Source organism: Phodopus roborovskii, unplaced genomic scaffold, assembly GCF_943737965.1.
Source record: "Phodopus roborovskii unplaced genomic scaffold, PHOROB, whole genome shotgun sequence".
In the NCBI taxonomy this organism is placed as follows: domain Eukaryota; kingdom Metazoa; phylum Chordata; class Mammalia; order Rodentia; family Cricetidae; genus Phodopus; species Phodopus roborovskii.
The window spans coordinates 3,067,969-3,342,500 of NW_026126558.1; the positions used below are offsets into that span (position 1 = coordinate 3,067,969).

General features: G+C 46.0%; 3 protein-coding genes across 4 annotated transcripts; 1 reads left to right on the top strand and 2 right to left on the bottom strand.

The window, feature by feature from the left end:
* Positions 1–37,405: 37,405 nt before the first annotated feature.
* Map3k21 (mitogen-activated protein kinase kinase kinase 21) lies at positions 37,406–71,986 on the bottom strand. Its single transcript, XM_051201606.1, has 10 exons — positions 71,127–71,986; positions 59,000–59,180; positions 53,579–53,727; positions 52,094–52,269; positions 46,613–46,853; positions 44,116–44,238; positions 42,769–42,919; positions 41,644–41,741; positions 39,450–40,208; positions 37,406–37,800 (listed from the first exon to the last, which is right to left on the bottom strand). The coding sequence occupies exons 1-10, from the start codon at positions 71,881–71,883 to the stop codon at positions 37,427–37,429; spliced, it is 3,009 nt and encodes a 1,002-aa protein (XP_051057563.1). The 5' UTR covers positions 71,884–71,986; the 3' UTR covers positions 37,406–37,426.
* Positions 71,987–84,100: 12,114 nt separating this feature from the next.
* On the top strand, positions 84,101–242,432 carry Pcnx2 (pecanex 2). Its single transcript, XM_051201422.1, has 34 exons — positions 84,101–84,266; positions 90,505–90,710; positions 91,867–91,984; positions 92,604–92,640; positions 94,077–95,381; positions 107,501–107,648; positions 108,505–108,650; positions 111,116–111,203; positions 121,551–121,686; positions 128,792–128,937; positions 132,448–132,601; positions 132,738–132,770; positions 139,931–140,102; positions 147,959–148,069; positions 148,661–148,752; positions 161,616–161,725; positions 163,259–163,355; positions 170,867–170,959; positions 171,998–172,148; positions 183,050–183,191; positions 185,237–185,414; positions 193,948–194,056; positions 198,403–198,532; positions 209,103–209,161; positions 212,087–212,302; positions 221,143–221,396; positions 222,879–223,112; positions 226,048–226,169; positions 232,639–232,783; positions 234,087–234,317; positions 234,842–235,116; positions 236,211–236,398; positions 240,039–240,487; positions 241,621–242,432. The coding sequence occupies exons 1-34, from the start codon at positions 84,114–84,116 to the stop codon at positions 241,792–241,794; spliced, it is 6,402 nt and encodes a 2,133-aa protein (XP_051057379.1). The 5' UTR covers positions 84,101–84,113; the 3' UTR covers positions 241,795–242,432.
* Positions 242,433–246,508: 4,076 nt separating this feature from the next.
* Positions 246,509–265,536, bottom strand: Ntpcr (nucleoside-triphosphatase, cancer-related). Of its 2 annotated transcripts, XR_007835586.1 has the most exons (6): positions 265,477–265,536; positions 261,919–262,081; positions 260,573–260,669; positions 249,372–249,581; positions 246,969–247,087; positions 246,509–246,645 (listed from the first exon to the last, which is right to left on the bottom strand). XR_007835586.1 is itself a non-coding variant. In XM_051201544.1 (5 exons), the coding sequence occupies exons 1-5, from the start codon at positions 265,508–265,510 to the stop codon at positions 247,019–247,021; spliced, it is 573 nt and encodes a 190-aa protein (XP_051057501.1). In that variant the 5' UTR covers positions 265,511–265,536; the 3' UTR covers positions 246,509–247,018. The 2 variants fall into 2 exon arrangements, 1 of the variants encoding a protein (XP_051057501.1); XM_051201544.1 differs by having other exon boundaries at positions 246,509–247,087.
* Positions 265,537–274,532: the final 8,996 nt, after the last annotated feature.

The window sequence follows — 274,532 nt, forward strand, 5'->3', positions numbered from 1 at the left end:
CCACAGATGCATAACCCAAAAAACTGAAAGCAGGATTTGAAAGATGTAATCACATATTCAATCACATTTATACCATTACAAAACAGAAGTGGACAGGATGGTAAATTGTGTATCCTGTGGTTGGATTTCCTAACCATAATTAATAATAATTTTAAGTAGCCCTAATTAAAAATAAAAATGAATATCTTTAGTCATGTTTTTTCATGACAGAAGACCACTTGAAGACCGCTTGAATTTAGTTCACCTTTAACAAGTTGACAGGTAAAGCCATTGGCCTTGTATGGTGAGGGTTATATCAACTTTCTGTGTGGAAGTGTGTTTGAGTGCACAGTTCTGTCCCCACCGTCTTATTACCCCGCTTTCAGTGTCACACTTAGTTCAGAAAAAGTTACTGACTACATCCTCAGCAATGCTGTGTTCAAAGTCTCAAGCCTGGTGATGGGACTTATTTACAAACCCCTCCCTCAGGAAGGCAGGATCCAAAGGGAGTTTGGGTTCTTTGATCTTTGTCTTCCTGCATTACATGGAATACAGCCTGCACAAACACCCTCAAGTGTCACTCAAGGATGCTGACTCCTTAGATCAAATTAATAGAAATCATTGTTCAGAAGGGGGAGCTCATGGACCCCAGCCTGATAGCTGGGAAACCAGCATAAGACCCACCCAGACCCCTGAAAGTGAGTGTTAGGAGGACTGGGCAGTCTATGGGGCCTCTGGTAGTGGATCAGTATTTATCTCTAGTATACAAATGGACTTTGGGAGCCCATTCCACACAAAGGGATACTCTCTCAGCCTAGACACATGGGGAGGGCCTGGGCCCTGCTTCAAATAATGTGATAGACTTTGAAGACTCCCCATGGAAGGCTTCACCCTCCCTGAGGAGCAGAAGGGATAGAGGTCGGGAGGGGAACAGGGGGAGTGGGGAGGGGGAGGAAACTGGGATTGACAGGTAAAACAAGCTTGTTTCAAATTTAAATAAAAAATTATTATAAAAACAAGAAGTTATTGTTCAGTCCTTTCCTAGAAATCAAGCCACCCCTTGTCCCTGGCCTTTCCCCAGGACCCTCCTTTATGTTTTGCTTCCAAATTCACAGGGCATAGATAACACTCTCCCTGGCAGAGTCTATCAACAAATGGCCTGACCAGTTGAATATTGTTCCTTTACCTAAAACTAATCTTAATTCAAGATCTCCAAGAACAGGGCTAGTAGGTTACATGTCATGGCCAGACTGTACATTTCCAGTACAGCTGAACAGAAAAGGGAAAACTACAATGGCCTGGGATGCAATGTGATAGTCATAACCCCTTCTGCTAGATGTAATATTAGGAAAGGAGAGCAAGGAAAAGTAGAAAGTAGAACTGCCCACTTTTCAAGTCTTACTACCTACTGTGCATCAGCACCATCCAAGGGGTTCCTTTTTTCATTTACTTACCTTTATTAATTAGAAACAATCTTATTTTATATCTCAATCCCAGTTCCCTCTCCCTTTCATTCTCCCATTCCCCCACCGACCCCCATCCCATCCCTCTTCTGCTCCATAGAAAGGGTGAGGCCCTCTATGGGGGATTATCAAAGGCTGTCACATCATTTGGGGCAGGGTCTAGCATGAGAGAGTGTCCATTTGTACACTAGATATTAATGCCGTTCCATTATCAGGGGCCCCATAGACTGCCCAGGCCTCCTAACTGCCACTCATGTGCAGGGAGCCTGGTTCTGTCCTATGCTGGTTTCCAAGCTGCCAGTTCCCCTCGTTTAGGCCAACTGTTTCTGTGGGTTTCCTCAGCATGGCCTTAACCCCTTTGCTCATCATGCCTCCCTTTCTACAACTGGATTCCAGGAATTTGGTTCAATGTTTAGCTGTGGGTGTCTGCTTCTGCTTCCATCAGCAGGTAGTAATCAATCTCATTATCGGGGAAGGGCATTTAAGGTAGCCTCTCTTCTATTCTTAGATTCTTAGTTGGGATCATCCTAGTATATCTCTGGACATTTCCCTAGTGCCAGGTTTCTCCCTAAACCTATAATGGCTCCCTCTATTAAGGTATCTCTTTTCTTGCTCTCCTCTATTCCTCCCCCAACTCAATCTTTCTGCTCCTTCATATCCTCCTCCCCACTCCTGTTCTCTCCTTCTCTTTCTCCCAACTCCCTTTCCCCTGTCCTCATGCTCCCAATTTGCTCAGGAGAGCTTGTCCCTTCCCCTTCTTAAGCATTGTCAGGTTTCTTGGCAAACAGTCACACTGTTCCGAGAAGGTGACCCATCCCCTGCAGACTGGCATGCTTCCAGCCCAGAACATGGGGGTAACATGTGGCATGTTCGTTCCCGAACCAACCAGATATTTGCACGGTTTGAACTCGATTTATAGAAAGTATGACTGTTCTTGTATAGAAGGATGCTAAAGGACACATAAAAACATAGTGGCAGCCAAGAAGTCATGGAAACCAGACTAGAAAGCAGTGGGAAAAGAGGCTTGAGAGTGCAGGGTATCATTAGAATGAGTACAGTGGTGGTGATGGTGATGATAGAACATGAAGAGGAGCTGGGAGATGGCTCAGTGACTAGGGCATCAACAGCTCTTGCAGAGAACACAGGTTCAGTTCCCAGCACCTACATGGTGTCTCACAGCTTTAACTCCAGTTCCTAGAGACTTGGTTCGAGAGTGCACACACACACACACACACACACAGAGAGAGAGAGAGAGAGAGAGAGAGAGAGAGAAGAGAGAAGAGACAATAGAGAGAGTAGAGAGGACATATTCTATGACTGAAGAGACTTCAAGATAGCCAGTCACTAAAATATTTCCTAAAATACCAAGTGTATCTGCTGTGCCTGAAACCCAGTAATGCCCTTACTTTCTCACTCTTCAGCCACCTCATGTGAGATGACCCATGGCCTCCCACCTAAGGACTCTTATCTGAGGTTGTTTATGGACCCTTACTTGGGGCAATCCAAAGGCTTCCATCAAAAGCAACACATGGACTCCTACCTGAGGTGATCAATAGATCCACCTGAGGTGATTTGGGAACTGCTACTTGAGGTGACCCATGGACTCTATGATCCAAAGACTTCTCAGGTGACCCATAGACTTTTATTTGAGTGAACATCACGCCTCTCATGAGATGACATTTGGATACCTATCTCAGGTGAGTTAGGGACTCCTATGTGAGGTTAACTATAGGTTTCCCCCTGAGATGACACAAAGACCTGAGGTGACCTGGGGCTGTCTTCCTGAAATGACCTTAAACTCCTACCTAAAACTCCCACCTGAGGTGACCTACGGATTATCTCTCAGGGTTTCTAGTGCTGTGATATAGACCATGACCAAAAGCAACTTGGGTAGGAAAGGATTTACCTGGCTTACATATCCTGGGTCCTTGGAAGAAAACCAAAGCAGGTACTTAATTGCTGTTAGGAATTAAGGCAGAAGCCATGGAGAAATGGTACTTACTGATTTACTCTTTTTGACTCACTCTGTTTTGTTTGTTTTTATACACTCTAGGACTGCTGGTCCAATGGTAGCACCTCCTACAATGACTGGACCCTCTCACATTAATCACTAACCAGGAAAATGCCCGGCCACACCATCTTATGGAGACATTTTTGCGGTTGAGCTCTCCTCCTCTCAGAAGACTCTAGCCTGTGTCAAATTGACAAAAATGAGCTAGTATAGACTGTCCCATCTGAGCTGACCTATGAACTTCTATCTGAGGTGACCTATGGAAAGTTCTCACCTTAGATGACCTATGAATTCCATTTGAGGTGATCTATGGACTCCCAGCTGGGGTGACCTAAGTACCTCGTTGCTCCTTTGCCTGCTAAAAAAAGCCACTCACAGGAACAAATGCTGACTTAATGGCTCTCTCTGGGCTCACTGGGCTCAGCAGCAGCACTGTGGGGCTGAGCCAGGTGACCTTCAAAGCTCTTCTCAGCTATAATATTTATATTGACACCGGATCATTCAGGGGAAAGTGAATAGCACCACACAGCAGTATTCTGTATGAAAGAGAAAGAGGTCAGTTCAGTCTAGGGAGGTCAGGGAAGCACTGTGGAGGGGTCACCACTGTAACAAAACCACCAAAACCTTCCTGTACCAAATTTGGCAGGGACACAGCTGGACTTGACCGTAGGTGTTGGTTTGATTGATCTGTTTGTGTGCCGGCCCCTGCCTACATAAACAGCTCTTTCTGAAAATGTAGATTCTGCTACCCAATGGTAAAAATACACTTATTAAAGAGAAGAATAAGAAAGAAAAGCAAAGCCAAAATTACTTCCACTATCTAACCATGATGATGGTTAATAACTGCAACTGCTTCTTTTCTCCTCATACTCTCCTCATCTCAAGTTGCATTATGAATTTCCTGTCATTTAATATTTTATGAAAATTACATTTTAATAGCTACACAGTTTTGTGTAATATTAAAAAAAAAACCCATAAACTGCATCCCCTAGGTTTTTTTCCAATACTTTAAGCAACATCTTAACAGTATACAAATCTTTCTGTGCATTTCTGGTATGTTTTGAATGTACCGCTGAAAACATTGTCTAGGTTTATTTGGAAGGCTGTAGCAAGCAGAATGCCATGGGCCAGATGCTTTATCAAGAATAAATGTTTATTTCTCTCAATTCCAGAGACTGGAATTCCTTAACTTTGTGGTCAAGATATGGGGGACTTAGTGTCAAGCAAGAGCCCACTTCCTCTTCCCAGACAGCAAGCACCTTCTCAATGTGTGCTTGAAGAGGCAGACAGAGCTCTCTGGCCACTAACCCAGGTGACTATGGCTTCACTCTCATTTTTGGTTTTTTGAGAGAGTTTCTTTGTGTACTTTTGGAGCCTCTCCTAGGACTATCTCTGTAAACCAGGATAGCCTCAAACTCATAGATATCCTCCTGCCTCTGCCTCCTAAATGCTGGGATTAAAGGTGGTGTGTGCCACCAACGCCCGGCCACCCAATCACTTTCCAATGATGCCACTTGCTAATGCCATCAACAATGATTAAGTCACTGCATCTGACAATGGGAGGTGACCTCATAGGACCATTTCACAGCATCCTGATGCCTAAGAAGGTTTAACAGATAGAGAATATTCCCAATTCAATTGTGTGCATGCATGCATGCATGCGTGAGCAAGTGAGTGTGTTCCTGCGTGCAAGTGTATGTGTCTGTGTTGGGGACAGAGGTATGTGTGTATGTGTACCAGAAGTCAACCACAGGTACTTTTCTTTAAGAGGCAGCCACTTAATACTTTTGAATAGGGACTCTCAACCGGGTCTGGAACTCAGCCATTCAGCTAGGCTAGCTGCCATGGAGCCCCAAGGATCTTCCCATCTCTGCCATCTCAGTTTTGACATAACAGTGTATGCCACTGTACCCAGATTCTTTAGGTGTTGGGGACCATCACCATCCTCACTACCTCAGGCCTCTGAGATAGAAAATTACTGCCTCTTAAGAAGTAAGCAGAATGTTCAGCAGAGCATTCCTAGATACAGACTTGCAGCTTTACAGCCAGTTAAAGAATAGCTCAGGATATCCCTCCAGCTACAGTTTTACAGCCAGTTAAAGATTAGTTCAGGGCATTCCTTCTACTGGCCCTTTCATCCTGCCCACTTGCAAACCCTTTTCACATCCTGCCCATGGTCCTATATAAGCCTCCCCTGAGAAAATAAAGTTTGACAGCTTGATCAGAATATGGACTTGCTGTTGTTCTTCTTGTCCCTTACCCTTCGATTCCCTAGGTGTATGTCTCCCAGTTCATTGTTGACTGCCCCTCGGGTTGGGGCAGAATTGGCGCCCAACGTCCAATGGCAGAGAACATCTAGAAGAATACACCCGCTCACAGAAAAGAGAAGGATCCTTCCAGAGTGTCCCGCAGGGGGACGGCCTCTGCAGGGAAAGAGGCTGACCCTGAGGAGAAGGCAGCCAAATATGAGTGGGACCATTATCATGACTCCTCTAACATTGCTCCTGCCTCTGCTCTCATGACGCTGACTATCTTGCCTAGAAAGGTGTCAGTGAAAATGCAAATGAGACCATGTCAGCTAAGGAAAGCTTTACAGGTCAGATTAGAAAAAGAATTTTCAGATATCACTTAATCATATTTTGAGTTTTCTGTGGATTACATTTTATAAGCTATTTACATTGATGGTATAAATTGTAATTTAGGGGGTATTTTGTCTTTCTAGGTTTTTATGAAAATGCATTGACATCCTAAAGAAATTAGGCCCCAAATTAAAAAGATAGCTTGTGATCATTAAATAATTCTCAGAAATTATTGGGAAATATTCAATGGTTACATCCTTTTTAAAAAACATTTACTGGCAATTTCAGACCTTTAAGCGATATCGTTAAAGGAGATAGTGATTCCAATTCACCCAGACAGCTAACTAAAGAGGGTAGACAAGTTCTTCTACAATTGGAAAATACAATCCAACATCAACAGATATGCTATATTGAGTATGCAAAACCATGGGAGGCTTATGTGTTTTCCACACAATATAGTCTGACTTCTTTCTTATGGCAAAGGGGACTATTGTTGTGGTTGCATTCACCTATTTCCTCAGCCAAAGTGTTAAGTCCTTATTTTAAAGCAGTAGCTTGTATGGTACAAAACCTACATGGTGGCTGTTTGGCGGGCTCCATCTGACTACCTCTCCTCATCTCATAGTCCCACCTATCTTCCTGCTTATTGGCCAACATTGTTTTATTCATCAACTAATAAGAGAAACATAGATACAGAAGGACTTCATCCATCACGCTTCTATGCCCAGAGACTGCATAGGGTCTAAGAAATATTTTGCCAGAGAACTAAGCATAATGCATGTTCCCCATACCAAACAGCGAGTTAATTGATTATTTCAAAACCTTTACAACCAACAATTAGCAGGCAAAGGAATGTTTACTTAGATGGTGGTGGGTTACCTCCCCTTATCTGAGAGTAGGCTCAGGCACCAGCCATGGCAGTCCTGACTTAAGGAGTTAATTTTCTTTTATCATTAGAAGTTCCCTTTCTCTGTATAGATTTAGGGCTCAAGTTTTTAAGCTTTTATTAATTATATTTTTTTTGGTCCATCAACTTTTGCTCAGTTTTTGGGAAAATTTGATAATCAGTTTCCAGCTCATAGACTGTTACAATTTGCATTAATACATCCTTTTGTATTCCCTAAAATTATAAAGAGTAATTTTGTAAAAAATGCTATGTTAGTTTTTACTGATGGTTCTTCTAATGGAAAAGCAGCTTATGTTATTGATGGAAAAGAATATGTAATACAAATAGATCCAGCTTCAGTTCAGATAGTTGAGTTACACGCTGTTAAAATAGTTTTTCAGCTTCTAATAAATGATTCATTTAACTTATATACTGATAGTCATTATGTTTTCAGAGCTCTTCAAGTTTTAGAGACAGTTCTGTACATTGGAACTAGTAATAATCAGGTTAAAATACTGTTTAAACAAAAGTGCCATTCATTTGTGGGTCATGTAAGAGCTCATTCAAACTTTACCGACCCACTGGCTAAAGATAATGAGTCCGCTGATAGACTGACAAAAAATGGTCACTTTATCTCAGGTAAAATTAGCTCAGCAGTCAAAGCTTTCATCATCAAAATAATAATAGTCAAACAAACAAACAAACAAACAAAAACAGTTTGGTTTACTACGGAGACTGCTCAGCAAATTGTCAAACAATGTGATGCGTGCCCACAATATTTACCTGTAATTAATATAGGAGTGAATCCTCAGGCCTGCTTCCTAATCATTTATGGCAAATGGATGTTACTCATATTGCAAAATTTGGCAGATTAAAGTATGTGCATGTGACAGTCGATATGTATTCAGGCTTCTTAATGGCCACTGCACAAACTAGAGAAGCCACTAAGCACTAAGTCGCTGTTTAAAATGTTTTGCTTACATGGGAGTTCCAAATAATTATAAAGACAGACAATGGGTCTGGATACACTAGTAAAGCATTTCAACATTTTGTGCCCAATAAAAAAATTAAACACATAACAGGCATTCCTTATAATCTTCAAGAGCAAAGAATTGTGGAGCATGTTCACAGTTCCTTAAAAATGCAACTTATAAGGAGAAGGGAGTCATGCCCCCAGTCTCCACATGATACATTAAATCATGCACTCTTCATTTTAAATTTTTTGAATGTGGATACCCATGAGGATGGAACTCAAGAGACTTTTACTCAAGTCAAATGGAAAGATCCATGCAGGAGACTATGCAAAGGGCCCAACCCTGTCCTAATATGGGGTTGAGGGGGGTCGAGGACATGTTTGTGTTTTCTTTCAGGAAGAAAATGAGGCCTGGTGGCTGCCAGACCATTTAGTGAGATTTGTGGAACAGAGGAAAATCGGACCTGAGACCTTGGGAGCATAATTACCTCTTTGCCCTCCCTTCCGCCCCCCCTTCCCTCTCAAGGAGGAATGTTGTTTCTATACAGATCACAAAGGAGTAACAAGAGACAGTATGGCCTAGGTCAGAGAAGGGCTAGAAAAAAAGAAGGAAGCAGCAAGAATAGGAAACAGGCTGGTTAGCACCCTACTCCCTTATCCCTTGCTGGCTTCTTCATTCTGCTTGCCTTAGGCCCTTAGACCATTAAGAGATTAACTGGCTTTATTTGCCAACAGATGGACTCCCTGATGGCAAAGCCTATCCAAGTACACTATCACAGGCTTGACTTCAAGGTATGTGGTTATGGTGAGCCTTTAGAAGGTGGCAACCCATGACCAAGGGGGCCATTTCCCAGGGAAGCCTCCTTCTGCTATTGACAAAACTAAAACAACTCCCACTGAGGTGCACCATGTGTGAGTGCAATGAAGAGGCCACCAAAGGTGTCAACAGCCCACCTTCTTATTTGAAAAGAATTGGAGGAATTGCCAGGAGCAACCAAGGCATAAGACAGAGACTGCCAGCCCATAGAGTTAAAAGATAGCTACATTCAGTCCCAATCTACCTTCTCCCCCTCCCCAACTTCCTAAGAAGTAGTAGAATTTAGGGCTTACAAGATTGCAGTCAGGTTACTTAGCAATCCCTCCTTATACAGTTATTTAGCAACTCCTAAGACCTCTTCCCCTGCTAACAACCTGCTTATCTCTACCTGCATTTCCCCTTAGCAGATATCCTGCTCACTTTCACTGACCTATAATGAAGAACACCAGGAGGTGCACTTACCAGACAATGACCAGAACTTGTGGAGGATTGTTGGCTATGCTATCATTCTCAGCCTCCCTTCTATGAAGGGGTAGCCATTTTGGGAGATTCAGCTTATTCCAACAATTCCCGTCATTGCAGATAGCATACAGATTCCACTCATGGAATCTCTGTTACTCAGGTGTCTGGCCTCGGGCTATGCATCTCTACTTCTGAACCCTCTCCTCAATATAGCCATCTTTGTAACACAACCGTTTCTCCCGACTTAACTCACACTTACATTGTCCCTCCAACGATGCTTGATGGGCAGGTACCCATGGCCTCCTCCCCTGCCTGGCCATGGCTGCCTTTGATAGCAATGGTAAAAACAATAATGAATTTTGCATTATAATCAAGCTTTTGCCTCACCTGTTTTACTATCACCCCCAATGACTTCCCTCCCTTATGGGAGGAAAGGGAGGCTCTCCCCTCCCTAGGCAGCGCAGAGAGCCTATTTCTGCCCTCACCATCTCTCTCCTCCTCGGCCTTGGTACCACTGGAACCAGGACAGGCATTTCCTCCCTTGTTCTATCCAGCAACAGGTATTCTGAACTATGCTCAACTATCGACGAAGATGTCCAGCAACTTCAGAAAGGGGATAGATGACCTCACAGACTCCCTTGATTTCCTGGCTGAAGTCATCCTCCAAAATAGGAGGGGACTCAATTTCCTGATCTTGCAGCAGGGAGTTCTCTGTGCTGCCCTTAAGGATGAATGCTGCTTTTATACTAGCAAGACAGGAGTAGTAAAGGACAGTATGAGAAAGGTTAGAGAAGGCTTAAAAAAGACAGACAGAGAGAGAGAGAGAGAGAGAGAGAGAGAGAGAGAGAGAGAGAGAAACAAGAAAACTGGTACAAGAACTGGTTCTCTACCTCCCCTTGGTTATCCACTTTATTGCCTATTCTTCTGGACCCCCTTGTGGGTCTTACATTGCTTTTTTCTTTTGGCCCATGGGCCTTTAGGCATTTGACAGATCTTATCAAGCAACAGGTGGATAGCCTTGCCCAAAGCCAATTCAAATCCACTCTCATAGGTTGGCCATGAGTGAAGGGGACAATGGGGAAGGCGACTTTTGCCTAACACTCCCAGTTCCCACTTAGCTTAAACAAGCACTATTCCTCCCCTGGGTCAAAACAGCCTTTGGACCAAGACCCTTGAGCAGCCCCAGCCGGGGACCTAGATAGGCCCCCTCTCCCATAGAAATGAGGATCTCTCTCCCAGCGGTGGCTCACCAAAGACAGACACCTTTCTGATGCTCCACCCCCCTAAGACAGGAACTTGGATGGCTGGCAAAGATATCCAAAGATGGGGTACAGGTGAGAGCCCCTCAGAATGATCCTAAGACAGGCAGCCATCAGCCCTAAGGTCCTCTTGGAGAAACATTTCGGCTGCTCCTTTCTATTATTTTACCAGAGAGGGGGTGATATTGGGGGCTGTCACCATCCTCACTACCTCAGATCTGAGATAGAAAATTACTGCCTCTTAAGAAGTAAGCAGAATGTTCAGCAGAGCATTCCTAGATACAGACTTGCGGTTTTACAACCAGTTAAAGAATAGCCCAGGATGTTCTTCTTGTTGCAGCTTTGCAGCCAGCTAAAGAATAGCTCAGGATACCCCTCCAGCTACAGTTTTACAGCCAGTTAAAGATTAGTTCAGGGCATTCCTCCTACTGACCCTTTCATCCTGCCCACTTGCAAACCCCTGCTCACATCCTGCCCATGGTCCTATATAAGCCTCCCCTGAGAAAATAAAGTTTGACAGCTTGATCAGAATATGGACTTGCTGTCGTTCTTCTTGTCCCTTACCCTTCGATTCCCTAGGTGTGTGTCTCCCAGTTCATTGTTGACTGCCCTGCTAGTCAGGTCAGGGCATTTAGGGATCCAGGGATTTAACTCAGGTCCTCAAGCTTGTGTGACAACTTACTGTCACCTCTCCATTCTGCCCCACACTGGTATGTTAAGGAGGATTCATTTTGATCTAAGAGAAAAACCTTTGCTAGAGAAATGATTATCTCCACCATGTCTTCTTGTATACTTCCAAACTATGGGCTCCACAAAACATTTGTAAGGGAACTGGAATTAAAGACAATTTACAGTAAACCCTGAGTCAGCCTCCACATGATGTTCAGCAACACTGTCAGTACTCACCATCGTTGGTATGAAACCTGCCTTTCTGGGAGGATTTTCCTCATTTTGATCTCAGGCTGTGCATGAACTTGACTTACCTGAGTCAGGGTTGAGCAAAGGAACAAGGCTCTGTGACCATCATGGCAGGAGTGACGATTTTATAGACACCAGTGCCCCTCCCTCTGGCTATCAGTCTATTTAAACACTGGCCCCCAGGAAGTTAGAACTTCCCCAGGAATCTAAAGCTAGGAGAAGAAAAAGACTGACTGCTGGTACCAGCCAGGACTTGTCAGATCAGCTTCCAGGAGAAACTGGACCTGAGACAATGGTGGCTCACGATGGGCGGGACCACACTTTGACCAGCACTGCTTTGCTACACATCCTGTTGCCCTCTATAACCTAAACCCCCTGTTAAGATCCTGATGATGGACTTGGGGATCACGGCATCTGTCTTTTTTTTTTCTGTTGTGGCCACATCCACATCCATAAATCCCCTTTCTCTGTTTTCATTATTACATTTTGTTAGATCACTGAACCACCGCCACAGTCACGCGGGCCATGCCCACGCCAGTCTCTCTCCCTGGATGGAGTTGATAAAGCAGGCTGTCCTTGCAGTCTCCCACCTCTTCATAGCTCCCTGCAGGCCTGTTTCAATACCTTGGATCACAGCTACTCTTTACAGTGTCTCATGTCACGGGGAACCTCTTACCACACCCACTCTGGAAACCTGTAAGCACCAGAAACTCCCTCTGTGCTATAGGATTGAAGTCGCCCCCACCCCCGGCCCCAAGACTCCCTCTGCCAGGTTACCTATGGTATGATGCACTAACTCTCTTACTTCTGGAACTGTAGAATCTGTCCGTATCCCTTCAGGACACTCATCATGCCGTGCATGGCAGCTCCTACACTTTCTCACTTCAGGGTCTCATCATGACTGCCTATGATCTCATACCTCCCCATCTGCTTCTTATATGGGAAGTCCAAACATCTGTCTCTTTGGTTGGCCTCTGAAGTTAGGTAGTCAAGCCTCGGTGGTAGGATTGCCAGGGCCCAGGCTCTGACCCTAGAAACTCCAGTGACACTATTGACAGACTTTTTCCCCTCTAAAAATAGCTGTTGATCTCACAGGTCTTCAGAGTAATCAGAGCCCATGGTGGACATGCCTGCCTTGTTAAGTCCATCCATTCTGAACACATTAGCATCCCTTTGTTCCAATGCAGGGATTATTCACCAGCTCTTTTGCAGAATTAGTCACCAGTCAGGACAGAAGAAGAGAAGGGACAGGAAGGCAGAAGCATGCTGCAGGGCACTGGATTCACTTTCTAGCAGGCAGGGGACTCAGCATTCCTCCCAGCAGAAGCACAATCACCAGAAGAGACCAGAAGAGAAGCATGGGGTCAGGCAGTGGGGAAACCCAGTCAAGGTCTGGGTAACAGGGACACATGGACTTGTCTTCCTCCTCCCAGAAGTACCTTCGCTAGGCCTAGATAACAGTTATCCAGACACACCTGGATTAGAATTCTGCTCCTCCCCTCACTTACAAGCCTTGAATAGTCACTTTATGTCCTTACCCCAAATGGGGAATAGTGTCCACTTAAAGAATTATTGTGATGACTGACATGTCCCCAGATAGGCTCATTATCAGGTACGCCTAAGGGACACTGTTAACAAAGGCAACACAATGGTGATAACAGGCCAGGAGTTCCAAGTGAGGCCTGCCTCGTGGTCCTCATTCTATCTTCTGTACGCACCAGAGTCTTAGCCAGGCCCCAGCAGGCTGAATTCTCCCTCATTTCCACATCCCTAGTTGCCCAGTGCTTGGCAGGCAACAGGTGAAATTACTCCCTGAGGGCTGGTAAGGTGTGGTAGCCTGCTCTTTTTGGTTGGGTAGACAAAGGGTTTGGTTATTTCATGGAGGATACAACAGGAGTAGCCTCATGCCTCAGCAGGGTGCAGACATGGTTAATAGATCATCTACCACTCAGTCTGAAACAGGGTCTTGTGGGCTCTGCAAACAGGCTTCTCTCATTTAGAATTGCCAGAAAGTGGAGCGTGGGAAACATTCAGAGGTCATGCTCTACAGCCAATTAGCTAGCTGAGCATCGGTGACAGAAGACAGAGGTCTGAATGTAACTTCAATCACCATCCACATTCTTTGTGTGTGTGTGTGTGTGTGTGTGTGTGTGTGTGTGTGTGTGTGTGTGTGCACGCATGCGTTTTAAAGGGTTTTTGTTTTGCTGGCTCTCGAGTTGCTAGGCAAGAGGAATGCAAGTGTGGGAGGTGACATTCCACACTGTGTATATTTCTGTATGGATGTGTAAAGTGGGTAGCTGGAATTGAATAAAACCATCATTGCCTTCCCCCTAGGTGGGAGTCGTTTGGGTGGCTGCCGTGTAGAAGCAGATCTTCTGAAGTAACCTAATATTAAGCACTTTGAACAGGACGCAATGTCCTTTCTCCAGCATGTTCTATTTTTTCAACTAGACCTGGGGATCAGAAAGTGCATTGTATTTCATCTTTTGTTTGTTTGTTTTGTTTGCTTCTTGCTTTATTCTGTATAGTAGAACCTTTGTTTCCCAAGTTTTCCCTTGTAGGCAATTAATAGTTATCTTTGCTAACCACTGCTTTGATGAAGGATATTTTAATCTCAAAAGGGTGCCACACTCTAGAGGGGCTGTTGAGCTTCCTGTCTTTAATATACTCCACTCCAAAATGTGTAGAACTGGTCCATGTTCTCCTGGAGGCTGTAAGAAGGGCCAAGGTGCAACTCATGTCTTCCAGGATAATGGGAAAGACAGAATGTATAATGGTGGTTTGGAAGGGGTAATCAGAAATGTCCTTGAGGACTATGGTAGTTTTTATTTCTGAGTAAAATTTGGATGATGGGTACTATACTTTGAATGGGAAGCACCCCCTAGATGTCTTCTATTAATGTGTTGTCAATAGCTGGCGGCATTGCTTGGGAAGGCTGTGGGACCTTCACGGGGAGGGGATGGGGTCTTGCTGGAGGAAGCCCAGCCCCAATTCCTGTTGATGTTCTGCTTCAGATTGTGTTATTTATAAATCTAGCTATGTGAAGAAAGTAGCTGGGAGTGTTATTCAATGAAAAATTATTAATTATTACTGTGTGTGTGTGTGTGTGTGTGTGTGTGTGTGTGTGTGTGTGTATGTGTAAGTCATAGGACAACTTTGGGGAGTCAATTTTCTCTTTCTCCCACGGCTTCTGGAGATGAACCACTGACCACTGCTTGAGTGTAAAGGGCTTTTACCCATTGAGCCATCCCCCTAGACTAGAACTGCTTCCCTCAGGACTGACTTTTAACTGTCCTTTTCTCTCAGCTGGCCAGAAATTATCACTCAAGAACTTTCCCTTTCTAAAAGCTGCCAGGACTGTGGATATAGACATCAACAAAGCTCTAGCCTTGTAAGTGTGTGGTCCTGAACTTGACTTATCCATGTGTAAGGCCAGATATGGGGGCACATGCTTGTAATCCCCATGCTAGGGAAGTGGAGCAAAGGGGACCTGGGCTCCCTGGCCAGCAAGTCCAGTCTAATTAGTGAGCACTAGGTCAGTGACAGTGTCTCAAAGGAGGTGGACAGTGTTCATGAGGATGACATCTGAGGGTAAGGATGTCCTCTGGTCTCTACATGCATGCAAACACACACATGTATACATCCACATGCAAAAATACGTACAAACATGAATGATTTTTTATTAAAATGCAAACAGAAGGACTGCAAACTCAAACTACTTATGTGTGAAAATTAAGCAGGATGGTTTCAGTCTCTGCTAAGATTTCCACACACAGGTTATCACAGTGCTTGCTGGGGTAAATTCCATTGTACAGGCATTCATATAGAACCAAGGACTCCTTACAATTACCTTCAGTTAGGTCTCCCTCTGATCCTGCATTGGCATAGAGCTCAACTAGACAAGACAGCCAATGGGGCTCAAATAAAAAACATTGCTGTTTCTGCTCAGCCTGCAGTGAAAGAGGTTTGACAGGCTTATTTTTTAAATTATCCCTTTATCTTGAAATAGTAGGGGTCCCCACACAGTTGTAAGGACTAATACAGAAGGATCTCGTAGACCCATTAACATGTTCTCCCAAATACAAAATCTATGTAGACTGACATCAGAGCCCAGAAGTTACCATGAAGACAAATCTGAAAATATTTCCATGACTCAGAATCCTTCAAATGGTCTGTTTGCAGCCACGCCTAACTCTTCCACTAAAACCCCTCACCTCTTGAAACCACTCTGATTCATAATTCTCTAACTTTATAATTTTTAAAATACAACAAGATATCAACTATGAAGTATATAACTTCCAAGAGTCCTTTCCACCAGTATAATTCTCCTGAGACCCATCCAGGTGGTTTCCTGTATAAATAGTTTGCCTTTTTATTACTGAATAGTACTCTGTGATATGGATGTGCCATGTTCTGTTTATACACCCATGCACCGAAGACCTGCGCCTTAAGTTTTAAGCTCTTGAAAATGAAAATAAGATAGACATTTTCTCATAAGAACATGATTTAAGTTATCTGGAATGAGAATGTAGGAGTTCAATTGCTAGAACATATGGCAGCTATAGGCTTGCAATTAGAAACTGAAATCGCTTGCCAGAGAGGCTGTACATTGGGAAGACATGAGCCATCTAGCTTCTTCCCATCTCTGCCTGCAGGTTGCACCATTGCTGTTTTGTTTTTCAGGCTTTCAGAAGCCAATGCACCCTTTCTGATGGCTGTTCGGTGACATCACTGCCCAACATCCACTCTGATGGCACGCAGTGATGTCCCCACCAATGCATCCATTGTGATGGCTGTGTGGTGACATCAGCACTGGGCTTTAACAGCTAGGGAAGTGGAATTATCATCACTAGCATAGCATTTTCTGTGTATTCTGTCTGCTGAAATATTTGGTCACATCTTGGGCAGGATTTGACTTATTTTTCAAAATATGATATGGTTTTGCACTTTACATCCACAAATCAAAGTCATGATAAATTTTGAGTCAGTTACTGCAGAAGGTAGATTTAAATCAGGGATTTTTGTTGTTGTTGTTGTTGTTGTTGCCTGCTCATGTTCATGAAATCCATAGCTATTTCTAGACAATTCTGTTGAGCTGTTCTGAGTGGAGTCCTTCCACTAAGCTTTTTTCCTAGTTACTGTGTTTGTCAGTTCTCAGCTATCCACTCAGTCCTTCTTGCCTTCTGTTTCTTTGGAGAGACCATCCAGGGGATTCTATCTGACATGGCAGAGCTATGGTGGCTGGTGCATCTTGTCTGGTGGCAGTGGGAGCTCCAGGTTGCTGCTCCACAGCCAACAAAACAGCTGGGGACTAAGCTCTCAAACCACAAGCCAGAGGGGACATTTCAGATTCAAACCAAAACAAGCATGATAAGAGCCATGAACTTGTCTCTTTGGGGGGATTGGGGAGAGATTTGAAGGCAGCTGTCAATCATCCTGAATTAGATATTGTTATGTATATGGTTTCTCCTATCTGTAAGGTAGGGGGATAGGGCTCACACTGTAACTGATACAGAGGTGACAGCTGTTCTTGTTGGGGGAGGGGCAAGGTGACACAGAAACTTTATGTTGCGAGGACCAGGTTCATGACTGTGAATGAATCTCTTTGTGTCACTGGTTTCATGATCACAGAGTAACCTCACTTCATGGTGGCAACTTGTGAAATCACTCAAAACCAGCAGGACACTGTGATCTGGGGGTGAGTACCATGTCAACTGTGAGTACCAGCTAATTGCTGTCATAGCTGCTTCTTTTAATTCTTCTCCTTTTTTTTTAATGTATACTTTTAGTACAAAGGATGGCACAAAACAGCCAATGTTCCATTTTTTCTAAGTAGAGAACATGTCTGTCTGACTCTGATAAAGGCCTAGGAGATAAAGGCATACCATGTCCACTTATGTTCTTTGCCACCATGCAGCTCAGCACAGGGGCTCCTGTTTCTCCCCTAAGAGACAGCATGGTCTCTTTGTTGTGGTCAAGCCTCCCTTCTGCATGCTCATCTTCATGATGACCTGTTATTATCTATGAAGCCTTTAACTGTCAAGGTAGGTGCTGTCTGAAGGCTCTCAGGCAGACCTCATCTTTGCAGAGCCTGCTGAAACCCAAGCCAGATCTCCTCTGCTGGGTGGAACTTCACCCTTCTCTGCACTGCTCATGTGACGGGCAGAGATCAGAGTCCAGAGGGCACCTGCTGAGATTCCCAGGTTCTTGTGTTCTGGAACAAAGAGTTAGGCCAGGGGCACATGAGTAGCGGTAGAAATAGAGTTTGTTAATAAAAAAATAGGGCGGCTCTCCCTGGAAGAAGGCAACGTTAGCATTCAGAGCAGACTGCGACTTGGGCCCCAGTATCTGCAGAGGCCTTTACCTCTCATAGACACTGATCTGCTGGGACACGGTCTATGAATTTGGAATGGACATCGGGTTTCCAGGTCTCAAACCTGAGGAAGTGAATTTATATCAAAGGGAATATTGGCAGCTCTCCACCCCTCCTCTGCTTCCTGTCTGGGAATCAGACAGACTGTCTGCAGGCTTGTGCCCTGAAGCCTCCTTCCCACAGAAAACTGTAAGAAGAAGAAACCCCCACTTCTGCTGTCTGGGTCCTGAGTCCTTTCCTCAGAGTCCCCATCTGTTTGTCTGCCCATGGCATTAATAACACTTCTAATAAACTCCATGCCCATAACAATCCACCTCAGTGTCCCCCTAGAGCCTCACTCTGAAACCTTTTGGAAGAACAGCAAGCACTGTAATCACTGAGCCCTCTCTGCAGATCCCACACAGCTTTTCTATCCCCTTGAATCTGCTGCATTGAAGTCGGTCATGCACGCATGGGATTCTTCTGCCAACTGAAGACAGTGAGTCATTTGGAAAGTAGGTACGGCGGAGGAAGCTGGTAACTGTCTTCATGCTAGGGGCTTCTAGACAGGAGCTTTCGTGACAGACAATTAAGGGAAGTCGAAAAGCTGAGACATAGTTTCTAGACTTCTGGGTTGTCTTCCTTTGTCCTTCCAATTACCCCTGCCCCTGGTGGAAAGCTCTCAACACCCAGAGAATCCTTCCTTCTCTTTACTGTTCCCCCCCCCCCCAAAATATCCCCACTCGCCCTTGGTGTGACAGCTTCTTGCACAGCAGGGACCGCCATTCATAATGATCCAATTATGGCCGATGAAATGTAAACTGGTCCCTATGGAGAGGATTTATCTTTCACAGCAATTATTTTCTGATAAAATGGAACAATGGCATCAGTCAGCACACCCCTTAGTCTTTTCTTATTTTCCTCCCCTGCTTTCTCTTACTGAATACAAACCAAACCCCTGGAAGTGTCACAGCCTTTCAATAAACAGAATCAGAAGCCAAAGTTTAGTAACAGAGGAGCAGGTTGACCCTGGGAACTTAGGTCTCTGCTGATCACCCCAGAGGTTGCACTAGTCCTAGGCTGCAACATCTAGATTGGCACTACTGAAGAAAAATAAGCCCACCCCTGCAGGACCTCATTGTCAGGTTTCCTCTCGTTGGATGACTTAGCTCTGAATTCTGGCGGAAACAAACCCCCCTCTCTTATCTATGCCTCCGGAATTGCATGATTTATTTTTCTGGCCTCAGAGCTTCTGCTCAATGCTGTGGGGACAGCTGAGAAACCACAACACCATCACATTTACAAATTGTTTTCAGCATTTGTTTTGCTGATATAAATAGGACTAATTTAGAGAATAAATGGATTGAACGCCAGCCGAAATTTTAACAGGTCTTTAAGGCATCTTGCCTTTGTGATTTCCACTCAGGGACAGCAGAGACATTCGCTAAACATTCCCCCAGCAACTGACTCGAGAAGCTCGATGCTAACGGTATAATTTTTTGCTATAATAAAAACGGTATAATTTTTTGCAATAAGCGCTTGAAAGTGACTTGGAGAAAATTGTAAATTCAATTTTGTGTTGATGAACCAGTTGTAAGTTATGATATCGGAGGCATTGAATATAAAGTACAATGTGATCTGTCATTTGGGTAATCAGGGAAATGTCATCTGAAATGAGAAAGATGCTTTGTGACCCAGGACTTAATACGTTCATGAAAATTTATTTATGAAGTTCATCAAGTGCAATAGATTGCCTGAGAATTTGAAGTGAATCTTAACAGTTATTTACTGAGGAAATGACCCAAAGTATCAGGGGAACTGGTACAACAGAAACACCTCTAGCTGCTCAATGTAATCCCCTTTGAGATGTATTATGCCTTGTTATCCTCACCACAATTGTAACCTGGATCATATTGTCTCTGCATTTTATAGACCAAGTTTCCTGGCTTGATGAGATATGAGTAAGCCACACACAGGAGCTGACACCAATGCCATCCCCTGGCCACCATGATAGATTATGGCCTTAGAGCTAAAATAAATCATTATCCACAAAATTGCCTGGAAACCTGAGTTTAATTCCCCATAGCCTGTAAGACGGAAGGAGAGAACCAACTCCACCAACTTGCCCTCTGACCTCCACATGTGGTAATCCATGACATATGACTGTCTGTCTCACCACACATCACTTACTGTTGATAATAATAATAAAGGAAAAGAGAAATTGACTCACACAACCATACACATTTAATTGAATGTCACTTTTAATTGAGAAAGATACACACTACCAGTATGCACCCAGTTCTCACCTGTACCCTTTTTTACGATAAGGGACATTTTTTTTTGCTCACTTTATACCAACACAGCCTAAAGAAAGTGAATATTTAAATAAAGGGGGCACAGATAGAAATTAGAGCATCCGGTTTGCTAGGTGGTGACAGGCATTTAGGCAGGTGGCAGGAAGCACCAAGGAGCACCTAGTGATGGTGGGCAGCCTCCTTCCTCAGCACTCATGTGGAAACCCAGCCTTCATCATGCATAGGCCATCAGTTTCCCCATGCTGCACAATGAACTTTTGCACAATGTAGGGATGATAATTTTGGACCTCTGCCAACCTTGCAATGCTGATAAAGGATTTAATTTAAAGAGCTTAGCTAATTGCATCGTTAGCCACTGTGAGAAAACTCTTAATGAGACAAATATTTTGGATCAGGGAATTCAAGAGCATTTTATGATGCTTTAATTAGAACAGAACTGGGGGACATGTCTTCGTTTACAGCTTCCTCCATGTTCAACACAGTAGAACATGCTGATGGTGACAGCATGTCCTTCTGTGCCATTGGGAACGTTTGGGAGCCAAGTGGACAATTGATTGTGGCATTTGCTCTTTAACTAACCAGAAGGTGCTGTGGCCCTTTGGAAACTTCATTATTCTGTGATGTGAAAAGCTGTCCGTGGTCCGATAAAGGGGAGAGATGTTCACTACTGCAGAAAGTCCAGCAAATGAGCCTCTCCAGTAAACCCTAGCACTAGTAAAATATCAGCACTGTGTGTGTGTGTGTGTGTGTGTGTGTGTGTGTGTGTGTGTGTGTGTGTAGGCCATAAGTTAGTATTTGTGATGCTTAGTTTTATGCTAACTTCCCACAACCTAGAATCACCTGGGAAGAAAGTCTCAAGTGGAGAATCACCTAGATGAGTTTGGTCTGTGGGCATGTGTTGGGGCAATTGTCTCGGTGGTTATGAAGGCACCATTCCCTAGGCTAGTCTCTGAACTGCATAAGAGTGAAGAAAGCTGAGTGACTAATCAGGCAGCATGCGTGCATCTGTTTCTCTCTGCTCTTGACTGAGGATGTGATGTGAGTAGCTACCTGAGTTCCTGCCTTAACTTCTCTGAAATACTGGACAATAACTGGGAATTGTAACTGAAACAGGCCCCTTTCTCCCCTAGCTTATTTTACACAGGATATTTTACACAAAACAGGAATGGAACCAGAGGAACATCAAACATCTTTCTCTGTTACCCTCCTTATTTTTATTAGCATCTCTCACTGAACGTGGAGCTCACTGACTCAGATAAAGTTAGCGTTTGCAGACAAAGTAGTGTTTTGAGGGAAATTTATAGCTCAAAATACCTGTAGTAAAAACTGGGATGGAAGATATGACTCAGAAGGTAAAGTGTATATGCCTTGCAAGCATAAGACCTGAGGTCAAACCCCAGAATCTTTATTTAAATAGAAAAGAGTTGGGGCTGAAGAGATGGCTCAGTGGTAAGAGTGATTTTCAAGGACTGGATTTAATTCCCATCACTCACATGGTTACTCACAGTCATGTATAACTCCAGTGAACTTTCTGGCCTCCACAGCCATCAGACATGCATGTGCTCCACATGTATACCGATAGACAAACATTCATACACATAAAATAAATACGAAAATAATTGTTTTAAAGAAAAAAATCCAACTGTGGCAATGCACGTGATTCCAGCACCTGGAGGAAGATTCAGGTGGATCCTGGGTTTGCTCAGCAGCCTTGCTCACTCACTGGAAGAGCACAGAAGGCACATCCTACATTCAGCAGCCACTACATGTGGCCTCACACCCTTCCCCAGCACACCCCACTTACCATTCTGTATTAGCTACTTTCCTTGTTGCTATCACCAAACACATAGCAAGAAATAATTTAAGGGAGAGAGCATTTATCTTGGTGTACAGTTTAAGGGGGATGCAGTCCATCGGAGAGAAGTCACAGTGGACAGAGCCTGAAGCAGGTGGTCACGTGGTCTTAGCATTCAGGAATCAGAAAAATGAGCATGAAGCAGAATCGAACTCAAAGCCTGCCTCCAGTGATCCACTTCCTCCAGCAAGCCCCACATCCTAACCATTCCACAGTCTGTCACAGCAATGCAATGCCATCAGAAGGGCGTTTCCCATCCAATCCACAGCACATTTTCTTCCCAAAGATGGCTTGCTTATCCCCTCTGCCAAGATTTTTATTCTCCCCAGCCCATCTTCATGATTGTATTTTCTTGTATTTTACTATACTGAAGAGCTGTTCCATTTTAAGCTCTCTCAGTCTGTTTTCTAAAGAGCCAGAAACTTCCAACTGGGTAAATGAGCCTCATCCGGTTCCCCCTCCCCAGCTTACTAGCACTCCAGCCTTGCAGATGTGCTACAGAAGGCTGCTGTGTTCTTCCCGGGAGCCCCATTGTGCCAAGGTAAGCTGAGGGTCTCTGTCAGGAAGGCTTGGTGCCTGGGCAGGGAGAGCTGCATCTCTGCCAAGCTATCTGAAACACTTTTTCCATCCAGATTCATGCTGGGAACTGGCTGGGGGAAAGCTGTAGGGAATCTGTCCTTGGGAACTGTATGGCCATCTGCTGCTCATGTGTTCCAGGGAAGAGAGTGAGCTGCCCACCACAGGTGTAAGAACCTGGCACCACATGGTTATCTAGAGACGGCCACCTGGTCCTCACAGGAAAAGCCCTTGCTTGCTGGGAGTGGATCCAATGGCTTGTCCTTGTCCCTCCTCACTTGCCACCTTGCCAGGCACACTGCAAAGGATGCACAGGGGACAGAAGAGCAGAAAGAAACATCCCACATCTACAGATGCTCATGACTCACTGGAAAGCCCCGTGGGAGAACCAGCTGGTTCTGTCATGGCAGCTCATGCTAGGAGTAAACGCTGTATCCTCTAGTTGACAGCTCTTGCCCAGAATTGCCAAACCAGATGGTTACTGCTACTGAAAAAAAAAAAAAAAAAAAACCTAATACAAGCATGGTGACACATGCCTGTAATCCCAGCACTGGGGAGGAACAGGCAAAAGGGTCTTGAAGTTGAGATCACGCATTGTCTAAAAATAAATAAATGAATAAAGGTGTTTCTCTCACCACAGGCCTTAGATACCACAGATTCATAAAATCTTATATGTGCCATGACATGACAGCAATGTAAGCTGAGGGGCAAGAGAAGAAATGATGGACAGAAATGATGGAGGAAAGGTAGTGGGTCATGGGGATTATGCTCAAAGTATACTACACATTCCTGAAAATGACCTACGTAATACTGCGTAATGAAAAATAAGATGGAAATTTTTAAAGAAATATATGGCACTAAGAAATGGGAAAACCATTGAGTTCTAAAGTCAAGCAAGCCAACCATGCAAGGCAGCCCTTCTGAGACAGCTGAGTGCTGTCCCTGTCCTTGACACTAAAGGATTGTGTTTATGTGTGTCATTAAGAGCACTTCCCAGCCTTCCATTCTAAGCACCCACATTGGTGGCTCACAACCCCCCATAACTCCAGCTCTAAGGGATCTGTTGCCCTCTCCTGGCCTACACAAATGTGTGTGTCCTTTCGAGTGTGTGTGTGTGTGTGTGTGTGTGTGTGTGTTCATACACTATTACATTTATACAATGAAAATAAAAATAAATCTAAAAAATTAAAAGATATTTTGTTAGCAAAGGAATGGAAGGAGTGGTCCCTCCTCTAAAGCAGCCCACACCGTGCTTGCACAGAGAATTCAGGAGCTCTCTGGCCAGTTCCATGCAGTTTCAGAAGGGATCTATCCCGAGGGGAAGGGAGCATTCTCGGAACTGCGGTTTCGAAGCTTTCCCCCCTCACTCAAGCCTGGTTTCTCTGAGCCTCTACAAAGGCCAGTCTGGTGTCAGTCACACTTGAAACACAACACTAATTTCCAAAATGAGCTTTCCAATAGCCCAGAAGGGATGTTTTTGTACCCTCAAAAATCAAAATTTAAAAAGAGGAATGAGGCACCAACCATTGCTTTTCATTTTACACTCTCCTGTCACTCTGCATGACAAAGTTGCGTTTCTTGCTCACCCAGCATAGATTGCTGCTGTGGCCCCCACAGTCGACTGTGAGTCTTCACAGGTCAACCAGAGGTGACTGAAATAAATTCTTCCTTTGGTGTGTGGACCCTCTGTGTGTGGCTCTGGGGAGGCACAGAAGGGCGCTAAGCAATCTTGAGTAGAAAATGCCTCTTAGAGCAGTCACCACCATTCACATATTTCCCTAATGAAGTCGGCGGCGGCTGTAAGGAAAATTGTATTAGACACTCATTAAAGAGCCAGTGCAGCTGGACTTCTCCTCCTGAGCCTAACAAATAATGGGATTTTTTTTTTTTTTTTTTTTTTTTTTTTTTTTTTGGTAAGTCAGACCACAGAGTGAGAGATTAACAGTGAATCATTAGAGTTGCATTGGCCGCTCAGTTAATCTGCCTACCCTGTGGACTTCAGCAGGATACAAAATAGACTTTGGCACCTTTGACAACAAGGACAGGATCGATCCTCTCCTTTTGAGTCCCAGGCAGTGAATCAATAAAGTTTCAGAAGCTCTGCCTCTGACCCTGGAAATTATGTCCATTTTCTTATTTCTCCTTCCACTTAATCTAAGCTTCAGTAAGAATTAGAAAACTAGCCTTTATTTGAGTTCTTACTATGACATTATTAAAGACAACCTGGACCAGATGTCCAGAGTCCAACCATGATGTCCTAGGACACTCCAGGGGATCAGTCCTGAATCTCTGATAACAAAATACACATTGTACATTAGTCGGGGGTCTCCAGTAAAACAAAAACAATTGACTGGATATCTGCTAAATTTCTTAGGTTGGCTAAGAAATAGAATACAGGATGGACAATCTAGCCATGTCTGAGAATGGGGAGGCTAGCTGGCTCCCCAATCTGTACGAAGACCTGGGGATTCCTAAAGAGCTACTGGCCTGCAGTCCACATTGGAAAGCTGAAGAAGCTGGACGCCCGTGTCAGTAGAAGAAGACAACAGTGCTCACAAGCAAGAGGCAAAGGCAAGCAGAAGTAAAAGAGGGCCTTTCTCCTCAGCCATGCCAAGAACCATGTGTCTAGACGCTGAAAGCATCCTAAGGTCATTTTCTGGGGGCAGTGGCAAAGAGTTTTGCAATGTATTCAAAGACACCAGGTAGGGCAAGAGAATGCCTTGCTTGCCTCACAGAAACTGTAGATTTCCCAACATGTCACCCTGAATTCTAAAATCTGGGACTAGTTACGCAGAAGTCACAGGGCAGGTGAAAAATTGAGATGCTTTAGCTTTCCCATAAGCACGTGTGGCCTAGTGAGGACAGGTGACAAAGGGGCTCTTATACCTGGGGGTGCACACACCTTGGGCAGGGGATATGCACTTTTCAACCATCACTCACTCACAAATTCCATCACGGTACTTATGCATGTGATTGCAGAAGAATTTTGGAGAATACACATAGAGAGACAGAAATTGGCCATTGATTCATTATGGCAACCAATCCAAGAGGGAGTTGTATTGTGTCTTCGTTGACCCCCCAAAAAAATGGCACGAATACAAAGCAACCTCAGTGCTGGGGAGATGGTTCGACTGGTAAAGCGCTTACCCAGAAAGCATAACAACCTGAAGATGATCCCCCAAAACCCTGGGGGTCGGGAAATATGTGAACAATACTTGGTGGAAAGAAAGAAATGACCTTCTGACACCACAAAACTCCCAAAGCAAAGCTCAGCTCATACCCTGTCATCCCAGTTGAAGCTACAAAAGCAAGCCCACTGGTGAGATGCCCCCTGGTGAGATGCCCCCTGGTGAGATGCCCCACGGGGACCAGCCCAGGATATTTTCTGCTCAATTCAGATAGAAACCACGATCCACCTGTGCCAGCTAATCCCCCACAGATCCACAAAAACACCCCAAATCAGGTCTCCAGACAGAGATGAGCCTCAACCAATTATCGTGTGGGAGTCATTTCATATTCAAACCTTCTGAGTCCTCCATAACCGGCTCTCAAATCAAGCATTTTTGTTGTTGTTGTTGTTCAGCTTTTTCATGTCACTATCTTGAACTTGATTATTAGAACCCTACCTCTAAGAGACACATGGCAAACCAAATCCCTAAGCCTGAGGCTGAAGGCTGGCTGGGGCTGGCAGAGTCACCCAGGTTTGGAGAGCCACCGTGTGGTGCCTCTGGAGAAGGACCAAGCTCCCCCTCTCTGCTGACAACCAAAGTTGTTTCTGTCCATCTCCATGCTTCATTTCCACAGCTTTTCCATTCACAGTGCCCATTCCCAGTGGGTAACGGTCATCCCAAGGATCCTGGTGAAATTCTTACAGCGCTGGCTGCAAAAAATGTGGCCTACCTCTTGCATTGACAGGCAGCCCATTTTCACTAGAGACTGTATTTGATCTTTCTAGTTGTTCTTGCCCAAGAAATGAAATGCCAGTGTGGCCCAGCACAGAGGCAACCACAAGGGGCTGTGGACTTCCACACCACCAGCACTGGGGGAGCTTTGCTGGTGTGTGGAATCCACTGGGTTTTGCTAAAGTAGCGGGATGAGGTAGCAACATCAAGCTAATGTACAGGATTTGAACTTATGCAAGGCAGTCCCTGATGCTGGTTCTGTCAAATTCACATAGGAGTGGATGGAGAAATGCCTCAGTGGACAAGGTGTCTGCTACATGGGCATGAGGACTGGTGTTTGGGCACATGGAGAAAGCTGGGTGTGTTGGTGTGCATTTATAATCCTGATCCTGGGATGAGAGGGAGCAGAAACAGGAGGCCCTTGGGGCTCATTGGCCAACCAATCTAGATGAATCAGTAAGCATTGGGTTCAGTGGGAAACTTCAATTGAAGAAGCCAGCAATTGAGTGGATGGCACCTGAGGAAATGACACCCAATATCTGACCTCCACAGAGATTCATCCATATGTATGCATGCACATGGACATGTATGTATGCTCATACACACACTCACAAAGTTCACACAGAAGCACCACATACTCAAGGGCAATACTTGAAGACAGATCCATAGATTTAATATATTTGTTTGTTTGCTTATTGCAGTCTAATGTTTCATTGTTTTTTTTTATTTTGACATTTTTTAAAAATCTCTTTTAAAAAATATTGCATGAGAATTTCATGCATGTATATAATGTGCTTTGACAAGCACATCCATACTCCCTCCCCAACGCTTTTCATATCCCCAGCAACACTTGTCCCTCTCAGCTTCACTATACTCTGCAAACGACCAACCACCGAGTCCACTGTGCACTGTTAATGTGGGCACAACGGAGAGTCATTCACTGGGGTGTGGATGACCTGTGAGAGGCAGAATCTCCAAAGAAAACTGACCCCCTCCCGGCCAGGAGCCATCAGTTGCCAGCAGCTCCTCTCTAGGGGTAGGATTCTGTGAGCTCCTCCCCACTCCATGCTGGGATTTTGACTGGCTTGATGTTGTGTAAGTCTTGTGCATGCAGTCCTAGCTGTGAGCTCAGGTGTACAGCTGTCCCGTCAGGTCCAGAAGATCCCCCCTCTCCCCCAACTCTCACAGTCTCCCCATTCCCTCTTCCGCAATCATCCTAGAGCATCTGGTAGTAGGAATGTGACACAGACATCCTCAGTCAGGGCCGAACACTCTTATTTTCCACACCTTGACCAGTGTGACTCTCTAAATTAATTACCATCTTGGTTGAGTGGGTTTGTTTTGTTTTGTTTTAAATCTGCTTGGGGGAATTCTAAACTATGTGAATATTCCAGTTGAAAGGGTTAAACAAGAGCTGATTATTGTGAGCCCTTCAAACAACAGGGGATGTTCTGCACATGGTGACATCAGCCGTCTTAAGGACAACCTTCAAAGTCGGATGTGGATAGCCTCTGGCCTTTTTCTTTTACTTTCTTTCTCTTTTGTTTATTTTTTGTTTGTTTGTACAAAGTGTCTGGTATCCCACAGGGATAAGTTTCTTGATTAAAAAGCATAGGTCTGACCCCCTTTCCTTCTTCCTTTATCTTGGGGATCCATGGAGGGATACAACAGAATCAGGGCCCATGGGGACCTGCAAGTCTATGCATCATTGGCCTTGGGTGATGCGGTAAGTGTGGGTGTGGGCTGTTCATCAGTCTCACCTTCCCAGGAGCCTGTGGTGATGTGAGGACTAACCTTGGGTGGAGCCTAACTTGATGGTATTTAGAATAAACTATGAGATGAGCCTCTGGGTATGTCTGTGAGGGTATTTCCAGGAAGAATTGACTGAGGAGAGAAGACCCAGAGTGGGCAGCACCTTCCAGTGGTAGCCTAGATACAAAGAAGTCTGAGGGAAATCAGTGCTGCCTGCTGTCTTTATATCTTGTTACCAAGTGCATCCACCCTGTTGCTGTTGCTGCCACTCTTTCCTGCCAGCAGAACCCAATGTGGTCTTCCAACATGGACTAAAGACAGTTCTCCATTATCCTCTAAGCTTCCAGGACAGATTGGGACTACTGAAGTGAGGCACCCAGGCTTCTGGTCTGAGCGGCTAGCTACTGGGTTCACAACTTCTCCAGTGTGTCGACTACCCAGCCCATATCATGTAAGCCACTCGAATAAATCTCCTTTGTAATATACATTCTTCTCTCAGTTATGTTTCTCCAGAGAACTCCAATTAATACAAGTGGGTTACAATACCCTGCACTTCCTATAGGGAGACTACAATTGTCTATGAGATGAATACAGTAGGTATACATATAGATGCCCCTTGTCAAGCCAATGTCCCCAACTCCTTCGTTCAATGGCTGAGGAGTTGACAGACTGAAGGCTTGGTTCTCCCTCTGACCTCTTCCCCTTTCTTCCATTCAATGTGTTGTTTTTGTCTCTACACAATGCGCCTTGCTTCTCTGGAACTCTGGGAACACCTTCTTCTTGGATGAAGATCCACTCTTCAGCCCTTTGGGTTTCAGGAGCCATTGTGGCCTCTATGTAGCATGACTGTTGAAATCTGCCTACAGTTGCATCTGAGCACAAAGAGAGAGAAGGGTTTTTACTGAATCTATTTTTCATAAGCCTGCTATTAAATACTCAGCTTCCAGACCCCTGCACAAATCAGCCGCCAGGGCAAACCCATGCAAAGCAGCTTTGGGGTGTTAATTGTAACATCACTCTCTTCCACTGGAACCATTCCCAGTAAATTGTGCGATTAGATGAAATGGTCAGAATGGGCTTTGTTGTTGTTGTTGTTGTTGAAAAATGGATCAAGCTTCAGCTAGGTATCACCATGGAGAAATGGTGGCCTCTGAGTGGCAAGGGGAAAGGTTACTTAAGAATCTAAGATGACCTTTGCTTCTAAAGTCAGAAATCACAACAAAGTGAAGCAGTCTATAAATGAAAGTGAAGACATGGGTGGCATGCTAGCGGGTATCAGCTGCAAATAGAATCTTACCTGGGGTAGGACCCTCTTGACCAACGACTCCTCAAGATGTAACCAGTTGCTGGCACTGGAGGTTTTGTTGGTGGCACTACAATGAACAATAGAACCAGTTGGATCAGCTCCTGATAGTGTGGCCCTGACTGCCAGGCACTGAGTGGCATGAGGTCTGCATTCAGTGAAACACCCCCATTTAAATGCGAAGCCTCATGGATTTGTGCACATAGATACATCCATGCAAACACGGTTGAAATAAATACACATAACACGGCTGCCACTTTGTGCTTCTCCTAGTCAAACCCTAGACCACATCCAGCCACAGGTGACTCAGATGACCTGTAACTCCCTTCCTGAAGCCCAGGGAGTGCTTTTCTCTGAATGTACTCTGTCCCCACTGTTGTTGCTTAAAAGGGCAGTTGGTGTCTTCCAAGTGGGAATGTGGTTCATTTATTTGTCATCTTACAGCAGCTGGCTCCGCTACACTTGAGCAGAAGTGAGGGTGCACAGTCTTCTCTCTCATTAGTGACACGGGGCTCCCAGATCCAATCTCTGATGCTAACTGACCTGACACCAGCTGCAGGGTTTGTAATTATTTATCTGTGGGTAGAGACCGTTCTCTTCTTTTCCTAATTTGTCCCAATTTTTATACTATATACATAAATTGTCAAAACCGAAGAGAAACAAGAGAGAGGAAAATACATCTTCAAAGATAAGAAGGGATTTGGGGATAAAAGGATAAAAACTGGGTTGCAGACCCATGGGTGCTCCTGAGAGGGAAGGGAACAGAAAGTTCTAGGCCTAGGGGGGGGGGTCCTTATTGACCAGGTGCTTGGGACATGTCCAATAAGCCTCTAGTCCTGACTATATTTAAGTCATGCAACAAAGGGGTTTAAGTGTAACTTTAAAAGATGTGTATCTCAGGGTGAGGGCATAGCTCAGTTGGTAAATTGCTTGCCTTGGACACACAAGGACCTGAGTTCATTCTCCAGAATCTACACTTTAGAAAGCCAGGCCTGGTGAAGCATGCTTGTCACCCCAGACAGGTGGAGACAAGTGTAGCTCTTGAGTTTGCTGGCCAGCCAGGCTAGCCCTGCTTGGTGTGTTCCAGGCCAATGAGAGCCCTGTTTCAAACAACTAAGGTGGATGTCTCCAGAAGAACAAATCATAAGGTTGTCCTTGGACCTCCACACATATGTACATACCACCCACATGTAAACTCTCTTTCTCTCACCCCCTTTCCCTCTATGCATCCCCCACTCATCCCATTGTTTCTGTTCCTCTGGAGAACCCTGATGTGGAGGGGAACATTTTGAGCTAGTGTCTGAGGAGGGGCTACCTGAGACACTATGGGTCCCGTCTTCCTAAACTGAACACAAACGCTGGAGACCTGACCTCACCAGCAGTTGCAAGCCTTTGCTTGTATCTGTTTGCTGCAGATGGGATGCACAGCTGAGCCCTGCACGTGAGATCTGAACTCCCTGCACACATGCTATTGAGGACTCATCCATCCCCTATGTCCCCTGCTCCTTCCCAAATCCTGTAGTCCTTCAGCCTTTTGCTTCTAAGGGTGACTGTGGCTTGTTCTCCATACAAGCCCCTTTGCTCCTTTGTCATGTGTATATAGTGCCACCTTGTGGAAGGGATGCATAAAGCCCAACACAAAAATGGCTTCCACATTCTCTATGTTGAGTCTGGGTGAGGAGAAAACAACATGACCGTGTCTCTGGGCTCCAATCACCCTTGCATCCTACGCAGAGCTGCTAATTCCAGAGGGAGACCGGGATGCTGAGCTCGGTGTGGATGAAGCACACTCAGGTGCTTCCCAACAGCGCGAGTCTCTGTCATCTCTGCACACTATCTCCTGCTACTGGGAAATTGTGCTGAGTGGGACCAACGTGGTTATCAGAAGCCTCGGATCATCAGGAGCCCAGATGGTATGGAGACCAGCACCAGTTCCTTTCTGTTCACCCACAGGCTCATGTGTTTGAACACATGGGTCCCAACTACTGAGGCTGTTTTGGGAGATTGTGGAGCCATCCAGTCATGGGCACAGCCAGCAGATGTAGAGGGGGTGGGTTTCGAGGCTTTTTATCTTGACTCTGCTTCCTTCTACTACCCTAATGCCCAGCGTCTCCAAGTTCACTCTGTCACAAGTTGAGCCACAGTGAGTGGGACACATGAAGGACAAACGGGACAAACCTCTCCCTTGGGATGCTTCAGTTGTTCACAGTGACAAAGCATTGAATAGCCACACCCTCTGGTTTTAGGGTCAAGAAAATCTAGACAGGGTGCCATGTATAGTGTCTACACTTAGGACGAGGAGGAGGAAGGGCACCCGGGTCACAGTTCCATGTTCTGGGGTTGGCATCAGTCTTTGGCATTTGGGGGTCAGGTGAAACTCAATGGGGCTGCTTTAAAGGAAACAGGGGCAGCTGCTTCTCTTCCCACTTCAGGTTTGGGTTGGAAGGACGTGTGTGTGTGTGTGTGTGTGTGTGTGTGTGTGTGTGTGTGTGCGTGTGCGCGTGCGTGGACAGATACCTCCAGGGATTGATGGGATTCTCAGATCGTGGCTTTTCATGTTGGCCCAGGTGAAGTATCTAAGAAGCTGAATGTGACCCTTTCTTGCTGTCTGGGTCTTTTGTGCCTTCCTTCTGGAACTTCCCTGGGGGGAAGAGGACATACTCTGAAGTGATACACTGTCTCCCCTTAGCTGTCTGACTATTGAAATTATAGACCCCTAGAAACTTAAGTTTTCACCCAGGAGTCTCAAGTCAGGGAGGCACCAGCCAGGGTGGGGAAGCTCGTCACCCTAAAGAGCTTTCACACAGTTCTAGTAACTTGTCAGACTGCCATGTAGGAGATCCGGGAGCCCAGACACTGGTGGGCCAATAATAAGACAACATATTGACCAGGACTCCTTAGCTATGCACATCTCTTGACTTTGAAACCCTGAACCTCTTGTCAGTGCCCTGAAGATGGGCTTGAGGGTCATTTCACCTCTTCTTTACTACTCCTCTTCTCAATGTGGCCGCAGTGACTAAGTCCCCTTCCCTGCTTTCCATTAATTGTCTCTATGATAGTTGTATTGAGGAAGGGTGGCAAAGTGTGGCCCAGGCAGCCAGGGCCATCCTTCCCCTTGAACCACCTGCAGGGATCCGTTCCCATCCTGTCCCATTCCCTCTCCTTGCTGTAAGAACTGGTGACATTGTCTCAGCTTTCCTCGCATGTTGCCATCAGGACACTGACATGGGCTGGGTTGTGGCCTCACTCATGTGCTGAGCTTAGCCCCCAGCACCTCAGCAAGTGTCCACTGCTGGATGTGTGTGTTCACAGAGGCAAATGGAGACCTCTGAGGTGGGTCTAACTCAGTTTTAGTGGAGTTTTTGTAAGATGTGATTAGACAACACAGAAAAACAATCATGTTAGGACACAGAATGAAGAAAACACATCTAGGGAGACGGCTCAGTCAACAAGTGTTTGCTCTGTAGGCACAGGGGCCTCAGTTCAATCCTCAGACCCCACATCACAAAAAGATGGGCACAGCAGTGCTTGCCTGGTCAGTGCTGGAGAAGTAGAGAGAGAGGATCTCTGGGGCTTGCTGGCCAGCCAAGTTAGCTGAATCAGAGAGTCCCAGGTTCAGTGATAGAGACTCTGGCTCAAAAATAAATAAATAAATAAATAACAACAAAAAACAACCAAACCAAAAAAAAAAAAAAAAAAAAAAAAAGAAAAACAGAAAGTAGAGAGAGACTAGAAAGAGTTAACATTGAGCTCTGGCCTCCACATATGTGTCCATGTGCATGTGAACCTACACACACACACACACACACACACACACACAGGGGTAAAGGGAAGAGAACTATCTGCAAGCCAATAAGAGAAGCCTCTAATGATGTAAACTACCCCTGCCTTGACCTTGGACCTCAAATGGTCTTCCAACATGAGCTGTAACCTCTATTCTTCCCTGGGTCTGCAGCCTGCCCTGCAGAACTCAGACTTGGCAGCCTCAGCTATATCATAAGCCAACTTCCTAGAAATGTCTCAATTTAGATATCTATCCTATTGGCCTCCTCTCTATGCACGATCCTCTCTAAAAATGCATACTCCAAATTAAAGCCAAACCCACTGCCAGGTTCTCAGGGCGGCATTCAGAGGCTTTCTTTGATCTGTCCTTCAATGAGCTTATTAACAGTAACATTTACTGAAAACCAACTAATAATCAGAAGGCTACCCCTCCCCTGTGGTTTGGAAGTACCTGCTGTAGGTTGAGAATACAGCTGGATTGAAGTGCCACAATTACCTGCTCTCCCTCAGGCTGGGCTGGCTTCTTTATCAGTAAGGTGGAAAGTGTCCACTCACTGACCCTAGAGGTAGTTCTGGAGCAATGATGCCTCTATGAGGCTCTCACTCCAGGTGGTCTTTAACTGAGAAGATGGGTGGAGGGCTTTAGGGAAGGGTCTAAAACTGGCGTTTTATCTAAGCAATTTGGGAGTGGGTGAAAATAAAAGTGAGTGTGTCCCGCTCAGAAGTGGATTAGTTACTGTGTTACTGTGATAAAACACCATGACCAAAAGCAACTCAGGAGAGGGAAGGGTTTGTTTGAATCATATCCCAGTCACAGTCTGTCACAGAGGGGAGTCGAGGCAGGGACTCAAGCAGGAACCTGGAGGCAGGAACTGAAGCTGAGGCCAGAGAGGAGTGATGCCTATTGGGTCTCTGGGGCTTGCTCAGCCTGCTCTCTTATAACACCCAGGACGACCTGACCACAGTGGGCTGGGTCCTCCAACATCAATTGTTAATGAAGAAAATGCCCCACAGCTTGTCTACAGCAAATACGATGGAGGCCTCGTCTCCTTCCTCTGAACTGAGGTTCCTCCTCCCAGATGACTCCAGTTTGTGTCATGTTAACAAAAATACTAACCAGCCAAGAGTGATTACAAGTTCAAGTTGTTGGCTATGCAGTATTAGAATCAAAATGGCCATGCATGAGGGGGCACCCCATGTGTAGCTGTTACTTTTTAAATTTGAGAGTGTGTGTATCAGGTGTGTGTGTGTGTGTGTGTGTGTGTGTGTGTGTGTGTGTGTAAACCAGAGGTGAACCTTGAGTGTTAATCCTCAGGAGACCCCCCCTTTATGACACAGGGACTCTCATTGGCCTGGAACTTGCTAGGCTAGCTGGCCAGCTAGCCTCCGGAATTGGCCTCTCTCCACCTCCTAGTGGGACCACATGTGCACACCTCCTGACTTGCTATTTTGCAAGGGTGCTGGGTGTGGAACTCAAGTCTCCACATTTACACAGTAAGCGCTCATCTCCTTCATGTTTTCTTCACGGAATACAAAGCAAACCACTGCAGCCACTTAGGAGTAGATCAAAGTCATGAAGCAAACAGACAAGCTATAAAAGGTTTATTAAAAAATAGACAACATATGTAAACATTTTTGTCAGCCAGTCTTCTGAATACAGTGTATCAGGCCCTGGCTGTTAGTCTCTGCAGTGGTAGGGTAAAGTTCAATATGGATCAACAGGAACCAAATCAAATGATCTTTCAGTGCACTGAGGTCTATAGAAAATGAACAGCCAGGTTCTGCCAGGTGCAAAGTAAGCACAGAAAATCACAGGTATGCCGGGATCTCAGTGAAGTCAGCCCTCAGCAAGAGCGAGTCAGACTGACTCCTTATATTGAAATTATCGTTTTAACACAGCTTCATTTCTAAATTCATCAGGGTTGAGCAAAATGAAGAGAAAGGAGGCTGGGACACAGAGTGAGAGCGGACATAGTGGATAGACAGTCACATCTAGCATGCCCAGTTCTGCCAACTCCATCACATACACACACTCCATGGGCTGCTGTGACAGGAGCAAAGGTAAACACACTATTTCTATATTTTCCCTCCACACACTGGGTATGGGGCATTTCTTTTACTCTTAGCTTCCCTTCAAATGATTGGTTGAAAGGAAGCAGCCAACTGGCCTGTCCAATGTGACAAATGATAAGCAAATCACATACTTGTTACAGCATTTAATAACAACAGAAGAGAAGCAAAATTGGGCAGCAGAAAGCACCACAGTGGGTCTTGTGAAAGCCTTAGATTTTGCTCCATGCTACCAAAACCTGCCCAGAGCTGGCAATGAGATCCTCCCTGCAGGTCACCTGCTGACAACCCTGTATGTGTCTCAGATGCCACACACCTGATTTAACCCCTTTTACACTTCTGCCATTATTTTGATAAGCCAATATACAACTTTAAATAAAACACCAAAGGTTGTTGATAATTTAGTTTCCTACTGGGTGTCACACTTTAAATATATCTACTGCCTGTCTCACAAATAAGTAGGTTCTGGTGACAGAAGGGGATCACAGCAGTCACAAGACCCAGGTGAATTCACCAAGCTCCTGAAGACCCACCCCATCTCAACAATGCAGCACTCTATTTGTGAAATTATGAAAGTGATCCACAGTTATTCCAACCCCACCTGCTATCCAGAGACACATTGTATAAGTGCTTCCAGAAGTTGTCTGTGTCTTCCTGCCATGCCTGCTCACCTCCATAGAGGCCCTAGTTTATTCAGGGTTAAATGAATTATGAAATGGCTCACCACGGCTCACCACCACCCCCCCAGTCTTGCCATCTCCTGTGCTGGCAGTGTCATTAGTGTTGGGGAAACTGTAGGCTCAGAAAAAAATGAAATCACACGTGTATGTCCACAGCACACAGGCTCTTCAAACACAGCTAGTCATGGGTAATACAATTTTTAAAGACTCTACTATAGCATGAAGAAATTTCCCACCTCTACTAATGAAGGAAGAGGCAGGTGTTTCTGCAGGGAAACCTACAGAGCAACCTTGTGGAGGGCACAAAATGTGATGATGGCCTGATATTAGTGCCTGATCCCAAATGACACTTGACGATTACTGCTAAGGTCTGACTCTGAAACATCCTCCTTGGGCTCACATTTGTTCCCCAGGTAGTGGTGCTATTTTGGGAGGTTATAGAAACAAGAGAATGGAATTCAATGAGAGTGTGTCCTTGGCTGTATCTTTCCCTGGTCTCTTCCTATAGCTCCCTTACTCTGCTTCCTGTCCACCATGATGTGAGCCATCTGACCAGGTCCTCCTCAAGGTTGGATGAAACCCTCCATGAGCAAAACAAATGGTTCCTCCCTTTCAGTCATTCTTGGGTATTTTGGTCTCACGATACAAAAATAGCAATGTAGTCATATTCAATAAAACTTTAAAAATATTATGACTTTTAATTATGTGTATGAGTGTATCTTGTCTGTGTGGTGGCTTGTGCATGTGAGTGCAGGTGTCTGTGGAAGTCAGGAGCGGGCATTGGATGGTCAGGGCACTGGAAGTCACAGGCATTTATGAGCCATCTGGCATGGATGCTGGGGACTGAGCTTGTGTCCTCCAAAAGGGCTGTATGCATGCTTAACTGCTGAGCCATCTCTCCAGGCCTCAATAAAACTTTCATAAGTTACATTCAGTAAAAGCTCCTGGCAGAAGATATCCTGTGTGATTCAGGAGTCAACTGGATATATTCCCACATTATAAGCATACTGCCTTCTCTTGGTATTTTAAACAGGACTCTGAATGAACTCCAATCAATACAACCTTCCCCTCCCCCTCTATAAATAAATATCTTTACTTTCTAACATCACATTATTATCGCCAAAACATGAATAGCTACTTCTTGGCTTTTGTTGTTGTTGTTATACAAAAAACAAACAAACAAACAAAAAGCCAAAAGGGCACAAAAAAGGATGAAGGAAGGGAGCAAAGAGAGTTGGCCGTTGCAGTTTTGCCAAGTGTTCATGGGCAGGACATACATGAGAATTGACCCTGCCTCAGCTGGCTGCACTTGTGTGTATTTTGAGTCATTGGGTAACTAGCATCCAGTGGACATGATATGGACAACAAGCAGCAGTCACTGGTACACCTCAGAGTCAGCATCAAGCACTGACACCATGGGCCACGGTCTGAAACACAGCACTGAGCCTCCCTGTGTCCACCTGGATGTTAATGCTGGGACAGCAAAGGCACTCAGGTCAGAAAGTCTTTCCCCAGGGCGTAGATGGACGGCTGGCACGCCACGCTCTTCACTCTACACAAGGGCATGGCACAGTCCTTGCTCTGACCTTCCCCATTGGCATCCAACAAAGAAGGTGCCCAGAACCTGCTTCTGTCCTGGGCACCAAGGAGACCGGCAAGAGCTGGTACTGCATGTCCCACGTCACAGGCCCAGGCAGCTGGGGATGTTGTCCTCGGTGAAGCAGTGTGTGGGCTTTGTGGTGGGTCAGGAAATGCCTGATGCTTGGCAAGAACACTTTGAGATTGCACAGGAGTGTCCTGGCTTGCCAGCCCATTGCGAGGACCAGGTGAGGCAGAGTGTGGTAGCCCAGAGCCTCTGGGGGCACCTGTTGGTGAAGACAGACAGACAGACAAACAGACATACAGACAGTGTGCAATGAGAAGATAGACTCTGAAGTGATGAGTGAAGAGAAAGATGGTGAATATTCAACTAGATGATGGGGTTGCCTAGAGTTCCAACACTATAATTACACAAACTTTTCACAGCTACTGGGGCATGTTTTCCTTAGTGAAAATACATCATTAGAACAGCAAGAGTATTTCACCCTATGAAATTCTTCCAGCCATTTCACCCAGCCTCCCCTGTAGCTATGATGTCAGACATGAGCCACCATGCCTGGCTCAAATAGCTTTCCATAGCCATAGCTTCAGCGCATACTTGTATGACATTAATGTACCTAATCGCAGAAGTGCCTGTGCACTTCATTTCTGCCACACTCCTAACCACAGGAGAGGTGATATAAAGTTACTAGTGGACAAACATGTTATAGTAATATGCCCAAGGCCACAGACAGCAAACCTGAGCACAAACCTCTACACAGTTACTGAGACATGGTCTCTCACTGACCTGGAATTCACTAACTTGGCTAGACTGGTTGGCCAGCAATCTCCAGGCATCTGCCTGCCTGCCTCTCCCATCAATGCTGGGATTACAGGTCTGTACCACCACACCTAGCCTTTTAATGTGGGCTTGGGGGATTGAATTCAGGGCCTGTTATGTGTACAGCAAGCATTTCACTCACTGAACCATCTCCCCAGCCCTAGAGATGGGGGTCCTCACAGGTGGTTAAGTTAAATTCAATTGGGCAGGCCCCAGTGTAGTCTGACTGTGGGCCTTAGAAGATCCGGACAAACACACCACATCAGGACACTGGGAAAGGGTGTGAGCAAGCCCAGGTGAAAGGCCTAAGGAAGACCCAGTCCCGCCCATGCCTTTGCCTTGAACTTCCACCTTCAGCACGGTGGGGAAATAGAGTCTAGTGGTTAAGCCACACGGGCTGCAGCTTTGCTACATACCAACTACCAATCACACAGAGGTGACAAGAACCTCAGTCCCAACACAACCACAGCATATGTCCAAGGAGTGTCTCAGGGAGGACTGCAGAATAGCTTTTGGTTAGCACTAGGATTAGAAGGTTAGGATCAGATTTTGGAGTTCAGGTTTAGTGGCTGGGATTAGAATTAGGATTAGTGTTTAAAGTTAGAGGTTGGTGTTTAGGATGAGTGTTGAAGGTTACGCTCAAGTGTTTGGGGTTAGGGTTAAATGTTTAAAGTTTATGGTCAAGTGTTTAAGGTTAGGGTTAAATATTTAGGGTTAGAGTTAAGTGTTTAGTACTAAGGTGACTGGTTTAGTACTAGGGTTAGGTGGCTGTGGCTCAGCACTCTTCTACTGTCTACTTCCTGGGATTTGGATTTATGACCCATCTCTGTCCCCAGAGTTTGATGTGTCATTCATCACATGATTTGTACTTACATGCTCTTATAATCTGAAGTTGCTAGATCCCAATCAAGTCTCTTCTCAGAATCTAAATCCTAGTGATATCAAAATTATAACAATGAAGGATAACACTCAAGATCCATTTTAACAATATTAAGTTATTAATTGAAATCATTAGAAAAAGGAAACCCTGTCCAATCTATACCCCTTTACTCCCAGTAATGCCATCTGAACTGTCACCCGAATGCTACCACCTACTTTGAGGCTGGAAAGGAGTTTCTTTGGATCCCATCCATGCATGATGGCATTCTTTGCCTCCTATAGGGGCACCGGCTGACAGGTTTTCCCCTGTCTGCTCCAAGAGGGCAGGCGACATGCTTCTCAACACATCATAGTCATTTTTAAGTATTGGTCCAGGGATGAGTTCACAGCTACTTTCTGGGGTGGCAGAAGAGGGGTCTGGAGTGAGCATCATGGGACCACAAGAGTTCTGTGTCCTCCCCAAAGATGGCTCCTTCTCATTAGCAGGCAGCAAACATGTCATGGAGAGAGAAGACTTCGAGAAAATGCTCGTGGCACTTGGCGGCAGGGGAGAGGGGTCATCACTAGGTGCCCTGACTGCAGGTGGCTGTCTCAGAAGTGGACTGGTACTTGCTTGGCACCTGGAGACCCAATGAAGAGTGTCCTCTCGCTTCTTTTCCTCTTTGGGTGATGGTTTTTTGGGGGCCTGGGCTCCATGTAGTTTCTTGACATCCAGTCCCAAAGCCAGCGATGCCAGCAGCACCCCACACTCACACAGCGCAGACTCTGTTTTCTTCCTCAGCATGGGTGCACCCACATTGTTCACTGGGGAGCCTTTAGAGGGTCCCTCCTCATGGCTCTCAGCTTCTCCTGGGTGCTCTCTCTGGCTGTCTTTGCAAAGAGGTAGACCAACATAGGCCTGGCCAGGGAACTTCATTTGCTTTGATTTTCTATGATCTAATACGTCAGGGACAAGTTTCAGCTCTTCACAAGGTCCTAAAACAAAGGTACAAATGTCAACATTGCAGAACTATTACATAGCAAACGCTGCCATTTAAACTGTATACAAACATTCTAAAATCCATGAAACCTCAAAATATAAACAGAAGCATCAAGACATAAATGCATACCACCACCACCACCATCTAAACCAAAGCATGCAGAGGTCTTTCAGTGGGAGAAACTCTAGTGAGAAGAATCCAGAGCCCTGGGATGCAGGCACCCACAGGCTGTATGGAAATCACTGATGCTTTCTGTCCTCCAGGAAAGTGTTTCTCAACAGTATTGATAACAGAAATTAGTGAGGAGACAGAAGCATCAAGATACGCACACACACACTCATTCACACACACACACACACACACACACACACACGCGCGCGCACACACACCACAGCTGCACAAAATGTGCACATTTCATTGTTTCACCAAAGTGCACAGCCCTTGTCCACTGCTCACTTTGCACATCAGACTGCTACACAGCACTTGAAGGGTTCCCAAGCATAGCACTCAAACCAGTGGCAACTAGCGGACAGTAGATACCCGAGTTCTTTCTCAACATGGCACAAGATTGAAAGCCAGAAGGCTGGATTGTGACAGACCTTTCCAAAGCTGGGGCTAGTGTAGTGGAGGTTCGAGGGAGTGAAACTCCAAAGAGGTTGAAGCGCCACAGAGGTCACCAAGAGCACTGGCTAAGGAGAAGGGTGATGTGCTCACGTATGCAGGAGGCAACATGTGATGATGGGCTCCAAGGTAAGACACAACAGAGCTGCCTTGTTTCCAGGTGTTTCCCGACACCTAAGCCCACCCTCATCAAGACATTCTCTTCAAGACAGCCAGCGGGACACTGGCTTCTCTCTGCACAAGCCCGCATTTCCCACGAGCACCTCTACTCACGCAACCCCTCTTCCTCTGCTGACTTCTCCTTCTAGCGCTGTTCACCAAACCCCTTGCTTATTAACAGGGCCCTTCAAGAGGAGGTGAGCACAGCACTCAGCATACACTCAAGGCACACACCTCTAGTTTTGCTGAAGCAGTTTGATTTTCTCACAATATGAAAATGTTGTCATAAATAAGTGGGTATAAAAGACCAGCTCTCTTTACTACCATCCTTGAATGTTTTCAATGGTTTTACCTCTTGAACTCAATCTACAGTGAATATAGCCCCAGCTCATCCTTAATCAAGCCAACTCCCATGCTGAACTCACCTGGTCTATATGGTTAAGTGGGATATTGGTTTTCCTGATAAGATACAGAGCTAGGAGCTCCACCTCCCCAAACATGTGGAGCCCATTTCCTTAGTGCCATGAAGTCTAGATGCAAAATAACCTCTGGACCTAAGTAAAGCTCTAAAGGACCTGCTGCCACCCCTTCAATGACCTTAAGGGTCACCCAGAGATAAGAACACTCCCAGCTTCCTGAGACATGATTACCTGGTTGGTCCACAAACAATGAAGTCAAAGGCATGGTTTTCTGACTTCTTATTAAAAGAGATGACCAAGGGCTGTTGCCATCCGAGAGAGGCCTGACCCTATGAGAGAAAGACATTTGTGTTCACATAATGGAACTGCAGAACACTCAAATACAATATCGTTTAGTAATACCTTTTTGGTGTGTGTGCGTGTGTGTGTGTGTGTGTGTGTGTGTGTGTGTGTGTGTGTGTGTGTGTATTTGCGTCTTTATGGTTGCTTGTGTGTGGTACATGTATGGGTGTTTATGTGTATACTGCTGCACCTGTGTGCACATGCATATGAAGGGCAGAAATTGATATATGTCTTCCTCAATTGCTCTGCATTTTATTATTTTGAGGCAGGATCTCTCACCCATTCTGGCTAGCATAGCAAGCTGGTTTGCCCTAGGATCTGTAGTCTCTTCTTCTTGTGGGTCTAAGATTACAGGCAGCTGCCTTGCCTGCCAGCTTTTTCATGAGTGCCGGAGATGAACTCGGGTCCTTCAGCTTGCCAGATAACACCTTGCCCACAGAGCATCTCAGCCCAGTAGAAATATTTTTAGAGATGCAAAAAGAGTACCTTTGTGCTTTTGAATTTTGAAGGCCTAACAAAGTACAAATATAATCTTCAAAATATATTTTAGATTCATTCATTTCCTTATATGTCTGCATATTTTGTCCAAACATATGCAGGCAAACCACATGTATCTCTTATTTTCATAGCAACCAGAAGAGGGTGATGGATCCCCCGGAACTAGAGTTAGGGGTGGTTGTGAGCCATCAAGTTGTTGCTGGGAATCAGACTCAGGTCTTCTTTGATCAATCTCCCTAGCCCTGCCCCTGCCAACCCCCACATACAAATCAGAAAATGATGCATAAAATGTGAGATTATTTACTGAACTAATAATCGTTGCATAAGTCAGTTCATTACACCGCAGAGCACTAAGTTATCCAGATGTCTCTGCATCAATCTAATGGCTTCTCAAGAAGCGGGTATAGTAGCATTGCCAGCACAACAGTGCTACAACCCCAGTGCGAGCCATGCACCCCCTCCACACACACACACACACACACACACACACACACACACACACACACACACACGTACCGCTCTCGGCCCTCTGGTCTTTCTTTCACTTGAATGGAGCTTGGTCCCCACGTACAACCTTTTTTCTTGAAATTCCTTTTCACATCTTCGAAGTCTTCTTGCCGGAAGACCACATTCCGTCCCCAGGTTTTATTGCTGTCCTCTGAAGTCACTAATGGAGAACCACTGTTACATATTGATTTTACTAAAAAGTCCAAGAATCTAGCCAGGTGCCTGGCAGAACAGTGAGAACAACTCATTCACCCACCTTGGAAAACTGCTTTTTCTATTCATATTTCTTTTTTAAGTTGCAAGAAGACTAGAAAAGGAAATGACCTGAAAATTTAGAGATGGGGGAATCCCCAGAAGGTCACCAGCCATCTAGTTTAGGAGCCTGTCTCAAAGGTGGCAACAGGTATGCACCCACATCCACGGCTGACCTCCAGCCTCCACACACTTTCCATGGCACATGCGTGCAGGCCCTAGAATACACGTGTGGACACATATTGTATACATACACAGAGGGTTTTTTTTTTTTTTTTTTTGCATTACAAATCATACGTTCCTATTTAAAACTATGTGACTAGCATTGGGCATGGTGGTGCATGCCTCTAATTCCAGCACACAGGAGGCAGAGGCAGAGGCAGATGGATCCCTGAGAGTTGAAGGCCAGCTTGGTCTACAATAAATGTAAAATAAAAGTTTTTAGCCACGTGTGTACATGGAGGGAAAGTCCATGGAGACAGACATTTGCTTTCTAGAAACAGGACTTTTATAAACAGGAAAATGGTCTTCTTTACATTGTCTGAAGTGCTTGAGGCATGCTCAAGTTCCTTAATCTGTTGCTTTTCTGAGTCCCCACATCTCTAAGCAAGTGTTCGATCACTGAGCAACATCCCCAGCCCTTCAGCAGAGGACAAGGATGCTATCTGATGTGACACTGTTTGAGATGGCCTGGACTCCTGGCTCTAGGTCTCCACTGCATTGACACACTGTTACATTTATAGTCAAAGAGCATGAAAAAGTGGCCTAATAGTTAAGACCAACTCCTTTATGACTTTTACTTTGTTTCATTTCTCCTTTCCTCCAGACAGGGGCTCCTTAGATCAGGCTGGCCTTGAACTCATTAGATACCTGAGGCTTCCTTGATTTTCCTCCTTCCACATCTCTCCCCGCCAAGTGCTGGGATTATAGGAATGCACACCCACACTAGGAGTGCACCCCTACACTAGGCCCCAAGGTCAACATTTATTTCCAAATCTCCACTCCACTCACGCCCACTGTAAGAGCGTGCCCACTCAGTGTGACCACATGGCAGGGATAACACTAAAGAAGAGAGAGGCCACTGCTCTGCTGGCAAACACTCACACTGAATAGCTCGCAGGCGGGGGAGCATCAAGGGGCTGCTGGGAGGGCTGCAGAGCCTGCTGTCCGAGCTCCGGCGCTTGTCCAGGGTTGGGGAGGCCTGCACTGTGATCTTGTGCTGGAAATCTGGGAAAGAAAGAACCGACTTTTCAGAGATCTGCACCGTTTTCCTGTCTTCTGCACAATCATTAACAACAATGTCATCAGATACCGACTTTTTCAGGCACATTGAAACTTCTGAGCCCGTTTCTCAGTGTCTCAGTGTGGCCCTGTGTCACTTCTCAAAGATTCAAGTCAACGCTTTATTCTGCTAGGCACAAGGAGGCATGTGTTCATTTTTCTCTGTTCTTGACTATGGGTATGGCTGGCTGGTTCCAGTTCTGGCCTTGAGTTCCCTGCAATGACGGATAGCCAACAGCTAATGTGAGTCTCAATGGTACCTCTGTCAGGACATCTTACTACAGAAACTTCATGTGCTGTGGATTTGTTTCTGTTGATGCTGCAGGCCCAAAGAACAGGGCTAGAAAATTGTAGAATAAGTATCTAAGTCAAATTGGCCTAATCTAGAACCCAGGGTGTGAGTGTCTCTTCCACAAGACACACGATTATACCATGACAGGGTAGGTTCTTTGTAGTGGTTTGAATGACAAATGTCCACAAAGCCCTAGGCATTTGAATACCTGGCTCTCAGTTGGTAGGGCTATTCAGTAGGTTTGGGGAGCATGGCCTTGCCAGAGGAAGTATGTCACTGGCGGTGGGCTTTGAAAGTAAAAACTCACATCTGCCCTCCTGTGTGTCCACTCTGTCACTCTTACACACACACAAACAGCTGCCTTCATGTGTGCCCACTCTCCTACTCTTACATACATACATACATACACACACAGAGAGAGACTGCTGCCCTCCTGTGTGCCCACTCTCCTACTCTCTCTCTCTCTCTCACACACACACACACACACACACACACAGAGCTGCCCCCCCATGCATCTATTCTCTCACATACACAAATAGCTGGTACCTCTGGTTCCCTCTGGCTTAGGTGCAATTTAAAATTCCCTGCTTCAAAGATGTACCAATCCCTGAAGCCTGCAACCTCTTTGACTTTATATATGTTCAAAATAAAACTTAAAAGGAACACAAGACAGAGGGGTTTCAACCCATCACAGAGTCAAAGCCTGCCTCTGCTCCTACCAAGCTTTCTCCCACAAACCCTGAAGAAAATACTAACAGTACTAAGTATTTTCATCAAGTACAGTGTGGGAATTGACAGATAGTGCAAACATGGAAGAAATTTGGTATGTTAACCCACAGAAGAACGAGATACATCCCTCAGTGAGTCTTTCTAAATCTCAGGCCATTTCAACAGCACTAGATTCAATAATTCAAAGAACTTTCTGCCAGTTGAGAACGCCAGGAGCAAAAACCTCTCTTGGGGAAACAGGACAGAAGTTATTGTTATTGCTTCATCACTATAGATGTCCTGTTCTGGGTATTGCACAAGTGAGAATGTGTATATGCATGGGGTTCTGTGCATACACACACAAACACTCAGTAAGAACAAAGCCATCAAATGCCAGTCCATGCCAGTCCTGTGCCAGAATTACAACATTTGGCGCCATCTTATGGTCAGAAGGAGCTGTGCATGCTAAATCCTTCCTCTGTGATTTGAAGTCTTTACAGCCATAGATGCTTAGATTTTTGAAGGAACTCTTATGTCAGATGCCAGAAAACAAATAAATATGTAGCTAAAATGTCCTCTTTATTTTCAGAAAGGAAATTCCAAATACTACAATCCAGGAATTTCTGAGAATCTGGTAAAAAAAAAAAGTCACATATTAATTCTGCCTTTTAAGTTAACACAGCTGAACAATGACTACCCATAGGAATGAGGAGTGTTGTTCGATCTCTCTGTCATTGAAAAGTGGGGGTCATCTGGGAAGGGAAGACTTCATACTTTCTCCTAACGTTAGACCATTGCCACCCTAGTGCTGTTAGCCATTTCCCTGGCCCCAGATTTAGGAAATCATGAGTATTGACTACAACAGTATACCCAGGACACAGCATTTGTGACAAAAGACAAATTGACAAAAAAAAGGACCTATGAATTCTGATTTCCAGTTTCCTTCTCTTTATTCAGTCTAGATCCCCAGCAACATGAGAGTCATTCATAATTAGGGCATGTCTTCCCAGTTAATATAAAAATTTTCTTTGCAGACTTGCCCAGCGGTTTGTCTCTTGGATGAGTGTAGATGCTGTCACATTGACAGTTGCTACTAGCCACCACCCTGTCTGCCCATCGCTAGCACTCTATGATGACAGCCAAAAATTCAGGTGCAATGATAGCATCCAACTTCTATTTCAGATGTCAGCTGGACCTCCATCCATGTGTCAGGACCATGGTTGTCAAGCATCCGCACATTCACTCATTGATTAATAAAATAATTCATTCGCATTTTCAAATTTTAACTTCCTAAAGCTTCCCAGATCTGGCAGCACAAACCTGAAGGCAGGCTGATGCGGTGGCCATCTTTGACCCTCAGCCGGCCTCTCCTGAACCTTCCCTTTCTCCTCTTCACATGTGGCGCCTCTTGGCTCAGCTGGAAGATGAGGACATTCAGTTCCCGCTCCAGCACGTCAATCTCGCGCTCTGCCAGCTGCTGCTCCCGGCGTCTGAGCAGCAGTTCCTGAGATTTCTGTTGCAGGGCAGCTCGACTCAGCTCCTCCTCCCGGGACCGCAGCTCCTGCAAAGTCAGGTCCCAAAGGAGATGAACATGGGCTTCCTGTCGTGCTCCCAAGGCCCTTCATGGCAAGCTCACTGCACTCAAGATGACCTGAGCTGCTGGTTACCTAGGCTATTAGTAACCTAGGGGAAACCAATCCCCAAAGCTGGTTAGTTCCTGATAGAGAAAGGCATTGCTCACTTTCACACCTGAGGCTGTCCTCACTGTATCTTCACCTCTAGCCTTTATGAGCGCCTAACAGCTTTTCTCAACCTATGGATCGCAACCCCCACAGGGTTTGTACATCAGCTATCCTGTATATGTGACATTTACATTATGATTCATAACAAAATTACAGCTATGAAGTAACAAGAAGATAATTTTATGGTTAGGGGTCATCACAACATGAGGAACCGTATTAAAGGGTAGCAGTGTTAAGGATGTTGAGAACCACTGATCTAACAAATAAATCATACATCAACACCCATCAGCAAAGAACAGCTAGGAATGACATTATTTATTTATTTATTTATTTATCTATTTGACAGTATCTATCTATCTATCTATCTATTTATTTGAGACCCAGTCTATGTAGTGCAGGCTGGCCTCAAGCTCACCAAGTTGCCACAGCTGACCTGGAACTTCTAATCCTGAGTGCTGTGAATACAAGCACATACTACCAGGCTACCCCAGGCTTCATGAATGTCAGGGAAGCCTTCTACCAACTAAGCTACATCCCTGGGCCCATGAATGACCCCTTTCAAAATACAACCTACAGTAACAACTCAACAACTTAAAGCAGTGGATCTCAGCCTTCCTAATGCTGCCACCCTTTAATACATACCCTCATGGTATAGTGACCCCAGCCACAAAACTAATTCATTGATACTTCATAACTATAATTTTACTACTGTTATGAATTGTAACATAAATATCTGTTTCCTGATGACCTTAGTAGACCCCTATGGAAGGGCTTTCAACCCCCAAGGGGTCGTGACCCACAGACTGAGAACCCCTGAGTTAAAGGCTAATCCTCATAGTTACATGCTATATATGACTATAACTCATAACCCGCTATGGGAAAACTGAGACTCCTGCAAAGTTTCAAACCCTCTCCCTATTTCTCTAACGTGTTCTCTTCTCTATGGAGAGAAACATCTTGGGTAGCTGTGTCTAGCAGCTCTTGTTGTTACAACATCCAGCAGATATCAGCACATGTCAGATATCAGCAGATCCTTGCACCAAGCTCCAGTAGGAACTACAGAGGGTGCTTGGGTAGGGCTGTGACATTCTAGAGCCTTGAGATAGGGGTAGACACTCCTCCTGGCTTTATGTGACAGACAAGAGTTTAAACAGCCAACTCCTCAAAAGGGCTCATTCAACCAAGACATACTGTGAGGAGCCACAGACAGCCAGAGACGGCACAGTTCACATCTATAAGCTTTGAACTTTTTCAAGATGGACCCTGGAGTCATCTACAGACATCGGAAAGAAAAGAGGAACACAGTAAACCACTGTCCTGCCAACAGGGCAAAATGAAGGTGAGACCGAGACTGAGAATCCCCATGACAGAGAAACGTATCCTTCTAAGCAAGAGTCCTCAGGCTGTGGCATCTCCTCCAATGGGACTGGAACTCAGTTCTGAGTACTCTGATCTTGGTTTGCTTATCTAAATAATTCACAGGTACTCAGCTACAGAGGAGACTCGCCCGGACTCACAGGCCTCTCAGCTGCTCTCCCTACCATGTGCTGCTGGCTCTGATGTACTGACGGGTCAATATCTCCTCACTGGCATGTGCCAGGTATAGACTGCTGTTTATCACTGAAGAAGAAAAAGAATTGCAGTGGAATTTTGAAAAAATCTGTGATTTTTTTTTTTAAAGGTAGGGTCTTATGTAACCCTGTCTGGTCTCAAACTTCTGATTCTTCTGCCTCTGCTTCCTGAGTGCAGGGGTCACAGATGAGGGTGACCCACCCAGCTGTGAAAGAGTTCTGAGGTGAACCCACACTGGAGATTGACGGCAGAGTACCTGAGGAGAGAGGGTGGTTTTGAACTCATGACAAGCATCCGCCCTTCTCCGGGAGTTCCTGGTTTTCAATGGCACTGGGGTTGGCCTCACTGGCTACTGTTGACTGGAGTCACAATCCCTCATGCATCTTTGCATTACAAACTGAGTAAGTGAACACTTTCATTTTTAATTCCCTATCCAAAGTGTTCAGCCCCTACAACAACAACTTGAACAACAAAAAGACTTTGTAAGGGGTTAGGGGAGATGGGGGACATAATTGGTAGGAAAGTAGTCAAACTAGAAAGGCTGAGCTGGGGTCATGGCTCAGCTGGTAAAATGCTTGCCACGCAAGCACGAGGACCCGTGTTCAATCCCGAGAACCCACATACAGAAGCCAGGCCTGGGAGCACACACTTAATTACAAACAGGAAGGTCCTGGTGCTTCTAGCGGGTCAATCTGGCTGAATTGAGGAGTTCCAGGTTCCAGAGAGAGACCTTGCCACAGGAAAGCAAGGTAGAAAAGGACTGAGGAAGTAACTGAGGTTGATCTCTGACCTACACACACACACACACACACACACACACACACACGTACGCACGCACGCACGTGCGCACACACACACGCACAACAATAATAATAAAGCAGGAGGAAGACCTCTGGAGTATTGGAGCACATGTGAACACCCTGAAATCACAAGGTACAAATGCCTTTCTTTTGTCTGTGTGGCTACTAGCAGGAGCCTTTGCCTGAAGGCTCAGCAGGGACTTTCTGGTAATGGCAAAACCATTTCCCTGCAAGAAAGGTTAATGGTTAATGAACAGGCTCTCTGAGGGCCTGTTGTGCCAGGTGCACACAGGAGACCCACAGGCAGACGGCGATAAGAAGCCTGAGCATGAGGAGGATTCACCATCTACAGAGAACTGTGGATGAGAGCCAAGGGCTGAGCGTGAGGCCTCCTCCCTCAGTCAGTGAGCGGGAAAGGGAGATAGGGCACGTACGCAGGCTTTCCACCCCTCAGAGCACAAAGAGACACACTATCGCATATTCTCTAATCACAGATCACAAGGCCATAGGGGCTGCTTGGAGGAGCAATGAGTAATACTCAAATAAAAAGACAAACCAGACATCAATGGAAAAAATCCAAAAGAATAATAAGAAAATGGCTGCCAGTGGGTGGCATGCCTGTAATCCCAGCACTTGGGAAGCTTAGCAGGAGGATTGCAGTGTGTTCACAACCAGTCTAACTACCCAGTGAGTGTGAGTTCACAACCAGCCTAAATTACACAGTGAGTGTGAGTTCATGATCAGCCTAACTACCCAGTGAGTGTGAGTTCACGACCAGCCTAAGCTACACAGTGAGTATCAGAGTAGCCTAGGATACTAAGCAAGACACTGCCACAAAGACAGAGAGACGAAAACTCTAAGTGATAGTGTCAGCCTGAAGACAGAGAAGGCTGTATCTGTTCTGGAAGCATTGTTTTATTATTTTCCTCTATACCATGAGAATTACTCAGTTCCTGTGCTCACATCCTGCAGGTTTATTAATTAGACAAAAGGGCTGTAAGAACTGTTATGCTGAATAATGTCACTTTCAAACATTAATTGTGTGATTTGAGGCTGTTTTCCCTCAAAAGCACCTGTTATTCCTTCAAATAAAGTTTAGTTGTGGGTTTAAATACCCCATTTCAGAATTCTTGAAAATGAATTGGACAACTGTACCAAAAAAAAATCAAAATTTTCCAACCATTTTAAGTCAACCAAATGTGTAAATGTTTGCAAATTCTACAGAAGACCTTGCTAAAAGGCACCTTAGGGAAGCAGCCTTCATGTCTTCCTCCTCTGGCTGGTTCCCCTAGGCCTGGTCAGGCACAGTGGGAGGCTACAGGGCCCTAGGTCACAAAGCCCCAGTGTCTTGATCCTGTTATTTACATGGTACTTGCTAAGCAGGAGGCAGGAGCTGGGCACCATCCTCACAGTTCACACTCCCTGTTCTGTCTCTCCATGGGGAGTGATGCAAGGACCAAGGTCATGTGGCAGCACCCAGCTGAGCACAGAGGCAGCCAGCCTGTCTGACCCAGTGCTCCAAGCACTCAGCTTAGTACAGACAGGCAATCCTGGTCATTCTGCTCAAGTTCCAGAGAGGAAGGCTGAAGGTCAACCACCAAAGCCCTCTGAGAAGCAAAATGTCCCTGAACTCAGTCTGGGGACCAGTCCTCGGGATGCTCCATGAATCCTACTTAGGAACCCTTCAGACAGTAGGCAGGGTGCTTACTTCTCATCTGTCCCAGAGGCCTATGGGCGGGGGGAGTTCCTCCCTGCTTATAACTTCAAGGTGACAAATAACTTGAAATGCCATGCTTGCTGTGTTATAGATGCACACACTCAAATGTGTATCCTGCATGTATAATGGAAGGATTTAAACTATTAAACGCTTGCATTCATCAAACAACAACAAACCTGGAGTCATGAAAATGTTCATATACCACAAAGATGCTTCTAAAAGACTAAGTACCATCACCATGTCTCAGAGCCATGCCTGAAATCTGCCTTCTGTAGTGACATTTGACACTTTCTGCCACCACCCCCAATCTTCACCAGTTAAAGAAACATGGAGGTCTGGGGAAATAGCTTTGTGTGTAAACTACTTACTGGGCATGACCTGAGTTCAGTCCTCAGATCCAGACACATGGGCTCCTAATTCTAGTCCAAACAGTCCTCCAGCAAGATGGGAAGTGGAGAACAGAGAATCACGCAGAAGCTCAAAGGCCAGCCTGGGGTACCCTGCCTCAACAAGGTGGAAGGAGAGGAGGGTTTTCCAAAAGTAATTTTCTAACCTTTGCATCTGTGCCATGAACCATGAAAGCATACACACACACACACACACACACACACACACACACACACACACACACACACAAGCGCTCGCGCGCCAAAATCTTCAAGCAAGAGTACGAGGTCAGGGTTTGATTTACTCTAGTTTCAGGGAAAAAGATGGGGATAAGGGTGTAAGACGATCAAACTGGGCATTTGGCATGGCTCATTCATGTACAGGTTTATTGTGCTAATTTTTAAAATCTCTTTTCCATTTGGAAATTCCCTAATAAGAGTTTTCAGTACCCTTTACTTTAACCTGGCGAACAGCAAGCATCAATACACACTGACATCTGGAAACTGGCAGAAGGGTAACAGTGGTCCCCGGCTGGCATCCCCATGGCTTATAGGTGTATTGTGCAGTGAGTCGGCGCTCTCACCTTCTCCTTGGTTCGAAGCTCATTGAACATTTGCTGAATCTCCAGTTTCCAGTCTTCCTGCATAGAATGGAAGGATTCCTGGGGCATCTCAGTGGCCACCACCCCTTCAATCGCAGTCAGCTGTTGAAGAATTAAGGCAAACGAAGGGCGGATGTGAGGGTCTTGTTCCCAGCATTCTGCGACAAATGAGAATCACATTACTTTTCCCTCTTAGTACAACTAGGATGATCTCCAAGACGGGCAGGGTTCTCAGTCTGACACTTGTCACTCTAAACCAGAAGTCCCTGTCTGCAGTGTTGACTCCTGGAATTCTTAAGGGCATATCAGTGAGTGCCTGAGAGCTCTGTGTCCCCAGTATCCAGCACAGTGTCAGAGGTGAGCAGAGACACAATGAAATGAGCATGCTCCTGTTTTCATGCTGAGGCCTGGCTGCTGCAGCAAAATCGCCTAGCTATAAAACACAAGCCCCCAAGCCAACGTGTGGAATTTGATATAATTACAACAGAAGGACTAAGGAATAACATAATACTGGACACTGTGCCACATGCCATCAATTTAAGGCAGGATCTGGATTACATGGTGAATTTGCAGCCAGCCTAGGCTGCCCAGTGAGTTTGAGGACATCCTGAAATATGTCACAAATTTTCATCCAGCATGGAATACAGAGTGAGTTCAAATTTGTTCACATAGCAAAACTCTATCAAAACAAAAATCAAAATCCACAGCTCACAGGGAAAGGCAGCAGCTTAAGGACAAGAGAGGAATCGGAAGGACCAAGCACAACCACGCTGCTGAGACCTGGGAGGTGCTCACTATCTGGGACTTCAGATGGAGGCTTGGAACCAGCTCAGAGCTGTGCTGTCTGCTGGCGGATGGTGGCCCGGAAGATGAGGCATCGCTGGTAAAACTGGGTGGCCTTAAGCTGCACAACTGAAAATGGAAAATGCACCTCTCTAGCATAGTTGAAGTTTCTTAGAATAGCACACTTAAAATTGGCTCTTTTTTGTTTTTTGGTTTTTGGTTTTTTTGTTTTTGTTTTTGTTTTTGTTTTTGTTTTTTGTTTTTTGTTTTTTTTTTTTTGTTTTGTTTTGTTTTTTGTTTTTTTGAGACAGGGACTCATATTAGCCCAGGCTGGCCTGGAAACTCAAAGCAATTCTCCTGCCTCAGATTCTTGAATACTGGCATCAATGACATGAGCTACTGCATCCAGATTAATAATATCCTTTGCTTTTAAAACCTTATATATTTATCTATTTATTTACATGTGTGGGCTCAGGTGTGCCACTGTATATAGTTAGAAACAGAGGACCACCAATAGGAATCCGATCTCTTCTATTGTGTAGAAATTGAACTCAGACTGTCAGCCTTGGTGGTGAACATCTTTATGTGCTGAGTCATCTCACTAGCACATACATAGAAAACGTTACTATTCCTATACACAACTTTCCTTGGCCCTAGACCCTTGAGAGCGGGGCTGAACAATACCTTTCATGAGCTTTGCAAATGGCTCAGGGCAGGTGGACGGAATGGGCAGTGTGAGCTTGTTGACGGCCACCCCATATGCCACAGCCAGTCCATCGATGCCACGGTAAGGGACCTCGCCCGTGAGCAGCTCCCACAGCAGCACCCCATAGCTGGAAAGCAAAGTTCCCATTAGTGACTTGGGCTCCAGAGTCTGCCTCACCCCCAGCTCAACTCCCACTAAGATCAGCATCCCCTGCTGACCAAGGCCACTGTTCTCCCAGGGTGGGAGGTGACTCTGCCCCAGAACAGCTGGAGCATAATACACAATCCCAGCACTCAGGGGACCGAGGCTGGAGGATTATGAGGTCCAAGCCTCAAAATACTCCTTAGAAGAGGTCTGGAGAGATGGCTCAGCAGTTAAAAGAGTATTGGCTGCTCTTCCAGAGGTCCTGAGTTCAGTTTCCATCCCCCACACAATAGCTCACAGCTGTCTCAAATTCTGGTCTTAGGGGTCTGATGCCCCTTTCTGGCCTCCACAGGCACTGTATGCATGTGATGCCCAGATAAACCCTCAGGTAAAAGACCCACACACATAATTTTTTTTTCCCGAAGTTCTATCACTCTAAATCAGTGGTTCTCAACCTTCCCAATGCTATGACCCTTTAATAAAGTTCCTCACATTGTGGTGACCCCCAACCATGGAATTATTTCATTGGTACTTCATAACTGTAATTTTGCTACTATTATGAATCATATATAAGCACCTTGTATTCAGGGTGTCTGATATGCGGTGGCAAAGGGGTTGGGGACCCATTAGGCTTTACACTGAACAGACAGAGGTGTAAAAGAAATACATTGTGGGGTGAGTTTTTGTGTTGCCCAGGGTATCCTCAAACCCTGGGCCAAAGGGATCTCCCCTGATGAGTGGCTGGCTATGGGTACACAGCATTGTGCCTGCACAGCTGGCATTCTTGCTGGTTTTCATTTCATTTTTTCATTTATTTGTAATTTAGCATGTGTCCATGTGAGCACCGCAGCTTGCGGTGAAGTCAGAGGACAACTCTCAGGAGTCAGTTCTCATCTTCTGAGTCTCAGAGATTGAAGTCAGACTTGGCAGCAAGGACCTTGACCCACTGAGCCATCACACTGGTCCCAGGCATCTGATACTATCACTGTCCAGCCTCTCTCCTTCTCTCCTAATTGGAAACTTTTAATGACAACTTGGATCACTTGTGCATTAAGTGAAACCAAAGTACAGGTGGATTTCAGAGGCGTATCTGCTCTGGCTGCGTCTGAGGCTCTGCAGCTTGTACTCTCGCCACTTCTGGAATCTCATGTCAGACCACATGAGCACTGGCGGTTCTAGCTTGTAACTACAGGACTTGCAATAGAGGGCAGACACATAGAAAGGGGTGTAGTCTTAAGACATCATTTTGAATGCAAAACTGATTTATGGGGGAGTTAGTAGTTTCTAGAACCCTGACAGTTAATCTCTTAAAAGACAGCTGAGTTCAGTTTCACAACTTGTTTTCATGTAGGCAGAAAGTGACTGTAATTAACTCCATGACAAGATCCTCATTGCTTTATAGAATACACATGCTCAGCTCTGTCCTCAGAGGGCCTGACTAAGTCACGACAGGGAAGCTCTTAAGATGTGTCCCCAGGACACAAAAGAATCTTCGCTTCAACTCATAGCAGTTACTAGTAGAGTATCTCCTTCCAAAGTCTTTCTTTTTTTTTCATACATTATATATTACTTTGATTATAGGAGAGTAGGTTTCTATGTGGCTTTTTCATGTCCTTCACTTTTGGGTAATCCTTTCCCCAACCCCCTTGTGTCTTCGCTTCCCCTACCTGCTTTAAACATCCCCACCCCCAGTCCCACCTCTACTCAAATACTACCTAAGTTCTGCTATCCCCCTCTGTGAAGTCATCCTCTCCCACCTCTCCCAACAGCTCCCTTCTAATGTCCTGACTTCCACACTACTACAATTAGATTAGAAGCTACATTCAACTAGCAGGGAGAACGTACAGCATTCCTTTTTCTTGCCTGGGTCATCTCACTCAATATAATTTTGTTCAAGTCCATCAATTTACCTGCCAAGACAAACCTGCCAAGCAAATGTGCCTACTCATACAACAGAGTATGACTGCTTTGGGGGTAAATGACCGCTCTCTGGCTGATTTGGCAAATATCTTCCCCAAGGACTTCATGTGTGGAAGCGAGGAGTGTGACTTCTAGTGTACACAAAGATTAAAGTGTTGATTGCGACTTTGTGAGTTTGACACAACCTGGTTCAAAAAAAGATTCTCTTACCTATCCTGCACATTAGCTTCCTTGTCACTATGACAAAAACTGAAAGAAACCCCCTACCGGACAGAGCAAGGATTTCCCTTCACTCACAGTTTCAGAGTGTCCTGTCTACCATGGTGGGGAGACATGAGGATGCAACCTCTATTCACACCATGGTGTGCACCACTGAGCCCAGCATGATACATGGAAGTGTCATCCACCCCCTCCTTGTTGCCAGAGCGTGAGCAGCTTTGTTACCCATGATGCTCTGCTTCACCACAGGCCCAAGAGACAACAGAGCCAAAGGCTCATGGGAAGAAAACTCTCAAACTGTGAGCTTTCTGAAATTAAAAAGACAAAAAAAAAAAAAAAAATCCCTTCTTAAGAGTTGGTTATCTTAGGAATTTTGTCACAGCCACAGAAAACTGACTAATACAGAAAACACGAGTCACTGCTATGAGGAACCTAACAGTGTGGTTCAAATGCCTTTGATAAAGTCTGTAAAAGGGCATAGAGAAAGCTGGAGTTCTGAGAGTCACTTCTTCTATTGGGACTCAAGATGAAGATGCTGAAGGAAATGTGCCAGTAACGGCTGTGCTCATGAGGACTCCGGCAGAAATCACCCTACAAACCACTTGAGTTACATTCTAGCAATGTCTACATTTTGCCCCCATCCTGAGACCTTGAATGAGGCTGAAATTTGAAGGCAGGAGACTCAATAATCTGACAGAGAAAATTGCAACACAGCCTAACACTGGGGTTGTGGCATGGTTATCACCAACTGCTTTTAGCAATTTGGACCAGGAGTCAAAGGCAGCGGAAATATTGTAAACACTTGCAGTTTAGCCAAAAAGGTCACATATCCACATGGCAGGCAGACCTAATTGTTAAAGAGATTATGGACATTAAGAAAACAAGGATTCACACTGGAACAACTGGAAGTCTTGCCGTCCCTGAGAGGGCAAAGTGTGGAGCTAGAAAATGAAGAACATGTAATGGAGACCTTCTGGAGTTAAGAGACACCAAGGGAAGCTACAGGCAGCAAGCAGAGCCAGCTCAGGAGATAAACCACAAGAGCAGCAGTTCACAGAACCTAACAATCAGGGCTGCCCAAGCCACATTCTGCTGACATGTGCTCCAGACTTCAGACACGGACATCTGTGGGTGGCCGCTGGCTGGGCTCACTTTTACTTTGGTCTGTCCCTCCCTGCTATTTTCTTCTCCTTTCTTCCCAGAGGAGAATGCTTGGTGTGTCATTTTGTCTCAGAAGTGTATAACTTTCTTTTTCTCAAGGAGATCACAGCTAAGAGTTTTGCTGTTGTTGTTGTTGTTGTTTTGTTTGAGGGCTGGATTAGTGTGGGTTTCTCAAGCATGAGGACCTGTGTTCAGATCTCCAGCACCCAGATAGAAGAGTCAGGTGTGGTCTCACATATCTGTAATTCCAGCAGAAGGTGGATTCCAGAGACCTGCTCACGAGCCAGTCAAACCAATCAGTGAGCTCCAGGCTCGAGTCTTATCTCAAAAGATAAGATAAAGATAGTGGAAGACACTCAGTACCAACCTCTCACCTCCACACTTACCAATACATACACACATGCATGCACATACTTAATAGCACACACATGTGCATACACTTAACACACACATGAACACACAGTAACACAAATTTAGTAACACATGTATACACAATCATACACATATACACACATACACACATACTTAATGTGGTGGTTTGAAAGAAAATGCCCCCCCAAAGGGAGTGGCACTATTAGGTGTGGCCCTGTTGGAGTAAGTGTGTCACTGTAGGGGTGGGCTTTTTTGCTCAGGCTTCCCTCAGTGTGACTGTCAATGTCCTGCTGCCTTCTGGTCAAGATGTAGCCAGCACCACATCTGCCTGCATGCTGCCAAGCCCCCCATCATGATGATAATGGACTGAACCTCTGAACTGTAAGCCACCACCTTAATTAAATGTTTTCTTTGTAAGAGTTGCCATGGTCATGGTGTCTCTCATAGCAACAGTTACTTTCACTAAGACACTTAATTACACACACTTACCACACATGCACACATTTAATAATAGATATACACACTTAATAACACATATGCACATACACTAAAACACATGCAAACACAACAACACTCAGAGGCCTTTGCCTTGAGTCTCAGAAAAGACTTTGAACATAGAACTATACAGTCCTTGAGATTGGATAAACCCATTTGCATCATGAGATGAGACCAGGTGGAGGCTAGAGGATGGTTCATAAATGTCCCTCTAAAGCTAATGTGTTGGAGCTTTGGCCCCAGATGAGGTAGCAGAACCTTTTGAAAGTGGGACCTCATCAAGGGAGGTGCATCAGCCTCTTCTCCTCTTTCTGATTCCTGGGAGGCATGAAGGAAGCACCTTAAGTCTACCACAAGCTTCCAGCCATGATGTTGTACCTCTTCACAGACTAAAATGATGAGTTCAAGTATCCATGAACAGAGACCTCCGAAACCCTGAACCAAAACAAGCTTTTCTCATTTACCCTAATTACCCCAGAGATCATATCACACAACAGAAAGCCAAATAACAGTCTCTTGTCATCATATTTGTAGTTGGGATTTTCTTTGGGCCTCCAACCAGCTCCCAATTAAAGACATAGAGATTTATGAATGCTCGACTTTAGCATAGGCTATTAATCTTTTTATTTTTCTTGCATTCTGCATGTCTTACTTTCCTGCTTCCTCCATGTCTGGCTGGCTGCTCCCTGGCATCTCTTTTTCTTTCTTTTCTGAGCCTAAATTCCTCCTCCTCATTACTCTCCCTGACTGAAACTCCCACCTATACCTCCTCCCTCACTATCTGCTCTTTAGCTGTTTATTAGACCAATTAGTTACCTTAGGCAAGCAAGGTAAAACAGTAACACATCTTTACACAACTAAACAAATGCAATACATCTTTTTATAGTTAAACAAATATTCCACAGCATAAGCAAATGCAATACATCTTTACATAGTTAAACAAATATTCTGCAACACACATCTGGATCAACACACTCACAAAGCACTTTGCTATTCACGGCAGAATCACGAAGGCTTGCAGCTTCCATGATCAAATACAACAACAACCAACAATTGCAGATAGACAAAGCAAAGGTGTGTATGCTCACCTCCAGATGTCGCTGCCCTTGGAGAACAGGGAGGACCTGATGACCTCAGGAGCCATCCAGGCATAGGTCCCTGCTGCACTCATCCTGGTAGTTCTGTGCCACTCCCTTGCCAGCCCAAAGTCCGTGATCTTCAGTGTCTTGTTGCAAATGTCATCATGTTCTATCTTCTCCAGCAGCAAAACTGCAGAGATAAGGGTGGAAAGGACCTCAGCACATGGTTCCACTCCATCCCAATTCTTCTAAGTCATCTGTTCTGTTTTGTTTTATATTTTTAATAGCAAAACTCTTTCCATTTAAAATTTATATTTAACCATATATACTTGTATACAACACACCACGATTGTATTCACACCTGCCTTCCACTACCCTCTATCTTTGGTTCACTATACCAGGAACCTAGAGTTTTATGCACACAAGGAAGTACTCTACCACTAAGCTACAGCCCCAGCCCTTTCCAATAGCATCTAAAACACAATCTTGGATTAGATAGCCCAGGCATACATTGTGACTACAGTACATGTTCTACCCATGGCTCTCAGATGCATGTCAACAAAGAAAGCTATTTCCAGTTCCATTCTCTGCTCCTCTGCCTGTACATCAATGCCTCCCCCCATCAATCTCCTGAACATTGCACACCCAGTATGATCCAGCACACCATGGGAATGGCCCTCCTCCTCCTGGAATGATATCCATGGGATCTGCTTCTGAAATGAGGCCACTCATGGGGAGAAGTCACATGTCCATGATACCTGGAAGCCAATGTTGAGAACTCCCACTCACTCTGTAATGGTGCCCACTTGGCCTGGCGTGACTCAGCCAGACAGGTGAAAGCAGAAGGGGGTCCTTGTCAGTTCTGTGTTTTTTGTTCTATTTCACCAGGAAGTCACAGTGCTGAGCCTAACAAGGAAACCCTGCCCCAACTTCCTAGCAAAAAGAATGATTTTGGAGGGGAAAAGTAAAATTTTAAAATGTAGTTTTCATTGTAGTGTGAACATAATATTACCAAATCTTTTAGGTTTAAAAAAAAAAAAGCAAAATACAATCTCATGGTAGCTGCTTGAGTCAGGGAAAATGAATTTGCTTTCTGCCACTTTGTTTAACTTACAGCAATTACTAGGTAAAGTTTTAAGAAAATCTTCCAGCACGATGCAGCTTCGGAAGAAAGTAAATGATTCTTAGGGGCAAGAGTCTTTTACCAAGATATCTCAGCTAGGATCAGTTATCAAAGAAAACATGACAGAAAAATAAATAAATGTTTCACTCCAAGAAATTCCGTCCTAACCAAAGCAGAGTATCTTTCCTGCTGGATGCACGAGAGATTGCCACCAATAGATTACCCATTAACATAGCTCATTATCAAAAACCTTCTGCAAAACTCTCACAGACATCTGAACCCATGAAGATAATTTGTGAGATACCATGACTTCATGAAATTGGAAATTCAGAAGGCAAACCCATCAGAGGCAAAGGGCCGAGTTCAGCCCAAGCTTGCTGATACCTGTCCATCTTTTGTGCAACTACATATAAATCTTAACTCCAGAAACTGTTTTAGCACTCCCCCCAAGTCCCCACAGCAACACTGAACTCCATGCCCCCACAATGTATCACCCATTCTAAGAGTAAAACTACAGTCAGCCATCTCCTGCTGAGCAGAGCCATTTCCACACATTTCAACTCTTAAGATGCCAGTCAGTCAGGGAAGAATTAAAACTTCCAGTTTATAGCCTAAAAATGCCACCCAAGATCCCAGGGCCATGCACAGAGTGTCTGTATGGAGGATCTCTGAATTCCTCCAGCCATACCATGTTGTCCCAAGCAGGCAAGACAACCAAAGATGCCTGCTGACTGGAAGGGTGCTTGAACAGTACCTCCCTATAAGCTAAAAGCCTATTTTGTCCTTGTGAATTTTAAGAAAAATAAATCCTATTTTAAAAGAAGAAGAAGAGGAGGAGGAGGAAGAGGTGTCACTGGGCGTTGGTGGCTCACGCCTCTAATCCCAGAACTTGGGAGGGAGAGGCAGGTGGATCTTTGTGAGTTCGAGGCCAGCCTGGGCTACAAAGTGCCAGGATAGCTTCCAAAGCTACACAGAAAAACCCTGTCTCAAAAAAACAAACAAATAAACAAACAGAAAAGGAGGTGTAGCCCCTAAATCTTTCAGTGGGCACTCTTAACCACAGAAGCCAACACCAATTACTACCAATTTGCCAGCTTCCATTTTCCCCTACACTATCACTAGCTTCATTTGCAAGGAATAATGATCTTTCTTCTATAAAGGCCCAGGGATGGGAACTGCTTGCCGTCATGTAAACCGATTTCACAACTGTACTCTTTTCTGTTCATTATCTGTCTCATTCCTGTAACAAGTGGACAGGAAGGTGTGGTCTGAATGAGAAATGACCCCAAACCATATGCTTCAACACTTGGTCCTGAGCTGGCAGCACTGTTTTGGAAGGTTGTAGAACTTGCAGGAGGTGGAGCCTAGATGGAGGAAAGAAAGGAAATTATGGGGGGTGGGGGGCAGGGTGTCAGGCCTTGAGGCTTTAGAGTTTGGCCACACTTCAGTCACACTGCTTTCTGTCCATGGACAGAAAGAGGCCAGCTGCCTCACACTCCTGCTGCTGCGCCTTCTCCATCATGGCAGAATTCAACTGTCTCCTGGACTATGAGAAAATAAACCCTTCTTCCCTTAAAGGTGTCATCTGGAATTGGATCACAACCATGAGTGGTCACTAATGCTGAAGACACAGCAGCAATGAAAAGGGACCTCAGAATAGTCCTTGCCCTCAGATCCACAGCACATGTGAAGGGCAGAGTGTGAACTCCACAACACAGGAGAGCAGCTAGGAGGAAAACTAGGCTCTGGCCAGCAATAAGCCAGCTTCCTTCCCGGTGGGAGGGTGGCCTATGCTAGCAGTTGTCCTGCCACAGTTTAGAAGCCAGCCTCTCTTTTTCCCCAGTCCAAAGTTCCCCTAGCAACTGGCACTGCACACTCCAGCTCAACACAAAACAAGTTAAAATAACACCACAGTACCAACTGTAGGCCAGGGCTCCATAAAAGGCCCATTGTGTGGGACTCTGCTTCCAACTGGCATGGCAGAATTCCTGAAATTCCTTATCTTTTGGGCAATGTGACCGAAACCACAACTTGCCACCTCAACAGGTAAATTAGACCTGGGCATCCCTCCAGGTCTCGCCAGGTTTCAGGTGCACACAGGTTGTGCCTACTTCCATTTCCGGTCCCTCAATGTAGAGACAGCCATAGGCAGGGGTGGGTGTCTGGCCACGACTGATAGAGTCGTATCAAGCAGGTGGGCTTCCTGGCCTCAGAAGTGTTCATTCTCCTTAGCAGCTGAGTTGGGGGCCTTTGAGAGCCTCATCTGAGACTGCAGCAAGAGCTCATTTTCCTGTCTGTGGGCTTCAATTCTTCAGCGCCCAGCCTTGCCCTGGGCTACCCACCCAGTCATGCGGCGGAGAGTCCTCCAGCCTCTCTGAAGTCTTCTCTTGGCCTTTGTGAATTTGTTGGCATGAAGCATGTTTTTAAAGCAATTACAGCTTACCCATTCTGTTTCTCCAACATTTATGGGATCACTGAATCCAGACTCTATTCTGAGACAGATGGGCCTCAATTAATCTTTAACTAGGAACGTATTATTTAAAAAAAAAAATTAGCAAGTGCAGAAAAGGAACAAAGTAGAACACATTTACAAGCACCATTGATCTCGGTCCAGGGTCACAAGGTCAGCTGATGGATGTCCGTTTTGCACACAGTAGGGAGCACTGGGTATGGAATGGAAGGAAGCTGTCTGCATTTACTATACCAATTTCTTCTGATCTCAATCTACTTCCCTCCTCACACCTTGTCCCCTGAGCCATGGAGGAAGGACCTGACTCTGGCTTGGCTTTCATTTGCCATACTTTGACAAGATCTTTCCAGCTCTTTCTTGTATTCCCCACATGAACCCCATGTTCTAACAATTCTGGTATCCAGGGTCATTGCAAATTTTAAAACAAAATGAAAACCAGAGCATCGTCTCGGTGTCCCCACCTCCCAGCACCTGCTCACTGTGTGAAAACCTTACAATAAGCCAGGCTCTCTGAACTCCTCCATGCATTTTTCACTCCAACTGGATCTGATTAGGTATTGAAGAATATATAAAGAACCCCCTAACTTGACTGGAAGGTTCGCTCTTTTCTTCTAAAGATTTATTTCCACTGTATGTGCAAGTGTTTTTGTCTACACGTACATATGTACACCATGTACCTCTCCAGTGCCTTCAGAGGCCCAAACAGGAACTCAGATCCCCTAGAACTGGAGCCACCTTGTGGATGCTGGGAGCGTTGCAACTTGACCTGGCATTTTCATGTGTTTTGTTGTATCTTTGTTGGCTAAATGGGTAACCAAATAACCAAGACTGTACAGCAGGTCTGGTTGGGAGGAGGAGAAATTACCTTAAGTTCCCACCTTATATCACCTGCCAAGTGTAAAACCACTCACCTCTGCCCTCACAAAGGAAGAGGCTGTAAAAGTATTTACAGCCAAGCAGGTGTCCTCAGAGCACACTGCTCCCCGAAGCCTAGCCCTAGCCCACCTCTGCTGGCCTTAGAGAACCCCTTCTCTGCCTTGATTCACCTCCAAGCTATTCCTGCTTGCATCCCCTCTTCCCAAAAGATCTCCAGACCCCTGGCTTTTCTGACTCCACTCCTGCCCTCCCTCATTCTGATTCAGGGACTTTTCACTCCACCGGGGCTCTCTGCATCTGATCTCAAACCGTTCGATGCCTGTGACACTCAAATAAATAAAAGCATACACAAGACAACATGAGACCGCACACAGCTTTGTTCAAACCCTCCCGTGACACGTCAGTAGAACCCAGGGTTTTGACAGGTGTTCTCTTCTTCTTTTCACCACCAGCCCCCATGCCAACTCCCTGCTAAGAACCTAGACACAGCTTCCTCCACCTTCCACAAGAACGTGATTCTTCCTAGACACTTCCTCCTCAAGACTCAGGACTTTCCTAAAAGCCCACTGATGAGGAGGACAATCTAGAACATTGCTGCTTGCCCTAAAATAATGTGCAATCTCTTTGCTTTCCTTGAGACGGGGTCTCATTTTGTAGCCCAGGCTGGCTATCCTGCCTGGGCTAGCATGCACAGCTTTCTTGCTGTTGTTTATTTTTGTTTTGAGAGAAGGTCTTACACTATATGCCCAGGCTGACATGAAATTCACCATGTAGCTTCCAGCAATCCTCCTGCCTCATACTCCCAAATCCTACTATTCCAAGTATGAGCTCACCATACCTGACTATCATCTCCCTTCCAGCCTAAGCACTTAGGCTAAGCATTATTCACCAGCCAACTGATTTAATGTCTGTCTCATGCACTAGGGCAAGGAACTTGTTTAGACTTTGTCCACTACAGAGAGCCAAGAGCCTGGAAGGAATTCTGACACCTAATATACAGCCAATAAATAGCCCTGTGTATGTATGTATGAATGAATGAATGAATGTGTTTACTAGGTACAAGAAGACAAACTTATTTAAAGAAAACCCAGATACAGTTAACTAAAAATAGATTCTCCCCACTCCCAACATCACTTACAAACCAAATGCATGAGGTAAGCCTTTGCAACAGTATTCCACTGTCATGGAAAACTGTTCACAGCTTATGGCATAAGAACTCTATATGGGCATTTCTATCAGCTCAGTAAGTTAACAGTGGAGACATCTATTATAGAGAGCAGGCTGTGGGCTGGGGAGACAGCTTCATCAGTAAAGTACCTGTGGATGAGAGATCCTCAAGAAACTGAAACCAAGCAGGGTGGTGGCAGCACATACCTTTAATCCCAGCACTGGGGATGCAGAAGCAGACAGATCTCTGTGAGTTAGAGGCCAGCCTGGTCTACAGAGCGAGTTCCAGGCAAGCTCCAAAGAGAAACCCTCTCTCAAGAAAAAAAAAAAAAAAAACCCTAAAGTGGACAGATGCTCTGACCACAAACACACACACACACACACACACACAAAGTTGGGACTGGAGAGATGGCTCAGCAGTTAGGAATACTGGCTGCTCTTCCAAAGGACTCAGGTTTGATTCTAGCATCTACAGGTGACTCAAGCCCAGCTGCAACTCCCATTTCATAGGTCTGACAACCTCTCAAGACTTAATGGGCACCAGGCATGCAGCTGATATACATGCAGGCAAAATACCCATACATACAAAATCAAAAAGAAATAAAGGAGATTTTTTAAAAAGAAAAGAAAAACTTCAGCTAGTCAGTGAACCAAATGAATATATATGTATATATACATATATATGTACATATATATATATACACATACACAGTGGTGTGTTTATAAATTACGCAAATGAGTGTGAGGTTGATGTCTGAGGGTCACTTAATTTTTGCTGCTGCTATCCTGGCAATCTCTGACTGTACCATCAAAGCGCGGACAATGGCATCTTGTTCCACAGCTTTCTATGGACACACACCCTTGCGTGACACTGAAGTTCAGTGCATGGCCACACTGGACTCATTTCCTCCCACCAACTCCACCGTGGCCTTTCCATCCAGCCACACCTGTAACTGTTACTGTTCCTTACAATGCTATTTGCCTCCATGGTAATGTTTACCCAACTGCCTTTGAAGTGTTAAGAACCAGGGAACAGATTTTCCCCACAGGACTAGAGTCGGTCTCCAAGAAAAAGATTTCTGGACACAGCATCACAAATCAGGTGTTCTGTAACTTGACCCTGGTCACACAGCCACCAGGAGATGACAATGATGTATTCAAATCCAGGATTGGAAATGTGGCTCAGTTAGTGGAGTGCTTGGCTCGGCTAGCATGCAGGAAGGCTCAGATTCCACCCCACGCCTGCACTGCCTAAAGGGGTGTGGTGGCGGGCACATGCTTATTATCCCAGCACTCAGGAAGTAAGGGCAGAAGGATAGAAGTCCATGGTCATCCTGTCTACCTACAGAGGTGAGGCCATCATGTTACACATCAGACTCTGTCTCAACAAACAAATAAATCAAAACAAAACAAAACAAAAAAAAACCGAATTCAGATCTAAGTGGTATTAAGTTAATGGCCTGATCCTTGACGATTCTGGTAATGTTTAACATTCACAAGCTAATGTGAGCAAGCAAGGACTACACTGTGTGTCTCACCCCTAGATTCCTGGAAGCCCTTTTCATGGGACAGCAATGACTGCCTTCACTCACTTCACACCTACCTTGATCCCTTCTGCTCATTAGCTAGTCAATAAAAACATGAGTCAGGGCTGGGGATGTAGCCTAGTGGTAGAGCACTTGCATAGCACACACTTGCCTAGCCCTGTGTTCCATCCAGCAATGACAATACATATATACAATAAATAAACAAATAAACACACAAGTCGGATCACACCAGTTCTGGCCACAAAATGCTCCCAGGCTCCCAGGCAGAGACATCAGAGTTCCATGAGCCCACAGGTCTGAGCAAGTGCCTCTGGCCCCAAGCTCTCATCCCAGGATACTTCACAGTTCCCTGTGGTCCCTGCTCTGAGATGGTTCCCTCTCCACCACCACCACCCTCTCTCTCACCAGTTTGATTACCTGGCAGATTATCCTGCATGACTGCCAGACTCTGATGGCAGAGACACTGTCACTGCCCCTTACCTTGCCACAGTGTTCCTATGACCCAGAAAGGGCCACGGAGGTTTAGATGTGTCCTGGAACACAAGGCGTTTTGTTTGATCTTTTTATCCTCTAAGAATGCATACATAAAACCTGCTGGGTCTGCTGGCTCAGACCTATGATTCCAGCTGCTAGGGAGGTTGGGATTAGAAAGTTCAAGGTTTGCCTGGGTTACAGAATTCTTTCAAGGTCAGCCATCATTATAAGGCCAGACCATGTCTCAGAATAAAAACAGGAGGAGGTCTGAGGAAGCAGCTCAGGGAGTGACTGAGGAATTTCTGGGAAGACCATGGGCTCCATCCCTATGGGGCAAGGGGCAGTTTCCACGGATCCTTAAAACTGTTTTGCTTCATTCTCCAGCAAGGCACAAGGACAAACAGACAGCTGAGCCAGCAATGCTTGCTCTGTGCTGTGCTGTGTTGTGCTGTGCTGTGCTCTGTAGGAGTCTCGGGATCCAGCATTTCTTTACCACCATGAAACTCAAAACCTGCAACTTGGGTTTTGCTGGGGTCATGGTTCATTGGGGGATGTACTTGTTGTGCAAACATAAGGACCAGAGTTTGATATCCTAGAACCCAAATGAAAAAGCCAGGCATGGGTGGCACTTGCTTATAATCCAGTGCTGGAGAAGTGAACACAGCCAAACCCCTGGGACCAGAAGGTCAAGTCCGCAAGCCTGGCCAAACTGGCAAGACCTTGTCTCAAAAAACAAGGCAGCAGCATCCTAAAGAATGGCACCTAAGTCTGACCTCTGGCCTACACACAAACATACACACACACACACACACACACACACCTGCAACCTGGCTCAGCTTTCAGTCTGTAGTCATCAATCAGAAATGGCTTCATCACAGACAAGTCCCCAAGAAGCAGTAAGACTTAAAATACACTAGAAAAGAACATCTGTCTAAAGGTACATAATCACCTGGCATGGTGGCCCATGCCTTTAATCCCAGCACTCAGGAGGCAGAGGCAGGGGTATCTCTGTGAGTTTGAGATCAGCCTGGTCTACAGAGTGAGTTCCAAGACTGCCAATTCCACAGAGGAAACGCTGCCAATAAATAAATAAATAAATAAATAAATAAATAAATAAATAACAGAAAGAAAGAAGGAAGGAAAGAAAGAGAAAGAGAAATAAGTATAAGCCGTTTAAGAAACTCAAGCATTTGTTTAAGCAGCAATCCCCCCGCCCCCACCCCCGCCAGGCTGGGGTGCAAGCCCTCCCCTACCATTCAGTCATGTGGGTTGACTGTAGAGTGAAATAAAAGCCCAATATTGACTCAAAGCACTGCTGACAAGAACACACTGCCACAATCAGCAAATAGTGCACTCAAACACAACCTGCTAAAGCCATGCTGCTACACTCCACAGTGAGAGTGAGAAGGTAAAGCCTCCCACACAGCAGGGAACTCCAAAATGCTTCATTTGTTCACCAAACAGATAAAGCAGACATCAAGGACAGAACCCTGTGGGCCTCACTGTAATTTAAACACTGTAGGCCACATCCAAATATCTCTTTTCATTATAATTAAGTAATTATAATTATGGCGATATCACAATAAATCCTTGGCCAAGTTAGTGTCTAGCCAACTAATCCATTTAGACTGCATTTTTTTGTATTAAGTTTTTTAGTGTTTTGAGACAAGTTCTCAAATGGCCCAAGCTGGCTTCAAACTCAGTATGATATCTTAGGATGACCTTGAACCTCTGATCCTCCAGCCTCTACCTTCAGAGTTCAGGGACTACAAGGATTTGCCACCATGACCAGTTTCTGGGGTGCTGGAGATGGAGCCCCATGTTAAGAAAGCACTCTAGGAACTAAGATAAATCCACTGCTTACAATTGTGACATTTTAAAATAAAGGAAGTCTTGTCTGCCTTTAAAGGAATTAAAAATACCCTAGGATGCTTGGGTATTTGTTCTGAATACAAAAGATTTTCCAAAGCTAAGTTAGGATGGAATTGCCTCCAAAGTACAAAGTGTCTCCCGACATGCAGCAGTCTAATGTTGACTGGTGTGAACAGAAACCACGTAACTTCCTATTTTAAAAATGATTTCCAAGTGTTAGGAGTTCTTTACAAGTTTCCTTTTTATATGAAAGTGTGTAAGCAAGGGTTCCCATGTCCTCCTGTCCTTTACACAACCTACCAAACATGCACTGCTGGTGAACATGTGATGTGGCCCTCAAGATGCACTGAACCAGTACTAGTGAGATGTCTCAGACAGTAAAGCACTTGCTTGCAATCATGTGTGCCTGAGAGTCCTAGAACCCATAGGTAAAAGCCGGGAATGCTGGTGCCTACTTGTAATCCCAGCACAGGAAAAGAAACAGGTGGAATTTCAAGGCTTACAAGCCAGTCAGCCTAGCCTAATATAAGCAAGTTTCTAGATCAGAGATCTCGTCTCAGTCAAAAGGTAAAAGGTACTGGAGGAATGAAAAAGTCCTGAGGTTTTTCTCTGGTCTCCACATGTATGTGCTTGCAACTACACACACATACAAAGTAAAGAGTGGCATCCACCAAACCAGACTGGGTACAGTGCAAAATGCAGTAGCTACAGCCTCAAACCTTCGGTGTAAGGATTAATGCATCTTGAGCATTAACTTGGGCAGAATTAACTTGCAGAATGTTCTGTGTTATCATGAAGCTCCTGCAGAGAAGGGGATGGTATGATGTACTGTCATTGATCTGCAGAGGCACTCCCGGGTCAGGCTTTTGGACAGGTGGAGTCTGACCTTGTTCTGTGGCAGCAGGCTACATAATACACTGTTCTCAGAGCGGGTTAATAGTAGAAACTACCAAGCATGAAGTACACACATAAATAAGCTCCTAAAGATGGTGCTGTGGTACAGGGGAAGGAAGGGCTTAATCAGTGAAGTGCTTGCTGTGTAGTGGTGAGGACAGGCCCTGATTTCCATCTTCAGAACACACAGAAAAAGCCCAGCCTGGCAGTGGACTCTTATGATCTCAGCAGTGGGGAGGCCCAGACAGAAGAACCCATGGGGCTCCATGGCTCAACCAGCTTAGCCAAATATGGTGAATTCCAGAGATGTGTGGGACTCTATTTCAATAAAAAGGTGCAAGGCACCTAAGGAAGGACACATGAGGTTTACTTCAGGCCTTCACATGCAGGAACACACACATGCACCACCTCACGAATGTGCATCTGGACATACATAAATACATCACACAACAGAAAAACATATTACATGTTAGTAACACAGTTCTTAAAGCGAACCACCCAGGGACCTTCACGCAGTCAGCTGAGACATGCAGGGACCACCACTGCTTCTTCCCGACCTGCTTCCTTACACTGGTCCCTCATCCCTGGGGCAGCCGAGACCTAAATTAGATAGGCTGGGGGGAGGGGGGAACGGCCATCCAGTGCTCATGCATATCTACAACATTTAATTTATTCATAATTTACATAACGGAGAGAATATGTTTTGTAACTTTCAAGTATGTTTCCCTACTGACAGATTCATAGCGAAAGGAAATCCATGCTAGTGTATAGGAAAAGCACCGTCCATTCCCCTGGCTACTGTCTCTCTGCAGAAGACACTGTGTCCTTTCAGCTAGCTCCTGTCCTAGCAGGTTTCATGATGGGCATGCTACACTGACTGGTCAGCACAAGCTCTGGCTGAACCCTTTAGTATTTCATTTCATTGGGGGTGGGGGGTGGCTCTTCCTTAGGAAAAGGCAACTTCAACCAACAACCCTTTCTAGCTCGCTTACACAGCAGATCTTAATAGGATTTGTATTTAGATCACATGTCAGCTCTCTGCTAACATCTGGAAAATCTGACTTATAGATGAGGTAACTGACACCAACCAGACATTTCAGGTTTCCAGTACCGTACGAGATCCGTGCACTTGTTCTCAACCAAATGGGCACAAAAAAAAGATTTCTCCAAAGGACAATAAGGTCATGTTTCATATACAAAGGCATCTAAATGTTATGCTTTTGGGAAAGCCCAATGACAAGAAGCCTTGTTCACAGCGAGATGAGGGGGCACAGCACCCCGGCAGAGTGCTTGCTTGAAATGCATGAAATCTTGTGTTTGCAGCATGTACCAGGAAAAGGGAATTGGAAACTTGTAAAGTGGAAGGAAATGAGGATGAGGGTTGATGATAGCCAGGAGGCTTAAGGTCAGGGCTAGCAGAGTTCTGTACAAACGGGTTGGGAGACCTACACAGACATATAAACATTCCCTGGGGTTTCCTACAGGTCCAGAGCTTAGCAAGAATTTATCTACAAGCAAGCCTGTCCCTGTCTTAAAAAAAAAAAAAAAAAAAAAAAAAAAAAAAAAAAAACAAAGGTAACAACACCAGGATGAGCATGAACAGACCTAAAGCAAGGTAATCAGTGTCTGTCTTCCTGCTCTCTGAGTCCTGGGCAGACCTCCCCCACCACCTTTGCTCCTGGCACCCCCCTTTCCTTGGGTTGCTTCACTTACTGTTGCTGGACTTGAGGTCGCGGTGCAGAATAGGCACCACAGCCTCTTCGTGCAGGTAGAGCATGCCACGGGCGATCTGCACCGCCCAATTGACGAGCACGTGCGGGGGTATACGGCGTGCGCGGCGCGGGCCTGGCGCTCGGGGATCGGGTGCGGAGGCTGCCAGCGCGCGGTTGAGTGCCCCGCCGCGCGCGAACTCCAGCACCAGGCAGAGGTGCGGCTGCCGTAGGCATACGCCCCGCAGCTGGATGATGTTGGGGTGCTGCAGCATGGCGAAGAGCCGCGCCTCTCGCCGTACACTCTCTGCCGCTGCCGCCGCGTCCTGCTCAGAGTCCCGACGTGCCTCTTTCACCGCCACCTCCTGGCCCTGCCAAGTGGCGCGGTACACCTGGCCGAAGCCTCCAGCACCGATCAGCTCCTTGAGCTCCAGGCGCTCGAAGTCCACGTGCAATGGTGAGCAGGGACGCGGCTTGGGCGGCGCAGACGGCGGCACCTGGCCACAAGGCGCCACGTAGCTGGCGGGAAAGATGCCCAGGCGCCTCTGCACTTGGCCGGCCCACCAGCCCTCGTCGCCTGACACCGCGGCGTCCTGGGACAGCACCTCCACCAGCTGGCCGCGTCTCAGGCTCAGCTCGTCCTCGCCGCGCGCATCGTAGTCATAAAGCGCGGTCCACATCCCGGCTGAGGAGCACCCCGAGTCTCCACGGGTTGGGGACAGTGGAACGTCTGCCGTGCCCTCGGCTCCAGGCAGCGCCATAGGGGCGATTGAGAGGTCTCTGGTGGACCAAGTGCCAGCCACCACCTCAGTTTCCCCGGTCTCCAACGATGCACTTCATCGGTCCAAGCCAACAGGAAAGGGGTGCAGGGACTGAACGGGACAACAGAGGTCACGCCCACTGCCCGAGGGCTCTGGCCTAGGCTCTGGCTCTTGTTTAGCTAGTTCTTTTCTTCAGCCACTGGCGCAGAGGGCAGGTGCTGAGCCTGCCTTGGACTCCCGCGCATTCCCTGTAACCCCCCCTCCAGCCCCGCCTCCTTTTCACTCGGTCCTCCAGGTTCCCTCTGGCACCAGCCCTATCTCCGCTGAGTTTCTCTACCCCTGAATCCACCCTCTAGGTCCATTAGTCCCGCCCTAGCGCCCGTCCCGCCCTCCGGGTTCATTAGCCCCTGAAACTAGCCCAGGAGCCTAACGTGAACCCGCCTCCTGGACCTGATACACCCCTTGTATTTCCATTCCACCAAGTGGACACTTCTTTCCCTCCAATTCTGCTCTCCGGGACCGGACTGGGTGGGTCCTCTCTCCCTGGTTCCACCTCTGGTGCCTGCCCTTCCTTTCTAATTTCATTCTCCAAGTTCATTGGCGCCCCTGGATCCACCCCTCCAGGTTATTAGCCCCTCCCTAGTGCTCACCCTACCCAAGTTCATTCTCCAAGTTCATTGGTGCTCCTGGAGCCACACCTCAAGGTCCATTTACCGAGCCCTGGTGCCAGCCTTCTTGGCCCTTCCCTCCACTCTGAGTTCATTAGTAACCCTGAATCTTCACCCCGAGGTCACCCTCAACAGGTCCTTTAGGAGTGTGAATACGGCCGGCGAGCGCCTGTCTCCAGAATCTTCCCATCCTGCTCCAAGTCCATTATTTATAGTGGGCCCTCCGGTCTTCTAAGTCACTCGGTCTCCTCAACCGCCCTGAAGGGCCAGCACCTGCTTTCTAGGTCCATTCTGACCCCGCCCCCAGTCTGTCATCCTTTTCCCCTCCATTTGTGTCCTATTCTGAGCCCGCCCTCCAGGCCTAGGAATGCCGCGTTCACGTGTCCGGAGGGCGGAGCAAGCCTGGGACTTCTTAGATTTCCGGAAAGTTAGAGACCTTGGTACATGAGGATGGTTGGACTCGGTTGTGAAAAGAGGGAGACGAAGAGATGAGGACACTAGCGCTCCAGATATGAAGTGAAAATCATCCCAGGAACAAAAGCTCGTCTCTGGGCCGGGAGTGCTTGGTCTTACCAGGCTACAGGCATGGAAAGTCTCCAGAAGCGCGAGTGCAGCGAGCCACAGTTGCATAATTCAGAAAGCTGATGCATCCCTGTGCCTTCAGCTCTGCCATGTCAGGCATCCATGTCACGCGTACCCCGCTGCACCTACTGGCTCTGATGTAGGCTACAGTTAAATTTCAAAACCGCGACTAGCGATTAGCGGCTGAGATGCCTTTAACAAGTCAAAGGGGACGCTGGCCGCCAGGTTCTTCGGTTGCCCTCACTCCTTACCTGTTACAGCATCCTCCTGGCTTGCCTGCCCCACCTCCTACCCTGAACTCTCCAACACTGCAGGCCATGTGCATTTGGACTCTCCCACAGGTCTCTGCCTCTGGCTCTGCTCTCCCTCATATCTGTAACAAGCTTTCTCCTCCACCATAGCTAGTCACGTCCTTTCCTTTCTATCTCTTTTTTCATTCAGCTCCCTTGGTGGCCCCTGAGAGTTCCAGGATACCAGGGTGCTGCATGCAACCAATGGAGCTTAAAACAAATAGAGAATACAATCACAAAATCATGTACTAAGCCTGGGTGTCCTGACCAGTGACAAGGAAGGATGGGCCTTAACACTAAATGTCTCGATAGTTTGCTTTGTTTCTGCTGCCTGTTCAGTGTCTGAATTTGCTCATCTGTAAATTGTTAACAGCAGTAGCTGGTGCTTTCCTCGCAGGGTGTCTGTGAAGAGCCTGGAGAGTACTTAAGCGCAGCAATTCTGAAACAGTAGTTGGCACCAATATTAATACTCCTTTTTGGAGGCAGGGTTTTGTCACGTAGCCCCCTGCTGTCCTTGTACACACTTAAGAACACAGGGTTGGCCTGGGTCTCACAGCAATGCTCCAGCCTCAGCCTTCTGAACTCTGGGGTTAGGGGTGTGTGTACCCCAAGCTCAGCATTTCTTATAGAGCAAGGAGATATCTGCCAGCACCCCCTTCACAAACATGCTTTTTATTATTTTTATGTATATAGTTTTTAGTGGTGTGTGTGTGTGCGCGCGCGCGTGCGCGCATGGGCACGCATCTGGAAGGAAGCATCTGTTATCACCTTTCTCTGCCCTATGCTTGGGAGATAAAAATCTCTTCCTGAACCTGGAGCTAGGTCAGCAGTCAGCAAGCCCCAGGGATGCTCTCATCTCCCTGTGATACACCCGTGTCACAGAGATGGCTACACCAGGCTTTTTGTCTTGGTCCTGGGAATCCAAACTCAAGTCTTCATGCTTTTGCAGTGGTGCTCTTACCCACAGAGCCATCTCTTCAGCCCTAAACCTCTGGGCTTCTAATATTTACACTGCAGTTGCCTTCTACCTCCAACAAGGAATGTGGATTTTCACCTACGAGCAAGACTCAGGTGCTTACTTAAGTTGAGCGTGAATCACCCTAAGAGGAAAGGGTTGTGGAAACTGTACTGACACAAGGATAAAACCACATCACCAGGATAGGATGGCAAAGGCTTCCATGAAAAGGCTTGTGAGAAGTGACTTCTCCTCCAAAGCCTGCTTCCCCAGCAGTTTCTTGTCTGATAGGAATTCCATGGGTTATGACAGCGTAGAACTTCTCTGTCATGGACTGTCACTCAACTCAGAGAGGAGCCAGGGTCCCACTGAGGAAGAGGGGGGACTGTTGCCAATGAAGGGAGGGCTTAACTTCTAAACACAAAACTTATGTGGGGTTGGGAGGATGGTCCAGCTGTTAAGAGCACTGGCTGCTCTTCCAGAGAATGTGAGTTGGTTTCCCAACACTCGCATGGTGGCTGACAACTGCCTCTTAATTCCAGCTCTAAGGGTCTGGCGTCCTCTTATGGCCTCTGTAGGTACTGCATGCACATGATGCACATACACTTAGGCACACAGGCCCGAACATAAAATAACACACACACACACACAATACAAACTGATAACAGAAGGGGTAAGGAAATAGAGACAGTGAAAATTAATTGTCCTTGACTTTGGGATCTGAGAGGGTCAACACTTACAGGCATGAGGAAATAACTCTAAAGATAAACACAGGGCTTGAGGGTCATAGGAGGTTATAACGCAGTGCAAGACTGAGTGTTGGTGACATGGGGTGTCAGTGGCATGTGGTGTCACGTATCTGTTGGCCTGACCTGGGCTCCTAGTCACAGGACAGCCAGCACTGACATTCCAAGAAAGCTGACCACCCTCAAAACAAGAATTTCTAATGGGAGAGAGGGAACGTGAGTGAGACCTTGCCAGGGATGGAAAGAGAACATGGACAGGGGCAACCTGGAAACATGCTGTTTCCAGCCTTGATGCCACTCAGGGACAGGGACATATACTTACCTGGGAAGAGCTGAGGAAGAACACCAGAGCAGAGATGACCTTACCACGGAGTCTGCACTGAATCCCAAGAGAGACTAGAAGCCAGAGAGGACCAAGGAATAAGAAAAGTATTTCCTCAGGACCTAGGGGCAGGAAGGAGTGTTTTAAAATCTGGAAAAATGGACCAGTAAGATGGCTTAACATAATGGCCCATGTTTAATCCATGGGATCCAAATGGTGGCAGAGAAAACTGACCGCTCACATTGTCCTCGGACCTCCACATGTGTGCATGGTGCACGGGCATATTTACATGTGTACACATGCATTCCCCAAGTGTAATTTAAAATTTTACTCTGAAAAAAAATTACTGGGGATATAAAAATGTTTACTTATATATAACACCCATTTTCCCTTTTATTTTTCTGTTCAGAAAATAGAATTGCAAGAAGGTGAGCAGAGTAAAGAAACTGTTGGCATGACCCCTCCATTATTATGGGGAAGTTGGGTTTTGTTTTTGTTTTGCTTTTGTTTATTTGTTTTATTGTGAACAAGAGAAAGGAAATGTCCAGAGGTGCTTTTGTTTGTTTTATTGTGAACAAGAGAAAGGAAATGTCCAGAGGCATCTGGAAGAGTCCAGAAAGAGAGAGAGAGAGAAAGAGAGAGAGAGAGAGAGAGAGAGAGAGAGAGAGAGAGAGAGAGAGAATAAAGCAGACTGGACTCAGCCAGGGCTAAGGAAGTGAGAAGGTGGGAGAGAATAATGAAGATATCAAGGTAGCAAGAGACAGACACTAGAGCATAGTGAGAGAGAGGGGTCAGAAAGAAAGCACAAGAGGAGGAGGACATCAAGAGAGGGAGGGGCCGAAGGGAGAAAAAGAGAAAGAGAGCCCATCCCATGAACAAATTATGTGGATTATTCAGTGGGCTAGTAGCTGGGGGAGGAGTGTAGACAAGAAGGACTAGGATGCTAGTATAGACACTGAAGTGTGGAACAGGTGCTTGTGATACTGAGGGAGCCTGGAGACCAGCATGGGTTTTGGTACACTGATGAATGCCACAGGTATATGCCATATGTCCCTTTTGCCAGAGGTCAGGGAAATGACTCCTTCTCGGGGACCGAAAACTTGTTTCACAGGTTCCTGAGGAATGCTGGCTTCTATGTAACTGCCAGAAGTAGTCCATCTTGAGCTTATTTCTGGATATATGGACAGCCCAAGACTCTCTCTCTCTCTCTCTCTCTCTCTCTCTCTCTCTCTCTCTCTCTCTCTCTCTGTGTGTGTGTGTGTGTGTGTGTGTGTGTGTGTGGTTTCACCTGTGTGCTATAATTTAGTATGACTCATCATGAGCAGGGACACAGCCCTGTGGTGAACAGTGGAGTCTGATAACAGACCAGCGTCCAGTCCTGGCATTGACAGTGAGAGCTATATAAAACCTGATCTTTGTTCCTCAATCACTTCTTCTCTAACATGGAGGAGCAGCAGTGTTTTTCCCATGTGGTTGTTTCAAGCATTCACTGAACTTCCCAAACCTCAGCCCATGATCTGTGCTAAGAAATGGTGGCATTATTTTCCTGTTAGTCTTATTTATGGTGGACCCTATTATTTATTAGAACAAGAAATCCACAGCATAATTCTTTCTGTGTGTGGTTTTGCTTATACTTTGTATATATTCCTGAATCAAAGATTATTTTTATTCTTCTGACTAAATTAAAACTATCCCCAAGATGATTAAAATGAAAAGTTGGAGTTGGGACTTCCAAAGGCCCTAGGGTACATTATATCTAAAACCATGATGCTAAGAGCTGGAGATGTCCCTCAGTGATACAGTGCTTCCCTGGCATGAACAGGGCCCTACATCCAATGCCTAGCACTGAAAAAAAATAAGATAAGTCATGGTGCTTTAATCTTATGTATATGAATATTTTATGTGTATGAATATTTTAAATTTTATGTGGATGAACATTTTGCCTGCATGTATCTGCACACTACTTGTGTGCCTGCTGCCCTCAGAGGCCAAGAGTGTTAAATCCCCTGGTACTGGGGTTCTAGATGACTGTGAGGGGATCTAACCCTCCTGTGCAGGAGCTGCTACTCTCTTTATCACTGATGCATCTCTCCTGCCCCTTGAGACACTTTTGTTTGGGAAATAAATTGTGTATCTAGAGACTAATTGGAACTTACACCCTTTTGTCATCAGTATTCTTATTTACTGTAAACAATGCTACAATTAAAACCAAGTAAATACACTCACTAACCCTGTTTGTAACACAAGAGGACAGACAGAGAGGAAGACATGGCTGATTACTCAACACACAGGACAACAGGCGCTCTCTAGGTGCTTGAGATAGAACAAGTGATGAGGCAAAGTGCCAGCCACTGCAGAACTTGTATTTTACCAGGGTTAGATGAAAAGCAAACAGGACAAATGAATACATCATGGATTAAAACGTACTTATGTATGCACAGGAATGTAATATTTACTGATGTATTTGTGCACTGGGAACTGAACATAGGGCTTTGTTCACTCTGGGCTAGCTCTTCACTGCTGAACTATATTCCCAGCCCCAAATTAAACCTAATCCCTTCCCCTGCCCTGCTCTGCCTTGCCCTCCCCTCCCCTCCCCTCTTCTCCTCTCCTCTCTTCTGCATTTCTATTGCATCTCAGGCTAGCCACAAACTTACTATGTAGCCACAGGCCTTGAACTCCTGATCTTCCTGCCTCCACTCTCCCAAGTGCTGGGATTCTAGACATGGGCCACCATGCCCGGATTAACTATAGGAAAGACATCAGGGAATGATGGGTCAACAATAGTTAGCAGAGGTAAAGAGGAGCCAGTGGGGATCTTCAAACGTGTGGACAGAGTCAGAGTGGCCTCCTGCAGAAGGCAAGGCTTGAGCAAGCACCCAGTGAAAGAAATAAGCATCATGAAGTGGTGTTTGATGCTACCGTTTTTCTGGAGGTCTCAGTCTCTCAGAAGCTATTAGTGAAGCAGCAGGGTGCTTTTCTAATGCCTTGAGAGACTGTGATTTGGCAGTGCTCTTGCTACCACCCCCTTCTCACATATTTAAAGATGTGGAGTTAAATGAATAAAAATAACAATAACAGCAGCTAGTTACTGGCATCTATTGCTGAGCACAGACTGTGGATCAGATTACTGTTTATTCTCGGTTTCAGCTGGCACTCTGCCTGAGACATAGTCATCCTGAATTGTAAGATTTCTGTTACTTTAATCCCTGGGGCCAAGCTACAGCCCTGCAGACAGAAAGCCTTGTAGTTACAGATTACTACAGGGCTGGGGAAAGGAACAATGGACCATTTCATTAAACTGCTACAGTGTGAAAGGCTGAAGGCACCCAGAAAGCCAAGGCCACCCTTCCACCCTTGCTGATATCCCTTCGGGTGCAGTGCTTATGACCTTGGGCTCTACTCTGGCACCAGGCTGTCCACCTGCCAGCTGCTCCTTTAATTTTTTGTTGAATTTTATTTATAATGTCCTTGACTGTTTTCAAGCATATAATGACTGATTCTTTACAAGGTCCTGAAGGTACTAACCTGAAATCACAAAAGTGGGGGGAGAGGTGTGTGTGTGTGTGTGTGTGTGTGTGTGAGAGAGAGAGAGAGAGAGAGAGAGAGAGAGAGAGAGATGGATGGGCTCTGTTTGGTTTGCCTTGTTTATTTTTTATTGAGTTCCAAAAACTGGATGATCTTTCTATTTTGCCTGCTAATACTTCTGCTTTGCATAGATTTACTGTCTGATCTGTTTATATCACTAACTTGGTAAAAATGACCGTTTTCCCCGAATATCAGATCTTTGAGATAAGAGTGAATTCCTTCGACTAGACGATATGGAGCAAGAAACACTCTACATCATAGATCCGTTTAGAGAACTTTGGCTTTTGGTCTAAATCTATTTGTAGACACAGGAGGAAGAGCTGGGCATGTGGCTCAGTTGATGAAACACTTACTTTCCTAGCTTTGGGAAGCCCTGGTTTGATCCCCAGGACTGCATAAGCCAGGCATAGCAGCTCACACGTGTAATCCTAGGACTCAAAAGGTAGAAGACAGAAGATCAGTGGCTCAGGGGCATCCTTGGCTATACAGATAATTTGAGGCCAGCCTGGGCTACACAAGAATCTGTTTCAACAAACAAGAGGAGGTTATCAATAGGCCCTCCCCGAAGCACAGGTTGACTGTGGGGATTAATGAGAACAAATAAACAACCCTTTTTAGAGGCTCTCAGAAAAACACTCATAATCCAAGCACTGTTTTCTACATTCAGCACTTGCTAATAATGATGCAATGCTTAGCCATGAAGCCATCATTTTCTCTGTCTTTCAAACTAATATCTAGCATTTCTTCAGAACTCTCCAGTGAGCTCAGTTGACCTTTCCATCCCTTGTAATATCTGGGAGCACACTTGGTGTAACCCAGTGTGAATCTTTCCCCATAGCTGCTTGCATCTGGCCTCAGCATTCACTGCTTTCCTTGTAAGAACACATAGGCCCAAAGCCATGGTGGTTTTGTCAATCAACTTCGTGGTGGTCAGTTTGGTGGTGGTCATATTTGTGGTGATTGATTAGCTTTATGATATTGCCTTCTTGATTTTTTTTCCTGGATGTTATTGCTACTTTATGGTTGTTTTATCATCCTGAAGGCATCAGGAGTATGAAACACTGGAGAAATAGTGACACAGTCCAGACATGTAACCACCACTTATAATTGTTTGCTGCATGCATGGAGAGATGACTTAGTAGTTACGAGCAAGGAGTACTCTTGCAGAGGACCCAAGTACAGTTCATGTGGTGGCTCGATACTGCCTGTAACTGCATCTCCAGGACACCAGATGCCACCTCTGACCTCCACGGGCTCCTGCATGCAAATGGTGCACTTACATACATACACACACATAGGCAATGGTCTTCCAGTCTCTGTAACCCCTTATTCAAGAAGCCGAGTAAAGTGAGCACAGTTTCAACTAATGTTGCTTGAAGGGTGCTTTCTTAGCTGTCAATTATTTTTTTTTAATTTTATGGAATCAGTAAAGCTATCTTTCAAAACTTGCAGCCTTACTACCCAGGATTTAAAATTAAATATATTGAAGGAATAATAGAACATGTCGTTGGTGTCATTAACAGGTGAAGTTTGAGGCCAGCTCTGACTTATCCAGCACATAAATTCTCCTTAATATTAACTTGGGGGCTGGAAACCTGCTTTTCCACTGGGGTTGATTCTAAGTTGGTCACTGAAAAAGTTGGTTGATTCCTATTTGTTTATTATTCTCTTAACCACCTTTCTTCATCTTTTAACTTTAGAATTAAAAGATGTGTTTACAATCTACCTCAAAGGAGCCAAGGACATCTAAGTGTAAATACTACTTCATTATTTCATACATATTTTAAGTATGAAAAATATGTAAAAAAAACATGTTTATAAGAGTCTATCCATATAAAAGTTATTTTTCTCTCCACATTCCTTTCATCCTCTGGCCATGTTTTTTCTTATTTCAGAGTTTAATTGTGTCTCTCCAAGAACATATATAACTATACATGAGACAAATTTGTACAAATATATATCAGTTGTAGAATACTTTACATATATACATCCATACATTAATTTTTGAAACAGGGTCTCTCTATATTATTCTGACCGTTCTGGAGCTCACTATGTAGACCAGGCTAGCCTTGAATTCATAGAGACCCACCTGCCTCTGCCTTCTTGCTGTTGTAACTAAACATGCACCACCACACCAGCATATACTTTTAACATATATATGTGTGTGTGTGTGTGTGTGTGTGTGTGTGTGTGTGTGTGTATGCATATGTATATATATTTGCCTTAGCATTTTTCTTCTAAAAATATTTACTTTTTGTATTCATGTATGTGCAAGTGTGTACAGTGCCCTCAGAGCCAGAAGAATACACCAGACCCCCTGGAGTTGAAGTTACAGATTGTTGTGAGCCACCATGTGGGTGGGAAACTGAACTCAGATCCTCTGAAAGAACAGGAAGTGTGTTCAGCCACTGAGCCATCTCTCCAGTCCCACACTCCCCCTCCAGCATTTTCAGCTAAAGTGTCTTCAAGGTACTTCTGAAGAATAATGTTGTCCTTGCATTTAATTACATACTTCTAATCTTTTTTTCCATTCTTTTTATCTTGTGTCTTCTTACTATTTCCTATTTGTGTTCCCCAAAGCCCATCCTAGTGTATTGAAGGAGTACCCTATCTCTGCAGAGGTTAGCTATTGATTTACTTATTTTATGGCCCCAACACCTCTTAGAGCACACTTGGCCTGTGTGTTTACTTTTTATTTCTGAAGGGCTTCCTCTTTTCTGGTTTGTTAATTCACATGCATTAAAAACCTCCCAACTGCTTTCCTTAGGCTTGTTGTCTTTTTTTACTTCTTGGTTTCAAAGTCTGCTTTATTCCCACTGCTTCAGGTACTCATTGTCATTACAAAGGGATCCCATACACTCTGGTAGCCCTACACAATAGACATGAGTTCATTTACATTGTAGTCACTTCCTGTGTGAGAGGGGGTGCTCAAACTGCAGAATCCACTCATGCACTCTGAGGTCATTCAAGGGTCTGGTATTTCACTTTGAAATTAATTCTTTCTACTCTGTATAATTTGTTAAAAAGGAACAACTAACTGGCACAGACATTCACACACACACACACACACACACACACACACCATTTCCTCTCTCACAGCACAGATTCAGTGGCTGTGGATAAGTACATAGTAACTGAAGATGAGAACTTAAAAAAAAAGGACTTATTTATTTTTACCTTATGTGTATAGGTGTCCTGACTGCAATTACGTGTCCACACCCAGTGCCCTTGTGGGTCAGGAGAGGGTGGGTGTCAGATCCCCTGGAGCAGAACCTAGGGAGTCTGAACTCCAGTGCTCTGCAGGAGTTGAAAGCACTTTAAGCCACTAAGCCATTTCACTGGCCACAGTTTTAGGATTTTTACATTACATGGCTGTCCTTTTACACAGCTGTCAGGACAAAGGAAGCAACATACACAAGATGTTTATGCTTGTTTTTGCATTCACCTATTTAGCAGGCTCCCTTACAGAGCCTTGTAAGAGTCTGTGTGGGTCAAGGTGTTGCTGATGGTCCTCTTCATTCTTTCATATGACACTGGTCCTGGGATGGAGAAGACAGCTGCTGGGAATGCAGAACAGACAACCACTGTTGATGCTTTGATTAATTATTTTGTAATAGATAATTTTCCATTTGGTCTGTGGCTTTATTGCATTTCAGGAGTCTGGAACAGCTGGTTTTAGATGCTTTGCCTGTATTTTCCTTGTTTTGGAGGACAATGAGTCCATCAGCTATTTATCCTATAACTGAAGACACCAGTTTCCTAAGATTTATTTGAAGGCTAATTTTTGTTTGGTTTTTAATCTCATTTGGGATTGTAGATCATTGCACATTATTTTAATATTTAAAGTCTTTTTCTTATTTCTTTAAAACTTATTCAATTGAAACTCAGGATCTTTCTTTTGTTGTTTCTCTCCTGAGTTTCAGGGACCCTCATTGTATAGAAAATTAAGAAAGAAAATACAAGACCTAAAATAAACAATAATATCCCCCACAAGTCACGCTGACCTATGTGAGACGTGAAAAAAATTTAAGTGAAAATCAGAAATGTCATTTTGGGGACAGGCTGTCTGCTATGTCAAATTCGCTATTTATTAATCCTTGCCTGTTTGGCTGTACCTCAATGGGCTTTACTCTATTATAGCCGCGATCTAGCGCCACCTAGCGCCACACATAAAAACCTGCTTTCCTCCTTTTCTTCCCTCTCCACACTTCTTTTCTCCTTAGTCTTTCCAGCCGGTAGATTGCTATCCCGGAATATATAAAAAGACCTAGATGCAGTTGCTCAAGCCTGTAGTCTCAGTTCTCTGGAGGATTGTCATGAATTTTCAGGACAGCCTGAGCCACATAATCCCTTACAAACAATTCAGTCTACAGAGTGAGACCAGGCCTCACGAATAAAATAAAACAATGCAAAATAAAAACACCAGTGACTAATTGATGCTCTAAAGATTATTTAGATTACCAACTGGGTAACTTGGGGTGAAGAGTGAAAGCATGGAAATGCAGTCAGTGGGAGCAGATCAGGTTGAGCGTAAAACTTCAGAGCCTCCACCCTGTAGTCAGCCAAGGTCACAGGGACCAAAGACCCACGGGTGGAGCTCAAAGAAAATTGCTTTGAGTGCTGCAAGCCTGGGCCTTGAGGTTACTGAAACCTTTCGGTGCAGGTGACAAAACAAAATCAAAAGTCAAGGAGTTTCCCGTCTGTGACTCTTCGCACGGGAACATTCTTAGTTCTCACACCTTGCAAACTCACTCCTGAGAGATTCAGAGAGAAAGGCAGTCACCAAGAAGGGAGAGGGAGGGATCGAGCTCCTTCTGGGGTGGGCACAGGGCGGAGCTGCGGGAGCATCCTTGAGCAGCCGTCGCAGAGCATGATGGGAAAGTCCTCCTTCCCTTGGACATGGCGCGCACCTGCCCGGCACCACCAGCGGGCTCTGGCACCGCGCTGTACGGGTCTGAGCTGTCCAGAGTCTGCCGCGGGTTGGGCGGCGGCGGGGGCGGGGACACAATTGGAGCACACCTGTACACATCAGTGTACTGAGCCCCAGGGCACACACGGCTCCTGCCCGACTCTGCTGGCATGGCGTCCCAGGTGTTGCAGCTGCTCAGGCAGGGCGTGTGGGCCGCGCTCACGGGGGGTTGGTACCACGACCCCGAGCATAGCAAATTCACCAACAGCTGCCACCTCTACCTGTGGCTGTTCCTGCTGCTGCTGCCACTAGCCCTGCACCTGGTGAGTCCCCAGCTTAGGGCGGATGGGGGCGGGAGGAGGGGAGGAGAAGAAACAGGAAGGGAATAGGGAGGAGGACGAAAAGGAGGGAAGGAAAATTAACAAGAGGAAAAGAGGAGGAAGGGGAAGAGAAGGAATGGAATGAGTTAGAAAGAACAAAAAGGAGGGAGAGAGGTTATGGGAAGAAAGAGAAGGAAGGGGATGGGGAGCCACAGTCTAGACCTACGATGGGAAGGAGACAGTGACTTTTGAGAAGTAGGGACCAAAGAATGTGGGGGAATTGGGACAGCAAATCTGCAAGACACCATCGAGTTACAGGGAAGAAATACCTAGGACTTCAGAGACTGTGGGCTCATTAAGAATTGATGAAGTCTGCCTGGATGAGTCAGGCCCTGCTAGTGGGAACTGTTGAGACTGGCTTGTGGGTACCCAACCCTAGGCCTCACATTTCAGGATGGTATCTACTATAACACAACATGCACAGAAACAATGAAAAGGCAATATGAGTTTTCCCAGGTGACCTGATTTCGGTTGTTTGTTTGTTTGTTTGTTTTCCTCTCCTCTCTCCTCTTCCTGTTTTGCTTTAGGAAGGCAGATTCTACCATCAGTTACTTTGCAATTTCCACCCCATGGTGTAGTATAGAAGTCTGGAGGGGGGCATTAGTTCATAAATGTCATATACTGTGTGTCACACCAGTGTGACATCTCTGGGATGGACACCAATAGGGTGCTAGCGTATGCTCGCTGAGAGATTACATAGATGACCTTCGTAGGTCAGTTAACCACATAGGTGGTTGAAGCCATGATGAATCCTTCTTTAAAAGCTGCCTGCCATTAACTTCAGCTAGGAGTCAGTTCTGATGTGTCTACCAAGGACTTACCCCTAAAACAGCAAGCATGTAATCATGTTCTCCTTTGCAAAATCTTCAATGAGTCTGCATGGCTGACAGGTCCCAAGTCTGACATTTGAGATGCCTGGTGGCTTGGCATCCCTAAGCTCTGGCTCTTTTTCTGGCAGTTTGTCCATAGCTTTGGTTCTGAAAGTAGACTGCCTCAGTTGAATTCTTCTCCCTCCCAGTTCCAGCTTCTCCCAGTTCTGGGACCTTGGAAGAAGTCAACTTACTCTGACTTTTCATTTTCACAGCTGCAAACAAGAGGACGAATCCAACCAGACTTTTATCTTTGAATTTATTTATTTGTGTGTGTGTTGTGTGATGTGTGTATGCGTGGTATGTGTATATGTGGTTTGGTGTGGTGTGTGTGTGTGATGTGTGTGTATGGTGTGTGTAGAGTGTATGTAGTGTACTGTATGTATGGCATGTGTGTGTTACGGTGTGTGTGTGATGTCTGTGGTGTGTATATGTGTGGGGAGGTTGTGGTGTGTGGTGTGTATGTGTGTAGTGTGCTGTGTTTGTAATATGTGTGGTGTATATGTGTGTGGGGAGGTTGTGTGTGATGTGTGTGTGGTGGGTGGTTGAGGTGCATGTATGTTGTGTGTGTGGTGTTTATGGTGTGTATGTGTGTGGGGAGATTGTAGTGTATGTGGTGGGGGGTTGAGGTAAGTGGTGTGTGTGTGCATGTGCCTGTGTATGTGTGCATGCTTGCAGGCATGAAGAAAGGTCAGAGGACAACTTGCAGGGATACCACAATGTGGGCTCAGTGGATCAAAATGAAGTCATCAGCCTTGGTGTCAGGTGCCTTTAACCACTGAGCATTCTTGCAGGCCACTAGAACCAGTTTGTGGATACAATGGAGTTCAGTGAGACAGTACATCTGAAATCTTGTCTTGATCAGTCTGGCTTGGACCTGGGCTTACCAGCTTATTAGACTGATGTTGGACCTACCTGGACCTTAGTTTTTTTGTTTTGTTTGTTTGGTTGGTTTGGTTTTTTGAGACAGGGTTTCTCTGTAGCTTTGGAGAGCCTGTCCTGGAACTAGCTCTGTAGTCCAGGCTGGCTTCAAACTTACAGAGATCTGCCCACTTCTGCCTCCTGAGCCCTCGGATTAAATAGACCATAGTTTTTAAGGTGGGGACCCTTTCAGAGAGTGGCAGTGGCAAGATGTGTCTGGAAAGCTGGTCTTTTGGATGTAATCTCAAAGCAGAGAAGGGCACAGATGAGCCATGAGATGAGGGGGCCTCCCAGCCCAAGGAAGGACTCCACAGTGAGTAGGTCAGGTATCTGCCCACTGCTGGAAGAGGTAGGATAGCATGTCACAGGGAGGGCGATGGGACATGTTGGGAGACATTCACTGGGTTAGACCTTACACAACTTATTAGCCACCAAGAGTTTGAATTCAACTCTCAGTGCAAAAGCTTGAGGTAGGATATTAATTAGTTTCTAACTCCAAGGTTTTTGTTGTTGCTACTGTTTTTGTTTTTGTTTTTTGACACAATCTCATGTAGCCCAGGCTGGCCTTGAGCTTCTGAATCTCCAGTCTCTACCTCCTGAGGATTGAGAAGACAGGTGTGCACCAACATCCCTGCTTTCTGGCTGTTAGTTTGAAAAAAAAAACCAAAAAAAAAAAAAAAAAAAAAACAAAACAAAAAAGCCTAACCTTTAGAAAAGTTACAAGACCCGAGCAAAGGGTGTTATGCCATCTTCACTGGATGATCAAGTTCTATCATTTTACCATATGTAGTGATCACCATCCTTGTTGCTGTGGCAACATGCCTGAGAAAAGCAACTTTAAAGAGGATTGGTCGCTTAGGCTCACAGTTCAAGAGTGCATTTCATCAGGTCCAGTAGGGCTTGGTGGCAGGAAGGTGAGGCGGTTGGTCACATTATGTGTTCAGTCTGCAAGAGAGAGATGAATGCTGGAGCTCACGTACTTCTTTTTACTTAGTTTGGGACGCTGACCCATGGGGTGGTCCCATCCACATTCAGTGAATTCTCCAACCTCAGTTAACCCAAGCTAGAAAGCCCCTCCCAGACACACCCAGAGGCTTGCCTTTTGTGCGATTCTAGATCCCATGATGTTGACAGTCAAGACCCACCATCACAAGTTTCACATACCTACTCCACTGCTTACTTTTGTATTTACACATCTTAAAAAAAGTGTTATACTGTTTCACAATAAGTGGTGGGCCACAAGACTCTGCCTGCATAGCAGTAGCACCATGTATCCTAAGAGCAGTGACTGTCACCCAAGCATCCTCGCATATGAAGAGAGTGATTGAAACAATGCTATTGGCAGTGTAGTCGGGTGTTGCTTCTTCTGGGTCTAAGATTCAGTCAAGTATCTTGCAAGGCTTCTAGGTCCTTGATTAACATTTACTCTAGAGGGCCCTCAACCCCTTTTGCTTTTTGTAGTATTTAAAGTATATCGTAGAATGTCTTTTAATTTGTGTTTCTCCATTTTCTGGGGGTTACATGTGTGACTGGGAGTTCTGGGAAGGAGATAGGAGAATATAAGTGAAAAGCTTAAGCTGCTATCCTTCTTTTGTCATAAGGTTGTCAGAGCAACTGTATCCTTATGCAGCATATCGGGGGCCATGACATAGTCTCCCACCCCCACTACCGTTAATGCTGCTGTTGAGTGTGGTCAGTGAGGAGTCCGATAGGTTTCTGCATTGTGAAGTATGTATTTCCTTTCTGCATTTGGTTATAAGTGAATTGAAAACTATACAGATTTCACTGCCGTCAGTTTTGAACTCTGAGGCTATCGTACCCTGGCTAATAATACTTATCACAATGGTAGTTACAAAATGCTGACTTTGCACCTCCATCCCTCTTCCAGCCTTTCTTCTGCTGCAGAGAGAGTTCTCTTCCGTTTGCTTCCTAAAGCTGTGTGCTGTTTGTTACCATTGACTTCATAGAAACATTTGTGTGTCTGTGTGATATGTACACCTGCCCATAAATGTGTAGAGGCCAGCTTTTACCATAGGAAAGAAGTCTTTGACTGCTCCCCACCTTAGTTTTTGAGACAAGGTCTTTCTCTCTGAACCTGGAGTTCCTCAATTCAACTAGGCTGGCTGGCTAGTGAGTTCCAGGAATCATTCTCTCTCCACCTCTCCAGGGAGTGCAAGCATACTCTGCCATACATGCTTCTTTGGGCACTAGGGCCTACACTCAGGTCCTCGTTCTTAGATGGCAGGCACCTTCATCCATCCCCAATGACATTCCTTTTGATGTTCAGTTGTAATCAGTTATCTTCCCACGGCTCTTCTACTCTGGATGGGGACTAAGTACACAAGGAGATAGAATTTGGTCACTGGAAATCCTGGGTCCCCAAGGGCTGGGCTAGAAGACCCAAAAGCTCACAGCTCAAGCCGCGAGATTAGAAGCCTATTACTCTGAGCTTTAGCAGCCAGACACTTGCTCTGGGCTTTCACCACCTATGGTCCCAGTATCCCAGTGGCTCAGGTCATCTTCAGCTTCTTGAAGCTGTGAGCACCTGCTAGTACAGCAGCTCCCGAATGCACCTCCAGCACTGGGATGCTCAGCTAATACAAGACAAGTGCTGGAGCTCTTGGCTTCTCTGCTCTTGGCCAGAAGCCATCATTAAAGTTCTCAGGCCTATGGTGTCTGAGATGCTCAGCCTTTCAGGCATTCAGTTTCTCATCTCAGCCCTTCACAGTCTCTTTCTCCAGACCCAGCTCTCTTCCTTCTCTCACCTTCTTCTACTTCCACCACCCAGCATTATACTCACCTCCAGTTTCCCCTCATCCCTCCCTGTGTGGGGGGGAAACAAATTATAAACCATTAGATCAAACAACATTGGCTTTATAATATTTATGGCTATTGATTTGTCTTAAATATAGAAAAGAAATGTAGACATTTTGGTCTTTGAAGACTATTAAGAATCTTCTGGCCCTTTTATTCTCTAACGTAAAGATTTATCTTGCATGATGTGTCTATGTCAGTTTTCCTCCCAAGTCTCTACCATCTCAAAAGAAAGGGCAAATGGAATACAAGGAGATGGCTCTGCAGCTAAGGTACCTAAAGAGCAAATGTGATGATCAGAATACACACAGAATGTTGGGTCGGTGTGTCAGCTCACCTATAATTCCAGGCTCAGAAAGCAGACAGGGAATCCCCAGAGCAAGCTGGCTAAGTGAGACTAGCCATGACGGTGAGCTCTGGGTTTGAATGAGAGACCCTGCCTGGGTGAATATGGTGGAGGAGTGATGGAGGATGATTCCCAATCTCCACCTCAGGTCACCATGTGCACGTTCACCCATGTTCATAAGTTCCCACACACATGCCAACATGCATGTATTCACACACACACACACACACACACACACACACACACACACATGCACACGCACACACCATAAGCACATATGAAAAATTGGGGGAAGAAAGAAAAATAGAAAGCTGAAACACACTCCGTTGCTTTTCTTTGTCTTGCTGGTGTTTCTGGATGAAGACTACACCTCAGTACTTAGTAACCAGGAAAGAAGGAAAATGTCTGAGCAGAGGAATCCTTGAAAAGACCTTTCACTAGAAAATGTTTGCTGTGATTTGCACATGAAACGTCACCTGTGGGAGCATGTGCTTCCCAGCTGTGACACTGTTTGGGAAGGTTCTGGAGTCATTGGGAGATAAAGCCTCACTGGAGGAAGTGGTTCCCTGGGGGCGGGCCTTGGAGTTACACAGCCCATTTTCACTTCCTGTTTCATCAAGATTTGAAGAGGTCTGGAGTTCCACCTGCAGGTCTGTCAGCACAGGAGCTGCCTGCTGCCATGCTCTCCCCCTCCAGCCTGGCCCTATCCCTTTAAAGCTGTGGTCCTCAACCTTCCTGATGCTGCAACCCCTTCATACAGTTCCTCATATTGTGATGACCCCCCCCAACCACAAAATTATTTTTGGTGCTACTTCAGAAATGTAATTTAGCTACTGTTATGAATCATAATGTAAATATGTGATATGCAGATAGCCTTAGGCTCAGTGATTCGTGAATTGGTGCCATACATTATTATGTAAAGGTTGAATCCTAATTCTTACAGTATCATACTTAGTAATCCAAATTTCAGTGATAAAACATAACATATATAGAGTTTAGTGGAAACACTGGCCATCAAAGTCACTGATCAGAACCTAGGAAGCAAAAAAAGACCAATGGTAAATAGCTAGATAATGCAGCTCATTTCCCTTGGAAATTCTAATTAGGAAAGGACCCCAAGCACTTGAAATCTTGCCTGACTTTTGTTCAGTAAATAGTGGATGTGCATTGAGTTTTAACACAAGACAGAAGCCTGCAGGCATGAGAGTCCTCTCCCTCCTCTCTCCCGCAGGCTTTTCCTCCAAATGTCCTCACTGCGCTTTTCTACTGCGGCTCGGTGACCATCTTCTTTGCAGCCATCAAGCTCATCAGCTATCGCCTGCATCTCATGTTCGACAAGGGAGAAGTGGTCCAGCACCGATCGCCCCGAAAGAGAAGCAAGCGAAGGCCAGAGGCAGAGGCTAGCAGCCAGCAAACCGCCAGCCACAAAAACCCAAGGTAACCTTGTCCAGAAGAGCACCTGCTCCCACAGGGAAGGATTTGGTTTTGCTTAAAACATTGCTGTGTGGGATGGGGCTGCGTCTAAGTCTGTAGGGTACTTGCCTAGCAAGTGCAACGACCTGGGTTCAATTCTCAGCACCACAGAAACCTTGTATAGTAATATGTGTACTCTACAGTGTTGGCAGGAGGATTGGGAGTTCAGTGTCACCTACAGGTGCATAGTGAGTTCCAGACCAACCCGTGCTGCATGAAATTTGGGCTCAAAGATAGATAGATACAGATAGATAGATAGATAGATAGATAGATAGATAGGTAAAAGCTGCTTTCTACTCCTTCTACTTATGAGTTACTTATAAGGGTAAACATTCCAGGCACACATGGGTCTGGTACTTTGCTTATATTTAAAGCTGAACTTAATAAAATTAGTTATTATAATCCAGATATTTTCTGGCCACCAATATAGCTTTTACATTATGATCTAAAATTCATTTGACTTAGGCTTAACAATAAAAAATATTCCACTTAAGTATTTTATTGTTATTTAAATTTACAGAGTATGCCAAAGAATCATAAAGAGTAGTGTACATTGGTATGAAGGTCACGTGTTGCAGAGCCAGGTTCTGAGACCAATGCTTCAAGGACACTTAAGGACACCACGCTTGTGTCATTTCTTTATAGTTTGTTTCTGAAGGTGTGTCTCCCAGGCTGGGGAGGATGCATGAGGACCTGGCCTTCATCCCCAGAATTTGTGTAAAAAGCTAGGCATGGTGATGTAGCTTATAATCCCTTTGTTGGAGGAGCTGGAGGCAGACAGATGCCTACAGCTTACTGGCCGCAGACCTAGCCAAACCAGCAGGTTCTGGACCAATGAGAGACATTGTTTCAACAAACAGGTAGATGGCAGCTGAGCTGTACCTGGGGTTGAGCTCTCTCTGGCTTCCACAAGTACCCATGTGCACAAACACACACATAAACACTCAGAGAAAGGGTAGAGAGAAGGGGGGAGGGAGATTCTTACACTATTAGGGTGAAGTTTATGTGCTATTAAAAATAGGATTCCTGTATAAGAAGTAAACCTGAGGGGAACAGTTTGGGAGGCAAATGGAAGAAACTGGCTCTCTGGTAACATCTACTCTTTCTCACCCTGGGTCAGCAATAACAGGCAGATTCACAGCACAAAGAAGGAAGAGCCCCGAGGGAGCCTGTCCACACCACCCCTCCGCTGCAGCTCCCGAGGGCAGAGCGTCCACTCCCAGCATTCCTCGCCATTGGTTGGTGACCTCTTCCTGTTGTTTTGGTGCTCACCTCCCAGCACCGAGCATCCAGTGGGGCTGGTTGCCATGGTCCCTTTGTAGTCACTGCTTTCTTGTGCTTCTCACGCTGCTGGCTCTGAAAATGGCCCATGGATGCACTTGGGACCATCAGACTTCACCTGCTGTGTGTTCCCAGAACACTAGTTTCCTGCTCTCTTCCCTGTTAGAGAACCATGGTGCAAAACTCCTCCTTCCTTTTATCTTCTCCAGTCAGCCATGCAGTCATCAGATTGTTAGCACCTCCCACTTGTAACAAACTCCATCTCCTTCCTCACCGCTTTCCGCATTACATCTTGCTTCTTGGAATACGTCACTCTACGTCACTCTTCCTTCAGGGTAGCTTCGCACTTTTCCATTCATGGTAGCTATGCCTTATCCCTTGCCGTGCTGGCTTCTTCATTAGCATCAGCCCCCTTTCTGTCACAGTGCAGTCTTCTTGGGGGGATGTCTGCACAGACGCTGAGTTGTCCCTTCCCTATGTGCCTCTTAGACAGACTGAATGGTGGCCGAAGGGAGAAGGGTGTGGGATGTGAAGTGAGCTGACTCCTCTGTTGATGTTTCTTTTCTGTCTCTGCAGGAGTTGCCAGCACAGGAAACAGTAGAAGACCTCAAAGGTAGAGTGATGTCACTGTTTGACATTTAATCACAGTTACATCCTTGGGGAAATGATTGTTTTTAGAAAAGATTTATTTTTAATCATGTGTATATGTGTGTATTTCTATGTGTGCACACAAGCTCGCACAGATGAGTGCAGGTGTCCACAGAGGCGAGGAGAGTGTTTCTGACCCCCTGGAGCTGGGGTCACAGGCAGTTGTGAACTTCCTGATATGGGTGCTGGGAACTGAACTGGGACCCTCCGCAGGAGTTTTAAACACTCTTAACTGTGAGCTGCCTCTCCAGCTCTAAGGTGAAGGTGTTAAGGGTCAGAGCTGGGAGTCTTTCTTGGAGGGGCCTGCTCCCAGGGGACATGTGACCACACTGAAGGCTTTTTGATTGTCATAATGAGGAGAGTGTGCTGCTGAGTTGTGCAGGTGGAGGTCAGGATAGTGCTCCTAGTGTTATGGGGTGCACACGGCGATCCCCACAGAGCAAAGAAAGCGCTTGGTTGACCTGTTGACTGGACCGCTGTTGTTTCCCTTGGTTTTGCAGTGTATCTCAGGGGGTCACATTATCAGATATCCTGCATGTCAGGCGTTTATATTATGATTCATAGTGGATGCAAAATGACAGTTATGAAGAAATAAAGAAATAATGGTATGGTTGGGGGTCACCACAACATGAGGAAATGTGTTAAAGGGACCCAGCATTAGGAAGGTGGAGGGCCACTGGTCTAGAGGGATCGTGTAACTTGCTCAAGATGAGAAGGTGATGGGAGACAGAGTCAAGCAAGCAAGCCCTTTCCAACCACAGGGCCTGAGCATGTGATTTAGACCACGCTGCTCTGCTTCTTGAGGTCCCAGCACAGTGAAAATGAAAGTGTGAGTCCCTGTGGTAGTGCAGACCATGCAGGAGCCACAGTAGAAAGGGCATTCTAGAAGGGCCTAGGATGGCTCATAGGTAAAGTACTTGCCTTGTAAACATGAAGACCCAAGTCAGATCCCTAGAACTCACCCACATAAAAAAAAGTTGGGTGTGGTACATACTTGCAATCCCAGGACTTAGGAGGCAGAGACAGGGGAATCCCTGAGGCTTGCTAGCCAGCCAGCCTAGCCCAGTGGGTAAGTTTCAGACCAGTGAGAGACCTGGACTCAAAGAACAAGGTGAATGGTGTCTGAAAGAATGGCAGCTGAGGTAGATCTTGGCCCTCCACATACAAACTCATGTGCACACACCAGTTTGTACATACACACATGCACAATACACACATACACACACACACACACACACACACACAGAGAGAGAGAGAGAGAGAGAGAGAGAGAGAGAGAGAGAGAGAGAGAGACCTCTGAGTGTTTGCTGCTGGGTTTGGTTTTGGTTTTAAATGTCTCACTTGGAGGCATTAAACATCATTGCAGATGTGTCTCATGTCACCCCTGGTCATTCATTTCAGGTGTCGTTCTGTCAGAGGATCAGCAGGAGGCAGTGGTGTCATCTACCTCGCCTGGCATCAAGTCAGAAAGCCTACCTGCTTCTCAGGGACATACACTGGAACCCACTCCCAGACCGGCAGGACCAGTGAAGCCAGTAACCACAGAGATCCTCACAGGAAGAAAAGGGAAAGAACCAGGGGCCACTGGCCTGCGCCCAGCCCGCCACAGGTCTGAGAGTGGCTTGGTGAACACTGGGGCCTTGAAGAAGTTGCCACCCCTGTCGTTGTCCCAGTATGACCTCCTAGAAACTGACGTCTCCTTCCAGCCATGGGGCAGTGAGCACTCCGCTCTGATTCCACAGACCACCAATTGTCTCCAGAATCCCACCAGGGCACAGTCACAGAGCAGATCACCCCAAGACAGCTTGAGCAGCAGCTGCTGTCAGTGCAACACAGTCTTGGCCAAACCCATGAAAGAGGAGGAGCTGACCCAGACATGTGGTCAGGTGGAACTGCCCTTGAATCAGGAGGTAATTGACTCCGACGGTGAAGTTGCAGTGACCCTCATTGATACCTCCCAGCCTGGAGAACCACTGAGTCTGCATGAACCCATTAAGATAGTTATCACAATGAGCAGCACCCCAAACTCCATGAGTGACCTAGAGAGTTCCCTGCAGCTAAAGGTAACCAGCTCCGCCGAAACCAGGGTCAGGCCTGATGCAGAGTCTTCTGGTCCAGGAGTGGCGGGTCCTGAAGACCCTGAGCAGGTCAGAGTTCCTTTGATCACCCTCGAGCTAACTGAGAACGGAGGAAGAAGAGGCGTCTCTTGTCCTGCAAGAAACGGAGGAGAAAGGACCCCAGAGAGAATGGAGAGGATGTCATCTGATCTAGGTTCTGCCTGTGGATCTGGGGACCAGGAGTGTAGTACCAAGGATGGCAGTCACACCCCAAGGTTTGCCTGTGAACCAAGCTCCTCACCTGCACCACTCTCACCCAGGGTGGACCCTGAGTCTGAGGGAAGCAGGGAAGGACAGGCTAACCTTGACCCAGCCTCTTGCAAGAGCAGCCATGAGAAAAGGCACGCCCGTGTGCTCAGTGTGGACAGTGGGACTGATGTCTTCTTGAGCCGGAGTGCCAAGGAGGTGGTCAGTGACAGCGAGAAACCCATCCCAACATCCAAATCAGACCTGGAAGCCAAGGAAGGACAGATTCCGAATGAGTCCAACTTCCTAGAGTTTGTGTCCCTATTGGAATCCATTAATACATCCAAAGTGGTAGGCCCGGACTCGGCAGCAGAGCAGAAAGGAGCAAATCAGGGTCCTGAAGGTAAGACTCCACCCACGTCTCCTTGATGACATCACAGCAGGGATGTCAATCTGTCCTTTGACTGTGTTATACAATCTAGGGCATCAGCTCTCAGGGAATGCTTTGTTGCTTGGGGTGTGTGTGTGTGTGTGTGTGTGTGTGTGTGTGCACGTGTGTGCGCGTGCGCGCGCGCAAGTGTGTGTGTGCACATTCACCTATGTGCATTTGTGCACTCACACATTCATGTGTGGTTGCACATGTCAGTGAATCTGTGTATAGCACATGTACAGAGGTCAGAGGGCAGCCCTCAGATGCCTTCCATCTTTTCTTTCAGATGGGTCACATTGTCCTGGTCTTCACTATGTAGGCCAGGCTAGCTATCCTATGATTTTCCAGGGATCTACCTGTCTCCACCTCCCATCTTGCAACATTGGGATTATATGCCACCACACCCAGCTTTTTTTTTTTTTTTTTTTTTTTTTTTGTAGGTTCTGGAAATCTGAACTCAGCTCCTTGTGCTTGTGGGGCAACTATTGATTGCTGTCTCTGCAACCATGTTGCTTATTTCTGCTGCCCAAACTTATTACATGTGCTGATCCTGAGCTGTGATGAGCACCCCTTATCCAAAATGCTTGGAAACTGGCATGGTTCAGATTTGGGGTATCTTCAGGTTTTAGAATATTCACCTGCACACAATGAGGTATTTTTTGGGTAATTCCTACAGTACTCATGTGTATGTTCACACTCATTTCTGTCCTGGCTCTACCCCATACACAGCCATGTATGGCTATATGCTGCTGTGTTCCGACTGTGCCTTGTCACATGAGGTCAGGTCTAAGTTTCCTCTTGCAATGTCATGTTGCTGCTCAGAAAGTTATGGATCTTGGAGAATTTCCAGATTCTGGTTTTTGGGGGTGGGGAAGCCCCACCTGCATCCACTCACTCCATAGGAATCTTAAGGCTTTACAAGGAGTTTCCAGCTTCTCTAGAATCCAAGGATGTTTACTTCCAGGGAAAGAAGCAATTGTTTCCTACAGTGCCAACAAGTGGAGAACAGATGTCTCTTCCCGTATAGGCCACATGCCTTCTTTAAAAGTTCAGCACAAAGCACATTTCTGTTGAGGACCCTACATTGGGCACTGAGGAGAACTCATTTGGTTAAATGTTTGCATGTGAGCATGAGGACCTGAGTTTGATCCCCTAGTACCCTTGGAGAAAATAAACTTAGGCATGGCAGTAAGTATCTGTAATCCCAGCGCTGGGGAGATGGAGGTAGGAGAATCCCTGGGAACCAACCAGCTAACCAGTCTAACCTAACTGGCAAGTTCTAGATTCAGTGAAAGACTCTGCCTCAAAAAACAATGATAAGAACAGTCCAGGAAGACACGTGCTATTTCCCTTTGGCTCTGTGTGCAACTGCATATACTAGTGTGCAGGTGTACACACAAGTGCACACACACACACACACACACACACACACACACCCTTACTTTTCCTATAAAATTATGTTTCAGAATGTGGAACCTCCAAGTTGCACACATCATAACAAATCCTTCTGTAGTTCTTGATTCATGCCAAGTGTGGTCCTAAGCCCTTTATTTACATTGTCTAGAGTGGCTACATCCTGCCTTAGCTGCTCCCAGCTAAGTGAGTCCGTACTCACTCTTCTTTTGCCTAATACTGTCATCAGTTATTGGTACCAGGACCTCTCTCGAGTATCCAGAATTAGAGTGTGAATTAATCTCACAGCGTATTCCCCATACGACATGGTGTTTTGCCAGTGTGATGCAAACAATCCCTCATTATGGCTCTCTTTGTGAGTGATTCTAGGCTGTAGCAAGTTGATATTTTAAACTAAGCATCTGTTTCGAGTAGTTTTCTGTCAGCCTGGTCCCATAACCAAGTCAGCCCCAAATAACACAGAGATTCTGTATTAGATATAAAGCTGTTGGCCTGTTACTAGCATTTCTTATTGTCTAGCTCTGTCTTAAATATTAACCCATTTCAATCAATCTAAGTCTTTCCATGTGGTCTTATCTTACCGGAGAGAGGGTCGGAAGTTCTGCTTTCTCGGTCCTACATGGTGAATTCCCTCCTATCTCTCCCTGAAACCTCCTTGTCTCCTCATCCCGCCTGTCTTGCTTTCCTATTGCCCAACAGGGCTTTATTCATTAACCAAAGTGAAATATATTTTCAGAATGACATCTTCCATCCTCTCCTCTTTTCTGTCTAAAACAAAAAAGAACTTTAACTTTAATGTAGTAAAATATATAACAAAACAGTTATCAAATAAGAACCACAGTTAACAATATTTAGTCCATTAAAATTTGGCAAGATTTAAAGAAAATATTTTATCATCTATCGTATCTTTGTGAGTCTGAAGTCTTATATGTAAATTATCTTTAATCCTAACTAAGGAAAACTATAACCATAGCTATCTGTTTTCAACTCCATCAAAGACCACAGAAGGTTAAAATATAAACTCTAGAAATGACAGAGACATTTTGCTACCTAATCAGTCACCTGAAGTTCTTCTGTAATGTTCCATCTTCAGCCTATAGGCCATAGTGTGTCTGGCAGACTCTTCAGCAGAGTAAGAAATTTCAAAATGTCCCACCTGTATTGGCAGTTTGTCAGTCACTTTTCTCTGTGTCCTGCAGAATGTCTGGCAGACTCTTTCATGAAGCAGGAAACCTGTAGCAATGTCCATCTTCTATCAGCAGTCACTTTCCTGTGGGTCCTGCATGTGCAGTTTATACATCATAAAGTCAAACAGTCCAGACAAGAGCAGTTTCTTGCCCAGATGGCTAGTCTTGCCATATTGAAAGTAAACACACAATGAGTTTCTTCGATGTTCATCATCCTTTCTGATGATGTTGCCAGGAGAAGTTATGCCTCACTGTTAAGAAAAACCTTAAACCATTTAAAATGCTATATTCTATAAGTCTTTGAAAGGTTTGAAGAATATTTATCCATCTCAAATATGTCTCTGTATATCTAGAAAACCTAACAAACCTAACTCTAAGTTTTGACTATCATAGTTAACTATACATTACATTTCTAATTGAGCTATATAAATATAATACCTAAACAAGAAAAGAAATATACATACCACAAAATTGACCTTAAATTTGTATCAATAAATGAATATCCATTCCAAAACAAAGTATACATTTCTATACCATAATCCCTTTTTTACCTTTAAAAGAGATTGGTTGTGATCATTAACCATTTATAAACAAGCCAATTTAAATGAAAACAAACAAACAATATTTGGGAATTTGGGTGTCGTTCTTTCCAAACTGCTTCCTGCTGGTAGGGGGCGCTGTCATGGGCATCCTAAGAAGACAAAGAAATCCTGGATGTAGTGGTCTGCAGGGCTGCCTTGTCACAGTTGTTCTGAATGTTGGATCACCTGGGACACTGCTTCAGAGGGTCTTGTTTGAGCAAACCATGTTAGTCTGAAAGGAATCCACGGCTTTTTATTTTCTGTGGAAACAAAAATAGAAATTATTTTCCTCAGTAACCTGTCCTTAGACTTAAATTTGGAAGTCAAAACATTTTTAAAATATGTAAATTGGATTAATTTAGCAGCATTAATAATCAAGTGTATTGTAGCAATTATTGGTTTCTTAGCAATTGAGCAATTGAAAGACAATATCATAGCATATAGTGTGCAGACTCTTTGTGTGCTTTTTATCTTTACGTGGATTTTTTATTATTCTATTTCTTTTATTTTTTGAGACAGGGTTTCTCTGTGTAACTTTGGCTGCCCTGGAATTTAGTCCATACACCAGGTTTACTTTGAAATCACAGAGATCCGCTTGCCTCTGCCTCTCGAATGCTGGAATTAAAGGCATGTACCACCATACCTAGCTACTCTCTCCAGCTGCTCATACACACCATTAAATTGTTAGCAACGCTTCTTAAAAGCCATGCAGGTGTTTTGTTTTTTTTTTTTTTTTTTTTTTTTTTTTTTTTTTGCCACCTATGCTGAGTCAGGAAACCTCCCTTAAAGGAGCCGTGCACATTTTTGCTTGTCTCTAGCAAAACAGGGCCCAAATGAGAAAAATATTGCTACCAAGAAGCCTTGCTTGTCATTGTTCTTTTATTTTTAAAACCCCTTTTAAGCTTTTGTCAAGTTTTAGGTGAAAGTTCTTGGGTCCACGTTGTTAGTGCCATTTTGTTATGCGCATGTTACTAGTATTTCTTATTGGCAAGCTCTGTCTTAAATATTAACCCACTTCTATCAGTCTAAGTATGTCCATGTGGTCTTATCTTATTGGAGAGAGGGTCTGGAGTTCTGCTCTCTCGGTCCCACATGTTGAATCTCCTCTTATCTCCCCCTCGAATCCTCCTTGTCTCCTTGTCCCATCTGTCTTGCTTTCCTATTGTCCAACAGGGCTTCATTCATTAACCAATAAGAGAAACCATATTTACAAAATGACATCTCCCATCAAAGCATCATAGAAAAACAGCCAGTGTGCAATGGGGGTGGGGCCCCAGCAGGCTGAGTTAGTTATTTTTTGTTGCTGTGACAAGATAACGGATGGTTAGCAACTTAATGAAGGAAGGGTTTATTTATGTTGGCTCAGTTTAATGGAGTGCAGTTGGCCATAGAGGGAAACATCATGGTGGCAGGTGACTCCATGGTGGCAAGAGTGTGCAGCCAGAGAACTGGGGGACAGGGATGGGGACAGGAACAGAGAGTGGGGAGTAGCTATAAACCCTTAAGGTCCTCCACCACTAACCCATTTCCTCTAGTGACACCCCATCTCCCAGTGGTTCCTTCCTGTATTAGTCACTTTTTCCTGTTGCCATGAAGAGAAGCCATGACCAAGACAGCTTCAGAAGAATGAGTTGGCAATTTCAGAGGGATAAGTGCATGACCGTCATGGTAGGGAGCTTGATAGCAGCCAGGTAGGCATGGCATTGGAGTGGTGGCTGAGAGTTCTCATCTCCATCCATGAGCATGAGGCAGGGAGAGAAGGGGGGAGGGAAGGAGGAAAGAGGGAGAGAGAGAGAGAGAGAGAGAGAGAGAGAGAGAGAGAGAGAGAGAGAGAGAGAGAGAGCGCTAAGAGTGATGTGGGCTTTTGAAACCTCAAAGTCCAAGTGACATCCCCCTACAAAGCCACACCTTCTAATCCTTCCCAAATAGTCCTGCTAACTGGAGACCAAGTATTTAAATATATGAGCCCATGGAGAGTAGTCTCATTCAAACAACACTTCCCAAGCAGAACCACTAACTGGAGACCAGATGTTCAAACATATGAGCTTGCAAGGGGCTTTTCAGATTCAGATAACAGCATGAGGGTTCTGTGGGAGGACCAGGGCTGGCTGCTGAGATTGTGATTGTCCCAAAGGAGGAAGTGTCAGTGGCCGAAGGGCATGGGCCAGAGACTCAACTCCATGCTGACACCTACAGAGACCATTACTTAGGTGAAGTTGGGATTCTGGACTGCACCATAATTTCAGGATGAGCCAGCATGTGCCAGAGTTGAAATTTGTTGAGAGAAAAATTTAAAATAGATACAAATGTGGTGGTTAATAGAGAGGTATTTAGGAACCACACAATCGAGAGAGTGGGGGACTTTTCAAGAGAGTCACACTCAAGTGCCTTTGCAGTAGTTGTAGATAAAGAGTTTGGTGGCTTCTAAGGCCACATCACTGGTCCCTGGTGTTTACTACATGGAACCACAGCTGATACGCAAACCCTGTTTAAGATCCATGAGGACCAATCTTGTCAACTTGAAGTGAATCTTGTTGACAGTTTCATCAAGAAGAGGCAGCCTCATTTGGAGAACTGCTTCCATTGGATAAGCCTAAGGACTTGTCTTTGGGGCCTTTGCTTGATTGCTAATTGATGGAGGAGGGCCCAGCCCATTGTGGGTATGCTATCCCCAGGCAGGTAGTCTGGAGTATATAAGAAAGGTAGCTCAGCACAAGAGGGAAGCAAGCCAGTAAGCAGTGTTCCTCTGTGGCCCTTGCCTTGGCTTCCCTGAATGATGAGCTGTATGTACCTTGTTCACTAAAAATAAACCCTTTCCTCCCCAAGTTGCTTTTTTGGTCAGAGTGTTTTATGACATCAGTGGAGAAGCAAACTACAACAGATGTCTTCATTGTAAACAAAAGTTTGTACTCTAGAAATCTCAGGGTCACATCTGGAGAGCACTTAAGACTATATATAAACCTTAAGCAAGGAGCCCTTGCTTTTTTAACATTCTTATTCAAAATATCTCCATAAGAAATATGAAACACTTTTGCTATTATTTTTTATTTCGTTTTGCATTCCAACCACAGATATCACACACACACACACACACACATGCATGCCCGCACACACACACATGCATGCCCGCACACACACACACACACACACACACACATATACACACACACACATGCATGCCGGCACGCGCGCGCGCGCACACACACACACACACACACACACACACATCCTTCTACCCCCTCATGCCCCCCTCCCCCAGCCTACCCCCAGTCCACTCTGTCTCACCAGTAAGGGCTCCCATGAGGAATCAACATAGTCTGACACAATAGGTTGGGGCAGGGCCAGGCCCCTCTCCCATGCATTAAGGCTGAGCATGGCATCCCACCATAGGGAGTGGCCTCCAACAAGTTAGCTCATGTACCAGGTTTGTATTGTGGTCCTGCTGCCAGGGGACCCTCAGCTAGTTCAAGTTTCACAACTGTCTTCCACATATGGTGGGCCTAGTTCGGTCCCCTGGAGTCTCCCCAATTTTAGGTCTAGAGTTAATGAGTTTCGACAAGTTTGGTTTAGCTGTCTGTGTAGATTTCTCCATCGTGATTTTGACCTCCCATTCTTATATATTCCCTCCTCCTCTTTGACTGAATTCCCAGAGCTTGGTCTCGTTTTGGTTGCGGATCTCTGCATCTGGTTCCATCAATTACTGGATGAAGGCTCTATATGATTGTTGGGGTGTTCACCAATTTGGTTACAGGGGTAGGCCAGTTCGGGCATCCTTTCACTATTGCTAGGAGTCATAGCTGGGGTCCTCTTTGTGGATTCTTGAGAGTTACCCTAGCACAAGATTTCTCCCTAAGTCCATAGTGGCTCTCTCTATTAAGATATCTCTTTCATTGCTCTTCCACTGCATCCCCCCCCACACACACACCTGGGCCATCTCATTCCCTCCTGTTATTATCCCCCTCCCCTCCTTACCTCCCTCACACAGTTGCCCCTGTATATCTCATCTAATTTCCCTTCTCAGGGTGATCCATGTGTCCCTCTTAGGGTTATCCTTGTTACCTAGCTTCTCTGGAGCTGTAGATTATCATCTGGCTATCCGTTGCTTTACATTTAATATCTACTTATGAGTGATTACATACCATGTTTGTCTTTCTGAGTCTGGTTACCTCACTCAGGATGTTTTTTTTCTAGTCCCATCCATTTGCCGGGAAATTTCATGAGGTCATTTTTACAGCTGAGTAGTACTCCATTGTGTAAATGTACCACATTTTCCCTATTCACTCTCTGGTTGAGGGGCATCTAGGTTGTTTCCAGGTCTTTGTTATTACAAATAATGTTGCTATGAACATTGTTGAGCAAGTGTCTTCATGGTATGATTGAGTGTCCTTTGGGTATATGCCCAAGAGTGGTATCCCTAGGTCTTGAGGTAGGTTGTTTCCCAATTTTCTTAGAAAACACCATACTAATTTTCAAAATGGCTGTACAAGTTTGCATTCCCACCAGCAGTAGAGGAGTGGTCCCTTTTGGCTCTCCATCCTTTCCAACAAAAGCTGTCTTCAGTATTTTTGATTTTACATTCTGGCAGGTGTGAGATGGTATCTCAGAGTCATTTTGCTTTTCCCTGATGATTAAGGATGTTAAGCACTTCCTTAAATGTCTTTAGACAATTTGAGATTCTTCTGTTGAGAATTCTCTGTTTATATCTGTACCCCATTTTTCAGTTTGATTATTTTGTATTTTGATATCTAATTCTTGAGTTCTTTATATATTTTGGAGATCAGCCCTCTGTCAGATATGGGGTTGGTGGAGATCTTTTCCCATTCTCTAGGCTGTAGTTTTGTCTTATGTCTATCAGCAACTTTGACAGCAACTGTTAACAAAGCTGGCATCCTGTCAGATGGAATGAGGCTTCAGCCAGACTCCAGACTGTCTTTTCTTCCTATATCCCTATGATTCCTCTGTCTTCCTGCCTCAAGAGTGGGACTAGACTGTGTGTCTTCTTCAGAAAAGAAGAGAAAGGCCCAACAAGCCTTGTGCCTGGAGGTTGTTGGCACCAGTATTCAGTATTCAGACCTCTTGAGTTTTGCCTTGGCTAAGTACTATTCTCTCTCTCTCTGAAGAATAATTGGTTACTGTAATCTGAATGTCCAGTTCTGGGATTTGCCTATATGGCAAGATAGCTGTGTGAGGAGACATTGGAGGTCTGTGGCATCTCTTTTAGTCATAGTTCTTATTAACAGGAGGACGCAGCTGGACCTTGGATCTGACTGGAGTGGAGCTCCTAGTTCTCCTTAGGATGCTATCCATCAGCTGAGCTATTCGAGGAAAGGCAGTGAATGGTCCTTAGCCCTCACATCATCCTTCAACTAAAGGCTCATCCTCCTGGTTCTGCAGAGGCTGGGGCAGGAGGATTGAGGTCAATGGGGAGAGCCTGTCTAAAAACCCAAACCAAAGCAACAACTAATAACAACATCAAGTTTGTTTGATTTCATTTTTTGTCGTGTGTGTGTGTGTGTGTGTGTGTGTGTGTGTGTGTGTGTGTCTAAATACAGATACCCACAGCCACCAGCTCAGAACAGAACAAGCAAAAGTTTTCTCAGAACAGGATCAGCTGATTTGTACAGCAGTTTAAAGCCAGGAAGGTTGTACACAGCTTCTAGGTGAGGGTGAGGATTGGGGTTTCTTTTTTGACTTGGATGGAAGCTGTTGAATGGAGAAGCTGGACATGGACTGTCTTGTGCAGTTGGTTAGGGCTGAGAGTTCAGCTTTGTTTACCTGGAAATACTGAAAATGGGGACAGACACAGATGTCACAGAGCATGGATGGCTTCCTGGACTGTTTGCTAGTGGTAACCTGATGTCTACCAGGCTTGACTCTCCCATGGCCCTGGTCCTGGACTGGGTCTGAAGGGAATGTGTGGGTTTCTGGCTTCTTCAGCTATGGATTGGAGATCTCTGTGTATATTAACTGGTCATCATTCTTTTGTTTGTGCAGTCTCTGAACTTCTAGAAATTTCTACAAAACTGTAACCTAAATGTGCTATGTACACAAAGATTTTTATCTATGGAAGAATTGTCTATGACATAGGTGTGTGATTTTCCTCAGGGAGGCATAAACCAGTACTCCAGATAGGGCATCAAGACAGACTAAAGAAACCTTTCATCCAGCCGAGCTTAGTGACTCAGTGAGTTTATTGCTATTCAAAGGCAGCTGCATCACCACACAACCCTTCCACCATCAGTGATGCCTCACTAAACTGTCATCTCTGGGTGTCCTACACAACTTTCTGGCCAAACGACAAGTCAGAGTCTCCTCCAGGAGACTGCCAATTAAAAAATGCTACCCAAACCCCAATTTTTGCTTGTGATCTCAGGAAGGAGCTGTGGGAAGCTTGTACATGTCCTCCTGCTGTGAGCTTCCCTCCTGGAGAAAGTGTTTCCATTCTGAAGAAGTATCTACACCTCAGAAAAGGGAAACAGTTGAAGTTTGCAAGGATCTTGTTAACATGCCACACTGTATCTGCAGAGGTAACTATTTTAGGATGACTTGGAAGATTATCTAGAAACATTTGAGAACATTAATCTTTAAAGTAAATATGATAGTTAAAAGGGGGTGTGTGGTGGTTTGAATGAAAATAGCCCCCCGGGCTCATAAGGAGTGGCACCATTAGGAGGTGTGGCCTTGTTGGAGTAGGTGTGGTCTTGTTGCAGGAAGTGTGTTACTGGGGGTAGACTTTGAAGTTTCAGAAGTCAAGCCAGGCCCAAAGTCACTTTCCCTCCTGCCTGCTAATCTGGATATAGAACTCACAGCTATTTCTCCAGCACCATGTCTGCCTGCAAGCTGCCATGTTTCCTGCCATGACGTTAATGAACTAAACCTCTGAACCGTAAGCCACCCCAATTAAATGCTTTCCTTTATAAAAAGTTGCTGTGGTCATGGTGTCTCTTCATAGCAATAGAAACCCTAACTAAGGCAGGGTATCTTTAGTACTGCTTCATTTTATGAAAAATGTTTCATATCTAAGAAAATAAAAATTCCAGTGAGCTCTGGTGAAAGAGAAAACACCTGGATTAGGGGGCCTGGAGAGATGGCCCATATACTGACCTGAGGAATGTCCACATTAAGGGAGATGACCGAAGATGCTGGAGATGAGCAGATGCACCTGGCAGTGTGGTGCGGGGCTTCCTTACATGGCCCTCTTCTGAGATGGGGCCTGGCATGGCTATTTGTTCTGGTTTCATGCTTTTCTGGACAGCTGTGAGTACTGCCTGCCTGACAGACTGTCAAATGAAATCCAAACATTTTTTGTTAATTCCAGAGACACTTGCCACTGATGTGCTGGGAATGCTTAGTGTCAGGACCACTCAGAAGCCAGCAATTTCCTCCAGTGACTGGAAAGAAGTCCAGGGATGAACTGCTGTGGTCATGTGGTTGACATCCTTAGACACATCACTCCAGTTTCAGTCCTATGGTGTGTCTTTTCTCCGTATGTGGTGTGTGTGTGTGTGTGTGTGTGTGTGTGTGTGTGTGTGTACATGTGTGCATGCATATAGAGGTAAGGAGTCTTTCTCTATTTCTTCCCACCTTGTCTTATGAGGTAGGATCACTCCTTGAACCTGGAGCACAGTGGTCCAGCTAGGCCAGCAATTTTCAGGGACCTGCCTGTCTCCATCTCCCAGCACTGATGCTGTAGATATGCACCACAGTGCTTGTCTAGTTTGGTGGGTCCCAGGGTCAAACTGAGGTCCTCACACTGGCACAGCGAGCACCTTATCCACTGGGCCATTTTCCCTGCCCCTCAATAGTGTGTCTTGAAAGGGCCTGTAGGTTCAGACCTTTTGTCCCTGTTTTCAGGTCCAGGCTGAGACCCTTCAGAGTTGACCATTTACACAGAAGACGGTGACACTGTCTTCTGTGTAACTTTCTCTGTGTGTCCATACATAATCCAGGTGCATTCTTCACTTCTCATAGTAGCATAAGCCAAGACCCTTAGTCTAGACCACTGTCTAGAGATGATTTAAAACAACCCCTCCCCTCTCATCTGTATCTGCTGATTTCTGAGCAGTTTTGCACCTTCAGGTAGTATCAGCAAACCGTGAGTGTGGGTCATGCTGTGCCTTCTTCCATGGCCCTGAGCTGGTAGTTCCAAGTCAGTAGCAATCAACAGATGTCTGCCTTCCCAAGGGGCCATTCTGCCTTTAGCTAGAAGATTGGCTTGTAGAGAACAAGTGGCTAGAAAGATGGTGAGGTTTTAAAATGGTCAGTAGGATCAGAAGCAGATTGTCTACTGTAGTCTTCTGTTTTTAAATCTGAGGCTGAGCATTTGTGTGTTAGGGCCCTTTCATGTATGTGTATGGGGATTCCAATAGGATAGTGGATGTCACTGAGTCCCTGAGTCCCTTGGCAGAGCAGATAATGACTGTGGATGTCTGAACAACTTGTCTCAAATGTATGTACATGTCTGTGTTTCAAATATATTTGTAGGCATTCATACTTAGTGAAAGGACCATCTATCTAGGAACCCTTCTTTCCTCCCTTCTTCTCTTCCTCCCCTCTCTCTTTTCTCTCTCTGTCATTTATGCAGAATCTCAGTGTATGCTAACCTCAAACTCCTGGGGATCCTCCTGCTTCAGCCTCCTGAGTACTAAGATTATAGGTATACACAGTCATACCCAGATTGTTTGAAGTTTTGTTGTTTGCTTGATTTTGAGTCCAGATCTCACTCTGTAGCCCAAGCTGGGGTAGAACTCACAGCTATCCTCCTGCCTCAATTTCCTAAATGCTGATATTATTGGCCTAACTACCAGGTCAGAGTCTTCATCCTTTTCATACTTCAGGACTGTTATTTTATTCCCTGAACACTGAGCTAGTTTTCCTATTTCCTGTTAACATGGAAAACTGTATCTTCCAGATCATGCCTCCCCAGAGACCAAGGAGGAAGCTATGGAGAGTGAAAAACTCAGTGGGCAGGATCCGAAGCCAGGAAAACCAGACTTGCCAAGCCAAGACCATGCAATTGCCAGTCCCGTGTTCACACAGCCTGCCAAGACCACAGCACTGTAAGGAAGACTTGGTCACTTGATGATGCTTGGAATGTGAAGTGGCCTCTGCGATCAGAGGCTCTTTGTCATACTTTGGGGAGGGTAAAGAATTCCGTGTGTGTGTGTGTGTGTGTGTGTGTGTGTGTGTGTGTGTGTGTGTGTGTGTGGTGCACATGCTAGATGTTGAACATCTCAGTAGCTCACCACTCTCACTGAACCTGGAGCTTACCAGTTTAGCTACACTGGTTGACCAGGGAGCCTGGGGAATCCTGCTGTCTCCTCCCTAGCCTAGGGATTATCGGGAAGTGCCTTAATGCTTGGCTTTTGTTCACATGGGTCCTAGGCATCAGAACTCAGGTTCTCACACCTGCATGGTGAGCACTTTACCACTGAGTCATCTCCCCAGCCCCTTGCAATCTGTCTTAGTTAGAGTTACTATTGCTGTGATAAAACACCATGTCCAAAAGCCACTTGAGCTAGAAATGGTTTGTTTCACTCAAAGCTCTATGTAACAGTTCACCATCAAAAGCAGTGAGGGCAGGAACTCAAGAAGGGCAGGAACCTGGAAGCAGGAGTTGATGCAAAACTCACAGAGGTGTGCTGCTTACTGGCTTGCTCCCCATGGCTTGATAAATTATAGAGCTTTCTTACAGCACTCATGACTACTGGCCCAAGGGTGGCCCAGCTCATAATGGGCTGGGTCCTCCCCCATCAATCACTAATTAAGAAATTGCCCAACAAGTTTGTTGATAGCCATTATCTTATGGAGGCATTTTCTCAATTGAGGCTCCCTCCTCTCTGCTGACTCTAGCTTGTGTCAAGTTGACATAAAACTAGCCAGCATAACATCCTTAAAGCTTTTGTATGTATTAAGTTTCCAGGGAAGTCGGCAAAGGCAGATCATCTACAGAGTGACTTCCCAACAAGACAGCTCAGTGTTGCAGGTCATCAGTGGGCCGGAGACATCTGTGCAAGAGGAAATGTCCCTGGGTGCCATGCACGTCTTCATCGATGAGCACGGTGAGTCTTAAAGAACTCCTGGGGAGCAAGAAGCAGGACAGCCATGGCTTTCTTGGGAGCTCTGCTTGATCTATACTCTAAGTGTTAGTTAAATATTACAGCAGTAAGACAGTCCTGGGACTGCCTTGGAGTATTCTGGGAGGTTCTCCGCCCTTTCTGCCTTGCCAGGTGCTATGCTTATTATACCTGCAGTGTGCTACTCACCCTTGATGCCTCATTTCCAAGAAGTTTTCAGGCAAACCTCAGAGTTAGCCAGGTACATCTGATTTTTGCTCTTTTAAAACTTTTTTTTTTTTTTTTTCCTGACACAAGGCTTTATATAGCTTGGGCTAGCCTCCAAATAACTATATAGCTCAGACTGACCTTGAACTTTCAGACTGACCTTGAACTTTCAGACTGACCTTGAACTTTCAAACTGACCTTGAATTTGTGACGCTCCAGCCCTTACCTTCTGAGTGCTGGGATGCCAGGTGTATGCGAACATGCTCAGCTTATGTGGTCCTAGGGTGGAAACCAGAGTTCTGTACATGCCAGACATGCAGTCTACCCACTGAGCACATCCCTGGGCCCTGCATTTTGCTCTCTAAACACCCAATTCTTTACCTTTATCTGCACTGTTACAATAGTCATTTCTTGTCTTATAATAATGTGCTAATGATATTTCCTTCCCCAAGTGGAGACTACATCAGGGCACATGCACAGTGCCTGGTAAATATTTATTAGATATTGTTAAATATATGATCCTCATAGCTTTTCTTGGTGGCTTCATATAAAAATAAAATAGTTCTACGAGGACTCATCATCGATTTGGTTGACTCTGAGACCAAAGACATGGGACATGGGCTCTGGTTGTTCTGGGCTAGGTCTTGGCTGGCATCCTTTTTAATTTTTAAAGTTATTTTTAAATCGCTATACCAAGTAACAGGTTTCTTTATAGGGTTTCCACACTGGTTTAGTTTTAGTCTGCTCTCCCCTATCTCCCAGCCCCCGTCCTTGCCTGAACCCTCCCATCCCATATTGGCCTTCCACTTTTGAAATCACATGTGTTCTAGTTCCACTCACTCCTTCCATGGATGCCTCTTTTTATTCCTCCTGGTCCCTTTCTAGTTTCTCAGTCTCTATACACACCCACTCCAATATAAACACAAATATATACAAACTGGAAACGAGAAGCTAGGGCCCGCCTGTGAGAAAGCATGTGCTGTTTGTCTGTCTGCATGGCTCCAGTCCACTGTCAGTTACTGAGTACTCAGGATGCTGACTTCTGTGGCCTTATCTAGCTCATTATCCTCTCTCTCTCTCTCTCTCTCTCTCTCTCTCTCTCTCTCTCTCTCTCTCTCTCACACACACACACACACACACACACACATTATACTCAAGCACTCACATGTACATACATACACACATACACTTTTATCTAAGCGTCCAGAAGACGGAGGCCAGGCTTTGGCTTTGTTTGGCACTTTGGAGCTGAGCCCCACTTGGCAGTTGTCTCCAACAGGGAGTTGACTGCATTTCCTGGGGCCCCAGAGGAAGGTGCTCCTTGGGACCAGGAGATTTCATTAGGGCAGAAGCTGAGCTCCATACCTCAATACCCAGGACATGCCAGCCAAACTAACTTAGCTCTGCAAATGAGTTGCACCTTTCCTTCTCTTGACCAGGCTGACACAAAGTCAGCAGCCACACTTGCTCACCTTCCCTGAGGCAGCCTGGACTCTTGGCCTCCATTTAAGTTGCAAGTTTAATGAGCCCCTTTTCATATGCAATACCTGTGTGCATGCACACAGAAACTACCTGCTCCAGCTTTCCTCCAGCCCAGCTGGTACATGAATGGAATTTAGAATAATAAACGAAGTAAAGGACTGGGGATGTATCTGCCTGTGGGGTATGATAAACCCTGAGGTAGATTCCCAGCACCACTTAATAACAATCCCACCTATAATTCCAGCACTCAAGAACAAAGCAGGAGGATCAGGAGTTCAGGGGTCTCATGACTACATAGTAAGTTCAAGGCCAGCTTGGGCTACCTGGGAAAGAATACTAAGTATTTCCCATGCCTATAATCCCAGCATAAGGTTGAGGCAGGAAGACTGATAGTTGGAGGCCAGCCCTGACACCATAGGGAGAGAAAAAGAAATTGAAAGAAAAAACTAAAGAAAAGAAGGAAACAGAAGTAAATTGACTAATAGAAAGATGCTGATAATCAGATAGATAAAAGGCAGAGATGCAATGAGTACTATGGGTGTACCAGGTAGACACACAGAACCTTTTTCTTGGTGACTTTCTTTAAAGGCCATTCTCTTTGTAAATAAACTTCTGCTTCAAATGTCTAACAGAACAAAACAAACCCAGTCATTCCACAGATAGTCTGGCAGGGCTGCCTTGAGCTTGAAGTTGATAGAAGTGAGCTTGCACTTGATAGACAATGGGACGGTACTCTTGGCTCAAATCTCATGATTTTTCAGGGGAAATCAAGTCGTGCTATTTAAAATCTGGAAATCAGAAAGAAGGCTCCTCCCAGCATCCGCCCTCTGACTGTGTCTCTCGTGCCAGGTGAGTGGGCTTTGCCTCCAGGTCTGGTAGCCTGGACAGTGCTGGGGTCCACAGGCTCCTCTGTAAATGTCAAGGCAGAGTTTTGTGTGAAATAAAAACAGGACATTATAGAAAACTCAGCAGAACCATTTTTGGGGCCATGACCCTAGTGGAAGGTGAATAGGACATGTAGGCGGAGACAGGGCAGGTGCCTGTGGGAAGGAATCTGAGCTCAGCTCTCTAGAGGCCAGGGCAACGTCTGCCCAAGGACACACTGGAAATGGGGTTGCTTCTCTCTCCCAGGCTTCTCTGCAGTAGAGGGTCTACAGGTCTTTTCTGCTTTGTTGAAAACGGGTTGAGCTGCTCATAGTTCTTAGTAGTGGGAGTTCCCTTGGTACCAAAGCAGCTTGCACAGCTAGACAGCGGCATGCCAGCTCACAATGCACAGAGCCAGCTGTTCAGCTCAACAGCTGTGGAGTATGTCTGAGGTTCCCCAGGCTTAGAGATTCTTTATGGCAATCCAAATGGTTAGGTCTCATATGGAGGTAAATCTGTTACATGTGGTAGATTAGAACTGCATGTGTGTTTGACTATGATGGTATAATTGGCATGTGGTGAGCTTCCCACATGCAGCCTTTAAGTGGTGTTTTAAGAACCTGGGGTTGTGGCTCCATTTGTAGGACCGAGTTGAAGTCTCCCATTTCAACTCCAGCTCCGCATAAACAAAGCATGGTGGCATGGGACTGTGATCCTGGCTCTTGGGAGGTGGTGGAAGCAAGAGGATACTAAATTGAAGGTCATCGTCAGCTGGAGAGCATTGTCGAGGTCATGAGACCTGGCCTCAAACAAAAGGAACAGAATCTAACTCCACTGGCCTCGTGTTTTTTTCAGGGGTGTGATGGGAATTTTCAGGGAGCCTAAAACAAAGAAAATCTTTTTCTTTGTTATCATGCACTAGCCTCTGGAATGTTCTTCATCGATAATATGATCCCATCATCAATTCTCACCTCATCAAAAATGCCAGTGCCCAATGTTTGTGCCTGGAGGTATTCCCTTCCTGCTACCCCATCCTTCCTGCCCTGCTCTGATGTGCTACACTCCTCCTGCAGGGACAGGGCCTATATTTCACCTCCTCCCTGCAACTTCCTCCAGCCTTAGGTACCATTGTGTGCACCAATCAGAGCTGGCTTTTCCAGCCAGAGACAAGCAGAATCCCTGAGCAAACAGGCACTTGAAAGGAAAGGTGTGCACCCTCCCCTCAGCTCTAGTTTTAGCACATGCAATGATTGCAGTTTGGGAGTCTCATCATCTAGCATCTAGCAGCTTTCTCAGATGACATCCCCTATTGCAGGGAAACACAGGGCTGGGAACTGTCACATCTTCTCTCCAGGGGCAGGTTGACATGTTCTTATGCTAAATTCAAAGCAAACAGAAGCCTTCTATATCATCCCCAGAGGAAAGATAGGAGCTTTGCTTTTGCTGGGTTTTTGTTTATTTCTTCTGAATAAATACATACTACTTTCTTCTCAGGTAAGTACTGATCTGAATTTACCAGTAATGCCAGTGTTCTGGGTCAAGAGAATAATATATGATAGCTGTATTTTCCATTTTTAGTAAGTGTTTATTTTCATTGTTTTTTAAATTCTTTTTTTTTTAAAATTTTGTAGGTATAGGAGTTTTGCCTGCATGTGTGTATATTATATGTGTGTAGTGCCCTTGAAGACGGAAGTGAGCCCCAGATCTCCCAGGACTGGAGTTACAGAAGGTTGTAAGCCACCCATTGGGTGCTAGGAATTAAGTGCCAGTCTTCTGAAAGAGCAGCCAGTGCTCTTAACTTCTGAGCCATTGTTCAAAATGCTAATTGACTTTATTACATATACAGGAAGCCAAAGTAAAAGAAAAATAGCAAGTGATGGACAGATGGACAGATAGGAACCTCTGCTACAGATAATTTGCCTTCTGGCTGTCCTCGAGGGCACCTCTTGGGCTGCTTTGCTGATCTTCTCATTCTTGTCACAGAGTTAGGGAAGCAGCCCCGTCCAGACAAAGGACACTTTGAGACAAACATACACTTGGGTCTGAACCGGTGTGCATGCCCAGGCTTGGGGGTGGGAGTGCAATTGTGTTTTCAGAGCCAGCTCCTCAGTGAGCTCAAACAGCATGTGGCAATCTTCCACTATAACATGCATTGCAGTGACATAGTGTGAGCTTTGAAAAACTGAAACCAGGGACCAGAGAGATGGCCCAACTTGTTGCTCTTGCAAGGGACATGAGTTCAGTTCTCTGTAGTCACATTGGATGGCTCAGACATCTGTAACTTCAGCTCCAGGGGACTCTGTGGGCACCTGTACATGCATGGTACACATGCAAACAAGTAATCACACTCACATGTACATAAATGAAAATAAAATTTGAATCACATGTGGGTGAGAAGGGCTGTGGAGTTTCCACACCACCTTAGAGAGTGGCCCCCATGCACTTGAGTTCTCTCTTTAATTTCTCCTTATTAATCCCCCCATTCTTGCTTTCTTTCACTTTCTCTGCACTGTCTTTCCAGACTAGAGTTCTTTTGCATATGTGCACTTTGGGAGTTGAATCTCCGGACCTCATGCATGCTAGGCAAGTACAGTACAGATGAACCCCATCCCCAGTGCCTCATGGGAAGATTCTAGGCAGGTGTTGCATCACTAAGCAGCACCCCATCACCTCTCTGTAGATGCCAGGCAGCACTCTACCACTGAGCTGCTCTTCCAGCCCCTCACTAGAGGATTATACCAAGCCCCTTCTGGGTAAAAAGGATGGCAGAGTTCAGTGTGAACTTGTCACAGCAGCCAGCAAACCCCTGGTGTCTGCCAGGAGAAGTGTGGTCTCAGCAGGGGCCACTTCACCCATTTGTGGAGTGGGCAGGAAAGGACATGGTATTTCCCTAGAAGCCTGTGGTCCAGCACCTTGGCATCTAGGGCAGCTTTAATATGCTGTCTCTAGCACTTAAAGTTCTGGATCCTCAACTGAAGCAAATACAAGTGTTGACTTTCAGACTGGAAGCAGCCTGGTTAGGGCTCCACAAGCTATTTACCATAGAAGGTACTGGGGGAAAAAAAAAAAAAAAGCTCTTCTCTTCTATGGTGACCTCAGTGGCTGGGAACATCTCCAACTAAATTGTTAAACTGCTGGATCCCATTACTGGCAGGAAGGCGACTCTCTTAGCCATTGTGAGGCCTAGTTGTCACATGCCAGTTTTATGTTCCAGATGCTCTGCTCTGAGTGGGGACTTGTGGGCCATGTAACTGCCATGTCTCTTTAGGAATTCCTGAAGGAAGCTGAGAAAGGAAGTTCATTTCCCCTCCTGACCCCCCCCAAAGAAAAACCACTGAAAAACAGCACACTTCCCCCCCCCACTGCCAGAGACTCCCTGAGCACCTTGAGTCACACACACATACACACACATACACACACACACACACACACACACACACACACACACACACACACACACACACGAAGCAGGTGCCTTGGGGAAGGTTATCTGATTGTGCTCTGCTTTCCCCAGAAACCTGAACTGCAGCCTTTCCAGGGGCTGCTGGGAAATACTGCCTCATGATAAACTCCCTCCATGTTTAACTGACTGGAACACAGGACTGATTTACTAGTTTAGAGCCCAGAGTGAGCTGAAAACTGATCTGGAAGTAGGTCATTAGCCCAGGAAATGGAAGAAGTTGCCTGGAAAGTTAACGAATGTTCAGAGTTGAAATGGTTCACTTCACATTGGACTTCCAATTTCAGGTTTTGTAATGAAAACACCAACCCCCCCTTGTGTATCTGTGTGTGTGTGTGTGTGTGTGTGTGTGTGTGTGTGTGTGTGTGTGCACATGTGTGTAGGTCAGAAGAGACCTCAGATATCATTTGAGACAGTCCCTCATTGGCCTAGAGCTCCCCAAACAGGCTGGGCTGGCTGCCCAGTGAGCCCCCCAGGAACTGTCTCTCCTCCTCAGTGCAGGGATTACAAACCCACATTGCCATGTTTCACATTGTGTGGGTTCTTACACTCACATCCTTACACTTGTAAGGCAAACATGTCATTGCCTGAGCTATCTCTCCAGCCCTTGTCTGATTTTTTGAGACATGCAGCCCAGGCTAGCCTTGAACTTTGGGTTCTCCTGCCTCTGTCTCCAGGTGCTGGGCTAACAGTCATGAATAAGAACTTTTATTCTTTGTTCAGCAAAGATTTCTATTTAGTTTTATCTATAAATTTCCCAAGTATTGTCTTTCCTTTGAAAGTCCCAACCTTGATGTTAGTACAGTTCTCAGCAGGGGTCGTCCACGTTGTATTTCTTTTTTTGGAGGGGAGGGAGGGCGCTCATTGGGACCTGGGCCTCACCAAGGGGCTTGCAGGCCAGTGCGCACCAAGGATCCACCATTCTCAGCCTCCCCAGTGCTGAGGTTATGAGAGCGCAACAGTACACCCAACTTTTGTGTCAGTCCTGGGGCTCAAACTTGGTCCTCATGCGTGTGTGACAGGCAAATGCTTTATCACCATCTCCTCAGCCGACAGCTGTGATGTCTCAAAGCACCTGGGTCTCAAAGGAGGGAAGCGGGCAGAGGTGTGCCAGGGATAATCACCTGACTTTTGCTTTATTCTAAAGAAGTGGAGGCCTTGAGCTTGGAAGAGCAGGAGTGAGGGACACTGCAGCAAGACTTTGAGGTGCTCACACCAGTGAGAGGTGGGAGCTCCCCAGTAAGCCTGGTCAAGTGCACTTGGCACAGCACATTTCAGCTCTGCTTGGGGATGCTTAACCTCAGGCACGAAGCTGTGTCACTGTTAATTTGAATGAGAGATGTGTGTCTTTGCTCTGTCAGCGTTGAAAAAAGACCTGGAAATTCTTGCTGCCTCTGATCACATGGAGGCCCAGGTGATGGGCCTGGAGAGGGCCTTCCTGCCGTTTCTTCCCCACACTCACTGATTCCGCAGTCTTTTTTTTTGATCACTGTTCGTCTGGCAATGGTCCTCATTCTGGGGACTCAGACACAAAGGTTAAGAGGCAGTGTTTATCCCCAGCCTAGAGTCCCAGGAACAGAAATCCAAGCCAGAAGCTGAGGCCTCACACCTGCACACACCCCAGCTGCCACACGGGGGCACACTCCATCCACTTGCTCTCCCTTTGCTGCCTCTCAGAGAGACTTCCTCTCATTCGTGTGGTCTAAAGAAAGGAGAGTTGGTCCCTGCCTTAAAGCCAGCTCCCTGTTAGAAACACGCGCGTGTGCACACACACACACACACACATACGCACGCGCGCACACACACACACACGCACACACACACCGTCTGCTGTCCTTTAGTGTCCTCAGCTGGTGAGCATGTTGCACTAACTTCTTTTCTATGGCACCCCTCTTATATCCCACCATCCGTCCATCCCACAGTGGAACCCAGGGAAGGGCAGGCAGAAGAGGTGCGCTCTCCAGGGCACAGTAAACTGCTGGTTTAAAATCTGGCGAGGATGAAGAATTTCAGCCTATGTTTTCTCTGTCACTGGGAAGCAGCATTACCCTGGGATTGTTTGGGGACCTTTCAGAGCTTTCATTAGGAAGGGGGAGCTAGGGCCAGCAAGTGCAGGGACTCCAACAACCAGCACCAAACACTGTTCACCCCAGACACACCCTGTCCCAGCCAGCCCACACAGATTCTAGATGTACCTGTTTCTTTTTGTTTGTTTGTAACAGGGTCTAACCCTGAGACTGGCCTCAGACTCCCAGCTATCCTCCTGCCTCAGCCGCTCAAGTGCTGGAATTCCATGTTGGAGCCACTGAGGGCCAGCTTAGCCTCCATCTTCTTGATTCCCTTCCAGGGCTGGCTCTTCTTGCCACCCCCACCCCCACATCCTTTCCTGATGCAATCTCCTCTGCTTTCACCCTGAATGGAACTAGTTAGCCAGGGACCAACCTAGGCTCAGGCTGCTGGAGGCCTGGTGGTGTCATCAAGACAGCCATTCCACAGAGTGGGCTGTCCACCCTCACGTGTTTCAGGAAGTGGGACTGTCTCTCGCCATCCCCTAATGAACCGTCCTGCAGTATAATGCTCATTAACACAGCAGAGAGCTTTGGCCTCAGGACCCTTTAATGCTGCAGCTGCCACAGCCCTACGGGAGGAGAAGAGGCCTGGAAAGCAGCTTTGCTTGAGGTGTGCTTTGCTAATCACAGACTTCCCTCCAGGCTGTGTGAGAGGCAGCACAGGTGACAATATATGCTTGAGATAAGGGCCCAGCCAAAGCCAGTGAAAGAGGTCCCTTGAGAGGAAGGCTGACCTACTGTTGGAGTCTGTGTTAGATGTGATGCGCGTAGTCTTGACCCTCCTCCCCACTGCTCCTGTAGCCAAAATGTCATCTATGGGAAGGCTGGCAGCCACCTTGTTATCTGTCGGCTTCCCCATCAATGGAGGCAACAGGGACCAGAAGGTCTCACAAAGTGCATGGCGTAGAGGCTTCATCCGGACATTCTGTCTAGTCTATGTAGCTCTCACACTCTCCAGGAGGGAAAAACTTCTCTCTTACAGGTGCTACTCAAAGTTCCTCCAGGTAGTCAGTAGAAAAGCGGTGGCTTAGACCCACTTTTGTTTATTCTAGAACTCACCCAAAGGTTTTGAAAAAAAAAAATACAATGTCAGCGTGGCATGGTGGCATGCCACTTTAATCTCTGTACTCAGAAGGCAGAGGCAGGGGAGTCTCTGTGAGGTTGAGGCCAGGCTGATCTACATAGTTGAGTTCCAGGCCGGCCAGGGTTACACAGTGATATCCTGTGTCAGTAAACAAAGAAAAAAATGATGAATACATAAAACCAACCCTTAGATTATAAAATAAGATATTCAAACTATTCACCCACAAAAGCTACTTATTTATTTTAAGTTTACAAGACATTTTGGTTAGTTTGTTTTGGGGGAGTGTTTAGAGATCAGAGGACAATTTGGAGGGGGATGGTAGTTTTTCTCCTGGGGTTCAAAACAAGCATCTCTACTCACTGAGCCATTTCTCTGGCTAATATTTATTTTGGAGACAGGCTCTCACATATCACAGGCCAGCCTTGAACACACTATGTAGTCTAGGATAATTCGGAACTGTGGAACCTCCTGAGTGCCAGCTTGGTCCACTTGTGAAATAATGACAACTGAACCCAGGTCTTTGTGCATGCCAGGCAAGTATTCTACTAACTGAGACCCAGCCCCAACCCAGTGTTATGGCGTATTATTTTGCAATTAAAACATGTTTAATAATATGGGGGAACAAGCCCATGAGTGGCCCCTCATTAGAGCCCTGCTTCTTGGCAGGAAGCATTGGGAGTCATTCTCTAGCAGAGCTGTTTCTGGCACGTCACGTAATAGTCAGCAGGAGAGGGTCCCTATGTCTCTAGCTCCCCACACGGGGGTGTGGTTCTCTCCCATCTCCTGCCCCTGTGTCAGCATGACCTCCCTCGCCGCCTGCATTGTAGTCTAGTTGGTTTCTTAGCTCCAGTGTAGCTCTCACACAGCAAATTTCTGAGTCTCTAACCCTATCCTATCAAGGAACCTCCATTTCTATTTTACCTCACTACAGAGCTCCAGACCTTGTCAACGACTCAGCAGTGTGCGTGCAAACAGGCAAAGTCCTGGTGTAAAGCTGTCTTGATCACTCTAATGAAGTCAGTCTATTAGTGGCAGGTGTGATGAGCTGACCAGCAAGAAGGAAAGTGCACACAGGGGACCAGTCATTCCAGATAATATAGGGACAGTGTGTCACTGAGCAGGTCTCACTGTTGTGACCAAGTACCTGACAGCCATGAGTGGCCAGAGGAAGGACCAATTCCAGCCCATGGAATCAGGGGGAACTGCCATGCTAGGGATGACAACGCAGAAGTTCTCACACTCCTGTGGGTCAGGAAACAGACTGGACTGGGAGCAGGACTGGGCTATAACCTTCAAATTTCACCCTCAGTGACCTACTTCCTTCCGCAAGGCCCCGCCTCCCAGAGGTTTCACAACCTCCTAAAACAGCTCCACCAGCTGGAGACTGAGCATTCAAACACAGGTGTCTTTAAGAGATCATTTTCTATTCAGACCAGCAAACGGATCAGCTGTTCAGAGCACATACTACTCTTGCAGAAGACTTGAGTTTCCTTTCCAGACTAATATGCTGGGGTTTAGAGTTTCAGGTTCTGCAATTTTGACTTGCCTGGTGTGCACTTGACATGGTTCTTAGGAAGGGTTCATTGAATCACCTTTGCAATCAGAAATTGCATCAAACAAGTATAGAGAATGCGTGTGTCTGTGTATATACACAAGCAAGTGTGTTTGCAAACACACAGAAGTCAAGAGAGAAGTAGAGAAAGGCCATGGAGTGTGGTGAATAGTAGAGGTTAGAGGTCAGATCACACCACCGACACACTGGCATCCCTCTATTAGCACAGTTCTGGCTGCAGGCTGCTGAAGACTTCACTCAAAATGGACTAAACAGAATGAAACACGTCTTGGAATGTCAGATGTTTTGTCTGGGGAGGTGGTTTGTCTATAAGGTTCTAGTCGCACAGTCTGAATCTCCCCTCCTCCATGTGGGAAAGCTGGGCATGGTGACAGTGCTGGGGGAGTGGAGACAGGTAGATCAGGGCTTGCTGGCCAGCTAACCTAGATGGATTGACAAGTCTCAAGTCAGAAGTAAGGTACCTTGCCTCAAAAAACAAGATGGGAAGGGGGCCAGCAACATGGCTTAAGGTGCTTGTCATGCAACTGGTGACCTGAGTTTACTTCCTGAAACTCTCAAAAATATACAAGGCAAATGTGCAATTCCTCCACTAATAAAATAATTAAAGGGGAAGTCACCCAAGGAATAACACCCAAGACTGACCTCTGCTTCCCCATTGAATGCACAGGCACATAAAAAAAGTGTGAGAGCAAACACATGTCCACAAACTTCCCTGTCTCTAGGCGACTCTTTAGAACTGTGGTATTTCCCCAACCAAGACAAGAACTAGATAAATGAATGGATGATGAGACCAGTTTTATCACTGGGGCCAGGGAAGAATGGAGTCTTACCTCACTGCCATACCTGAATCTTCCTATTAGCATGCAATCTCAGCTATTTGGATAAAATGGAGCCACCTTGGTAGGAATTCCCTTAGAAACAATCATGGGGTAAGCAGACCAATATTGTCTCCTAAAATGTAGGTCCCTGGCTGGGAAGCCACACAGAGTATGTCTTAGTTTCTGCCTTCGGAGCTAAGCAAGGGCCGAGGCCTGAAGAGATGGCTCAGCTGCTGAGAACACTTGCTGTTCTTACTAAGTATCTGAGTATACTGGCACCCACATCAGGCAGTCTTGTAGCTCCAAGAGATCTGGCACCCTCTTCCGGCCTCAGTGGACACTGCACACACACATAGTGCATGTACATATAAGGAACACACACACACCAAAAAAAATTTTTTTTAAAGTTAAGAGGGCCAGAACTATAATTCAAAGAGCAGAATTAAGTCTCATCAACCCACATATGATTTAAGATACCAAAAATATTCAGATGGAGATTTAAAGCCATTTAACAAAGGTCACTTTCCCAAAGACCTTCCAGCCACTACAAAAGCATTTCTCTTGTGTAAATGGACGTTCTTGCTTTGGGGTGTCTATAGGAGTGGACAGAGTGCTGGGGTGGGACAGTTCCTTTTTTTTTTTTTTTTTTTTTTTTATTACTGTGATCAAATATCCTGAAGAAGCAACTCAAGAAAAGAAGGGTTGCCTTGGCCCAGTCTGAGGGTACAGTCCATCATGGTCAGGGGAAGTGGTTGCTGGAGTCTCATGACATTTACAGTCACGAAGCAGAGAGAGGTGAATGCTGGTGTTCACCTTAACTTTTTTTTATTCAGTCCAAAATGTTAAGACATCACATATATACTCAGGGTGGGTCTTCCCACCTCAGTATACCAGTGTAGACACTCCCTCACAGACGTGTCCAGTGGTGTGTCTCTTAGGTGAGTCTAATCCCTGACAAGTTCCCAGTCAATGTGACATCATTCAAAGGTTCTCATTATTGATTCTTCCCACCTGGGGTCTGGGAATTCCCAGGTCTACCTGTAGTGGTCACCTCTGCCCCATAAATATACAGAAAATCAGAACTTTAGCCTCTGACCACCACGTATCCAATCATCCATGCAACTGTGTCCGGACCTAGGGCTAGAGGCTTTGTTTTCAGTCAGCCTCACATGCAGGAATTTTAGCTCTTTATAGAGAATATGAGGATCAAGACCCAGACAGTCCCTTCTTGTGCTGAACACTTCCAGCCTCCTTGGGTTGCTGGGTAATAAATAAATGTATTCTAATACAAGATGGTCACCAAAGGAATGCTTTTCTTCCATTCTCAGAGAGATTCTCCTCAGCTCCTCCAGTACCACGACTTCAGAAAGTCCAGATCCATCGTCTGGGGACCCTGCAGTCAGTGCCCTTCAGCAGCAGCTGTTACTCATGGTGGCTCGAAGGACACAGTCTGAAACACCACGGGTATGTGTGTGCCAGTGTTGCTGCTAGTGGCTGATGTAGAAGCCTTGGGTCTTAGAGACAGATACAGAGGCAGAGAGACAGAGAGCATGTGACATGCATGCACACATATGTGTTCATGTGGGGGCATGTATGATGTATGGATGCAGTTATACCAGTGAACATGTGTGTTTGGAGTCTGGAGGACAGTCTCAGTTGTCAAACTTGGAGTAATCCTCAGGAACACTGTCTAGGTCTCTTATTAGCTTAAAATGCTCCAAGTAAGCTAGACTGGCTGGCCAGCAAGCCCCAGGGATTCATCCACCTCTGCCTCCCCAGTGCTGGGGTTACAAATGTGCGCCACTCATGCCTGGTTTTTTTCACATGAGTTCCAGGAGTCAAACTCAAGCCTCCTGCTTGTGCGATGAACATTTCAAAAATCGAGTCACCTCCCCAGCCAGCAGCAGGTCATAAGGTCTGTCTCCTACTGATAAGTCAGCTGTCACTCTGAGTTTCCCACAAAACATCACTACAGGGCTGTCTACTGAATAATGGGGGAAAAAAGACCAAAGATCACGCAAATAGCAGGCAACACTCTGTTAACATTACTATGTTCTGCTATCTCAATTACTTTTCCAGTTGCAATAGAAATCCATCCATGTTGTCATATAGATCTTTGCTTGTTTGGATGCCTGAACCCCTCAAGAGCATAGTTGGCTCTTCTACTTTACCCCACATGGTTTTTAAAATATCTGTTTCTTTTTTAATTATGATAACCTTGAATTTATTGACTAAGCCTGCAAAGATTCTTAAATATTTGATTCCGAAGAGGTTTTTGTTGTTGTTGGTTTGGGTGATGACAGGGGTGTAAAACATGAAGCCTTCTATTATTTTACTAGAAATTCTTAGTTAATGTTCATCCAGTCACCCAGGCAAGCTTTAATGAGGCTTAGGGGAGCCAGAACAAGGATTCCCAGGCAGCAGCATCAGGGAAGACTGGACATAGACACAGGCCTGCCTGAAAGCTGCAACTGCAGCCTGTGCCAAAGGGAGTAGGGGGCACAGCAGGCTTCTTAGGGGAAGGGTTTCTTGGGGTTGACTTCCAAGAAGGCTGGGCTTCCCCTGGCTCAGCCTGAACAGAGAGGATTACAGATGGGGTTAGCTCGAGCTCATGTGAAGTTTCTTAGTCTCCATGTTTGCCTTCCTCCTAGCGAAGTTCCCGTTCCTTCTAAAGTGCCTCACCTTTGCAAAATTAATATGGTTTTATATTTGGTTTTAAGATGGCTCTGCAAAAATTTCTCAAAGAAGTCTTATAATACCATGTGTTGAAATTCATACCCTATTGGTTAATGGGAAGGACAGACAATTCTCAAAAGAAGAAACACAAATGACCGATAAGTATTTTGACATGTATTCAACATCCCTAGTCCTTAGGGAAGTGCGAATTAAAACTACTCTGAGATACCACCTCACCCCAGTGGGGATGGCTGTCATGAAACTTGACAATGGTTCACTGCTGGTGGGAGTGAAAACTAGTCCACTCATATGGAACTCACTGTGGACCTTTCTTTAAAAGTTAAAAGTAGAGATGTCTCAGCAGTTAAGAACACATAGGGCTCTTGCATAGGACCCACGTTTGCATCCATGTTGTGTGGCGGATAACCTCCTATAACTCCAGCTGCAGGGCATTGATGTTCCCACCTGCACTAACATTTGCACACCCACCGCACTCCACCCCTGCCACACACTCACATATACATATAATTAAAAATAAAGCTTTTAAAAAGAGCATCTCTGTCGGTTTTGGGTATCCCATACCCCACCACAGAGACACTTCCTCATCCCTGTTTATTGTTGCTCTGTTTACAATGGCCAGAAAACAATATGAGCTGAGGTGTCCATCAACAGATAATAAAAAATGTGGTATATATACACAATAGGAAATTTATTTATTTATAAAGAAAAATGAAAATTTCAAGAAAATGGATAGTTGTAGAAATTATTGAGTGAAATAACCTAGACTCAGAAAAAAAATGAATACCACATTTTCTTTCATATGTGAATTCCAGTATTTAATATTCAGATGGGGGCAGCATGACAGGGGGAGAATGGGTGACGAGGAAGGGTGGGGGGTCAGCAAAAGGACCCATGGGACACAAAAAGGAAAAGAGGGTAGAGGAGGGAGGAGGAGATAAGGCGGGAGGAGAACACATTGCTGGATATGCCAGAAGGGTACGCAATACCTTGTTAGCTAGCTACTTAAAAAATAGATTAATGATGGATGGAAAGATGGCTCAGTGGTTGGGAGCACTGGCTACTCTCACAGATGACCTGGGTTTGATTCCCCACACCCACATGGTAGCTCACAACTGTCTATCTCCAGTTCCACAGGTACAAGGCACACACAGGGTGTACAGATACATATGCAGCAAAATACCCATACACATACAATAAAAATAAATAAATTCAATATGGTGGCTGTGGGTGTAGCTCCTGCCTGGCTCTGGGTGTGGTTAGCTCTGCCCCACTTCACCACTGGAGACTGCACCATTTGCCCCTTTCTCTGAGGACCTTGCATCACACAGCTTCTCCCCTTCAACTTGCATCTTTGAGGTCACCCATCTTTCCTGGACCTCTGAGGCCCTCAGACCTTGGCTGTGGGACTTTTGTCACACAGAGGTCCTTGGTAGGCCTGTGAGCCCTTTCAGCTACATCTCAGGCCAGTGCTAAGTTCTCACCCCAGCTGTGGTGCAGACAGCCCCGGAAGAATGTGTACTCTGAGAGACTTGGTCCCCTCCCAACCCAGGCCTGGATAGGGCCACCTTCTTTTCACACTCCCATGTCTAGCAGATTAGTGTTGATCTACTCGGAAGGTTCCCCAAAGATACTGAAACAGCCTGGGAGGGTGTGACTGTTCCCGGTGCCCTGGGTGGAAAAGCTGGAGGTGAAGGGACATCAGAGGCACCAACAAGTCTCGGAAGCACACTGGCTCTAGCAGAAACTCAAGGCTGAATAGAGATTGCAACAATTGATCAGGCACAGCTACAGTGCCCTTCATTTCACTCTTAAAAAGCTGTAAGTTGGGCCTGCAAGATGACTCACACAGCAAAGCCTGAGGACCTGAGTTCAATTCCTGGGACCAACATAGTAGAAGGAGAGAACTAATTTTCACAAGTTGTCCTCTGACCTCTGCGCGCGCGCACACACACACACACACACACACACACACACACACACACTGTAGTGCACATATATAAATAAATATAATTAAAAACAAAAACTGTGAGTATAAAAATGCTAATTTACCATAGTTTTATTGTTGCTCAACCAAATCTGTTGAGGGGTTTCTGTCTGTCTTAGTTAGGGTTTTAATGCTATAAAGGGATACCATGACCATGGCAACTCTTATAAAGGAAAACATTTAATTGCGGCTGGCTTACAGTTTCAAAGATTTAGTCCATTATCATCATGGCTAGAAGCATGGCAGCTTGCAGGCAGACCATGGTGCCGGAGAAGGAGCTGGGAATTCTACATGCTGATCTTCAGGCAGTAGGAAGAGAGAGTGACACAGCATAGCTTGAGCTTCTGAAACCTCAAAGCCCACCTCCTTCCCCAGTGACAAACTTCCTCCAACAAGGCCACACCTCCTGATAGTGCCAATCCCTATGGGCCTTTGGGGGGTATTTTTATTCAGACCACCACAGTGTCTTTTGTCAGTTTTAAGTAAATATAAAATGCTTGCCGTTTGGGGTTTTATTCTGCACACACAGAGGTAGAGGAATAAAAGGTGCTATTCTGCCTTCTTTGGGATAAGTATCCTGGATATGTACATTTGTGAAAGGATCACAAGAAGGGGGAGGTAAGTTTGCAAAGTTCTTTTTGTTTGTTTGGTTGGTTGGTTTTGGTTTTTGAAGACAGGGTTTCACTTTGTAACCCTGGTTGTCCTGGAACTTTCTCTGTAGACCAGTCTGACCTTGAACTCACAGAGATCTGCCTGTCTCTGCCTCCCAAGTGCTGGGATTAAAGGCATATACCACCATTGCCCTGTTAAAAGTTCTTATAGTTCTATAAATTGACTGGATATCACCAGAAGTTAAATGAGATTTTGTTTACAAAATAAAACTGAGATGGTCTCTTGCTTGTGACCCAACAAACACTTGCTGGAGGCCGGAGGCCTTCGCTGATTCTAGGAGCCACACATGCACTGGGGAAGACTGTTTCCCAACTTTTTAGCCAGTTCATCTGTGTCTGACTGAGATGGCCACTGCAGTGGGATCAGGTGCTCAGGAGACAGATGCTGCAGTCCCCAGACAGAACTGGGTTGGGATGGGAGACTGACCTAAGGAGGGCACAATGAGAGGTTGGGTGAGACCTGCAGGGGCGAGACCTGCAGGGGAGGCAGCCACAGGCATACTTCCTGCAGCAACCAGGATTTGCAGGACTAACAGCATGTGTGCTGTTCTTAGCAAGGACTGGAAACAGGCTGTGTACCTCTTTTTCTCTCCATTGCCATTTTGCTCCCTTTGGCTACATGTGTGTGGAGTTCTAGGCTCAGTCCGTTTCCTTTGGGGACTTTTAGTTCCTGCTGGCCTTGGCTGATGCATACGCCACACCTGGACCCCACATCACCAGAACAATAAGCTGACTCTCTAGTGCATGCATTTCTTGCCCATGCTGTATCAGTGGACACTGAGGCAAAACCCTTGAGTGTAAGGTTTACTGCAATGTCAAGTCCACGACCGTTTGCACAAGTTTCTGCTGATGCAGCACCAGGTGATTTCCAAGACGGTACCTTGTCTTGAAATAGAATTATTTTATGTCAACTTGACACAAGCTAGAATCATCAGAGAGGAGGGATCCTCAATTGAGAAAATGCCTCCTTAAGATTGGGCTATAGGCAAGCCTGCAGGACATTTTCTTAATTAGTAATCAATGGGGGAGGGCCCAGCCCATTGTGGGTGGTGCCATCTCGGGGCTGGTGGTCCTTGGGACAGGGTGGCTTTCCTTTCCCATGCCTTATTTATGCATCAGTACTTTATGTTCAGGATAACATCCTGGTCCTTAAGCTGAGATACCAAGTCCATGTTGTTGTTGCCGCGAAGGCAGAGCCGGTTCTTACCCAGGGCTCTGCAGGGGTCTGTGAAGGAGCATCTGGGTCACTCTGAACACATATTAGGTTCTTGGATATCAGCAACTGTCCTTGAAGTTGATGATTACAGTTCCCAAACTCACTGTGTGTGTGTGTGTGTGTGTGTGTGTGTGGTATGTATGTGTGGTGTGTATGTGGTGTGTGTATGTGTGTGTGTGTGTATGCTTGTGTGTGTGGAGTGTGTGTGTGTGCTTGTGTGTGTGGTGTAGTATGCATGTGTGTATGCTTGTGTGTGTGGGGGGGGTATGTGGTGTGTATGTGGTTGTGTGTGTGTGGGTGTGGTGTGTGTGTGGTGTGTCTGTGTATGCTTGTGTGTGTATGTGTGTGTTGTGTGTGATGTGTATGTGTGTGGGGAGGGTGTGTGTGTGGTGTGTGTGTGAGAGGTATATGTGGTGTGGGGGGGTATGTATGTGATGTGTGTATGTGTGGTGTGTGTGTGTGTGTGTGTGTGATCTGTCAGCCTGTGGACTCTAGCACAGGCTGGCATGTTTGTTTGTTTGTTTGCTTATGTGTCTCTTCTGCCTTGTATTTTGATCTGTGTGATTCTTTGATACACACATCAAAGCTCCACTCTTTCAGATTAAAGTGTACTTTTGTTTCTGCTAGGTGTGAAGAGATGCTTTAAGGTAAATCCTCTGAGGGATTTGGAGCATCCATATAGTGTGAATAAGGGCTGCAAACCTGCCCATGTGGGAGGAGGAGACCTAGTGGTCCTGAAACCTCAGGAGAGCTGTGGGTGCCCATCATCCCACACTCAGCCTGAGGCAGGCACTCTTCCATGCAGCCTCCTGGGTGGGGAGCTGGCCACAAAGTAGATTAAGTTCATCTGAATGCTGGGGTCCCAGACTGCAGAGATGGATGCTGGTGGACACCCCACCTTCTACTTGGTTTCCTATTCCAAACTCCAGTTCCTCACAAGGTCACTATTTGGTCACCCCCTCCACTTCCTGCTTCATCTTTAAGTCATCTCTAGATGCACGAGACTCTGAATAACTAGCATACATATTCTCTCTCTCTCTCTCTCTCTCTCTCTCTCTCTCTCACACACACACACACACACACACACAAAGACTCATGTACATGAATGCTCACATGTGCAGATGCCAGAGGTCAACCTCAGCTGTGGTTAATCACTTATTGTCTCTTTTGAAACAGGGCCTCTCCATGGCTGGCACTCACCAAGTAACCTAAACTGGCCTATCGGGGATCCTCAGCCATCCATTAGCATTTCCCTCCCCAGTACAGGCACACTCCATCATGGAGAGCAAACTGGGGTCTTCATGCTTCTGTAGCAAGCCCTTTGCTGGCTGAGCCCCTTCTCATTCTCTTCTTAGGGCAGACTTTGTCAGTGACCTAGTTACCTTCAATGAAAGCCTCTGCATTTGGAGTAAAATTACTTCAGTGTTATATTTAATAACAATTTAAAAATTAAACCACTTAAAATATTTTCCTTGAACTCTTGTCTTGCATAATAATTACTTCCCAGGTGTACCTTGACTTAGTGAGCAGAAGTGTTTTAAATGGTGAGAGCCAGAATTTCAATGGTAGCATCTTCATGGAACTGGTGTAATTTTAATCATTATTCTTTTCTTGGGCTGGCCCTTTTGAACCAAATATGTTGGCTTCAGAATTTGATCTTTTTTTGTTGTTGTTGTTTTGTTTTGTTTTGGTTTGGTTTTAGATGTTGTTTCAGTACTAGAGTTGAACTCCAAGTGTGCTCCAAGTGTGCTAGGCAGTCTCTCCACCATTGAGCTCAATCTCCAGGCTTTGTATTTTGAAAGTTCCTAGCACGTGGGTACTAGGAACTGAACCCCAATCCTCTGTAAGAACAGACAGCATTTTTAACCGCTGCACCATTTCTCCAGCCCTCCTCCCCCACCCTTGTGGTTTTTAAGCTATGGGATGCGCTTGTGACAAGGACATACCACAGTAACACTCTTTTCTGCTGTTGGTCTCTGTTTTTGTTTCCGGTGTGAAAAGCACATGAGCCAGGATCTGGAAGATTCATCACGTTCTTCAGCACAAGGAAAGTTTAACCGAGAGCAGTTTTACAAATTCATCATTTTCCCTGGGAAGTGGATTAAAGTCTGGTATGATCGACTCACCTTGTTGGCGCTGTTGGATCGGTAAGCTGTCAAGCTCTTGTGGGTGTGGCTGGAATATAAGGGAGGACACCAATGAGCATACTTAAACACTCCTAAAATGCAAATTGCAGCTTGCTAAGGTTACCTGAATTATTCCCAGCCCACACTCCACTTTCCTGTGAACTCCAGTGACTTAGATGTTGAATTTCACAGTTGCCATGGGAATTGATGATTGAACAGTGTGGACTAGATAGCAGATTTGCTTGGACTGCTTTGGTCTATTCATACCCTGTCCTGTTTTGGTAGGAGGGCTTTCAGTTTCAGCAGTGGGAGGCAAGCCTTGCCTGAGCAACCGTGGCCCTGGAATGCAAGGGAGGTTAAAGGGAGTGATGCTTACCTGTCCCCTGCACAGCTTGGATTTCAGCTTCTCTCTCCCCTCTGCTGTACACTAACTTAGTGCTGCTCCCCGATTAAGCCTCTCCCTCCTTTTTGCCCCCTCTTACCATTGTTTCCTAAAATAAAACACTCTGTGAATGGAGACACAGAGCCTGGGAGGGCAAAGCAGGGAGGTTCCAGTTTGCTATGGTGATGAAGATGGGCTTAGAGTGGGACATCCTGTTTGTGGGCTTCCTGTCAGGATGTCTGGGGGACAATATTAGGGTTTTCAGAGGCTGTGGCTCCGGTAGGAATTGGTTTAAAAATTGATGGTATGATCACTAATGCTCGCACAGCAGGGTCTGTTCAGAGCCCATTGCCAGCCTCTGGGGCAGGGCTATCTAGCTGCCATCTGTCCCCCAGTGACTACTTGTTACAGTAATGGTACAGTCATGTCTTAAATGGTGTGATCACATGTGGAAAAAAACGATAGTCTTGCAAAATTACAGCAGTAAATTTCAGGACCCACAAGTCAGGGAATAGCGTTGTAATCACTTTGCTAACAATACTGAGTTATCCTAAGGCATGCACATGAGCGGAACATCCAATACGTGACTAGTAATCCAAGATAATGCATCCTGCTAGATGAGGTTTCTTATTTTTATTTATTTATTTATTTATTTATTTATTTATTTATTTATTTTAAATAGTACTTTATTTTTCTGTATAAAGGAATAGGTTGTGTTAACCCCTCACATGAAAACCGAATCTCTTTATAGGTGTGTGTATGTGTGTGTGTGTTGCACACACCCATGCCTGCCCACCACAGTGCACATTTGGAGTCATCTCTCTCCTTGCACCACGTGGGTCTGAGGGATTGAACTTGATGGCAGGTGCTTTCCTTGCTGATCCATCTCGCTACCCTCCCTACATGTTTCTATATCATGGCATCTGAGCTTTTATTTCAAAAGACATCCATAGATTACTCCTGATGCTTAGTGGGAAGTGTCAGTAAACCTCACATTGTATGGGAAAACTTGAACTGCCAGCAAATACAGCTGAGAATGTGTGACAGGCAAACTGTCAGGCTATAGGGGAAGTAGATGAGATGCGCTTGTGCACTGGGACAGAGGTAGCCACGCTGTGCACCCCTAAACTGCGGCCCTCATCTTGTGTTGTTTAACCCCATTCTTAATCCTTTAGCTCTAAATGGCAGCTTCCTGGCGCCCATAGTTGCAGCCTCCCCTTTGCCTTTGGTCCTCCATCCATCCTTCTCAGACATTTCCAGGCATGTCCATGCTCCTGACTCTCTCTAGTCTCCGACCCCACCCTCAGCCTTTTGGAAAACACTCAAGCCCCACCTTCATCTGTCTTGTTTGTCAGGTCAGCATCTAAACTAAGGTGATGGGAGATGTCATTCTGTATATGTTTCTCATACTAGTTAATAATAAAGTACTGTTGGCCAATAGGAAAGGAAGATAGGAGGGACTAGGAGACAAGGAGGAAATAGGAAGTAGAAAGGAGGAGTCAAGATGGAGAGCCCGGAGAGAGCAATATGCAGCAGCCGGCTCCGGGTAAGACCACGTGGAAATACATAGATTAACACAAATGGGTTAATACTTAAGACAGAACTAGCCGATAAGAAAGTAGTAACTGGCCAACAGTATAATATCAAATACAGAGTCTCAGTGTGTTATTTAGGGCTGGTGTGGCAGCAGGCGGAAAAACCTGTACTCGTTACACTAAGGAGCTGCCCATCTGTGCCTTTTTTCACCATCTCATTCATTCATTCATTCATTCATTCATTCAGTATCAGTCATTTACTGGTTACCCACCCCAGCTAGGCTTGAGCTGTGCACTGGTGTCTGCTTTCACGGGGCTTGTGAAGAGACAACAGCAAACTCATAAGGAACATAGCAGGTCCCAAGGCAGGGGAAGCTGACACGAGGGACACCATTAGTGTCAGAAGTTGTGTTCACAGGGCTAGGGATAGCTCAGTGGACAGAGCATTAGGACCTGAGTTCAGATCTGACATCCTCCTCTGGCCTCTTTAGGCACCTGCAGACACTAGTACACATACCCATATACAGGCACACATGTATACACACAATGAAAAAATAAATTAAAAGCTTCATGACTGTCTTGAGGGACACAGCAGCCAACTATTCCTGCTTGGAAGGATTTCTGTTAAGGGGGCGATGACATTGTACATGAGTAAATGTTGCTCAGTTACAAAATGTGCTCAGAATTCTCCTGAAGGACCCAATAATTCACAATCCCTGTTCCTCCTGATCTTGTGGCCCTCAGAGCCCCCCCCCTCTCCATTTTGACCTCTCCATGTCCTACTGTGCATCTGGTCTCCTGTCAAGGTCACATATTTCTGAAGTCATGGTCCCATTCCTGCTCATCTTTCATATGTAGCCTGTCCCCCTCCCACCAGCAGGTCAACTGGACTCCCTCCGCCATGCCCTGCCCTATCTAGTACTTTGGCTCGTTATCTTTCTTCGCCTTTCATCCCTTCCTGTTGTAGACACCCCCCCACCACCACACTCCCGCACTGCCCTACCTTGGTTGGTTGACTCATCTCTTCAGCCCCCCCTTTTAGCAATGCTCTCAATACCCCTTCACATTTTCCCACACTCTTCTAATAAGACCTCAGTCTGGATCTTCTATCTTATATGGAGGACTCCACAAACAAAATCACCCACAAGACTATATAGCCCCCAGCTCACCCAGCGAGGCTCCTGGACTGTCTGGGGTTCACATCTCCCTCTGAAGCTTCCTGCTCCTGGAACAGGGAAGCAAACTCTGACTCCAGAGAAGATCAATCCAGAACAGTTACCCCTGTGTCAGTGCAATCTTCCAAACCCTCACTGAGAGGAGCCTGTGAAGTTCTGAAACATTCCAGGCTGTGGTTGAAATCTTCCTCCTAGGCAGCCCAATGCAGTGGCCAAAGAAGTCAGTGCGATCCCATTCCATTTATTCCAAGAACAAACACCTAGGGTCAAAACAAGGACTTTATTTGGACAGCACAAGAATAAACGGAAGCAGGGGCCGGCACAACGCAGTCACTCTGAGCGCAGTGTCAGTCAGTCTATGGATGAGTACAGGGACGCTTGCTTTAATAATGACATGGGTGGTGGTCTTACTCCATGCTTGTTGCTGTGTTTTGCACAGAACTGAAGATGTGAAGGAGAATGTGGTGGCGATTCTGCTGAGCGTTCTGGTTTCCCTCCTGGGCTTTCTGACCCTGAATCGTGGCTTCTGTAGAGACTTGTGGGTACTGCTCTTCTGCCTGGTCATGGCCAGCTGCCAGTACTCCCTGCTCAAGGCAAGAACCCATCCTCTGTGTGTGTGTGGGGGGGGGGGTGGAGGGTGGGGGAGGGGGAAATACATAGGTGTGTTTACTATCACTAGTATAGCCGTGCCATCATGAGTTGACCCAGGCCCTCTGGTTTGTGTTTTAGAGTGTCCAGCCTGACCCTGCATCACCAATACACGTAAGTACAGGCCTATAGCTTGGCTTATCTGCTTGCATTAAAAACAGGGTGACAGTAACATCTATTCAAAGGGTCAAATTTGCATCTGTGTCTGTATCTTGAATACAGGAATAGAAGCAGTGGATGGATACCCAAGTGCATGGCGCAAAGCTCTGGCTGGACCTAAGCGCATGGTGCGTTGGCATTGGTGGAGGGGAGGCTCAGGCATGGGGTGGACCCTGTGTGACAGGTCATTTTTATTCCCTGGGCTCTTGTGGGGAAAGACACAGCCTGATTGGATGGTCCACAGACTCTGCCATCTGCCTGCCTGCCTTTGTTTCCCACTTATCCACTTGACTATCTGGTGCTGAGCATGATGGCGGTCCTCCATGTGCCTCAGTTTCCCTATGTGTAAATAAAGCTGATGAACGTCGGGGGGAATTGGATGAATAGTGCATGTAATTGCTTCAAATACTGGCTGGCACCTAGCAATTGCTCCTTGTGTGTTCTTAGTATGTAGTCATAAACTGTGTGTGTTTAAAAATACTCTTACATATATATCTTTGGGGTAAGTTATAATTTGGTCACATATACATGGTAGCTTGAATAAGCCAAATTAATTTGTTTATCTTATCACATACTTTCTTCTGGTTAGAAGAGTATTTACAGTGTATTCTCAGCCATTTTCAAGAACACCCTATATCCTATATCCTTGATAGCCACCATCACTGTACTATGTAACAGATCTACAAAGCTCACTGATCCCATGTGCTTGACTGTGTTCCCTTCTACCAGTTCTCCCTAAACCACTGCCTGCTCCCAAGCACCCCACACTTGGCTCATTTTGTCTGTGAGTCAGACTTTGTTATATACCATACAAGGTGAAGTCATTCAGTATTCCTCCTTCCATGCCTGGCATATTTCTCTTCGCACAATGTTCTCCAAAATCACTCATGTTTACACATGAAAGGATTGACATGTTTTGCAAGGCTGAAAAGTACTTCATGTGTGCATGTATGTGCATACCATATTAAAAGACATTTACAGCCAGGTGTTGGTGGCACATGCCTTTAATCCCAGCACTAGGGAGCAAAGGCAGGCAGATCTTTGTGAGTTTGAGGCCACCCTGGTCTACAGAGCTATTTCCAGGACAGGCTCCAAAGCAATACATGAAACCTTGTCTGGGGAAAAAAAAAAAAACAAAACACATTCACCTATGAATAAATACTTAGGTGGGAACCTGCATTTGTTGCTTTTTATGTTGTTGTTGCTATGACAAACTGACATAACTAAAAGCAATTTAAGGGAGAAAGAGTTTATGTTGGTTTATGGTTCCAGAGGGAGAGAGTCCTTTATAGGAAGGCGTGGCATGGTGGCAGGAGCTGGAAGCTAGCCGATCCCATTTCATCAGCACACAGGAAGCAGAGAGAGACAACAGGAGGTGGAATGAGGCAATAAACCCTCAAAGCCCACCCCCAGTGATGTACTTCCTTCAGTAAGGGTCCACCTCTCAAAGGTTCCATAACTTCCCAAAATAGTGCCACCAGCTGAGGGCCAAGTATCCAACACCTCACCCTACTGGGGGCATTTCTCATTCAGTCCACCTCAGTGCCTTATGTATTTTGGCCATTGCAGGTAATGCCTTAATAAACACAGGCACCCAGGCAATTTCACATCCTGTTTTTCCACCCTTTGGTTATAGATCCAGAAGTGAGATTGATGGGTGCTATAGTAATTCTATTTGGGTTTTTGTTGTTGTTTACTTTTTTGTTTGTTTGGGGTTTGTTGTTGTTATTGTTGTTGTTTTGAGACAGGATTTGTCTGTGTGCCCTGGCTGCCCTGGAACTCACTCTGTAGAGCAGACCTCAAACTCAGAGCCTCTTCTGCCTCTGCCCTCTGAGGGCTGGGATTCAAAGTGTGAACCACCACCACCCAGATTGTATTTTTAAAAATACTTATTTATATGTACGTGTGTATCTATGTGAGTATGTGCAACATATGTGCACATGCCTGTGGAGGCCAGAAGAGGGCACCAAATCCTCTAGATCTGAAGTTTCAAGTAGTTGAGCGGCCTGATGTGGGTACTGAAATCGGGTCCTCTAGGAGAGTAGCAAAAGCTCTTAACAGCTGGACCATCTTTCCAGCTCCCTTCTCCGTGTGTGTGTGTGTGTGTGTGTGTGTGTGTGTGTGTGTGTTTGTGTGTGCGCGTGTGTGTACGTGTGTGTGTGTGTGTACACATATGCATGACCCACATGCACACATGTGCTTGTGCCAGCACACATGCCACAACTTGTATGTAGATGTCAGGATGTCAGAGGACAATCTAGGTGCTAGCCCTTGCCTTCTTTGTTTGAGGCAGGATCTCTCTGTAGCGTTTTCACTGTTCTACCTGCCAGGGTAGCTGGAGGCTCTTCTGTCTGCTGCTTATCTCCCTCTAAGAACACTTGGCTTACAAACACACCCGGTAACTCAGGCTCTCTACTTGTAAGGCAGGTGTTTTCTTCCACTGTTTGTGCTTTTCTGAGAACTTCCCACCTTCTTTAATGGCAGTATCATCCACAGTATACCAGAAGGGGTCTCCTTTCTCTATGTGCTCAGCAAAACCTGTCTTTCCCTTTTGTGATAGGTGCTGCTCTAACAGGTGTGAGTTCATTTCCTGCTGTGGCTTTCATTTTCATGTCTCCATATGGAAACTCTGTGTATGAAGCCAGTCTCCCCTTATTCCTCCACTTCAGGTGCCCTTTATCCTTTATCCCAATTACCTGAAGTCTGATTTGTAGGAAAGGGTCTGGGTTCACCAAGACCAGCCTACTGGTGGCCCAGCATCTTCTATCTCCTAGTTACATATAGTTTCTTCTGGCCCTGGTACCCTAGTGGACTTGGATGCTTTCAGGATCCACTGTTCAGTTCCTGGCCATAACCATGTGCTTTTACCCTCCTGTGTTCTGTGTGTTCTTTCTGCCTCTGTCACAGCAACCCCTAACATGCACATGTCACACACTTGAACACACACACACACACACACACACACACACACACACACACAGGAGACTCTGAAAAAAATCTCTCCAACGAGGGAAAACTATCCTCCCACCATTGTGCATTAAAAAAAAATCATATCCAGGGTTTAAGACTGATTTTTAACCTGCATTAGCTCATCATAATTAAGAAAGGCTTGGAACTTGTGGTCGTTGTGGCAGCAGATGCTGTCCTGTTAAATTCCTCTGTTCCCTATAATTGATTTGCATATGATACATCTTTTACCTGTGAGTCTCAGTATCAGGATCATTAGCAGCAGCATAATTAGGGTATTAAGATGTAAAGTTGGGATTGCCCTCAGAAACCTGAGGCAGGTGTGTGGCTCGGAAAGGTTGCTGCCACCCATCCCAGGTATCCCATCACCTTCTCCCTTCCGGTACCTTTCCCTCGCTGTTGCTGTTTTACTGGTGTTGTTATATGGCATCAAACTTCCTTATCTGGGACTGGGGAGACAGCTCAGTCAGTCAAGTGACTGACGTATAAATAGGAGGACTAGAGTTGGATTCCCAGAACCTATGTAAAAGCCAGGAAGAGCCACACAAATCTGTAATTCAAGTGCTGTGGGTGCAGAGACAGGAGGATCACTGCCACTGACTGGCCAACCAGTGTGGACAAAGAACTCCACTCTCCACGAGTCTCTTTATCAAATAAAATAAGGTAGAGATGTACCTGAGGAAAACACAGTGCTTTGTTCCTACACATGTTTATACACCCATACAAACTTGTATACATACACATGCCTGTGCACACACGTGCACGCACGCACACACGTGCGCGCACGCGCTCACACATATACAATTCCTTCCCCACATGGACTTTGGGATGTGATATATGCATGTATGCTAAGATAAACAGGCAACAGGCAAACCTCATACTTAAGGTAGATTTGAGGTATCATTACTGTGACCCCTATGTTGCTGTGCTAAGTAAGCTGAGTCATACTGTCTGATTTTTATAATAGACTAAGCTACCATCCCAGGATCTGAGCAGGCATGACACAGGGAGACAGGGAGCAGTGGTTTTTCTTGCTGTCATAGTGAACTATAGTCAGACATCTTCCACCCGTGTTCACTGCAGTCATCAATTTGCTTACAGGGATTTCTAAATAGACATAGCCCTCATTTGGGTGGAGGCATTTTCTCATGCAATCCAACTTTCCCAAATGAGAGCCAGGCAAGAATTCACTCATCTTATTAATCCATGTGCAATTAATCAGGTCCAAAAAAAAAAAAAAAACCCAACAAAAAATAAATTAGGAGAGGAGTCTGCTTTGCAATTCATGAGCTACCTACCTTGTATGTAAAAAGTGAGCAGGTTTCTGGTCACTTAGCCCCTGGTGGCAGGCTTCCACACAGGACTGTCATTTCTCTCTCTAGATCTTCCAAATTGCTTTGTGAACAGTCTGCTGCAGTGTTGATGGTGGGTGGAGCTAAGGGGAAACTCATATATACACAAGGTCAGCATTCAGACAGCTGCCTCAAGGATGCTCCCAGCAAGATGACCCCTGTGAAAGTGAAGGTTATAAACAGACAGGACAGGAGGATTAGATTTCATCTGGTGGAGTGGGTGAAATTTTTCTATTGAGGACTCGGCAATGGGGGAACATGGAATTTCATTAGCGAGCATTCTGGGGACTCTGGAAGATTAGAGTGGCTAGTGTGCTGGGTGTGTAGTGTGCTAAGGATGGCTCTGGTACCCCAAACAAGGGATGCATGTTCACAGTAGCAAAGGCAAGTCTTTTGTAGGGGCTCTGTGTTTGGTTTTGTAAATTAACAATGTGGAGGACATGTTCACATCTCTGTTAAAGCTACTGAAATGTGCCCGAGGGCATTTCATATTGTGCAAGGTCAGAGAAGGCCTGTTCCTTGATAATGTATTTTAATGCACGTATCTGTGTGCATCTGTGTGTGTGTGTGTGTGTGTGTGTGTGTGTGTGTGTGTGTGTGTGCGCGCGCGCGCGCTTGGACATAGGTATGTGCAGGTGTACATGTGTGTATATAGGCCAGAGTGCTGGGCCACCTTGATTTTGAGAGATACCATGGGAGAGTTGAAGTAGTTTGTCACTCACCTGGAGCTCGTTAAGCTGGCCAGCAAGTCCTGGGGACCTTCCTGTCTTCACCTCCACAGCACTTGGATTGTAGGCATGCTCCAACATCAGGTTCTGGGGCTTGAACTGAGGGTTCTCAGTCTTGTAAGGCAAACATTTTACTGATTGAGCCATCCCTCCAGCCCATTAACCTTTTGATAAGAGAAGGAACCAGAACAAATGATAGCTGCTTAATTATGTTTCTTAAACTATGTCAGTTTGAGGAAATGTCTCCCATGTGTGTGTTTTAATGCACCACACAGCTATTTATACCAGCTAATTTATTTTGCCGTTTACTTAGTAAGGACATTTAGATTTCATTTGGCTTTGGTCTTATTATTTTTTAATGCAAAGAAAGCATTCTCTTGTATTTATTAATCCATGACCTACTTGGATTGTTAAGAAATACCAGTGCAACCATTATTTAAAAAAAAAAAAAAAACAACAACAACAACAACAAAACTGAGCCTGGCCTCAGGACCAAAGGCAACCAGTCTCCGTGATAGACACTGGTATTGTCTTGTTGAAAGATGGTCTCAAAATAGGACCATTTCTATTTTGGAAGCAGTGGCAATTTAAATTCCCTTTCTAACTATAGCACATTCAAGGCAGTGACTAAAAACACCAGTCTGAGATCACGCTGATCTCTCTCTGCTTGTTGCATGCAAGGTGCCTCATGACTTGCAAAGCACACTCTCCACCTGGTTCATTGTGATTGGTTTCTCAAATCTTATGAATTGTGTGTGCATTTATTTCAGCCATGCGGGAGCGTGTAGGGTTTTTGCCCTGGAAAACCTATGGCCCAATATCCCATTCCTTATTTAAAAGTATTTGAAGTTTTATTATTATTATTGAGCATGTAACCATGGTGTGTGTGTGTGTGCGCGCACGTGTGTGTGTGTGTGTGTGTGTGTGTGTGTGTGTGTGTGTGAGATCACACCAAGGTGCATGTGTGGAGGTCAGAGGACAAGTTTGTGCAGTTGGCTCTCTCCTTTCACCTTGATGTGAGTGTCTGGGATGGAACACTGGTCACCAGACTTCTAAAGCTAGTGCTTTTACCCACTGTGCCATTTTGCCATCTTTTTCCTCTTACCCTTTTAAACAATATTTTGAGGACTAAGACAAGGTTTGCAAAGGCTTTGGTTCTCCTTGGATGAAAAGTGCTGCCAACAAATAGTCAAAATAGCATGTTTTTGTTTTGTTTTGTTTTGTCAAGGTAGTCTTCAACTGTTCTGCCACATTGAGGCACGCACACCTGACCTGCCCGTGTGACCATCACAGTTTCTCCTCCATGGCCTGCTTCCTGTCTTGAGACAATTAAAGCTGCATACATACATACATACATACATACATAATGCTATTTCTTGTTGATAGGGAACCCAGGTTAAATGTGTATAGTTATCAAAGGTTTCAAGAAATCTTGCACCTGAAAGGAGCAAGGAGAATGGAAGTCTGACCCCTGAAGAAAGCATTGAGTCGGACAGATTTTTCTCTGGGGATGGTAAAATTAAATTTTTAAGTAAATCTCATTGGACTTAAACAGCAACATTCTCTTTGATATTCTCATTCTGGTTTGGCAAAATAAACATCAAGCATTTGTGCATCTGCCCCCTCCCTTTTTCTTCCTGGTATTTTGAGCTTATAAATTACAACAGGGTGGGGATGGATGTTATGGGGTAGGAATGGGTGTTATGGGGTAGGAATGGGTGTTATGGAGTAGGAATGGGTGTTATGGGGTAGGAATGGGTTTTATGGGGTAGGAATGGGTGTTATGGGGTAGGAATGGGTGTTATGGGGTAGAAATGGGTGTTATGGGGTAGGAATGGGGTTGAGGTAGGATGGATATTGGGTTGGGGATGGGTGTATGGGTTGGGATGGATGTTGGGGTAAGGTTAGATGTTAGGGTAGGGATGGGTGTTGGGTGGGAGTGGATACTGGGGTAGGATGGATGTTGGGTAGTGTCAGTTGTATCATGTAGTATAAGTTCTTGACTGTGTAATACTTCTCAATGAGTCAAAATAAAAGGTACAACTTGGAAATTGTATTTGTTTTCTAGGGACACAACCAAATCATAGCCTATAGCAGACCAATCTATTTCTGTATGCTGTGTGGCCTTATTTTGCTTCTTGATGCAGGGGCCAAAGCCAGGCACCCTCCCAGCTATGTGGTATATGGCCTGAAGCTCTTCACACCAGAGACCCTGCAATCAATCAGGGACCACTTAATAGGTGAGTTTTGGGATTATGGGGAAGAGTCTTGGGAAAGGAAGGTGTGTCTCCCCTTTATCTTTTGCACCCCTACTGGAAAAAACCCTACACACTTGATTACTGCTGTGAAGAGCTACGTATTTTCCTCTTGGCTTGTGTCTATAGAAGGCTAAGAGCCCAAGATAAATGTAATGGGGGTAGGAGGGTGACTACTCAGCTGCCATTCTTCAGGCATTCTCCACCTTGGTTTTTGTTTGTTTGTTTTTGAGTCAGAGTCTCTTACTACTTTAGGATAAGTAAGATAGGGCTATCTCTACCTCCCAGGACCTGGAATTATAAGCACTTACTACCTATGTCTCATTTTTATGTGGTTCTGGTGATTGACTTCACACCCCCACACTCACAAGGCAAGCACTTCACCTACTGAGCCATCCATCACCCTAGACCTTAACAATGGGATTCTTTGAAATGATTTTGATATCTATGACCAAGAAGTTGCACTCCTGTGACATCTGAAGCATGCTGGAAGTGATGCCTGGTGGGGCGAGCTGGCCGTTCATTGGGCAACAGCTTCAGGCCTCTCCACATAGCCCAGGTACTATGGTCATTCATGAAGGAGTACCAGCATCAGGTCTGGTCACTCTAGCTTTTGCTATACTTGGCTTAGCTTCAAATCCAGGCAGCATCTGCTATTCAGTGCTTCACTCAGATGAGTCACCCACTAATGGTATAGGTAAGGTCTTTAACACTATAGCCAGCCTGCCAGAGGCTTAGGTCCTGGTTCTCTGTTGCTTCTCTTCCTTCCTTCCTTCCTTCCTTCCTTCCTTCCTTCCTTCCTTCCTTCCTTCCTTCCTTTCTTCCTTCCTTCCTGTCTTTTGTTGTTGTTGTCATTGTTGTGATAAAATACCCTGACAAAAATCAGCTTCAGGGAGAAAGGATCTAGTTTGGCTCATATCCAAAGCATCATGGTGAGAAGTCAAGGCTGCAGGCACGAAGCACCTGGACACATCACAGCCACAGTCAAGAAGAGCAATGAATGCTAGTGATCATATCACTTTCCTCATCTTATGCATCCCAGGATTGTAACGAGATTCTTTGTCCCACCACCCTTGAACCCCAAGTAAACATACAGATGCTATATTAACTATAAAACTGTTGTAAGGTGGCTTGGGCTTCTTATTGGCTAGCTCGTCTTAATTATTAACCCATTTCTATTAATCTGTGTGTTTCCACATGGTCTTGGTTTACCAGAGAAAGCCTTGCACTTCCTCTTTCCCTGGGCTCTACATGACGACACTTCCCAGAATTCTTCTTGTCTCCTAGCCCTGCCTATACTTCCTGCCTCATTGACCACAGTGTCTTATCTATCAACCAATAAAAGAAGACATCCCTATCACCCCACCCCATGGCCTGGACCCTCCTGCCTTTGGAATGGTTCTTCCTGCCTCAATTAACCTAGTCAACATAATCCATCACAGACATGCCCAGAGGCTAAGTAATCTCCCTGGTGATTTCAGATCTGTCAAATTGACCACAGTAACCATCACACCTTACTAAGTGAGCAACACTCTGCTAAAGTGAGTGGAGGGACAAAAAAGAGACCTACTTTATAACTCATGTAATTTTAAGTGAATTCATTTGTGAACACAGAAAAGGTCCCCAAACCAACAGTGATTTACTGTTATTAATTTCCAAAAAGTCTGTGCAGTGTTGATCCATGACTCCAAAGACTCTGGCACACACTCTGGGGATTGTTGGGATGGCATTGAACATGTGATGACTGTGACAGCCAAAACTTGTAAAGACAGCGGCAAAGGCACTGCCCTGAGACTCTCATTGCCATCAAGATGTTCATTTCCTGATGAGCTCTCCTAGTCTTGAATTAGTGTCACCCTTACCCTGGCCTCCCTGGCGGGTCCCTGAATCTCTGTAGTGGTCCTGGGGTAGGTGCCCAGGTGTGTGAGGAACTTTCTCTGTGTCCTGTGTAGTTGAAAACCTGGGTAGGGATGTGGCTTTCAAACCTCCTTCCTCACTTTTCTCTTCCTGCTGAATCTGTAGCCAACTTTACACAGATGCATGCCACACATACACACATAGACACATAGATATGCACACATATGCACACATACATACATACACAGACAAATATATGCAGACCACCACAAGCACACTCACATACATATACAGACCTACATACAAACGTAATCATACCCCCCCACACACACACGAGCTCTCACTTATACATACGTGTATACACCATATGCACACATACATACAGTTTCTCCTGAAAGCTCACCTTGTGTACAGACCCAGAATTTTACTTCCTATTACTTCCATGGAAGAACCAAGCTGCCTAAAGTCAAGGGCCTGCCTGGAGATCATGTTTTAGAACACCTTTAAGTTCAAGTAAGAAATAGAAGCATAGAAGAATAAAAGGAAAAGACCCCTGATTAGATTGGTCCATGCCTTCCTGTGACAGGTTCCCAGCCCTGTCGATTTTCTCTCTACCATTGTTTGAAGTTCATCACAGGCCACGGGAAAGCCATCAGGCCTTTTCTCCTTCTCTTACCATGCTCTCCCAAGGTCCTGTCAGTTTCAGGGGAAGCTGGAATTCAAATAGAGCTGTCTCGTCAGGACGGGGCACATGGACACACGTTAAAATACTCTTTGGCATTTTAATTTAATTCAGTAGGTTAGTCGAGTTTTGTTTTTTTTTTTTTTTTCAAGTAGCAGTGTTAGAGAGCCGTGTAGCTCAAGGTCACACGAGGAGCTGGGTATGAGAGGCAGAAAGTGTAAAAGAGTGTGAGAAGATATCTGTGCCTAAATGCTACCTCTCCCTTTCTGTGCCTCCACATTCCCCTTGTGTGCCTCTTGGATACCTTGCCCCAGATTACCAGGGTGGACCAGTGATTTTAGTTGCACCTCTTACAGGGACAAGGATGACTAACAGGAGCTCCCATTGGCTTGGCTTCTGCTCCTCTCCTCCTTCTAGGCCCTGAGATGTCCTGCTGTTACCAGAGCCCTCTAGCAGTGTTCTGGTCTGTGGTTCATTTCCCTAAGAAGTTTTGTCTTCCATCCTCTGGTCATTTTACAGCACCTGACCCATGTGATAGTAATCTGCTTCCACTTGTCATATTTGATTCATGTCTCCCTGGTCAGCTTGTCTCCTCAGTGTGGATGAAGCAGAGACCCCACTTGGCCTCTGACCACTGAGCTCCTGCACACTGCTCAGTGCCTGGAAACCACAGGCACCAGATAAGCCTTGGTGAAGTGCACCAACTAAGGAATACAAAGGTGATCACAGAGAGCTTCAGAAGTCAATGAGCACACGAGGTTTTGAAGTGCTTCCCACTTTAAATCACAGACAGCTCCCTGGACCCTCGGAGCTGGCTTCTTAAGAAGAATAGTTTACAGATAATTGTAGAATGCGACTTGAGGGTGCTGGTCATGATAAGACAGACCTGTGGCCCCAATACTTGGCAGGTAGAGGCAGGAGGATCAGGAGTTCACAGTTGCTGTTAGATAAATAACAAGTTGGAAGCCAAGTCTGAGTTACATGAGATCCTAGATTTAAAAGACAGTAAAGATAAAAAAAAAAAAGTCCCCCAAAATAGATTAAAAGGAGAGAGGCGGGAGGGGAAGAGAAGGAAGAGGGGAAAGAGGAGAGAAGGGGGAGGAGAAAGAAGAGAGACTAAGGGAAGTAAAGGCTGATACATTTCATTTTCCAGTTGCTTTTCATGTCTGGGTTCTGCTCACATTCACTATTTATTTTTCTTTACTTTGCTACTCCTAGGAAACTAGCACCCTGAGTTCCTGGTGTACCCCACTTTCCATGGCAGGAGAGCCAAAGAATTTATTAGGGGTCAAAGGGGAAGAGGGCTGTGCCTGGTTGAAGCCTGAGGTATTTGTTTAGCAATAGCCCGCGCCTCCAAATAGGCTGCTGGACATTACCCTTTGTTTCCCTTCAAGTCCATTCCTCCAGGGTGTGGAAGAGGCAGGGAATGCGGCTTTCTTACCTCCCCCTGAAATGCATTCCTCTCCTTAAAACTCCCTAATACATATTGTCTGCTCCTCAACGGTGACAGGTAAAAACGGTGATAAATAACCCAGAGAGCTGACTAGATGATATCTGTGGCTCAGATAAAAGGAAAACTATGAATAGCAATCCTCGAGTAAAATGGGAGGGGGTTAAATGCACTGATTTGCACAGAGCATGAAACAACCGGAAAATATGTAAGAACAAAGCAGAAGAGGCGGGTGCTGAGAGGGTTTTTCTGACTTTGTAGGAGACGTCAAGGGCAATCCAAGGTCACTGTGCTTCCAGCAGCCCCTTCACCAGGAGACTTAGTGATGTAACTGCTGCCTGCCACTGTCATATCCAGGGGTTAGCTGGGAGAGGAGAAACAAGGACTGTAAGATGAGCAGGAGAGAAAATGTGTGCTCTGGTTTTGGGGCTAGTTTCCTGTCAGAAACCTTCCTGAGCTGTGGTGACATCCTGTCAGAACCCAGGTGTAAAGGAAAACAGAAGCTCACAGCCCAGGGACTGGAGTCCAGGAGCAAGGAGCCAGCTGGGCATCTGCCCTCCGGACAGCACAGCATCCTTCCCTCTGCTTGTCTGTCTCTGGGACCACACTTTGCCTTTTCATTGTTACTGTTTGATTTTCTAAATTTTAATTTGTGTGTGTGTATGTGTATGTATGTGTGTGTACCTGCATATGTATGTGTGTGTATATATGGTGTGTGTATACAGTGTGTATTGTGTGTGTGTGTGTGTGTGTATGTATGTATTATGTGATTTGTGTGGTACATATGTGGTGTTTGTGTGTGTGTGCATGTGTGTGTATATATATATAATGTGTGTGAATCTGTGTGTGTGTATGTGTAAGTGTGTATTTGTGTGTGTGTATGTGTGTGTGTATGTGTGTGTGTACTGGCCCATGCCACAGTAGAGTACATGTGTGGAACTCAGAGAACTACTTCTGGGAGTTGGTTTTCTTCTAACATGAATTCTAGGGGTCGAACTCAGGTCATCAGGTTTATGCAACAACGGCTTTTACCTACAATGCCCTTACTGTATTTCTTAAAATTATAATTATCCCATGCCCCCATGGTTTTCCTCTCTCCCCTCATTGTGATTTGTTTATTTATAGGCACGGTTCTTCCTAGGTAAACCAGGTTGGCTTTAACTTGTAGCCATGATCTTGTCTCAGCCTTCTGAGTGCTAAGATTATATGCATGTACCAACCATGTTTAATTTCGTGCATGGTAGGCAAGAACTCTACTGGTTGAGCCACATCACCTACCCCTTTCAAAAGAGACCCTTCATGTTGGTTTAGGGCCACAAGAGACTCACAAGGGTCTTGACTTCATCACCTGCAACTAAGACACAGTGATAAGAGACAAGTTTAGGACTTCAGCATCTTTTGGAGGTGATAAAAGAAAACCCAGAGTGAGGAACACACAGTAAAAGGACAAAAAAGCAAAAGCTAAATACATATGACATACAGTGATACCTCCACCAGAGCCACATGGAGCTGACTCTCCCTGGGCTACAGCCAGAGTATAGGTAATGGTCCCATAGGACTTCCTCTTGGGGTAGTACCTGCCTCACTACACCTTCAGGCTCTGCTTGCCATTCCCATCCTTGGACGGGGACAGGAGGAGAGGCCAGCTTCAGGAGATCAGATCTACTGCTCAAAGAGAGCCCAGCCTGGGCTGACTCCTGGGTAAGAAGTGCCAATTGTCCACCCATTGGTAGGGTCAAAGCAGCAGGAAAGATTGTGGTGCTATTTGTCATTGGGAGTGTGAAGGAGGCAGCTCAAAGGCAAGAAGAGATGGACAGATGATAAATGATGTGAGGAGAGCCTGAGGTGGAAAAAGGAGCAGCAAGTTAATAGATGGATGATAAATGGAAGGATGGATGGATAGATAGATAGGTGGGTAGATAGATGATGGATGAATAGCTAGCTAGATGATAGATGGATATTTGATAGATGATAGGTGGATGGACAGATGGATGGAGGAATTGATAGATAATGGATGGATGAATAGATAGTTGGTAGATAGATAGATGATGGATGGATGATGAATAGATAGATGATGAATAGATAATAGATAGATAGATAGATAGATAGATAGATAGATAGATAGATATGATATACAGCTAGAATGAGTGAGTTTGTGATACTGAGGATTGAACTCAGGGCCTCAAATATCCAGTCAAGTGCTCCACAACTGACTCAAATGCCCAGCCATCTGTTAACTTTTTATTTTGAGATAGGCTCTCATTAACTTCCATAGGCTAGCCTCAAATTCATTCCATATTCTACATTGCCTTGGAACTTGTAATCCTCGGCATGCTGAATAGCTGTGATTGTAGCCCTGGCCTCCATGCCCCACAGGGATAACAATCTTCTGTGAGTTCTTTCACATGTGCTGCACTGTGTGTATTCAGTGTATCACTTTGTTTTCCCTCCTTGGCAAGAATCTCCTTTGCTTGTGTTTGTCAGTGACAGGACTCTACAGTGGGCATGCCCAGTTCCTGGACTCAGGAAGGTTGCTGGCCTTGGGGTGGAGTTTCTATTACTGCCTGTCTGGGTAACCTCAGCAAGAGCCTTTGAGTAAGACTGGCTTTGTGATTCCCCTGTGGATGGGGAGGCCATAGGTCTCAGCCTCCCATGTCAGAAGAGCAGGACACAGCTGTGGTGGGGCCTCTAGCGTGAGGCTCCAGGGACACCAGCTGGCACGACCCTCACCAAATAGGCTAGTCCTCAGGTAATAAGAGATCCTGTGTGAACAAACAAGGCAAGGTGGTTCTTGAGAGATGATAGATGAGGTCAACCACTGGGCTCTACACACACACACACACACATACTCGACATACACATGCACCCCCCCATACATACACAAATATGCATGCACACACACACACAATGTGGTCAGCCAGTGAACCTTTGTTCTATAGCTAATAAAATCTGATGTAACTGCTTCCATGGCAAAACCTCTGGGACAACCTGTATTTGTGTTTCCGGGCCATATTCACTCCTATCTGGCTCATTCCTTTCGAGAACTGGTTTTCCACAACAGCTGTGTGTTATTCCTTATCTGTGCAAGCAATAGAGCAAGAACCAGGGTCCTTGGGAGCCTCCTGCATTTTTAAAACAAATATGTTGGCAAAGCGGGACAAACTGTTGCAGGTTTCAGAAGTTACCTGAATGGCGTTCATTTGGGGTTGGTGAAAATGAGGGTTCTGCTAAGAACACATTTTAAAGATTCTAGCTGATGAAAAGATGTTGGTGGGCAATGACTCATTCTTGGTGGGGGAACTAAAATTAGGCCAGGGCAGTGTGGCTCTGACTCAAAACATCCCATGTCTCCACAATCAGAGTCTAGTCAGGAATGTTTGGTCTTGCGTATCTTTAACACACACACACACACACACACACACACACACGCACGCACGCACGCACGCACACACACACACACAAAGTATGGCTTTTTTTTTCCCCCTCTGAAACCTTCACTTTGCACATCTTCCTGGAATTTTTCCTGTCTCAAACTCCCCTCCTTATCTGCCCTGGTGTGATTCTGTTCTTTGAAGCTGCAGGCAAGGCATCTTCCTCCCTCCTCCACCCCCGAGCTCTCCCTTAGGTCCCAAGCTATCTGTGTGGTCAACCCTGGATAATGCACTTGCAATGTTTTTTTTTGTTTTTTCCCTCTCATCCTCTAGTGGCCTGAGTGAGAGTAGTCCTTGTTGCCTCAGTTTCCCTGGGTGTGGTAAAGAGTCTGAAAGGGGGAAGGCAGCCACATTATAGCCTCAACGTGGCCATGGTTAGCCTGCCCCTGGCTCATCCCTGCCTTTGTCTGTTCTTTTCCAGTGTTCTTGTGTTGCTTCCCTGTCATCTCCCTCCTGGGGCTCTTCCCACAAATCAATACCTTCTGCACCTACCTTCTAGAACAAGTTGACATGCTGCTGTTTGGAGGGTCTGGTGAGTCTTTGCTCCTGCTCTTGCTGAGAAGGTCTGGGGGGGGTCTCAGGGACAGAGGATGGGGGCTAACTGTCTTGAGCGCCAAACCTGCTTTAGTTTGGATTTTCTATGTTCCATAGAGTCAGAAATGGCCCAGAAAAAGAATAAGCAAAGATACAAGAAAGGGAAGGGGTTTCCTTGATTTGGAGTGAGTGAGGGGGGCCCCTCAAACTATTATTTAGAAGAAGTGCGTGTGTGTGTGTGTGTGTGTGTGTGTGTGTGTGTGTGTGTGTGTAAGCATGCATATGTATCATTGGAGGAATATGTCAGCATGCACTTGTGTCTGTAGTATAGATGTATGTTGTGAGAGTACATATGTGCCTTGAAAAATCTTTTCCCCAAGACAAATGACCCCAGTGTTCTTTGGGAGTGGCATACAGGGCTGACCTTCAGTGCCATGGATAGTCAATTCCATTGTCACAATCTTTCCCACACTAAGTGACCTGTGGCCAGGCAGCTTATACTGAAAGCCATAACGCTTCTCCTTCCTTACACCTCTACTGATTTTGAGAAGGGCTCATCTAGTAACCTCTGATGGTGTCTGTATTCCAGCTGTCTCTGGAATCACATCAGCTGTGTACAGTGTGGGCCGGAGTGTCCTGGTCGCCGCCCTGCTCCATGCCTTCTGCTTCACTGCTGTGAAGGTGAGTGTGCAGACACACCACAGTGGTGACTGACCACAGCCTGTGCCACTCACCATATAGCTTTAATCAGATCGCTTTTCAGTTATAAAGGAAATTTTATAGTTGTAAAGGGGGTGTGGTTGAGTTTTCAGATAGGTTATCTCAGTGCCTGCCTTATCCTAGGGTGTAACCCTCACCTGCCCAGTCCAGTATGATATCTTCTCTATAGTCAAGGACACCTGTTATGAGCGGTTTCCCCACCAGCCTGGTCTCAAAGCTGCATCAGTCCCAAATAACACACAGAGATGCTATATTACATATAAAGCTGTTGGCCTCTTACTAGTGTTTCTTATTGGCTAGCTCTGTGTTAAATATTAACCCATTTTTATTAATCTAAGTATTTTCCTCATGGTCTTGGCTTACCGAGAATGCCAGACCTACATCTCCTTTGCCTGCTACATCTCTGAACAGAAGAGCGCCATTTCCTGTTTGTCCCTGTTTATATTCTGATTCTGTCCAGCTACATTACTTCCTGCCTGTCTGTACAGACCTCCAGACCTCTATGGTTAGCTAGTGGCAGTATCTGCCATGCTACTTCACTTCCTGCCTATCCAAACAGTGTTTTATTCATCAACCAATAAGACAAACACATATACAGAAGAACATTCCCCTCTTTTCTGTCTAAATAAAAAGAAGGGTTTTAACTTTAACACAGTAAAATATATAACAAAACAGTTATTAAGCAAGAACTGGCAAAGGAGATGAAGGTCCGGTATTCCTGGTAAGCCAAGACCAGGAGGAAATATTCAGATTGATAGAATTGGGTTAATATTTAGACAGAGCTAGCAAATAAGAAATACTGGTAACTGGTGAACAGATTCATAATTAATACAGAGTCTCTGTGTTATTTGGGACTGATGCAGCTCTGGGACCAGGCGGGTGAGGAAACTGCTCTTTACAGGTGCCAGAAGGACTTCTGGCCATGGGTGTGTAAGGAGTAAGTTTTTCAGCCCGCCACCTGGTCTTCCCTTGCCGCCACGCCTGGTCCCGCCGCCGCCAGCCCCAATTAACACACTGAGACTCTGTATTTGATATAATTCTGTTGGCCAGTTACTTGTTTCTTATCGGCTAGCTCTGTCTTAAGTATTAACCCATTTCTATGTATTTCCACATGGTCTTACCAGCAAGAGGCGGCTGGCGGTTCTGCCTTCTCCAGACTCTCCATCTTGACTCCTCCTTCCTACTTCCTCTTTCCTCCTTGTCTCCTAGTCCCTCCTATCTTCCTTTCCTATTGGCCAACAATACTTTATTCATTAATCAGTATGAGAAACATATACAGAATGACATCTCCCATCACATGGGAACTCATTTTGCTTTTGTCTAAGGCAGCACCCCAAATATGGTGGGGGTATACCTTCATGAAGCTATGTGGACCAGGGAATGGGATGGGAGGGGACAGCCACACCAGTGCAGGATCTAGAGCATAGACAGAATTCCCCAGACTAAGAAGAGAAAAGTCTGGGGCACAACCAAGGAAATGAGGGGTGATGAGGAAACTAGACAAGTATAAATATCAGAAGCCCAGGACGTCCTGTCGGAAGTGTAGCTATTGCACAATCGTGCATGCACACACAGTGTGGCTGTGGATCAAATCTGTGTATTTACAAGGGGCTAGGTAAACCTGTATCTCTAGTGGAGGAATGTGAGGATGTGAGGAACACAGGAGGCAGCCTTCTAGATCCTTTTCCAGTGAGATGAAGTCAGCAAATAACATACAAAATGGAAGAAAGTCAAACTAGAAATATTGGCTCATTTGGGAGTAGGAAGAAGTGGGCAAAGGAGAAACAGCTGCTGGTCATTGCAACAGAAACAGGAGTTAAGGACCTTGCAGGTAGTCCTTCTGCCAGTTCACTGCCTTCTCAGGGTTGGGACCGGATGCTTTCCAGATCTGAGGTTTCCAGAGTGCCGAGGCAGGCCTTTGATGAGGAGGTATTCAGTGAGATCTGTTTCTCCTGAGGATGGTACTGGTTTCTCTCGCATAGCATGGAACAAGTGACAAATAGTAGCAGAATAGTAATGGCCCTAGTTGTCTTTTTAAACACCTTTCGGGAAAAAAAAAAAATAAAGCAATTTGCATTTCTCTCTCTCATCTGTGAGAGATTATTTTTCAAATGGTCCCACATTGGCTCTCTGATGTAAGATGTGGCACCTATTAAATGCTGTGAATTGACAGAATGTAGTTAGTGAATTCACACAGGGGTCTTGGGGAGGGAAGGAAAATGTGCCCATCTTCCACAACACGGACTGTATTAGTCAGGGCTCTCTATAGGAACAGAACTGTTATTCACATACATACACACACACACACACTCACGTGTGTGCATGCGTGCGTGCGTGTGTGTGTGTGTGTGTGTGTGTGTGTGAGAGAGAGAGAGAGAGAGAGAGAGAGATTTATTAGATTGGCTTACAGGCTGTAGTCCATCCAACTAGTCCAACAATGGCTGCCTATTAATGGAAGGTCCAAAAATCCTAATGTCTCAACTGGTCCTCAGTATACTCTGGAATCCCAAAGAAGTAGGCTCTAATGCCAGTGAAGGAAAGGACTTGCTATTTAGAATGAGAGCAAGCAAGCAGAGAGCAAGCTTCCTTCACCTATGTCCTTATACAGCAGAAGGTGTGGTCCAGATCAAAGATGGGTCTTCCCACCTCAAAAGAACCATATTAAAAGTTGGTCTTCCCACTTCAAATTATTTAATTAAGATAAAGAACCCTTCATGGGTTTACCCAGGTACTTGGGTTTTTGCTAATTGCAGATGTAGTCAAGTTAACAACCAAGAACAGTCATCACACTGCCCAACCCAGAGCTGGGGTTGTGCTGGTCCCTTCTGGTGCTTTCTCTATACCATTGTGCTTACTCTGTTGCTGACAGGGATGTTGTACTTTCTATATTCTCTTCAGTGTGGCGCTGGCTAATCTTCTATCAACTTGATGCACAAATTAGAGTTATGTGAGAGGAGGGAACGTCAATTGAGAAAAAAGCCTCCATAAAATCTGGCTGTAAGGCAATTCTTAAATTAGTGTTTGATGGCCCATTGTGGATGGTGCCATCCCTTAGCTGATGGTCCTGGGTTCTATAAGAAATCAGGCTGAGCAAGCCAGGAGGAACAAGCCAATAAGCAACACTCCTTCATGGCCTCTGCATCAGCTCCTGCCTCCAGCTCCCTGCCCTGCTTGAGTTTCTGCCCTGCCCTGACTTCATTCAGTGATGAACAGTGCTGTGGAAGTATGCACTAAATAAACCCTTTCCTCCCAACTAGCTTTTTGCTCATGGCATTTCATCACAACAATAAAAACCCTAAGACAGTGTGATGGATGAATGGGTCCTCATGAACAATGACTACATGTCAGCCTCCTGGCCAGGGGCCTGTCTCTCTCCAGCCAAGTCTTAGTATGTGTTCATTGCTTTGATTAATCATTGTTGTTGCCTGTGGTGTCTGGAAGATGCAGCCCAGCACAGCTGCAAGGAGCCTGGAAAATTCCTGTCTTAGGAACCTCCACTCAGATAAAGCCTGGTCCTTGACAATGACACAGAAAAGAATTCCAGCGCATGTCAGAGTGATAGAGTTACCTGTCTACTAAGTAGAGAGATGAGGCGATATACATAGGGGAACATTTAAGAAGAAAATTACATAAGAAAATTGCAGTGTACTCCTAAGGCATAGTTGTGGGCTTCTTAAGAGAGAGGCACCCCCAAGTGCCTCAGCAAAGCTGTAATGTGAATGGAGCCTTGGGAGGTTCCCTCTCTCACAGGACGTAATTTATAACCAGATACAAAGAGTAAGTAAAGTTTACAAAGAAAGTGACGTTCCAATTTGTCTTTTAATGTATGAGCTGGTTTCTTTATTTCTCTTCAAGAATTTCCTTTTGTGAATGAAATTTTAAGGCAAGTTATGAAGGGCTTTATTTGAGTTTAAGGATGAGGGAAGAGAGCTGATGAGCCAAAAGTCAGGGTCTTGAAGGTTCTGGGCCTGAGTTGGCTTGGCTTATGTGACCTTTTTAGCCTCCTTGTTTTACATGTCTTTTGGAAAGAGCATCGTTAGCTCTAGACAGTTTCAATTCTATCGGTAATGTTGAAGCTTTTTAACTCACAGCCAGCAAGAAACACAAAGCAAATCCTGGGGTGGGGGCACCTTTCTCTTAGGTGTCCCCCGAGTTTCCCTGTCTTTCTATCAGGCCTCATTACCATTTGGTAGAAGTAGATGGGGGAGGGGTGTGAGTTGATTTTGCCCTCTGGAATATTAATTAGGGAAGGAAAATATGATTCATCTTTTAATCTCATATTCTCTTTGGCTCATCTGAGATAGTTGCAAATCACATAATGCAGGCCCCTTCAATGACTTACATGTTTGACAGTGACACACAGAAGCCACTGGAATATTTGCTCCCTGGAGAAATGGCTCCGCAGTTAATTAGTCAGGATTTCTATTTGTCTAGGTAAACCTAGATTGCTATTTTTTATTATCTGTTACAAAGAAATGCTGCTTTATTGCTGGCGAGAGGGCCCAGAAGCTGAAGCACACTGTTACAATTTAATGCTTCCCGAGTGCCATTAACAATGGCTTGTAGGAGCCCCCCTCCCCTCTCCTCAGCATTCAAGGATGGCAGCCTGAACCACAGCATTTCCCTGCACTCAGGATTTAATGTCTAATTATAGTTCTAGAATATGGGTCTTTTTTTTGGGGGGGAAGGCGCACTGGTATGTATCTTACCTATTCCTGATGTAACCCCTAAGGAAGGCATTGAGCAGCACAGGGCAGACCAGAGATCCCAAGGTCTCTGCTGACCTCAGCTATCCTCCCTACCCCTGTGAAGTGTAAATAGCCTTGCTCATCAGAAGGACAACTCACAGGCAGGTGAGACACCTGCCCATCTGTGGAACTTCACTTTGCAGAAGCATTTCCCTAGTGCTTGCTCATTGCCTTTTATTACATTCCCTAACAGGCAAGGGTGATTCTAGCATTTCTTATTCCAAAAGTGAACTTGAACTTGAAGCCCAGGGTGCTTTCTTGCATTGCTCAGGGGTTCATACATAATCACGGGTTTTTTTTTTTTCCTCTTCCACTTACAATGAATTAGTGAAACCTACCTCGTGAGGATGTTGGTGCTACTGGACTTAGGGTGCACACATCCTGTGCCCTAATAAGCCAGGGTCAGCTGTCAGTCCTTAATAAGCCAATTAAAAAAGCCAAATTAATACTGAAGGAAGAAAGGGGAGATTTATTCAATGTGGGCACATTTAGAAGTGGGACAAAGAGATCTAGGTGTCCCCAAGTCCATCTTTGGGGGTGTTTTGACATGAGTTACACATAACTAAGCGATCCAGCTAGGGCTTGGTCCTGCCCGCCATTGTCTCAGCTCCAAGTCTCTCTGTTAAGGCCATCTGACAAGTTCTAAACATTTTTCCCAGGAGGTAGCTTTTCCTCTGAGTATCGGGCCTCCTTCTCCCATCAGGAGATCCCTGGGAAATTCTAATTTCATGTAGTCCATCTTTCCTTTGAGACAGGCTGGTTATTCTGAGTTTGAATGGGAAAACAACAAACAAACAAACAAACAAAAAACAACTGGGGAGAGTAGCTGAGGGGTTCCAGTAAGACTGGGTGGTCTGTAGTGTCTCAAGGCTGCCTGGCCGCCAGGATCTGAAGAGCTTCCTGCCTTGGGGTGTAGACAGCATGGGCAGTGAAGAGAGATTTTGTAGATGTGAGTAGGATCTCCAAGTGAATAATTGATTTAAACTAGCATGCACTTTGAAAGGGACTTTGTCCTGGGTGGCTCTGGCCTCATCAGAGGAACATTTTAAAAGAGAGGGTGAGTATCTAAAGAGGAAAGAGAGAGTGGAGGCCTGGTATGTGGTTTTGTAGAACTCAGTGCCTTCTCAGTGGCTCAAGAGAGAACCATGTGGCCAGCACCTGAGGGTGGCCTCAAAGCCACAATGTGTCCCAGCAACAGGCAGCCAGAAAAGAGGGACTGCTATCCTGCAGCTACATGAAACTGAATTCTGCTAGCCTACAGGGAGGACTTCACGTCTCAGAAAAGATCAGAGGTTCAGTCATAGTGGCTTTAGCCTAATGAGACTTCAAGCAGAGAACCCAGCCTCGGAAACTACGGCACAGTGCACCTGTGCTGCTGTAAGACGCCGATTCTGGAGCAGCTTGTTACACAATAATAGAAAATGAACGTGGATGGCAGCTGCTGAGTGTCAGTAGCTGATGGTTGGGGTGATGCAGGCGGAGAGTGGAGTGATACTATCAGTGATGTATTGGAAAATATGGCTGGGAAGGTAGCTCAGTCAGTAAGTGCTTGTCTTGCAAGCATTAGGATCTGAGTTTGATCCCCCCAGAGAGTGTATAAAAGCCTACTATGGTGGTGTATGCCTATAAACCCAGCCCTCAAGGGCAGAGACAGGCAGATCCGTGGAGCTCAGTAGCCAGCCAGCCTTCCAATCAGAAAGTACCAATCCCAGGTAATGCCTGTGGTAATGGGAGAAGAAATCTGTCCCCCTGGCCCTAGCAGTTTATCTTTCTCCCCTGCAGAGTCTGGGGGATGGTATTGGCTTGTGTCCTCAGGCTGGTGTCCCTGTGTGTAATCAATGCTAAAAACCATGCAGACTCATAGCCACCAGGACAGAGTGAGTGGGTGCCATCTGCTTTCCAGGGTCCTGAGAGGCAGAAGGGCAGCATCCTCTAAAGCCAATTAAGTGACTGCGAGGCACTGAGTCGGTGCTGCTGTTGGCTGTGGGCACTCTTCATGGGTCCCAGCTTGATTCTGAGCACCCAAAAGTCACAGACAGAAATTTATATAATACGTATTGTTTGTTTATTACTGTGCATATATGTATGTATGGTGTGTGTGTGTGTGTGTATACATGTGCCACATGTGAAGGATAGAGGACCAACTTTCAGAATTGTGGATTCTGAGGGTAGAACGTGAGTCACCACACTCGCACAGTAAGCATCCTCTCCTGCCTATACTTATTTCAGGCTTCATTTTAGTCTCTGTTTTCCTACTGAAGTGAGTGTCACATAGAAAGTGTTATATAAAGTCTTGGATTGCAAAGTTATCAGTTACAGCAGACTGGGAAAGAAAATGCTAGTTTTCCAAGAAGTACGTGTGTGAGTTCGTTAGAGTGGGTGTGTGCATGTGTACGTGCACTGTTGTATTTATCCATCTAGGTAGGGTTAGATTCTTGGGGCACATCATCCTATCTGACTAGATAATCACCCCAGTTTTCTTAAGCATCCACCTCTAAAAGTGAAATATCATGTTGACTCATAAACATAAACATTTCCACCAAAATGAAACCCATGGTGAAATCCGCATCTCCTCTTCATGCTCACTAATGGAAGGATGTATTACCACATTTGTTAACATGCTCATTAGTTTGTTTACTGGGCAAATTCTGAAGGACTGATGTGACTCAAATACAGGGCTAGGCACTGACAGCCCCTCAGGGTGATGAGATCCACTGGGAATCAGGAGCTGCCATGGTAACAATGGGAAGTCATAGCCTAGAGCAGTGGTTCTCAACCTTTCTAATGCTGAAACTCTTTAATGTAGTTCCTCATGTTGTATGACTCCAACCATGCCATTATACTGTTATGAATTGTAATGTAAATATGAATTTTCTGATGGTCTTAGGTGACCCCTGAGAAAGAGTTGCTAACCCCTAAGGGATCACGGTCCATAGGTTGAGAACCACTGGCTTAGAGTGTGTCCAACACACAGTTCAAGTCCTTGGTGAAACCTGGGCCCGGGCTGTATCTCTGGAGTCCTACTTAAGGGCTTCTCTTTAGATGAGCTTCAAGGAAAAAAGAGTCAGAAAAGGACACTGTCAGAATCCAAGTGTGTGGATCTCAGAAACACCCATTTGATGGGCTACGAGAAATGTATTTCTTCAAACAGAGCGCATTTAAATACCATTTGAGAAGCCCAGCGGTGAGATTTGGATCAGTTTGTATTCCGTTCATTCGCAGGCTCTTAGCCAGCCTGCCCATAAATTCCATCTTAAGAGCTGCCCCAAGTTTCTCAGGAAGACAATGCTGAAACCTGCCCTCTTCAGAATGCTTTTGTGCAAGCTCAACTGCCCTGCACTGCACGTTCTCATCTAAGCCTCCCCGCAAGCACACGTGAACCTCACGGCAGGACAGTCAGGCTATTAGACGGTTTTATTCCTGCCTCATAAAAATATTTCAAAACCTAGGGGAGCTTTATGAAACCAGCTCTCATCAATCCATAGCCTCTCCAATTTAGGGGCCCATGAGACACATCGTAAGGCAATTACGGGCATTCGTTTTGAAGCAAACAATCCTGTAGTGGATGCTTCATTATCCGTGAGTGATAGATGGTTTAAAGCCAAGCCTCCTGGGATGGAGAGAAGGCTCCGCTGTTAAGAACACTGGTCGCTCCTCCAGAGAACTCTAGTTCCATTTCCAGCACCCATGTAAGGTGACTTCCAACCGTGTGTAGCTATCTCCAGGATCCAGTGTCCTCTTCTGGCCTTGACTGGCACTAGACACACACACACACACACACACACACACACACACACACACAACTTTCAAGAATACAATAAAACCTGGTCTCCCTTTGAAATCTGGTTGGATTTGTGTGACTGTGTGTGTATATGTGGCTATGAGTATAATAAATGTAAACTATCTTTTTTTTTTTTTTTTTTAAAGACAGGTTCTTATACTCTAGCCTAGGTTGGCACAAAATTCATGGCAATGTTCTTGCCTCGGCCTCCTGTGAGCTAGGATTTTAATGTAAGCCCTGCCTTGTATAAATAAATTGAAGACTAGAATATATATGTTTCAAACATGAAATTTTATTTTAGCACCTCCCAACCTCCTGGAAATGTCAGCAAAGCTCCCACCCCACCTGTTTCTCTTTGTAGGAGCATTGTGGTTCAGAGCTCCCTGGCAAATGCCTTGCACAGAGTGCAAGAATCATAGGCTTCAAAAGCCTTCTCAGGCCATTTGTTCTTTTTCTGAAAATGTCGATATTCCCTTCTTTGTCTACAAATAACTGTTAAACATCTTCACCGGCTTCCCTTTGGTCTTTTTAAAAATCATGTATCTGGTATGACACATGTGGCTCCTTAGGCCTCGGCACCATCTTCCAATGAAGTGCTCATGATTTCCATGCAGTGTGCTATGCTGCACACATCTAAGGTTCTGAGGACACAGAGTGAAGGGCTGGATGCTGAGTGTGCTGCCATCTTCCTTTCTTCCTGCCTTCTTACCCAATCAGCATCTGGAGGGGCTAAGACCAGCTCAGTTAGGAGACCCCTTACAGCTCTAGAATGATCTTTCTTGAAACTGGAAGAATCTGGGGGATTTTGGCTCTCTGCACATGAAGGAGCAATTCGTGTTAGTGGCCAAGCAACCTTCCTGCCCTTGCTTTCTGGAGAAACTGGCGTATATGTGTATGAGTATGGGTCAGAGAACACGTGCACACATGTAAATGCTTGTGCATGCGCACACATCTACCACCATTGAAATTACACACCAGCTTAAGTACAAGTGCAGGGAAGAGCCCTTTTGGAGGGAACCACAGGATATCTGATGTCTACCTTCCACCATCTGTAGGAACTGGGAAGCTGGGCTTCTCCTAGGAAGGAATTGAGCAATGTCTGAGATTACACTTTTAAGATGTGCAAGCCCACACCTGGGGTGAGGGCTAGGTACCTAGACACTGCCTGATGGGCTGATTAAAGACAACATAGCACTCGTAATATATATTCAGTATGAGTCACATAAAAGTGGCTGGCACTGAGTATCTGGGCACTCAGAGTAAACAGTGACATAATCTGATAGATAACCAGTTCTGGCAAAGTACCACATTTGTGTGATTTTTATGTAAATATACCATTGAGGTCAGAGGTGAATGTCTTCACCAGTGTCTGTGTGTGTTTGTCTGTCTGCCTGTGTGTCTACTACTTCCATGTGGCCTGTGTGGAGGCCTTGCCTTGGGTGAATCAAGAATGTCTCCTTTGCCTACATACCCTGGCCTCATGTTGCCACCTCACCCTTTGGCTTGGAAGCAGTACACCATTCTGGATCACTTTGCTAACATTCTTCTTTAGAGCTTATATATATTTATATATTTCTCTAAGTTGTCCTGTCCATTAATCCATTCATCTGTTGACAGACAACTGGATTGACTCCAATTCCTTGCTCTTGCTATCGATCAAAGCAGCAATAAACACGGGATGCAGACGTCTCTATGGGAGGGTATGGAGTTTCTGTGGCCATGTGCAGAGGAGTAAAACAGTGGGGTCATATGAAGGATCACTTTGCTCCTATGTACTTGAAGAAATGTCCATCCCACATTCCACTCCTATAGCCACCTGCCATTTATTCTGTCTGGGCATCACCCTGGGAGCTGTTGTTTCTGCTTCAAGACTTACTCTTAGCGCAGATGCCACAGCTGACAGTGACCTAAGAGAATCACCTGTTGGTCCAGCTGGTGCAGACAGTGAAGCCTGGGTAAATAAAATCCCCCCCTAACAGAGTCACACCCTGCACTGTAGAATGGAGGAACAAGACATTTGCACACACCATAATTCTTCCTCTTTCTTTTTTTTCCCAAGAGAATGCTGGTATAATACACTGCCCAGCCTGACTTTCCCGAGAGTGTGATTTTAGCACATTCTCCTTCATCCTTCCCTATAGTTAAGAAGTATCCAGTAACAGCCAGCATCTGCTGTGTGTTTTATATAAACTACTGACTAATATTTTATACACAGTTCTTCACATAGGATTCTTACTATTCCACAGGTGAATCTTCTTGGTTTCTCCATTACTGGGAGTAATCAGCAGAGTGGTTTTGGTTTTTTGTTTTTTTCAGTTCAGAGTCAGAATCCAGGCTTCTAACCACTGTCTGCACCACTGAAGGCTAGCCACCTCTGTACTGATATATACACATAGATCAGATCATCTGTTCTTGAGTCATTTCTGTTGCTGTGATAACTGTGATACACTGACCAAAATCAGCTTAGGGAAAACGGGTTTATTTGGATGACAAGCCAAGTTACAGCCCATTATTTGGAGAGATCAAGGCAGAACAGAGAGAATAATAAGCATGCAGATCTTTGCTTGCTTGTTACTACTCAGCTGGCTTTCTTCGCTCCTACGCAGGGCAGGGCACAAGCCTAGGGAATGGTGTCACCCAAGATGGGATAGGTCTTCCTCACCAATTAACCATCAAGACAGTCCCTACAGACATGCCCACAGGCCAGTCTGATCCAGATAATTAATTAGCAAGACTCTTCCCAGGTGGTTCTAGGTTCTGTCAAGTTGACTGTTGAAACTAACCAGCAACACACTAACTACCCCTCCTACTCTGAGGTATGAATCATTAGGTGTATGTATGGGGGAGGGGGGTTGAGTTGCTCAGACTCACTGCTTGGTCCTGCTCATGCTAATTAAATGATTTTCTTTTCTTCTTTGTTTTTATTTTATTCTCAAGACAGAGTTTCTCTGTATAGTGCTGCCTGTCCTGGAACTCACTCTGTAGACCAGGCTGACCTTGAACTCAGAGATCTGTCTGCCTCTGCCTCCTGAGTGCTGGGATTAAAGGTGTGCCCTGCCACCACCTGGTCTTATGAAATGATTTTTGTGGCATGGCCTTGAACAAGGTGCTGAGAACAGCTGGGGTGAGATGGGGGAATGCCTGCTGTTGATGAGCCTGGCCAAGGGTAAAGCAGATGTTAACCAAATAGCCCTATATGTGGATATCTGATCACACATCACTTAACCATGTGCTCTTGTGAGGTACACAGCATCTGGGGTCATGGTCAGACATGATCTCTTGGTGACATCTAGCAATACAGTGTAAACAAGGCACAAGAGCAGCCAACATTGTAGGGTTACAATGAGGCTGAAGAAATCTGTGTTGCTTAGTGTTGCCTTAACTTTTCCTGGGGAGATGTGGATACATGTCTCTTCACTGCAGATAGAGCAGTAACAACAGATAGAAGAAACAAGTCTGACCAAGCCTAGTCTGATGAACCAAAGAGTTCATTTGGGTTACTTACAAGGCCTGGGAGAGGGATTACTTATAAGAGCACAAAAGACCCCCAAACAACACATCAAAGAGAATCCCCATCCTGGCACAGGTGATGCTTTCTCCATAACTGCCTCTGTCATCCATCCTTCCATGCCCTATATCTTCTAGTATCTCCTGAGACCACACACCGCATCTCCTGAGATCCCATGCAGCTGGGAGGGAATGCCATATAGCTGGGAAGATAGTGTAGGAAGGTGTAGCTGAATCTCAGGTGAGGGTCCAATGGCCCTCTCACTCTCTCCTATAAGGGAATTCTAGTGGCTTCCCCTTGTTGGGGGTCCTGAATTCTTGTAGGTAATTGCAATTGCTCTAGGATGCTGGTGGCTCTTGGGAACATAGCTCAGTTGGTAGTGTTTGCTTAAAGCCCCAGCTCCTACCCTCATCACTTCATAATACCAAGTGTGGTGCTGCAGGCCTGGGACTTCAGCCCTCAAAGTAAAATAGGAGAACTGTAAGTTCAGCTGCACGGTGGGTTTGAGGCCACCCTGAGTGAGCTTCCTGAGAGCCTGTCTCAAAAACCAAACCAACCAAACAAAAAGGTGACGGGTGACAGCTTTGTTTGGAAGGCGTCATTCTATAGTGGATATTGTCACTGTGGCTGTTGGAATGTCCCAGTGCTGCACCCTTGCTCATGCAGGTGGCAGCACACACCACAGGGTTAGTACCTGATGCTTGAGAAGGCCCGGTGGATCACTCACTCGATGTACATGAAGGCCACTGTCACCACATTTCTCAAGCAGTCTTCTGTGTCTCTGCAGGAGCCATGGAGCACACAGCACATCCCAGCACTGTTCTCAGCCTTCTGTGGCCTGTTGGTTGCACTGTCCTACCATCTGAGCCGGCAGAGCAGTGATCCATCAGTGCTCCTGTGAGTAACTGCCCTGTGTGTGTGTGTGTGTGTGTGTGTGTGTGTGTGTGTGTGCGTGTAAATGCATGTCCTCGTGGATGTGAGTATAGAGGTCAGAGACCCACCTCAGGTGTCATCTCTCGGGTGTGGTTCACCATTTTCTTCTGAGACAAGAGCCTCTCACAGGCTTGGAGCTTGCCCATTATTCTAGACTGGCCAGCAAGCCCCAGAGATCCACCTGTTTCTGCCTCCCTAGCACTGGAATCATAAATGTGTGGCACCATACCCAGAATTTCTACATGAGTCCTGAAGATTGAACTCAGGTGTGGCAAACACTTTACCGACTGCACCATCTCCCCAGTTCCCATGGTTCCTCCTTTCCCAGGCTGTGGTTATACTTCACAAAGCCCTGTTGGCTCACCAAAGTGGAGATGGCCATTTGGTGCTCTCTGCTCTTTAGTACTGGCTTAAGCAAGCTGGTTGTGCACTGGGCAGGGCCAGAGAAATGCAGGGCTAATCTGAAATGATTGAAACTCAAGGGCAAACTTCCAGCCAGACACTCCCCCTTGAACTTGGCATTTACTGTGAAGCTCACAGGGTAGCTGGGTGGACGTCTTTGGGAGTACTGTAGGAAAAGCCATAGTCACAGATGCCCTTCTGGATGAACAGAGCATCACAGTTATCTTGCTATGGAGGTCACGCTATGGAGAGCAGACCCACATCCTTGAAAGGAGGTTTTCGTTTTATTTTGTTCCTTGTACAAACAGCATCCTTGAACTTTAAAATAAGGTTTGTGTCAAGGCCTTAAATGATCTCTATTGTAATCTCTGGTCACTTGAAGTATAGATTTGTTTCTGGGGACTGGACATTCTCTGAACAATGTCACAGTGAGTATCAGATATTGATAACAGCATGTCCTGTAATTTGACCAAACTTATATAACCTTTTGACTTAAGATAACTCATTTGAGAGTTAGAGATACTATAGTCTTAGAGTGTAAGGTGCATTAGATCGAAAGTCATAGAAAAACAAGGAAACAGGGGAAAGTTAAATGTGGTTTGCATGATATTTCGTGTGCCTAGATGGTTGCCTCTTGCTGGTACCATAGGTGAGGATGCTGCCCAGTGTGTTGGAGGATATAGGAGATCCTCAGATGCTGGTGATTAGAGTACTGATACCCTTAAGTGTCTGACCACTTTTGTCAGGATGAAATTTAAAAGTTGATACATGGGCCGGGGAGATGGCTCAGCTGGGAAATGGGACTGGGCAGCCTGCATTTGATTCTCAGAGCCCACAAAATGGTGGGAGGACGCTGTGTAATTGACTTTGATACATACATGCCCACCACCATGCACACACAATGATGATGATGATGATGAAGATTATGATGATGGAATTAAAGTTAAATTGCCCTAATGATGTCAGGAGTGAGTTCCTTGTACTGAGATTTTGCAATGAACTTGTTTTTGCCCCTTGTGGGCTCAAGACCTAAGGGTCTGCATGGCCTGACACATATTTTAAACAATGAAACCCTGTGTGTTCTTCTACTCTTAGGTCCTTCATTCAGTGCAGGCTGCTTCCTAAATGTTTACATCAGAACCTGGAAGAGTCAGCCACAGACCCTCTCCCCCAGAGGATGAAGGATTCAGTGGTAAGACCTCCGCATGGCAGTTCCTATTTGGTCCAGACTGTGAAGGAATGAAGAAACTACACATAGATAGACACACGGGCAGTGAAATTGGAATCAAGTGGGGGCTCTGTACAGCCACCACTGCAACCTGGAAGTCAGTGTGTTTATTAGGTCCAGTATGAGGGAGGGGTGTTAGTAGGAGGTCTTTGTAGATGAGAAGTCTCAGCCGGTAAACTTCAGGATGAAGGAAGCCACAGTCGCTGGGATTTGTAGACATGGGTCATCATTCATAAACTCAAGACATCCTAGGAAAACTTTGCCATTCCTCTTGGGCCTGGCCCATATGGATAATGGCTTTTGTAATTTTTCATGGGTCAGCTGGCCTTGAAGTCACTGACATGGTGTGCCTACATCAAAATACACCTTCTCCTAAGACTTAGTTACTCAGGGGTTCCTCCACTTTCTACATGAGCCAGCGCAGTGTTCCCGTGGCTTCTGCTCTGAGTTCTGCCTTGACTTCCCTCAGTGATAGGCGGTGACCTGGAAGTGTAAGTCAGACAAACACCCTCACCAGGTTTCTTTGGCCAGAGTGTTTTATCACAGTGGCAAAACGGAAACTAGGACAGCATCCAAGGACATATCAATGTGAGGCATTTAACAATGGAAAAGAGGGTGCTGGAATGTGGAGCTAGTCACGATAAATGAAGGAAGACATTGGCATTTCAAGCAACACATACAGCCTTCCTGTGAATGTTGGACCAGAGGTCTTGGGACAGGACTTATCCCCCACCCCTCATGGATATCTGAGAGAATCTATGTTCTGGAAGTCTTCCTTGCTGTTATGACTAATGATGTGTCTCCATTATCTCATTTATTACAATAGAAGCAAGCAATGAATCAGAGTAATAGGATGATAAATTTTCCGAAAAGACACTGATAATATCCTATTAGTGCAGTTAGATGGGATGGGTTACTTGTTGCTTTCTTTGTTTTCCGTGGTCTTTTAAGAAAATCATCTATGCACATATTACTGGGGTGAGGAGAAAGGGTGCATATGCCACATTGTGTCTGTCAAAGTATGTTATATGCTTCCATCTTTACAAGGGTTCTAGGAATCAAACTCTGGTCATTGTGTTTGCCTGTGTTTACTTTTACCCACTGAGCTCTCTCACTGGCCCCCACTTTCATGCTCTTATATAAGCTTTGTCCATTGGAGACCATGATGTGTTAGATGATGTAATAAGATGTTTAGGAGTCCCTTTCTAATCATAATATTTTCTTGGGGTTATCAGATCTGTATTCCCAGGATGGCTTATCCAGCCTTTGCTACAAGTTAAAAACCTTGCTTTCTGTCTCTGATAGTGTTTCTCTAGGTCTCTCTGCTCTTTTTTTTTTTTCCCCTTTGTCTGTGTGCCTTTCTCCTTCTAATTTTGGTCTGTATGAGAAGCTCCAGGGAACTTCATTAGATAATGGGGTTTGCACAGTCTCTCCACCCCCCATTTTGACTCATTTGGCCAGCACTGGATCCTGGCATACACATTTCAATCAAAATACCTACCAGGTTATTCTGTCCAGGTTTTCAAAGACTGTACATGGAGAAACACTGACAGAGAAAGGGGATGCCCATGGGCCTGTGAGTTCTGCAGGAGCAAGATGGAATGGGTTATGCACACAGACCTCAGCCCTAAAATTTACTCAAAGTAATGAAGATTTGAACTTTGTCCTCGTGGTTTGCAACATTCTTTTTCCATCTGCCTTGTGCACATAGCCTTTCCTGCCTTTACCCCACCCTGCTCCCATGCTCATCATTCTCAAGACTCCTGGTCAAGTTTAGAGTTGATACTCCATTATTTTCATCTAGTATGGAGCAAGGCATTGTTTTTCTAAACCTCTTATTATAGTCTATAAAATTCAGGCAACTTCTTCTAAACCATTCATTGTAGCCTCTAGATTTTTATGGCTTCATCCCTGTCTAACTCTTTAGGTTGTGCAGTGTTCTCATACCTTCTTACACTTCTCTCCAGGAAAGAAGTATGAGGTCCTACCAGAAATGCCACAGTAGAGCTGGGGATGTGGCTCAGTTGGTAAGGTGCAAGCATGAGAACCTGAGTTTGATCTCCAGAACTCACACACAGAAGCTGAGTGTGATGCTGTGCATTTGTAAACACTCCTCCATGCACTGGGGAGATGGAGACAGGCCGATCTCCAGGGCTTGCTAGACAGCCATTGTATCCCCAGGGCTTGCTAGACAGCCATTGTAACATACTTGGCAAGCTCCAGATCAGTGAGTGACTCTGTGTCAAAAACAAGATGGATGGTCAATGAGAAATAACACCAGAGGCAGATGTCTAGCTTTTACACACACACACACACACACACACACACACACACACACACACACAATCATTCATGAACAGGAACATCATCCCCCCCCCCCCCCGCCCCAGGCCACAATAATTTTTAATTGTTTACTATACTGAGAACACATATATCTCTCAGTTAAAACATGCATGAATCTACCATTAATATGGGGAAAATTATCACCACCAGATATCCTGGCACAAATATTGAACCGAGGGGGGGGGAAATGCAGCTAAGGTGTCTTTTATAAAGAGCATGTACAAGGAATCTTATTAAAATCAATTATAATTGCTAGAAGGGCTCACAAATGCCAGCACAGAAAAGGCAGAAAGCAATCACACATCATCAAACCCAAAATAACCTTCAACAGCAAAGCCAGAGCTCACCCGAGCTCACAATGGTGGGAAGCATATGAAGTGATAATGGGGACGAGTGCACCAAGATGTGACAGAAAAAGTAGAAGGGGCAGCCTATTAACATGTAAATGACGCTCCCATTACAGTGATGGATAGACCTCCCCCTGGCTTTGGGTGGGAAGACTGAGGTTTATAAACTGCAAAGCCTTTTATAATATTTTTAATGCTTAATACAGTTCAAAACATTCCCAATGGAATCAAATTCACAGCCTTGGCAAACGATTGTAGGGTTTATTTAGAAAAATAGCAGCTCGGAGTTTAAGAAAGACTTGAAAGAGAGGGATGAGAAAGGGGAATTTAGAGCTTTGGGATTTAAGAGTCTATAAAAAGGTTGAATCAGGAGGCAAAAGAGAGAGAGAGAGACCCTTCCAAGATCAGAGTGGGATTAGCAGATCTGAGGAATGCAGAAAGGGGGCCCATCAGTTATGAGAATTCATTGTGTGAAAATTAAATGTCACAATCGAGAATCAACTATCAGATGTGTGGTGTTCAGTGTGGGAGAAAGAAAGATTTTTTTACGTGCTAATCCTTCAATAGACAGCAGGGTGTATCACAAAGGAATTAGAGAGTTTCAGGAAGACAGGAGAGAGTAGGCAGAGAAGAAATCAACAGAGGCCTGTCCACCTGGAATTGGGGCAGATAAATCATCAAAACAAACTTACTGATTAAAAGTAAAACACTCTGAATCAATATGTCCTTGTTCTTACTTTTTTTTTTTTTAATTAAGTAAGAATCCTGGGAGAAGAAGAAAGGTGATTCTGGACAAGTGGGAAATTAAAGCCAACAGGGCAGGGTACTCTTTATTCAAGGGCATCTGGAAGAATCTGATCCTTGGTCTCCAGCTCTCACACAGTGGAAAGAAATCAATTCTGAAGCTGCAAGATGAGGTGTCCAGTGAAAGGTCACCCACCATCAAGGGACACAGAGGTTCATTTTAGCTACAAGAAAAACCCTCTTCATTGTGGAGCTGCAAGACAGTTTTAAACAAGGAGACTGTATAAAAATCCTGGCTTTAGGTGACCTTTGATGGAGGAGACATACCTCAGCTATAATAATCTGCTGTTCTTCTAGAGGAGCCAAGTTTGGTTCTCACCACTGCTTGTAATTTCAGCTCTAGAAGACCCAATACCCTCTTCTGGCCTTTGTGGGAATTTGCACACATGTGGCATAATTTCAGAGATCCACAGAAATAAAAATTAAAAATAATAACTCTTAAAATGAGCATTTACAAATGACAAAATAAAATTAGACTCCCACATCACACTGTCCTTCCAAGTCAACCCCAGTAAGTTGCAACCCAGAGGTGGGAGAATGGGACCTGAGGACCTGGAGACCTGTGGCTGTGACACTGTTTTCCACCAGCCTTTTACAATGTCACTGCTTAGGAAGGGACAGTTTCAAACAAAACAAAAAATTGAATCTATCACTACCTCATAAATTAGCAGATTATAATTCTTCTTTATTGTTTTAAATTATAAAGGAGAGGCATAAAGAAAACATGACATAGAATACAGGGCAATTATTTGCAATGAAGACTCCTAGACTGCACAGCCAATCTTGTAGTTAAAATTAATATGTCCTTGGGAGACTGTGGAACTTTTGGGATACATACCCAGAATGCAGAAGGCTTATAGTTATTTTAGAAAACTATTTGAAATTTGTTTAAAAAGAAAAGTTAAGCCCCAGTGTTCCATATAAACCAGCTGTTTACCCCCTAGATATTTACACAAGGAATACATGTTCCTAGAGATATATCATGAATATTCACAGCAGTTTTATTTAGAACAGTCAAAACTGGGAGCACACAAAAGACTGGTCCACATGTGAATAAACACACTGTGGTATAGCTTGTAAAAGAATACATCTCAGCAACAAAGAAGAGTAAGTCTAATAGACAATGACCTGAAAAAATCATAATAATTATATTATATGCGGTGGTTTAATAAAAATAATTCCCATAGGCTTATATATATTCACATGCTAAATTCCCAGTTGATGAACCATTTGGAAAGGATTAGGAGGTATGACATTGCTGAAGTATGTATGTCACTTGGGGTAGGCTTTGAGGTTTCCTCTGTGTGCTGCCTGTGGATAAGGATGCCAATCCCTCAACTACTTCTCTATCACCATGCCTGTCTCCTTCCCACCATGATGATCATGGACTAACGCTATGCAATTGTCAACCAGCCCCCACAAAATGCTTCCTTGGCCATAGTGTCTCTTCACAGCAATAGAACAGTAACTAAGATGGAACAAAAGAAGCCAGACCAAAAAGTAAAAGCACCCACTAAGTGATTCCCTTTGAACAACATTCTGAAAATGAGATCGGATTATAAACATGGAGTAGATCAGTAGTTCCGTGGAGATTGTGTGAGGAGAGGGATAGAGCGGGCAAATGCGGGAAGGAAACTCAGAGCCAATGAGTGTGCTAATTTACATTTTAATCATTAAACAGTCAATGGTGATGGTCTTTTGGGGGTAGGGATGTGTCAACAGTCATCATGCTGGGACTGGAGAGATGCCTTAGTGATTAAGAGCACTCACTGCTCTAAAAGAGGACCCAGGTTCAATTCCCAGTACCAACATGGCAGACCACAACTGGGGATCCCATGTTGTCTTCTGACCTCCACAGGTACCAGGTTTGCATACATGCAGGCAAAACACTCATACATATAGAATAAAATTGAATAAATCTTAAAACCTCATCAGGCTTTACATTTTAAACAAGTTGATTATACCTCAACAATGCTGTGTAAAACTTAAAACTTAGTATAAGGAAAGGAAATGGATGGAGAGAGCAGTTTGTAAGTAGAGAAAGGCTGTGCAGTGGTTTGTGTTTCACAGAAGGGACACTCACATCTGACAAGAACCACAGTGCCAGGCTGGCCTGAGGCTTAGTGGGTAGAGTACTTACTTACATAACACACAAAAAGCCCTGGGTTCATTCCCTGGCCTATGTAAATCAGGTATGGTGGCACATGAGTGTAATCCCAGAATGTGAAGGGTGGAGACAAGTTCAAATCCAGCTTGGAATAGGAGAGCCTGTCTCTAATTAATTAACTACAGTATTCTTCTAACTTGGAAAAAGGATTAAAATTAGTTGTGCTCATGTTTGCCCTTCCTCTAAGAGAAGAGAATGGCAGCCCTCCAGACTTACCTCCCGACAATGGAACTGATGGACCACTGTTTACCCTTCAAACAGGAAAACTGGTCAATTAAATATGACACAGTTTCAAACCAAACTACTTGGTAAAACATTAGTCTTCCCTATGGACAAATACTGAGTAATTTTGAATGACAAACTCATGCCAAAGAAAAACAGAAAAAAGTTAACCATCTTAAAACCAGAAAATGCTAAGAATGGCAAACTCCCTCTGGGAGGACTGTTGTTTCATAAGTCTAAAGAATGACAACAGGGCCTAGGCAGAATTTTTTTAGGCTTCAAAATTAGATTTCCCTTGATGAAGATAAAGCTAAAATAAATCAAATCTCAAACCATTGTTTGTCCTAGTTAGTTTTAACTGTCAACTTGACACAGCCCAGAGTCACCTGAGAAGGGAGTATAGATTGAGGACTTGCTTAAATCACATTGGCCTAGGCACCTGTCTTTGGGGACAGTCTTGATTATTAACTGACATAGGAGGGTGTAGCCCACTGTGGGCAGCGACATTCCCTAGGCAGGTTGTCTGGGCTGTACAAGAAAGCTAGCTAAGCATAAGCGTATAGCGAGCCAGCAAGCAATGTTCCTCTGTGGGTTTTGCTTCATGTTCCTGTTTCAGTTCCTCCTTGATTTCCTTCAATGATAGTTTATAGGAGAGCAAATCTGCCTACTCCAGGCTGCTTTTGCTTTTGGTCACAGCAACAGATGGAAACTAGGGCAGTGCATTACCACTTTGGTTCTTCCCACGTTAGCACTTGTCAACTTACAAGAGGAAGTTCAGGACATGTGCATCAGGTACATGCAATGGTGTAGGGGTCTTGGTCTTCCTGAACCACCCCATTGATGTAACCACTCCACACAGATGGTCTCACCCACTACATATGGTCAGTGTCAGTGTTGTCTTCAGTGTCCCCGTCCAGCTCTATGTGTGAACACAGGCATTGAGCTAGTGACATGATAGGGAAGAAACAACACATTGTTTAAATTTAAAAATCAAGAAAATAGAGTGAGGTGGGGGTGACACTCGTCACAGTCCCCTGCTGTGTGTGCATTTAAGTAGCTGGAAAGTGGTGATCCTTTGTTTTTGTATGGATCTGATGGTTGAATGAAAATGTACAATCAGTATGGTTCAAAGTATAAGAACTGTGTGCAAGGCTTATGTTTGGCGTCCCTAGACTGTAGATGTGTTTACATCCAGGGTCACCAGGGACCCCATAGAGACTGTTAGCATCAGTCCTGCTTTGAATGAGACCTTGTGAGGCGGGGAGGGGGACTGTGGGAACTCTGTGTCCCATCTGAGTTTGTGGCAAGGGACATAAAGCCTCTTATGTGTAGACACCTGTGCTCTTTCCATGGAAGTACATGGATGCTAATTCACTAGCACCACACCTGCTTCACTCTTCCTGAGAGGTCCAAAGTGGAAACCAGTGAGCAAACTAGTGAGTGATGCCTTTGGGGTGTTTCTGGGGGAGGGGCGGCTGTGACATATGGAGTAGCAGCATGTGGAATGTTGTTGTCCTGCCATTGACTCGCCTGGCGAGGGCTGCCTAGGAAGCCACATAGAGCTGACCTCATAGCCAACCTTCTCTTTGCAGAAGGATGTCCTGCGATCAGATCTTGTCGTCTGCTCAGCCGCTGCCGTCCTCTCCTTTGCAGTCAGTGCCAGCACTGTCTTCCTGTCCTTACGGGTAGGTGTCCCTAAGACTCTATCCTCCCTTTCCTAGTGGAGGTCAGGTGTGGAATGAGGGCATAGAGGGACAGAGGAGCCATTGGAGAGGGTTAAGGAGCACACACACTGACACACACACTTACACACACACACACACCACAGCACACACTCATACACACACACTCACACTCACACACAGCACACACACCATACACACTCATACATACATTCATACACACACAACACACATACACACTCAGACACACACACACACACAGAGAGAGAGAGAGAGAGAGAGGGAGGGAGGGAGGGAGAGAGACGAGACTTGGGCCACCTCCCCTTGTGTTGTCTCTCCTGGAGGAGGCATTTTGTCTTTCCGAGTGATGGAACAACTTGTAATCAAGGACAGTTGTTGGTGTGGTAGGTTGGGAAAAGACCCCATCAGTAGAGAGAGAAGTGGCTGTATCTGGGATAAGACAGACATCACAGTGGCAAGACCGTTTGAACATTTTTACTGAGAACAAGAACACGCCAGGGCCCCATGGGACTCTGCCTTATAGTTCCTGCAGGATGTTGCTGTCTCTTCACAAACATGGGGCAGCCTCATCTTCCTGGAGCATTTTATCACCTTTGCGCACTGTTCTCTGGTTCTCCTAGGAAAAACTGGGAGGTGTATTCCAGGGGGTAGAATTCTCCCAGCCCCTTCCTGGGGTCGCTTCCCCACCATGCTATCAGCAGCTTTTCCTATGAGAGGGGAGAGGGCTGGGGTATGGCTCAGTCAGTAGACTGCTTGCCTTGCATGCCTTGGCAGCCAGCCTCGACTACTTAGTGAATTCTAGGCCAGTGAGAGACTGCCTCAGAAGACACGGTGAATGGCACCCAGCAAATGACATCCAAGATTATCTTCTGACCTCCTCATGCCCATATGTATATGTACATCTGCATGTATGTCACATGCACACGCCACAAAAAGAAAATGAAGAAAGGAGTGATTTGGGGTTTGTGCATGACTCACAAGCATGTCTCCGTTGACCCTTGACCTCTTTCTCCTTTGCAGCCTTTTCTCAGCATCGTGCTCTTTGCCCTGGCAGGCACGGTGGGGCTCATCACCCACCACCTGCTCCCTCAGCTCCGAAAGCATCACCCCTGGATGTGGGTTTCACACCCTGTGCTCAAGAGCAAGGAGTGCCAGCAACAGGAAGCAAGAGGTCAGTGTCCCGGTCTTAGGAGAGGCAATGATTCGGTGGACACCCTTCTCGGGAGTGTGCCCCATGCCACAGCACTGCACCCTTCAAAGGACGTAGGCTTCCCTACATGCTTTGCCTGTAATAAAAACAAAGAAAGTGTGTGTGCGTCACAACACAGGTGTCACCCAAAACAGGCTGGTCAGGTGGAATAAGAAAGGACGTCTGTCACATTAGATGTGTGTTCTGTTAAAGCCGTCACTGCTTACTGACTTCACAGGAAAGTTAACTTCTGCTGTTCATGCTTGAAGGTTACAATTCTAATACTAAGGAGAGCATCACTTCATACTCATCAGGCTCTGGACTCTTGAGTTTCTATGAACTGGCGGTGTGTAGAAAACAGCTTGTGTCTACATGAGTTGACCTAGCAGATCCCATGGGAGAAACAGCCTGAAGTAAGGCAGCTTCAGATAAGAAATATGCTTCCTGGAGGCTGGGGGTGTGTGGCTCAGTTGGTGGAACTCTTGCCAAGCAAGCAAAAAACTATAGGTTTAATCTCTAGTATGGAATAAATTTGGGTGTGGCGGCACACGCCTGCAATCCCACCATTTGAAGGTAGATGTAGGAGGATCAAACATTCAAGGTCATCCTCAGCTATCTAGTAAGTTTGAGGATAGTCTGGGCAACATGACTCTTGTCTCTAAATAAAGACAAATTTTGAAAATGTATTTTTTTTTTTTCTGGATAGGAGTTCTTGCTATTTCTTGGTGAGTCCCCATTTGCTCTGCAATTTCTTGCTCTGTGCATGAACAGATGGAAGAGAGAATGACTTGTTCCTATTTTCAGACATTTAAAATTAATTCCCAGTAAATTTTAAGCCATTGAAACTGCCTAGCACTGCTGGGCCTGTGCAATCACTCAGCCTATGGTAACCTCTTGGTTACTGAGTATTCAATTGTGCCTCTCAGACACAAGGTTGGTAAAAGCATCAAAGGACTCAAGGAAGGTTCTAGATTTAGCAGCTTCATCGGTCTAAGGTGCCAAGAGCAATAAGGAAAAGTAATGAAAAGAAGGAATGAAGAGGCAGAAAGGTGCTGGTCCAGTATAGAAAGCCTGTGGCAGGGGGTGGCTCCGGGTGGGGGACCAGAAGCTACCTAGGCTGCAGGCAGTTCAAGATGGAGGGGTGTGGCTAGCGAGAGAAGTAATGTGTCTGAAACTTGTAGCTTCAATGGAGAAACGAAGGACTGTAACTCAGGCTCCACTTCCCACAGCTCCTCCCCAAAGGAGAGCCTGGCCAAAGGGTGAAGCTCGTGTGCTGTTTAACATTTCTAGGCAATTTCATGTGCTACTTGAATGCAGATTATTGCCGTCAGTCATACAAAGGCCTAAAATGGAAAGGCAGCGGTGGTTCCTTTATAATAGTCCATTTCATAGATGGGATGCCTTGGAGAGAATAGCCCTGTCCTGGTTTGCATGATAAACACCAAGACCGAAAGCAACTTGGCAAATTGGGAAGGAAAAGTTTGTTTCATCTTGTGGCTTTCTGGTCACACTCCCATCACTGGAAGGGAGTCAGGGCAGGAACTGGAGCAGAACCCATGGAGGAGTGCTACTTTCAGAAGCTTGCTCAGCCTGCTTTCCTATAACACCTGGGAGCATCTGCCTAGGGATGGCACAGCCCACCATGGGCTGCCTTCCACAGCAATCATCAATCGAGAAAAGGCCCCATAGGGCTCGCCCACAGGCCAGTCTACTGGAGACAATTCCTCAGTTGCCTTTCCCTCTTCTCGGGGGGTGCCAGGTTGATAACTGAAGCAACAACGACAACACTTGCAGTTAGACGACAGATTGCTTATTTTCCTTCTTGCCACAGCAAAAATGCCAAAGAGGCATACAGAAGGAATCGTTTGTTTGGTTTGCAGTCCGAAGGAGCAATTCATCTTAGCTGAGAAGGTATGAGCTTTGAGGCGGCTGGGCACATGGCAACCACAGTCAGGAAGCAGAGAAAGATGGATGCTGGTGCTCAGCTTGCTTTCTCCTCTCTACACCGCCCTAGGCCTTGGAACAGTGCTATCCATAATTAAAGTACATTTTCTCACCTCTTAATCGAATCTAGATAACCCCTCATGGCTATGCCCAGAGGCCTGTGTCCCAGGTGATTCTAGATCCTGTCAAGTTGACAATGGTTATTAGTCATCACGGATGGATATTCAGATAAACTAGAAAATACGTGGGGAATCAAGTAACTGAATGTTGACCCTGGTTCATGGGTGCCATTCAGTAAATGTTGGTTAAGTGAACAGATGAATTGTCCATTGCTTTGTAAATTTACAGGAGGAGCAGAGGGTCCCCGTAGGCTGGTTTGTGCAGGGAAACTTCTGGAAGCAGAAAGCAGGTGGAAGGACACCCAGGAGAGTATGCTGGCTGTGAAATTTTACACTTTAATTTTTGGGTGCATTAGAATAAATGAATAATGATTATGTAAATTATTAAAACACATCAATTAAGGATCTCATTTCAATATCAATTTTTAAAAATGTCCCATTAATGATTCAGTAACAAGTCCCAGATTTGTAGTTCTGCAATGAGATCTGTCTTGTGCTGTAGCGAGACTGGTCTCTGCTGCAAGACTCCCTGGCTTCTACATGTGGTAGACGTGGCTCGGAGGGAAGCTGTCTTCTCATGTATCTTTCACTTCTGTCAAAGTGACTGGAGTGTTAGAAATCAAATAGAACAAGCTGTAATGAAAAGCAGCAGCTGCCTGTCAGCTGGGCCCCTCCCATCTCTGATTCCTCCTTTCCAAGAAAAATTACTTCCTCCTCTTTGGATAGCCTGTTGATTTACCATAATTCTTCTAAACAAAGCCACCACATTTGTTCTGCGCCTTGGCATATCTGATTTGCTTATCTATCATCTTATGAAAGAGGCATTTCATTCTTCTAATCTGGCAGGCCTCTCTCCTTGGCTAGGACACTTATCTCCCTGTGTCAGGCGGCACAGAGCTGAGTGGCCGAGGTGACAGCAATAAGCTGTCACTGAGTGGGGATGGAAGGTGTGGGATCCAGTTATCTCCACTCTGAAGAGAGAGGGCCTGGGAAACTCAGCCTAGGGAGGAAAGGTTTTAGGGGGCTCATGGTTCCAGGACTTTCTGTCCTCCTAGGTGGGGACGATACATCAGAGCTGTTCAGTTCATGGTGACAGGAGCATGGGTGGGGCACGGCTGTTCACATCAGAGACAACCAGGACAAAGACTAGCAGAAACCAGGGTTCAGAACTTAGGCCCACTCCTAGGCTTCTAATGACCCATTTCTCCCAGCAAGGCCCAACCTCCCAAAGACTCCATACCATCCTCGCACAGGTAGTGTTATGAGCAGTTTCCACCAACCTGGACCCACAGCCACGTCAGCCCCAAATAACACACAGAGGTGCTGTAATAGATATAAAGCTGTTGGACTGTTAATAGCATTTCTTATTGGCTAGCTCTGTCTTAAATATTAACCCATTTCTATTAATCTAAGTGTTTCCACGTGGTCTTATCTTGCCAGAGAGAGGGTTCGGGCCTCTTCTCTCAAGTCCCTACATCTTAACTCTTCTCTACTACATCTCCCAGAATCCTCCTTGTCTCCTTGTCCCACCTATCTTGCCTTCCTATTTGCCAACAGTGCTTTATTCATTAACCAATAAGATAAACATATTTACAGAATGACATTTCCCATCATCTCCTCTTTTCTGTCTAAAATAAAAAGAAGGGTTTAAACTTTAACATAGTAAAATATATAACAAGTATTAGTACTCCGTTGACATGAGACACTATTGCTCCTGACAGCACCATCATTTCCCAAAAATATGTTTGGCACTGATGTCGCTCCTTCTGGAGTCCATTCTTTCCTCTGCTAATGGCCTCTTGAGCAAAGAACTACCCCACCTCGACCACTGACTTGGACATGCTGTCCTACTGTGCTTGCAGGAGACAAACATAATGGTTGCTGAACCTTGCCAAGTCAGGGTAAGACAGCCTTTCTACCTCTCTGCTTCTTTAGTGGTCTGCCAGATACTCTAGGCCTTAGCCAAAACTGGTTGCACTAATGTTGCTGTGAGACTTTGGGTGACTGTCCAGGTAGGTAGCCTGCTGTTTGTCTTCGCTGCACCTGTCTTCACTGCGCCATTTGGAAGCTGCCCATTTACACTTCCTGCCTATCCTAGTATTGTTATCTTCCTTCTCAGGTCTTGATAAGGTTGAAGATTAAACTATCACAGTTATTATTCTCTCTTCCTAGATAGAAATATTAGGTACTAGACTTAAGTTTTCCAGCTTAGGACAACTCTATTGTAATTTCTATTATGCCTTCAACCTAGGACTAGATATGTAGGTCTTAAGTTTGTATAGTCTTGATTTTTCTTTGCTTAGAGCATATTTGATATTCACTGTCTTTGTATATAGTTTTGTATCAAACCTAAATCTTTTATTTAAACTAAAAGGGGAATTGTATTGAGATATTCACCTGCCTGCACCCGTTGCACTGACCATGCCCATTGGAGGTGGGGACAGGTGTGGATGTGACCTGGAAGAACTAGGTCTGGGGTTGGGAACCCCAGAATGCTCTCTTGCTTCCTGGTTGGAGATGGATAACATCTGGAGGCATCCTTGAGATGGGAACCTGCTGGCATTCATCTGTCTCTGTTGTAAGCTATTTCTCCCTGAATAAACATCTATTCAACCTATCTATTTTCCCCAATTCTCAGTTTTCCACAATAAGGTAGGGATCAAGCATTCAAACCTGAACTTGTGAGGAACATTTCAAATGCAAATAATAAGGACATACGTTTGTTATCACAGGGGTGTGGACAGAAATCTTATAAGGACTTTAATCAAGTGAATTCTAGGTGAAGTAAAGATTTAAAGAGCTATCAAAATAAAGAAAGGGAGGAAAGAAGGGAGGGACAGAGCAAGGAAGGGAGAAAGAGGGAAGGGGGAAGGAACAGAGGAAGAAAGGAAAAAGAAAAAATAGATACTGTCTTAGGGTTTCTGTTGCTCCAATGAAACACCATAACTGAAAACAGTTTGTGGAGGAAAGGGTACATTTTGCTTGTATTTTCATATCACAGTTCATTATCAAAGGTACTCAGAGCAGGAACCTGGAGGCACGAGCTGATACAGAGGCCATTGGGGAGTGCTGTTTACTGGCTTGTTCCCCATGGCTTGCTCTGTCCACTTTCTTATAACATCAGCACCACCAGTCCAGGAGTGGCACCACCCAGTCAGATGGGCCCTCCCCCATCAATCACTAATTGAGAAAATGCCCTACAGGTGCCTACAGCCAGATCTTATGCAGGTATTTTCACAACTGATGTACTCTAGCTTGTGTCTAATTGACATTAAAAAAAAAAAAACAGCACAGAGCCCCACAAAATGGTACCAGATGAGTTATATTATACTGGTTGAAGGGGGGGAGGTTCCTAAGCATGGTCCTTAAATGAAGAACCATCAAAGAAACCTAGGGCTGGAGAGCTGACTCAGTAGTTTAAGAGTGCATACTGCTCTTGCAGTGGACCTGAATTTAGTTGCTATCACCTATGGCAGTTGGCTCACAACTGCTTATAGCTCCAGCTCCAGGGGATCTGATACCCTTTTCTGAGTATACCTGCACTCACATGCACACATCCACGTACATATATACACAGGTTTAAAAATAAGAAATCTTTTTTTTTTTTTTTTTTGAAAACCATGAATTTAAACCTGGTCATTCCTGCCTATTGCTCTTACTGCCTTTGACTTGTTTGAAAGTTTGCCATGGTGTGAAACTTGATTGTAATTATTAGCTTATTCAAAAATATAACGTGCCCAGCACATGCCAAGGATAGTGCAGAGTTCAAGGGCAGGAGTCAAATCAGCGGAGGAAGCAGGGTGCTCCGACCAGGATTCCATCCTGACCCCACCTGGCAGGCGGTCCCGCTGAAGGGACCCCTCCCCAACCCACCCCCACTGGCTTTGATCTACCAGGTCACATCCTTATTTGGTCACTGAAGTGGTGATGTGTTCTCACTATCACTGGATGACCATCACAGAAGACAGAATGCCATGTGGTACCACTGTGACTGTCCTCAATCAAGAGAGGAGCAGACTCCTAATTCAGATCTGAGGGGGAGGGAAGGGACCACTGAGGGAGAATTCCGGCTGACCTCAGAGCAGGGAAAGAGGCCTCCAGGCATGGGGTGAGATGGCAGCAGCCCTGAACAAGAATGAGGTTACAGAGAGAGAAAGGTCATGAACTTTGAGATTGATTATCCCAAGCACAGTCCAAGTGCCCCAAGCAGCCCCTCGTTGTCTTGTGTTCTGCGTTGGAAGTGCAGCCTATGTATAGAGAATAGACATGGACTGCGTGTGAGCCACTGGGAAGGAGTTTATAGCCTTAGTTTCAGCACAAAAGGAAGAAGAAAGCGAGGAATGCCTGCAGGTAACAATTGTCCATGCCAGGGTGCTAACACCGCAAGTATGTTCACGCTGCTCGGTAGGGTTTGCTTGTTCTACATGTCACAGAGGTGACCCCCTCAGTGCCCCAATCCTTTCAGCTTCCGTCCCAATTCTGACTTGAATAGATTGGTTTCCTAAGGCTTGAGAGCATCCTGATTAATTTTTAATTATTGGTAAGACCATCATAGTCCCATAAGCACCTAAATAAAACAACCTGAAACCCCTTTAAGAAAATTTAAAGCCTTGAACTGCAGCGAGCCATCTATAAACTTGTAAATGGCATCATTATTTTGCATTTTGTTGCTCGGGGGGCCTCATATTCCAAGGGAAAGAGAAAGAACAATTCTCTGGTAATGTGTTTTTATGCTCTCTTTGCATATTGGGGACATTCCGGAGAGGCAGTTCTAAAATATGATCACACAGCATTTCTTTTTAACTGTACTGTGTATGACTACAGAGACAATTTGGGGACTGCAGACACATGTTAATCATGTTACTGCATTTGCAAAGTTTGCTTTTTATTAGCTTTCCCTGGTTGCCTTACAAGAAAGGATTAAGTTAAAATTTCAGAATCCTGGACCTGGGCTTTTGTTAAAGCATCCTTCTATATTATCGGTCACTGTTTGATGTGCCCTTCTGCCCCCAACTGTAAACATTCATTGTGAGATCCATGGGCCCAAAGCTCAAAGCTTCTCATTAGAATACATTACTGCGGTTGGTAGGATTCTGAGACAGGCAAGAATTAAAATGAAATTAATTTTCCATCAGTAGCTGAGTAAACAGACCCTGACCTTGCAGCTTAGGAGCTGGCAGATCTGATATCCACTTCCACTCTGCTGTTCCCTAATGTTGAAATGTTTTCCCTACCATCCAGACTGTACCCCGCTCCTGCTGGTGTGTGCCAGGAGGTGTTTCTGCTTCCTCTTCTCTGGGCTTCCTCATTAAGAGAGTCAGGATCTTTTAGTGGCAGAAATCATACATTAGCTACCGTCAAGTTCATGTCCCTTGTAGCAGTCTAGTGTCAAAGAGAGCTGAATTGTATAGGTCAGCCTGGGTTCTCCCTCAGTCTTCTTCCCCTTCCTCTGTCCCCGCTCTTTCCCTCCCCCCCTCCCCGCTCTCTGTGCGTTTGTCTAAGTTTCTATAGAAAAATAGTAAACATTTTGCATAAACACAGTTGTCAGTGAAACTCAGTGGCTCAGACCTTTAATCTCAGAACTCTGTCAGAAGCAAAGGCAGAGGCAGATTGATCTCTGAGTTCAAGGTCAGCCTGATCTACCTAGTGAGTTCTGGGCCAGCCATGGCTACCAAGTAAGATCCTGCCTCAAAAACAAAATACCAACTCTCAACCTCAAAAAAAAAAAAAAAAAAAAAAAAAAAAAAAAAAGAGAGAGAGAGAGAGAGAGAAAGAGAGAGAGAGAGAGATCTGGAGCCAAATATGAGTGATCCTGGTTCAAGAACACAGACTTAGTTTACCCCAAATTCCATATTCTAATGTGGTAGCATTTTCTTGAAGATTTTACAGTAAAAACAAAGGAAGTTGTATCAAGGCACTTTAAAAGTATATTGATAGGCTGGGCATTGGTGGCTCACGCTTTTAGTCCCAGCACTCGGGAAGCAGAAGCAGGTGGATCTCTGTGAGTTTAAAGCCAACCTTTACAGAGTGAGTTCCAGGACAGGCTCCAAAGCCTCAAAAACGAAACAAAACAACAACAACAAAAAAAGTATATTAATGGGAACATCAGGCATCAGGTTACAGTGAGGTTGATGATCTCAGTTATAGGTCTCAGCAGCTGAGCAGCTGTCCGTTGGTATTCTTAGCCCTTGGGTTGGTGAGTACAGGGTTCCATTTGTAAGCCCCTTTTGAGTGTGTGTCATTTGTGTAGGTGTCTTCATGCTCAAGGGTGTGAGCACTCATGGATAGGAATTCATGTGGGGGCCCGAAGTTCACACCTGGTGTCTTTCTTGACCATTTTCCATTTTATTATTGAGGCAGGATCTCTCAGTTGAATTTAAGACTTGCTGAGCAGATAGACTAGCTAGCCAGCTTGCCCTGGGGATCCTGTCTCCACCTCCTATGACTGGTTGCCTTGCCTGTCTGGCTTCTTATGTTGGTTCACGAATCCAAATTTCCATCTACACACTTGCACATCATGTGCTTTTCCAGCTGAGCCGTGAGAAGGGATTTTACCTGATAGTTGTTATAAGGATGCTAGGTCAAACCAGATAACTCAAGATAATTTGGCCCTCTGGACATGTGACATTCTGGCTCTCCATAATCCTGAAAATTTTAAACTGTCAGTCATTCAGTGAGTGTAATATGGGATGTTTAGCAGGGCACAGCTCTTTTTTTCTGGAAACTTGAAACCATAGGGTGAATGGTTTTGGATTTGATTCTTAGGTTAGTTTTATTTGTTTGCTTGTTTGTTTGTTTTTGTTTGTTTGTTTGTTTGTGAGATGCAGAGCTCCTTCACAGCTGTCACTGTGTAGCTTCTGCCTGGTGACAGAGTCAATGTGTCTTAAGGATCCAGGCACCAGCTATCCACACCCTTGACTGTGTGGCCTACCCATGTGGGGTATGTGCTTCATAAAACCCCCTCTTGCAGTCAGGTAATAGGAAGACATCTCTGTGACCAAATGCCTAACACAACCATGGGTTTTTTGTTTGTTTTGTTTTGGCTAGGGGCGATTCAATTAGGCTCATGGTTTCAGAGGATTGCAATTCACTATGATGGGGGAAACAGGGATGTTGGAGCAGCTCTGATGTTCTGTGGGTACAGGAGCTGGCATCAGGATTGTAATATCACTACAGCTCAAGACATAGAAAATAGCTCTGTCCAACCTGGAAGCTAGGGTGGAAGGCCCAACTCACAGTGACCACTTCTGCTTGGCTCCATACTCCCAAAGGTTCTATATCCTCCAACAATGGCACCACCAGCTGTGGACTAAATGTGCAAACACATGAGCCTGTGGGGACATTTCATTTCCAAACCATAATAAACATTAATGCCTGAGTCTCCCTGAAGCTTTAATATCACAAACACAGGGCTCAGAGTGGCAGTGGAACTGTGGTTTCAGTTTACATAGACACATGCATAGACACATAGACAACACAGAAGCATAGCTAGCTACATAAGCAGACACATAAACACACAGAGACACATACAAACATAGACAGAGATACACACAAATACAGATAGGCACAAACATAAACATGTGCATAGATACACAGACAGGTAGACAGCTACATAGACACAGACAAGCACACACAGACACACATGGCTCAGATGGTTGCTGGCTCACTGAACAAGTCTTCCCACTCTTACATGTTTGACAAATCACAGGAGGTGAGTTTGGAACCAACGGTTCGTTATGTTTTCATTGAAATTTGTTGCTTTCTGTTTCTTGAGTGAGTAACTGAAGCCCATGAACATCCTGCCTTTCTTATCATGTTCTGCAGTAAGGCCCTGTGGCCACGATGGGAAAGTTCCCACCTTCTCTGCTCCCCATCTCAAATCACTCCTGTCAAGTCACTCTTGTTGCTACACACTGGAAAATATCGTTTTCTAAAAGCAAACATGACAAGCTTTTGAAAATCTGCCACATACACTCCTCCCCCTACCAGATGGTCCCCTGCTTTCTCCAGCCTTGGCACCCATCGTTTCCTCTGACGCACTGTGGGTGACATGGCTTGGATGTCTGTCCCTTTACTTTTAAGGTTGCCATGTTTCTCTGAATTGATGACAAATGTTGACAGAACTCTAACGTATTTTCTGAAACAGGCTGAATGAATTGCTTTTGATATGATGGGCTCAATCTGACACCTTGATTTCTTATAAATGGAGAAATCAGAAAAAAAATAATTTTGTGCAGAAAGAAACCTAAACAACTGATCTTTCAACCAGGGAAGAAGAGGAAAGGAAAGGGAAAGGATGGGAGGGAGAGGAAGGGAGGGCAGGGGACATTCCTACCTCTGTGTTCACCATCCTTTATGAACTGGATTCTCTGACTTCTCTGTTTAAGTGAAGTCTGACATATCTTTTGTTTTTCTTTGTTACTCTTTACCTTCCCCAGATAAAAATAATTGTCCTTATCTAATTAAAAACAAAGAGAGGTTTGGCATTTGTAAGTCTTATTTGAAGAGAATTTACTGTAGAGAGAAAAGATTTAGTGACTGGGAAGTAAAAATACCACGAGAACAAACAGAAGAGGACTACGGTGGCTTGATAACCTATGACTGCCTTTCATTGTCCATAAATCATTTCCAGAGTAGTCAACTGAACTGTGTGTTATCCCCTGTGGACTTGGCAGAATGCAAGTGGAGAGCAGCCACCCATAAGGAGACCTGGCACACCGTGCCTGGACCCAGGATACTACCACAACCCTGCTAAAGGCGGAGAGCACTTGCTGTTTACCTGTAAGAGGAGCCTCAGCGGGGGTTTTGTGTTTCTTTCAGATATTGCTCATTTGATGTGGTTTGAGAGACTCTATGTGTGGCTTCAGTGTTTTGAAAAGTATCTCTTGTACCCGGCCATCGTCCTGAATGCCCTTACTCTTGATGCCTTCTCCATAAGCAACTACAGGAGACTTGGGACCCAGTAAGTGGATGACAGTTTATTCTCATACTAATTCGGATTAAATTATCAGAACCAAGTGTGCTCTCTCTAAAAAGAATACAAAGGCCAATGGCACATGCTGTGTATACTGGCCTCATGAAAGGAACCAGGACAGTTTTGCACTCAAATCCATTTAGAGTAGGCAGTTCCAGTGCACCACACCGAGTTTGATTGGCCCACAGTGGTGGCAAGGATAAACATCAGGGGGTCTGAATATCTCCCCCCCAGAAGCACGGTTGATGATGCTCCTCAAGTGACAGGAGCTCAGCATGAATCGGAAATCCCGGAGTCTTCACCGCTGTGCTTCAAGCTTCACAAATTGCTTCATATCATTTTTGTTTAGCAAATATCATGCACTGGGGAGGGGGAAAGAGACCCTGACACCACTTCCTGCATTTATCAAGAGGTGCCTCATCAAGGTGTCCGTGTTTTTGCAAAGCACGAGCCCTATAAGATTAAATCAGTAGTTTCATAGACAAAAAATTAATTTACAAATGGAAATGCACTTGGTAATTTGCAGATCTGTCCTTCTGACAGAAGGTGAGAGGCACTGGCCACATACATTGTCAGGGTGGGAGGAGGCGTGTCCTAGAAGAAAGGTTTCTCATGGATCTGCCTTGGTCAGGGGCTTAGCTGATGCTGTGACAGAGGAAATGTAGGGAGCTGACTTTTAGAGAGGACCAGAAAGCCTGTGGTCACTAGGACAACAAACACATGAGGAACCCTGGAGGTAAAGATGTCGGAATGAAAATGGCTCTATTAAAACTCTACATTTCCCACTGCATTTGGAGCATAATGTTGGCTCTTGCCTGCCTCCATTTCAGGTTTGCCGTTGTCTTGACAAGGCACACACAGGGAAGACCCTAGCTGGGACAGCACACTATTTTGTAACTATCTTCAGGTTTTCCATGGCACACTCTCACATCCATGGCCTCAGTTAAACCCGGAAGGCGCTCTGTGACTGCTGAGAACAAGGACTCGTGGCCACAGCTTTTGATGGACAGCACTCTTCATCCTTTCTGTTGCTGTGATAAAACACTCTGACCAAAGGCAGCTAGAGGCTTACGCTTCCTGGTCTGTCACTGAGGGAAGTTGGGGCAGGAACTGAAGGAGGAGTTTTGTTTACCGCTCTATTGGTGGCGTGAACCTGGTAGAGCCAGGCCTAAAAGTGAGGCAGACTAAAGTCTCATGCAATAGCTGACTATATTCAGTGGTTCAGAAGACAATTTGTACTCTGGGGGTTAAAGAGCGTCATCTGAGTGAAGTGTACAGTCGTAAGGACGAGCCTTGCATGGCAAAAACGCGATTTTTTTTTTTTTTTCCATAGAGTCGTGAATTACAACAGCTGAAGTAAACCCACTCGTATCTGCTACACCTGGGAGTAGCATAAAAACACATTCTAAGAACAATTCCTTGTTTTTGAAGAAACTGAGGTCACAAGACTCTTGTCATATTTTTGGGGGTTTTCTCACAAGCACTCAGAATTCCCCTCATACAGCTACATTCTTGGACTGTATTCTGACAGAGCTTGAAGCAGAAACCTTTGGAGAAATGCTGCTTGCTGGCTCTCTCCCAGGCTCATGCTTAGCTACCTTACTTATACAGCCAAGGGCCACCTGCTTAGTGCCGCCCACAGTGGGCCTGGCCCTCCTACATCAATTAACAATGAAGACAACCCCCTCCAGACATGCCCACAGGTCACACTGAACCAGGCTTCAGGGTCTCTATCAGATAACTCTAGGCTTAGGCTGTGTCAGGCTGACAGTCAGAACTAACCAGGAGGGCATAAAATGTGTTCAGTGGCAAGGAAGACATGTCAAGGAGTCAGTTCAGATCAAGTCTCCATTAAAGCTTTTCTGCTAAAAACTTACTTGGTCACCCCTGGTCTCTGAAGCCCTGCCTCCTACCTGCATATGTGGGCAGTTCAAGACCTTCACACTGGCCTTATGGACCCGCATGTGGGACCATAGTGATTATCTAACACATGACATGACGTCACTGAGCCATTCTCTTCTTTTTCCCTGCAGCTGGGACATTTTCCTGATGATCACAGCAGGCATGAAACTACTGAGGACATCGTTCTGTAACCCAGTTCACCAGTTTGCTAACTTGGGTTTCACGGTCATCTTTTTTCACTTTGATTACAAAGACATTTCTGAGAGCTTCCTCCTGGATTTCTTCATGGTGTCCATTGTATTCACCAAGGCAAGTTCCTTGCTTGTTTTCTTCATTTTTAATGATGGAATGGGAGTGTCTCATGTTACCCAGCTTCTCCTGGGGACGTTTAGACAGGCGTCTTCTCACCAGAAAGGAAGGAGGGCACAGACAGACCAAAGACAGGATCCCATTGAAGGCCAGCTTGCTGAACCAAAGAGCTTATTGGGGTTATTAAACAAGCATGGGAGACACACAGGCAGTTATACCACTGAAAACCCCAAATAAAGTACGTCTAACTCATAGACAACTATAGTCTTGCGGAGTCTACAGTTCCCACTGGCTCTTCTCCTGTGTATACTAATACTTGCCAAGTCCATATGCAGCCGAGACAGTAATATATGGTGGCTAGAAACTCAAGGAAGGATCTAGTGACCCTCCTCCTTCAGAGAGGGGGGGGTGCCAAGCCTTAGCTTCTCTCCATGAACCCTTTAATTCTGGAGTCTCTACTGTAACTGAGGCTATGCTTTCACTAATGGTCTCTCACAGTGTCAAGCCTTAGCTGCTCTCCATGATGACCTTATGCCTTCAAAACCAATACCAAGTGGGACATGACTCTTATATATTGCCAAACTTGGCTTCCAGCTTGAGATTCATTCCTGGCCCTCTCTAGACCTTCTGTATGCTGACCATAAGCAAATACTTTCCAGATTTTTTTTACCTCAGTAATAACTGGTCTCTTATTAACCACAACTGATTCTTCAGACCCAGTTGACCAGCATCAATTGTCCCAATAAAGCAAAGGTTTCATTTCATTTTTTTGTGATGGTCTCTTGTTAACCACAGCTGACTCTTCAGCCCCAGATAACCAGAAACCATAGGTTTTTATTGAAAATATCATGTTAATGGCCCTGATAGTGTTGTTGAGTGACTCTCAATTTCACTTCACAAGCCAGGCCTCCATTGACTGCATTTCTCTCAGAATTATCTTCTAAGTTCCCACAATGGGTCATTAAGCACTGAACATTCAGTGCCTTTCCAGACCAAAGTTCCAAAATCATCCCCCTTCCTCCTATAGAATAGTACAAGACACAAAAGCCACATGATGAGGTCCATTACAGCAAAAAAAAAAAAAAAAAAAAAAAAAAAAACATTCCTGATACCAATTTCTAGTTCCTCTATTGCTGTAATAAAACACTGACCAAAAGCAACCTGGGGAGAATGGGTTTACTTCATCTCACCTCTTAAAGTCTATCAACCAAGGAAGCTAAAGGCAAGAACTGAAGCAGAAATCACAGAGGAATCCTGCCTACTGACTTGTTCCAGTATAGGTCTCCCCACTGAGGGATGGCACTTTTACAGTGGGCCAGACCATTATACATCAGTCATTAACCAAGAAAACTCCCTATAACATGCCCACAGGCCAGTGTGATAAAGACAATTCCTCAACTGGAGGATATGTATCCAGTATACACCCCTTTGCTGGGTACATGCAGGTTCGTGTCAAGTTGGCAAAAACTAACTAGCACAGACTTAATGCAGATGATCTTCCTGTACCCTCCATTTGAATGCTGGTATTATAGGTGGGCACCACCACATTCACACTTATAATATTGGGGCTAGGGTCCAAAGCTTCATGAATGCTAGATGGCCACTCTAACACCTGAGCCACCTCCTATGGGTCCTTTTGAGCTATTAAATACCAGTGGTTTTAAACAGAACCAAAGTAGGAACTTTCCTATTTTCACTAATTTAAGGAGCATTTAAGGACTGTCGTTTGAATAATCAGCTTTTGGGATAATGGCTAAGTCTAAAGAGACAAAAAGAAAACAAAAAGCAGAGACAATAGGTGGTGAAATAGACTTCCCTGTGGGATGAGACCGAATCCTAGCCCATCCTACTCCTCCCCAAGTTCACTACTTGTCTGCAGAGAGCAACACCAGAGAGCTGCAGCAGTGAGTAGCAAGACTCTTTCCCCAAACATCCTTCAGAGAAACAGGCAGCATCCTGATAATGTGAAAATGTGATAATGCCCCCCAGAAAGGTTCTGCCTGCAGGACCAAGTCAGGGATCCATCCTCTCATGCTCATCTATCTAATGGTTCTTTTAAAAAATGAAGAAAGAAAGCCCCCTGTCAATGCATGTCCTAGAGGCTTTCGAGAAACTTCCAATGCCTTCATCACAAGGTGTGAGAGTTTATTGTTCAGTCAGCTCCTATGTGACACACCTCTTCATCTGACCACTGCAGGTATCCCCAAGGTCCTAAGTTCTGTCTGCAGTGCTCTAAGCTGTTGTCAGCCTGGAAGCCCTTCACAGAATGGCTATGACACAGGCAAAGAGACACTGGATGGGGTTGCATGTACACACGGGGGCAATTAATTTCCTTTATCACCCGTGTCAAAGTGCCTGGTAGAAACAGCCCAAGGAAAGGTTTGTTTCAGGAGACTTCAGTCCTCTGTGGTGGGGAAGGCATGATAATACATCTCCTGTTTGTGGCAGTGGGAGCCTAATGCTTCTTCACATAGTGGCAGACAAGAAGCAGAGAGCTAAGGCTAGAACTGAAAGTGGATACTAAGCTTCAAACTGCCCCCCCCCACTACACACACACACCAGCAGCCCACCTCTGTCTGCTAAACCACAAGTCCACAAAGTTCCATAAACTCCATAACATTGCCACCATGCAGGGACCAAACGCAGGCGCCGGGAGGAGGCAAGTAGGAGACATGCCGCATTCAAACCATGATGCAGGGCACACGATTGTAAGTGAGTTGCCCCTAATCCTTCGTGTTTCATGGGGATGAAGGAAATAGAGATGTATCTGGAGACATGATTGAGCTCAATCAACAGGAGGTCATGGAAGGGAACAGATGGCCATGCAGGGCCTGTCAGCATGTTTTTCTCTTCGTTTTTGCATCCCTATGCTTCTGGAGGATATTTCCCAGTCTCCTCAATCTGTCAGAGCTAGTGAAAATATGAAATAATGACTTCAAGGCCAGGGTCCCCAGGATGGGACTGGTTCTGTCCCATACTACCTGATGAGTAGGACAGTGATGGCACCCTGATCTTCTGAGTATGTGGATTTGGGGGACAATACAATAGAAGTGCTAGCAGGACTACTGCCCTTAGAAGTCAATCATGTCTTCCTCATGGCCTCCTTTCCTCTGCCCTTTCAGCTCTCTCCTCCCATTAAACAGACTTTTATGAACTCATATAAGGGTCAGAAAGATGGCTCAGGTGATAAAGTGACTATCACACAAGCATAAGGACATAAGTCTGGATCCCTAGAACCCATATAAATATCTGGATGTGTTGGAGTATGATATAATCCTAGTAATGGGAAAGCAGAGACAGACGAAGCTCATTGGCTGATCAGCCTAGCTGAACTGGTAAGCTCTTGGCTTGGTGAGAGACCCTGCTTTAAAGTATAATGGTGGGAGCAATTGGTAAAAGATTCCTAACTTACATACATGTATGCTTGCCAACATGCACACCACACACACACACACACACACACACATACACACACCTCATGTGATACAGGATAGAGAATTTAGCTCAGTTAGGAGCATGCATGCCTACCATGCACAAAGCCCTGTGTTTGATCTCCAGCACTACTTAAATCAAGAATGGTGCCCATGGCTGCAATCTTAGCACTCATGAGATGGAGACAGATAATGAAAATTTTAAGGTAATCCTTGACTACATTAAAGGTTGGAGGTCCAAGAAAGTCTTGCAATAGTCAGGAAGCTTTCTGATCCATCCCAATTTGGTGACACAGTAAGCTGGATGGGGAGGACCACACAGACCAAAGATGTCAAAGATATTTACACACCATGCCATTGGCCCTGGGACATCCATAAAAACCATTTTGTCTTGAATAAATTTTGCAAAAGGATGTGGTCACATGACCTGAGAAAACCCCAACTGCCATCCCATAACACATTGAACATGAAATTCTGCAGACCATTAGTTCAACATTGGTGTTTTTGCCACTCAGGAAATTAAAATTAATGGTGGTGCTGTTTCATAGTCATATTGTTTGAATAACTGCTACCAAGCCACAATGAGTAACCTTGTTATTGAGGACTACAGTTCATGTAAAAGATCTCTGCAGCAGTCTCTAAATGGCATTTCCTTGTACTTCATGTGGATAATCTTATATTTAAAATAAACTACATTTTTTAAAAGAGTTTGGGCTTTTACAAAATAAATCATTAAAAAAAACCCTTTGCTCCAAAAGCAGTTATTGGGCTTCAAAGATGGCTCAGTTGGTGAAGCATTTGCCACACAAGCGTGAGGACCTGAGTTCAGGTCCTCAGAACCTACGTAAAAGTCCAGGTAGGATGGCATGAGCTTGTAATTACAGTTCTGGTCAGGTGGTAAGAGGAGGGGCCTAGGGCTCCCTGACCAGACAGCCTCCAATTCAGCAAGCAACAGGTTCAGTGAGAGAGCCCAGCTCAAAAAATAAGCCATTGAGCATCTGAAGAAGACACCTGACACTGGGCTGTAGCCTCCACACATGTGTACACATGTGCACATGTACCACACACATCAGTGAAATTGCTAGGCTTGCCAAGCGCTGTCCTAGGGCCATCAATTGCCAATGATGTGGTCATAGCACAGCCCCGGGACTCTCAACACTTGGCTCATCTTCACAGCTTTGCGAGCATGTGCCCCTCAGTTTGAAGATGGGGAAGCTGAGGCATGAGAATAAAGTGAGTCATTGGGTAGTCTTATAACTGCATGTGAGAGAACTAGATTCAAGTACAGGCTGTCAAGCTAAGTCTATATTTTGTGGTAATAAACACCAGATAAGTCTAGAACAAGAGGCTCATGAGTAAGTAGGTCATTGCACCGTAGTTTCCAGAAAGCCCACGGAAGTGGCGCCCACCAGCCTTCTTGAGTGGGAAGTGAGTGGGGTGCCAACATGGAACTTTAAGGAGGAAGAAGGGTGTCAGGCATGTGAGGTCCACAGAAGCTTTGAAAGGTCAGAAATAGCTGGGCAGTGGTGGTGCATGCCTTTTATCCCAGCACTCAGGAGGCAGAGGCAGAGGCAGAGGCAGAGGGATCTCTGTGAGTTTGAGGCCAGCTTGGTCTACAAAGCTATACAGAGAAACCCTCTCTTAAAAAACCCCCCAAAATAAAAAGAAAGGTCAGAAATATTGGTTGGGGCATGTGTAGAGGGCTTCATAGGGGGTGGGAGGGGCAGAATTTGGGAGGGAAGGTATGTTCTCAGCATCTGGAAGTAAAACAAGAAGAGATATATGAGCTGGACTCGGAGGCCTGAGCAGGAGCTCTATAGAGTTAGGACTTGATTCCTCTTGGTCAAAGGTAGGGAAACAGGTATTTCTTGACAGGAGTCACATGTCTGTGACTCTTTAGAGATGCATGTGTGGTGGTAGTGGTGGTGGTGGTGTGTGTATCTGTGTCCATGTCCTCTTACATAGCTCAGGCTGCCTTTGAGCTCTGTCTTTGAACCTCATCCTCTGGAGTCCTGAGATTACAGCATACCTCAGTGTCTCTTTTTGGAAGTAAGCTATGTGGTTCGAGATAGGGACTTGAACCAGGGTGGCAGAAGGGAGGAATCAGTACCGGAAAGGGACAAAAGAAAGTAGAAACTACTGGTGGCCTGTATGGGAAGCCATGTGGGTAATTTGGGGGAGATGGGAATCTGTTGTTTCAAATAGACACTGAGACTCTGTTTTATAAATGCAGAAGGGTGGGGTCAGACTGGAGTCTCAGCAGGATGCACTCCCATGGCAAAAGACTAGGGTGGGGAATGAGGGGACCGAGTGATGGTTCTATTGCTAATGCTCTTGCTATCCAAGCATTAGGTTCTGAGCTGGATCCCCAGGACAGCATGGAGCTACAGGATGTGCATGCTTATAATCCCAGAGTCGGGGAGACTCAGTGGCTAGTCAGCCTAGTATACGTGGTGAGAGCCAGACCTTTGACAAGCCCTGTCTCAAAACAAACAGAAAAATAAAACAGTAGATAGTCCCTGAGAAATGACACTCTAGATTGTCTTGTGTCCTCCACACACACACACACACACACACACACACACACACACACACACACACACACACCACAACATATAAAATAAACCAAGCTGGAAACATCTCCCCACAAAGCAGACATGGAACAGAACGTGTGGAGAACAGTTCACACCTACATATTACCCACAAAGGCCCCCGTCAGCTGGCTCATATGCATCTTAATAAACTGTCTCTGTTTCTCCCACTATCCACACGCCCCTGTCCATTCTTGTGTGAGAACCCGGGGACTTGAAATACAATGCACTCAAGCCCATAGTCTGAAGCCCACACAGTCCAAGCACCAAGTCCTGCACGTGCAATCTCTTTTTGGGGATCCACCCTTTTGGTGGTGAAAGAGCTGACGGCCTGGCGCCCGGCTTCTCCAGAGACAGAAAGCAGCCAACACTCCCTTCACAATATTCATGAAGGAAAGGAGATGTGGGAAGATGTAGGGGAAGAATGAAGATAGCTGGGACCTGGGCACAATTAGAGCAAGAAAATGCTGGGTTTGGAATCCTTCGAAGTCTGATTACTGGTTTTGCTTTTGCGTAAATACAAACTGCTGTGCCAAGCATAAAATAATTGTAATAGATTCATTTAATCACAACGCCGCTGTGTTGGACCTGCAAGAGCTTTGTGCTTGCAGATATACCCTCCCTGGGGCTGTCTGTCTGACTGCGCGGCTGGGCCTGACCTACTTCCTAGCTTTATGGGGAGGTATCTGAAGAGCTTCCCAGGACACAGCCACTCTGGGAACACATAATGGAGGAACTTTTCATCACCCAGGCCTTTGGGGGGGGGTACGTAACACTTAAGCAAGTCCTGTTCGTGCTTGCAGTTTTCACCTAGACATGAGCCACAAGATGAATTCTTATACTTACACCAAGAGTTAACAACAGTGGGATGGCAGGTGGGTTTGTAGTCCAGGGGTGTTCCATTTGATGCAGGAACCCTGAGCTTGTCTGGCTGGGTTAGTGGTGGGGGGAAAGGAAGTCCCCACTTGAAGGGAGTCCTCTATTCCCAGAAGGAAGCCCAGGATTGGAAACTGGGTTACAATGTGCAGTGTCTTGTCACTGTCACGTGGTGTCTGGGACAATGTAGGGCAGGGAGACAGGACTTTCTGTGACTCTAAGAGATGGGCTATTGGGCTGGTGAGGTAGCTCAGTGAGTAAAGGCCATTGCTATATAGACCTGATGACCCCAAGTTCAAATTCTGGAACCCATGCAAAAGCAAAGGAGAGAACAGGAGCCACAAAATTGCTCTCTGACCTCCACTTATACAGCATGGCATATGTGCCCCCTCCATATGTCATGCACACAACACACATACATATACACACGAAAACTATTTAGAATATTTTTAAATAAGTAAAAATGGGACCTTGGAGTGAAAGAACAATGTCCTCCTCTTGGCTATCAGGTGGGCCTTGTGGCAGCTTGGCTAGCTGGTGCAGCCACCTCCCTGTCAAACTTCAGCTTTCAAAAACACTTTCTAACTTGTAATTTGAAAGGTGGAGCTATTTTCTCCAAGCACAGGCAGCTTCATGGATGAAATGAATATACAAAAGCCTGAGCAACAAGCTGGGGACATGGCTCAGCTGATAAAGTGCTTCTCATACAAGGCTGACAGTCTCTGTTTACCACACAGAGCCCACACCCAAAGCTGACTGTGGCAGAGCCTGCCTATAATCCCAGTGCTGGGGAGATAGAGACTGGCAGAGTCCTAGGGCTTCCTGCCAGCGGCTGGCATTGGCCAGCGGCATTGGCACAGTCCAAGCCAGTGAGGCATCTTGTCCCCAAATCAAGCTGACTCAGTGAGTAAAGCATTTGACACCCAAGCATGAAGTCCAGATTTTGGATCTCACCTGACCCCCCACATGCATATCCACCTGGACACGCATGCATATACACCCCCCCATATACATGTGAAGACAGATAGATGATAGACTGGTAGGTAGAGGAATAACACCTGAGGCTTCCCCATACAGGTACACACACACACACACACACACACACACACACACACACACACACACACACACACAAACACACACACAGAGAGAGAGAGAGAGAGAGAGAGAGAGAGAGAATAAAAAAGACTGTGTCAGAAGTTGACATCTGTTCTTCCTATGCATGCACACACATATGCACCTGCACATGTATACACACACACTAGCACACACATACACACCCAAGCATTAGAAATATCAAGGACACTGAGTTTCATAAATCCCCACTAAAAGGGTCTCCTGTGAAGGGTAGCAGACCACGCTGTGATTGTTGCACTAAGAAAGGCAGATATTGAGCCCATATGTGGATCTGCTGAGATGAACCTGACAAGCCTCTCGGGTTGACCTGTGGCCTCTGGGAAGCATCCACATCAAACACTGTTTCACATCCCCTGCTTGACAGATGATGATGCTGTGGCGTGGAAACAAGCGGTGATCTCACAGCTTCTGCCCCCAAAACTGATGTCCTTTAAATGACTTTGACGTGGTGACCAGGGACTGCACAGTCTTCTCTAACCTTTCTCTCTTTGTTTTCAGCTTGGGGACCTGCTTCACAAACTGCAGTTTGTCCTGGCCTATGTGGCCCCTTGGCAGATGGCCTGGGGTTCTTCCTTTCACGTGTTTGCCCAGCTCTTCGCCATCCCTCGTATCCTTTCTGCTTGCTCTCACCTGCCAAGCGGAGGTTTGCATTTTACAGGGACAAGCTTTCCACTGACCTGGCAGTAACAGCACTGTAAAATCTGTCCGATTACATTTTAATGGGTGTAGGAGAGGCACTCTGGGTCCCTGCTTCAGGCCACTTAACTTTAAAAGACATTGTGTCATTCTGGACTCTGCCTGCTTCTCAATGCATGCTAGGCAGTTATTTTTACATTTTTTTTTTTACATTTTATTTACTTAGTGGGAGGCATGTGCATTTGTGTAAATGTGAAGTTCAGAGAACAATTTGTAGAAATTGGTTCTCTCCTTCTGACATGTGAGTCCCAGGAACAGAACTCAAACCACCAAGCTAGGGACAAGCATCTCTACCCACCAAGCCATTTTGCTGGCCCAACTTTTTTCTGAGCCTCCCATTTCCCATCTCCAGGTATGCAGTCAGAGAGTTGGCCTTTTAAATGAAAGTAACTGATTAAAATAATTGGGTTGGGTTATGCAAATTTGTACACATCTATTTTCCCTTAAACTTTATGGATAGGATTAATGAATTCAGTATTTTATTTATTATATCATTATATAGTATAGTATTGTATCTACTTTGTCAATATTAAGAAATCTAGAAAGAGTTACAAAAAGAATTACCCCTAAGTACTTTTGGAGGCTACGAAATTAATCATGGTTTTATTTTGTGCTTGCTAGGCAGACCTGGTTTCTGTACATTTTTAATGTGTTTCCATAATGATAATTAGTTTTAAATCCATTTAATTCACTTCAAAGCAAATTGGAGATGCCATTTCTAATGATCACATTGACACAGATAACTAAATTTTATGCCCAACTGTAGACAGTCATAGAGGAGCTGATTACAGAAAGCCATTCATGATGACACACACCAGTAATCCTAGCATTCAGGAGGAAGAGGCAAGGGGATTGCCTTCAAGTTCCAGGTAGGTCAGATCTGCATAGGTCCAGGCCAGTCAGGCTACATAGCCAGACCCTGTCTCAAAGCTACAGCAAAACCAACAAAGAAAGTACCAGAATACACTTGAAGAGAGAGAATAATACAGTGTTTCTCTATGGCAGCGTAAAAATCTGTCCCTCAGGGTTTCCTGTGCCACTGACTTTAAACTTTCTATACTCCATGTTTCTGATCTCGAGGCTCAGGGCCACTGCCATCAGAATCCAGGAGGAACCTGTAAGATGAGTAAGTAGATCTCTGGGCTCAGCTCAACTTCAAGGTCAGATTCAAGGTTGGGTCCTAAGATGGTGTTCTAGTTTGTTTCTGTTGCCACAACAAACACTCCAACCAAAAGCAGCTTAGGGAGGGAAGGGTTTATTTGGCTTACATTCCAGGGTAGAGTGGAACTGTCACTGAGGAGAAGTCAAGGCAGAAACTCAAGCAGCCAGTCCATCACATCCACAGTGAAGAGTAGTGAAAAAGAATGCACCCTGGCTGCTTGGTCTCATATGCTCGGCTTTCTTCACGGTCCAACTCATGAAATGGTGTCATTCACATTCAGGGTGGGTCCCACCTCAGAGAAAAATCAAGACAGTCCCTGTCAGACATGCCCACAAGACAACCTGATCTAAACAGTTCCTCCATAAGGCTCTCTCCCCAGGTTGTGTTAAGTTGACAGGTAAAACAAACCAGTACAAGATGGACACAGAAACTGTGGTTATGTTGATTCTCTCTGGTGAAGGTGCCACAGACTAAGCTCTGGCAATGCATTCTGGGTGCTGTTTGCTGCTGTGATTAAGGCTGGGAGCTTGGATCCCATGAACATTTTGGGAGGTTAATTGGAGTCTCTCACAGGAAATTTCTTACTCAGCCTGGTAATCAGGACAGAAGCATACTTGTGATAACCGCTGAGCAATAATGTATTCTAGATTTTTACATTTTAAAAAAATTCATTAAAAACATCTTTGGCTCCTACAGTCTTTATGACCCACATAGATCCCTGAGTCTTGAGAGGAGGGTGTAACAAAGACATCCCACTCAGGGCTGAGTACTCCAAAGTCTCTCTCTTTTCTCTCTGCACATTGCCCAGTTGTATATCTACATGTTAGCTACCATCTACTGCAAGAAGAACCTTCTCTGATGGGGTTTGAGAGTTGCACTGACCTATGGGTACAACAGTGTGTCAATAGGAGTAGTTATGTTGCTGCATTCATTTAGCAGGATAATAGTTGTAGGTGTTCCCATAGGACCTATGGCCTGTTTAGTCTCCTGTTCTTGGCCACATTAATAGTGTGAGATATGAATTCAGTCTTATAAATACAAATTTTAAAAGTTGTTGGTTAATCCCCTAATACTTGTGCCACTATTGTAACAATGGGAATATTCTGAAAAAAAAATAATGGTTATTATTGTAGCTTACAGGGGTCATAGCTTAGGGGACCTAACTTGATATTTTTAAACCTTTCAAGGTTATTTGGAAGAATAAGCTAAGAGAAAAAAATTGTTTGTACCACCCTTCAACTGCTAGCCATTTTGTTTTCCTAACAGGGTCCCTTATACAAGGATAAGGTGAAAGACTAAGGTAATTTCTTATTTCTTGTGTATATCTAAGTTTCTCATCTGGGATTTCAAGCATGTTTTTTTAAATGAAGATTACCAATGAAATACAAATGCATAGTTGAGAAACCATGAGGACACTTTAAAGTGGGAAGCTCAGATCCCCAGCATTTCATGAATGGTGTAGTTTCCTATCAATATCTGTGCTTGATAGGTAAGCATGGACCCTAGTTATTATTGTCGGCTCTGTGGCTTGGTTGCCTGTCTGTTGGGTTCATATCCGAACCTGTGTTGACTACTCAGTCAATCCCCAGAGAATCAAATAAGCCAGCATGGAGCATGGCTTAAAGCCAACTGCTTCCATTTGTAGATGTCTTCTCTTAAGACATGGGAGCATTAGGGCTTAGGAAATAATTCAGTAGAGTGTTTGTCTTCCAAGCACAATAACCTGATTTAGACTCCTAGAATGCATGTACCCAAAAGCTGTCTTGATGGGCACTTGTAATTCCAGTGATGGAGAGGCAGAGGCAGGCAGATTCCTGAAACTCACTAGTCAGTGGGCCTAGCAGCCTACTCAGTAAGCTCCAGGCCAGTGGGAGACCCTACCTCCAAAAACAAAGTGACAGTATCTGAGGAAAGACACCCAAAATTAAGCTCTGGCCTTCACATGAATATGTACTCAAGTACATACACGCATGCATGCACACACCCACCACGAAGTGGAAACACTCAAGATGCATATTGTACAGGATATTTGGCAACCAGTTTTAGAATAATCCTCTATCTCTTCCCTAAAACTGGTCCTGTAGTGGCATCACTTTTTCCCTTCTGCTAAAACAAGGCCTTCCAACTGCCCCTGTGCTAGCCACTGCCTCCAAAGCTTCTCCTTGTCCACAGACCTCTCCACTCTTAATACCAAGAGACCCACGTGAGATGAAGGGTGGAGAAGCTGGGTATACATAACAGTTCAGAAAAAAATGTCAGACCCCTGAATCTCAGCCTGGATCCCAACTAATTGCCAAACGTTAATTATCTCATCACCCTATTAAGAAATGTGGGCTCCATCCCACATTGAGAACAGACTAATTTGCTCTGTTTTGGAATTGAATTAGCTTTCCAGCCAGCAGGGCACTGGTGGATAAATTGCTTTCTCCCGTTCTAGCATGTTTTCTCCCTTGCCACCTCCATTGACTTCTGAGCTGCCAGCCTCTGGAGAGAAAAGAACACCCTTTTAACATGTGTGGACACCGTGCCCAGCTATCACCTCTCATAATTAGACAGACTTCCCTACATTATCGCCACTAAATGTGCATTGTGGGAAGGCAACTTTCCGCTTGCCACATCCCTTTCAGCTTCTAATGATTTCATAAGGTGTTTAATTATTGCCATTGAGGAGTTCATTTTAATTGTACTTTTAACCAGTCATCTGCCCTGTAGGGCTAACCTTTGGGCCTTTTCTGTTGGAAAGAACTGAAGAAGGCCACACCATGGCCTGTATTAGTGCTACTAGTCACAGTTCAGCTGAATACTTCATTCATTGTCCCTTCCCTAGAGTGCCTAGCTTTTTATTTTTATTGTGTGTGTATGTATGTGCATATGCACAGACATGTGGAAACTAGAGCTTACTGTTGGAGTCTTTATTGATAGCCTCCTTGTAGCCCAAGTTGGCCTTGAATTCTTGCTGTAGCTGGGAGACCTATAACTTCTATTCCACCTGGCTAATGCCGGGATCACAGATGTGTGACATTGTGACCCATGGAAATGGCATTTAAAACTCTGGTAATGACAGCATGTATTCTGCCTTAACCCCATCCTCTCAGACTCAGCCATGCTTTTCTTCCAGACATTCGCCACCTCGATCTTCTCTACACCCCTGAGCCCTTTCCTTGGGAGTGTCATATTCATCACATCCTACGTCAGGCCAGTGAAATTCTGGGAGAGAAGCTATAAGTAAGAACCTAACATCACAGCTCTACTCCATGTACCTATTCCCTGCCCCTCTGGGATGTTTTGGACTGTTTACATCCTCTGGACAACAGTGCTGATCCAGGCTGTCATTATTCCCCAGTTCACAGTATGAATTTGGAATCTGCTGCTTGTGTGGTCAATCAGTGATCGACTGGTTGTGTAGTGTGAATCAGTGATCTCTTATTGCCGTAGTGTGAATCAGTGATCTGCTATTGCTGTAGTGTGAATCAGTGATTTGCTGCTGGTGCAGTGTGAATCTGTGTTCTACAGGTCCAGAATTAATTAGGGTTCCCCAGCTATGAAGGGAAAGAGTTAAGAATCCAATTCTTTGCTCCTAGCCTAAGGAATGTGATGGGCAAGTCATGGCCCACATGCTCTGATGTACTGGGATTGCTTTGTCATGTCCCTTCTGTGAGCATTGGAAATTCAGCTGCAGGATGCATCTGCCAAGCCCACTTACCATAACTCTGCACAGACAGGTGTATCACTGAACACACAGAACACACTTATTCACATTTTTCCTTATCTATTTGGACCAGCCACCAGTTTTACCAAGGCAGTAGTGGTAGAATAGAGTACTTTGTTGTTGTTATTTTCTGGTAATGGGGAGTGGAACCCAAAGCCCAGAACACGCTGAGTCCACTCTACTACTCTTATTAAGGGCAAAAACAATATAGGCACAATGGCTTACTGGGTGTCTTTTTTTTTTTTTTTTTCTTTTCTTTTCCTTTTTAAGACTCCATCTGTTGCATTCCTGGGCTGGCCTCAAAATGCTTATATAGCTAAAGATGACCTTGAACTTCTGATTATCTTTTTGCCTCTGCCTTGCTGTTACTGGATTACAGGCATGCACCCTCTTTATGTAGTGTGTAAAGCCAGAGCCAGGGCCTTATGCACACTAGGAAAGCACTCTACTGCCTATCTACATCCCTAGTCCCTGCTGTGCAATTTCAAAGACCTCTTAGGGAATTGTCCAGGAGCACTGAGGCCTGCCAGGAGAGGAGCTGTGTATGAGCCAAGCCATCTTCCCTGGGCAGAGGCCTTGCTCATCCATGCTGTGCTTATACTCAGCAGAACTTGGTACTTTGTTTTGTGGCTCAGAGGTTGGCCTGAAGGTAGAAGACCATGGCATTCAGTTTCTGCCACAAGGCAATTTATTTGAGCATAAGCATGTGTCAGGGTTCAGGCCATGGGGTATATGGATTAAAGCACAGCGTTGGGCTCCAGACCTTCAATGTTGGCATCCTCGGGCCTCTTCTCCCTCATTTGTAAAATGTAGGTGACAATGGGACCTATCTCATCAGCTCAAGCAAGGAGAAAGCAAGTTAGCATCTCAGCACACTTTAGACACCATGTGAATCCAAGATGATCTGATTCCCCAGACAGACTAGGATGGCTGCTCTGCGGGGGGGGGGGGGGGGGCATTCCCACTCAAGGCTGAGATGAAAGGTGTTTACTTAACTGAGCACACACTTTGCAGAAGTTTAGGTCTAGGTGAAGCTGGGGAAAACTCAACTTTTCTTTTTCTTCCCTCCCTCCCTTCCTCTTTGCCTGCCTCCCTCCATTCTTCCCTCCCTCTTTTCCTTCCTTCGCTCCTTCTCTGTGCATTTTTGAGAGGGTCTTAGCTCACCCCAGGCTCTAATGTGATCCTCTTGCCCCAGGCTCCCCAAGTATTAAAATTGCATGCACATGCAAAAAAAAAAAAAAAAAAAAAAAAAAAAAAAAAAAACCTTAATTCTTTTCTGAAGTACAAAGCTTTGGTGCTGGTAGTACAGTACATGTGTGTCCCTTTAATGGGACTTTCACACTCCAACCTACAGCCTCATTACACCATAATTTCAGTGAGTCTGTTCACAAGGTACTTAGACAAATAATGACATTTCTCCTGCTTGGTTGTCATCGTTGCTGAGGTGCAAGTCATGAAGCTGTGTGATAAGGTGTGCCATTGCTGCGACAGCTTTGCTGGACTTGGGCGGGCCAGTCCCAGATCTTTCACTGGTAATAACAGGTACAGGGGAAGTGGGACCAGAATGGCAGGCAGTAAAGGCAGTGACTGTAGTCTTCAGCATCTGTGTTTACCGATCCTCTTCTTATGGCTAACAGAGTGTTTTCAGCCTTGATGCTCACTCTGTGCGGTCTCATTTTCCTCATTCAGTAGAACAGACCAAGAAAACCCTACCAACATACATGGCTTATATAGTTCATAGAACCAGTGAACAGCCAAGAATATTAGCCCAAATCTGCCCTTCTTATGGTTCCTGAACACTTTCTGTTGTGTTTCAAAACCTCTTACCACCCCTACACACAGAGAGAGAACATACCTATAACACAAAAACAACCACATTCATATGAACTATGCACATACAAATATAGTACAGTTTCAGTGGACACACACATGTCAAACACAAATGAATATATCTCTGAGCACACATATAAACACATGCCTACAGAGAGCACACATAGTCACACAGAACACACAGAGAACATATACATACAGAGAGAACACACATATATAGAATACACACACACACATAGAACACACAGAGCGTGCACACACACACACACTTGTTTGCACATGCACACACTTATCACTCAGCAATTTTGCTGAGCTGTCAAACCTGTGATTCCTGTAATGGCATGAAAACAGAGTGCCTGTCTTCAAATTGCTGGAGAGCACAGTGAAAGACCACAGTGGAAGGTACCAGTGAATCGTCAGCTTGCAACTTCATTTGTCCCTGTTCCAAAAGCAATGCCAAAGCTTCCTTGTGTCCCCTACCTAGGTTCTCAGCAGCTCCACTTCGAAGAAGAAAGGCACAAGAGCAGGGATGTGGTCCTGAAGACCCCCAGAAACACCGAGTGACTAGCTGAGGGCTTTGAAAGGGGTTCACACTAAGAAGTTTCCTTATGCAGTTTCCTTAAATGGATGAGTGGGGGAGATTCCTATTCCCACTTCCCTTCCTGCTCCAGAGTACCAAATAGCTGCTACATCTGTGAAGCAGGGAAGGGGCTGCAAAGTGCCTTCATCCTCCTAGGAAGGGCCCCAGAGTTCTGTGGGATGTTTGGACTTGAGAGGCTTAGGTAACATGAAAACACACACACTCACACACACACACACACATGTTGCTTTGAGGGTTTCAATTTGTGTCTCCAGCTTCAACATCCATTTGTTCAAACCCTGCTCTCTTACCCCATACTATGACAAGAGGAGGCAAGACCTTTGGTAGGTCATGAGGTGGACCCCTGGGAATAGATTTGCATGCTCTTTAAACAGATGCTTTCTACAGTGCAAGGACACAGTGGAAACTTGGCCATCTGTGGTCCAGAAGAGGCCTCTACCAGAACCTGGTCACACTGGGACCTTGGCCTCAGACCTGCAGATTCAAATGCCATGAACAATAAATCCCTGGTCTTTGTGAGTACTTGAGCCAAGGAGCCAGGTAGTGAGACCGTGGCCAGCAGAGTAGTGTAGTGAGAAGGATATGAGATCTGAAGTCCAGAGGTCCCAGTTGGAGGGAGTTTCAGAACTGTGGGATATGGGGTCCTTGATAGAAGAGGATGTGATGATTACACTTTAAGGTCAATCACCATGGGAACACCTCAGATTTAGACTCACCATAGGAACATGGGCCTGTCTGTGATGGAGCTTGTAGTTTGGGGTTAATAGAAGCAGGAAGATCCACTGTCAATGTGAACAGTGTCATCTAAGTCTTGGACTAAGTATAAAGTGGAAATGAGCTGAGCACCAGCATCCATCTCTCTCTGTTTCCTGGCGATGGATGCAGTGTGACCAGCCACTTCACACTCCAGCCTCCACACCTTCCCCACCATGATGGACCGTACCCTCAAACTGTGAGTTGAAATAAACCCTTCCTTCTGGAAGATACTTTTGTCAGAGCACTGAGCCAAGTTAACTGGTATATGGGACCCTCCCTTCCCACTGATTAGACAGTGTGGGGTACAAGCCACACTGGAGGCACAATCCTGCTAGCATAAGACCAGAACCAGCTGTTATGGTGTGATTGGGAAATGTCCACCACAGGCTCATGTATCTCAACAGTCATGAAACATACATGACTCCCGAGCCAAAGTGCTACAAAGAATAATTGCTGAGGAGAGAAGGCTCTCCAATGGAGCCACCTGCACTCTGTATCCAGGGAGCAGCTTTCATGAGTCATTGCTCATATTGGGGTGGGCTTTGGGTGATGCAGATGTCTTTGAGTCACCCATGGCCCTGTAATTCCTGATTCCCGATCTTGTAAATAATTCCAGTTTGGCCCAGTGGCTCACCAAACCAGACTTGAGGTAAATAATTTTTCTGGCCCAGTGAAATGTTTCTTTGTCTCTTATCAGGCCCTGGGTTCTTTTTGCCTGGACTCTCAGTTCTGTGTCTGATTGAGCAAGGTGATGAGCTTGGCTTATCCCTGCCATTCTGCTGACCCATGAGAAAGCTCTCACACTTGAGGCTTGGTGATGAGCATCTGTGTAGATATATTTCAGACAAAAGCAGCCTTTGAGGAGAGGCAGTGCACTGGGTTTCTCCTATGACTGCTCTGGGCTTACCATGCTTCATGCTATGATGTGTGGTTTTCTTAGGATCCATTTTGCTGAGTGGCAAAAGTGCTTGAAAAGTGCAGAGTGGTGGAGCAGACCATGTGTGAGGCTATGGCAGAGCCAGACTTGCCCATCTGCTCTCCAGCTGTCTGGGGCTGCTGACTCTTCAAGGGCACCGGGTTACTGGGCCTCAGGAGGGACTCGAGGCAATGGATGGCTGAAAGAAACACAAGGCTAGGGCAGCTGTAGGGGAGGTCTGTTCTGAGGCGTAACAACGAGGGAGAGCAGAAACCATGGCTTTTCTAGCGTTGCAGACTTGGAGTGGAAGCTGGTCAATGCCAATCAAGGAAAGACAGGAGTGGGGGGGGGGAGAGAAATTTCACATGTGTGTGGTATGTACACATGTGTGGAGGTCCAAGGACAACCTCAGGATTTGTTCTTCAGGAGACATCCATCTTAGTTCTTTGAAACAGGGACTCTCATTGGCCTGGAACTCATCAAGCAGGGCTAGCCTGGCTGGCCAGCAGACCCCAGAGCTGCACTTGTCTCTGCCTGTCTGGGATTGCAAGCATGCATCACCAAGCCTAACTTTTTTTTTTTTTTTTTTTAATTAGATTAGACTTCAGATTCTGGGGAATTAGTTCAGGTCCTTATGTTTCTGAAGCAAGTACTTTGCCAACTGAGCTATGCCCCTGGCCCTGAGATACACAGCCTTTAAAGCTACACTTACCTCTGTTGCATGACTTAAATATACAAAAGACAAGAGGTGTATTGAGCATGCCCCAAGCACCTGATCAATTAGGACTCCCTAAGGCCTAGAACTCTTAACATGCTAACCAAAGTGCCCCCCACCCTGGGGGGGGGGGACACAATGACCAAGGCTCAAGTGACATTGCAGGCCACACTGCTGGGCACTGTCATTCTTTCCGCTGCAAACAAAGTGGGCTGTGGGAAGGATAAGTAGAATGACTTACTGCCAGGACTCTCTCTCTCTCTCTGTGATCTTGATGAATTCACAGATCTTTCTTCATGATTCTTGATTATTTAGTTCATACATTTCTAACTGCATGTAAGTGTGTGTTTATCTATGTGCATATGATGAGTGCAGGCTCCTGCTGAGGCCAGGAGAAGGCCTGGGAACCCCTGAAATATGAAATTACAGGAAGCTGAGAGCCACCTGATATGGGTGCTGGGTCTTCTGCAAGAGTAGTATGTGCCTCCCTTCATGGTTTTAAAGTGAAAACGGACAAGGAATAGAGTCATCACAAATGTGAGAGCTAGGGGATTTCAACAGCACCAAGGAAGCTGAGTGGAGCGCAACCCTTTGCATGTTGAGTGCCGTAGCCGGTGGTGTTTGAAAACCGCTGCTGCTTGTTTCAGAATTTTGCATGATCAGAGCACACTCTGCCACAAGCCAGGGAGGAGGTCTTCATGAGAAAACTGTGTTTACTCTGTGGTTTGGGGAAAAGGAAATTCTTGGCAGATTTTAAGGATAATTCTTTTGGGGCCCAGGGAGATAGCTCAGTGGGTGAAGATGCTTGCTCCTGGGCCTGCCCTGGGTTTGATCCCCAGGACCCACTTGAAGCAGTGAGAGAGATGACTCCTGAAGTTGTCCTCCACATACACACAAAGCAGCCAAATAAATGTAATAGTTTTTTTTTTGTTTGTTTGTTTGTTTTGTTTTTTGTTTTTTGTTTTTCAAGACATGGTTTCTCTGTATTGCTTTGGAGCCTGTCCTGGAACTAGCTCTGTAGACCAGGCTGGCTTGAACTCACAGAGATCCACCTGCCTCTGCCTCCCGGGTGCTGGGATTAAAGGCGTGCGCCACCAACACCCATCTGTAATAAATTTTTTTTAACTAAAATTATTTGGGTAGAACAAATGAAAATGTCAGGAAACCTCCTTTGAGGAGTGGCAGGCCTCCATGCTGCAGTTTTCAAGAACTGCTCCCCAGCCACACCCACCCCCATTCTAGGCAACGAACCAAGATGGGGGAAGCCAGGAGGACACCAGGAGGCGCACAGCTGAGAGGAAGGGATGTGCCAGCTTTGTGTTGACCTTTGACCCTCTGCTCCTGGAGCTAAGAGTCGACACAGCCTGTTTCAGTATCCAAAACATCAGATATGGCTGGCAGAGGTGGTGCACGCCTTTAATCCCAGCACTTGGGAGGCAGAGGCAGGCAGATCTCTGTTGAGTTCCAGGCCAGCCTGGTCTGTGGACCAAGTTCCAGGACAGATAGGGCTACACAAAGAAACCCTGTCTCAAAAAAAGCCAAAGGGGGAAAAAAATCAAATTTGTGGAAAATTTCCATCTAATATTGTCAAAACTTAAAAAAAAAAAGTCTAAATCTTCTTCCATGCAACAGAGTTGCAGAATATTGTCTTCTTAGATAGTTATTATGAATCACAACTATTTGTTGTCTGTGTATGTATGGATTTATGGAATATTTTTAAGGTTATAGAAAGCTTACTGAAAATTAAGTAGCAATAAAAGTGGAAAGAAAGCCTTCTCCAGATTCACCTGTGCAGGGGACATCACTGCCACCTCCCTCCCTGGCACAGCTCTCATCCCAGGGCAAACTGGCCTGCCCAAGTCTGATATTCTTATTTGCTCTTTCACACAACAGTAAACTAGGCATAAGACCGGTGAGGTGGCTGTCTTCTCCATACCCTATAAAAGTTTAGTAAACAAAAATTCCAAACCAAGCATTCGGAAGGAAGTGTTTACAAATGAACCAGAGATACCAATAAAATAATTGGCATCCAAACATGGACTTTGAGATCAGCAACATTGTGATCCTACCTGGGTGAGAAGGGCCACCCATTCCTAACCATGTTGGTAAATGCCTGCTGTCTTAACTCTAGACAGGAGTGTTTGTACCGTAACATATGGGGAAATGTCTCCCATGAACAGCCAGTGTATGCTGGCAAACAGAATATGAAATAGTGCCAGCAAAGAAAATTACTGTAAAATTACTTAAGTTGCACATTTGAACCCATGTGACAGAGCTAACGATTGGCTTAAGAGATGTATTGGGGTGGGACAGACCCACTCGGTTCTCTGCATTCCATGCTGACACAGGAGGAGTTACCTCCCCACAGGTCAGCTTCTCTGGAGACCTCTTAGAGGCCTGTTAGAGCCCTTGACCTAGACCTCCAGCCTGACATTGTCCTCAGGACACAGCGACTTTGTAGGGCAAGTTTTGAAAACTCACTCACAGGAGCATACCCAACTGACTTGCCTGCATCCCAGAGATGGGGAAGGCTGAGATGGAAGCAACAGGTTAAGGCAGAAATCCAATTACAGAGATAATTAGCACCTTTGGGTTGTGAGCACCGAGTTTCCAGGCGGACCTCACTGGAGGAGAGCTCAGATTGTCCAGAGCACTGGAAGCTTGCCTTCTGAGAGTCAGAGTGTGCCTTAGGCCTGGGGTACCAGGTGGCCTGGCTAGGCCATTGCTTGTGAGGACTTAGTGAGCTTTCTGTGTTCCAAAGAGGCTGTCACCTTTTGGAAAGATAAGAGTTCAGTGGGCAGAGCTTTAGAAAGTGTCTAAATTCCCTAAGGAGTTGGATAATTGACTTTCTTTTGGCTCAGTCCCACTTTAAAAATTGTTTATTCTGCAGCTGGAAATTCCATTTGTCCAAGGTCTTAAGGTGAAATTAAAATTCCGTTTAGGGACCGTGTATGCAGACATGGGATTTCAACCTTCATTACGAAGGATTCTGTTGTTTGCTTGGGTTTCTGTTGCCCTGGGGTCTGCTGTTTTGAGAGATGCTGGGAGGCTGTTTGGGAGGGAAACTGAAGCAGGGTGGACCAGCGTGCTGGGATTCATGGCCTTTGAGTTGCAGCCAAAGAGTCCTTGTCTGCGGTCCTTTTGTGGAATCTTCACTCAGTTCATAATGGCCCCTACCTAGATGGTTGGCAAATGTCTGAGGCTGACAAGGAAGCAAATGGTACTTTAGATTTTTTTTTCTTAAGATGAGCCATTTCATTGATTCAAATATAATCTCATCCTAGAATTCTTGTTATCAGCCCCACTTCCCAGGAGGCAGGCTCAGCCAAGAGGGCTGCATTCCATTGACATTCCAGACAAATGCTCGTTGTTGGTTAGATCATACTGAGCATGACTATTTAAATCCAAGTCGTGTGAAGTACCAATGGCAGCTGGATAGACTTGGATGATGGCTCCATCCGTAAAGCACTTGACCTGGAGGCGTAAGATCTGAGTTCAGATCTCCAGAACCAATACCAAAAAAAAAAAAAAAAAAATAATAATAATAATAATAATAATAATACCAGCACTGTGAGCTTGGGATCCCAACAGCAGGATTGGGCACAGGCAGAATGTTGAACGCTAATGGGCCAGGTAGCCTGGCTCATGTGATAAAGTTGCAGGCCAATGAGAGACCCCCATCTCAACAAAAGGTGAGAGGCACCTGAGGACCAGCAACCTAGATTATCTTCTGACCTGCATATACACATACATATACACACATACACACAAATTACACACACAGTGGGTGTATATACACATGCACACACTGTACACACACATGCATACATACACACACATGCATATACACATGGCCGCTTTTCTTCCTGGTAGGTATCATAGTAAGAAATCCTTTAGAAGTGTCAGTGGGACCCTGTGTATAAACCTTGTGTTCATGCTGGTGTGCCTTTCCAAAAAGCCTTTCTTAATGGTTGGTGGCGTGAGCTTAACAATGTGAAATAGGCACATTTATCACAGACAAGCATCATCAGTTTCATCTTACTGACAACCTCTACCATTTAAAGGCTGATGAGACTGGTACTGTGTCTAAAATGCTAAGATGGCTAGCCAGACACAGGCTTTCCAAGCAAAGCACTCTGATGTTCAGGGGTCCTGGTGCATGTGGCCTGAAAAACAGACATTGTCTCAGGGATACTGGTAGGTTGAGCATCTATGCCGGTGGTTCCCAAACTGTGGGTCACAACCTCTTTGGGGGGCTGCATATCAGATATCCTGCATATCAGCAGAATTACAGTTATGATGTAGCAACAAAAATAATGTTTTTGTTGGAGGGGTCACCACAGTATGAGAAACTGTATTAAAGGGTGTCAGCATTAGGGAGCCATGGATCTATGCAGAAGTTACTCAGAGAGATTCTCTGACTGGACACAGAGTGAAGCCCAAACCAAATCCTTTCCCCACTGTTGACTCTCAGAGATAAGGCTGGCCACCACCAATGCCTTTTCAGAGCAGTGAACCCAGATGCACTGGCAAGGAGAAACCTGCTCTGGTGACCCTTTGCTGCCAGAGCTGCAGAAAATATGCCCTTTTCTAGGTTTGTAAGAGCTGTTCTCATGGCCCAGCCAAAGCAAAACCGGTAAGTATGCCTCCAACTTGGAGATTCTGTCTACCCACAGGCATTTTCTAGAACCAATTGGAAGCACTAATACTTTGTGTGAACCCTGAAATGGGCTGGTGGGATTCTTGCTGGGTGTCTGCTGCTGTGTTTTGTGACCTGAGTTTGATCCCCAGTGCACACATGGTGGAAAATGAACACTAACTCCTACCAGTTGTCCTCTGATTCCCACATGAGTGTCATGGCATGCACATGTATACACACACAAACACACACACACACACACAGAGAGAGAGAGAGAGAGAGAGAGAGAGAGAGAGGAGAGAATGATAATAATAAAAATTTTAATTCTGAAAAGGAATAGCATTTCTCCTGAAGTCCATATACTTGCTTTCACTTTATGCTTAAAATGTTCAAAATGGCTTGAGACAAGGGCATTCTCCCCAAAGAACAACCTTTTTCTCCCCCTCCCAGTGCTGTGTGGAGGTGACTGACTCCCCCATTTCTGCAGGGTTGGTCAGTGGGCATGTCCCTTCTCCTCTGTAAGCACCCTAGCACCCTGCCTGCCCCATCCCACATCTGTTCTGTACACCAGCTGCCTAATGGACAGGGAGCTAACCATTGACCTTTTACTTTTCCGTGTCCCAATCTAGTACAAAGCATGTGGATAATTCCAACACAAGATTGGCTGTGCAAATGGAAAGGGATCCAGGTAAGTGCTTTTCCCAGCCTCTTTAAACCTTGTGTTTCTTTGTGATGCAGACAGATACCAACGGAAGGTATTCAATGTGTTCTGTGTGCTTAGGGCAGAGTCAAGGTGTGTCTCAGTAAATACATTGACTACAAGACATAACTGAGCAAGTAGGTTCATTATCTCCCCCTTGGTTTGCTTTGGGAATCACCCTCCATTATTTGGAATTAGTTCATGACTGTATCCAGTTACCCTGTGAAGACATTTTAAGTTGTTTGTGTATGGTGGACATCAAGCAGACTTAGGACTGGTCCCTCAGGAAAACAGGCATGGTGGCACATGCCTGTAACACCAGCATTCAGGAAACAGGTACAAGAGGACCAGAAACTCCAGACCAGCCTAGGTGACATAATAGGGCCCCATCCTTTAAAATAGCATGGCCCTGTTTTGGCCTTAACATGAATGAGCCACTATAGGACTGAGCATTGAGAGCTCACCTGAAACATTAAGCTGTGGAGTTAGTTACCTGCTAGGAAATTCTTCAACTCTTTTTTTTTTTTTTTTTTTTTTTTTTTCTTCCTGTAAGTGATCTCACTTGTAGCCATTTGTCTCTTTCTTCCTCTTATCAGAATGTCATAATTTGTGTAATTTTTGTTAAGGTGGACATTTGTTCAGGCCTCACCCTCCTTGTCTCTATAGTGTCCTGTGTTCATGCTGGCTACCTATGACGATGCTCTGACACCTCTGTGTAACTTGAAAATGCTTGCAGTGCCTCTAACCCACACCCCATCCCTGTCTTGTAGCAGAATCCATCCCAGAGGATCACTTGTTCCCTCCTGGGATCTGTGACCACAGAGCTGACCTGAAAGGACAGCTGGCCGCCACTGCCCAGTATCACCCTAGCATCAGATTGCAAGATACCAGCCCACCCACCAAACGCATCCTGCTTTGCCATTGCTGTAAAGCCAAACAGCCTCAAATGAAACCATCTATACTGAGACTGCATAAACACTATTAGCATGAAATCAGAGTTTAATGTGTGGAAGTACTTGGAGAGGCAGGCTTATTATTTGTGGAACTTTACATCAGTGTATAAGGAAAAGAGGGGAGATGGGATTGTCTCTGGCATGCAGCTGTGAGACTCAGTGACACAGCAGGATCATTACATTAGGCACATGGACCGTCTCAGAAGCACATCCTGCATCCAGCTAGCCGTAAATGTCTCATTTCCCCTAATTATGCAGATGTGTGGTCAGTGTGTACTAAGATGTTCTTAGTTCCACTTTCAGTTATTGTATTAAGGTACAGAGCAGTGTGTACGGTAAGAAAGGTAATTTTCTCACTCAGGTTTCTTCTTTAAATGTGTGGAGAACTGAAGGTAATCCTTAGTGTCTGATGCCCGCTGATTCACCACAGACAGTGAGTGAACATGAGAGCAGGCCAGCAGGCTTGAACATGGAAGAGTATGTACTGACACCTTATCAGCAACCAGCTCCAGCACCTGTCAGGTACTCAGTATCTGAGAGCTGCCCCCATGTGTCTCTTAGCAACAGCCTGGTCCTCTTACCCATGTAAGCGCTCTGGGACGTCTCCAGGCTAAAGCCAGCCTCACGCTCTGTGTCCCATGGGTGCCAAGTGGGGACACTCAGGTCAGACTACAGCCTTTACCTCATAGAACTGTCTCCTCTGTAGCAGACAACACATAAGAAGCCTTGAGTTTTACATCTATGTCTTTCCTCCAGGGAGGCTCCATGACTGCCTGACTTTCAGAGGTTTCGTGCTCCTGAAGTTAAGGTCCTGGTTTCTATTTGACCTTTCCAGCCCTTCTTTGATCTAGCAAAACATATCCCAGAAGGACTTCCCAGCCTGTCCAGTCTTCCCTTGAAAAGCTTGTAGCCCTCATCTTGAGACACCTCAGAAAGGGAGAGCTGCTGTCAGAACCTAGGAAGGAGAACACAGAAATGCACCACAGGCCTCCACACATAGCTCTGGCCTCCCACTGGGAAGTGGGACATCCTGGTTCCATCTCCTTCCAACATCCTTCCTTTTCCCTGGCTCTCACCATCCATCCAATTGAGTACCGAATGTTAATCAATGGGCAGCCCCTGATGGAATCAAGCCTTGATCAGGGTGTAGAACCAACACTCTCAGTCTCTGCTGGGGGATGAACAAATGGACAGCCACCGTGGGAATGGTGGTTCCAGGCCCAAGTGTTTATGGGAGAGCAATGAAAAGTTGTTTGGTTTTGTAGTGTTTTATCCGTGATTGTGTACACTGAGACAGCCCCAGCTTTCTGTAAGCATGCAAGCTGTGGAGCATTTGAGACAGGAGGTGTTAAAGTAGAGAAGTGAGATACAGGCCTAGAGCTCAAAAGTGTGTGTGTGTGTGTGTGTGTGTGTGTGTGTGTGTGCGCGCGCGCGCGCACACACACAAGATGTCAACCTTGAGTGTCATTCCTCTGGAGCCATCTGCCTTATTTTTTGAGTCAGGGTCTTTCACTGGCCTAGAACTAGCTCAATGGACTAGGGTGTCTGGCCAGAGAGCTCCAGGGATCACTTCTCTCTGCTTCCCTGGTGCTGGGATTACAAGTGCTTGTCACTATGGTTGTCCTTGTAAAAACATGTGTCCTAAAAAGCAAACTTAGACCTCATTCTTGCACAACAGGCACTGCCAACCCCCAAGGTCAGAGTGTTGAGCTTAACATAGGATTGATAAGTAATTTGCAGTTAGACAGCAATGTATCTGTATGGAGGTTACCTCAGGGTCTAGAGGGAAAACATAGGAGGTCTCAAGATAATCCACCAAAACATGTGGGAAACAGGTGCTTTTGTGTCATAGAGACTCTGATCTTATCAAAGGGCAGCTCACTGTTGCAGGATCTGAGCATAAGATAGTAGATTGCTTCTGGGTAAAATCCTCACCAGTCTCATTTCTGCCTGCCCTCAGGAAGTGATGACAACAACCTTAACTCCATCTTCTATGAGCACCTGACACGAACCCTGCAGGAGTCACTCTGTGGAGACCTGGTGCTTGGCCGTTGGGGCAACTACAGCTCTGGTGACTGCTTCATTTTGGCTTCAGATGACCTCAACGCCTTCGTCCACCTGATAGAAATTGGAAACGGTCTTGTCACCTTTCAGCTTCGAGGACTAGAGTTCCGAGGTAGGGTCTCTGTGTTTGCAGCATTGCTGGAGCTCAGTGCGTTGGGGTGAGGACCATATGGAGCATTGCTTAGAAGCTACCTTCATGGGTGGGGAGATGGCTCCCTCACTAAAAGCATGTACTACTCTTGTAGAGACCTGAGTTTGAATCCCAGCATCCAGACTTGGAGACTTACAACCACCTGGCTCCACTCCAGGTGGTATGATGCAACTTGGCCTCTGTGGGCACCTGGACTCTCATGTGCATAGTCACATGCATACACACAAATAAAAATGAATAAAACAAATATTTTAGAAAAGAAGCCACCATGAATAAAGAAGGGTTGTGACTGTCCCACTGCATGGGGTTTAAGGCTACCCATACTTTGAGCAAGCATGATGACATAAGCATACCCCAGTCAGCTGGGGAAACATTGGCACCTTCCGATCTGTCCTCTGCTCTCTGATCTGCCCAGGCAGAGGGTTTCCACCACTCTCCTGCTGATGTGTTTCCCCACCATAGTGGATTGTGTCCCCACAAGCCCCAAGCCCCAGTGAACACCTCCTTCCTCAGGTTGCTTTAGCCAAGTTATTTTACCACAGCAGTGAGAAGAGTATCTAATATAGAGTCAATTCAAGTGATAGCTCAGAGTCAAGTGGTAGAAAAAATAACAGTGTCACCTTGTCCTGTGTTATGGGTTTTCTGGAGACCAACATTGCCGCAACATATGTGAATTCCTGAAACCTCAAAGGGTAAACTATAGAAGGGGAGTCCCAGCATGACCAAGGTCAGTTATGGTTCATGGCCTTGTCTTCTTCCAGTCAACCACAGTGGGCATGTCATCTGACTGTAAAATCAGCGCAGAAGCCATGTCTTGAGGGTAAAAATGGCAGCTCATTCGCCTGCGTCCCACACCTCCTATAGTACATTTCCTCTGACCTAGTTTGTTCATAGTTTTAAACATGGAGACTTAAAAGCCCTGAAGACTGACAAAATTCAAGCTCTGAGCAGGAACTAAGTTGACCCCAAGGGACTGTTACTGGGTTTGTTTCTCGTTGCAGCGTCGGTTACAATATTCCCACAGTGGGTTGGCTTTCTTCTTGGGTGGTGTTGTGGATTTCTTTTTCTTCTTTCTACTTTTCTTCTGAATTCCCTGTGTTCTGAAAGAGCAGGCTTTATTTTGGTCAAATTTAATCTACTTGGGCGCTGCCTGGAGCAGTCAAAGCACAGACACAGTCAGTCTCTCTCTCTCTGGAAATCTACTGAGGAAGCCAGTAGAGGGAATGGGGACAGCTGACACAGCCTGCTTTCACTCTCTCCCTCTCTCTCTCCTTCTTCCTCCTTCCTCCTTCCTTCCCTCCTTCCCTCCATCTCTCATGCTGGGGATCAAATTCAGAGCTGCATGCATGCCTGGCAAGTGTTCTACCACTGGGCATTCTTAGAAAGAAACCCTAGAGGAAAGCAGCAAGCCGAGGGCAGGAGGAAGAGTCTGTGCCCACCCCAACCCCCCTCCCTGAAAGAGAAACACCTAGTTTACAGGAGGTCTTAGTGTCAAGCTACAGAAAATCACCCCATTTTAGCATAGGAGAAGGGTTTACGGGAAATATATCCAGGGTTGAAAATTTTTGGGTAGCATGGGAAGGCCTGTGGTGGTTGGACAAGTTCAAATCTAAAATCACACAACAGACATAACAGGAGCTGGAGAGATGGCTCAGGGGTTAAAAGCACTTAGTACTCTTCCCTAAAACTTGATACCCTTTTCTGACTCTTTGACCATTTGCATACACAGGGCACACACATATACACTGGCATAGATAGCACACACACATGCACACGTGCACACACGCATGCACACACACATACACACTCATAGGTATAGATATATCTTAAACTTACATGGCAGTTGCAAAGGAGCTCATCTCAACAATGGACCCAGGGTTGCCCCCACATTGCTGATCCCCAAGCTTCAACACTGGCTACTACTATCCCTGGAGAGTAGATTAAAGAGCTTCTACCATTGCCTCTCCTACATGCAACCTATCACCTGCCTCTCTGTGCTATCAGCTTAGTAAGAGTCCGGGTCAAGTAAACCAGATCACCAAACTCAAGGTCATGTACAATTGCTCTGGGTCAAAGGGTACCTTGCTTTTCATTTCTCATAGTGAGAGATAGTCACCAACTTACGGGATGGGTATGTCAGTTGAAGAAAGGCCAGCTGCTCTAACAACACAGCTGAGCACCGGAGTCTGTGACACAATGTGTGTTTACTTTGCAGATGTAGAGGTGGCGGCACAGTGACTTCATTTAACATCACCAGGAGTCCCTGCCAATGCTTCTTTATACACTGCTTTCAAGGTCACCTCAAGTGTCAGTGTGGAGCTTGGCAGCAAGTGGAAGAGTGCAGGAAAGGTGTTACAGGCCAGGTTTGAGCACAAAACAGCCATTTCCTTCTATGTTGTATGGCCCCTACAGAAGTGATGGGACTACCTGGAAAGCAAGCAGAGCTCTTGGAGTTTCCCATCTTTCTGTGATCCTTTAGTTAGTCAGCTGATCTGGGCAGGTGGCTTAGCCATTTCTGTGAAAGGAGGGTGAGTCACTGTGCTTTCTCTCAGAAAGGGAGACCACCTCATCCACTACGATAATTATTCAAAGATTATCAGATTAATGTCACCCACAAGTCCATGTCAGGGTAATAGACAAAGCCTGTGCCAATGGGCACCAAGTCTATTGGCCAAATACTGCCTGAAGGGGAAGACAAGGAGCCAAGACATTCCCTGTGAACTGGGGGCTCAGGAGAGAGCATCTTGAAGATGACAGCTACCCTCAAGAGAGGCGTTGCCCACCCCTCCCCACCCCACTCCCACCTCCTAATTAATGGCAAAAGGAAACCAAGGGAGATGAAGGCAGGCCCTGAGTTTACAGCTAGATCAGGGTGCAGCCGGGCAACTATGTGACTGTCTATCTGGGTACCCTGCCTGTGGGGTACTTGCTTGAAACCTGTGCCACAGTATTTACTTGGTCACAGACACTCAACAATTGCCTCTCATGCAGACTCCAGAAAGCTCCATACACCTTCCCAATTGGAAAAACAAAACTACTTGCATACCAGTGCCTTAGGTGGACAACCTGGGTGCCTTGGCTTTACAGGACCTCACTTTCTGCCCTGGAGCCTTGATGTGACTGGGCTCCTCCACAGCTTTGACTTAGAGACACAGTGATGGCGTGCCTGGGAAGGAGCTGGAGTCTCCTTTCTGTTACATTTGACATAATCCCTCTTGGGGAGCAAGTGCTGCATGAATAACCCAGGACTCAATGCCACAGCTGGCCTCAAGGGGGCAGCAAGGCAGCCATCAAATCCCTGCTACAGTGCCTGTCACTGCTGGTGTCCTGTGGGCACTATCCTGTCACAGTGCTGGTGTCCGGTGGGCACTAGCCCACCACTGAATAGGACCTGACACCAGTTGAATGTACGATCAGGGAATTGGGTATGGATTTTGTAATGCATGAAAAAAATCACTTACGCTAGTGGTGACACTTTTAAACAGACGTGTTAAGATTATGGTGTGGTTTTCCCTAAGCCATGCTGGCTCTGAGTGTGACTGGGGATAACCAAGGGAGAGTCACAAAGGAAGCCAAGAACAGAAGCTCCAAATACTTATATGTGCAAAGGTGTGACAGATATTACAGTGCTCGGCCAGGCTAAGGAAGGAGAAAAGCAAAGACACGAGGAAAGAGGAAGCAGGGCTACGGTGGCAGCATCAAAGAGCTGTGAGCCCAGGAAGTGGGCAATGAACTCAGGAGGTGAAATACTAGAGGAGACAAAGTGGCCACTGGAGGCTTGGCTGCTGTTTAGAGGGAATCGAGTTTCGGTAAACCATGTCTAGAGGTGTTTCCCTGAGTATGAGGGGAAGAGGGAAGGAGAAAAGAAGGAAGGAGGCAAGAAAGGGAGGGAAGGAAATAGAAAGGAAGGAGAGGGAAGGGAGAGGATAGAGGGAGGTGGGAAAGGAACGGAGGAAGGGAAGAAGGAAGGAAGGAAGGAAGGAAGGACATAAAGAGAAGGAGGAAGGGGGAGTGGGGAGAGAAGAAGGAAGGCGGGGAGGAGTGGGAAGAAGGGATGAGGAGGGAGGAAAGAATAGAGAGAAGAGAGAAGGAGGAGGGGTGAGGTTAAACAAGGAAAGACTGAAATAAAGGATGTCTAAATGTTCTAAAAGTCTATTTGATGTTAAATTTTTAAGTCTCGTTTTCTCAGAATCCCTTCAAACTTTAACATGGCCCCACCCTGCAGGCCATTCATCAGCATCTTGATGGCTCTCGCAGAAGGGACACTGAAAGCACAGACAATTACTAGGGTGAAGCCACCCACTCCCATTGGAGCTGGGGAATATAAAAAAAGTAAGATTTATGCTCCTGTCTGTGGGAGATGTTATCAGCTTTCTCACAGTTTGGCTGACCGCCATAACCGCTGGCCCACAGGGACGTGTGAAAATATCCCCTAGCCTAATCTTATCTAAAGCAAATCCAAACCCAGAGCTTTATCTTAACCAGCAGATCCAAACACAGCTCTCTCGCTAATCTTGAAGCTCTAAATTTTCTTCCTCTTGGCAACAGTCATTTCTTTGTCATGTCTTCTAGTTTTATGTCTACATAGCTTGAGTAGTGTGTTGACTCCCTGGGTTCCAAACTTCATCCATAAAGTAGGATGATGTCCCCCATGAATGCTATTACATGCAGTTCCTTTCCTTTCTAATCGGAGGAGCCTACAGCGTGTTGGTACATATGGCAGGTCTAGGTGGACAGGGCATGTCCCATGGGCTCTAGGAGAGTCTCTGCCAGCTTAGCATCCTGCCCTTGGGAAGGCTGTGTGAGAAGGAGGCCACTCTGAATGGTCCGTGAACTAGGAATCCCCAGCCTCCGAGTCCAGTCGGTTGAGTGCTCTTCTGGCCTGTAAACAGAGCAGACGTCAGGAGGTCTGATTCCTAGGGATGGTTACAGAATTACACATTTCAACATTTGTTGGGCACTATGCTGCCTGGTGTGCCTGGAAGCTTTGATTAATTCTTTTTAAATATATGTGTGTATAGGTATGTGTAAATTTGTGTGTATTTTTATGCATTTGTGGAGGCCAGAAGTTGATGTCAGGTGTTTTCTTCAGTGGATAACCACCTTATTATTTTTATTGTTGTTGAGAAAAAGTCTCTCACTGAACCAGGAGCTCAGCGACTCGGCTAGTCTTGCTGGCCTGCAAACGCCTTGTCCCTGCATCTTTACACTGGAGTTTTAGGCTTGATATACACCTCAACATCTTCCCTCTTATGTGGGTGCTGGGGGGGGTCTGGGCTCAGGTTCTTGTGCTCCTACAGCTCCCACTGAGCCACTTCCCCAGCTCTCTGGAACTTGCTTTTCATTGGAGAGTATTTAACACTTAAGACACCAGTTTTAAATTCTAAAGGCCCAGACCCTTCTGCTCTAAAGAAGATGTGGCTCTGGGGAATTGTAGAGCATATTACAGAAAGGGGGCTCTCACCCCTGTCATCTGCATAACCAGGTAGGCCTGTGCATCCCATGAGACACCTAAGACTTCCTAAGTTGATAAGCGCCACATAAATGGATGTTGTCCAGAAACAAGTTAAAACCCATTGCTGTTCAGTCAGAGGTACCAAACCATGTTTAAAATCTAGCTTGTCTAGCACAACACAGGGAAAAGCTTGTTCTTAGGGCCATATCTAAATGCAAAGCAAATTCCTACAGACTCTGTGGAATAAAAATGATTTTTAAAGAAGAATAACTTTTCTGTTGTGCTCAGCAAGCAAACAAGTTATAAACGACTCTGGCACACCTAATATGCTTTTGTATTTCCTTCTCCTCCCGCACACTGTGACAGTGTTCACCCCCATTCTCAAGGTCATCACTAAAAGAAGCTGGGGCAATGTTTCTGAAGAGTGGGACTAGGAAGTGCAGGAGAAGCTGCTCATGAAAGAAAGCAAGACATCAAGGAGCCTGGGGGTAGGGCAGTGAGCCAGCAGGGCCCTGGCTTTGGCTATGCTGGGAGAGATCAGAGATCACATCCACAGACTGGTGCCACCACCAAGATCACAGAGCACAGCCTTGAGGGTCCTAGGATCAAACTAAGATTGTTAGGATTAATAGCAAAAACCTTTACCCACGGAGCCATCTCACTGGCCCAAGAAGCTCTCTAGATTTTATCAGATATAATTAATATTCTTTTAACCCCTTTCAAATCAGTTCTAGCCCACATCTCATTAGCTACTTTGTTGTTGTTGTTTGTTTGTTTGTTTGTTTTTGAAGCAGGGTCTGATGCAAACCAGGCTGACTTCAAATTCACTATATAACTGAGGAAGGCTTTGAACTCTTGGTGCTCTCGCCTTCACCTCCTAAGTGCTGGATTACAGGAATGTCCCAGCATGCCTGGTTTTATGTGTGAACCTAGGACCTTGTGCATGCTAGGTGAGGCACAGCCTACTGAGACACATTCCCCCCTTCGTTACTTTTTTTTTTTTTTTTTTAATGAAGAAAGGGTTTAGAAAGCACAAGAGGGTCATTTAGCTCAGTGTCATTTCACTAGTGACCCTTTGTGTGGGGTTTGGGCTGAAGCTGCCCTTGGCTTCAATGCTGTCTGGATTCTAGATACCTTGCTGTGGGTTCATGCTCTCAGTGACATTAGCCAGGGTTTTGATAAATGGGTTCCTATATATTTCTAGACTGTGTGCTTGATCTTTTGATCCTATGTGTAGGGTGTTCTAGTCTTGTTGGTTTTTAATGTAGTAGATTCTCTACACTGTCCCCACCATGCTAAGATCATTTTCAATCCTAGATATGTCTTCAAGGGGATATCTAGGGGGCCCCATGTCGTCAGCACACAATCTATTTCCTTCAGAGTCTTTATGAAAATGTTGAAGAAGGCACAGCCACCATTTACAGAAGCTGATCTTACTCCCATTCTCATGAGAAGCCCTCTGGAAACATACCTGTCCACAGTTTACAGCACGCTCTGATCTCAGCGTGGGTGGCCTAAGGTTAGGGATACTTTCTATGAATAACCTCCCCAGACAAAGAAGAGTAGAGCCCTCACAGGCTGGCAGTGGCATCTCCTGCAGGGAATCCCTCCATAGTAACTCTGCACAGCAGGCACCTGGATGCTCTGGGGACATATCCCCACACCACCTTTTCTCTCTACTTGGCTATCATATACAGTGTAAGGCCATCCAGTGTTCAAAATTAGGGTCTATAGGGTTAATCAAAGAGTTATGACATTGGGAGAAGAGGCAGGTTCTCAATGAGGCAGCTCAGAACTTTCCAATGGTAACACTTCAGCACACATACCTCCAACTGTTTTTCATTGTATAGGATGCAGAAACAAACCTTAGGCTAACCCAAGCCCTGTCACCATTGGAACTAAACAGAGGTGGGTCAGTGGGATGGCTCAGCACATACAGGTAACTGCTCCCAAGTCTAACAACTTGGGTTCAATCCCAGAGACCCACATGGCGAAAGGAAGGAAAGAGCTGACTCTAGCTGGCCGGCTGTTAAATTCAGCATGCACATTATGGCACTGGAGATCTCCTTAAAAAAAAAAAAGAAAGAAAAGAAAAGAAAAGAAAAGAAAAGAAAAGAAAAAAGATAAATGTAACTTACACACACACACACACACACACACACACACACACACAAATGATGTAAGCCAGATGTGCAGCCTGGGAGTGTAACCACAAGGTTAAGATGAACCCACAGCAGGGGTCTTACAATGGCCTCTGAGCTGGAAAGTTTGGTAAGCCAAAGACAGGAGCTTCAGTTAGCAGATCCTCTCTGGCCCAAAGCTCAGAAAAGCTCCAGGTTAGCCCACTGTAGTAGGCACAGTCAGCTCTTTCCTCTCTCTCACACTCATCCTGAGTTTGAGGCCACGTAGTGCAGCCTTTATGTGAGGGCAGAGTTAAAGCCCACAGAAATGGAAGGCTATGAATTTAATTTTCCTGCGTTAGCTGGGAAGGTGGGGTGCCGTTCTCACATACGAGGTTCGGGTTAACCTGGGCAGAATACAGTTTTCATTCACACCTCAATATTCTTTGCTCTTGACATGGTTGGCCTACTTTGTCCCATGGCTTGTATTATTTCCTTTCTATGATGTATTGAAAGCTCTCCTCTGCTCTCCACTTCCTTATTTGTCTGGGAAGGTGATCCAGGGCTCTGACCTCAGGTTGTCTCACCAAAGACAAGTGACTCTCCAAGTCTTCAGTACCAAGTCTGTGGCCACCATGAAGGTGTGTATCTACCCAAACAGAAACACAGAGAACTGAGGAAAGTAGGAATGATTGTGAACTGATAAAAAGCTCAGTGCAGTGGCACAGACCTGCAACTCCAATTCTGGGGAGATGGAGCTAGTCGGCTTGGTGAGCTCCCGTTCACTGAGAGGCCCTATCTCAAAAGAAGCAAGGCAAAGGGTTCCTGAGGAATGACACTCAAGGTTACTCTCGCCTACATATCTACCTACCTACCTACCTACACACACACACACACACACACACACACACACACACACACACACACCTTGCACATAGGTACACACCCAAAGAGTTAATAGTTATGTGAATCATGGCTGTTTGGTAGGTCTGCTTTAAAATGAAGAACACACACTTGATTCCAACACCTTCTAGCACCTTCAAGAGACACCTCAGGGGATTACAAAGATGGCTCAGTGGCTAAGAACACTGGCTGCTCTTCCAGAGGTCCTGGGTTTGGTTCTCAACACACACAGCAGTTCACACCTGCCTGTAACTCAATCCCAGATCATCTGATGCCTTCTTCTGACCTCTGTGTGATCTAATGCCTCTTGTGTCCTTGGCCAGGAACCTATTGCCAGCAGAGGGAGGTGGAGGCCATCATGGAAGGGGATGAGGATAACAGAGGCTGCTGCTGCTGTAAACCTGGCCACCTACCACACCTGTTGTCCTGCAACGCTGCCTTCCACCTACGCTGGCTCACCTGGGAGATCACACGCACACAGTACATCCTGGAGGGTTATCGCATCATTGACAACAATGCGGCCACCATGCTGCAGGTGTTTGACCTCCGCAGGGTGCTCGTCCGCTACTATGTCAAGGTATGAAGTGCTTCACAACACTATGCACGAAGCCTAGGAAGTGGGGGTAGGGGTTGAGAGGCAGAGTTCCTGAAAAACCCTATGCAAAAAGTGTCATGCATGAAGAGGTTTTCCCCCTAGCTTCCCTAGGAGAGATGCAACCAGGCTTTTTCTTTCTTGAAAAACACATCAGGGCTTTGTGTTAGCCTAAGCCTGGGCACAGGAGGTTGGCTGCAACCTTGACTAGCAGTCCATTTCCGCCACAGCAGGGTGTACTTGTTATGACAGCTAATTTAAATATTCAGGGTGCATCAGCAGGACCCATGTTGGAGTTGCACAGTAAATCATTAGCTGCTGCGTAAATGTTCCAGCTTAGAAGCAGAAGTTTGGACTGGAGCTGTAGCTTGGCTGGCAGAGTGCTTACCTAGCATGCACAGAGCCCTGGGTTCAATCCCCAGCACTGCATAAAACCCTGTGGTGTGGTGTACATCTATAATCCCAGCACGAAGGAGGTGGATGGAGGAAGGAAGATCAGAAGTTCAAAGTCATCCTTGGCTACATAGAGTTCCAGACCATGCTACAAAAGACCCTGTCTCAAACATTCAATCCAAAAATTAGAAAGAACAATGGTTTTAAAAAGAGAGAGAAAGGAGAGGGAGAGAAAGGGATGGAGAAAGAAAAGAGTAAGGGAGGAAAGGGAAGAAGAGAAGATAAGAAATGTGCAGCTTGGAGACACCCACAGCTAAATACTGAGCCAAACTGGAATACAGATGCAGAGAGGGAGGAGTGATAAGAAAATGGGGACGAGACCAGGTTACAGAAACCCACAGAGACAGCTGACCTGGAAAAGGGGGAGCTAATGGAACCCCAGACTGATAGCTGGGAAACCAGCATTGGACCGACTCAGACCCCCTGACCATGTGTCTCAGTTAGAAGGCCTGGGCAGTCTAAAGGACCTCTGACAGTGGAACCAGGATGTATCCCTGGTGCACGAAAGGACTTTGGGAGCACATTCCCCATGGAGGGATACTCCCTTAACCTAGAGGCAGGAGGGAGAGCCTAGTCCCTATTCGAAATGACTTGACAGATTTTGTTGATCCCTCCTGGGATAAACATGAGAGTCTGGGGGATTCAGGTGTGGCCTGGCCCTACAGATAATATAGAAGTCACCAGGCTATTAGCCACAACCATTCCCAGCCATCTGGGCAGATTGGCTATATACCTCTTCTTTTGAAGAGACAACCCTGCATGCTTAACATTCCTGGTTTCCCTAGTGATTATCTATGAGCAAAAAGACCTCATGCCCTCTACACTGTGCTGAGAGCCAAATGGTACCCATCTGAGGCCTCAGATCCCTGCCAGCCAAAGCTGTCTTTGATGGAGACAAATATGTCTCCCCTTAGCCTCTGAGCCATCTTTCTGAAACCAAGTAAATCAAAAAAGTAAAGTTTTCCTGGCTGCCAACTGGCAACGAAATCTCACAGTCTTGGTTGCTTTCTGCAGAGCATAATATACTACATGGTCACTTCCCCCAAACTCCTCTCATGGGTCAAGAATGAAACCCTGCTGAAGTCCCTACAGCCATTTGCCAAATGGCATCACATCGAGCGCGACCTTGCAATGTTTAACGTCAACATCGATGATGATTACGTCCCATGTCTCCAGGGGATCACACGAGCGAGCTACTGCACTGTGTTCCTGGAGTGGATTCAGTACTGTGCAGGGAAAAGACAGGAGGTAGGAGGGGACCTGGCTGAGCCACTGAGTAAAAGCCTAGAAAGCAAGGGTCCTTCACCTCCTCTCTCTTACTGCACTACAAGGTAGATAATAAAAAAATGAGGTGAGAAAAATTTATTTTTTTTGAATAAATGTTTAGTACTGAAGCAAGCAAATGTTTAGTACTTGAGCAAGTAATTGGGAGATAATACATTTTGTCTTCAATAACAGAGAGCTTTGAAAGGATCCATCCCTTCAAATGGCGCTCAGGGTCAATACAGTTTAAGCCTCTAGAATAGCATCAGGACACTGGAAACTTCCTTGTTTAAAATTTAAAACTGTATTTTGTGTATGTGTGTTGGGAAGGGGTGAACCCTGTCAGTTACCCTAGTGCTAGTGAGGTGGTGCTGAGACAGAGGACTGCTGAGGGTTTATTGGCTCGCAGCCTAGCACCAAACCAGTGAGCTCCAAGTTAAGTGAGAAACCCCATCTCAAGAGAGTCATGTGGAGAGTGTGCCTATGGGCGTGCATGTGTGTGCACACACACTAATAAATTAATTAAACTGAATAAAATTGCATTTAGAGGACTCAGTGGCAGAGGGCTTGCCTGACATGCACAAGACCCTGGATTTGATACCCAGCACCAACAACAGAAGAAAATGATTTAATTTTTGTTATAATTTTATTTTATTTGGTGCCTGTGGGTGTGCACATGCATGTGGAGGCCAGAGGTCACTGTCAGTGTGTCCCTCAATCACTCTCCATGTCACTTTTGAGACGGGATTTCTCTGACCCCTGAGATCACTAGTTTGTGCAGATCTATTAGCCAACACTCTACTGGAATCCTTGTCTCCCCTTCCCCAGATTTGGGATTACAGAAGCCCCCCATTTCCCAGGAAGTCTTGGGATCTGAACTCCAGTCTTTATGCTTGAGAAGCACGCACTCCAATAACTGAAAATATAATTTTCAAAAATGGTATTTTGAGTCAGACATGGTGGCTTGTGTCTATATTCTTAGAAGTGGAGAGGCGGAGACAGAAGACTCTCTAGTTCTAGGCTACATAGTGAGTTTTAGGCAAGCCAGGGCTTCATAGCAAGCCACTGTGTTTTTTTATTATTAATTTTGAGATTGCCCTGTGACATATTTCTTTGCTGGTGTCGGGAAGATTTACTGAGCACACTGACTCATGGACATGCCATCTGCTCAGTGATCAGATAGTTCAGATGCTTGGATAACTATCATCTTCGGGGCAGCACTCCAGAGCACACATCTGAAGGCTAGTCTCCTAGAGATGACACCCAGAATAATGGCTGATCACAGACAGAAGTGATGGAAACAGGGAATGGATGTCCATCCACTTTGTTTGCTGAAGGCTGAGTCCATGAATGTTGGTACAGGAAAGAGGTTGAGAGCAACAATCCTAGCAGCTGACCCAGTACATAGATGGTGAAAAAATACCGAACCACGACACTAACTTCTCGGGGTCAGGAAGCCAGTCACAGCTAGGGATATGGGATATGGGCTGGAAAAAAAATAAAAGGACTCCTGATGTGCCTCCTTCATCCCGTGTTACAGTAATCAGACGGTGTGTGTGTGAGAGAGAGAGAGAGGGGACGGGAGAGGGAGAGAGGGAGAGAGAGAGACCACAGAACTAAGCATTGCCATACCAATCAGGTGATCTACCATTGATTTACCTATATGTCTGCTTCATCCTCTTTTCTACTTTATATTTTGAGACAGGGACTTGCCAAGTTGCCCAGGATGACCTCTAATACATTCTATAGTTCAAGCAGACTATGAACTGGCAATCCTCCTGCCTCAGCCTTCCAGGTGGCTGGGCTTGCAGACGTGTACCACCAGGCCCCAGTTTGACTTCATATTAACTGTTAATTAGTCATCAGTTTTTGCATTCATGATCTGTTAGAAGGGCCATTATTGGGGGAGAAAAGAAAAGTCCTACTTGACCTGGCTTTCTGCAGGTCTGCTTCTATGTTAGGAGCCAGAAATGGTGGGCATTCTTGAGAGGAATTCTTGAGAGGGCATGATCTGACCGTGTTAGTGACCTAGGGACTTTGCTCATCAAACCTAACCTTTGCCACCTTTCTTTAGGGAAGTGCCCATTGTGGTTTGAATGTGGGCTGTCTCCCCTATAGGCTCATGTTTGAACGCTCTGTCCTTCAATGATATTGTTTGGGAAGGTTGTAGAATCTTTAAGGCAGCCTGTCATAGTCACTGTTTTATTGCTGTGAAGAGACACCATGACCCAGGCAACCCTTATAAAAGAAGGCATTTGATTGGGGGCTTGCTTTTAGTCCATTACCATCACTGAGGAGGGCATGGTGGTACACAGGGAGGTGTGGTGCTAGAGAGAGAACTGTGAGTTCTACACCCTGATCCATAGGCAGAGGGAGAGAAACTGGGCCTGGCTTAGGCTTTTAAAACCTCAAAGTCACCTCCAGTGACTTACTTCCCCAACAAGGCCACACCTCCTAATCTTTCTCAGATAGCAGCACTCCCTGGTGATAAGTATATAACACATAGGGGTCATTCTTACCCAGACCGCCACATAGGCTTTGAGGATTTATGGCCTATGTCCTATTCATGTTCTACTTCCTGACTGCATACGTGACCAGCCACTCTCCTCTATTGCTGCCATGCTTTCCCTGTCATGGTGCACTGTGCCTCTTCTGTGGGCCAGAATAATAACCTTCTTCTTCTTTAAATTGCTTCTGGTCGGGAATATCATGACAGCATTGAAGAAAGTAAGTAATACGCTTTCTCCGTGCGTATCTTTCCATGTCCAACCATATGAGAGACTGCCTTGGGCAGCAAAAGTCTCCCGTCTCTGGGGACTTCAGAGATGGCTGGTTAGTCACAGTGTCCACCTACAAGTCTGCTTCAGCCACACACATGAGAGCCTGGTTAACAGCTGAGGTCTCATCCTTGTTCTTTTAGCTCTCCAAGGCCCTGGACCATGTGGACAGTGATGAAGACTCACCTCTGGTGACACTTTCCTTCGCCCTGTGCATTCTGGGAAGGCGAGCTCTGGGAACAGCTGCACACAATATGGTCATGAGGTACCTGGGAGACAGTTGGGCTATCCTAGGCTTATGCAGGTGCCTGGGGTTTGTGTTTGATGGATTCTGTCATTTTTTTTTTTTTTCTAAACTGGCTCAAAAGTCTTTCAGATGTATCTTTTCTTGGGAAATCAGGTTGGGTCTGCAAAATGTTTCTTGTCATTGCAAACTTTAGACTGTTGCATTTGGAAATATTAAAAGGGGCAGTTAGAACACAGGGGTCCCAGGTCCCAAACCTTCCAGGTTATAAGGGGTTGGCTGAGAATATAGGTGAAAGGCTTAGCTAGTATGTCTGAAGGCCTGGATTCAACCCCCAGCACTGCATAACCCATGCATGGTGATAAACACCTATAATTCATATACTCTGGAGGTAGAAGCAGAGGTCAGAAGTTCAAGGTCATCTTCTGCTACATAGTGAGTTCAAGGCCAGTCGGAGAGTCATGAGACCCCAACTTCAAATAAAATGGTTGCAAGCCTCCTTATGGATGTTTGCCTGGTGCCTAGCAAAGTTGATATCTGGGAAAGGTTCATTCCCAGCACTTCCCCATGGCCCCCTTTCACCCTCTGTCCCCTGAGCAGGATCTGTCACAGACAAGCTGTGCCTGGGCCCTGCTGTCCCACTTTTCCAGCTAAGATGCTCTAACTAGTAACATCCACTCCCTCAGTCACTATCCATCAGTGGCTATTGTGTGGCTTCGTCTTTGGTACTTAGTACTGCAGAGACTGAGGTAGGGGAGGGGTGGAGGGGGGTATGCAAGCTCCTGATTTACAGGATTAAAATTAGGTTGTCAGCTGAAATCAGAATCCTGGTACATGAGGGAACATTTGAGTTTAAAACTCAGGAGGAAAAAATGGGGCTGAGGGTAGAATTCATAGTCAAGTACTTGCCTGGCATGTATGAGATCCCTGGTTTGAGTCCCAGCACTGGAGGAAAACATGCAGGAAGGAAGAAGGAAAGAGCCCAGAGCTACTCCACTGTCTACCACTTCCTCCCAGCTGCTTAGCTTCTGTCCTATGCCGGGCTGTGGTGCTAGAAGCTGCCTGGGCATCAGCTGTGTGATGGCTCAACTGTAGTCTGAGCTCAGGAGTGTTGTACCTTTTAGAGTGGCACCACGTCGTCTTCTGCCCACGTGGATCTTTTCCCATTGCATGGTTATCAGCCTGCATCCTCCTCAGTGTCCAGGTCACTAGGACACACCTGCATCCCTCAACTTCAGCCATTGGGCCCACTGGACAACATGAATGACAAAAGCATTTATTGGGAATTGTTCCCAACTAGTCAGTGAAAAATATGGTTTGGGGAGATGGCTTGGGATAAAGTGTTCGCACAGTATGGGGACCTGAATTCAGCTCCCCTTACCCACTTCAAAGCCTGGGTGTGATATGATGCATGCCTGAGATCTCAGTGCTGGGAGGCAGAGCAAGGGGGATATGGGGAGTAAAGTTTCTGGACCACATCCCTTCACTCCCAGGGAAGCGCCTGCCTTGAAGGAACAACAGGGCATTCTGAGTGTTCTTCACCGCCCTGGAACAAGCCAGGCCCCCGTGGGAATATTTTTATTTTAGACCCCAATGGCTCTAACAGTTCCCTGATGGCAATAGTTGAGAGCCACCATGGAAAGACACAGATGAAAACAAAGTCAGGCTGCTCAGGAGCTATGTTCAGGAGCTGTGTTGAGGGTTTTTTGTTTGTTTGTTTGTTTGCTTGCTTGTTTTGGTTGTTTTGTCACTGTGGTCAAAATGCCTGTGAGGTGGCACTGGTCATCTGGCCCCTGTGTTTGGGGAACTGGTGTGTCACAGAAGTGACTGTGACAGTAAGGCCAATGCCTTGTGTGTGGATGCCCCAGAGGGAATGAGGCACACAGGAAGAGAGCTCCCTAGGGTCCTGGGGCAGATCTCTTACCCAATCTGAGGTTGGTGACAGAGGCTGACATCTCGAGCACTGGGTGTCCCCAGGGCTGATGAGTAAGTTCAGAAAGCGCTGTGGTGAATCGCCTTATAATGTCTCTCACTGGCCTCACTGCTCTTGCAAAGCCTGGATGTAGCAGTGTGGAGGCTGCCAGTGTAACAAGCCAGTCTGTGCTGGTCATACTTTGATGAGTCCTACAGAATTATCCCCGTGGCAAAGTTGTTTCCCCAAAGCCTAAGGTCCAAACCCAGCTGATGGCTCCAAGCAGTGATCCCTTGCTTGGTACTAGATGACAGCAACTCCAGTGCCAGACTCATTTCCCAATGAGCCTGGGGGTTTTCAACATTGGAGCTCTAGCGGTTCTTTGGGTGACCGTTCTGTGAGTTGATTTTTCACCCCAGACTCTACCCAGTGTCTCTGCAACAGTTGTGTCATCACAATTGTCCCCAGACAATGGACAGATGTCTTCTGAGGGCCCAATCCTGGTGATTGAGAGCCACCATGGAGAGAGCACAGGTAATAGCCAAGCCAGGGGTGGTCAGGGATTGTGTTAGTTTTTGCTCTCACTATGATCAGAATGCCTATAAGAGCAAGTTCAAAGAAGGAATGATTTGTCTTGGTTCGTGGTTTTAAATTCATCATGATGAAAAGGGCATGGTTGAGTGGGTCAGACAAGAAGATGATCAAAGTGGTAGCAGGAAGGGGTGGGGTCAGGGCCAGATGTACCTTTCCTGCTATCCCTGCCTGGACACAGCCATTCTCTCCCTCCCTCCCTCCTCCCTCTCTCCTCCCTCCCTCCCTCCTCTCTCCCTCCCTACCTGCCTCCTTCCTCCTCTCCTCCTCCCTGTCTTCCTCCCTAACACCCCCCTCTTGATTCCCAGCATCCTGGTTCTATGATGAGATAGCCTGTCTTGCCTATCTCTTTGTTGTGCTTTGGATGGGGCTTAGTCTCCAGGATAAACAACCTTGATTGTGCTGTACGCCACTCTCACAGCAGTGACAGCCCAGATCCAGCTGGGCGGGAGTCTGTCCTTCCTCAGTCCAGTCAATGTGTGTGTGTATTCATGTGCCTGTTAAGTGGACATGTGTGTGGAAGGCAGGGAACAACTTCAGCTGTCATTCTTCAGGCACCATCCACTTTTGTTTGAGAAACAACTACTTTTGGTGGCTTGGGCCTCTCCCTGTGGGCTGGGCTGGCTGACTGCCCAGTGAACCCCAGGGATGCACCTATCTCTGCCTTCCAGCTCAGGGATCATAACTGCATATGATCACACCGGCTTTTTAATAGAGGCTTAAGAGGACAAAGCCCAGTGGAGCTCCAAATCCAAATGCACTACAAGCATTCTAGAGGTTTCTAATCTCTTCACTCCCCCCTCTGCCCTGCTTTCCTCCAGGCTGCTTGCTGGATACCATCTTCCTCCTCATTCCCTCCGTGGGGAAAGGCCAGTTATGAAACACCTCCCATTCGAACTCTTCCATGTGTGGGGTCAAGGGGTGATTCCCTAGTCTGGAGGGACTCTCACTTGGGCTCCAGTTCACGTGGAGTCACTTTAATAAAACACCTGTAAGCACTGCAGTGTGTGGTTTTCTCTGAAAAGAGAATCGACAACTAGATGTAGACTCAATTAAGGTCTGAGATGAGAGTGAGCCTGGATGTCTTAGGCTCTGGAGGACGCAATGGCCCATAGCTGAACAAACAGCAGGCTGAGGCTCGTGCGTGCATGTGCGTGTGTGTGTGTGCGTGTGTGTGTGTGCGTGCATGTGCGTGTGCGCGTGTGTGTGTGCGTGTGTGCGTGTGCGTGTGCGCGCATGCGTGTGCATGTGTGTGTGTGCGTGCGTGTGCGTGTGCGTGTGTGCGTGCGTGTGCATGTGTGTGTGTGCGTGCGTGTGCATGTGTGTGTGCGTGTGTGTGCGTGTGTGTGCGTGCGTGCGTGTGCGTGTGTGTGTGTGCGTGTGCGCGCGTGTGTGTGTGTGTTGCCTGGGGAATCTGGTGAGCCCTCAGGTCTTCCTTGGTACTATCCCTTCCTCTTACACTTAAGTGTGCAGTGTGGTGTCCCACACCTTCCTGCACTCACCCTACCCATGACTTAGCACCTCATCTCCACTTTTATGGTTCGTGCCTTTCAAACACCAGGGCATCCTCTGGTGTTTCCCTGGAGAGCAGATGGCAGGCTTCTCTTGCACAGGGAAGCCTCTAACGTACCAGCCTTCTTCTGTTCTGCTCTGCTCCAATGGCCTCTGCCTCCCAGGAGCTGGCTGCCACCCTCAGCCCCCTGGGAGCTTTTGCTCTGTGAAGCCCATAGCCCTTTGGAAAAGGTTACTTCCTCGATCTCTTTCCAGAAGGTTCTAGCTTCCTCCAGGCCACACAAGCAGCCCCATTTGGCAGCTCCTGTTTCCCACAGCCTGCTCTAGGCCAAAGCCTCAGAGTCTTCCTCAAAGGGGTCCAGGGTGGAAATCAAGGATGGTGGAAATCAATCCCACCGCAAGGTGCTGTAACAGCCAGCAGTAGGCGTGCCTCTCTGACACACAGTACTGATTCAGAGGTCTTCTCTGAAACCCTTGAAAATCTTTCCCCATGTGTGTCCTGCACATTCTGTCCCAGGCCAGCCCTGTCCGAGGTGCTGGCTGCCATGTTTGCCCCACCCCTGCATCTCAGGGAGCATTAGAGGGCACAATAAGAAATAAGGGTGGAGGGGAGAAGGATATTTTTCCAACCTATCCCCAGAATACAGGACACATTGTTTTCCTGAGCCCACTCATATTCACTCAGAAAAGGGCCCCGGCCCTTAGAGACTTCCCCTTTGTGACACCCTGTTCTTCACTCACTTGACAGTCAATGACAGGTGAGAAAGACAGGAAATGAAACAAAGTAGGGAAACCTGGGTATGTATGGTGGTTTGAAAGAAAATGGTCCCCCAAAGAGAGTGGCACTATTAGGAGGTGTGGCCTTGTTAGAGTGGGAGTGGCTTTGTTGGAGGAAGTGTGTCCCTGTGGAGGTGGGTTTTGAGGGCTCATATATGCTCGCTCAAGCCATGCCCAGCAGACAGACTACTTCCTGTTGCTTACAGGATGTAGAACTCTCAAATCCTCTCCAGCACCATGTCTGCCTCCATGCTGGCTGCCATATCCCACAGAGATGATAATGAACTAAACCTCTGAAACTGTAAGCTAGCCCCAACTAAATGTCTTTCCTTTATAAGAGTTGTTGTGGTCATGATGTCTTTTCACAGCAATAGAGACCCTAACTAAGACAGTGTGAAAACCTGAACAACCCTGGCAGAGCATTAGCAACTGACCTTGATCTTCACCACCCTGATTTTCCCTAGTTGTGAAGAAAGGGTGGCAGAGGGAACAGCTGTGCTCTAAAAATCTCAAAATCCATGTTTGTGACATTTGGTTATTTTTTCCTCTCTATATGTTGTAGTAGATACAAGGACTCAGGCACTATGCTGGCTGCCTCTGTCACATAGCAGAATGTACTCAGAATGCACTCAGGCAGTACTCTGGTCAGCCCAGGGTTCCATGATTGTGTAGTCTGCACACAGACACAAAGGACCCCTTTAAAAGAAACACCCCACCCACTTACATTCTCTTTTCCAGCTGTCTTTTCCCTCTTCCTTCTTTCCAGCTCCTTCCTTTCCCACTGTTTCCCTGGGGCAGACAGGACCTTTCCTGTCTCCCTCTTCTCTTCTGTCCTCTCTCTGTCTCTGTGTCTCTTTACCTCTTTTCTCTTTCCTCCCCTCTTTCCTCCACTTTCTAATAAAACTTCCCACTTAAGCTCTGTCTGCCTGGCATGTTTGTCCCTCTGCCTGGGTCATCCTCTCCTGCCATGGAATCCGCCAAGGTCCCCCATGCAAGGTTCCCCTTGTGCTTTATCATAACAGTAGAACTCAATTTCTTCTATGATTAACAGAGCCCTGAAAGAAGAGATGTAAGAGGCTGGTGAGGGGAGGTATGTGTGGCAGAGCCAGTGTGGCTGGGTGAGCCTGCTGCCCTTGCTTTCTGGTGTTTGTGTTTGGCCTGTTCCAAGCTAGCATAGATCATGTCACTGGTTCCTACTGTGATGGGAGATGACCTTACACCAAGGCACCAGCATACTCACACTTAGCTGTAGGGCTGGGCACAAGGAGTTCTGGATAGAGTCCAGAGTCATCTTCCTTCCCATGCTGGGTCAGTGTAAGATACAGGAAGATAATAGGTGTGTTTGTGTGTATGTGCACACATGTCTTGTAACTCAGATATCATCTATGTTACTTGAGACAGCATCTTTCATTGGTCTGGAGTTCACTGGCTAAGCTACATTGGGTGATCTACTAGAACCAGGGACCAACCCTACCTCTGCCTCCTTAGCACTGGAATTACCAGCATATATCAACACACATGGCTTTTTTTTATGGGGTACTGGGAACTCAGGTACTCATGCTTGTGTATACCAACCTAGCCTTCTCCCGAGCCCCAGGAAGACAATTCTGCAACCAGGAGCTGCAGATGCTGGTGGGGATGAAGGGATCACAGGCACTGTGCAGAGTGAGCCCACAGTGATGTGACTGTGTTTTGCAGCCTGGATTCATTTCTGTACGGGCTGCATGCTCTCTTCAAAGGTGACTTCCGGGTCACATCTCGAGACGAGTGGGTATTTGCCGACATGGACCTGCTGCACAAAGTTGTCGTTCCAGCCATCCGGATGTCCCTGAAACTGCACCAGGTAAGAAGCCACTTCTGAAAGAAGGATTAATCTGAAACCATGGGAAAGAGTCTGCCCCCTCACATCTTCTTCCTGCCCACTGTGAGGTGAGCAACCTCCTCCCAGGGAGCCCCACTTCATGATCTGCCTCCTCACTGGCCTAGAAGCAACTCAGCCAAGGAGTATGGCGTAAATCCTCCTACACTATGGGCTGGAAAAGAGAACTTCCCCTGTAGGTAGTTTGCACCAACACTGTATTACAGTGAGGAGAAAAGTAAATAATATGGACCAGGACGAGGCCTCCATCAGTAATGTGCTCGCTGTGCAAGAGTGAGGATAGGGTTTTGAACCACAGAACCCAGGTAGAAAATCTAGGTGTGTTAGTTTTCTTACAAAAACAAGAAGTTCTTTGGGGACCACTAGCCAGCCAATCTAGCCAGTAGGATTAGTGAAAGACCCTATCTCGAAACAACAACCAAAAATGTGGATAGCCACCAAGGAGGACACCTAAGGTTGCCTTCTGGCCTATAGGTGTTCAATCATATACATTGTACATATAGAAGGATATAGTCAATAACACAGTCCTCATCTCTTTCTGATGGTTATTACATGCTCAAATAACAATTAAAGTGATTAATTATTCTATATCAACCTTAGCTGCAGAATGAGACCTTGGGGGATCTTGTCTCAAAACAAAACAAAAAACAAACAAACAAACAAAAAACCGCCAAAAAGATGAATTAATAAAAATATAGTCTTTGAGCTGGTGGTGGCACAAGCCTTTAATCCTAGTACTGGGGAGGCAAAGGCAGGTGGATCTCTGTTTCAGGCCAGCCTGGTCTACAAAGCAAGTTCTAGAATAGCCAGGACTGTTATACAGAGAAACCCTGTCTCGAAGAATCAAAACCAAAACCAAATAAATAACAACAAAAACACAAAGCCTGGTACCTCTTTTCTGGAGAACCCAAGAAATTATCAGTACTTAGCTGTGGAAATAGTAGAGTTGTTTGAGTAAACTTGACATTGGCTAATGGCCACTAATGGCCATCTTCCCCCAGGAGCATTTAGGAGGAGGTTCCCTAGGAAAAGGAGGGTTGACTTAAATGTCACAGGGGCCTGAGATATGCAGCTCTTTCCTAGGAATGCTCCATCTGGTTAGGGACAATGATGCCTTCTGTGCCCAGCTTAGGATTCAGGAATGGGGTGGGGACATGGAGGGGTGAGGAGAGCATGTGGCCCTTGAGGCCACTGCAAGTCTGCCTCTGCCCTTGCCCAGAACCAGCAGCTCTGGCCTCACTGAGCCCACCTGGGCTCTCCCCACCAGGACCAGTTCACCTGCCCCGATGAGTATGAAGACCCAGCCATACTCTATGAGGCCATCCGGTCCTTTGAGAAGAAAGTGGTGATCTGCCACGAGGGAGACCCGGCCTGGAGAGGTGCAGTGCTGTCCAACAAGGAGGAGTTGCTGACCCTGAGGCACGTGGTGGATGAGGGTGCTGACGAATACAAGGTCATCATGCTCCACAGGGGTTTCCTGAGCTTCAAGGTCATCAAGGTAGGCTACATGCCATTGTCTTCAACCAGGGCCCAACTGGTCCCCGAGTCAGATGACTGCTGGCCAGCAGACAGAGGTGGGCCAGAGCTGCAACCTGAAAGTCACAGTCCACTTGTCCTCAGAGAACCAGTACGTGGGAAGGATCCACCAAATTCACAATAGGTTTTCATTTTGTTCTGTTTTGAAGTATCTTAATGTTTTAAGTAATTTATGATTTAGGACATGCGGCTGCAAACTGCCCTTGTCTATTTTAAAGTTGCAGACTTTACCTTGTCCTGAGTAAAAGGGTCCTCTTCTGGATGACCCATCTTTGCATAGGGCTAAAAGAAAAATCTTCCTTTTGATTTTCCTTAAGTTCCCCCCCATAAATATGACATCATGTTAGGACTGAGACTAGGGCCTTAGACCAAATTGTTATATCCCAGACTCCCTGCCCCAGAACCACATCCACCCTCCATGGGTTAAACCCAAACTGACAGCTGGGTGTTCCCTGTGTTTGTCCCAACTCCCACCCCTGCTTACAGGTGAATAAGGAGTGCGTACGAGGACTCTGGGCAGGGCAGCAACAGGAGCTCATCTTCCTGCGCAACCGCAACCCAGAGCGTGGAAGCATCCAGAACAATAAACAAGTCCTGCGCAATCTCATCAACTCCTCCTGTGACCAGCCTCTAGGGTACCCGATGTATGTCTCCCCATTGACCACATCCTACCTGGGCACTCACAAGCAGCTGCAGAGTGTCTGGGGTGGGCCTGTCACACTGAACCGTATGAGGACGTGGTTCCAGACCAGGTGGTTGAGGTAAGGATTTCCCAGAGGCCTTTGCCTGGGCACCTGGGAGGAGGAGTTTGTGGAGCTGAGCTCTCTGGAGCTTCGGGTGGCATGATGATGATGGTCACTGTTGTCCTATATGAGTCAACCTGCTGTGCCCAATTGATCCAATAGACCCTCAATGAATGGGTCATGTGTCCAACAAGTGTCCTCAGAGTGACTCAATGGAGAATGACACATACACAGTGCCAATTTTCCCACTCTCAGGCTCAGTTGTGTCTGCCCTGTAACTGGTCTGAGGAGTGGTGAGTACTTTTATTTTTTAAATGTTGTGTGTGTGTGTGTGTGTGTGTGTGTTGAGGCATACCCACACTCGTGGAACTGAGAGGACAACTTTGTGGAGTCCCTTCTTTCCATCTGGCCAGCATTTCTTTTTCTAAGACAAGGTCTCTCATTGGCCCTGAACCCACCAGTTAGGCTAGACTGGCCAGCCAGGGAGCTCCAGGGACCTGCCTGCCTCCACCCCCCCCCAGCACTGGGATTACACGTGCACACCACGGTACCCCACTTTTCTACCTGGGTTCCGAAAGCTGTGCTCAGGTCCTCAGGCCTGCACTGCACAGCAAGCTTGACTGACTGAGCCGTCTCCCCAGCTTTCATTGGCTGCTGGAGAGAACCAGGCCTGAAACTTCAGACCTGTCACTCAGCACTGTCTTCTTCCTCATGCAGCAATGAGCCCCTGGTTGCTGGGGGCATTCCAAGGTGCACTGAGTATGGGAGCACTCCCAGTGGGCTCTCGTGGGAGGTTCAGACAGATGTGTCTTCATCTTGGTGTGCCTATTTGTTGGACACTGAGCTCCTTTCTCACTTGTACTCCAGGGAGGGGTGCTGTCCCCCTGGAGAGCTTGCCCTTCCACCCAGTTCATTTATGGCTAGTGTTGGGGATCAGCAGTGTAAGTTAAGTGGCACTTACAATGGGGATCCAATCTGCAGCATCAGAGCTACACACATCACTTGATGACACAATCTTTTGAGATCACTATCTTCAACTGATGCCACTGTGTGGCATGTGACTATATGAGAGATGTGTTGGTGAGACCCTGAAGCTCCTGTGCCTCCCACAGAATGAGAAAAGACTGCAGTGTGGGCCAGAGAAGTGGTGGCAACATTGAAGATGTAGATGGCGGAGTGGTACCATCAGCAGTTGGCAGTAATGCCCCTAGTGGAGAAAGCCGGGACAGCAGCACAGAACAACCCAGGAAAGGAGGCACCCAGCAATGGGCCTCACCCTGTGGAGGGGGTCATAGAGCAGGTGAGTGCCCAGGGTCATAGATACAACATCATAGAGTGTATTTTCCAGGCTCCAGAGCCTCTTGGTTTCAATCAAGGAAGCTTAGGGATAGTGGCTGTGGTTGCTGGAAGAGATGCACTCCTCATGCCCTCCGGCTGGCTGGGTCTGGCTTTGGTCATTCTTTATCCATGTGTCCATTATGTTGGGTGTTTTCATCCTTTGCCCTCAGCTTCTCTTTATTCAGCATCTAAGAACATTTAGAAAGCACCCCTGCACATGCTTCCCCGGCAGCTCTGCACCAGAGGGGTTAGGAGGGCAGTGCCTACCTCCTGAGAATGCCCAGAGCAAGGTGGGGATGGGGATGCCATGCTTTGTTCAAGATCTGGGCTATGGCAGTGGGGGCCCTGCCACTAACCACCAGACCCACAGGTGAGAGGTGCAGGAACGCGGAGGAACCGTGTTGGTGCAATATATTTGAAAAGCTAAACCAGGCCTTGATTTTTCATTATTGCTTCTACTAAGTCCAGCCCAGCTCTGAACTTCTAAGTGAAGGAACATGGCTGGCAAACTACCTGAGAGCCTGGGCTCCCAACCCTTGAACTTAATCAGTCCTGGGTGAGGGTCTCCTAGCCCTGACCTAGCTTCTCACTCATTCTGTATCCCATGTGGCCACCACACCCTTGCTGCAGAGGCTGTTTGCACAGTGCCACTCTTGGGATACCACACAAAGGCAGTACTCACATAAGTTCCCTTACACTCTCCATTAGGCCCTTGGGGATGCTTTGTCTTCCCTTCCAAGATGAGGAAACAGGGGCACAGAAAAGGCAGGTCATTGTCCCAAGGTACCCAGTTAGTGAACAGCCAACTTGTCATTCAGATGAGGAAGGACAGTTCTGTTCCTACCCACCGTGGATTCATGTCAGCTGCTACTCTGTCCTAGCCTTGAGAGCATTGAACCCCAGGACACCTGCACACTCCCAGCCTTCCATCTGTACTTCTGGCTACATCCCCACCAGCCACAGCCTTGTCCTGTCCTCTGGCTGGCAAGAGGCCCACTTGCCAGTGATCTTCCTTCTGGTGGGTAGAACTGACACTTTATTCCCTCCGAGGCAGCCCCTTCCCCACTACGGGCAGGAACAGGGACAGGAGCATGGTAGATAGCCAAGATAACAAAATGATGTGCCAAAAGGAAGTAGGCACCGCAGCTGAGCAAGACACCCAAGCAGAACCTGAGCCCATGCCCAGCAGACTGTGAGAAGAAGGAAGAGAGGAGACATTGCCCCCCCCCATTCAAAGAAAGAAGAGCTGCTGGCTATGGTTCTCTTTGGTCTTCCTGTCACCCTCCTGAAACTTCTGTCACCCTCCACGTCACAAGTTCATGATCTTCACAGAGCAGCCTGGGTGACTGACTCTAGGGATAGAGTCCATTATGGTGGGAATGGCATGGCGGCTGACACAGGCTCAGTCTGCAGATGGGATTCCGCATTTGGTCATCACAGTAGGGGACTGTGCTCAGAGGGAGGCATGGATGGACTACAAATGACACACTTCTTCCAGGGAGGCACTGCCACCCAAAGGTTTCACAGTCCCCTAAAACAGTGCCACACATGACCTGGGGGGGGGGCCTCATTAAAACTGCAAGTGCTGGTTGTCATGTGATAGCTAGGCATGAGGCCACTCAAGGGTGGGACCTGCCTCTGGGAAGGGCAAGGCAGAAGGACTCACTCAGCAGTAGTGAATGTACAATACTAGCAGGACCTTGTACCACTCCTGACTGACAGACTTACCTGCCATAACTGAGCTCCCCCCACCCCGACTGCCCCACCATGTCTTTACTCCTTGCCTTGGTTCCCATCATTCATTCTGGTTCTGATCCTTTGCCTGAATCCCCAAGGACTGGTGTCTGGTCAGAATCCTACTAAACAGCACACCCCCCCCCCCCCAGGCTACCACACTGAACAGCCACTGCTGGCTTGCTGGGTATTTCACACTCACACTCACTTCTAGGAGCTTCATATGCCAACCTCACAAAGTTCCCAACAACCCATAGTCATCTCGTCGCATTAAACAGTAAATGCCACAGCCAAGCAGAGTTGGTCTAGCAGTGAGCCTGGTGACCTACTTACCACAAGTGGACAGAAACCCATCACTAGTCTGAATCCCACACCAGAGAGAAGGGTTACTGTCTTATATCACTAAGGGCTCTCACCACAAGCTTCAAGCTAATGACCAAAGACAAAGAAAAAATAATGAACCAAGGAGCATAATTTATGTTATGTTTCCATTCAGGTCTGAAGGTTTTCCCTAGAAATGCTCATGATTTGATAATGTAGTCATTGGAAAATTAAGTTAATTGTAAAATAATGAGTCTGAGCACAGATGATTTTTAACACAGCTTTCTTGCTTGCTTTGGTGCTGTTTAATTTGTAAAATTAAAATTGAAAAAGAAAAAAGGAGCAACAGAGAACTGAAAGACTGTCTGAGGTATAATTGAGGAGACGGCTCAGTCTGTGCAATGCTTGCTTCATATGCCTGGAGACCTGAGTTCAGATCCTCAGCACCCATGTAAAAGCTGAGAGCAATGGCAGTCCATATCCCAGCACCACACACTGCATGCGAGTGGGGTAAAGAAAAAGATCCCTGGGATTCTCTGCTTAATTTGCGGTTCCAGGTTTATCGAGAGACCATGCTCAAAACACTAGAATAGAGAACGACAGAGGATGGCACCTAATGTCAGCCTCCACACACAGAGGCACACATATGTGAACATGCACGAGCACACACACACACAATGGCTGGACTTCAGAAGTGGAGCAGTTCCTTGTCTTTCATGGACACTGTAGCTAGCTCTCTTTTGATGCTCTGTAGGCATCCTTCCTGTTGTTCTTGGTATCGACAGTAGGCCCTACCTAGGTGGAGATCCTGACTTGTGGGTGGATGGGTATGGAGGATTTTGGACAGAGATCAGCTTTAGAAATCACAGAAATTTGGCCTTTCTAGATTCCAAATGAACAAGTCATGACCCTTGCTTATAATGTTGATTCCTTGGGGTCTTCCCCACCCCACTGTCTTCTCAATAGGGACCTTCAGGCCTAAGGCCATTCCCATGCTCAAGACAGAGAGGCTCCAGGTTACTCAGGCCAGAGAAGCCAGCACCAGTTCTGAGCACCCTATGAGGCGCCTCAAGCTGAGACTCCTATTTTCACAACCTATAGAGGAAACCCATGAACACCCTTTGGGAATGAGCACACTATCATCACTGTGTCCAAAGTGATGTCAATGAGAGGCCAGGCTTGTATGGCCAGCTTCCACCTTGTTCCAGTCTCTCTGGATGGACTTGGCTTTCTTGGGCACGGGCAGAACAGATACCCACACACCACACAGATATTGGTATACCTGGCCACCTATGGCAATAATATTCTGTTTTTTAGGGTCTAAAAATGTTTTATTTCTTAACTGGTCCACATTTATGAGGCACAGAATGAAACTCAGTCACGGAAAGTGGCATATAGGAGGTAATCCAACCATCCCAAGGCTCTTAGGAGGGATTGGTTCAATTGTTGCCCTCACTGATGGATCATAAAAAAGGGGCCAACCCTGCCCCCAAATTTATGAAGTACTTCTTCCAGGGCTTGACTAGGTGTTCTGCTCTCTCTCACAGGCAGAAGAAAGGGAAGAAGCCAGTCTGTCCAGGCACACTCAGCAATAAGCCAGAGGCCACCTCCTCTGAGCTCCTCGGGACCCATCCTAGAGAGCCATCAAACCTTCCTTCAGACTTCCAGCTCTGTGCACGAGCTAGCCCAGAGACCCTCAGGCAGCCGGCTTTCCTTGCACACCTCGGCTGCTTCCCTGCACTCCCAGCCACCTCCTGTCACCACCACAGGTCACCTGAGTGTCCGAGAGCGGGCCGAGGCACTCATTCGGTCTAGCCTGGGCTCTTCAACCAGCTCCACTCTCAGCTTCCTCTTTGGCAAAAGGAGCTTCTCCAGTGCACTTGTCATATCTGGACTCTCTGCTGCCGAGGGAGGCAACACCAGTGACACCCAGTCATCTAGCAGTGTCAATATTGTGATGGGCCCTTCTGCTAGGGCTGCTGGCCATGCTACTAGGGTAAGGACTGCCCCTGAATGGGCGGGAGGGCATCACAGGGCCCAGGGCTCTCACCCACCTGTAAAATACTTTTGCTTTCTTCTAGGGTAGGTTGCTCTGTAGCAAACAAAAGAGCATCCCCAGCCTTTGGGTCACAAGCCCCACAGGTGTTAGTACGGTATTCCAACATAATTACTTCTGTGAATGGGGGAATGGGGAGAAGTCTCCCCTCATCCACTCTATGGAAGCAGGACTCCTTTCTTCCCAATTGTGCCACTCTGGCCTGAGGGAGAAGAGAGGACAAGAGTAGACACTGGAGTTAAATTGTCATGGACTCCCAGTTTTAAAGGTGACCAACCATTCCCAGTGGTTCCTTCCCAGAAACAGAATTTTAAAAGAGTCTATCAAATAAAACGCTATTTGCTCAGGATTCATGCTACCAACACTAGATGACCAGCTAGGATTCATTCGTGAGAAAGAAAGGTTGACAGAAATTCTCTTATGCCCTCTGTTAGGAAAGGAAAAAAAAAAAAAATGAGTTAAGGCAAAGTTCAGGCAGATTCATGTTTCCTAGCCAAAGGGAAGATACTGGTGACTCTAGGAGTAAATTCACCACTTAATCACTTTTTGTTTTCTCTTTCAATAAAAGGACACAAACTGTCATTCCTTTCTCATCCCATCTGTCTAAAACTTACTCTCTGGGCATACTTCAAGGGTTCTGTCAAATTTTCCTTTTCTGTCTCTAGCAAGAATAATATGTCTTTAGGACTCTGAGCATCCAGAATTCAAAGGCTCTTGCATAACACTGCTAGGTTGAACCTGCAGTAGCAGTATCAGCACCAGAGCTTGGTGGGTGGAGATGATTGACAAGGGCTCTATGGGTGGCAGGCTGGCATGCATGGAGCCACTCCCTGGGGCTCCCTTTGGATTGGTATGTCTAGTCCTCCAGAGCAAAGCCATTTAGACATGCAGCTTGGTGGTACATCTCAACCTCAGAGGCTGCCTATCAGTCCTGTCCTGCTTAACAGCCCACCTTCAAAGCATGCAGCCACCCTGGCCTCCCTCCTCTGATGTCAGGGTGATAGGTGGGGTGACTTGGGACACTCAGGCAGTGAGCATAGGCTAATCTGTCACTGTTTCTTTCCTTTTTGAAGCACTTCTCTGAGCCATGTGAACCCACTGATACCCCAGAGCAAGGGCAGCTTCAAGGTCGACGGCTGACAGGGGCTGTGGCAGAGACCCTGGGGGTGCTGTGCCGGAGAGCAAGCCAGGAGGACATGGGCCTGGATGACACAGCTTCCCAGCAGAGTGCCTCCGATGAGCAATAGTGGAACACATGCCTGGTTGCAGAGATGGGGACTCTCCCTGCTCTAAAACCACATGGTTCTTCCTGGGGGAAAAGAAGAGCTATTCTAGAAAACAATTTAACTCTATCTCAGGTTCTTGAAAACACTCTCACATAGTGGGGGTCGGGAGAAGACATTGCACCTCCTCCCGCAAGCACTGCACAAGAGTTAGACATTTCTCACAAAAGCCATGTTATATCTTAAAACAACTAGAATGAGTAGAGCCCATGACTGGCTCCTTCCTGTCCTGGTAACATTAGAACAGCTGCATGCTAAATTATTGGCATTTTACACATTATTGCCACCGTGAGAGAGCACTGAGTCACAGCTCCTGAGGCCATCAGCAGGCCATAGTCATTCAGGTTAAGCCCAACTGGAAAGAGCCTCATTCTTTATAACCTTTGCACAGCTGGAAGTGCAAGTCACTAGCAACAGCCTGATGGTGCATTGGTCCAGGGTGAGAGTTTAGAGGCAATATGCTCCTCCCTCAAGTTCAGGGCCACTCAGGACCCCTGCGTGCTTCCCAGGAATGCATGCTCGTCTTCCAAGCTGAGAAAGCTCTACTGTACATGAGCACATTTGCACACCCTTTGTTTTAGGAATTAAAATGTTTACAGTTATGGCTGTGTGTGTCTGCTGTCCTTCCTAAACATCTTCTTCACTCTGTGAAAGACTTTTGTGGAGAGGGAGGCAAATCTTATCTCAGATACTTAAACATGGAAAGAGCAGAGGCACAAACTCCTGCTGAAAAGAGGTGGGTATCACTCACTGGCTTTGCCTTCTAGAATGGCAGTGGGGAAAAGAAGTAAGTTCTCGGTTTAGGCAAAATCTAGTCTCCAAAGCATCTAAGATGGGAGCTGCAAAGGGTGGATACGGCAGTCCCTCACCACTCACTAGGAAGGAGGTAGTAATGGAGTCTCTCTCTCTCTTTCTCTCTCTCTCTCAGTGTGTGTATGTATGTATGTATGTATGTATGTATGTATGTATGTATGTATGTATGTAGAGGCCTGAGGATAACCTCATATATCATCCCACAGGGGCTTCCTCCCTTAGTCATTGAGGCAGAGCCTCTTGCTATCCTGGTGCTTACAGATCAGGCCAAGATGGCCAGTGAGTCACCCATGTGTCCTCTGCAGTGCCAGATTACAAGGGTGTGTCACTCCCTTGGGACCAAACTCAGGCTCTCATGCTTTCCAGGCAAGCACTCTTTTGAGCAATGTCTCTATCATCTCCTATTTCTTAAGCATTAGCATGGCCAATCAACACACCATCTTGGGGTAGGAGACTGACAGCAGAGGCTGCCCTGTGACCACATATGCACCGAGGCCTGTTGACACCAACAAGCATGAGTACATACATAGGCACAAGAAAGAATTAGCAATTAATGGCAGTAGGTGGTGTCTATCAACAGAGACAGGGCATCCCTTGAAAACCTCTAGAAACAGTGGTTTTGGGTTCTTTGCAGCTGTGTATCTGAGAAGCTTGTGTAACCTGTGGCTGTTCTCAGGTTAAAGCAAACCTGGCTAGCCCCTTCAAGAATTCCCTTGAATCAGTTGCCAACATTCTGGTTAGCTCTGAGCTGGAGGTGCAGCTTCTACTTGTAATTGGTGAGAAACAACGTGTGCCTGGAAGCACAGCTGGCTGCTGCTTGGCATCCACAAAAAGGAAGTTCTCTGAGGGACAGAAACCCAGCTGGCACGGAATGACTGCAAGAAGTGAGTACCAGGCTCACGTATCTAGACAGGCTCATGAACGGTGTCCTGTACAGGCTCCTGCCCATGGAGGAATACAGGCACTGGGTGCACAAGCTGAGAAGTGGACATGTACACCAACCCCACCAAGGAAAGATTCCTTGAAGCTGTTGAAGAATACTAAGATTATGATCCTAGGTTTTTGTTTATAATGTGGGGAAGGATGGGAAATAGGGTCTCATGCAGCCCAGCAGACCTCAGGCTTGCTACGTAGCCAAGGATGACCTTCAACTTCTGATTGTGCTGGATCTACTCCCTGATTGCTGGGATTACAGGTGTGCACCACCATGCCTAGTTTATGTGGTGCTGGGGACGGAGCACAAGGCTTGCTCACGCTAGGCAAACCTCTGTCCGCTGAGTTACATCTCTGATCTCTTTTTTAAATATTGAAAATAGATGTTTTATCACATAATATATCTTGATTATGGTTTCCCCTCCTCTACCTTCCCTCTCATCCAAAGCCATTCCCTTTCTGACTCTCATTATAAAACAGATAAGGGATAATAAAATAAAACAAAAACACATAAGAATTGTACAAAACAGAAGGAAGCAGCCCAGGGGAAGACACAAGGATCAGACACCCCTTGTTCACACGCCCAGGAGTTCTATCAAAGCAGTAAACTGGAAGCCATATACATATGTAGAGGATGGATGCAGAATCCTGCAGGCCCTGTGTGCTGCCTCGGTCTCTGAGTTCATAGGAATTTTGCTCATTGATTTAGAAGGCCTTGTTTTCTTGGTGTCCCCATGCCCTCTGGGTCTTACACTCTTTCTGCTTGCTCTTCTGTAGGGTTCTGTGAGCCCTGGGGGTTGGGGGGGGGGAGAGGATTTGTAATGCTTGGTTTTAATTATTGAACTTTTATGTAGATATGTTGCTCAGGTCCTCCCAGTAGGCAGCCCTGCATCCTAGAGCCTTCCTTGTTCTGGTGGTGGTATATGAGACAGGCCTCTATGGCACTTCCTGCCAGGGTGGCTCAAATGTTCTGCTGACATCTGTCTAAATGCATTTGACACTGAACAAAAGCATTTCTCTCCTAAAGATAATGTAACAACTGCAACACTTGGCTGTGCCTATATCATGGCTAATTAGGCACCAACTCCAAATCCTGCCATGTGCTGTAGTGTTCATGCCCGGCACACAAGTGTCTAAAATCAGTGGCTGTTCCAGGGTCTCTGCCTCTGAAACGGGTGGCACAGTCTGTTTAGGCAGCCACTTCCCACTTGGTGCCATTCTGTCCCAAGTCCCTGTGTTACAGTGTGAACAGGTGGCACATACAGGTCAACCCCATCCTCTTTGAACACCTGTCTTGATGGGAGGAGGACAGGGTCACCTCACTGTTCCCAGAACCTTCCATGAATTTGCAGTTTTTCCTGGAAGCCTCTCCATCCACCAGTAGAGCCTGGGGCATTCTCTATTATCTATTTAAAGGCCATGTTACCTCCACACATGAGCTTACATTCATACAGAGACAAGAAGGAAAGGATTTTCAAAGCACCGGGTGAGAAGAGGCTGCTGGTGTGACGTGGCAAGTGGGAGGCAGCAAGGGCACCGGCAGTCTTTGTCCAGTTAGTGTTCCGTCATGCTGTGGTACCATGCCATCCTGGCTGAACTGCTTCTGCGGTTATATTATCAATGTGCTTTTGCAACATGAACTCAAGTCAGGACTCACATCCAACTCCATTAGAGACCCCAGTGCCCCATTCATTGACATTCCTTACAGTGCCAGGATTTGCATCTGAAATCTGTGTACCCTGACCCTGACTCTCATCTGTCAGAGCAGTGGTCACTGAAGGACGTGTCACTTTGTACAATTACATGTCAGTATGAGGGTGAGGTCTAAGCATGCGGTTCACAAGATGACAGGGAGCCTAGATGAAGACACAAAAGGGAGCATAGAATAAGCAAAGGATCTGACACCACTCACACTTGAGTCCAAGTCTTCCATCTACCATAGCTGTGATATTTTAAAACTGTTTTATGAGACAATGTTTTCCTATGTAGACCAGGCTGACCCAGAACTCAACATCCTCTTGCATCTGCAGGAGCAGATTACAAGTGCACACAACTTGGGGGACGAAGTAAGATGCCAACGTGAGGTCCCCTTTGGCCTAGGAGGAGCATGCTGCCACCACCACCATTTCTCCTACCTGCTTCCTTTATTCTAGGTTCACAGGGCTGAGCAGGGCTCCCTGACAGGGCCAGGCTGTGTAGCAACTTTTGACTAGATACATTCAGGTCCTAAGTGACCAGGTGCACTGATGCTATGGCCCAAACCTATGCTGTGTCCCACCTTCCCTGGTACCCACTGCTGGCATCACAGCCAGCCTGCCCAAAGCCATGAGCTCTATACTTGGCCTCTTTGAAAAGCCTAAAGGCATAGATGATGGAGGGAGGCACCTACTTCTCCAGCTGGAGCTTTGAAAACTACCCTAGGAGGAAGACCAACAGGAGGAGATCCTGCCCCAGGCACAGGCTTACTACAGTCTCCACTGGGTCCTAGTGCCCAGCTCACAAGCACCTCCATTAATACAGGCCCATATGTGTTCATGGTCCCAGCAAGGGTCCCAGCAACATCAGTGGTGTTGTCATTAATGCTGATAAACAATATCTAAAGGACCCAAAAGTTCTAGTAGCTCCTGGCCTTTATGGACATAGCAGTTTCCATAGTTGATTCTTTTTCTTAGTGCTCTAGAGTGCAGTGGGACTCACAGAGGAGCCAGTGGAGACTGCAGTTCAAGGCAGCTTCCAAAATCCTTCTCTGGTGATAGTCATGTCCCTTTCTTTCTTGGAAGGGCATTTGGACTCAGAGTGGTTGAAAACTGTGCCCAGGCAGGCTAACTCGGCACAAACAGGAGGTTTTGCTCATGTGTGGAACATCAGCTGACACCAGCATTCTGAAAACTGTCCCTCCCACAGGCACACTACTGTGTCCGAAACCACCAGATTTATTTCCATTTTTATTAGGCAATAAACAAAGGAATAAACAAGAGATGAAAGAGGAGAACTAATGTGCTTTTCTTTGGAAATAACTGGAGAGAATCAAGTTGTTACTGCTTTCAGCCGCATGAGTTGGAGCTGCACCTGGAGAGGTATTTAATATCACAGCACGTAAAGTCAATGAAGAACCAAACTCCCTCCCCAGCCCTGAACACATCTATAAACCCCAAAGCGGGCAAATTCCACTGATCCCTGACACATTCATTTAGAATTTACTCAAATCACAGGCACAATTGCAACCGGAAATGGACAGAACCCTTGAGCATACAGTAAGACATGGTGGACTGTTCACTGTGCATGGCCCAGCAGGCACTGGGCTAGCCTGATCTCATGAGCATTTTATGGAAAGCAGCTGTCCAGCTCTCTTGGGCAGAGGGTACAAACCCACTGATAGTGTGGTAGCAGACCTGGGCAGGCAGCGACCAGCAGGCAGAGCTGGACCTGGTCACGGGCTGCTTCAGGTCCTGCTGCTCTGCACGCAGGTCACAATATCCGGCAAGAGGCTATTTCTGTTCTCCTTGGTGACCTGTGGGAAGACACAAGAAAACAAGCTTAGAGAGCAGAGCATTGCCCTCCAGTGCTTTGAGCCAAGGCTTCCTCAAGAGCAGGGAATCTTTGGGATCACCAAGTCCCATGTGGAGTGCATGGCTAAAGGCCTGGGAGGCACGGGAGGCACCGGAGGCACCGGAGGCACCAGATGGAGATGGGAGAGAGTGCAAGAGAGAGGGGCTTGGGCTGGACCTGAGCCCTGGAGAGCAGCACACAGTAGCAGCTGCCCACAACTCCGGGAAGGACATCTACACGCCTTTTCATGACCCTGGAGAATCTGAGTGCTGCAAGGAGCCTCTGACCTCAGCTTTCTGCTCCTCTGACTGATGAAGGGAGGCAGAGAGGACAGGGTGATGTGTGGTACAGAGTCTTGAGAGCCTCTTGACCTGGTGTGAGCTGCAGATAAGGACCCTGAGGTTATAAACTCACAGACCACAATAGGAAGGACATAAAGAAGGCCAAGGAGTATAGCAGGTCCTTTGGGGGAAGACTCCTGAAAAGGCAGTGCAGGCTGGGTAGGGCTGCAGACAGGAGTCCAGGGGAAGAAAGCCTGTGCAGAAGCTGGTCAGGTGATGGATGGTATTCAGATAGGCAGCAGTGCCAAGAATCAAAGAGAGGAGTGTGCCCGGACACTTCAGTGAGTGCGTGGATATGAGCAGAAGTCTCTGTCCACTGTAGGTTTCATCACATCCCTCAAAGTTCCTGAGTCAAAATCTTATCGCCTGCAATTCCATGAGTTAAAGGTATTTGAAGAGGCTTTGAAAGGGTGTCCCGAGGGCAGGGCCCATATGATGGCAGTGGTGGCTTGTTTATTTTTACTTTTTTAAAATTTATTATTATTATTATTTTGCAACAGGGTCTTATGCATCCCAGGCTGGGCCTAAACACTATATAGTTGAAGACAAACTTGAACTTCCCATCCTCCCGCACCCACTCTTGAGAGCTGGGATTACAGGCTTGTGCTACAACAGCTGTTGATGAGGGTGCTGTGCATGGAACACAAGGTGTGTATGCTGGGCATAGACTCTAGAGTCACATCACCAACCAGTGTTTGTAAAAAGGAGACCCGAGCAAGCACACTCACCATGTCTCTGCATGTGATATCTTCTGCCATGCTAGCATGCAGCAAGGCCAGCAGCACCTAGGTAGGGAGTGGGCTGGACATCACCATTTACAGGGTATGTCAATGAGTCTTAAAGGAAAAAGGGTGCCACCATGGCTTTGACTTTTGTGTGCATATGTGTGCAAACTGCCTTGCTGAAATGCAATTCCAATGCCATGAAAGTTCACCCTCTAAGGATTAGAAGTGAACATTTCATCACAGACAGGGCTCCCATTCACAGCCACCTCCTCCCTTCCTGCCCATCCCTAGCAATCACCACTTTATTTCCTGTCTCAAAGCACTTGCCTCTTGTGGATATTCTATAAATGGAATCGTAGAGCCTGTGACCTTCTGTGAGTGGCTTCTTTCACTCATCATAATACAGCATTCATCTAGGCCTCAGAATGTGGCTTTGCTTTATTCCTTTGTGTCACTAAGTAACACCACACTAGATGGCTAGAGCACACATTAGACATCCGTTCAGCTGCTGGTGGATGCCTGGGTCCCTCTCATTCTGTCAGGTATTGTGAACAAAGCTGCTGTGGTCATTCATTCAAGCTTTGTCTTCAAGTCTTCTGTGTGAATGCCTAGAAGTGGACTTGCTGGAATAGTGACTAGCATACAACTCCTTGAGAAACCAGAGCGTTTTCCCAGGGATAGCTCAGTTCCTTCTCACCAACAGGGAAGGGAGGCTGAAGTTTCCCCAAGCCCTTCCATCCCTCTCCTCTAACTACAGCATGGAAGGCCTCCATAGAGGGTATGGTGTGGTACCTCTCAGTCACCATGCTTGTGGGGTACATGTCTTCTCTGTGCTGACTGTGGCTTCCTCATGCTCCTTGGAGAAACAGCTTTTCGAACCTTTTGCCAATTTTTCACAGATTTATTTTTTTTATTGATGCAACTCTAAAGTTAAGGCCTAGGCTTGAGTAACTAATTTTCCCATAAACACACCTTTCAGCTGGGGTTGGGGGATGAGCTCTGCCACTGAGTATGTGAGCGTGGCTCTGGTTCCACGGCTCCTCCCTGGACAGACCTTCCCCAACTAACACCTTAAACCATGCCTTGACTACTCCGCTACTAGCAGAAGGCAGAAGAGGAAGACAGCGGAGGCTAGGATGTGACCACAGGGTAGGAGTTCCCCAGGGGCTGGCTTACTCACACTGAACACCTTCACATCATGTCTGTTCCTGATCTCCTCCACCAGGGCCAGTGGCTTCCCTTTGGGGACTGGGATGGTGCCAAGGACAACAGTGCCCGGTGTGGACAGCGTCTGGCGGACTGCCTGAATGAAAGGCTGGCTGAACAGTTCCATCTTCCCAATCTCATCAATGATGCACACGCTGTGTCCAGGGCCAGGGCTGAGACCTGCCTGTGGACAGAAGGCACAGTCACTGGGACAGCAAAGTGATCTCAACCAAGGGGGTCCCATCATGACTGACTACCCACCAGTGTCTGTGGCAAGGCAACTGGGCTGTGCTTTACACACCACAGGACTGTCTCCACAAGCACAAGACACAGGTCTGTCTGCAAGACTCATATGAAAGTCTCCTTGTGACTGGACCTCCCTGCCCAAGTTTCTCTCAAAATGTGCTTTCTTCTAGAATGGCCCAGTGGTAACCAGGCTTCCTACTTTACTTCCACTCTGGAAATGAAGGTTGTGGACAGTGAAAGAAAGTATAAAGGAACTAGGACAGCCATGCTATGGCCTCACTCACACAGCCCCTCATTTCAATTCTGTTATCCTAACTCTGATGGGAAGCAGGTGACAGCCGTAGGCAGGTGGCTGTGTATTCCAAGTTTACAAAAGGTCATGAAGTGAGATGGAAAGGAGTCTGGTTCAAAGCAAAAGTGGTCAGAATATTGATAACTAACATGCTGACCAAGCAATGAACTATCTCAAAGACTAACCTTCTAAGAAGAATTTGATGGGTGTAGGAGGGGGTGAGACAGGGTAATGGAGGGTAAAAATGACCAAAATGCATTGTATACAAGCATGGATTTTTACTTATTTATTTTTGTTTTGTTTTGTTTTGTTTTTGGAGACAGGGTTTCTCTGTGCAATAGTCCTAGCTGTTCTAGAACTCACTTTGTAGACCAGGCTGGCCTCGAACTAACAGAAATACACCTGCCTCTGCCTCCCAAGTACTGGCATTAAAGGAGTGCACCGCCACTGCCAAATAAAAGCAGTTTAAATAGAGCTATAAAGAAAAAAAAATGGAGTTATTCAGAGATAACCACTATTGTTCTGGTACATTCCTATTGTTTTATAAATGAGTATAATCACATCTGTATTTTTATACAAAGAACTGGCAGGTGATATAAATATGTATGTATAAACACAGCATATGCCAATATTAAATTGAGTATATGTGCGTGTGTGTGTCTTAGTTAGGGTTTCTATTGCTGCAATGAGACACCATGACCAACAAGCCAGTTGGGGAGGAAAGGGTTTATTTGGCTTACACTTCAGCATTGTCGATCACTAAAGGAAGTCAGAACAGGAACTCACACTGGGCAGGAACCTGAAGGCAGAAGCTGATGCAGAAGCCATGGATGAAGGGAGCTGCTTACTGGCTTGCTTCCCATAGGCTTGCTCAGCCCACCTTCTTATAGAATCCAAGACCACCAGCCCAGGGAAGGCACCACCCACAATGGGCTTCCTCCACCCCCCCATTAATCACTAAACGAGAAAATGCCTTACAGCTGTATCTCATGGAGGCACTTCCTCAACTAAGGCTCCTTCTTCTCTGATGACTCTAAAGTTGACATACAAAACCAACCAGTACAGTGTATGTGTCTCCATTGGGACAGAGGAGAAAGTGCTACCAGCATTAGGACCCATGCAACAATTCCTAGCACCCATGCAACAAGCTGGGTGTGGCCCTGCATGTCCGTGCTTCACCTGGGGGGGGGGGGCAGAGACAGGATGTTGCTGGCTGCCATCCTAGTGGAAAAATATGAGCCCTGAGTGCTATATCAAAAGCAGTAAGGCAGGGGTGTCAGGGAAGGACACCTACCAACACTGTCCTCTAGCCTCCCAGTGCTCACAGAAGCATGCATCCCTACATATATGCGCATACAACTCAAAAACACAAAATGGATGAATGCGCCAACAAATTCATTAAATAAATGTTTTTAAAAGGAGAAAATAAACCTCAGTTCCCCTTTGGATTCAGGTCCCTTTCTTCCCTGAAAATGTAGCAGCCTCCCCAGCTTCCAGGGATCATCATATCCTTCCACAGTCCCCAGCCACACCTCCCCAGGGTTGCTCACGTGGCCATTAAGGATACAGCAGAAGTAGCATCCTATCCTTCTCAGGTCTAGTAACAAAAATGGCCATCTCTGCCTTGGTCTGACTCCCTATTGGGAGGCAAAAGATGAATGCACGAGGTGAGGCACCACCCACGTGAGTGAGCTTAGAGGTGAGTCTTTTTCACCCAGCCGCCCTGGAGGACAGCAGAGCCAGCAGGCAGCCTTTGTCCTCTAGCTGAGGGGAGCTAAGCAAAAGAGGGACACAAGTAAAGAAAGATGCCAGCTGTGCAGAGGGGGTGGGGGAGGAGCAGCAGCACTGGCCCCTGCTGGGACAGCCCACGAGGTTAGCAGGTCCAGATGTGAAGGAGGGAGGCAGGAGTGCAGCCTTTTATTCATGAGGGAGGGGGGATTCTTTCTCCTTCCCACCTTCCAGCACACCCAAGGAGAGATCACTTGTCCTTCATCAACCACACCAGCCCGAGGTGTCTGCACAGCGGCCGAGCTTGTGTCCTGACACACTTGACTTTCATCCACCTGGGGATCCCGCATTCATCTCTCATGCCTGCCAAGGCAGGAACACCCGTCCCGTCCCCAGCTTTGCTCTCACTGGGCACTTTCTGGGTCTGCAGAAGAGTGGCTGTGGTGTCAGATGCTACCTAATCCAAACTTTGTCTTCAAAACTGAGTGCCGAATTGGAAGAAAGAAAATGGCTACCAGCAGCCTATGCTTTTGTAGCTGATCATACAGGAAGTCTTTCTGGAACCAAGCCACTACAACTGACCCAACCCTTCCCAGGGCATGGACAGCACATCCCCCACCCCACAATCCCCGCCCCAGGGATGGTGGATTATAGCAAACACCTTCCCAGAAGCCAAAATGTAAGAGACAAATAGAATTGTTGGAACACTGAATGACAACTCTGGAAGTCATCAAATCGGACAAGGAGAGGTTCTGGGAAAGAACATGTGTACAATGTGTGTGTTTACCTGAGTACAGTCAATACATGTGGCTGGTGGTAGAGGCACATGGCCCTACATGAAAGTCCACTCATGTGGGTGCAAAGCCCTTGCCTCTACACCAGTCCCCTCAGGTTCTCCAAATCATTCCCACAGAAATGAACAGATGCTTGGGCCTGCAAGTACAATGTAGTTCAGTGTAAACTCTGAACCTTCTGACACCCTAATTCTGTCCAGACTTTGGGAATTACAAAAAGAAGTTTTTAATAAAAATGGAAGTGATTCGCATGTCCTAAAGAGAGGGGTTGAAGGTCATGGCACTGAGAACAAGCAACACACAGCTTGCTTCTCTAAACAGCTCAACAGGGCATTCAGAAGAGCTTAAAAAAGAAACATCATTATGCCCCAGCTGCTGTTTTCACATATATATTCAAGACAATCCAGAAGGAAACAACAAACAGGTCAATGGAGGCTCGCCCTGTGGACCTAACCCAGATTCTGGGCTCCAGAGTCATGGCCCACAGCACCAGGCTGAGTTAGAAGAAGGCAACATCAGGCTACTTTCATTCCTAGGACCTTTCTGTGCAACTCAGAGCTGTGGGTGCCTCTTAGCTACGTGGCAGTCACTGTGAGCCTGGCATCTGGGTGGCCCCCATCTCCCCAGAAGACGACATATGCAGAGTTACTTCCAAGAGCTGCATCATGCCCTTGACTCGGTGTATCACAACTGTCTTGTACCTGGCTTTGGCCAGTGTTCCAGCTGATTACACATTCTCAGCCACAAGAAGAAAACCTCCTAAGAGAAAAGATGCTGCCTGAGCTCCAGAACCAGCTGGCCTGGGGTCCCAGGAGCTGTGGACAGCCCATCAACTCTGGTGGCACTCCAACACTTTGCCTTCCAGAAAAATGAAATGAACCCATGGCAACAGAACACCATTCCACCAGTCCAAAAAGAGGGTGTTGCTGTAGTTCCTTTGTGTCTATCTTTTTAAATTGTACTTTTAAGAACACAAAGAAGCCTTGCTCCTGACTACCTACTGGGGGGGGGAGGGGCTGGTCCCCCTCCCGTTTACCAACTGCTACACTCAGGAAAGCAGGTCCTGCAAGTCACCTAGGCAGCACAGTAAAGCTGACTCTGTTGTCAGGGTTGAGCTGGCCCTGAGGGCATGTGTTGCAGAGGTTCTTGTCCGCATGGGTTCCACCACCCTTCAGCCCCAAATAAACACACAAAGACGTATATTAATTATAATAAAAACTCTTTGACAGTGGCTTGGGCTTCTTACTGGCTAGCTCTGTCTTTATTATGCCATTTCTATTAATCCAAGTATTTCCACTTGGTTTTATATTACGTGAGAAGGGACCAGACCTGATACTTCTTTGGTCTCCTACCTGGCGACTGTCTCTGGTAGGCTTTCTCTGCCTACCTTTCCCAGAATTCTCATCTCCTGGTCCTGCCTATCTTCTTGCCTTACTGGCCAACAGTGTTTTATTCATCAACCAATAAGAGAAACATATGTATAAAAGGACTTTCCCCATCAGGCATGAGAGTGGGATAGCTGGCCCTGCTCCCCTTGTCTGCCATGTGGCGGTGAGGGCGAGGAAAGATGCCCTCCTGCCATCTGTGGCAGGTGAGGGAGCTGACCCTCCCCACTACTAGCTGCAGCACTTGGGAAATCAGGCCCTGCACCTCACCTGGGTTGAGATGTTGACCTGGGTGTGAGAACCTGTGCTTGGAAGATCTAGCCCTGCTCTTCATCAGTCATAGAGTGGTGTGGGTGTGATCAAGAAAGACTGCCCTCCCCCATGGCACTGAGTAGAGCCTTGTTATAAGAGCAGGAGAGTTATCCCTGCCCCTCACCAACTGCAGCACTTGGGAAAGTGGACCCTGTACAAATGGCCCTGCTGGTGTATGTAGGTGTCAGTGGGCTGAACCCAAGGGCTTGAAAGCAGAACTGGCCTCATGTAGGGCCCTGCATGGGCCCCCAAGGCATCTTGAGCAAGCCTGAGCTGTTGGCTGGAACATTCTGAAGTCTTAGCTAGAACATCTTGCCCCAGAGTAGCTCTTGGTGCTCTTCTTGATTTGCCCACACACATCTGCTGGGGAGGAACTAAGCTAGAGAACTTGCACGCTTGACTCTCGATTGTTTTCCACTGTGCTGTGAGTCAGTACAGAAGCCTGTTCCTTCCCCTCAATAAACGGCATTCGAGCATTACTATTGCACAGATGACCCACTGTCTTATCTTTTATTTAAACCTCTAGGCCTTTGCCCGATTATTGGAACAGACTGTAGCATGGGTGCTGCAGCCCCACCTCTTGCTCACTGCTGCAAAGGGTAAACTAGCTGGGGTAACACTGGAGAGTTCACCCTGGTAGTGAAGAGAGAGGGCTGGAGGGCTGGGGAGCTGGCAGGCTGACCAAGCATGCAACTACCCAGGTCCAGAACCAGGGTTATGATTTGGCCCACTCCAACATCCACCCCATCTATGACCTGCTGGAACATGTAAAGGTACCAGTCCTACAGACCCAAAGCTGCAGGGTCTCCACGACACAGGGCAACAGCTGGCTAGCCAAGAAGAGTCCCAGCGAGGGCCTAGCATTAATAGTATAGCAGAAACCAGACCAATGACTCTTTGCCATGAACACTTGCAAGTAAAGATGCATGGACAAAAGAGTATACTGTGTGATACATTGATTGCAGCCTCCATGACATGATTTTTCTTTTTCTTTCTTTTTTTTTTTTTTTCTTAAATTTTATTTTTCTCTGTGAGTTTGAGCAAATCCCAGGACAGGCTCCAAAGCTACACACACAGAGAAACTCAAAAAACCAAAAAGGAGGGAAAAAGGGGAAGGGGGAATTTTATTTTTGTGGGGAGGTTGCAAGGGCAGAGGGTAGGTATGAAGGGATGGGGAGATGAGTATGAACAGGATCCAGATGCATGATGTGAAAGACACAATGAATAAATAAGAAAAAAGTTTAAAAAGAAAAAAGAATACAAAGAAACATTTTTGTTTGTCCTGTAACTCACTATATAGACCAGGCTGGCCTCCAACTTACAGACATCTACCTGCCTTTGCCTCCCAAATGCTGGGATTAAAGGCATGCCTAGATTTCTAATGTAATAAAAATATTGAACCAAGAGTGGAGTAATTAAAGTGGCCCTCACCTAATCTGAATTGCTTGCCTGACAAGTATTCCTCCTGGTAGCATGTGATTTGATTTTAGCATCACACACACACACACACACACACACACACACACACACACATACAGTCTGAGCATATCCATTGCAAGAGCAGGTTCTGAACATCAGGAAGGAATGGGGTGGTACTAGACATTAGGGAGCAGAACTGCAGCCTGTCCTCCCATGAGCCACACATGCTAGGGCAGGAAGCACATAGACAACGGCAACCAGGGAGCCAGCCAGTGCCTCAGGCCTAGGAACTTCAGTGTTCCAATCAATGTTGTGCTATTTACATCAGGCAGGAATGACCAGGGAAGGGTGTGTCTGGGCTGCAGCTGGGCCCTTCTGTACTCAGAAGCTGCTCCAACATACACAAAACAGCCGACACCCAGAGCTTAAGCAGGCAAGTGCTGAGGCTCTGCCTAGTGGTCCTGGAGGCTCATGTATATTACAGGACCAAACAGGAAGTAGGTGGTACCCAAGGTGTCTTCTAGAATGGGAGAGCTATCCTAGGACTAAGACAGCTCATATCAGCTGACAGCCCAGGGGTTGAAGAATCCAGGCCCTTGGGATCAGCCTGGAAGTTGGGCCTGTGGGACTCTGTTGGGAAAATTGAGCACTTGTCCCTTACAGCTCTCTTCTCCCCACCCAGATGTAGAACTTCCACGCAAACAAGGTTGAGCAAACAAGGTTGTTTTCAAAACTTTCTGGTGTGCAGTGCAGGTGCCTTGACCCCAGGTGTGGGTGGTGTGTGACTTCCTCCTATGCTTAGCCCATCCCTGGCTTGGGTATATAAGCCAGGGTGGTGGCAGCAGCTTCTTCTTAACTTCTTGTGGCGGTCTGTTAAGTGTTTCAATCCTGATACCCTCTGCCAAGCTTGGTACTCTGGCTGTGCAGGGGCAGCAAGCGTGGCAGCACTCCATGGCAGATTCATGTCCCCACACTGCCCCCCCCAGCTCCCTGGAAAAAGATCAAACTGTGATGTATGGTCCCTTCCCAGTATGGTTGCCTACTACCTCCTCCACCTCCTCAGCTCCTCAGTAACAACACTGGGACTTGATCAGAACTGCTATGCTCTGTCCCCAGCTGTTGTAACTGTAGATGTGAGCATCTGTACAGACATCCTTTACTGACAGCACAGTAGGAGCTGTGGTCACCTCCCTTGACTGAAGTCCCTCCCACAGGTCTGTCTGTACACCTCCTCCTGGCATGAGGCATAAGCTGTGTCTAAGAAGTCCCTCTCACCATGGATCAGGTACTGACCTGCCCAAGCAGGACAGCACTGTGGTTCCCTGGGAGTCACATAGGTCAGGGCCACACATAAAGACGATTCACATTATCACAATGTGGATATGGGAGGTGTCACCATCCACACATCACTGCAGGGAGTTTATGAGTGCATGGCTTTCTGATCAGGGAGGCCTAACCACACAGCACAGGGCCCCGAGGGCCATGGAAGCTACTCTGTGCATACCAGAACCTAGCAGGCTCTAATTCCTGTCATGTCGAGTGCTCCCAACTGCCAAATGGTTCTCTAAAAGTTGCACACATCCGGGGAAAAAAATGAATCAATATTTCAACTTTTGATAAAAGTTTGAGATCTTTGATGCCTGGCAGCCTTCTCTTCATAGCCTGGGGGGCAGATAATTGGTTTTTTTGCTACAGTGAAGTAGTGATGACCTGCTTTCTAACTGACAAGGTGATGGACACACAGACAAGATCAGATCTGGTGGGGGGGCATTAAGGCATTAGGAGCTCAGCCCTTCACCCCACATGCACATGGGAACTTAGGGCTAATCACTGCTACTGTGGTAGAGAAAGAACTGATGGGTAAATCTGCTTGCCAGCTGGGGCCTGAGAGAAGATTATTTTAATCCGCAGATGATGAAGTAAAGTTTAGAGAAAGCAGAACTGTTAGGGAAAGTCTGAAAAGAAGGCCACAGCCACAAGGAGTGCCAGCCTGCTCAGGGCCCAGTGGTGCCAAAGGGACACCATAAAGATGTCACCAGCGGGTGCTGAGGGGCTGGGGAGCCAGCCTGGGGCAAAGCTTCCAGTTCCTTTTCCTGTGGAATCCCTGCAGGAATGTTCTCACTGAGAGCCTTTTAAAGACTTTTAAGCGTGTCTGTGTTCATACCAGATGGTATCTGGTTTCCATGACCTACCCTGTGACACAGGTGTGATGAGGTAAAAAGCCAAATGCAGAAGCAAGAAACAAATGCCATGGTCACCAACAATGCTGGGAAGCCCACCAGCCTCTAGGAAAGGATCCATCTGGAACCTGAGTGTTCTAGATCCTTCCATAGCTTCCACTGCTCTATGGCCTGAAATGCCAAGTGTCACTTCCTGGCCCTGTTTTACACACACACACACACACACACACACACACACTCACACACACACACACCAGGCCCTGACAGGTTCCAAAGCAGATCCCAAATACTTCAAAGCTGTCAAAAGGACCATCACATAGAGTGTCAGCCCTACCCTGTCAGCCCTGCCCATTAGAAAGAAGACAATGAAGAACCCTAGTTACTGTAGGCCCAGAAAACAGAAGACCCCCTACAAATCACCTCACCAGGCAAGAGAAAGAAAGTGGAATGAATTTGGCATAGCTCTGACTATGTCATGTGATATTTTTAATGAACAGCAGGCCTTGACTGTCCATTTCATTTCTACCACTGACAAGCTGTGCCCCTCCTGGGAAGGCCCTTCCTATTCAGTGCCTCAGTTTCCTCATCTGAGAAACTGGATGGAGCATTCTGAGTTTATAATGAGCTTCTGCCTGGCATGTAGCTTCTACTAGGGAAGGGTTAACTGCACTGACACAGTCGGTGCTCTATATGAGGGAAGGAACAAATGCAAGTGAATGAGAATTTTATAAAGAGTAAAAGTGCAGGGGATGGATATATGGCTCAAGGGGTAAAAACACTTGCTGCTCTCCAAGAGAACCCAGGTTTGGATCCAGGCATCTACTTTAGGGAGCACACAAACACCTATAATTCCAGCTCCAGATACTCTTCCCATATCAAACACACACACACACACACACACACACACACACACACACACACACACGCTAGGTGCCTAGACTAAAGTGGTATTCAGGCAAGAATCAAAAAGGTCAGTAGAAGAGATGACCCCAAATCATCCCCCACATATACTTCAAAGTATAACTTACAACTGGCCAAGCATCTTGAAGAAACTAATTATGAATGTTACTATGTGTTATATTCACAACAAATCCAGACAGATTAAAAATGTATTTTTAACAAACTCATAGAAGAATAAACATAGAGGTAAAATGCCATATTAATTTGGATCAGGACAGAGCTTTTCTGTGTTAACAACAAAAAAAGGAAAGAAAGGAATTATCAATATGAAGAACAGAAAAGTAGAACCAATAAATTAAAAGGTCATTTGCTTTAAGAAATACCTGGTTAGGGCTGGAGAGATGACTCAACAGTTAAGAGCACTGGCAGCTCTTGCAGAGGCCCTGTGGTCCCCAGCACCACAGGGTGACTCAGGACTGTCAGTAGCTCCTCTTGCAGAGGACTAGACTCTCTTTTAGCCCCTGAGAACACTGCACACACCCAATAAACAGACACACCAGCAGGCAAAATACCCAGACACGTAAAAGTAAAGAAAGTTCTGGTTATATCAAAACACAAAACATGGGAAGAGGGCTGAACCAAGAAGTTGGATTCTAAACACTCTAAGTTATCTGTAATAACTATGTATTTCTATCATTCCACAAAGTGCAAACCAGAGGTACATTTCTACTGAACCCAAACATAGTGCTTGGTGCTGACTGACAGAAGAGCAGCATACTACTTCCCATACATGGTCCAGAAGCCCTGGGCAACCCCAACCTTCCCACACAGCTGTCACCTTGAGGCCCCTCCTCAGGAAGCCATCACTGCTGGAGGTGGTAAGATGTGGTATGACTCTTCATGGGGAGATATAAACCAATGTCTACACAGCCCAGACAGAGCATCAGTCACAGACCAAAGTAATTACTCAACCCAAGACTAGTTCGCTGGCCTGTGTTTACAGTCATAATTATTACAGAAACATGGGTGACTGTAAAACTATGAGCAGTTTTCAATATTTTTCCCATTAAAAATAAGAGGCAAACTGTTAACTTGGTCAGCAAGCACATATTAGCTCTTACATACGTCTAAAGCCAGATGCCAAGCATGGGGCACTCCAGCTCCTCCCAGGATTCTGCTTGACTGAGCAAAAATCAATTCTTTATATGGATCCAATACTCAGAGTCTAACTCTTCACCAGAATGTCATTGGACACTTCTCACTGCTGTCTGGACATGAGAGGGAGGCATGCGTCCCATGGGAAATAAGATGTATCATTTGCTGCCTGCTTCCAGCTGCCAGCAAAAGAGCAGCCTCCACAGCCCAGCCCAGAAATGGGGTGAGGGGGTTCTCCAGGGGAACTGAGGAAAGGAGGAGGGAGGAGGCAGAGGAGAGTTCAGTGGGATATGAGGAGCAGCAGCTCCACATCAGAAGGGATAACAGGATCTCAGGCCCCCTAGGATGGAGGCTGCCCTTGGTGGGCAATGACCAATTATTCTTCAGCAGCTAAGGCCCACCTAAGTGGTGCACAGCACCTGCCAGTAAGCTCTGTGCACCACAGAGCAGAGGGACACAGAGTAGTGTAGAGTGTCCACAGGGCCTCAGCACACACTCAAGCAAGCTCTGCACACCAGAGCAGGACACAGATCTGTATTAGTGCCTCCCTAACATCAAATATTTTACACATGCTCTGGGCATGTGGCAGCTCTGAGTGACAGCAAATAAAGTGCCTATCCTTAGCAAGGCTCAATGGCTGGAAGACTATCTAAACTGTGAGACACAACCTGACCACAGGGGAAAAGCCACTATGTTCAAGTGGCCATGGAATCCCACAATGCACAGAGGCCAATGGACTTTCGAGACAGAAATTGCATACTCACATTTCTTAGGACGGGCAGTGCCAACTGCTCAAAAGAAGCCAGGTCCACCACATACTGCCCAACTCGGCACTCAGGCTTTCCAGGTGGAGGCTGTGACCTGAAAGAAAAAACACTGATGCGGACTCCCCATTAATTTCTGGGGTTGGGCTGCTCTGCTGAGCCCCAGCTCTCTGCACACACCCTTAACGATCACCCATACAAAGGGTGGGAGTGTGGAAGCTTGGACCCACTGGGCCTTGATGAATGTCAACACTGCTTCTGCCAAAGTCAACCCTGCAGTGTAACAGTGACACCCCTACAACTCCAGACTGAGCCCACAGGCCACAGCAAGAGAGCTGAACCTGTCTCAGTCTGAGCCTGATGGTGCAGGTCTGTCAACATCCCAAATAGTCAGGAGGCTGACGAAGGAGAACAAAAAATTTAAGGGCTTCTTGGGCAAGAGTTGAGTTCAATGCCAGCTCAGGCAGCTTGGACTTTCTCAAAATAAAAAGTAAACAGAGGGTGTTGGGTGTGGTGGCACACATCTTTAATCCCAGCACTAGGAGGCAAAGACAGGTGATCTCTCTGAGTTTCAGGCCAGCTGGAGCTTTATAGCAAGACCTTGCATCAAAACAAAACAAACAAAACAAAATTAAGGTTAAAATCAGAGGGCTGGGGAGATAGCTTAGTGATAGAGCCTTGCTTAACATGGGAAAACCATGGGTGCAATCTTAAGTACATCCAAAGAATAATAATCTAAAAAGTAAATAAAAGTGGCTCAGACACAGATAAGAATCATATGAGATATGTGCATGATTCATGGTCAATATTTTAAATGAAACATGACTTTTTTAATCCTCACTTTTCACAGGATGGTCTGTTTCCTTTCTCTGAGAAATTTCTAAAGGTACAAGATAGGCAGGATTACCTGGCCATCCCCGAGTCCAGTCAGACTCTCAGCCCATTGATGGGCAGAATAACACAGATGAGGCCCACAGACAGCCTCAGGCAGAGTCGGCTGTAAGGAAATCACAGTAAAAAAGAAGCTCCCAGGATGGTGAGATGGCTCAGTAGTAAGAACACTTGATGCATAACTCGGCCTGAGTTCAAATCCTCAGCACCAATGTAAAAAGCTAGACATTGGCCCAGTACTGTAGGGGGAGAGGCAGGAGACTTCCAGGTTCAGTGAGAGACCCTGTCTTGAGGGACTAAGGCAGAGAGTGACAGAGCGGGACACCAGATGTCTTTTGGCTTCTGCACACACACACACGTTCCACATGCATGCACACTCACACAGAGAAGAGATGTTTCCAAGTTATGGGCAGGACAAGACAGAGACAAAACCCAAAGAAACAAAACACCAGTACCCGACTCTGGACAGAGGTCCCCGAGCACCAGACAGGGTGACGACATCAAATCCTATCCTCCTCCCTCCTTGCCTGACTTCTTGTGTGTAAAAGCCATCTACGGGCACCCCAGAAGACTGGAGGACCTCGCTGGCTTTCTGGATCAAGGTTGTTTTGCCAACCCCTGAAAAATACAAAGAAAGGAGATAGGTCAGGAATTTTATATTGCCAAGCCCACCCAGCCTGCCAGAGCAATCACTAGGAACAGAGAAGGCTGTAAATGGGTTTCATGACTACTAATTGCACTGCCATGCTGATTGCTCCAGGTGTGAGGAATTTTCATTCCCAGTAGAGACAAGCACAGTGGTGATAGAGTGGCATGGAGTTTATATCTAACACAGTCCCAGGATGTTTCTGGAACCCAACTTCCTTTCCTCCTAGATCAGCAGTTCTCAACCTGTGTGTTAAGACCTCTTTGGGGTCTTACGACCCTTTCATGGGGGTTATCTAAGACCATCAGAAAACACAGATACTTACAACACAATTTATAGCAGCAGAAAAATTACAGTTATAAAGTAGCAATGAAATAATTTTATGGTTGGGGGGTCACCAAAACATGAGGAATGGTATTAAAGGGTCACAGCATCGGGAAGGTTAAGAACCACTGTCCTGTATTTAAGTTCTGTTCTCATTTAAATCGAAAGCATTCCCCCATCCGCCCACATGTCTAATCCAGCTGATGATATGTGGGGGGAGGTTGTTAAGCCAGGAAGACAGGCTGATAAAGGTGGGTCAGTGATGGAGGCAGAGGGTTGCAGCCCTCTGGGTTTCCAGCCCAAGTGCTCTGCTTCCTGTTTAGTGGCATGTGAAACAGCAGACCCACCAGTTTCCACTGCCAGGGACCAAGCTCTGGTCACTCCGGCCTTGGTTGTCATGTTGGACCCCAAAACCATGAGCCCAAAGACATCTTCCTTCTTTGAAGCTGCTTTTGTCACATAATGTGTCACAGCAATGGAAATGACTGACTGACACACCCTCCTTGCTTCACCTAGGTACTGACCTGGCCACACCTGAGTACAGGACACTGGGAATCAAAAGTTTAGCCTTCAAGAGATACAGACCTACACTTACTAGTGTAAATGCAACTCAGTTCACAAGCATCTTCCAAATTCCACAAAGAGCTTCTGGACTTCACAGTCTAGCTCTGAGATTTCCTCTGTGAAATCACCTCCACCCGGGCTCCAAGCAATCCTGCTTGCCCCAAATCTCTGACATCAGGGGCTCCAAGGCTCTAAGAAGTCCTTCCTCTTGACCCCCAAATGTTCCCAAATCGGAGGCCAGGGGCCTCCAATCTACACTCTACCTCTAGGGCCTTTTCCCTTGTAGTCTGGCGGCCATAGACACTCCAGGGTGTTTACCAGCACAGTCACTACCACACACAAACACTATGGAGCACACTCCAAGACACAAGGGTCTAGAAGATCCACAGCTGATCACTTCTGATACACTACAGGGTCCCAAACAATTTCAGCAGCTAACCTTAGGGTTAATATTCCTTAAAAGGCAATTCATGAGCTATACTGCTCAGTGTTACACCCTCCCCCAGTATTCTGGAAGCCCTAGACCCAATCCCTAGTACTGTGTGTGTGGTAGTTTGAATAAGAAATGTCCACCTACCCCATTGTCTCAGGCATTCTGACACTTGGGTATCCAATTGGTGGAGCTGTTTTGTGTATTTAGAAAGCATAGCTTTGCTGTAGGAAGTATGTTACTAGGGGCAGGCTTTGAGCCTAAAAAGCCTGGCTTACTTCTATTTTGCTCTGTTTCCTGCCTACAGTAAAGAATGTGAGCTCTCAGCTTTCCATTCCAACTACCATGCTGCTTCTTGCCGCCACACCTCCCCATTGTGATGTCTGGTTCCATACTTCCAAATAAATCCTTTCTTCTAAAATTTGCTTGGTCACAGTATTGTATCACAGTAACAAAAAAAGTAACACATACATACTGAAAACAAGTGATTCTTAACCTTTATTTTATGCATCTCTCCTCCACATCCACATTAAATAATGGGCAGCACTCAGCGGTCCCAACCGCACAGAACAAAGATCGACTTCTAACCTCTGCTGGCTAGGAAATCAAGGAGATCTGCTTAGTGCTGACCACGTGAGCCAGCCTTCCTTTCCTGAAGGGCCACTTCTATATACCCACCCTAGCCTTTGCTGCTTGGGGACCCAGAGAAAAACCTGTGAAACAGGATGCCCACTATAGGCATCTCCATAGCAACAAAACAATGAAAATTACCTAAATGTTGACCAGAGAGAGAGAATATTAGCTGTGGCATCCAGCACACAACAGTGCAAAACTAACAGGATTATATTACATGGCCACTGAAAGGGATACTGCTTATTTACACATAGTACACAAAAATGATGCAGGCTAAAAGCAGGCTGATTAATAAAAGAAACACAGTATAATCCTCATGGGTTTTAAGCAACATATGTATGTGTCAACAGAAGACATGGTCTAGAACAATACAGAACAAAGACCCCAGGCTCAATTCTACATGGAAGAGTTCCCTGGGGTTGTCACTTTCTTAACACTTCATTTTTGTCCTTACACTAATCAGGCAGCATTTTTGTTATTGGGGAAGGAAAAGTACATTTATGGACCAACATGATGGCTTAATGGGTAAAGGTAGCCACCAAGCATGACGACCTGAGTCCCCTCCTTGAGACCCACATGTCAAAGGAGAGAACAGTTCTGGATCCCAGAGGCCATCACTTCACAGGGACTTGAATGTTACAAATGACAGCGCGGGTCAGCCTCCTTATGAATCTTCATCTCTAGCGTGAGGTCAGCTTAGGTTGAGTGGGCTTTGGTGACCAGAGAGCCCCCTCTGAAATGGCACACAGATTCTGGCCAGTATTTGGGAAGATGCTAAGAGGCAAGTGTACTAACAGAAGTGGAGACAAAGAGTGATTTTGCTAGAGGTCTGAACGTGTAGACAGGGACTTGGAAAGCCAAACCAGTTGGAACAGCTAGTAGTAACCAAACAATTAGTGAGACCACTGAGGTGGACGGAGCACTACCTCCTTGGGAGACAAGGCTGGGGGTGTGGTGCTTGCAAATCCAGGATGCCCAGCACACTCTAGTATGCTAGTACGCGCCAGGGAGGGGAGCATGGGGTCTTGGTTCACTAAATCTCTGATCAACGCAGGTATGGATGAAGGCTCCAGGTGAACACCACAGTAGGATATTGGGGACCCAACTACATCCCCATTTCAAACTCAGGGTGTGCTGTGCAAGGATGGCGCGTCTCCTACCACTGTCCTCTGCTCCTCTTCAAAACTTCTTACTGCCCAAAGGCCTCCAAAGTCTACAAAGTACACCTTGGCCTCTGTGGCTTAAGACCAGGATGAGGGACCTGAGACCCGCGCACCGCACCGCGGTCTTCCCGGCCTTCCCTCCCGCCGGGCTTCGAAGCACCAAGCCAGAACGCAAATGCAACCAAAGCCGGAATTCGGGACAGAGGTCCAGGCCGCGCCCCCTCCCCGCCAAGTCTGGCAGGCCCTGGGTCACCTGGAGGCCCGGTGAGAAACACATGCCGCGCCATGTGCTTAGGGGGTCGAGATGCAGAACGGTCGGGGTCAGAGTAGGCGGCCAGGCTCCGCCCCTTACGCTGAATGTCACGCCCCGGCCTTCCCGGGAAGTACACAGTAGCCGCGCATGCGCTTCCAGCTTGTTTCCCCACCCCCCCACCCCCCCACACACAGCGCACGCGCATTCCTCCCTGCTCCAAGTTGTATATCGTTTGAAAGACCTGGAGACAGATCCCTGGGGTTCCCTGTGCTCCTGTGTAACACTCACACGTGGGATGCCTGCAAAGATGCGTTTATGGGAACGTCAGGTCCCTTGTCATTGTTTCTTCAGGTATCCTGAAGTATGGTCCCAGAGACCCTCACTCCAGACTCCAGGTCAGCTCCTGTGCAACAATAGGGGCCATAGAAACTCTCCTTGAAGGAGCAGACCTTGCTGGGATTCGAACTCCTTGTATAGTGTTCACCTTGATGTAGAGCTGTCAGTCAGCTGGGGGAAAAGATAACCTTGCTTTGTCCCGGCCTTCACCTCCAGAGATGAGTATCTGACCCAAGGTAGCAAGAGTCTAGTTTAAAGATCTGATTTAGCTTTTTATTGCAAGGTGGAAATAGAATGATTATACAGTGAGCTGACTTGACAGGCAGAAAAGGGCCAGAGAATACAGAAACAAAAACAAAAGGGGGGTTTCTCTTTGCAGAGTTCTTCGGTATCCATGGTTGAAACATGACTTTCTCACTGTGTTGATTGAGCCAACTAGACTCCCCTGCTTTAGGGGAAACTAGCCCAAAGCTAGTGTTTCAAAGCTCAGTTTAATGGTTACACTTACCATTAGTGACTGTCTCCATTCTAGCCTGGTCTGGACTGCCAGGGACTAGCAAAGCAGCTTGGCCACAAACAATGACCTCCCCCAGAATGACCTGAGTAACTTGCATTCATCCTGAACACCAGAACCTGTATTCAAGCTCACCTAGGTTGCTGCCCACAGATGCAGGCAGACTTCCTATCCCCAGCCGTGTATAGGAAGCCCACCCTCTGCTTCATACCTCCATACCCCTGTCTGCCAATCCACAGCCACCTACAGGCTGTCTCTGCAAAAAAAAAAAAAAAAAAAAAAAGTAAGAGATCATCACCTCACTTAGCCACAAGACTCATTCTCACCTCACTTAGCCACAAGACTCATTCCCACCAGCAAATAAGTGGCAGTGGCCTTGGGCCACACACCTGTAGAGCTTTTCAGTCTAGCAAGAATGCAATTGGACTTGTGATCAGTCACACTCCATCCTGGCTGAGAAAGCAATTTCCAGGAGTCCTTACCTTAATTGGCTTGTGTGTGTAAAATGTGAGGGCACTCTCATGAGAGCATGTGTACACACACACACACACACACACACACACACACACACACACACACGGATCTTTTGGACTCCCTACAGCAAGCAATATATACCAATCTAACAGTTCAGTTTTCTGTTGTTTAAAAAGAATTCACCTAAAAAGATTGGCATGCTACATCTGTCACCCACATCTCAGCACCATTTATAAATCCTATATTACTATAATGGTATATTACTTATTATCTCAATGGGTATCCTGCCTTCTGCATCTTGCACCTGCATGCAAAATTGGAGTCGGTGAAGCTGATATAAGCAAAGTAAACCCATAGGAGAATCTAACACAGAAAGAAAACATGTATACAATCCTAAGTGTCTCTTGCATCCAAAATACTCATTTTAAATATTAACCCTCTAACATTTTCCACCACTGACAAGCAGTCTAGAATTGTAAGGCCCACTGGGAGTTGGTGTTTTCTTCTTTCACCTGAGTTCAGTAGCTCAAAGATATAGAATCAGATAATAGAAAGTCAATATCTCAGGAAACAAAGAAAATGTCTCCGTAGATGTGCTTACTCTTGAGCACTCTCCCTCTCATTCTCTCTTTTAAGACAGGATCTTTGTGTAGCACAGGTAAGCCTCATACTTGAGCTTCTCCTCAGCTTCCTGAATGTGGGATTATAGGCATTCACCACCAAATCTATCTAGATGGATAAATACACACACACACACACACACACACACACACACGTATGTATATATATAAATGATAGCTATATTGTAGTTCACTATATGACAACTTATTAAACAAACACTTCATACAATTTCCACCAATAACAGCATAGTTTAAATGCTTTACATTTAGTAAATTAGCATCAAAGGAAAGGGTCACAGAAAGTAAGTACCATGCTGAATCCAAATTTGGTTATCTTCTTTTCAAGTGTGTGTGTGTGTGTGTGTGTGTGTGTGTGTGTGTGTGTGTAAGAGAGAGAGAGAGAGAGAGAGAGAGAGAGAGAGAGAGAGAGAGAGAGAGAGAGAGCATATGTGTAATTGTGTATATAGAAGCCATAGGACAACCTCTGGTGTTCCTCAGGAACTACCTACCTTGTTTTTGAGACAAAGTCTCTTACTAGCCTGGAGATTGCTAAGTAGCCTAGACTGGCTGGCCAGTACCCCAAGGATTTTCCTGTCTCTGCCTCCCAAGTCTCGGGATGACAACTGCATACCACTACATCTGCCTTTCTTAATGTGGATGCTGGTGGGTTGAACTCTGATCCTTGTGCATGCAAGACAACTGAGCCTTTCCCACGGCCTTTAGTGATTCCCTCTTTAGGGTGATATGTATTGAATGTGCCCCATCCCCAAAGGATGTGTGAACACTCCACCACATGTAATATATAAGAGGTAGAGCTGGAGGGAGGGGATGAGTGAGGCAGAATGGAATCAAGGGATTTCTAAAGTCCACTAGGAGGCCCCTGGTGCAGGCTGACTTCTTATCTTCAGCCACTGGAGCACCCTGACCTTATACTCCCTGTCACCAGAATTATGGGGAAGGCACATTTGTTGTTGCATGCTGTGATGAGGAATTACCTCCTTGTTATAATAGCCTGGGTTGAAGAGTCCTGAATGAGAGGTAATTCCAGCTGTTTTTTTGTTTGTTTGTTTGTTTGTTTGTTTGCTTTTTTTCCTGCCTGTCCTGGAGCCCCTCCTACTGATTGCACACAGCTCAGTTCTCTGAAGCAGTGGGTGAGCCCCTCAGAGTCTGGAAGACACAGCTACTTTGTTTTCTTATCTCATTTTGCTCAAGACTTTTTGGTCCCTCAGCCTTCATTCAGCAAACCAGCAGGAACCAAGGGAACACCTTCCCTCCCAGAAAGTGGGAAGCAAACAGAGGTCTTCCTAGAGGATTACTAAGGACAAGTGGCAGGAAAGGGAGGCCTGAGCCAGCGCTTGTGTGGTTTGCCTGTGTTAGGAAGGACTGTGTCTGGTTCCAGCTCCTGGTCAACCCCCTTGGCTCACAGTGGTTTGTAAGAAAGTGATGCTTGTGGCTGATACCTGCCTTGGCTGAATGGGAGTCAGAGTACCTGCAGGGAGTGAATGTGGGCAGAGACTGGCTGAGACGTCCCTCCTGCATCCCCCTTCCTCCTTCCATCCTCTGCCTTCCTTCCTGTCTCCCTTTATTCCTCCTCTTCCTCCTGCCCTTCTCCTTTTCCTCCCTTCTCTTCCCTCCTTCTCTCTCCCTCTCTTTCCCTTCCTTGCTCCTTTCCTTCTCTCCCCTCTTCCTTCTCTTTTCTATCTCCACACCTCCCTTCACTTCCTTCCTTCCTCTCCCATTCCCCCCCCCCCAGATACTATGATGGTCAGGATCTGATGTATATCTGAAATAAGATTCTGACTTATAAGAAAAATACATACTACCCCCACCACACACACTTTTATACCTAATGTTCAAATTTCGAAGAAAAATACAAATATCTAGGAGCCATAGTGCTTTTCCACTGAAAAGTAAAATGCCTTTATTTGTGCTGTGTGGACAAGCTCCTTTGTCACCTCTTCAGGTCAAGTAAACTCTGCTGGTGAGAGAGCTGGCATTACATTCCAACCACTGGCCTTTGAATGCTCTCATACATCTGACCCGCAGTAATCACTAGCATTCAGGAAGAGCTGTGGAGAGGCTCTGTTCAAAGAGCTTTGTAAATAATATCAGCACATAGAAACTTCACTCTGTTTGGAGAGAAACCACGGCACAGAGAGGGTAAGGGCTTGTCCGGGGCTGCATCACCCACCCAGGGACACCTATCCATTTAGATACACAGACTCCTCTCATGCAAATGTCCCCAAACCCCTCTGGGTCAATTTCTTTCCTCATTGCTTCAACAAAATATCTGATCAAAGCAGCACAAAGAAGGAAAGGTTGAGGGATGGGCTCACAATGCACAGATGTGGTCCATCATGGTGGGGAAGGTGTGGTGACAGGAACCTGAGGCAGCTGGTCAGATTGCAGCTAGTCAGGAAGTAGAGAGAAATGAATGCTGCTGCCCAGCTTGCTCTCTCCTTTCCTTTTTATGCAATCTGAGACTCTGGCCCATGGGATAGTGCTATGCCCAGTTAAGGGAGGTGCTCCCATCTCGCTAACCCAAGCTAGAAACTCCCTCACACACATTGCCAGAGGCTTTTTCCCAGAGCTATTCTGAACCTCAAGGTGACAGTCAGGATCACCACACTGTGCTCAGTTGAAAAACATATTCGATATACAAGTTACAGACTGCAGAGGCTTAGCAACCTCGTGTGCTGTAGTGAGGAATGTTCAGTCTTGTAAAGGTGAGGCTGATGGAGCTGGCACTACTGGCTGGTAGAGTGTTAGATGCAAATTTCTGTCCTGGGTCAAGCTCACAGGGTAAATGTGCATGCTTGATTTCTACTAAGGATTGCTTTGACACCACAATAAAGTGGGGATCATAAGTTGAAACTCTTAAGTCAGGGGCCCTGTAATATGTATGTGCCTATGTATAATGATTGCATAGACAGGCAGGCAGGCAGGCAGGCAGGCAGGCAGGCAGGCAGGCAGACAGACAGACAGACAGACAGACAGACAGACAGACAGACAGAGAAGCAAATCTGACTCCACTCAAGCATCAGGGAAAAGTCTGTTCTCTCATCCTCTGCACAGTATTCCTGCTCACTGATGAGATCCTGAAAATAGAACAGGGACATCATCCCAAGCTACAAGAGTATTATGAGGTCCACAGATACAGCCTATTGCTTTTTCCCATCATGTAGGAAGGCCAAACTCAAAGTAGAAAGAGGGATCTGAAATAGCAGCCCTCATCACACCTGATATAAAATGTAGGAGCGTGGTCTTCAGCAGTCAGTCTCAGAATTAGTCTATAGCCACATTTAGTAGAGCATACAGTCTGAGTGGATCTGAGGAGCAGTGAAGTCAGGAGCAATTTGAAAATCATCTCTTTGGTCTGAGCTGAGGTAGAAGTAAGAGCGAGTGGCTGGCTGCTTTGCTTTTCTGATCTTCAGCATGAAGCTTTAATACATCATAAAGAATATATCACCACAAATGCAGCACTTGTCACAGCTGTGAGAACAGGCATCACCCAGACACTCTTCACTGGCTGGTTTCCTTTTGTTCTTCTCCAGAGCATTCTAGAATCACTCTCACTATTCTACAGATCCCAGTGGACAGGTTGACCCTAGTCAGGCCATAAGCAAGTGACCATACAGGTCCACTGTGATAGGCTACCACCACTACCATCCCCTAGAACTCTGGGTGTGAGACTGTGGGTCCTCTAAGGGACCTAGCCACTTCTGTGTTGGAGCTGAGGCAGGCACACTGGCTTCCTTTGACAGCAGGGTCTTTCTATTTTTTTTTCCATGTAAGTGTTTATTCAAGGTCATTGTCTAATCCCCTGAATCATCCATGATGGAATCATCTCTGTTTAATGTGATCAGGCCCTGTTGTTCCCAGAATCATCTGCAAGGTATAGCACAAGAAAGAGGAGACAAACTTGTCCCCGTGGACACACAAACAGTGACTCCTGTTTCCTGGCCTCCTGCCACTCCCAGGTGAGGTTACCCCGTCAGTCAGGTTGGAGCTGCCTAACAAAGTGTCAAGGAGTCTGTGGACAGAGTGTGACAGGTGACCTTCAGAAGTCATTCGTTTTCCTCCAGTGTCTCTGTCTTCCTAGTGAGGTGGTTCCTCCCCTGGGTCCAGCGTCATTGTCCCTTTAAAGCCGAGTCTATCTGAGACACTGTGGAAAAGGGCAGACTTGTATGGATGAGTGCATGGAGGCCACCTCAGCTGACATTCTCAGATGCTAGCCATATTGGTTTTTAAGACAAAGTCTCTCACTGGCTTTGAATTTTCCACCTAGGATAAGCTGGTTGGCCAGTGAGCTCTAGGGATCTGCCTGTGTCCACCTCCCCAGAGTTGGCATTAGAAGTCATGCCACCACACCCCCTTTCCAAAAACATTCTGGAGATTGAATTCCTGAGCTGTCTCCCCAGCCCACTGGAGGCTCTTGAGAGCCTGCTCCGTGTCTTGGCTGAATTGCTGTGGACCAATGAAACTGGAGATTCTAGGCTCTTGATTTCTGTCACCCCAGTGTGATACAGATTCAACTTCTGAAGCAGGGGTAGATGAAACCTGTCCCTTCCTATAGCCCCTCACTTTGTTTCCCAAAGAGGCTCCAAGCTAAGGGAAGAGCAGCAGAAAGAGTTGTTAGGAAGGGGTTCATGCCTGGTGCTTAGTGCCTCACAAAGGCTTGTATTTGAAGATCTGGGGCAGATGGCTGTTGGGCTGCCCTGCAAGACAGTGAGCAGACCTCTCCACCTGTATGCAGGAGAGCTAGGCTAGTCTTGGATTCCCTGGGCTCCGACTTGGTATGGAAATGACGCGAGAATGTTCCAACATGTCCACATGACCACAGCCTTCTCTGTCCTTGGGTCTCTACAGTGCCTTTGCCTTGTGTTCAAAGGCCCCAGTTCTAATCATCTTCTAGAGTTTCTTCATTGTCACCTGCCCCACCTCTTAGCTCACTTCACTCAAGGTAGCTGCAATTGGATAATCAGCCATTCTAGTTTGTTTGCTAACTCTCTCCTCTGACAGAATGAAGGCCCCTGAGAGGAATGGGCCAGGCTTAGCTCTGCAACCTCAAGGTTGGGCGCCATATGTAAGGAGTACGGTTTTTCCTCCCGCCACCTGTCTTGTCCCACTGCCGTGCCAGCCCCAAATAAAGCAAAGAGACTCTGTATTAGATACAATTTTGTTGGTTAGTTATTCGTTTCTTATCGGCTAGCTCTGTTTTAAGTATTAACCCATTTCTATGTATTTCCACGTGGTCTCCTTACCAGGGAGTGGGGCAGGCGTCTGGTCTCCCCGGTCTCTCCAAGCTGACTCCTCCTTCCTACTTCCTCTTTCCTCCTTGTCTCCTAGTCCCTCCTATCTTTCTTTACTATTGGCCAACAGTGTTTTATTCATTAACCAGTACAAGAAACATATATACATAATGGCATCTCCCATCAGTCAAGTAGTGCTAAGCAAATGCATTTCTAGACCTGATGGCTCACCTGTCACAGGAGAGCATTGGCATCAAGCCTCCTTTTAGAAGAGTCTCAACAGAACACAGCCCTCCCCCCCCCCCAGTGAATGTAGCTTATCGCCTCACTTGTTCATGTCTAGTGGAAGTTAAAACTCTATGCATGGGGTGGGGGGGATGCATATGACAGGGTCCTTCTCATTCAGAAGCCATGCCTTAACATGATACAGCTAGTTAGTGATGTAGATAAAATCCAGAGGAAAGAATGCTGCACACAATATTTGTGCCTATCAAGATGACTACTATCCAAAGAACAAGCAACCAGGCATCAGGAAATGTGCCCTAACGGTGGACATGGGGAGACTGGTTCTGTCCTGGGCAAAGGCTGCATAGGAGCCAACACCTTCTGTACTGTTGTAATGTAAAAGCCTTCAACTCTGTTTTTCTTTCAGTTTCCTTGTTAGAAGTATCAGTGGAGCTGAAGGCTGTGCTACATATCTGTAATCCCAGGCCCTCAAGAGTCAGAGGCAGGAGAATTCCCAAGCTTGAGGCTAGCCTGGTCAGTGTAGCCAAGACCCTGCCCCAAAAAGGGGGTGGGTGAAGGAAAGTGATGGAGTGAGGGGGAAGGAAGGAGAAAGGAAAGGGAAGGGAAAGGGAGTTCTAATTTCCTTTCTGTTGTTGTGATAAAACACTCTGACCAAAAACAACTTGGGGGGTAAAGGGTTTATTTCAGTTTATAATTATGTATCACAATCCATCATTAAAAATAATAAGGGCAGAAACTCAAGGCAGGAACTCCAAGGCAGGCCAACTTGCTATTCGATATAGCATTATCTCCAAACAGGGAACTCTTAACCAAGAAAATACAGCAGGAACCATGCTGTACTGGGTCTTGCAGGCTCCTGCTTACCTAGTTTCCTTGTACATCCCAGGCCCACCTGCCTAGGGATGGTGCTGCCCAGATGGGCTGGGTTAACAATCAATACAATCTCCAACAGTAATGCCCACAGGCTAGACTGATTTGAAAATTCCTCCATCCAGGTTTCCCTCTCTGGTGATCCACCTTGAGTCTTTATATGGGGCAGGCTTCGCCTCCTTCTGTGCCAAATGTCACAATTGTAGCCAGAGCAGAGACAGAGGAACCAAGTTCCTTATCATTGTTGAGCCAGGAAACCTCACTCCTCTAGTCGGCCTGGCCTTGGGGCACAGGAAATTAGACAGTCTCAGGATCATTGAATCCATTTGCAACCAGGAAAAAAACAAGCAACAACAACAAAACAGACTTAAAGAAATAGCCCAGGACATTTCACATACCACGGGATTGTAACTGCATTAAAATAAAATTCAATGAAAAACACCTGCGTGGAAATAATTGGGAAAAGGTAATCTGAAATGTTAATAGTGACTGGAATAAATGATGGGAGTTATTTAAATTTCAGCACTACAATTTCATATTCAGTGGCTTCCAAATCATCAATAGTACTTTTGAAATTACACAAGCCCACTGCCACACACTAAACAGGCTGGGCCGTGGGACTCGGGCACAGCAAAGAATAGAGATGCTCCTGAAAGTGTGCCGCAGCAGGCCTGTTTGGACGTGGAAACTGATTGGATTTCCTTGCATCGTGTCAGGAGAGCGCTTTGCTGGAATTGAATGTGC

What these genes read in the sequence shown, in the direction of transcription:
- Ntpcr (XM_051201544.1), bottom strand. Translation starts at nt 265,510, where the DNA reads ATGGCGCGGCATGTGTTTCTCACCGGGCCTCCAG. An exon ending in GGACCTCTGTCCAGAGTCGG is followed by an intron (nt 260,670 to 261,918) that starts GTACTGGTGTTT and finishes TTTTTCTTTCAG; the next exon opens with GTCACAGCCTCCACCTGGAA. An exon ending in ATGATGTGAAGGTGTTCAGT is followed by an intron (nt 247,088 to 249,371) that starts GTGAGTAAGCCA and finishes GTCTTCCCACAG; the next exon opens with GTCACCAAGGAGAACAGAAA.
- Map3k21 (XM_051201606.1), bottom strand. Translation starts at nt 71,883, where the DNA reads ATGGCGCTGCCTGGAGCCGAGGGCACGGCAGACGTTCCACTGTCCCCA. An exon ending in AAGGGCAGCGACATCTGGAG is followed by an intron (nt 53,728 to 58,999) that starts GTGAGCATACAC and finishes TTTGCTTTCCAG; the next exon opens with CTATGGGGTGCTGCTGTGGG. An exon ending in CCGCATCAGCCTGCCTTCAG is followed by an intron (nt 44,239 to 46,612) that starts GTTTGTGCTGCC and finishes TTTCTTTCCCAG; the next exon opens with ATTTCCAGCACAAGATCACA.
- Pcnx2 (XM_051201422.1), top strand. Translation starts at nt 84,114, where the DNA reads ATGGCGTCCCAGGTGTTGCAGCTGCTCAGGCAGGGCGTGTGGGCCGCG. An exon ending in TACAGGAGACTTGGGACCCA is followed by an intron (nt 183,192 to 185,236) that starts GTAAGTGGATGA and finishes TTTTCCCTGCAG; the next exon opens with CTGGGACATTTTCCTGATGA. An exon ending in CCAGCTCTTCGCCATCCCTC is followed by an intron (nt 194,057 to 198,402) that starts GTATCCTTTCTG and finishes CCATCCTCTCAG; the next exon opens with ACTCAGCCATGCTTTTCTTC.